At 37.6% G+C, this 288,358-nt stretch overlaps 1 protein-coding gene across 2 annotated transcripts; it reads left to right on the forward strand.

Annotated features, from left to right (window-relative positions):
- The first annotated feature begins 31,612 nt into the window (after positions 1–31,612).
- LOC131041675 (uncharacterized) lies at positions 31,613–166,665 on the forward strand. 2 transcript variants are annotated; one of them, XM_057974825.2, is made up of 9 exons: positions 31,614–32,202; positions 76,019–76,066; positions 76,244–76,303; positions 117,753–117,839; positions 117,957–118,061; positions 118,381–118,494; positions 128,943–129,043; positions 165,753–165,864; positions 166,009–166,665. In XM_057974825.2, the coding sequence occupies exons 1-9, from the start codon at positions 31,747–31,749 to the stop codon at positions 166,132–166,134; spliced, it is 1,209 nt and encodes a 402-aa protein (XP_057830808.1). In that variant the 5' UTR covers positions 31,614–31,746; the 3' UTR covers positions 166,135–166,665. The 2 variants fall into 2 exon arrangements, with proteins under 2 accessions (XP_057830809.1, XP_057830808.1); XM_057974826.2 differs by lacking the exon at positions 76,244–76,303 and having other exon boundaries at positions 31,613–32,202.
- The last annotated feature ends 121,693 nt before the right edge of the window (positions 166,666–288,358 follow it).

Here is a 288,358-nt window from a genome sequence, read left to right on the forward strand (position 1 = left end):
TTTATTCACTCAACCCAACCGTTGACCTTAACTCCCAAGTTAACCCTCAGGTCATGTCAAGCATTTAATGCTTCTTACCTCTCCTCTCAACCCCTCTCATGTTGACACTTGTCATCCTGGGATTGGGTTGAAAGCCATCACATAGATTGAATATCATTCAATCCTGACCCGTGTTAAGATTACTCAATCTCAACCATCTATTGCTCCATTTTTCTTATAAATAGAGCTCACATTCCTCATTTTCAAATCCTCAAACCTCAAGCATCCTAAAAACTTGTATGCATTTAATCTATAGTGAATTTTAGAGAGCATTTAGCATAAATCACTCATATATTGTCATCTTGGACTAAAATAAATCTTAGTTCTTTTTCATAATATGTTTTATTAGTTTGTTTTACACTTGCATAGCATAAGCTTGAGATCATTTACAATCTTGAATCTCCATAAGCATCCATAGTGCAAAAAGTTGTTGAGAGCTACACTATTTTGGAACTTGGAGAGGAGAGGAACAAAGGAGAAGGAGATAAGAGCATGTTAAGAGGCATTTGGAGATGCCTTCTTACATTTGTGTCATTTGTTAAATATGTTAGCATGATCTTAGTATCTCTTTTGATATGCCTGCTTAGATTAGTTCTTGGTTGAATAACACTAACTATTTCTTGTTTGTTTTTGTGTGTTATACGACTACATGTTCCAGTCTAACCTTTGGGTATTTTGCAGAGCATCATTTGGTGAACCCGACGTGAATCCAACACCCAACAATATTTTTTTTTAACAAAACTAACTTGTTTGACTATTTAGCTTGATACACAGGTCGCGCTATGGTGCTTTTGTCACGTTTTAGCGCTATTATTTTTTGTCTTTTAGTGCTTTTGTTCTTACAATAGCATTATTGTCAAAGAATTAGTGCTTTTGCCAGTAGTTTGGCGCTTTTGTTCATTAATTAGCGCTTTTGTATTTATATTAGCGCTTTTGTATTGTTGTAGAAATATTTTCTTTTAGCGCTTCTGTAGTCGTTTTAGCTCTTTTGTGTTAAAGTAGTGCTTCTATTTTTACACAGACTAGCGCTATTGTAACAGAACATTGTAAAAAAGGTCTTGTAATCGATAAAATTATTTTTCTTAGGTTTGTGGGAGGCAGAACATATATGGAATATAACATTTAAGTATAAGTGACATTTTCTCTTCTCTTTTCTCTTTCTTATACTTTAAGTTATATTCCATATATATTGTCAGGATGTTTGAGAGGGGTTTCAGACCTCTGGGAGTTGTAATGCAAAATCTAGTTTTTGGAAGACCCTCCAAATTTCAAACTTAGTCAAATTTCAGGGCATTTCAGGATCAGGATTGTAGAATTTGTAACCAAGATCAAAATTTAGGCTTGTGTAAGCTCACACTAACATTTGATCACTGACTATGTGCAGGTTCTAATCTTTTTTGTGCAGGGGAAGGAGTTAGTTTAGAGGCTTTAAGTTTCCTTTTTTTACTTTCTTTCAACAAAAGTTGGTTAAAAAGAATCCACTCTCCCTTCTTGTACAAATTAAAATAAACCTCACATTTTATTTTGGAGTGCATAAAATGAACCTCAACTTGTTTTTGGTGCTTAAAAGAAAATTCATCTTTCTTTATTGCAAGGTAAAAAGAACAACAAATTCAAATTTTCTTTCATTGCAAGTTAGGATACACTCTATTTTGGTGCTTAAAACAAGACAAGACAAATCTCATTTTATTGCATCAAACTTAAGAAAAACTCACAATCAACACTTCAATTTTTAGTACAAGTAAAAAGAACAATCAACTTGTCTCACTTTGCAAAAACGATTTACTTCATGCATACGTGTTTCAATTTTAGTTGATCAAGATTTCAAAAGTTCTATTTTACTTAAACATATTGCCTTTGAAGTTAAAAAGAACATCATGGTTGTTGGAGCAACGTCTCCAATTAGATAGAAAATCATTGCAATGACAAGTTAAAAAGAACAAAGTGCTTTTTGTGATTGGCACACTTGTGCAAAAAGAGTTGGTCGAGTGGTCCTACTTCTAACACACACTATCCTCTCCCTTGGCTTTCATGGTCCTAGGTGCAAGTGAAAAGTGTTAGTAACATTCAAATTTTTATCTTTTTAAGAGAGATTTGCCAAGAGACACATCACTCCTGGGAACAACCTCGCGTGGTAAATCCTTTGAGCCGCTATAGAAATCAGGTGAGAGCGAAAGTTGTAGCCTTGGGTATAGTTGTTCCTACAGTGTAACTTGCCGAAAGGACAAATGGGCCCCACCACAAGTTACAAGGCTCTTAAGTGAGTCATTGTAAAATGAACTTATGTCCAAAGACATCAAAAATTACTAAGCACCTTTAAGTAGTAGCCCACCCGTTCTATTGATTGAGGATATTTGTGATATAATTCAGTGCAAGAGCATAGATGGTTTTGCTCCCAAGATACTCACCATACATATTTCCTTGAGTAGAAACATAGCTTTTTGAAAAGTCACTTGTGGCTTGATGAAAGTGGTGACTCCCCCATCATAGGGATCATCTATTTCTTATGCTCGTGCAAAACTTAGTATATCACATCCTTACCTACCACGATGGGATTCATAAGGTATGTAGTACCAAAGTTGAAGAAATATCAAGATGTGGGTTGAATTTATCGCAACTAGCCATTTGACCTTAGGGATACAAAGTGTTTGAAGTGTTTTCGTTTTAATCGAGACCAAGTACAAATTGAGTCTACTTCAGGCTTTGGAAAGAAAAAAACACCTAAAATACACTTAAAGGAAAGGGTCATAAAAAGTCCAAGATTGGGTTGATCTAGACCCATACTCATTTGTGCCTTTGAGGCAACATTCTTGTGTTTGTGTGTTTGCTTTGTTTTCTTGTCAAAGAAACATCATAAAATCCAAAAATCAAAACAAGTATTCATCCAAACAAACATTTTTTAAAACAACCAAAAAGATCAAAAACAAAGAAAATTATCAAACTTTATGACCATTCTTCACATCTTGAGAAAGAAGAATCTTCATAAAAATATCAACTTGAAAAGGAGACCATTGGGCTCAAAGTCTTTGATCAAAAGGAGGAAATTCTTCTATCTAAATAGACAAATCTTTTTCTCTCATAGAGCTTTTCTACGTCATATGTGTCTCTACCTTCAAGGCAAATCAAACGAATTTGACCAAGAGTCATTAAACCGCAGAGCTTTTATGAAATACAAAGCTTTGAGTTATCACAAAAACCAAGGAGGCAAGATCAATCCCAACTTCTTCCCAGACATTTGTATCACATACAACGTAGCTCGAGAAATGCCACCAACGCCCGAAAGAGAAGAGATATAATTTGTTCCATTTGTGACACAAAGCTTTTATTGAAGTTAAACATTTCATCCATTTCTCATTCACACATCATTTCATTCATTTTCAACTCTCAAAACATTAAAAAGGTTCTTGTACTAAGTTCTCTTTTGGGATATTGCTTAATCAAACACATCAAATACTTTTTAGATTGTTTCTACATCTAGGATAAGCCCATCCTAAGAGACATATCTATGCAGGTTAAAACTAGTTTATGAGTGAATCCTCTCATTACTAGGTAGTTAAGTTTGTAACACATCTCAGATTTCTCTGCACCTTATCACATCAAACCTAATAAAAAACAACAAGCAATTCAAAAAAAGAATTTCGATCACATCTACCTTTAAGTGCTAGAGATCCACATGCATCACAATTCACCAACCATCAATCTTTCATTTCATCAACAACTCATCATCATTTTCACCCAACTTCAACAAAAACTTGTAAACAAAATGGCTCATACCCGATCACAGTCAAGGCAACGAGAAATAGAAATTGAAGAAGAAGAGGAGGAAAATATCAATGAATTTCAAGAAGCACTTGGAGGAAATGCTAATGATGAAAACCCAAGTACTCCTACTCCAGCAACAATAGAAAGGGCTCAGCACAACCCTCTCTTTAACAGACTTTTTGATGAAATACTCAGGAGCAATGCGGATGCTCACTGTTTAAAGCTTGCTCAAGAAGGAGCCAAACTCCCCTCTGACTTTGATCTTGCACAACTAAGACAAGCATCAGAATGACAAAGTCGCCACGAAGAAGAAAGAGGTAGAGATCCCATCAGATATAACATTCCTCGAGGTAACCCACCTCCTCCTCCTCCAAATGAAATAGAGATGTTGAGGAAACAAGTTGAAAATCTCGCCCAACAACTTCGTAGTGGTGTGAAAAGTAATCAATTTTCACTCAATGACATTTATCCCTATCCCTTTGATAGGAATCTTTATATGCCACTTTTTCCACAAGGATTTGAAACACCCAAATTTGAAAAGTATAGAGGAAAGGGAGATCCTCGCGATCATGTCAGGGAATTCCACTCAGCTTGCCTTGAAGTGGCATACAAAGATACGTATGCACCTTTTTCTCCATAGCTTGGGAGGAACAACCACATCATGGTTTTCCCGACTACTAGGTGGCATTAGGACCTTTGAAGAGCTAGTTCAGAAGTTCTTGGCACATTACTCTCATAACATTGAACATGATATCACCATGGCTGATCTATGTAACACTAAACAAAAACCAGGTGAACTATTCTCAGTATTCCTGCAATGATGGCATCAAATGTCTAGCAGACGTTCTCTTCAGTTACCTGAACAAGAACTAGTGGAAATATTTATTTCCAACTTAAACGAAGAAATGGAATTTCACCTGGATGTCAAAGACACGGACTCTTTCAATGACATGATCACCAAAGGATTAAAATGTGAGTGAGCTCTCATCAAGAAAGGACTTATCAAAATCTATAATGAACCAAAGGATGGTCCTCGCCCATGCTTCAATAGTGACAAACCAAGCTTCTGGAACAAAAACAAAAATATTGTCAATGACGGGGTTGTGGATGCAAGAACTATCAAAAGTGCACAACCTGTAGTTCGATTTGCAGGACAAAATCCCCCACCTCAGGCTAACATAGTTGCTCCTCCAAATCAAGGTTGCATTACATCTCACGATGAACCCAGACCTCGTCAACAAAAACAAAAGCGAACATACACTCCCTTAGGGGAACCTATCGAAATAGTATTGCGACAATTGGTTTCTCAAAATCTGGTAACCCTACCCAAAACATCAAACTACGAGCCTCAAGTCAAACCTGCATGGTGGAGGGATACTGAAAATTGTGATTTCCATCAAGGGAGAGGACACAAGACAAGCAATTATCACAGATTAATAGATCTTATTTAGGATCTTATTGACCGAGGTGAAATCAAAATCGAAGGACATGACCCAAAGACAACAAACAATGATCATTTGATGTCAAAAATCCACTTCCATCACAAGATCAAAGGGGTCCTTCCACTTCCAGGAGAGGCACTGATACCACTGATTATACACAAGCTGCATATAATTACACTATAAATCACCTGTACGATGCCAGTGAACAAATTGCAACTATAACCATCAAAAATCCCAGCTCCACTTGCAATGTTGTTACACGTCGCAGCAAGATTACCATAAAAGCAGCTCCACAAGGCACCCCATCTATCCCAAAATAGTATAACCTTGTGGAACAGTTAGAAAAAAATGCCCGCACTGATATCTATCTTAGAGCTATTGCGCCTATCTCTGTCTCATAAAACAATCTTGGATCAAGCTCTCCAAGAGGCGTCAGTCCTTGCAAACCTAAATACAGATCAATTCCAAGCCATGGTTGGAAGACTAAAGTCATCACCTTGTCTCACTTTTTCTAAAAGTGACAACTCTTCCTTCCAGCAACCTCATAACGCTTCCCTACACATTGAAGGATTTATCAACCAGCATAGGATCAAGTGAGTCTTGATTGATAATGGAGCAGGCCTGAATATTTGTACACTGTAGTTGGTCACCGCTTTGGGATATGCAATAGAATCAGTGGATCCTCGCAAGAAGATCACAATCAAATCTTATGATGATGCAGAGCGTTCATCCAAAGGAGTTGTTGTACTACCAATCCGAGTGGGCCCTATGGTAAAGCAAATCATATGTCAAGTTCTAGACCTTCCTCTGCCATACAATTTATTGTTAGGAAGACCTTGGATACATGCCATGCAAGCCGTTCCATCCACCTACCATCAGTGTATCAAGTTCCCACATAACGGTATAGAGATCACAATCCTGGGTGATGCAAACCCGTTTGCATATTGTCATAATATCAGTCGTCAACCAGAGATTACTGCTCCTAACAATAGAGAAGCCATCTCCTCCACCTCATACATAAGTCTAGCCTCTCTTGCCATTTCAAACACCACTATACCCAAGCAAGAAAAGCTCAAGATGAAAGTAGCAGAAGAAGGCCTGGGAGAATTCAATTTGAGTCAACTCTTTTTGTGTGGGACAAATACCCACTTCTCCTAGAACACATGGAAAACCTCAGCGGTTACTTCAACAACCAGTAATCACGCCAGCATGTACTTTGACTCCTTTCATCCTTGGGAAGAGTCAAGAAGAAGAAACCAGAGACGAGGACTTAGCGGAATGGATCTATAAAGATCCCATCACCACTGATATGCCGCAAGCCACACTTCCTACGGATCAGTATGGCAAAGGCCTCCTCATTATGCAAAGAATGGGTTATGATAGTCAAAGTGCTTTGGGACCTTGCAAACAAGGAAGACAGGAACCACTGCTGCCAGAATTAAAGCCCAAGGATAATACAGGCCTAGGCTTTCAAAAGGAGATCTTTCCTAAGCTCAGATTCAAAGGAAAACCTAGCAAACCACTATATCAGCCTATTGCAAAGAGGACACCTTTCATTATCAAAGCAACATCAAACACCATTGCAACTCCCCCACCGAGGCTCAAAATACCAACACAACCATCTACAATGCCAATCATCCCACCAATCAAACCAATGATCCCATCAATAGCAGCAATAACATCAATAGCACCATTAGCAGCAGCAACTATATCAAAACCCATAGCAGTATCTACGACACCAACGGTTCCAGCAGAAGCAGCAAAGTCGACACTACCAATGCTCCCTGTATCGAATTCATTGATCCCTATCATCCTTCCTGTAGCTCCGATCATTTCACCTACAAAGGTACATCAACCGATCACACATGTAGTGTTTAACACAAAGGACATTCCAGTATAGTATAGTAATCAGATACTGGAAAGTGATTCAGAGACCGACTCACATGAATGGGAATTTGATTCCATCTAGCTTAATACTTTAGATGAGGAAGACACATCACTACCTCCACCTCGCAAAGACATCCCTATTTACAGAGAAGCATAGATAAAGACCTCTTGGGTTCCTGAGCTGGAAACTTCTTCCACAGACCCTATGTCACATCCTATGCCTAATTCTGACAAGGAGAGTACCATCAACAACCTTCACCACACCGTCTTAACCCTCACTGCATATCTAACAAAATTAACCTAATAGATGAAGTAATGCCCATTATCCATCCTGAAATCATCAAATGGAACCAACCAAATCCCCCATGTCTTGACCTTTTCCAAAATGATGAGGCGATCATTGACTTTTTGGAATTACGGGATAACATACCAAGTGGGGATCACAAAGCTGGATTTGCCATTGAACTTAATAGCGCAGCATACTTCGGGGCGGATGCCAAACCTTTCAGCTGCAAAAATATAACAATAAAACATGGATCTTCCAGTGAAAACCACACCGTGGCACTATTTGATTCAACAAAAGTAAAAAGAAAGAGTGTATCCAACAATGAAAACCTCTCTAAGGCGCCAGAGGATGAAAGGTTTGACATCCTTCCCTATAGCACACAATGGGAATGATCAATGATTCTCATCGAGAAAACAAAAGAATACAACGTGGGGACTCCTGAAATTCCTCACCACATACATCTGGCATCTCTTCTAACTCCAGAGGAACAACCTAAATTTGTAGAGTTCTTTCAAAAGCATCAGATCAACTTTGCATGGTCATATGCAGACATGCTTGGGCTTGATCCTAAGTTAGTCATGCATCACCTCACTGTAGCAGAAGGAGCCAAGCCTATCAAGTAGAAGCTTCATAAGATGCATCCTCAGATTGCAGTATTAGTCAAAGCAGAACTTAAGAAACTCCTAGATGTTGGTTTCATTAGACCAATTGATTATGCAGGTTGGATATCCAATATTGTGCCTGTCGGCAAGCCAAATGGGGGCATTCGTATTTGTACTGACTTTAGAGATCTGAATAAGGCATGTCCTAAGGATGACTTCCCCCTACCAAACATCAACATCATAGTGGACCTAACAACAGGACATGCCATGCTTTCACTCATGGATGGCTTTTCAGGATACAATCAGATAAAGATCGCACCAGAGGATCAACATAAGACAGCCTTCACATGTCCATGGGGCACATACTGTTGGAATGTAATGCCTTTCGGTCTCAAGAATGCAGGAGCGACCTATCAACGAGCAATGACCACCATCTTCCATGACATGATGCATACCATAATGGAAGATTATGTTGATGACTTACTAGCAAAATCACTCACGAGAGAAGGTCATCTAGACATATTAGATAAAATCTTTGATAGACTGGAACAATGTCATGTTCGACTCAACCCAAAGAAATGTGTCTTTTGAGTAACCTCATGGAAGCTTCTAGGATACATTGTCTCGAGCAAAGGTATCGAGGTCCATCCAGAAAAGGTCAAAGCAATCATGGACATGCCACCACCAAAGAACATCAGTCAGCTAAGGACATTACAAGGACAGCTACAATCCATCCGAAGATTCATTGCACAATTGGCAGATAAGCATCACCCCTTTACACATCTGCTACACAAAAACATCCACTTTCAATGGGATGCCAGATGCCAGCAAGCATTCCAGATGCTTAAAGACTATCTCATGAATACACCACTGTTGATCCCACCAGATCCGAGCAAACCTTTGTTACTCTACATATCAACAACAAATACGACATTGGGTGTACTATTGGCATGACACAATGCAGAAGGGAAAGAGTGCGTTGTTTACTACATCTCTCGCACACTGGTTGGCTATGAACTCAACTACACACCTATTGAGCAAGCTTGCCTAGCAGTAATCTTGGCAGCCACTAAACTAAGGCACTATCTATTAACACATAAAGTATAGCTCATTGCAAAGATTGATCCACTCAAATACTTACTCAACAAAGCAGCATTGACAGGCCACTTGGCCAAATGGGTGATGATTCTTAGTGAATTTGACATCGAGTATGTGGACCGTAAGGCTATCAAAGGACAAGTTATTGCAGATCAATTGGCCGAGGCACCACTCATAGGTGATCGTCCTCTCATTTCCAATTTTCCAGATGAAGATATATTCATGATCACAATAGCACAACCATGGAAACTATACTTTGATGGTTCGTACACTAGGCATGGCTCAGGGGCAGGCATTCTGTTTATCACACCTCAAGGTGACAGCATCCCGAAGTCTTACATGCTCACATTTCCATGCACAAATAACATAGCAGAGTATGAGGCCTTGATCACAAGACTCAGGATAGCCATACAATGGAAGTTACAAGAACTACACGTCTATGGCGACTCCCAACTGGTCATTCAACAAGCAACTGATGAATATCAGACCAAGGATGACAAACTCATGCCATACAAGCAAATGGTGGACAAATCAAAGGCATCATTTACTACTATCACCTTCGAATAGATACCAAGAGATTAGAATCGAGCTGCTGACGCTATGGCTACCATTGCATCTCTCCTAGATCTTCTGCAGAATTCAACATGCTACGATTTCTTGGTAGAATAGCTTTGGATCCCCACTTATGATATCCCCAAATCTAAGATAATATATCGGTTTTGAATCCCCATGGTATGGTGAGTTTTACACCCTTCCTCCTAACCAATGTAAAACCTTCATTCGCCAAACCACTCAATATACCATTATTGCTGAAACCCTATACCGACGCAGTCTTGATGGTACTCTCCTTTGATGTCTAGAACAAGATGAGATAACAAAGGCCTTGGAAGAGGTACATGAAGGAATTTGTGGAATGCATGCAAGTGGTATATCACTAGCCAAGAAACTCCTGCACACTGGATACTATTGGCCATCCATGGAAAAAGACTCCTACTACTTTGTCAAAAAGTGCAAAAAATGCCAAGTTCATGGAGACCTGATACATGCACCAGCACAAGAATTGCAACCAATCACAACACCATGGCCTTTTTGTCAATGAGGCCTTGACCTTGTGGGTAAAATCCATCCATCTTCATCCAACAACCACAAATTCATTATTACTGCCACCGAATATTTCACAAAGTGGATCGAAGCTGTTCCACTTACCCAAGTTACCGGCAAGCAGATTGCCTCATTCATCCTTAATTACATCATCTGCTGGTATGGTGTACCCATGTCCATCATCACAGATAACAATCTTCCTTTCAAAAATCAAGATGTCCATGAACTTTGTGAGAAATTTCACATCCAACACCACTTTTCCACTCCCTATTACCCACAAGGCAATGGTCAGGCCGAAGCATCAAATAAAAACATATTGAGGATCCTAAAGAAGACAGTCAATGATGTCGGTCATGATTGGCATGCTCAATTGAATCCAACACTATGGGCATATCAAACTAGCATTTGAACCCCTACAAGTGCAACTCTCTACTCATTGGTCTATGGTGCAAAAGCTATTTTACTTGTTGAAGTTGAGATACCATCACTACTAGTTTCCTTACACAATCTCGTAGATGATTAAGCATATAGAGTATCCTGTCTTTAGGACTTAGAGCTATTGGATGAGAAGCGAAAAGCTGTATACAATCACCTCAAGGCCTATCAACAATGCATGAGCAGAAGCTATAATCATCGAGTTAGACCCTTGTACATTCGAGGTAGGTGATCTTGTTCTTTGAGAAAATCCTTGTAACCAACCCAACCGCGAACATCAGGGGAAGTTTGAATCAAATTGGCTGGGTCCATATGTTATCACTACTGTATTTGGGTCTGGGGCATATCAGTTGGCTACTTCAGAAGGAGAACCACTAGTAGATCCGATCAACAGCATGCACCTCAAATAGTTTTACACATGAGCTGCACAAAGCATCAGGCTCCCATATATACTGGCAAAAACATAAAAAACATTCAGAAAAATGTCGAGAAGAAAATACAAACACATCAAAATGGTAAAGAAAAATCATACATCCAAACAGTGAACAACCACTCTGGTGGCACCTTGGGTAAGTGCGATGGTGAAAACTTGGCAAACAGACACCACTCGTAAAGGCTATGGCTCCATTATCTTTCAGACTTGTTGCGATCACATTCACTACATCCATTCGTCCATCCATCCAAACCATGGCTTGTTATTTATCTGCAATCGAGAAAGTACTTCGTGCGTCTTGCATCCCACTTTTTCATAGTCATGTCTAAACTGGGGGCAATGCCCTTAGCCTATTGATGGAAGTGGATTCTACATTGTTTCGTGATTCATTAAAGTTCTTCATTCAAAACTATCTCACAAAATCCAAAAACATTCAAAAATATATCACAAAATCCAAAAACATCAGAAAACATAAAAAATCAAACAAAAACATGGCAACACATTGTACATACTCATCCAGGCAGATACCAAACAAGCATTGAAAAATACTCACACGATAATCACTTATCAAATCGACCAAACAATCAACATCAACACTCAAACTATCTTCAACAAGGATGCATCCTTCCTTACCAAAACAAAGACAAAATGACGTTTTCTTTGACAAAGAAAATTTTGTGTTAAGCTATCAAAATACTTGGTTGATTTGTGAGTAATTCATTTGTTTATATATATCAGGTTCCTACAACATTGTTTGTGTATCTTCTGCGCATTATTCTGATGAAGTTCTGGGGCATGTACTAATGGTGTCTACATGGGAAGTTCACTAAGCTACATGATCTTATGCAAAATGCAGTCATAGATCACTATGACTTGCTGACTACAACGTATACCTCGATCATATGAGCAAGAACCATTACCAAGGATCCATATTCTTTATTCTTTATGTATATATTGTTTGCTTACAAGAACAATGCTCCTTCTTTGGTTCCTCCTACCTCATCCAATTTGGATAAAGGTTTTTGTCTCTTATTAAGGTATGCACTTGTCTCGGGATATGATCAACCCAAGATCAAGGAGGACGATCCAAGTCATGCATGAACGAAGATGATCCTTGTCTGTTCCGCAAGCAATACTCAGGTCAACTTGATCCATTATATCATGTTGCTTGTATTAACTTGCTATATCAAAATCCATGTAAGGAATACTCAAGTCATCTTGAATCATTATGTCAAGTTGCTTGTATTTTCTTACAACATTTTAAAGCTCAATGATGAAAATAAAGCACTATGGATCGTCATTTCATCTCATCCATATATATTGCATTCCGTTGCATTCCATCCATCCATACATTCATAAATAGCTACATATCATTCATACAAAGTAATGACAATGGGTGCATACTCTATTTTCCTCTTCTTCCATAGGAATGAGTCATAGGTCCTCCATTTCTTCTATCTAACATCGACCCCCCCCCCCACCCTCCCCATCTTGATAATCAACATCACATACCCTACATCATGTCCCATCAAAATCAATCAAGCCACGTTCATCACCATCCATCTCTAAATAGGAGGGGTTGCGTTTCCTTTCCTGAGTCATCATATAAGCCAAACAAGTTACTCTGTTTGCACAGGTACATCGACTCACACATACCTAGACTATCAACAGATACTCTGATCAAGTATCTTCAGGTCTCAACAGGTAATCGATCATGGTAATCCTAGACTACATCAGACATTTATCGCAATGACCTAGTCTCAACGGGGCCGCTATGAATCACCACAACCATCCATCCCACACACACATTATCAATTGATCAACCAATCCAAACACAATCTAACGGATAATTACATCAATTGTCTCTGTCTCAACGAGTATTTTTCTTCATATACCTTGACTTCATCGGGCAATTACATCAATTGTCTAAGTCACATCAGGTCACTTTGATTCACTTACTCAGACTTTATCTTGTCCAAAGCGACCAACTGACATCAATTGTCACGCTTTGACTTGACCGGGGCAATTAAACGGATTGCACCATATTGTCCAACCAATTTTGATCATTTGTATAACATCAATCTAAACCACACACTACATCTGCTTTGTATCTCTTGCATGACCTTAGGGTACTCGCTGGCTTGTTGATTCTTCGTATTCACTCCATTTTCTCCCATTCTTTCATCATTGGTTCTACTTTCTTCTATTCTACCTCCCCTCCACTTTTCATTCTTTTTCAAGAGATCGCTCGATTTTTCAAAAAAAATTGGCCCATCTCTCGAGGTGGCATACCACCCATTAAATTAACATTTTATGGGGCATTTCTTCACACCTATTTTTCTTTCTTTGAAACAACGCGATATACTACACCATCTCAAAGAGGGGTAGATGTAGTCACGTAATTTTGTCCATTTTAATTAAATGAATATTTCGTATTTATTTGATTAAAAATCCACTAAGCCATCAGTTAATTAAATTAATATTTAATTAATTCATCTTCAAACATTCTCCTATTAATTAAATAAATTATTGAATTTATTTTAATTCATTCATTCAACCAAATTCACACTCAATTAAATGAATAAATTCTATTTATTCAATTTAATCCCCTTTCCTCTCTTAAATAAATTAAAAACATTTATTTAAATCATAAATCCCCCCCCCACTTGCATTTTCCTACAAATGCAAGTTGCAACCACAAGTTGAAATAAACTAATTTTATTTTAATTAAAATCATATTTTCCCTCACCCACCGAGTCCACTTGCATTCCTAAACCCCCTTTTAGATTCTTCTAAAAACCCTTCCTAATTAGCCTAATCCATCCCCTAATTATTGTCACATTCCTAAGCAACTTGGAGTCACTTCTCAAAGACCTCAAAGTCTTTGAAAAGCATATATTGCTTTGTGTGTTCAACAATTTAACCTTCAAAGTCTTCCAAACCACTAATGGCTCTTACATGACCATTTATGGCTCTTACATAACCATTTATGGTTAATTCAACTTGCACTCATGTGTATCCTCAAGCATTTATTGCTTTGACCATGGGTATCCCTTTTACCTTTGCACAAGAATTTATCCATTGGATAAAAGCTTTATTCTTTGAATAAAGAATTTATTCACTCAACCCAACCATTGACCTTAACTCCCAACTTAACCCTCATGTCATGTCAAGCATTTAATGCTTCTTCCCTCTCCTCTCAACCCCTCTCATGTTGACACTTGTCATCCTGGGATTGGGTTGAAAGCCATCACATGGATTGAATATCATTCAATCCTGACCCGTGTTGAGATTACTCAATCTCAACCATCCATTGCTCCATTTTTCCTATAAATAGAGCTCACATTCCTCGTTTTCAAATCCTCAAGCCTCAAGCATCCTGAAAACTTGTATGCATTTAATCTATAGTGAATTTTAGAGAGCATTTAGCATAAATCACTCATATATTGTCATCTTGAACTAAAATAAATCTTAGTTCTTTTCCGTAATATGTTTTATTAGTTTGTTTTACACTTGCATAGCATAAGCTTGAGATCATTTACAATCTTGAATCTCCATAAGCATCCATAGTGCAAAAATCTGTTGGAGAGGAGAGGAACAAAGGAGAAGGAGCTAATAACATGTTAAGAGGCATTTGGAGATGCCTTCTTACATTTGTGTCATTTGTTAAATATGTTAGCATGATCTTAGTATCTCTTTTGATATGCTTGCTTATATTAGTTCTTGGTTGAATAACACTAACTATTTCTTGTGTGTTTTTGTGTGTTATACGACTACATGTTCCAGTCTAACCTTTGGGTATTTTGCAGAGCATCACATACTATGAAAGCAGAGAGAATATTGTCTAACTCTGAAAACTTTGTCTATAATCCCCAAGAAGAGGTCCAGATCTTTATTTATAAGTAAACTATAACAAACTACTAACTACCTAAACCACTCCCAAGAGAATAGGCGAGAGTGTTATTACAACAAAGAAAGAGTCAACCACAAAGATTGTGGGACATTCATCATTCATAACCAAGAATATAGCACAACGGTTCCAGCTAGATTGTCACTTACTGGAGACAACCATAAATACATCTTGAACTATTTCGCTATTCTTCAGTTGCTCAGTTACCGCCTCACTCATTGTTTTAATGATTACAACCACCTTGACTCTGGTTTTAATGGCTTGAATGGCACGATCCTCCTTTCTGGCATAGTTTGATCGCTTTTGTAGCTACCTAAGTATTCTTGCATCATGATTAAAGCACATAAACACATACATATCTAGTTTTTGTCAACCATAACATTCATTCATTCACATATAAAATTATCATAGTAAGTTGCATAACTGCAAGAATATATCTAGCCAAAACAATATAAAGTTTGAAAGTTTTGGTTAATGTTCATCATGCATAGGATCAAAAACCTCTAACACATCCTATACCCTTAACATTGTTTGATTACATAACTTAAACCATGAAAAAAATAACAGACATGAACACAAAAAGAGCTATTATTTCAGCTCATCAAAATGAATCGCTTCATGTGCAATAATGATTCCTTCTACAGTAGACCGGTTCGGAGAAAATCTAGTTTTCTCTTCAGAGATTATAGACTTCAGCACACCTTTCAATCTATTAGCAATAACTTTTGAGATAATTTTATAAATTGTGTTACACAGTGATATTGGCCTAAAATCATCAAAGGAAACCACTGCATTCTTTTTGGGAACCAGAGCAATAAAGGTATTGTTAAAATCTTTAAGCACAAACCCACCAACACAAGATTCTTCAACCACCTACAACAAATCATTAGCAAAAAGTTTCCAAAACTTTTAGAAGAAAGTTACACAAAATCCATTAGGGCCTAGTGCTTTGTCACCCCCAAAGCGAAGAGAGCACATTTGACCTCATCCAAAGAAATCTTCTCCATCAACCTTATAATTTGAACCTCTGTCAAGAAATCAAGCACAACATCTAAAATGCCTTCCTCAAAATCCATCTGCAGGTTATCCTCTATCAATATCTGCAAGAAGTATTTAACCACAACCTCCTGTATCCCTTTCAGATCCATAACCTCGATCCCTTCATGATTTTGTATCAAAAATATTATATTTTTCGATCTTCTAACTTTAACAGAACTATGGATTTTTTTTTTGTTCCTATCACCCTCTTTGAACCATGTTTCCTGAGATTTTTGTCAGAAAAACACCTCCTCCCTGGCTAACACCTCAAGGTAATCACGATGAAGTTGGTTTTCCTCTTGAAACTCTACATCAGACATTCCATTCTGAATAATCCGATTATGTAGCATTCCCAGGGCTTCCTGAATGTGGAATTTCTTTGCAAATATGTTTTTAAAACTTACTCTATTCCATTCTTTAAGACGTTCCTTCAAGAATTGGAGCTTTTTATGAAATACAAAGGCATAATTCCTAGGCTAGGAGGGTGCATTCGTCCACCAATCCGCTATCCTCTTCGTAAAATCATAAGCTCTAAACCACATCATTTCAAATTTGAAAGGGAATCTCACATGTGCAAAGTCATCCTGAATTAGGAGGCTTATCGGATAATAATCTGATCCATGAATGTTCAAGATAGTGGCTTCTATGAGCCATGATTTCATCTACCAATTCCTAGCTAAAAAGAATCTGTCAAGCTTTTTCGCAATGTTGGAGAAGCTAGCTCTTTTGTTCATCCAAGTGAAATCACTAGATTTGAAATCCACCTCAGCCATCCCATTTTCAATGAAAAAATTACTGAAATCTTGTTGACCGTGACTATACCAAGTCGAGTCCCCACATTTCTCTATGGAGGTTAGGGTGAAATTTGAAATCACCCCCCAAAATACTCACCTCATCTCCCATAGAGGAAATAAAGCCAGTCAATTGTACCCACATATTTCTTTTATAAGAAGGTACTCACTGGGCCATAAATCTTGAAAAGATTGAAAAAATAGTGAAGGGTTTTATATGATAACCTTACCCATTGCCAACACTTCTCTTGTCTGACTGGAGCAATATCAACTGCAGCTTCATTCCACGTAATGCCCAAACCTCTGGAGGCTCCCTCAGCTTCCACAAAAACACTACCCCACCTTTGAAATCTTAATTTAAACACTTGAATTTCCAAATCCTTGAGCTTTGTTTCTTGCAACACCATAACATCATGTCATGCTTGATCAAGACATCTCTTGATCAGACACCACTTTTTAGGGGCATTGCAGCCCCTGACATTCCACGGAAGGAACCTCATTGCTTTCGGGAAGAAGCATAACTTCTTCCTAATCTATGTTTAGTTTGACCCTTTGCACTTCCAGTGATTTCCAGCTAGACTCTGGTGGATCTAGGACCTCGCACCTTCTTTTCCCCAATTCTTGGTTTATCTTGTTTATATTTTGTTTGATTGAGAGTTCAAACATCTAAATAACCAACATCTGCTTTTAAGCCAAAATCATTTAGATAATCCCCATCCACTTCCTCTCTTGTAAACTCCAACTCCTTTCGCTCAAGCGAATCCAAAGCCTTAACCTCCTCATCACTAAAATGTAAAGCACATATTGGTGAAATTTGTATATCCTTGAAACTACCAACATCAGAGAAACCCCCTTCTATATCGAAATACTCCTCATTAATATTATCATCATCCCCTACTGGAGCTAAGGGAATTAGACCTCTATCATAAAAGCATCAGCCTCCAACTTGCTTTTCAATCTTGAGCCTACTCCCTCCTCTTGAAGCCTTTTCGACTCACTATTCTCTTCTAGGTCTACCTCTTATAATTTCTGAGCTCCCATCTCCTTAGTCTAAAATGCTTCCCTTATCAAGCCTTTACCCTTTTCTATGTCTGGATTTTTTGAATTAAAGTACAAAACAAATTATAGATCATTGTCCTTTTCCTCTTGCCCCAAGAAATTATTGTTTCCTACATCATTACCAATCTTTAGATCTATCACCACAATCTTATCACATGTCTGCAAACCAGTTTTAGAGCATGCATTTGTGTTCATATGTGAATAAGGCTCCCCATCCTTCTCAACCTCAGTAGATGTACCATTTTCATTTACCTTCCCATTTTCTTTATTGAGAGGGATGTTTAGCAGTTCATCCTCATCTGCTCTAGTTTCAATCAATTTTATGAGAAGATCCTGCAAGGTGTTATTCATTAGCCCTTTGCCCTTGGGGTCCCTATTGCAATCAACTTTTGTTTGCCCTTTGGTTTTACATATCAAACATTCCTCTGCGTGATCTTCCACCTTAATGGGTTGTCGCCAAACTCCTTCCCCCGATTTCAATACCACATACTTAGGGAGTGGATGAATAGCTTGCCATTGGATACAAATTCTAGCATACATGCTATATTCTTTAGCCTCCAATGCTTCATCTGCTTTCAAAAACATGCCTAGTTTATCACCGATAATTTTTAAGGTCTCCAAATCCTAATACTCATGAGGGAGATTATACAATCTAACATGCAACAAAATACTATCAATCTCCTCCTTTTTGGGGTCAAATTTGGGTTTCCAGTCCTTGATGTAAAACCCTTAACCTCCCATAAGAAATGGACACAATTCAAAATCCATTCTTTATCTTTGGAACATGGGCATATGACCAAATAAAACCCATTTGGGAGTGTTTTCAAAATACAAGATTCTCCCCAATGTGTATCTACCCAAGACCGGACTCTAGAGAAAGTAGGTCATTCCCCATTCCATTTCATAAAAAAAGTCCTGTCTTTTAAAAGTTGAACAAAAATATTCCACTTCGGGTTGTCAAAGAGAAGCAAAACTAAATGTGATTGATCAACATTGTTGCATACTTTTTTTACTGTCGTCTTTTTGAGGGTTGTTTTTGGTCGCCAAAACTTTTTCTCGATCGATTCGAAATCAACCTTTGGTCATGTTTGAAACCCTACAAAACCCTATTTGTTTCGGTTTGTTCCACAACTTCGGTCTATTCCATGTTTTTTGTTGAAAACCTGTTTGTATCCATATTGGGAGTGCCACTTTCGACTTGCCTGACCCTGTCATGCCCTAAAAGGAGGATTCCACTCATGATTTTGATACCCTTCAATCCTTCTTCCTCTGTAATTCCAGACCTGCTGCATGCAACCCTTGCACCTAAACCCTAGCTCCGCCATGTATATATGTGTGTGTGTGTGTGTGTGTGTGTATGTTTATGCATACATATTTTATGTATATATACATATATACATATATACATCTATATATATATACATGTATATATACATATATATGCATATATATACATGTATACATGTATCTATACATATATGCATATATATGTATATATACATGTATACATGTATATACATATATATACACATATATACATATATACATATATGTATATATGTATATGTATATACATATATGTATATATGTATATGTATATACATATGTGTATGTGTGTATATATATACATGTATGTATGTATATACACATATGCATACATACATACACACACACACATATACACATACACATATACATATGTGTATATGTATACATATGTATGCATGTATATATGTATATATACATACATGTATGTATATATGTATATATACATACATGTATGTATATGTATGTATGTATGTATGTATGTATGTATATACACACATACATACATATATATGTATATATGTATGTATGTATATACATACATACATACATATATATGTATATATACATATACATATATACACATACATACATGCATACATATATATCTATATATACATATAACACACACACACACACACACATATAAATACATACATATACATACATACATACATACATACATACATACATACATACATATATATAGATAGATATATGTGTGTGTGTGTGTGTGTGTGTGTCTTCTTATTTCTTTTGATTTTTATTTTGTTATTTTGTCCTTGTTTCATCATTTGCCTCTTTCTTTGATTTTTTGATTTGTGAGTCTCTTTTTAGTCACCTTGGTCTTGTACTTTCCTATCTTTCTATTTTGATTGCTCTCTATCATCTTGATGATGGATCATAGAGTGTGATCCGAAACATTTTACTTAACTATTTATTTATGGATGCAAAAAAAACTTCACACAATCGAATCCAAAAACATTGATTTAATTCATATGGATTGTGGAAACTTAATGTATGTTGTTAAATTAATAGAAATAAACATAATATCATGCATACCTCAACACAATGATTTACGTGGGGAAAACCCATTCAAGAGAAAAATTCCACACTCCAAAAGTAGCTCATTATATTATTCAGTAATCAATAACAGATTACAATATACTTGCAGAGCAAGATCTTCATAGGAGTACCACTAATTAGAGATTCAGAGGTATCTCAATAGTCACATGGCTCTTACATAGAACCTCTATCTCATGCACCTCATATATAGGAGATACAATACAAGAAACCATCAAACAACATTATAAAACCATGGGTTAAAACCACCCAATAAAGTAGAGCCAACCTTATCTCCACTCTAGATGCCCTGTGATGTGTCAAAAAACACATCACCACGTGTTCCTCCCTTTTAGGGCTCATTTATGTGTCTAATGCAATTCTATATTTCCTATTACAGGAGTTCAAACTTTCGAAGGCCATAACTTGTGAACCCGGTGTCCGATTGACAAACCGTTTGATGCACTGGAAAGTTCGCGAAGTGCTCTATCACCTAGTAACTTGCTACACCAGTTATGACCACTTTTAGGATATTTTAGAGGGTCTAAATTTATCAAAATTAAATTTAAACCTTTCATCACACCTTCCAAAAATAGAAACTTTAATATCTTCAAAACTAGCTATGATCTTGTGATGAAAAAATTATCGACATGCTTATCTAACCAATTCGAAGCTTTGGGGATAGTTTCGCACCATTTCATGCTGAAACAAAAACTTACTATAAATAGTAACCTCATGTAAATGCAAGGTTGAGAAACCATTTTCCCAACACTTTTAGTTCTAGTCGAGGTTTGTGAAGGTTGAGGATCAATGAACATTGGCTTCTTTTCTCCTTGTATGGGGGGAGGAACAAAATAAATCCCAATAGGTTGAGAGATACTTGATGCCAAGTGATTTCCTCTGTAGGAAATAAGAGGCTAGACTAAGGCATATATATGAGGAATAAAAGGAGTACGAAGAGTACCAGATCCATTATGAGGAGGAGGAATATACATGGGGGTAGGGTCTTTAGGTTTTTTCAAGGCCATTATTATCTCATTTTTCCATTTGTGATCAGATTAGTTCAAAGGATGTCATTTTGAAGATTAAGAAGCTCAATTTGTTTAGGCCAAAAGTAAATAAGAGTGAAATTTCCATGCTTCATTGTGGGTTGGGAAAGGCTATTATTTATCGTTATAATAGTGCATTTATGAATTGTAGAAGGAATAGCTTTCATGTAAGAAAGCCAAGGATGTCCCAATTTCACACAAATTTGATCCGATGTAGGAATAATAGCAAAGGTGACATCTAAGCACTTAGTACCAACCTCAATGGGATGAGTAATAGAACCAATAGTAGGGCAAGAGAAACCATCATACACCTTAACCATAACATCATATTTATCATACGTTACTTGATGCAATTGTTGAGTATAAAGATGTTCTTCAGTAATCGCATTCACCATACACACTGTATTAATGAGCACCACTCATGAGAGTTTGTCTTTGATCTTTGCAGTAATATATAATGGGCCATTAGGTGCAACAATAGCCTCACTAGGATCGAAATTAATTCATGTCATTTGGAGGTGTAGGTTTTTCAATAATGTTCACAATATTAATATATTATATACCAAGGTCATTAGGAGGTAAACCAAGAGGCTCAGATTCAACAACATTGGTAGAAAGGGAAGGCAATGGATTGGTAAAGATTTGGAGGAGCTATGGATTTATTTCCTTTTTCATCGACATCAACTACAAATATAGTATTATTATCAATAAACTATTGGATCTTATTTCTCAACTAGTAACATTTCTTAGTATCATGACTAGGTTGACGATGATATTGACAAAAAGCTTTAGGGTCATGGGAAACTGGAAATGGTTTAGAATTGCCAATTGGCTTGATGGAAAGAAGTTGAAACACATTAATATTCATCAACCTCGATATTATACCATGTAAAGACTTAGATAGAGGAGTTAATTCTTTCTTAAATTATTTGGATAAAGGGGCCACACCTGATGTTGTGGCTGCCACTTGAGTGTCGATGTTGTCATTTATCTTAATGAAAGATTTTTTTTATCTTTGAACTTCATAAATTATTGTTGAGCACTCTCATTCTTATCGACTAGAGCCATTAAAGAGTATGATTCAAATTGACTCACTTGAAGTTGATAATTATGAAGCACTGGACACAACTGCATAAAAGAAGTAAACTCAGAAATAAAAACTTATCTCTAATATATTTTTATAATTTAGTAACAAAAATTATTTGAACATCATGATCAGGCACATGATAAGCAATTTGTCAATGCAAATAATCAATCCGTGAAACACAAATGTTTATATCTACCAATCAAATCAATCACTTTTTCTTTAAGTCCTTTCTTACAATGAATCAAATCAATCAAAATAACCTTAGGAATAATGTTATTTTGAAATTTTTGAATGAAAGCATTAGCCAATTGTTGAAATTAAGTAATAGAATAAGGAGACAGAGAACAATACCATTGCAAGGCTTTATCTCTAAAGGTTATAGTAAACAGTTTAGCCATAAGTCTCCGATCATGAGAAAAATCACTACACAAAGTTTAAAATGTCTTCACATGAGTCAAGGGGTTACCTTTTCCATTACACAACTCCAATTGATGAACTTCCATATTCTTAGGAGGAAACACAAAAATAATGTCATCGGATAGTGAGCTCGCTACATCAAATGTGGGAACATTAAACTTGGATTGAGTTACAAAAGCCAATTAATGTTGTAAGGATATAACAATTTGAGCTAGGTTATTAATGTTTGCTTTGGTCGATGGATTAAAATTAGACATAGTTGATTGTGATGGAGGAATAACATTGTTGTAAGTAGGTGGAGGTTGAGAATAAGGAGGGGGGATATTATGGTATACTAGTATGGGATATTGCTATGAAACAAATGGAAGTCTCGTAGAAGGAGATATGCAAGAATATTGATTAATAGGATTTCCCCCATGACTAACATGTGTATGATTAACATTATGTATGAAATTAGTCTTGATAGAAGATGTAAATGTAGACACACTAGGCAAGGATGTAAGCATAGGATTGGAATGGTTAACTTGGCTAGTGGGTTGAGAGTAACCAAGGACTTTGGCATATATTTTGATTGGCATAATATTAGTATCAATAATATGAGCAATGTGACACAACAAATCCACACCTATCTTATCATTTTGCATCATTCTTTTTAATCGTTCAATCAAGGGGATTGCCTCACTATTCGGGTATTGTTGACCCATCCATTATTGAAGATTCTCAAATTCATTATCATTCTTCTTCAATTGGTCAATAGTAACCCTAGTTAGTGATTCATCCACATCATGAAAAGTATGAGGAGAATGGGGATAAGTGATGTCATTTGTTGGATTAAAGGAAGAACCAACATTCACATGGATTGTTCAATAATAACATTGTTTATTGAATAAATGTGATCCCTTGTGACTTCTGCACTCACTTATTTTATGTCCAAATTTATTGCATGCAAAACAGTTCCCATTGACAGATGATGAGTACCCAGTTTGAGTAGGATGAGCAGAAGACAAACTAAAATTCCTTTTGTTTCAGACCATAGTAAGTTCATCTTGATTTAATTTATTTTTGATCTTTTCTTTTTGTTTAAGATCTTTATTCAGCTTGCTCAGGAATGTCCTCTTGGTTTTTGTCTCACTCTTGTTTACCGGTCCAGGTACGTGTTCTAATGTCTGACTTTCTTCTATTTGATTTAGATCCTCTTCAACCATTTTTATCTAACTTTTAACTTCAGGAGCTTTCTTTTCTTTTGCAACAACACAAAAAACCTCATTCTTAGGTTCAAGTGCAGTCTCAGTCTAATTTCATTCTCCACAAACTTGCAACAACAAACAATTGCTTCCACTGTTATCCTTCACATAGTAGACATTTTCATCGAATGTCATACCTTTAGTAACTAGTCTCCCAAAACTTCCTTTTATGATCACACATCCAAACTCTTTAAATATGACCTTGTAACCTTTATTGCACATCCAACTTGTACTCACAAAATTATGTCTCAGATCTAAATGACATAGTAAACATCATTAGTCATGCTTTCCATCAATTATAGTGCTTCCTTTCAACAAATAGGTGTTGCCTCTTCTCCTAAAGATTTCATTGATCCACCATCGTACTTCTCAAGGTTAATGAAGTTCCCTTTATCGCCTGTCATACGTTTTGATTGGAGTCAATGATCTAAGCCTTTGGTTTAATTTTAGCATGCAAAGTAGCTTTTCCTTTTATAAAGTTTCCACTTTTCTTCATATTTTTTGGTCTTCCAGATCTTCCTTTATCCTTATCCTTTATAGCCAAGAACAAGAATTCTTCATTTGAATTATCACTATCTTCATCTTCAAATAAGTGCACATCTCCATTGAACAAAAGCCTCTTCTTCCTTTATCTCTGTCACCTATCTTCTTATTTATGTCACTACTTTTGTATCTATCCTTCCTTTCATCATCATCATCGTATCTTTTGTAATCTTCCTTATACATACATCTACATCTAAAAGCATAATGACCAATTATACCACAATTAAAACATTTCGAATGTAACTTACCTTTGTACTTTTTGTTTCCTCTTTTCAGTCTTCTTACCAAGTTTTCTTCAAGCTCACCCATCTCTTCACTTGTTTTTGATCCATCTTCAAGATTCTTTGAAACATTGAATGTCGCTTCTCTCCTTTCCTTTTTGATATCATCTATTTCAACAATCTCAAAAGCAGATAGTGAACCAAGAAGTTGGTTCAATGTGTACTTATCCAAATCATGACTCTCCTCAATAGCAAACCTCTTAGGCTTGTAGGGTTTAGGTAGTGTTAGCAACACTTTTCTCACAACATCGCTTTCTTCTATTTTTCTAGGTGTCAACACCTTTGATAGCATTTACAACTTCATTTACCCTATGTATATAGTCTTCAATGAGCTCATCATTAGACATCGATAGGTTCTCAATTTTATGCTTTAGATTGATCAATTTAGCTTGCTTTGTCTTCAAATCACCTTCATATACACTTCTCAACTTGTCCCAAATTTCATTAGAAGACAACAATCTCACAACCTTTCCAAACACTTCATCACTTAAGCAACTAACAATAGCAACCCTAGCCTTTTTATTTTTCTCAAAATATTTTATCTCATTTGAAGTCTATGGAGGACCATTGTGTGGAGTAGTATAACCAATCTTGATAATTTCTCATATTCCCTTCGGTAGAGACTCCAAGTGAAATTCCATTCTCTCCTTCCAATAAGAGTTGTGAGGTAGGAATTAGGCAAATGCATCATAACATCAAATTAGTCAAGGTCACAAAACTAAAATTTTATGAAATCAACCCCTAACAATTCAATAAAGGCATGAAAGATGAGACACTAAAACAAAATATAAACCAAAAACAACATGTGACAATGTGTCTCCTTCATAGTTCCTCCATTGTTCTTCTTTCTCCTTCAAATTGTTGTATGTGTATCTCACCTACAAAGCAAGTGCAATTGAAAGCAAATTGGATGACAAGATGATAGTAAAATCGACAACGTAAGGATACTAGAAGCGTGGTTGTTGAAAATGAGAAATGAGAGCTCAATTTATATATAAATTGCAATTGATTGGATGACATAAATTGGAATTGATTGGATGGCTAAGATTGACTTGAGATTAAAAATAATCAATGGATGAGACTAAATGAAAGGACTTGTTAAGTGAGGATAAAAAAGTAATTGCATTTCCAATGTTGAGGAGGAAATAGAAATGAAAAGAGTTAAGTGAAAATGAAAATTGGAAACATTTATTTTCAACAAAATATGCCAAAATTAAAGTGGAGGAAAAAACTACTACTAGTGAATTAGCAAGTTTGAAGAGATAAGTGGGAATAAAAATTGGAAAGTGGAAGAGTTAAGTGGGATCATAAATAAATAAATAAATAAAATCTATTTATTTCCCCCACACATGGTAATTAAATAAATTAAAAATTTATTTAATTAAAATAATTTGGAGAAGGGGATTAAATAATTATTTAATCATGGAAGAATAATTAGCTTAGAATAAAGGGATTAAATAATTAAGTGAATTATTTAATCGAAGAGGAATAGTTAGGATTAGTTGATTAAGATCAAGATTGATTGATTAGAAATAGGTAATGATGGATATTAATTTAAATAATAAAGATGATTTAATTACTATTTTAGAAGAACAATAATTAAATTATTAAATTATAGTAAATTAGAAGAAGAATTTTAGCACCAATTAAATAATTAAAATTATTTAATAAGTTTAGACAAAAAAGGTTAGTGAAAAGTGTCATCAAAGACTTAGGACAATTTTAAATGTCTACAAGAGTAATTTATACCTTCAAACTTCAGTGCTTTAAAATTCAAATCCTGAGCTATTCCATAAATCCCTCAAGTGGTTAAGCTTCTCGAGAAGGGACCAGGCTCCGATACCAATTATTGAACACACAATAGGACCGAGAAGTGGGCGTGAAACAGCCGAGATCCCTAGCATAGATTTATTTATGATCTATTAAACTTCAAACCATAACTAACATATTACTTTAATGAAATCATGAAAGCACAAAACACAATCAACTCATGAACAACAATTTACGTGGAAAACCCAAGAAGGAAAAATCCATGGTAGAAACACTCTCACAATATAAATATAAATGATTCCAATGATTAAGCCATAGGGTAGGGAGCTCACTACTCCAGACTTGCTAGCTAAGGCGTACAACCTTAGGGCAAGGTACAAAGTACTTGCACAACTGAAACTCACTACTTCAGGGCAAGATACAGAGAGCTTCCAAGAGAGACATGTTGCCTTCCGATAAGAATAATTGAACTGAAAATGAATAGGATATCTAGATTGTGAAATTGACCTTGAACCTCTATGTCAAGTGTCCAATATCATGGCAAAGACATTTGACCTCAAATCTCTATTAGCAAACATTGTCAAAGCTCTTCTCAACTAACTTTTACACACCTTTTCCATCAAATCTATTTGCATATAATTTACATCCACATCACATCACTTCAAACACATCCCACTCTTTTGTACACTTCAACACATACATTTACTCATCCTTGTATGCAAGGATATTCATTAAAAATCTCAATTAGGTCGACCCAAAATATAGTATATAAAATTACATAAACTAGGCCATTCAGACCAAAATCCAATGCGATCCACTCCAGAAGAAAGAGGGGATCCAAAATCAACACCACACATCCTTCTAAGTTGATTTCAATGAATTGCATACTCTAACACATTTTCCAAAGATAGTTCGAAATGAAACGTGTACATCAACAATAAAACTTAGCAACCAGTTAGCCAAAAAGCATCTTCCAATGCAAATTACCTAATGTTGATCTTTGCACGCAACGATGATACCCAAAATAATAATCTAACTCAACCTCCAATGCATATCTAGACCAAAAAAGCATGATCCAAACAAGATAATTTATTCAGACACATTAAGACCCAACACAACTAACCATACCAAGCACAATTTAGCATAACTCACTTACAAAACAAAAACAACACCAAAGATTTGAATTGGAGCACTGCATGAACCAAATAACAATGTCCTCCAAACCACAACACTTGAATTCACATATCCGAAAGCCACCAAGAAAATTCTAAACCAATCTAACAGACACTCTCACTGTCAAAAAACAACAACAACTAATCTCATCATCCGAGCAAGTAGAGGACGAACAAACTTGATAGTGCACTAGTCACATAACATTAGCATTATATCCAAGTATGCACACCATACTCTTCACAATCCATAATAAAGAATTCTTCCATTAGGGCATTAAATACTCTTTCTTGCATATTGAAACTTTTTCTACATTGATCTTTTGGAAACACATCTTCACTAGGAAATATGACAACATTTGAATAGCCTATACCAAACCAAATATACCACTAGACATTTGCTATAACTTTATGTAACTCATTGTAACATCGATGACAACAAAACCTCAACTAAGATACCAATCAAACTCAATAGCAACACCAAGCAACACATATGGACATCATACATCTCTGATGATCTTCCACAACAAACTCAACTAGGATACCAATCAAACTCAACAACAACACCAATTTCTGACTCCATTAATCAACAATACAAAATAGAGAAATTTTCATATACTTGCATGACAACATAATGTTGAACCCAAGGTAGGACTGAGATGAGGGGGGTGAATCAGTTTAAAACATAAATTAATGCAACACATAAACAATTAAAAAACCACAGACATCAAAAACATGAACGCCAAGATTTTCTACGTGGAAAACCCAAACAGGGAAAACCCATAGTGAGCATTTGCCCACAAAAATATATCCACTATGTATATCAAATTACTATGAAAAGAAATCACTACTTCAGAATTGCAAACCAAGGCTAACTGCTCTCGGGGCAAGATACATAAGAGGGCTTGCAAATCTGAAGCTAACTACAACAAGGCAGGATACAAAAATGATATGAAAAGAAGGATCTCTTGATCATGAAGTTGTCCTTGAACTCTACATCAAGTGACCAACATCAACACACACATCTCAGGCCTCAACTGCCAACACTTTGTCTCATATCTGTCATAGTCTCAACACAACTTGCATATCATTCGAACACAACTCTTATTCTCTTTTCTTTAGTGAACCTCACTGACTATCTTCACATCACACATCTACACTCCACACCTCATCACACACTTAGACAATCACATTCATCCTTATATACAAGATAGATCATCAAAACTTGAACCATGTCGGCTTGAACCAAAAATAAACCTTCCAAACCAAAAACATACACGTTGATCCACTACAGGAGAAAGAGGGGACCAAAACACATATTCCAAAGATCAATTCACTGATCCACAATCACTGAAACAGAACAAACAACATATCAACACACTACACATCCATATAAGCAATTAACAGTCAAAACATAACCTCCAATGCAAATAACTCTAATCCGAATCTCCACACACTATGGTGAGACCCCACAACACATCAAACAATCTTCAACAAATCATATCCGGACCTAAGGATAGGTCTAACATAGAATATCATAACCAAGTATGAATAATGCCACAACATCCGAAGAACACAACGATATTTCTGGACCATAGAACTATCACATCCATGATACCAAAATTATATCCAAAGATGATAACAATAACAAACAATATTAGCAACACTTTCCAGACCCGAACACTTCCAGAACAACCAATAGAAGAACCGCATCACCAACACAACAAGATATCTCTACACCACAGACATTTTAAACCAACACCAATTTAGAACAAGAAGCTCAAGATCATTGACAACCACAATAACACATGCTTCCAACACATAATAATAACTCACCTGTCACCAACCGTCACCAACATTAGTTTGTACAACACAAGACTATATTTAGACTAGACCAAATATGGACCAACAAGTTTGTCATCAATGACAACATAACTTAGATTTCCAACATTTCTTACCTTTGAACTTGTGATTAAAATTATCTAACCATTAAACGTGCAATTAATATTATTAAACCATTAAAATTGCAAGACATGTTTGACAACGAGGTGGCATGGATAAGGCTACGTGGATCTTCAATTTGCTTGCATGTACATCCCTACATGGTAACTTCCCCTACATGTTGATGTAAATATAAATTTGAGGAAAAAAAACATTCCTTGCCTCACACTTCAAAGACAAATTTTAACTGATAACCAAAATTATTGTTCTTTACGAAATAGATTAATTAGTAGTTGTAGGTAAATTGGTTTCGTTCCTGCAGAATTTCAGTGAGAGTTTTGTTGAGATATACTATCTATTATAGAAGAAGAAATCAATATAGGTTCCGTTTGAATGGGAAATATTTCCCTTTGAACCCTCTTGTTGGAAAGTCCAAAATCATAATTACAAGTACTTCAAGTGAAGAGGTTGATCAATGCTAATGGAGGATTGTTTTATGTTGATGGAAGGGAAATAATAACAAAAAAAAAGAGGTAGGCAAATGAATTTAGAGGTCTATCATAAATATGTAAGGTTGTCTTCTCATGGAAAGGTTGAGGATGAAGATCAATTGTCACCTTGCGAGGCATGTTGTGACTAGTTGCCTTTGTGTTTTAGTGACGTTTTGTTGGGACAATTCAGAAAGAGTTAGAAAATGTGGAAAAGATGGTCCACACTCTGAGTATTCCATTGACAAAATTCACCAAACTCTATTTTCACATCTAATTACTCCATACTTGTCTTTGATAATGAGCAATTTTTTCATGTTAGAATTAAAATAGTTAATCTTCTTTATAACAGGCTCATAATAAAGTAAAGATTGCAAGAGGGAAACTTAATAAGGAATTATACAAATAATAATAAATTATTGGGCAAGAAACAATTTAGAAGAAGGAAGAAGTAAGAAAGAAGTAATAACTGCACATTTAAAAATGCCATAACTTAGGACAATAGTCAATAATAAATTCTTTACATAAACAAATAAATAATTTACATACTTTTGATGTTTGTATTGTCAAAATTTCTCTCATTCCTTCAAATTGATGTGCTGTAACCATTATTGATTTTTGTGTGTATTATGCAATGCATTTATACACATAGTAGGTAGGGAAGACATTCTAGGTGACAATATAGTTGGCAAGTAATCTATTAAAAGCAAATAAATCACTCGAGAAGAGATGAAACCAAATCAATTATTTACTGCAATAATGATCTTCATTTACTCGACACAATTGACAACACACACGTGTACAAGATTGATCTAGAGTAGAGTGAATTGCATTTACTCACCCCAATAATACACTACATTAAGTATTTTGTGTTTGTATCACGTTTTGAATGAAATTCAGTATAATAACAACAATGAAAGGTGCACAACACCAATATCTTAAAAAATTTATTTAACAATAAGTTATTTCTACTCTAAGACGTGTTTTCAACAGAAACTCAACCCACAATATAATTTATCGACTAATAAATCAAAACTTTTTTATCACTATTTTTTTATATTTAATACTATTTAAATTAATAGATATAAAGAAACCATGTAATAGTCCTAATGCATAAAATAACTTGGGGCACATAGAACATACAAAAACCAAAAAGTTAGTATAAAACAGAAAAGAGTAAAAAGAGATGATGTGCACTTTTCTCTACCTATATGACTCAAATAATTAAAATCCAAATAACAAGAATAATGAGAATTTTTCTTATTTTTTAATAATTTTTAATATTAATTAGTTTCCCGCGATTTTTTTTATTAGCAGTCCACGTAGTAAAAGAAATCAAGGAAAAATTAAAACAATTCGCAACGCTGTGTATTTCTATTTCCGTCCAAGCTTATTGTCAGCAAATGCGGATCCGCCTAGGCTTCTTCTAAATCACAATTTTGTGTTCTGTGCTCTGCAAATTAAATTAATAGATCCAGATCGCTCAATGGATAATTCTACCCTTAACAACAATGAAAATGATGAGATCGGCCAAAAAGAAGAAGAAGAAGAAAGCGGAGCAGTAGACGACTTCGTTAAAGTGAACAAAACAGATGTTCTCCATGAGATTGACCTCCAACAACATCCTTCGCTTACAGAAGCGTCTCATGTTTCTCCCACTGCAGAACATAACCCAGACACCAAATTTCCCCCCTCACTTGTAAGCAATTCTTCTGAAACCCCAAATGATGTCGCTGTCCCAGTCGACAGCTCTGAACACTCAAATTTTCCATTGGAGAACGTTGAATGTGGCGTTTTCGAGCAAACCACGGGTGGTTTTGAGGAAGCTGCACACCAGCTACCAGAAGAGTACTGGAATAGATTGGTGGTTTTGCAGTGCGAGTCCACGGCGCCTGGAGGACTTTGTGATGTTTATCTGGTGGGCACAGCTCACGTCTCTCAGGTTAGTTTCGCGAATATGCTTTACACATTTAGCTGAATTTTGGTCCTTTTTCAAAACCAGGGTTAGCCCCTTATTTTGCTACTTAATTTTATTACGAGTAAATGCATTTGTTCTTCCTGGCTGTAAACTGGCATATTACAATTGCTACACAAGTAGGATATGGGCCCGTCGAAGGAGACTGGGCTCGTATTTTTCTTCTCAGGAGAGTCCCATGGAATTAAAAAATTACAGGAATAAAATGAAACTTTCATTGTAAAATAGGAGCCAAACGTATATAGGTATAAACTTTAAGTTGTTCTGCAGAGGGGCTTTTGATTTCTAGGTGGCAGCTTTCATGAATATAAGAAGAAATCTAATTTATGTTCAGTGTAATTCCAATCTAAAATTTGTTACTCCCACTAAAAATTTTTTAGCAGAAAAATAATTTAAAATTCCATAGGATCCTAGGTTTAGAAAGGGCTCTTATTTTTCCTTAGCAGTACTTGCTGAGAAATTTTAGCCAGCTCCCTCTCATGGGACCAAACCTTGCTGCCTTTATTTCCTTTCACGTTCAGCAGTTTGTTTGCTCAAGTGCTCCAACTTTGCAGCCATTGTGAGCCAACTTAAACTTAGCCTTGCATTTCAAAATTTTCTTTTTGAATTGCTAACCTCACTGCTCATATCCATGTTGTGATAACAAACTTTTACTTTTCAGGTTACTATACTGATTCAACTCCGACACCCCGCCCCCCCGTCCTCACCCCCTCAGTATAATCGTGTGTTCTTAAATTGGTATCAGAGCAGGTTCTTTGGATATAGCCTAACTGCTTGGAGGTAGATCTATAAGAGCACTAATGGCTGGGCAAGAAGGACATAGATTCTCATCAAACAAGGCACCATTCTTTGATGGGACAAATTATGCCTTTTGGAGCATAAGGATGGAAACCTACTTGAACGCCGTAGGATATGATGTTTGGCAATCGGTGGTAAATGGCTACACACCCCTGTCAACTCCCCCAATGGATCAGGTCGGGAAGAAAGAAACCGAGAACAATATGAAAGTAAGCTTGCACTTTTGTGTGGATTATCTGAATTCGAGTTCATGAAGGTTATGCATTGGAAATCAACTGAGGACATTTGGGATAAGTTGAAGAACATCTATGAAGGAGATGTGAAAGTGAAGAAGGTGAAGCTTCAAACCCATCAAAACAATTCGAAAGCCTTGAGATTAAAGAAGAAGAGAACACAGCCTCCTATTTGCTTCGTGCTGATGAGATCGTGATCACAATCAAAGAATTTGTTGAAGAAATTGACATTATTGTTCAAAAGGTACTAAGGTCTTTGCCCTTAAGATTTGATCCAAAAGTTTTGGCAATTGAAGAAACGAAAGATCTAGATACGTTGGCAAAGGATGAGTTGCATGGGATCCTTACTGCCTATGAAATGAGGATTGGAGACAAGCCATCAAAAAGAGAGGCAGCCTTTAAAGCATCAAGGGAAAGAACAAGGTATGTGAACCAAGTGAGAGTTCATGCAATGAAATAGATGAAGAAGAAGCTCACTTCATGAGATAGTTGAAGAAAAGATCCGAGAAATATCAAGGTAAGTTACCATTCAAATGCTTTAATTGTGGTAAAATAGGAAATTTTGCTTCTAAATGTCTATAGGATAAGAATGAAAGTAGTGAGGACGAGAGGGCCACTACATAAAGAAAGGAAGAAAGCATTATAAGAAGAACCACAAGAAAGGTCAATACAAGAAGAACTCTCACAAATACTAAAAGCCTTTATTCAAAAAAGAACGATAGCTCATTGGAGGGAAGTAGCAAATAAAGTTCAAGCAGTGATGGAGAAGAAATATTCTTCATGGCAATGGAAGTAGAGGATGATAAATACAAAGGGAAAGGAGAAAAAGAGACATGCAATGAAGATGAAGAGAAAGTAGATCTTGAGGAAGAATCACATTACGGTTATAGAGAAAATGAGAAGCTCAAGAAAATAATTTTAAAACAAAAGGTACGAGTTCAAGAGGCTAGTGAAGCTCAAGACAAACTAGAATAGAATCTTGAAAAATTGGATTAGATGATTGTAGTTCTAAAAGTACAATTAGGAGAGGCAAAATGGATTGAGGAGGTTATAAGAAATCAGCTTAAGGAAAAGGAATCTGGCTGTGAAAAAGTGGAATTTGAAATTGTTTCTTTAATAAAGGAGTTGGAGAATTTTATTGAACAAGTGAATTGAAGCTTGTAGTTTGACAAAAGCACCAAAATATTGGATGATATCATCAATTCGCAAAGGTCACTATTTATTAACATTGGTCTTGGTTTTGTTGAAGATCAAGAGAAGACAAATGAGGCTACAAGTTCTAAAGCTACGGATCTGCCACAAAAGGAAAATGAAGAAAAGCCAAAAAGCTACCGAAAAGCTACATCAAGGTTGTCAAGAGTTCTACCAAAAGGATGACAACAAAAACGAGAAGATCAAGGAGGAGAACAAAGTCCCAAAAAAGAACAATCCACTTCCAAAGGCAAACAAGGTCAACTTTAGAAAGCCCTTTTGTCAAAGATAGCCACATATAACCAGGTTCAATCATTTCTTCATGGCTATTGTTTTTCATGCATTAATTTTGGTCACATAGCAGTAGATTGTAGAATTTGTACAAGGGATAATCCTGGTTTCACCAAAAGAAATTATAATTCATTTGCTCCTCCAATGGATTATAACATTATATGCTACAAATGCAACAATTTTGGATACACAACATGTTTTTGCAGAACTATTTTTGCTGAACCTCTAAAACAAAACATAAGGATGTTCTTGAAAAAAGAAAGGGTGAATCAACTAAGGTTTGGAAGAAGAAGACGTAGGAGCAAGAAAAGAAAGAAGAATCCATGTTTGTTCAAATAGCTCTACATGCACGAGACAAAGGTGTAATGTCTCCACTTTGAAATAGAATTTAATGTTAAATATTAATAATAAAATTAAAATTTAAAAGAATAAGAATATAATTAAAATTAAAAAGAATATAATTAAATATAATAAAAATTTAATTAAGCTAATGAATGGACAAAGGCACGAAATGATAAGTTGTGACTCCCCCAAATATGATTTATATAGGGGAAAAGAGAGCCTCATTCGAAGGGAATAATTTTTGGGAAATCAGAAGTGGAGAACTGACTTAAATAAAAAGTGCAGATCTGATTGTGAAAGGTTGTGTCCCTTTCAAAGGCCAGACATAATGAAGAGTTGCACTCTTTCAAAGAGTGCTAATGGTGAAAGGGTGTGTCTCTTGCCAAAGGGCATACATGATGAAGAGGTGTGACCTCTCCCTCACATTGAGAGATATAAAGGAAAGGAATCAAAGCATCCAGGAAGATCACCATCGATCAGTTCAGATCAGAACTGTTATTAAGTTACAGTAGTTACATCTTTGTTCTTGGTGAATTAGTGAACACAAAGGTTATACCCCTTGATAAACACGCCCTCCTACAAGAGACACATCTTTCCTAATCTGCCCTTGCACCTAAGATAAATAGGATCGGGCTGCAGGCTTGAAGGGGATATAGAAAGATATAACTTTGGCGGAAATTATAGAGGGAAGAGAAAGATGTGAGGAAGTGAAGGAACACACAGGCATTTCAGTAGATTGAAGGATTAAGATCTGATATCTCCTAAGTTATTGAAACTCAGGAAATCTGTCTGGTCACTGCAGTTGGTATGGAATTTCTGTGCAAATATCATATGTGCTGCAATAATATTTTTATACGTCTACTTCTGCATATTCATGATTAATAATATGATGCCGATACCCTGCATATCTATAATTAATATTACTTATATTCTGCATATTCTTGAAACAATTTATTGCTGATATAATTGCTCATATATGTGTGTTATATCTGATTGGTGATATTCTGCACTTTTCTGCATACCTACACATATTTTGAATGTTTCTCGAGCTATGATAGAGGGAGAGAGAGTTACAGTTAGGATAATGGTGTTGGGGTTATCTCATAGCCACGCCACCTCATGGTTTAAGACTGGGGAGTCCCATGAGGCCTAGGGGGTACAAGGGTGCTGCCCTTGGCCCTGTGAAGTATAGACTTCCTGGGCACCTTACTGTGACTCTCCTCCTCTCTCTGTCATACTGGATGAAGATGTAGATGTGGAACATAGAATAGGTGTGACAAGTGGAGGAAAACGGTGATAGGATACCCACTAGGTAGGCCACCTCATCGATGGCATGGGCCACGTGGGGTCAAGGGGGCTAAGTCCGCTCTTGAGCCTAGATGGGGGAGTCTCTTGGATACCACACTTGTTCATCCTAGTCTATGTTCATTACATCAATAGGCCTTCAGAGTGAACTTATGCCTTACTTGGCACAGCTATTAGAATCTATTATGATCATGTATGCAACAATATATATATATATATATGTATCTCATCTCTCCTAACCTGTTTGCAGGGCTCTACTCCGAATCTCCAGGTGTTATTATACTAGCCTACCTTCTAAATGATAACTAATGTTACTGCTTTACATAATTTTTGGTAATGTTAAAATTAATCTGTTCCTTATACTTAGATAGGACTGTTATTTATGGGTAATTCCAGGAAGGGAGATTACAAAAGGAGATAGATGGTATGTTGATAGCAGTTGTTCAAGGCACATGATAGGTGACAAAAGTAAATTTCTTACTCTCGAACAAACAGGTGAAGGGACGATGAAATTTGAAGACAACACTAAGAGAAATATAAAAGGAAAAGGGACTCTTAGTCTGGACAATGGAAAAACAAAAACTGAGAATGTCCTATATGTTAAGGGGTTGAAGTAGAATCTCCTAAGTATAAGTCAATTATGTGATCAAGGGCACACTCGTAAATTTCATCTTGGAGGATGTGAAATTAAGAAGAATGGGAAATTGATAGCAGACACAGACAGAACATCTAATAATCTCTCCATCCTCAATGAAATCAAAAGCCAAAAATGTTTCATGGGGCAAGAAGACAAGAGTTGGTTATGGCATAGGAGAATGGGGCACCTAAACTTTGACAATCTTGTCAAGATTAGCTGTAAGGAAGTCATGAGAGACACGCCAAGGATCTCAAAGCCCACAAACATCACTTGTAAGCAATGTCAACTTGGGAAGCAAACTAGAGCGAGTATTAAATCAAAGGAACACTTCGCATCAAAAGCATTGGAACTTATACATACAGATCTCTGTGGTCCAACCAGAACAAGAAGCATGCAAAGGGAAAATTATTTTATTTTATTAATCGATGATTACGCTTAACTATTTTACATTTCTTATTTTAATGAAACTTGTGACTTTAGGGCAAGAGTCAGGATCATCCAAAAGGGGACATCACATTGGCAGATTTCATCCATCTAGGTGCATGAGTAGGCAGCTAAACTCACTATAACAATTATCTCCCACAATCCCTAGTGGGATATGTATGTGTCATTTGATCTATAAACACATTTTGAGCTTTTAGATTGCAAAATTATCAACCACTGACGAATATATTACATTGTCTTTCAGATCTTAACTATATTCATAGACAATAACATCTAAGTGATGGTGACTAGCATATCTGCCTTACTTGATGGTACCAAGCTTATCTGATTAAGTATCTTGGAGACCATGATGCTAACTCAGTTTATGTATATGGTGATTCTCAACTCTGCATACTTCAAATCTGAGAATTTTTTTATCTTTTCAAACAAAATTAAATAATACAAAAAATCTGGCATTTATGTGCTGCCCAACATTAACAGTATAGCACAGTCGGTTGCCCTCCAGACAGAACAAAACAACACCTTTATTCACCTTCAATTGTGATGCTTTTTTTGCATTTTGAATGTTTATGGCACTCTGGCCTGGAAACCAATTTCTATGTTTGGCTATAGAATCTGCTGTCCTAGATCAGGCCATATTAGTTATAGCAAATTCAGTTCTGAAGGTCAGAATGAGCACATCTCAGGCAGACTGTCAATTATCTAGTATCTTTCAGATATGTTGCACATTATTCGTGGGGCTTCACTTGTTGCAGATAGTGGGCAGGTGCATAATAACAAGAGGCTTATATCCATTGTCAAGTGCAACAACTCATGTTTTAAACTTATTCTTAATATTCTGAATCAGCACTACAATATTTTGTGATCTTGGAACTCCATCCTATTTTCTTCAAACAGATAAGAATCTAGGGACACAGAATCTAAGAGCACTTTGTGATACAGTTTGAAATTTAGTACTTGAACTGTAGTAATGTGTCCATGAGACTGCCATTATTTCGAACTGGGAATTCAAAGTACACACTAGATTTCTAATATCCCACCCTTATCTGGATATATTTAAATTGTTTGCAAGTCTTGAATGCCAATGTGAATAGTTTGGTTGATTGATTTCTTTCAGATTTCATGCACCATTAAAGAACACTCCAAAAGAATTAAACAACATTCAACATTAAATTTGATGGAACAGTGCTGTATCAACTATGAAATCATTTGACATTGTAAATATGGTTCCTTGCTGATGCAAATTTCTGATTTCATTATTTGATTCAAATGCTCATGCAACATGCTGATTACAAAGCTCTTGGAAGAAAGTATTCTCATTCATTCATTGATAGTTGTAAGAGATTATAAACAATCAACAATATTAAAGAATGCCTGGGAAAAAGCAAATCATTACAACCATTCAGACCTGATGCAGCAGTTCTGGAAAGTAAGAAAGTCATCAGCCTGCTAAATCAGTTTTCCAAGGTTCATTTGCAAGGTCTCCAAATCAGCAATTTAGGTCATTAAGCCCTCACACACCAAACCCAACATTCCTAGAATGCACTGTTCTAATACCTTTCATTCCAAATGTCTGAAATCACTAACCATACGTCTGAAATACGCTCAGAACTTCCAGCAACAGCAAGCTGGGCACAGGGTTGGCTAGAATTAACTTCAAAGACTCTTCACAAACCTCACTAGGTAAGTGCCAAATGAACCGAGTCTCGAATAATCTTACTATCTTTTCTAGAGGTCTGAAAACAACTCATAAATCTTACTGTAGCATGATACTGTAGCAGCACTGTTCACGTCACTGTAGCAAGCCTTCAAAATTCATAAATCTTAAAAATCTTTACAAATTTCATGCCCAAACCCTTGCTGTCCAAGGAATTATTTAAATATGGCAATTAAACCTCCAAATCTTAAGCAATATGTCTTCCACCTGCAAATAAACTTCAAACCCTAGCTGGTTGAAGCTCCAGAATGATGTAAACCTGCAAATATACTCAATGATGAACCCTGGGTGGAGTCACCTCTCAATGCGGAGTTGGGTTTTTGTCCAATCCACTGAGAAACTCCATGGGTTTCCATCCTCAGAGTTCCTGTAAATGAAAACCAAAGCTCTCAAGCTTCTCAGAGAGAAAATAAATAAACCAAGTATATGCAAATGAGCTCCAAATGAGTTCTTTTATGATTCTCCAAGGAAGCTTCTAGAAAACTCATTTATTTCTCCCTCTCTTTTTATTTTCATATTTACTTGCAATTGAGAATAATAATAACGTGACCCCTTATATAATTTTAATTAGCATAAGGTCACTTTATGAATTAATTTTTATATTCACCTTGTATCTCCCTATATTGGCTTTTAATTAATCACTTTATGAGATTAATACATTTAACTCTTTAACTCCTTATAACCCCTTCTATAAAGTCATTTAATATAATTAATATAACTAAAGTTAAACTTGATTTAACTTTAATAATTTAACTTAAATCATTGAACCCCTGATAATTGCCAATATCAACTCATGGGAATAGTCCATCCACTTTCCAGATATAGATATGATGCCAATTGGCCACCCTGGTGACTTACTATAAATAGTGATTATGAGCAAAACATCCAAGTGACTTACTAAAAATAGTAAGTGTGAATCAAAGTGTCTTGAATGATCTTCGGAAGGCACACCACAAATAAACTAGGATATTGACCTGAAGAATACTGAAATATGCACCAAAAGGTCAGCTAAAGAGTCACAAAACACCCTCAGAAGGGACCCCAAATCACCATGTTAGCCTATGGGGACCAAAGTCATAGGCTAACCTCTAGAAATAGCTGATGCTTAAAAAGGGGACATTACAGGATTGAAATTTGTGCTCAGTTGGGTCGCATCCACATCCCTGGAGTCTATTGTTCCCATCACTCATCTCCAATCATATCCCTTTCAAATATCAATTCTGCACACTGTCATCCTTAGCTGGTCATTCATATAGCCAAAAGGGTGACAACATATTTCAGTAATTGGTGCTAAACAATTAAAATGTCATGAATCATGAAATTCAAACTTTTAGATTCCCATGTCAACGATTAGACAATTATCTTATGTCTAGGTTTGCCAAGATATAGCATGTACATACTCATATCATATGGGAGTCAGGGCACAGCTATTCATTGCTATGTCTATTGCAAGCTTGACAAGCAAGAACAAGTTTAATAGTTACATCATTAACAAAATCTAAGCTTATATACGACCTTCACTTTTGATCAACTTTTGGAATGTATGGCATCATTGGAAGGGGCCACATCAGAGGCCACATGTCATGCAAAACAAATTACAAGCTACTCAGTGTGCTAATACACAAAAATCCACCTTATTGAATTCCTGCTGCACAAATTTTAAAATACATAGCCTTGCAAGCTTATGCCCAGAGAGAATTTGCTGATTACAAGCATCTTCTATAGGGCAGATGCTGGGCATTATCAAACAATGCTAGCACAAGGTTCCTAATACAATTTGGATCTCCTCTCCCTAGCTAGATACGCTCTCCAATCATGAGTATCAAACATTACTATGTCATGAAAATATACCAACATGAAGAATCCCATGAAATCCCTGCGATAATCTAATCACTACAAATTTAATTCTTTCTAAGTTACAGTCAAGAAATTTTTCTAAAGGCATGTATTGTTCACCTCTTACACTACTGAAATAAATAACTTCATTTGTTTATATGAGGACATACTCTTATTAATCATAATTATCACCATGTTCTTGAATCATGAATCATGAAAGGTCACAACAACCACAAACTCTAGAAAATTCTGAGCCTTTGGGATCTGTCAAGAAGACACACGCAAACTTATGAACTCAATCGCTTAAAACTTGTGAAAATCCATAAAGCACATATGCTTGTAAGCCACATAAAACAAAGAACATCGTATTTATGGCCATAGATATGTGCCATGCTTTTAATTCTCATCTTGGGATGTGGAAAGCTCACTCCAAGAATTATCCCTGACATTGTGCAAACGGAGGGCCAACCAATCAGCTCTTGCAAATACAATTGATGCCATTTAATTACAAAGATGACCTTGTTCCTGATCTTGGACGCTGAGACAAAACTTTTCTTAGATGTACAAACCTTGCGATTCCCAACTCTCAGTAATGTTGTTAGAATAACTACATTGAATATATCCTGGTTTAAATTTGAGATAATATCAGAGGAGTGCAGTGGAATTGAATTGTATGATAGATTTTTATAAAAAGCAAAAGATAGAAGTTGCAAAGACCAAACCATTTCTGATTGAGGATCATCTCGAGCACTCCCTTGTTGGTCATCCTATATTAATTGCTCGAGGACAAGCAATCTTGGGAAGGGCGGACTGTCATGCCCCTAACTCAGATCGCAGCCTCTATTAATAGTAATGATAGTAATTTGCAAAGTAAAGGGCCGACTAGGGCACAAGGAAGGGCTGACTAGGTGACATACCTCTGCCTCGGATCATATTGCAGCTTCTATTAACATCAAACTGAGGCAACAATAGCATAAGAGGCCAACTAGGGTCACTGCTAAAATATTGCTAAGATGCGAATTCAGAAAGGGGCCGACTTAGTTAAATATAAAATAATTATAAGATAGCAAATCCTAGGAGTGGCCGACCCAAAGAATATGAAAATTAAAATATATAAATAATTGCTGGATGGCTATTCCCCTTGACTAACATTAAATATCTTTATCTTCCCTTAATAGCCACTATCATAAAAGGGCATTAGTTATAAATTGAAAGGACAGTTTTGTGATGTTTTCACACATCGCCCCATTGCAAATGGGGACCCCCTACTTTTTATGCCCTCCCGGTCTTTTGGCTTGCGTTTTTGGGGTCTTTTCGTAGCAGTCTCGTCAGTCTCTCTACTTTGCAAGTGTTGGGGGGTCATATTGGTCAAGTTTGCCTTTCGTTTGAGCAAATTCGGCTAAGCCTAGGGCCTATTTTGTCTTGTTTTTGGGTTTATGCCTTTTTTCCTAGATTTTAGGGGTTTCTGTTAGGGTTTTGGGAAAACTGAACATACGACTGGAATCAGGATCCTTCAAGGGACCTCCTAGTAAAATTTGAGCCCAAATGGAGCAACTTTCTATTTTTAGAAAGTCCCTATTTTTTAGGGATTTTTCCAAGTTCAGGAATGTCGTCATTTTGCCAAAAATCAAACTTACTATTTTTAGTAATTTCTATTTTTAGTAAGTTTCTATTTATAGTAAGTCATTCTTGCACCCTGTCTAGGGGTCTAACACTGACACCTGGAAAGTATCTATTTTTGGAAAGTCAGTATTGGCAGGGTCAGTCAGACAAGGCGACAAGGATTAGGCGTTCGCAGACATTTCTAATTCCGGAAAGTTAGACAACAGACAAAGAAAGCCAGAAATGGGTCAAGTGTTGGAAATCCATGCCTAAAATGGAAAGCTCAGGAAAACACTTCAAAATCTCAAGAAGTCAAAATATTCTAAGTCTGGGAGATTAAATGATGGAAAAGCCAGGGACAAAAGAAAAATCCATGAATCCATGGCCAAAGCAAAAATCCGCCCAAATGTGGAGTCGGGCGCCAAAATGGAATTTCCATGGAGAGAAGGAAAATCCATGAATCCATGGCATAAGCGAAAATCCGCCCAAATGTGGAATTGGGCGCCAAAATGGAATTTCCATGTAGAGAAGGAAAATCCATGAATCCATCCATGGCATAAGCGAGAATCCACCCAAATGTGGAATTGGGCCCCAAAATGGGATTTCCATGGAGAGAAGGAAAATCCATGAATCCATGGCATAAGCGAAAATCCGCCCAAATGTGGAATTGGGCGCCAAAATGGGATTTCCATGGAGAGAAGGAAAATCCATGAATCCTTCACACTAGCAAAATTCTGCCCAACTATGCAGTCAGGTGCCAAAATGAAGAAGCCAAGGACAGAGGGAAAAATCCATGAATCCTTGGCCAGAGCAAAATTGCACCCAAGTCTGCAGTTAGGCGCCAAAATGAAGAAGCCAAGGACAGATGGAAAATTCCATGAATCCATGGCAAAGTGAAAATTCCGCCCAAGTATGTAGTCGGGCGCCAAAATGAGGAAGGCAAGGACAGATGGAAAATTCCATGAATCCATGGCAGAGTGAAAATTGCGCTCGTGTATGCAGTCGGGCGCCAAAATGAGGAAGGCAAGGACAGATGGAAAATTCCATGAATCCATGGCAGAGTGAAAATTCCGCCCAAGTATGTAGTTGGGCGCCAAAATGAGGAAGGCAAGGACAGATGGAAAATTCCATGAATCCATGGTAGACTGAAAATTGCGCCCAAGTATGTAGTTGGGCGCCAAAATGAGGAAGGCAAGGAAAGATGGACAAATTCCATGAATCCATGGCAGAGTGAAAATTCCGCCCAAGGATGTAGTTGGGTGCCAAAATGGGTCAGGCAAGGATAAATGGATAAATTTCATGAATCCTCCACATAGAGAAAATTCCGCCCAAGCTAAAAGTTGAAATTTCGCCTAAGGCATAGAATCCAAGGAGTCAAGGAGGAATAAAAAGCAAAATTCCCCTCGGGCAAATTTTTGAATTTGCTATTTTTAGACACCGAACCTCGACAAAGTGTGGAAAATTTTATAGATTCGGAATCGTGACAAAATTCTCCATCCAATGAACCTGGCTCCTAAATTTTAGGAGGATCCCTAAAAAATAGGGATGCTGAAAAGAAGACATGGACAATTCACAAAACAATGAATTCCTTCCTCAGGAGGAATTTTCGCCCCAGCCTTGTGGAAGGCGCCAGAATGAAGAATGCATGGAGAAACAGGCAAATTGCAAGAGTCCTTGACCAAGGCATTTTAGCAACCAAGTGAGAGAAGGAGCGCCAGATAGAAGGAGGCATGGAGGATTCACAAATTCATTGAATCCTCCACCAAGTCAAAATTTTGTCCAAGATGAAGGACATGCGCCAAATGAAGGAGGCATGGAGGATTCACAAATTTCATTGAATCCTCCACCAAGTCAAAATTGCGCCCAAGAAGAAGAAATTCCAAGAAAGTGAAAAAATTGGCTGTGTGTTGGAAATTCCTTCCTTCAGGACAGAATTCCAAGAAAGGTAAAAAATTGACTAAGTGTTTGAAATTTCTTCCTTCAGGACATAGTTCTTGGAAATTATGAAAATTGGCTAAGGCATGAAGAATTTCCTTCCTTGGGGTAAGGAAGAAATTCCTTTCCAAAGGAGAATTCCTCCACAACAAGAAATCACACCCAAGGATGAATTGGAGATAAAATTTCTAAGGCAAGGAAGGAATCAGGGGATGAACTGAACAAAAAAATTTCCCCCCCAGGGAAGAATTTGAAAAATCCATTTTTAGGGCTCAAATGACCTCCAAATTTAGAAATTTTTGAAGATATGGATACGCAAGAGAATTCTCTCTCCTAGACCAAAACCCTAAAATTGTGGAAATTCCTAAAAAATAGGAGATGGTGGAGAATTGTTAAAAATCCCCTCTAGAGCAAGGAGAGTTCGAGAAACTTCAAAAAAAAATTCTTCATGGAATCAAATTCTTCTCTCCTGAAGTTTTCTCTCTCCAAGGTTTTCTCGCCAAGTGGCAGTTGAGTCAACGGACGTTGAATTAATGAAGCATCTCTCTGCATGCAACCGTCACATTTATGGCATTATGACATATTCCTTGTGCATGCAGCCGTCGCATTCAGAAGATGATGGTGCATTTATGGCATCACAGGCGGTTTTTGCATGAGGGTACATTCATTGCATAGTGGGCACTTCTGGAATGTAATTAATTGTAATGGGATGGAATTAATTGTATATGGGCATGATGGGTTATTGATTTGAGATTCCCACCTTGTTGCTTCATGTGTGGAGAATCTTTTGGGCAAACCCTGATTAGGGTTTTGCATGTAATCATGGCCCGAGGCCTATATAAAGGGGTGACCCCCCCTCATTTGAAAAGAGGGGGGAGCTTTGTCTGAAATTGTTGAGATAAGTTTTGAGATAATAATAGTGAAACATTGTTCTCTAATGGTGTCCACTTAAATTATTTTTTCAAAGCTTGCATGGTTTCACCTTCCTCACTTAGAGTAGAAGTAGTATAGTGCTTTGATTTCAATGGAGAATGTAATGGTGTCTGATGAATTTCCATGGTTCATACTTTTTGCATCTTGCTGATTGTAAGTTGCAGTGTAAAGTTAGTCTGAGCCCCCTAAATTCGTGCTAAGTTCGATTGTGGATAGTCGTTTGGATTGCACCATTTTGGGTATTCAAATGTACTTTCTCGATTTGAAAATCCTCTAGCATCCCTAGAAGATTGCACTGGTTCTTGCGGAGTTGTAGTTAAACTTGGCGAAGCAGGGCTTGGTTTATTTGCCATTTGTCCGCCAGAGCACTATTCATTGTTATCACTGCCCTTAGGAGTAGATTTAGATTCTTCTAAACCCTTTCCCTTTTACTTTCAGCTCATTTTAGTCCGTTCGAAGCAGCAGCATCGTAGAATTGCCATATCCGATGATGGAGTTCTAGTTACAACAAAGAAGTGAAAGAACGATGCAAACGTAAGGCCCCTTGGATTACCAACAATCACATCAGCCGACTAAGTCACGTCCGTAGCATAAAGGAACCTTGGAGTCGATTGTTTGAACTTTCTGCAATCTTAGCATGCAATCATACTTTGATCAAGAGAGAGTGAAGTTACCATTAGGCAACTTTATTCTGTGTTTGACGCTGTCATAAAAAACACGTCAACAGACAGCAATTGCCAAAACAGGTGTATCATTTCAATACAAACAGGTGTATCTTTTCATAACGAAAAGGTATAACCCTTTTACAGAGAAGGGTATAAAGTGAAGGAGACATCATTTGAAGAAGGCATCCATGAAGATGAAGGGTAGTGTATCAGGAAAGAGAGGATTAGGAAACAATATCTAATCTGCACTCATCAATAAAAACAAAAGTTAGCATTCTTAAAGAAATCTGCAATAACTTGTATTCTACAAGTGTTTTGGTATGCAACGAATAATAGATTAAAACAGGATCTAAACCAGGATTTATCTTGCTTGGGTAAAGTTATAATTCTAACCATTTTACATTTCTTGTTTTAATGAAACTTGTGATTTTAGGGCAATCCCAAAAGGGGACATTACACAATCTTGTATCTTGGTTAAGTAAGAAATAGGGTTTAGTTTCTCTATCTACAGTAGAGGCAGAATATATTGCAGCAGCAGCTTGTTGCACACAGGTTCTATGGATGAAACAAATTTTGAAGGATAGTAAGGTTGAGTATGAGCATCCCATTTCCATATCTTGTGACATAAGTACAATAAAAATTTCAAAGAATCTGGTTATGCACTCTAGGACAAAACATATTCCAATCAAATACTATTTCTTAAGAGAGCTGGTGGTTGATTAACAAATGAAGTTTGGAATACATTGCTTCAAAGGAACAGATTGTAGGCATCTTCACAAAGCCTCTTTGAAAAGAGACTTTTGAGTATCTAAAGGAGAAATTGGAAGTGACATCACTCTCTTCTATTCACTAAGATCTTCAAAGGAAGCATGTGTTCAAGGGGAGCTATTCATTGTCTTATCTTTTGACCCTAGAAAGCCTTTGCCATTGATGTTGAAGGGGGAGGAGTATAGTGAGGGGTGCCTTCAATCAAGGGGAGATGTATGGTTTTGTTGCATTCCAAGTTTATTTCCTTATAGGGTTGCCATCAATAATAAAGGGGGAGATTGTTGGAAATTGTTGTCATTGACGTCAAAGTGTAAATTAGTGGCGTAATGAAGGAGTCTTAGCATTTGCCTATTTTGTGGCACTTGTATTGAGTTATTTTGGCAAAAAATAAATGAATATATGCTTACGTGGGCTGACCCATGCTAGCGCACAAGTGGAGAAGACTGAATAAAAATGCATTTAAATATTTTGTTAATATGGGACGACCCCTTGAAGTGGTGTGCCCTATGTTGGGTGGCAATTAATTTAAATAAATGGGTTACTTGGCTGACCCACTCCCTTGGTTTGAGTACCCTCCTTGGCAATGGAAAAAAAAATAAATTAAATAAATTATGTAGGTTCCCTTGGCCAACCTGCTCGAAGAGTTGTGACCGTTTGGTAAAGGGGTGTTTTGGCTGGTATAAATAAGAGTTCATTTGAAGATCTTTTCTCAAGCAATTCATGGAATATTCTTCATATTGAAAGCAAATTTTATTTCAGACCTTAGAGCAGATCTAAGGAGCAGATATGAGTAGTTATTGTTGCAGATCTATGAGCAGATTTTATTGAAGATTATTTCAGACCTTATGAGCAGATTGTTTCAGATCTTAGGGGCAGAAATTGTTGAACAGTATGAGCAGACCTTGAAGATGAATTATTGCAGACCTATGAGCAGAGATTCTTGAAGATCATAAGTAGATTTAAGAAGCTATTTTTGAGTGTATTTGTGGATGAGTATCATATCTGATTCAAGAAGAAGATCCAACACTTTTCACTTTATTCTTTAGGAGGTTGGTGCCTCATTTTCAAAGAGATTTGTGTCTCTTGTTGAGTTGGTGCTTAGTTGTGGGGATTGGTGTCTCGAATGGGTTGGTGCCTACGAATTATCTATAGGGGATTGGTGTTTCCTACGGGTTGGTGCCTACGAAATTTGTAAAAAGTCTCTAATATAAGCAATATTTTGGCGTGGGTTTCTCCTGCAAGGGTTTCCACATAAGTTGTGTGTTCTTGTGTTTCTACTTGCTAGATCTTGCATTTGTGGTTGATTGAGTTTTGAAGTATTCTATTGTGCTAATCAAAATTTGAAAAGTAAAAGTTTCTTATTATACTGATCCACCCCCCTCCTCTTAGTGTAACCATGTGCTCTTTATCTAAAACATTCCAAGTCACTTCCAAAAGTACCTTTGCATGGGTACACATACCTACGGCTTGAAACACATAAAAATAGTATTGGGCATGCAATGTCTCTAGTGGGTTGGTGGCTACAAAATTTGTAAGAAGTTTTTAATATAAGCAATATTTTGTCGTGGTTTTCTCCCAAGGGTTTCCACATAACTCGTGTGTTCTTGTGTTTCTACTTGCTAGATCTTGCATTTGTGGTTGATTAAGTTTTGAAGTATTGCTATTGTGCTAATCATGTTTTGAAAAGTAATACATGGTTAGAACAAGGGTCTTAGCCACGTTTAGCTAAGACTTTGAGATATCATAGGTTAATACATGATCAATTATGTTGTTGGTCCATAAGGTGGAATGAGACATGAATTGGCTCTTGACAATTCTTTGTTTTCATGTTTGGTCAATCTTGTAATCTTGCACACCCAATTTAGCAAACTTTGGATTTAATCCATTATGGTAATATATAGCCAAAAAACTTTTGTAACATGCTAAACCAATCACATGCATACACACAACCACCTGTCACATATAATACTCCTAGAAAAATCACTTCTATGAGATTGTCTCGTTGGCATTTCAACATTATAATTACAGTTGTATTAGTAAATAGATTTGTCATTGCAATGTTTTGGTGAAAGCAACTTGACTCACCCAATGGGCAATGACAAAGTTAATATATTTAGGGAAACCACTATTGATTTAGTGATTTTCCTCTACTTTGAGAGGGGCAGCTCCCTTGCATGATATGTTTTTAATTTGCTGGGGTATGCTAACCGGAGAGCATGAAAGGTACAAATAACTAGAACTGAAATAAAAGAAGGGAAACCCTAGATAGGTTAATGACCAAAAATCTAGTATTTATAGGAATAAGAATGAGTAGTTTTACAGAAGAGGAAAGAACGCAAAGTTTTAATCCTTATAAATGTGTTTATAAGAAAGTATGCAACCAGGATTTAAAAGGGCGAATATCATCTAACATAAGAAAGATATGTACACCTAGGCTTTTCAGACATATATATGAAAACAATAATTTATCTCATCCAAGATTTCATACGGCAAACATATATGTTGAATGAAACTAATTGCGTTCTCCACATAACAGAATTTTTTTTGAAGGAATGATTGCAAATTTAACATAAGAAAAACCTACAACATAAAGAAGCAATACACAGGCTCATAGATGAGCAATATCATTCTATATTCAATTAAAAAATGAAGAGCTCAAAGACTCTTTCTGCTCTTGTAAAATGCGAGAGAATAAAAAGTCTTTGTAAAAAGAACCCCTTAGATTTAGTTATTTTTACAATATATAGGGAAAAGAAAGTAGCTACCCCCCTGTAATTGTCTAATTATGTAAACTTTATGCAATCTTATAATAAAATCATAAAGCCCTTTTATAAGTGTACATCATTTAACTCATCAAAATAAAATGAGTTTAAATATCATATTAAATTTTAAAACAGAGTTTATAATTAAATACCCAGTCCTTGCTGAAAATTGACAGGTGCATGATCATCAAGGCATTATGTCAAACAATTTGTGTGATTGATTGGAAAGTGGTATGGAATCAAACTTGAGGCCACAGTTGGGGTGAGGTATAATAGTTTCCTTTTGAATTGCTAGTTGGTGATGCAGTGATTACATCTTTCTTGCAAACAAAATTGCACTTGGTTGTGTGAACCACTTTGTAAATCCCATTAGCTGCAAACATAGAAACATTCTTCTTACCATCCTTTGCATAAGATAAGACCCATTTCAGAGTAGGATTTTTTTGTTGGTAGGATAAGTATAAGGCATTTGAGGTTTCACTGAGCAATTTAATGAGACCTTTGAGTTTGAGAAATTGCCATTTCAAATCAGATTCTCTAAATCAGCCTACATCGTATGATTCAAATTAGTATGAAGGTGTCTTCCATACAAGCATGGATCTAATGATGATTGTGAGTCATAAACACTGGTACTTGAAGCCGAGCCTCATTTGAGTCTACACTTTTGTGATCATAGCCCATTATTAGAAAAATCAGTTGCTTGGGACTTGGGTTAGTAGTCATAGTCTTAGGTGGTGGACACAACTAGAGCCATTAACAGTATATTTGAATATTGCACTACGAAACTGACGAGGTGTTTCTTAGCCATTAACAGTATATTTGTGATGCCCCCATCTAAATAATCAAAACATGATAATACCACTCTAAAATAGAATTTAATAATAAATAATAATACAATTAAAATATAAAAATATATTATTGAATAATGAATAACATTTATCTCTATAATAATAAATTATTAAATAAAATATTAATTTGCAGTTAATACTAATTACTATTAAATAATTAGTAAATAAACACATAATGGCAGACCAAATGTCAGATTTGTCTGCCTTTGCATACATGTTTGAAAGAGACAAGGGAAGCTACGTAGCAAAGATGGAAGATAGTTTGTTTATAACTCTTATCCATATTTGGCTCACGGATGGGGAGTTCATTTTTGGCGGCACTGGAAGTAGCTGAAGAGATGGGAGAATGCAGTGATCTTCAGGGGAAAAAGAACACCATGAATATTAGTATCGATACTAAAAAGAAGGAAACAACGATGGCAGAGGCTGTCAGTTATGAGGATGCCGTAAGGTATACAAACCATTGTCAAACAACTATATTATTGTTGTCCTCATTTTTGGATTCTCAAAAATGTGACAACCCCTACAAATTTTTGTCTAAAAAGTGTCATTTTTGTCTCCAAGGCACGTTTTACGAGGTACAAAACTCACATTTGATAGTGTCAAATCATTGGGGGGTGTCCTTGCCATCATTGTCCAAGTTTTGGTGAGTTTTGGTCTTCCTTTTCCTAGCTTTCTGTGCAATTTCGGGTTTCAGAATAGTCACTGCAGGTTGAAGATTTTACTCTATGGCACGCTTCCCGAGGTAGAATTTAGCCTAATCCTTGGACTGGCTTAATCTTCAGTCCATCCTCGAACTACGTTTCGAATTTTGTTGCATTCTGGGTTCGTTTGCTATGTCTTTCCTTCAATTTCAGGTTATAAAATCCCGACTGCAGGTGGAGAATTTTCTTCAAACTGCAAGTTTTAATGGTGTCCATTGTTTTGGTCTTTGTAGGGAAATTTTTAGCTTATTACATGTGCATTTTTATTAAAAGATGAATACTTGTAATTTGTAATAAATTTCTCCTTTATTGTTTTTATTATTTTTATTGTTTTTTGGCCTTTTTAGTTAAAATAGGGATTTTTTGGTTAAGTTACAAGTAAACTTGTAGTTCTCTCCAAAAACCCCTACTTTAATGGTTTTTACATGTAATTGGGATTTTAAACCCCTATTACATGTGTGCAAGTAAGTTATAACTTGTTGTAGGGGTTTTATTTCCCCTTTACAAGTAAGTAAAACTTGCCTCTCAAAAAATCTCGATTTTGCCTTGTAAATGAAAAAGTGACAATTTAAAACTTGCACTTTGTCTCCAAAAACCCGATTTTGCTCATAATGTGCATTTTTGGCACTTTAAACTTGCTATTTGGCCAAAAAATCCTGATTTTGCCCAACATGTTGAAAAAGTGAAATTTTAAACTTGTTGTATCTTCTAAAAAACCTGATTTTCATTGTTTCAATGCATTTTGAACTTGTTATTGGTTCCAAAAAACCTAAATTGCAAGGAAAAACGTTTTTTTGAGGATTTTAGGCAAATTTTTGTGGAGAATTTGTTGGAGGAGGAAGGCGTTTAGGATTTCTTCCTATTTTCATGCATTGGTAGACACCTTTCACGCCACATGGAGGTTAAGATTGCTGGTTTTTAGGTTTATAACAGCAAACACGTTTTTGCCAAAAAACCACGTTTTTCTTCATTAAAGATGCCACGAATCAGCAATCTTATGAATCATTTTGGCTTGGTATGCTAAGGCATTGAGGTTAGAAAGAGTCTTGGCCACTTTCCATGCCATTTTCCATGCATTTGACACCATGTTTTTCAGTTCTGGGCATTTTTTGAAAAACGTGGCTAGGGTTTTGGAATGAGGTTAGTTTCTTTTTAAGAGTTCTCCTTCCTTCTTTCAAAGATTGATCATCTTTTTGAAGAAGGCATTTTCAGATTGGAGCAAGGTAAGATTTCTTTTCTTCTTGTTTCATTTTTCTTGTTTTCAAATATGTTGGTTCTTCCCCAAAAATCGGTTTTGTGAGAGAGATTTTCCCCTTTGTAAAGCAATTTTAGAATTGCATTGTTCTTCCCCATTTTCCCTCTTTACTTGTATTCGGGATTTTAAATCCCGATTACAAGTTGGATGAAGATAATTGTTCTTCCTTTACGGATAAAAGATTTAACCATCTTTTGTTGAAATTCCAAGTTGCAAAGATGAGAAATACCCATCCTTTCAAAATTGGGTTTTTGGAACCGGATTGCATGTTGAAAGTTCTTCCCATTTTCTTGAAGATGACCTTCCCAAAATCTTTTCATGTTCATTTCCATCATCTGTACATACCATTTCATCCACTCATTTCACACCTTCATTCATTTTCCCCATTTAAAGTCTACCTGCGGTCAGCCATCCAGAAACCGAAATTGGTCCAAAATGCACTCAAAAAACACTTGAAAGTGAGTCTTAAAGGTCCAATTACAAGTGCAAATTTGTAGTTACCCATTACGCATATGAAGTTGCATGTTTGTTCCCCACAATTGCAAGTTAATGCTCTTGTTTTCCCCACACATGTAATGCAACTTCCAAAACCCGAAATTCACTTGTGAGCCCATTTTTGCATCAATTTCTCTCTTCCCTTGTTAGTTTGGTTTGCACACATGATCTACCAAATCAATGGATTAAGGCCTGGGCCTTATTTTGCAAGAAGATTTCAAGAATGAAGGATGATACAAAGAAGAGATACAACAACAATTCATGGTTGAGAGCATAAAATGCTTTCAAGACAAAGATGGTACTACCCCAAGCAAGAAGATAAGGATGCAAGTTCCCGTTCCAATTCAAGATGTCTTTACCAATCTAGAATACTTCAAGTTCTAGCATCCTGAAGCGACATGAAGATCATCACAGACAAAGGATGATGCAGTTAGAGTCGTGTCTTTAGACACACGGAATAGTTTTAGTTATGCATTTGTAATTTTGTTTTGACAAGTTACATGTAAAAAATAACTTTGTAATTGCAAGTTAACTCATTACTTGCACTTTTGTAATTACATGTAAGGCAACTACAAGTTGTGTTCAGTTAGGACTGTAGTTGGAATAAGTCTTAGTTAGTTATTGAAGTCTTAGTTAGTTATTGAATAAGTCTTGGTGGTTGAGAGAATCTCTCAAGTTAGTTAGGATCCTCCCACCTTTTTCTCAAGGCTCTTCTTCTATAAATACTTGAGGGGTCTATTGTAATTTTTATCTTTTTGGAAAGCAAACAAAAACTCTGCCAAATTTACAGCAAGAAGTCTTTGAGCTTATGTATGTGAATTGAAAGTTTTTGAAGAATAATAAAGAAGGATTACTCAAGTTTTGAGTCTTTGAGCTACATGTTTGAGTTTGAATCTTTTTATTTCTTCCATGGAAAGTGTTTCTAAAAGGAGCTTAGTCTAATCTGATTTGAAGTCTTTGAGCTGCAAGTAGAGAAGATTAATTAAAATAGGAAAATCTCTAGAAGGAGCAGCAAGTCTTTGAGCTTGCATCTATTCTTGAGGAAAAATTATTGTTTGATAAGAAATAGTAGCAAGTCTTTGAGCTCGCATTAGTTCTTGTTTTTGTGTTGAAAGAATAGATTATTCCAGTCTTTGAGCTGTTGTCTTTTATTCGTTGTAAAATTTAGTACAACAAAGGGTAGATAGGACTTCACATAATCAAGTCTTTGAGTTTGATATTGCTGTCCCGTCCCGAAGGAAGTGACGGAAGTCTTTGCGCTTTCAGAAAACTTCATTTTCTTTCTCTCATTTCACTTGAAAGTGGTTATTGTCGTTCATATTCAATCGCTATCCTTTCTTGTGAAGAGAAAAGGATATTGTCTTTCTTGAAAAAAGAAGAAAGATTGTTGTCCCATCCTATTTTATTTTCAAAGTTGTAGTTAGATAGGGGGAGCCTTCCCTTAATTAGGAGAGTTTTACTCACACGTTGTGGTTGAAACCACAATTTTGTATATTTCCCCAAGTGTACAAAATTTTCAACCAACAATTATTAACCGCTAATGATTAATAACATCGACTCTTCTACAACAACCAAAGGATATTAGCCATGGTCCTCTCAACACAAAACTTCACATTCCCGATTAAGGTTGGCAACAATCCAATCGATCACTTTCAGACATATCGATAATTCCTTTGCTATGGGGTATGTGATCAAATAGGAAATCAAATTGATGACAGAAATTCATTATGTGAATGCATCGATTGATGACAGTGATGAAGATTCGAATTATTGAAGAAGCATACAAGTTAACGTTATCGAGGAGTAGCGATTACCATTATCAGAGATATATGTATTAAGGTGACAGTCATTGAGGGTCAACAATACCATGAGATGCGATCGTATTAGGAAGATCAATAAATCAATATACAAGGACAACGATCTTCGATATTAATTCCATCACTTAAATAGGATCGATGATTACTTAAAGATAATCCATTAACTAATGACCTTGTCAGTAGTAAAGGGGACGTGCGAATGGTATATAACTAATTCAGTTTGTTTGCAAGGATCATGAATGTGGAGATGCACCTTCTCACGTCATGCCCTTTAGTTGCATATTAAAGGGAGGGGAATAATGGGAATCGAGAATAGGAAAGGAAGAGGAAATAAAAATGAGGAAAGTATTGCCAGCAAGAGCACATTGGAATTTTCTTCTACTCTACCAAGGACAGGTAAGGAGTTACGTAACAGTATTGAAATATTAAATATGAAATATTTATGTATTTATTAGATATGACAGTTTTGATATATACTACTGTCTGTATATGACTGGGACAGCATGACTGATATATATTACTGTTTATATATGACTGGGACAGCACGACTGATATATATTGCTATTTGTATGCTACTGAGACAACATGACTGTTATATGTATTGTAAATTTCAGTTAAAATTATTGCTGTATATCAATTAGTAATTAGATTACTGTTGCATGTAACTGGGTGTATATATGTGTTAATTCATTTATGTTACTGCTGCACATCAATTAATAGTTAGAGTAATGTTTTCAACTCTATCTTGGAGAGAGCACTGGAGATGGTAATCGGTGGCAACTAGGGGCTATCATGTGGTCAGAGACCCATGAAGTCAAGATGCCAGTTACTATCTCCCTGCCAGTCTTTTCAAGACAGAGAGGTTATTTGTGTGTCTGAAAGTGTTAAGGTTTAGAAGGAAAGTATAGGGAGACTACCCATCTAGCAAGGGGGTTAGAAGCAACCAGCCCTTGGATTTGGTAGACAAGTAGTCCCTTGCTCTCCTCTTTAACCTATGATACTTTCTTGCTATTTGCATGTTAGTGCTGATGGTTTAGGCTAATCAGTAATATGTATATGTTTGTAGGTATTGTGTGTCTATCCTTGTGATTGCAGGGTTATCCATAATCAAGCTTTCAGCTGCAGGCTAACGTATGATCTAACTTATATTATGAGTTTTCTTTTAATTGTGATCATGCACAATAATCAAATTAATGTTAATCAATGATTAATACGGAATCATATTTTCTGATTTAATAATTAGTGTTCCCTTAAAGTAGAATTGATAGATACTATAATTATATTGAATAGAGTTATTACTGTTAATCTGGTATTGTACCGGTAGGGGACATTACAATATTTGAATATTGCACTACGAAACTGGCGAGGTGTTTCTTCAGAAGCATCACCAACTAGCTATGATGGATCACAACTTATGCCTGTATTACAAGCATATTTTCCCAAGTATGTTGATTCCCTTTGTCTTAGCACAATTGAAAAAGGTGAAGAATTGACCATTCTTCTCAATGCTGGGTTTAAAGCTGATCCCAATAGTATACTCGATTGTAAATGCTCAATCTCAGCCCTTTACTAGAGGCTTCCAAACATCCTCAGAAGATTGCATCGGTTCTTGTGGAGTTGTAGTTAAACTTGGTGAAGCAGAGCTTGGTTTATTTGGAATTTGTCCACCAAAGCATTAACTGTTGATATCACTGCCCTTAGGAGTAGATTTATGCCTTTCTAACCCTTTCCCCTTTATTTTCAGTTCATTTTAGTTCGTTCAAAGCAGAAACATCACCAAATTGCTATCTAATGATGAAGTTCCACGCCACATCAAAGAAGTGAAAGAATGATTCAAACGTAAGTCCCCTTGGATTACCAGCGATCACATCCGCCAACTGAGTCACGTCCGTTGCATGAAGGAACCTTGGAGTTAGCTGTTTGAACTTTCCGCAATCTTAGCATATGGTTAAACTTTGATCAAGAGAGAGTGAAGTGACCATTGGTAACTTTATTCTGTGTTAGACGCTGTCCTAAAAAACACGTCACTAGGTCCCTGTTGGTGACGGGGAGTGTGTGCAATGCACAACGGTTACATTTGTATCTTGTATTGTTACATTGGTTTGAGGGGTCTCTAAGAGTTGAGTTTGCCGTGAACTAGAATTAGAAGCATGACACACATCTATGACCTTAAATGTGATGTTCTTTTCTGAAGTAATTCAATATCTTTTTGGTCCACATTCGATATTCTCACATTCTGTAACTAGTCCAATCAGAGAGTTTTTACAAATATCTCAAAATTCTTTTCTCCTTTCATTGGGTAACTTAGGATCCATGTGGTGGCTGTCATAAAAGTTGTTGCTTGTTCGAGTAGTCTTATTTGTTGTGTTCTCCAATTCTAAATGTTGTCTTCAAAATGATCACAACGAGTTTCAAGTGTAGAACCATCTTTCTTACCAACTAAAATATGGGTGGTCCACATTTGTATAAATGAGAAAATTTGATTTGCTTTCCCTGAATTCTTTTGGTGTCTTTAGGCATTCCATTCTAGCCTCATGATATTGGCTGATTTTGATTAGATTGGTGTGTAGTGTAGCTTTCATTTGATTTTTATTAGCCTAAACAACCTTGTAGGTGAATTTACGATCATCTATTGATTGACTCCTTTGTGTAAGAACCAATATGATGTTTTCTATTAATGCTTGTCTTCCATCCCACTTATCCAAAATGCAAAATATAGGATCATTATAGTCATACACTATAGAGGGTTTAATTGTCCTTGGAATAGTGGTAAATTCCTCTTCTTTCCCAAAAATGAAAAAAAGGTTTTCACTCCACCATTCATAGATAGCTGGTAGGAATTTGTTTTTCCTAATTATAGTCCAACAGACTAACTTCCCTCCTTTGTGTGAACTTACATGCACTAGTGTGAGTTTTGTTACAAAGGGTCAGTCCAGTGAATACCATAATAAGAAGATGGGAAATACTGTATGATGGCTATTTCCCATAGCTAGGTAGCTTTCATAAGTTACTCCTTGCTTACAAAAATCCATTCACATGTGCCATCCTCTCTTATGTGGTTGTACTAGATGTATATTATAAAATAGTGTTCTTTGCTTAATCCAATTACTATAAAAATTCTTCTCATTCATATATGTATGTATTAGATTTCAGCCTTGAAAAAGAAGAAGAAAGATTTGCATGATTATGTTGAATGGGATCTTACGTTGTCATGATCTTCTACCCTCCCATTTCATTACCACCAAAGATCTTGGGCAATGCCTCCTTCACCATGATGAATTATGGGAGTGTTGTGAATATCAAGATCCCACTCCTTTGTGCAAAGCCAATTTTGTATTTGAGTGAAAGGATTTGGCGGTCATTTACTACATATCGTATCTTTCACTTTTTCTCCATGCTTAGAGAGTACTTTCCATGATGACAAAAATGTTGAAAGGATATAATGCAAAGTAAGTCCACACTATTATTGTCTTTTCATGCTTTGAATTGTACTTGTAGGAATGTTTGGAATGCTCCTCTTCATCAAGCTTCAAATACCTCAATGTAGCCATCTCCATTTGTTCTTCAAGCGTGATGAAGTGACAACTTGGTGAATGCATCCATTGTCATATGGTATTCATGTTGGCCTCTCTCAGATTTGTCATGCGCAAACTAGAAGTCTTCTTCTCAAGATTACAAATCAACCCATCAATGAACTCATCAAAACAAGGGAGTTCAAATGTTTCCTAGATTACCTTCATGTAGTCAATGTGTATCATTATGGAGTTTTCTTGATAATCTTGGAATTCCTTCTCATGGGGGTCAATTTTAGATAAATCATTCTTCACAATAGCATCACATGGCCCAACCGTTTCCATACATTGTAAATCATCATTACATTTTCAATTACTTAAGAAAATTGGGTGAATGTTTCTTGGGTATTATTTGCAATTATGGATACATCTTCTACACAGTATTAGTTCTTTTTCTTTGTTATGTTTAGCAGCTCCTTGTGGTTCTAATTTTGATTTCTCTTCTGCTGTCATTAAAGATACTTTTGGAGCTTGCTTCTTGATTTCCTCAGCCCTTTTTCTTATGTATTCATATAGATCTCTTTTGTTGGGATAACGGATCCAGAGTACCTCCAAGTACTCATCAAAGGGAACACTATTTTAAAAATCTTCTGACAACCTTTCTTATTTGTCAATAATTTTGGGGGCCTCAAGTTTGTACAATAATTCTTGAATAGGATCCATGCCCTCTTCTTTTTGTAGACCTTCAAATCTCTTTGATTAGAATGCATCTGTCATTTTATCTTTACCCCATAGGCTGGTAAGATCAAAGCTCTTATACCATTTGTAATGTCCCTTTGTCGAACATTGCTTATTTTTTCCCTAAAACAATAATCATTAGTCAAACTGATAATTGCATTAATTTATAAATATGACTTTGTCTAAAATATGAATTTATTATAATATTCAGATTGACAATTTATGACATAATTTTGAAAATAAATCTTATCTTGATTTTCTGCTATAATTATCCTTCAAATTGTGATGATTTCCTCTTGTATGTCTACTTTGAAAGTGCTTTCAGATCTGCCTGAATCAGAGGTTTTCATCCCTAACTCACCAATGGCAATCAAGGGTTTTTGTCTTTAACTTGCCAACCTTTCAGATCTTTCTGAATCAGAGGTTTTCGTCCCTAACTTAGTAATGACAATTAAGGGTTTATGTCCTCGACTTGCTAAGAGAATTCAAGGGGTTTTGTCCTTAAAACTCTTAATTACCTTGGAGGGTTTTCTTCCTCTTTGACTGTAATATTTACTTGCAAAGTCATTTAATATTTTCCCCTAATTTATGGCCTCTCCACAATGAAATGATCTCCCTTTTATATCTCATGTTTGAGGTAGCCACGACTTTTCATCACAACTATTGCCCTTATATTTCCAATAGACACAACCCTTCATTCGATGCCATTTGTCCTTTTTAATTAAATATAATTTTTTCTTTTATTATTTCTTTGAGAGGAATCCCAGGTGTAAGAACATATGTAAAGACACCTGCTAATTTTGTTTTGAAAATTTTGCCAATAGAATCACAATATAAACTTGCTAATATCGGACACGGTACTGTTAAGAAGTCTGATATGAATTTTCAATGCACACATTGTTGCTGTCACAGTTGTTTTGGTGAATATTCATTCATATTATAATGCCAGAACATTTAATAAACTTACATATGAAGTTCCGGCATAAAATACCTTGGAAACAGGGTTGAAGATGATAATTCCAAGTCTGATAGAGCCTGCTGTTCACAATCTACAGGATATGGCAACATTGAACATCATCAAACTTCCTCCTATCTTGCATAAGGCACCAACAAATGGAACTGTGCAGCACCATAACACACTGAGCTTACACCATCATCCTCAAATCTACCAAGAAAGGAAATTTGCAGGTCTGTCATGCATTTAGAGTCATGCCTGGAACTGTTCAACAGTAATATCGACCATCCAACATGCAATAAATGCCACACAATGGCTCAGAACCCCAACACAGCAGCTCCAAAGAGTTCAAACTCTCCAAGAAAGACTAATGAACAAGCATGATATTTTTTTCTGAGCACTAACTAGCCTGTCAATGGATTGTTTCAGTCCCATACAGCTGTTTAAAGCTTTGATAAACCCCCTCTTAACATATATGGATACCTCCACATTGTCCCTAACCACCGAGCATAAACTTGGCAATTTTGTTCAGCCTCAAAAGATGGAATGTAAATAATTTAAAGCTTGCAAACAAGACTCAGATTTACCCAGCAAGTTCTGGCACTAGGAAATAGGGGTGATTTGCCTCAGAAAATCCATATCTCCCTCATAATGTGATTGTCCCACCAAGGAATTGTTGCAAATGATTGGTAAGGGCTAGGTGTCACCGTTGGTCTTGAAAAGGCCCTCAAAAACTAGGTAAATCAGTTCTTGAAAGCTCACGCCAGGCTGCACAAATGACTCTCAATGGTGTGGCTCCTTCACACAAAATGATTACTGCAATCAGACCCTCAAAGAATACTCTTAATCATGTCGCCCAGTACCAAGGAATGACAACAATTCAATTCTGATGATTTTCAGAAACCAAACTCCAATTCCAGCCAATTATGAGGTGGTACAGCCCAGCTAGGACATCACCTGTACAAATTGTATGTCCAGCAATGCAATAACTTTAAACACCAAAAAATTCTGGAATAATCTCCAAAACATAAACCTAAAAACATGAAATCAATATACCATAGTTACTCGGCTCGGACTTGGCAAGCTGATTTTTGACTCGGACTCGGTTCCCAGACTCGGCAAAGACTCCGCCAAGACTCGGCACATTGAAAAACCCAAGAAATTCAATTTTTTTTGAGGATTTAAAACTTGTTTCATGCATCCTTTAATAAATAAACATTAAAAACACAATAATCTCATCAAATAGAAGCACATACACAAGTTTATATTGAACACATAAGTATAAATACAAATTTTAGGCTTGAGTTGAAGGAAATAAGCTAAACAAAATAACACATTAGAAATATAGATAGTGTCAAATGTCTACAAAATTCATGGAATACGAAATCCATGTCATCAAAAGTTCAAAACATATATCAAGTTCAACATAAAAGCTAGAGCCTAGAAGTCTAAGGCTTAGAGGAGCCAATATTAGTGATCATTCGACCCTGCAACCGTCCTACGTGTGCGCCTTAGATAGGTCCTGGAATGTTTTGTAGCCATGATCTCTGCCTGTGTTTGAGGCTCAGGCTCAGGCTCAGGCTCAGTGACATCCACATCCTCATCCACATCATCCTTGGTCTCAGGGTCCTCCAATGGGTCTCTTTGTGCTCTAGCCGCCTTTCCCATCGCTATTGCCTCTGCCTCTCGATTCACCTGATCAACCCATTCTAAGTCTTCATCACTAAAGACATGATCATCAACCTCAGTGTTCCACTCTGCCTGTGGATCAACCTCCTCTAAAGTGATAGGAGATGTGTCAGTGCCCAAGATCTGTTTGTGATGGAGTCAAAGGTTGTAATGAACAAACACAAAATCATTCAACCTTTGCACCACCAACCTATTGCGCTTTTTGGAGTGAATATGCTTGAACATGCTCCAATTGCGCTCACATCTTGAAGCACTACATGGCTGGCCCAAGATATAAATTGCAATCTTCTATAGATTTGGCACCTTATTGCCAAACATCTCCCACCATGCATCTGAAACAAAAAAAAAAAATCATTTCTATTCTATAACTTTGAGTTCACGATAATGGTAATAGAATCATGGATAGAAAAGTTTAAGATTTAAATTTTAAACTATGCCTTGAATAGATTTTTACCTGGCATCATTTGTGTCTGGTTATGTTTGCATATGTCTCGTGAGAAGAAGTCTCCTTGTGCATTCCTAAACATCTCTACCTCACGAACTATGTGTTCTCCAACTGATGAATCAGGTGACATTCGCTCTACAACTTCGTAGAGCCCACTCAACACCTCATCATCGGCCTTGAAATTCGGGCGAAATTGGAATGCTGGATTAAGGTAGTAGGTAGCTGCATGTATAGGCCTGTGAAGCAGATTGTGCCAGCGTCGATCAATGACCTCCCATATGGGGCCATACTTAGCCTGATTCCTTGAATAAATGGCTCTAATGACCTCCTTCACCTTGTCCATGCCCTCATAAATGTAGCCCATTGTGGGCTTCTCTCCATCAACAACTCATAGGAGAACAACAAGAGGCTCTATGAACTGTGATCACAAGTTGAAACCTGAAACATTAAGCTTTAAGTTTTAAGTTTTACATAAACAAGTGTGAATAAAAATAAGGAAATGAAATGGAAATGAGAACCAAAATATAATAGTTAATTACCCGCACAATCTCCTTGTTGTCGGCTAATTAAGCAATAAGACATTTAATGTAATTAGAGTTAATGATGGCAGTTAACTTGTCAGTTGTCGACAGTTGACACCGGGTAACTGACCGGTCACCTTTATATATTAGCGAGTCCTTGGTCATGGAGACAGGGTTAGTATGGTCATTGTCATTGTACTGACATTATTATGAATCAATGAAGATCTGAAGTTTCTTTATATTTTGTCATGTTGTATTCTGTCATGTCTATTATTTCTGCAATGCATTGAATTACACTTTATTGGCAAAACATTTGGCGCTGTTGCCTAGACAGACTCGGGAAAAGGAGCAGATGGCGTACGGACACGATGGGCCTACCCGCGAGCGAGATTAACCCTGAGGCGGACGATGCACGAACAGAGCTCTACAACGGAGAAGATACTACAACGAGGGAATTTTCAATCCTGCTTCAGGTGGCCATCGAAACCTACGTCCGAAGAGAGGCCACGGAGGCGGAAGTTCCAACAAGTGCCGTGTGGACCGCACTGGAAGTTAGCCCTGCGGTGAATCAGTTGATGAACCACCTCCCCCGATTGCTCGCACAGGCTTCACTTGCACAGCGGGCTCGTCTGGAGGAAATTGCTTGCGAAGAACGACACCAACATATCCTCCTACATTATGAAGAAAACAACCGTTGCTGGGAAGTGCAACAAGATGGCATGCGACGGGACACTTGAACCTTGAGCCGTACGGGGCGGAATAAAGAACACTTGTTGTAATAATTATGTCATATTGTTGACATAGACTTGTATCCCACAAGATGAATGAATAAAAGTGTTCTACTTTTTATATGTCGTTATATATAAAGCCGTATGGGAATTAATGCCCAATACATTGAATAAAGACAAAAATAAGCAAGAGTATATAGATGAATGTGCAGTAGCCCAACGTGCCTTGATCCTTGAACAGCAAGCGGAAAGGCGACGGAGGTATAAGCGAAGGGAGGAGGAATGCTCCGAAGGGGACGGTGAGGCCGACGGCCACCCACCGAGTCGGGAGGAGTTACTTGCGGAAACCTGCCGCAGGATAGAGTGTACTAAAACTCAGTTGAGGGACTTGAGGGACTTGTCACGCACACCAGAGGCTAGGAAAACTCCACGGAGTGGGGAGGAGGCAAGGGAGGGAGAAGACATCGAGGCTGCCAGGAGTGTCGGAGGGACACCGGGGCACGGCGGTCAAGCACCTCTTACAGGATCTAACCCATCCGGAGTAGGATAGCAGCCACCAGTAGTAAAAAGACAAGGCATGGCACAAAAACAAAAACTTCCAAAGTTCCATGGGGACGGGAAAGAAGACCCTGTCCGCCACTGTCACACTTGTGAAACAATTTGGGGAGCGAATGGTGTTACTGATCAGGACGAGTGGGTAACACAGTTTCTCGCAACCCTAAGGGGCGTGGCCATCGACTGGTTCTCTGATACGGAGAAGGCTACAATTAGCACATGGCCTGACTTGAAGAAGGAATTTCAAGCGCAGTTTCGTCTCCTAAGAGATGATAATGAGATTGTAGCCAAAATTTACGGCACGAAACAGAGGAAGAACGAGACGGTTTGAACCTACAGCCGGCGGCTCAAAGCGCTGCTAGGAAAAACGGAGAACCAGCCCGCAGACGGACTGAAAAAATGGTGGTTCGTGGAAGGCCTGAAGACATCTCTTAGACGAAAAATGAAGATCGTACCTCCCTCTTCATATATCGACGCCTATAATAGGGCAATGGATTTAGAAAGCGAGCAGAAGACGTCCAAGAAAAAGAAAAAGAAATCCTCGTTAGACGACGATTCCTCTTCTGACAAAAGCAGTAGTAGTGATGACGAGTCTAATCAGAAGGTACGGGCTCTCCAGAAAGATGTGGAGCAAATGATGAGAGAGATGAAGGCGACCAAAGGAAGCACAAGCAAAGCCGATGAAGGGGATTTATGGTGCACGGATTGCCGCAGCGACGGACACACCAAGGGGTCTTGTCTGAAGAAGGCATTTTGTGATATTTGTCAGATTGCCAGACACCTTACCAAGGAGTGTCCGTACAATATGAGGACCCGTAACCAACAGGTTCTCCTTAGGGAACCGTCTGCGCCAGTCGGCACGTCCCAGCCTGCGATCAACAATGCGTCGTCTGGCGGCTATCGGAACAACAGGCAAGGAGGAAGAGGCAATAATAATAATACTAATAATAGAAGCTGAATCCAATACAACGCTAAAGGGCGGCCGATGATACAATGTCGGCCTTGCAACCAATGGGGGCATTTTGCCAGGGACTGTACAGCGGAGGAAGTGCCATAAAAACTTTGCAAGTGGTGCGGTCCGGGGGACCATGACAATGGCAACTGTTCGAAATCTAAAGTGAATTTGTTGAATGTAGAAACAGAGGATGTGCTCACCATAACAAGATCCAAGACGAAAGCGGCCACTTACCCAGATCCTCGTACGGAAAAACGAAAGGCACTGGAGGCACGAGCGACACTGGAGAAGGAGATGTCGACGAACAAGGACGCACATGGGCTTGTAGGTACTTCTCGCTCTGAAGCAGAAACAAATATTATAAACCAACTGCTACAGGTCGAGATACCCGTCAAAATGAAGGATCTCCTAGAAAGTATGCCACACTTGCGGACGACACTACTGCAATCCGTACTGATAACCCCAGTCGCCCGACCAACACATGGAAGGGACAACCTTGGCTAGACGGTGGTAGACCCATTAGCCCTGACGATCAACAATGGTAGACACCTAGCAGTGGTGGAAATGGGTATATTGGGCACCATCTTGACTGACACCATTGTCGACGACGGGTTGGGAGTAAATGTCTTGCCAAAGGAAACATGGAAAAAATTGGGCAAACCTACTCTCTGGCCGTCCACCTTTAATTTATTGGGAGCAGACCAATACGGCATCAAGCCGCTTGGCATACTCATGGCGCAACCAGTGACGATCGGAACATAGCCGTTCGTCTTGTACTTCGTGGTCATCCCATTGAAGAAGAAGGGATATGATGCCATCCTTGGCAGAGGCTGGCTGGTGGCGGCAAAAGAAAACCACAATTGGAAAAAGAACACCTTGTCCATGGAAAAGGCCGGCAAAAGATATATCATTGACCTCAAAACCCAACTGGTTAGTGAAGAGTTGGCATCAGAGTCAGAGTCCGACGGGGACGACGGTACGGATGAAGGGAAGGATGGCAGGGAACCAGATGACGAAGGCATCTTAGGAATTCAAGCCTGTTCTGAGGACGAGACGGATTCTTTGAGAGGGCTCTTCCATTGGCAAATGGAAGACTATGAATTATTGTACGGGTGCAATGTGCTGGAGATCGAAGAAGAACCTAACAAGAACGAGTTCCCGCCAGAGTACGGACAATACAAGGAAGGGGATGCCCCTGTGGATGACGCACCAGCGCACTAGTTCGATAAGAGTAAGCCCATAAGGTACGAGGAATCCGCACTTAAAATTACAAACCTTGGAGAAACTTCAGAACAGAAAAATATTCTGGTCGACGACGATTGGAATCCTGTCTTGAAGACGACGGCGTTCAAAATTTTCACAGAGTACAAGGATGTGTTCGCCTGGATGTATAAAGACCTCAAAGGGGTACCACAAGAACTTTGTGTACACCAGATCCCTCTGGTTCCCGGAGCCGTGCCTGTACGGAAGTGGCCATACAGGATGAACAAAAATTATGCCACTAGGGTAAATGACGAAATTGACCGCATGCTCGAAGCAGGAATCATCTTCAAGGTCCAGACCAGCGAATGGGTATCACCCATTGTGATATCCTTGAAAAAGGGTGCCGATCAGATAAGAATCTGTGTAGACTTCAGGTGTTTGAATGCTGTCACAATTAAAGATCCATTTCCCATACCATTCACAGACACCATCCTCGAGGAAGTAGCGGGCCATGAAATTTATTCATTTATGGATGGATTCTCCGGATATAATCAAATTTCCATTGCAGAGGAGGACAAATTGAAGACCACCTTTGTCGTAGAAGATGGCGTCTATGCATACAACCGGATGCCATTTGGGTTGTGCAACGCGCCAGCTACCTTCCAACGGATAATCCTCCATATTTTCGACAAAATGTCCGTAGGAAACTTCAAAGCATTCTTGGATGACTGGTCCATTTATAGCACGGAAGAGGCACATCTCGCCGCACTTGGTGAATGCATGGAAAGATGCCGACGAGCCCGCTTCGCCCTAAATCCCAAGAAATGCAGATTTATGGTGCCTCAAGGCAAGTTACTAGGGCACATCGTCTGCAAGGCCGGACTGAAGACTGATCCTGACAAGGTATGGGTCATTGTGGAGATGGAGGCGCCCGACGATGTCACTGGCGTCAAGTCATTTCTTGGACACATTGGGTATTATAGGCGGTTTATTAAGAACTTTGCCCAAGTATCATACCCACTTGATATGTTGACACGAAGGGGGGAGCCGTACATCTGGGGGACGACCCAAGAAGAGGCTTTCCAGGAGTTAAAGTCACGGTTGGTAGGTGCGCCAATCCTGACATATCCAGACTGGGACAAAGAGTTCCATGTACATGTCGACGCATCCAACTTTGCCATAGGGGCCACACTGGCGCAGGTTGGCAGCCACGGGCTGGACCACCCAGTGTATTTTGCAAGCCGACTCTTGTCAAAAGCAGAGAAGAATTACAGCACGACGGAGAGAGAAGCCCTCGGGATGGTATACTCAATCCAGAAATTCCAACATTACCTATTGGCGACACCATTCACATTTTATGTGGATCACCAGGCGTTGATGTACCTGGTGAACAAGCCAATCATCCAGGGGTGGATTAGTCGATGGCTGTTGCTGTTACAAGAATTTACATTCAACATCATTGTCAGACCTGGCAAGAGCCATGTCATCGCCGACCAGCTATCACGGATCAAGTCTGGAGAGCTGGCCGAAGGTGTTAACGAGGATTTTCCGGACGCCCATCTCTTCCGCATTGCCGTTCTTCCTGCCTGGTACACGAGTGTGGGCGAATACCTGTCTAACTTCAAAATTTCCTAAGGAAATGTCGTCAGGCGAAAGACGAAAACTTGTACTAAGAAGCAGAATGTTCCAACTTATAAATGGCCTTCTCTACAAGATGGGACCTGACCAGATCCTACGACGATGCGTCTTGGAAGAGGAAATTCCCGGAGTCTTGAGAGAAGCACATGAAGGGGTCGCAGGAGGACACATGGGACTGGACACGACGGCAAGGAAAGTCTTACTAGTAGGCTTATGGTGGCCGATAGTGCATAATGACGCCAGAGAATAGGTGACAAGTTGTGATACATGTCAACGCGCTGGACGACCGTTAAAGAGGGATTTTATGCCACTCAACCCGTCAAATGCTCAAGAGCTGTTCGAAAGATGGGGGTCAGACTTCATTGGTTTGTTGAAACCAGGTCGGGCCTGACGATGTAGATACATTGTCCTGGCGACTAAATACTTGACCAAATGGGTCGAAGCGAGGGCCTTGGCAGACAACTCCGCCGTTAGTACGATGAGATTCATTTATGAACAGATTATCACCCGGTACGGAATACCTATACAGTTGACAAGTGATAGAGGAGGGCACTTCGTAAACCACATTATCCGGCTGTTGACAACCGAATTCAAAATTTTCCATTCTCTATCAAGTCCGTACTATCCTCGGGCAAACGGCCAGGCTGAGGCGACCAACAAAATCATGGTGTCAGTAATTTATTAAGTCCTGTGGGGTTGAGAAGGAGGACTGGGAGGAGCGTCTACTGTTGGTACTTTGGGCGTACCGAACAACTTACAAGGTAACCACTGGGCAGACACCATTCCAATTAATGTACGGCCAGGAGGCTGTGGTGCCAGTGGAATTCATGGTGCCAAGTCTCAGAATTGCCATTGACAACAGGTTAGGCGACATGGAAAGCCTCCGGGAGAGACTATATGCCCTAAATAAGTTAGATGAAAGACAGACGATGGCACAGTGGGTGACGGAGACAACTCAGCAATGATGGAAAGCCTAGCACGACAAACATTTAAGAAGGATGTAGTTCACCCCGGGGCAATTGGTATTGAAGTTTAATGGTCGAAATGAAATTAAGCCAGGCAAGTTCAGGGTAAAATGGCTAGGTCCCTTTAAGATTCGCGAAGTTGGCGTGAACGGAGCCATCAAGCTGTGGACGATGGACGGGATGGAGGTGCCTGATGCTGTAAATGGATCCAAGTTGAAAATCTATCACCAACGGAGGCAAGAGACGAGGTCCGCCCAGGCGGACAGGTAAGTGCGGTCATATGGAAATGACCGCACGGTAGGTCCGTACGACCCCGTACGGTGCTGTAGGAAAAAAAAAACGGAAAATTAAAAAATTAAATATATATATAAATGTTGTCGTATGGAAATAACAGTACAGTGGGTTTGTACGGCCGCACAAAAAGAAAGTACGACCGTATGGAAAAGGCCGTACAGACGTACGAAATTGAGTTATAAAAAATAAAATTAAAAATCTGTACGGTCGTACGGAAAAGGCCGTATGAACGTACGGAATTGAGTTAGAAAAAAAAGAAAAAAGAAAAAGAAAAAAGGGACGTACAGAAAAAAGTTAAAGTTATTTTTTTGTCATTAAGTGTTTTATATGGCATGAATACTCAGGAAATTGCCAAGTTAGAAAATTGTCGGGTTATAAAGACATCCGTACGGACAAATCAGCTACTTGCCAGTTAGAAATTGTCGGGTGATAGCTGTACAATCAAATCAGCCGTACCACATTAGCAAGGCAAATCCGTACAAAACGAAAGACAGTTAAGGCTCGAAACAGTTACAAATCGAACCCCAGATAAGGAATTTTTATTTTATTTTGATTAATGGCGACTGAACCTAGGGGATTAAAAAAGCTAGACTGGAGGAAGAAATTGCAAGAAAAAGAAGAGCAAACCAAGAAGGAAGCCAGAAAGAAACCTGCTGTAGCAATGGGCGACCAAGACAAGGGCAAAGCAATTGCATAGGATGCAGGAAAGGGAAGAGTTACGCAGGTCACCGCAGATACAATTCTATTCGAGGGTTTGGCTGGAACGGTGTGCAGGCAATGGTGGGAAAATGCCACGAGCCCGTCAGATATTGAGGTAAAAATTGAATTAGCAAAAGCTAGGGTCCATGATGCTATTCAGATGCCCATTTTTAATATTAAGGAATTCGAACCCTGCCTACGACAAATGATTAAAACATATGATCCTGAACTTCACACATCATCATTCAATTTCTAGCACACTGACATCATTGTTTCATTTAACTCTGATGATTTTGAGAGAGTATTTGGCATTCTTGACAAGGGTAAAAAGATTGACAAAAAGGTAACAAAGTTGTCCGAGGAAAGAAGAACCCAGTTATTAAAAGAAATGTGTAGGGACAACTTGACTACAGAAGAATAGAGTCGTATCCTGGATCCGGAGGGAAGAGGTTTGAAGAAGACATTTTTAAAATCTGGCATCTGGCAATGTTTACTTGACGTAGTACAGAGCAGGTTGACTGGCGTCAGCAGAGCGTCGGACGCGGCAGTACCTATGATCGCATTGATGGCAGGACTCAGAAAGGGCATGGTGTATGATTGGGCCAGTCTACTGTCAGACAGAGCCCATGACTGTATGATGCTGAAACATAAAGTATTTTATATGTCACATCACGCTATCGGACTATTTTTAGATTTCGTGTGGGTACAGGTGCCACCACACCGTAGAGGATGGCAGCTGCGGGATAGCATCGACTCCCTTAAGTCAGCTATATTTTATTGGTCAGAGCTAGATATTTTGACTACCGCCGAGGGACACACTAGCAGGAAGAGGAGGAGACAGGTCCACGTAGTGGTGTCGGCCAGTGACACGGATTCAGGACGACATGGCACTAGTGAGGAGGAAAGTGAGGGGTTGGATGATTCAGAGGAAGATAGCACCTTCAGGCTTTCACAGACCGAGCAGCCAGTACCGCCGCAGGATACCCCCACCACTCAGACAGTATCATTAGCAAGTGTACCGAGGGGGCATCGTGGAATGCCTGGAGGGGGGGCTAGCAGGACCGGCCAGGTGGTATTTACTCTAGCATTCCTGACCGTCGGAGGAGAGGGAGGACCATTGGCATCATCTGGAGTCACAGTGGGTACTATCTCTACCATCCCCATACTTGGGTTTGGTCAGATGCATCCTCGACCTCCACCAGTCCAGCCATTGCCAGTCACAGCCAAGATGACGACACCAGCGAGTGCACCAGTACGCATGCCCATCATCCTGACGGAACCTAGGACAGAGGAGGCCTAGAGGACGGTCGAGGAGAGGCCGGTGGGGGACAATGTCGATTCATGGCTAGACAGATATGCGGCTCTACCTTCATCCCCACTCAGGTAGGCACCACCCACACCTTCCTACCCTTGTATTCCTTCACCTCCAGGGGTTATCGACTTGGATAATGGCACTAGAAAGCAGGGTGATCGAAAGACACCGCTAGTGGAGGAGGGGGCGGTATCACCGCAGCAGCAGCATCAGGTTGGACGGATTGGAGAGGGGAGACCTACTACCATGGTGCAGTTCTTAGCCAGGATGGAGGAGGAGGTTCAGTTACTGGTTGCCTCGACAGTAGAGGAGTCTGTCGGACAGCTCACTTTGCGGAGACTCCTTGCGTTTGCTACATCTGAAGTAGCAGTGGCATTTCAGCAGTGTTTTGAGCAGCATGGATGGCCGACGCTTGATCTTCCAGAGATGCGAGCAGAGTGGCCGAGCCAGGAGGTGGCTGGAGGGAGTCAGACATAGTCTGTGGTCAGATGGATTGAGCAGGCTGTACGAGATAGGTATCTCGAGCTTCGAGAGACTCAGCTCAGGGCGGATAGGGCTCAGGAGGAGTTGGCCACTTGCATCCCTGCATTGGAGACAAAGTTAGAGCAGCAGCGCACCCATGCTAGGAGTACAGATGAGATCCTTGCCACCGTGAGAGGAGAATTGAGTGCTGTGAAGGCAGAGTTGGCAGTGCAGTCAAATGAGCGAGCCTCAACAGAATCGAGAGTTGCTACCCTGGCACCTGAGTTGGAGGCGAAGCATTAGGAATTGATGGAGGTAGTGTTTCGAGTGAGGAGTTCCTGAGAGCAGCAGTTGCAAGCTGAGTAGGACCTCCGATACCGGACCGACCAGGTGGTACAGCTTCAGGAGCAGTTGGCAGTAGCAGCCCCAGCCCCTCCACCATTAGGGACGCCTCCCTTACCCCCTCAGTAGTCTGTGTGTAGTTATTATTTTGTGGGGTTCGTAGTTGTTATCTGTTGTAGGCATATCATTCTCGTTTTGTTGTCTGTTGTCCGGTGACGACATTTCTTTTTGGGGGGGATGATGTTGTCGGGTAATTAAGCAATAAGACATTTAATGTAATTAGAGTTAATGACGACAGTTAACCCGTCGGTTGTCGACAGTTGACATCGGGTAATTGACCGGTCACCTTTATATATTAGCGAGTCCTTGGTCATGGAGACAGGGTTAGTGTGGTCATTGTCATTGTACTGACATTATTATGAATCAATGAAGATCTGAAGTTTCTTTATATTCTGTCATGTCTATTATTTCTGCAATGCATTGAATTACACTTTATTGGCAAAACACTCCTTGGCCGGTTGCCAAAAGCTATGCTCATCAAAATCCCGATCAACTGTCTCGATCCCTGCAATGGTCTTTGCATATGATGATGTTGTCCACTCCTTACTTACAAACATGCGTTTCAATCCTTCTTTAACACCTTTAAATGCTTGAATACAAGCTACAAACTTGCACAAACAATCAACAATTGCAATCTCCTTTTCAATCTATCTGCTGGTCTGCTCTTAATGCCTTTATTTTTTTGCTTAAAACCCTCTTTTTCTTTCCTCGTGTTTGCAAACAAGAAAAATGACTTTTTAGGGTGAGAGTCAAAACATATTTACTGTTTGTTTAAACACATTTTATTTTATCTTTGCTTTTTTTTTGTTGCCTGGGCGGCAGAGTCTAGGGCTTGGGGCTCGGCAATAGTCTGGCAGACTCGGTGAGTCTGCCAAGACCTGGCCAGACTCGGTCGAGTCCAAGTCCAGGGTTGCCTGGCCTTGGCAGAGGCGACCTGCTTTGGGACTCGGCAAGTCTTGCCAAGACTCGCAAAGTCTTGTAACTATGCAATATACCATTAAAATCTTCATTTTCTGTGAAACTCCAATTTGCAACTGTGCAAGCAATGGTGATTCTTGAGGTAGAATCACTCTCAAACCAGGTAGGGATCATAGCTCAGATCCAAAACCAGTGATTTGATGAGGGTTTTTGTCCTTTATCAACCTTGCAATAACTTCTTTGTTCACTCCAGTAACATCTTGTTATATATGCAGATTTGAATAATCCAAATAAGGGTCAAGTAATTAGAGCCTTTGCCACTAGAGTATCATGTAGAAACTGAAAATATGACATTGAATCCATTGAAAATGTCAGTAGTTTGTGGAGCATCAACCATCTTGGTCGCTTTAAACATGTCTGAATAACAAGCCAGTAGTTTGTGAAGCATCAACTATCTTGGTGCTTGACTTAGAGATGCCCATTTTAAAAGCCCAAGCTCACCCGAAAAGATGCAGTTATGTTAGCATTTAGAATTGGGAAGATCACTGGCGAAATTTATGGAAATGGATTCTGATTGGTATGAAGATATAATTAATATCTGATACAATCCAGGTTCCTAATTGTGATGTGTAGATTGGGTACAAAAGGGAAATCCGATGAATGAAATCCACAACCATCCCGAACAAGTAGCAGTAAAGGCGTTGCAATATCCTACTATATGTTACAATGTCTGCCATAGGAGGATGAGTAAGGATCCTTGAGCAGAAATCAGTGAGTGATGCCAACTAAAATGCAAAATCTGAGTGAGCTTATAAGACAATCCATTATTCAAGCTGTAGCCTTGGAAAGGGGTTTGATTTATCATTATAATTTATGGGATGATGTAGACTGTCAACAATGAGAACAGAGTTAGGATTCATGAAATAGAGATATTTTCATCTATTATATTTTTGCACCAAGTATCCAAGATTCTAAGGCACACACGATGTGAGATGGCTGTGAAGGTCCACAACTTTGTTGGTGATGCACTCCTTATACTTGATCAACAAGTGAAATATTTTAAATATAAGATACATACTTTGAATGCCACTGTTCTTGGGTAGTTAGCTGGGAGTTAAATATTGGATGTGGCTGATGATTGGTGCAAGATGATTTTCTTTCCAAGAAGATAATGATGCCACTACTTGAGTACTTGGAGAGCACATATTATTCCTTGTAGGTGTTATAGTTGAGCTTCACTTGCAAAAACACATTTGGATGATAAGACTTCGCATATCCTTCTTACTTAAATGCATTTGTCACTGACTTTCTTCCACGTGATTGTCAACTGCCTAGACAACATCAATTTCCTTGATATCTCAGTTAAGTCATCAGACAGAATTTTCTAAACTTTCAATGAGATCCAACCAAGTCATACACAAATGGCAATGGAATACTATGATACTAACTGCAACCTAGTTATACTGTTTACATTGTCAAGGTTCAGGGCCACTGATCACTGATGGCAAACCTGATTCATAAAGCCTGTCAAAATGTTGAGGTCATTAGGGCTAGTGATTGTGGAGGATCAACTATTGCTTTCCAAGAGACTGTCAGTACACAACTCACAAAAATGGGAAAATATAAAAACTGATGCAATTGATGAATCATGATAGAATGGATGAAAAGTAAATTGTCCACAGAAAAAAATTACAAGATATTATTAAGGCCCAAAATCAACATATTTTTCTATTAAGAAACCAATAGTCTGTACATGGTGGGAGACACTGAGTAAAGATGGTTTTTCCTCAGTGGCACTCTACAGAATGAGATCTACATTGTAGATAACCTCAAACATATGGGAAAGAAGCTCCAAATCTCATAAGACACTCCTGAAACACTTCAGTGGCTTGGGAATGGAAATCCATTTTTTCATCAATTTCTTGCTGCACTAGCTCCAAATCCGTATAGAAAGCAGCTTTCTAATTGACACCAAACTCTTCAATCATTGATGTTAAACTTTGTCTGGATTCTTGTCTCAAGATATCTTCTATAGCACTCCTATTATATCTACTTCCAATTTTGATGGCACCACACCTTTTTACTTCTTGGATTGAAGATTGTTTGCTTCTTTGTGACTGTTCTAGCTTATTCATATTCAAGCCTTGGTACATTGTGCAGGTTATTGTTGGTACATTCCTTTCTGTTCTCTTCTTAGGCATCATTTGACTGCAAAGATAATAATAATAAAATTAAATGAGGTTGTACTCTGTCATTCTTGTCATTTTTCGAGTTTATGGGCGCACAGTTCCATCTATGTACTAAATTACTTGAGATGATAGCCACCACCCTACTTGCAACAACTTTCTAGAAAATTCCTTGCAACATTTTTTACTGATAAGTCCAACTAGGATCCAATCTGTCAATGTTGAATGTGTGGAACTCTAATGTTACTATTTCATTAATCTGCCGATCTGAAAATCGAATTTGTGTTTTCTTAATGTGCATATGAAGTTCACATCTGAATGTAAGCCTCACATCAGAAATATGCTAGAGAAGCATGGTTTAGTCACTTGTTTGGCTTTCTGCTTCTTATGTTAGTCACACTGGAATTTTTTAGGGTTTAAGTCAGGCCTAGAAAACTACAGTGATCAAGAAAAGGTTCCCATAACTGTCCATCCAACCATACCTTTAAAGCAGAAGTAATTTGGATACTATTTGGAGTGTGGCAATGGCTGATTCTATGATGAATGTAAAGTTAGTGTATTCTACAACTGCAGTAGAGTAGGAGAGTGCGTTTGAGTATAAGCAACATTATCAATTTAATGAGCGTTAATGGTTTGTTTCTCTATTTTAGAAAATAAAAATGATTTAGCTGATGTGGCTGTAGACTTTATTATTGTATAAATATATTATGAATTTACATGTTTGTAACTTTCTTCAAACTTCCATGTTCATTGTGTATTTTGTTTGCTTGTTAAAGCCATGAACGGTACCTCTGCATTATGAAAATTCAAAAAAGGTTATTGATTCTTGTTGACACAATCCCCACGGGAGGGACGTCTTATTTCTCTTGTCAACCTTTATACTGTCTGAGATTTCCGCAAGATGTTGATTAGGTTCCAGTCAGTCATGACAAACATTTTTAATAAAATCACCACTTTCTATTATCATGAATATTTTTGTCATACATTATTGGTTTGCATAGAGGTACTGATTATTTTCTTTGCTTCAGGATTCTTGCAGGGAAGTTCAAGCTGTCATTCGTTTCTTGAAACCACAGGTCTTTCTTCTTTTAATTTCTTTCATTGTTAGGCAATTTTTTAGGTTGATTAATGCATAGTAGCATTATTTAACATGTCTTTTAATTCCATCAAGTCATATTTCCATTTAGAGATGATAACAGTTAGTTTCAAAGCCTAAATTATATTGGCTTATTACATAATCTGTTGGACTGCAGGTTGTATTTTTAGAACTGTGTTCAAGTCGGGTGGCTATGTTGAGGCCTCAAGTTCTAGAGGTATTCTAGTTTTTGTTGTCACTTTACATATTGATTTGGTTGGGGATTTTGTACATTTTCCTCTTTTGGAATCCTTGAATGGAAATGCCATTTTCACTACAGTAAATAGACATTTATACATATGACCTCCAATGATGCATTTCTGCTCTTGCAGAATCTTACAGTTGCCATATAGGTTTGCAACTTGATCCCATAGCAATCCTTGTATATATATGTACACTTGCTTCACTTTTATTTTACAAATGGAAAATTTGAAGAGGAAAAGTTATTCAATCCTTAAATAAACTTAGAAAGCAATACTTACAATTGAATTTCCCAAATGATCCATCAAAAAATACCTCTAAAGATGCCATCTCGTAATTGAGATTTAATGCTGGATTAATTGCTATATAAACAAGGCAAATGTATTACTTAACAAATCCTTAATATTAGTAACACAACCTACCTAGCCATGGGCTCCAAACCAACTTAACTCGGGCAATATATAGAACATATGCACAATTGAACCTTATATAGCACTCAGGAAATTTCATAAGAGAGCAATAGCCTAATGAGTTAAGACATATCAATCCTTTGTTGGAAAATAATCCCAATATTTTGTAGATTTAATTATAAAGTTAGGCTAAAATATAGGTAATGAAAGCAAGCTTCAACACATAATCATGACCACCACCTCAAAATTTAAATGATACCAACCTAACTAACCTCTTCATGAATAATATACTATGGAGATAGACATTCTATAATCAGAAGACAAATAACAAAGGTTTTGGCATATATAAATTCATGTATGATGTCACAGAAAGCACCAAGAAGATCAAAAAGTTGAAGGTAATATTAGAAAGCTTTGCTTAAAATTGATTTTTTAGTAAAATGTGAAAAAATGGTCAAACAAAAAAGAAATTGAGAAATAACTAAAACTTATTTAAAAACTATGAATTCAATGGAGGTTTTCTTTAATAGATTATAGGTTTTTTCATTTGTTTACCCAACTGAAATAAATACATTGCTAAACATTGCATGTAATGGGGTGGCAAGCACCATTCAACTGCGCAAGAACAAAAACAAATTTCTAGTAGGACATTAAGGGTATGAATATCTAATTTACATCATGTAGGCATTGGGTGTGCATATTACAAACTGACTAGAAGATGTGGATGAAAGCCAAGGGCTATAGCACACCCAATTTCTACATTACATATATTAGTTTTAGTGAAATTTTGTATTTAAACAGCACAAAATTTTTTTATTCTAAGTTGATAAATCATTCATAGCCTTCATAGAACTCTTCAGGTGAATCATGGATCACACATGGTGGATATTTAAAATATAATAGAACATCAGCCATCATGGAGTAGTCGACAATATTATTGTAGTATACCATTCTAGATGACAGGCTATTATGATTATACCACTCTAGACGAGAGCTATCATGATCCATATGAGAGAGATTATTATATACAAAGAGACTAAGAACTCCTAAACATAGGACTTACTCTAAACATAGGACTTACTCCAACATGGAGTTGTGCATTGTTCATTTTTACTCGCTTGGCATAGCTCTACTTTCAATTTATACAAATGGTTGTTTATTAATTTATTTTCACAAGGCATAAAATATTCGTCATTGTGATGCCTTTGTTGTATGTAGATAATCCAAAATATTAGAGAGCATTACACCAACTAATACAAGTTTCAGCCCAATCTATACCCGCTTAGTATGTAGTTGAAGATGAGGACAAATAGAAATGAACAATTACTATGAATGTCTCACGCACAAACTTGTAGTCAATTAGGTCTAAAAGATGGAGTGAAATGTTCCAAATTCGAATTCATAGCTAACTTTGACTGATGTTGTTAGTTATGCATATAGACATGGTGTTGATACTTGATATACCAAGTATAACGCAAATACATAAAAAATAATGTAATATAATTTTTCTAGACCTGAGAAGCACTTGTAAAATTCGTGACACACTATGCTTAGTGTATAAAATCAAATGCCTTACAAATCTTAGGTATTTATGGACTGGATTGGTTGTAATATGCAAGACTGGTTGTTGATGGTACATTCCTTAATGAACTGAAATGACAACAATCTCTCCACTTCATTCCATGCATACTTTCCTTTACAACAGGTGGAGGTAATGAGTTTACTAGATTGATTCAACTAATTGGATACATTTTCTATGACAGCCCTCCATTGGATGGGGTTTCCCTGCCTTTGATCTTAACAGTAGTTGACTCACCAAACCAAACTCATCAGAAAAGCGTATAAATGCAATAAGATGGCAGAAATAATACAATACCAAATATATTTTTGCATCACATTTTCATCGATTTCTTGTTTTTTACATTCGTGAAGTCAAGGGTGAGTATCCTTCTCATGGTATTTATGGAATAAACTAGGCTAGGCCTCAAAAAACATGGAGGATTTATAATTGCACACACAAATCTACTAAGATATCGTTGTTGTATATAACACTGGAAATATACAGAGATTAAAGATTGCCTTGAGTATTTGTTTGTATCTCAACTTTGATCAGAGTTCCGTGACTCGCAGCGAGTCACGTGAGTCAACGGGCCGGGTGACCCTGACCCGGGCTCGGATGGGTCAGGGGGCGTGACTCGCCCGACTCACTGATTCAGCGAGTCACTCCCTGACTCGCCGAGTCCGAGGGTCGTGACTCGACAGGCATCACTTAAAAAAGTGCAGTCAAAAAAATAAAAAAAACATAACATTTTTTAATCCTTCAAAAAATTGCCATCCGCATATTGAGCCAGCCATGCAGCGCTTCTGGATGTGAGTGCAACTGGAGCATGTTTGAGCACATCCACTCGAAGAGGCGAAATAGACTGTCTGTGGAGAGGTTGAATGATCTAGTCTTTGTTCATTACAACCTCCGTCTCAGGACCAGACAGATTTTGGACGCTGACTCCTCTCCGATCACTCTAGAGGAAGTCGACCCCGAGTCCGATTGGCTCACTGAGTCCACCGATCCAGTCTTCACTGATGAGGACCTTGAGTGGGTTGACCAGGCAGACAGAGAGGCTGAGGCTGTGGCTATGGCAGAGGAGGAGGATAGAGCACGATCAATCACAACACCTATGGCTACTCAGACTAGCACATCACAGGCAGAGACTATGGCTACTCAGTCATCCAGAACCTACCTTAGACGCCTTTCTAGGAGGCAGATAGATGAGGTTGAGCCAGAGCCAGAGCCATAGACTTGTTTTTTTGTTTACACTTTACAGTTACATATATGTTTGGTGTTAAATTTTTTATCAGATTTATATATATATGGTATTTTAAAAATTTTATTGTCACTTAAGATTTAATCCAATATTATGTTTCTATATGTTTCAATTTACAGAATATAATTGTATTACTGATATTTTGATTAATCTCTGATTTTGAATTATTCACAGTAATATCTATACATATATTTCAGCATTTACTTTAATGCTGATCACACTATATATATCTGCAAAATATCGATTGCACTTGTAATAATATCAATCAATGATATTGACAGCAATTATATTGATCTTCACCTTCATCTATCGACTGCACCTTATCCTATCGACTATTGTATCTATCTACCACCAAATGTGATAGTGCCGATATATCTATGCTTTTGCGGACAGCATAGAGTCACGGCTCTATGTGGAATCAACATAGTTCCACATAGAGTCGTGACTCCTATGTGGAGCCATGTCAATCAATAGCGATCAATAATAAGTGACGTTTAACCACAATTTGCAATCGGTATAATTAGTTAACCGATAACATGTAATGATAACAATATTAATCATAGCACATATAGATTGATATATATAAATGCAATCGGTGCTATGTATAATTAGTAATATAAAGCTATTACTAATTATACATAGGATCGATAGCATGTATGATTCGATAGTTATATAGATGATTAAATCGATCATCATACAGTATATTGATCTATGATCAGAATGCAAGGATAGAAGAGAAAGATTAATCGTGCAAATGTCTAAGGCCGTAAGGCCAATTAGACATTTGAATGGTTAGGGTCATCCGACCGTTGCTACCTAATTTCAACACTCCCTCTTAGCTAGGGAGGAATCCATCTATCCTTCAATAAGTTACACCACCTCATGGTGATGATAAAACATAATAGCTTCCACTATATGTGTGAGAGAAAATATCACCTCACTGTGATATTAAGTGTTATGGCATGTCCACAGATATCATGTCACATGATATCCACCATAATTCTCTTAATGTGATATCCACCATTATGGCTTGTCCACGGATATCACGTCTCATGATATCCACCATTATGGCATATCTAAAGATATTACTTCATGGCATGTCCATGGATTTCACGTCACATGAAATCCACCATGAATATCTCCCTATATAATATCCACCATTATGGCTTATCCATGGATATCACGTTTCGTGATATCCACCATTATGGCATTTTAAGAATATTAGATCATGGCATGTCCACGGATATTACGTCACATAATATCCACCATGAATATCTCTTTATGTAATATCATCCATCATGGCTTATTCACGGATATCACGTCTCATGATATCCACCATCAGCAGATATTACTTCAAGAGATATCAACCATCATGACATCCACATATATCACGTCTCATGATATCCATCATGATGGTAAAATCAATATTGTAAGATCGTCACCTTACAATAAAGATCACATATACAAGTGTTCATAATTGAGAGATCGTCACCTCCCAATAATGTTCACAGGGGCCCATCAAGCACTGAACCTATGAAGTCACGGAGTCACACACATGACGATAATCATGAACCATATCAGATTACACATTAAACATCTTAGAGAATACATTAGTACTATTGAAAACAAATCAATGTTGCTGAGACTCAATCTCAGCTAGGGCTACATTTTCTACCATACCAAGCTTACCTCAAAAGTATGCAAACTTTATTCTAGAGAGAGGCTTGGTGAGGGCATCTGTAGTTTGTTCATCTATACTAATATATCTCAATTGAATAACATACCTTTCCGCTTGATCTCCGCATGCCTTGACCTTTCATGAAATACAAGGTTGGAGTCTACATCACTCTTGGTGTATTCCAAGCTCACCAAGTCTCCATCTATCCAGGAACCTTATGACCTAGGAGTCAATGTAAAGGCTTTCCAACCTATATATATGAGACTCCATCTCATGAAGCATAGTCTTCTGATTGATCACTAGAGAAATTAACTCGACATAGTCCACTCCCTCTGAATCAATATGATCAAGATCCTCGGATATCAATCGAAGCATATTCTCTTAGCTACTCCCTCTGTCATGGAAGCATCCCCTGCTCACATGGTCCCAATCATGGAAGATATCTTGCTTCAAGAGACTCTCATCATTTGGTATGATCTTCATACAGCTGGAAGTGTTAGATCCACAACCACCATGGATCTACTGTCATAAGATTGAGCCCTAGGTAGGAATATGACCATCCTGAGATTTAGGACAAAATCTCCTTGCAGTATGCTCCCTCTCACTGGGAAAGCCTTCTTGTCTCAACTTGCGTTGTAACCCTAGATGCTATCATCATCTGCACAAACGCCTCCATGGCTTTCACAAGTAAACTGTTGCTCTTCTGCAGGTAAATATTTGTTTTATAAAAAAAGGAAATACGAAATCTCAGAATCTCCATTAAAGTCCTCTGTATATTCCTGCTGAATTTCAATCTCTTCATCACAAATAGAACTTCAAAACTCTATAACTTCTCCCAAGTCAGAGTATGAATCCATCTGAATCCTTGTGCGGAAGAGTCTCACCAACATCTGCAATGGAAGATTGAGGCATGGTCTTGGTTGGACATTGCATTGCATAGTGCCCATATTTGTCATATCTAAAACATTGGATTTCTGAAATATCCTTCCTTCTTTTGAATGTAGGAGCACCATTGGATTCCTCATCTTTCTTCCTTTTGAAATATCCTTTTTTACCTTTCATCTTTGAGGAGTGCGAGGCAAGAACATGAATATCTCCATTTATGGAGCTTTGGCCAATGCCTCTTATCACCAATCCAGACTCTTCTTGAATGCAATCAGTTTTTAGACAATCAAACTTAGGAAGTTTAGATCATGCACTTATCCCTTGAATGAATGATTCCCAAGAAGAAGGGAGACCATTGAGGGCTAACATGGTTAACTCTTTACTTTCAATTGTGTGACCAATGGTGGAGAGCTGGTCTCTCAGTTCTGTTATCCTCATGAAGTATGAGGTGATTTATTCGCCCTTGATCATTTTTACATGATGGAGTTGTTGCTTTAGGGCAAGAGCTCGGCTTGTGTTGTTTATCTCATACATGTTCTCTAATGATTTGAACATGTCATAGGCAGCCTCCATCTTGGAGATAATTGGCACGATATGAATGTTTCACTGAGTCAACTAACATCTTCATGGCTTTATTGTTCTTTCTCATCCATTGAAGCTTTTTATCTTCTTCTTTTGATTCCGGTATAGCTTTCTTTACGAATTCATCTAATTCGTTTTCTCTTAAGGCAAGCATGATCCTAAACTTCCAAGATACAAAGTTGGAAGCTCCTTCAAGTCGATCCTCAAATCTAACACCGTTCACCATTTTGATGTATAGAGGATAAACTTGCCTATATAAATTTGATCTGATCTTTTTCCTATGCTGGCTCTGATATCATGTTAAATTTTTTATCAGATTTTTATATATATGGTATTTAAAAAATTTTATTGTCACTTTAGATTTAATCCAATATTATGTTTCTATATGTTTCAATTTACAAAATATAATTGTATTACTGATATTTTGATTAATCTCTGATTTTGAATTATTCACAGTAATATCTATACATGTATTTCAGCATTTACTTTAATGCTGATCACACTATATATATCTGCAGAATATCGATTGCAGTTGTAATAATATTAATCAATGATATTGACAGCAATTATATTGATCTTCACCTTCGTATATCAATTGCACCTTATCATATCGACTGTTGTATCTATCTACCACCAAATGTGATAGTGCCGATATATCTATGCTTTTCCTCCTCAGGAAATAACAGTTCAAGGCAAGGAGAAGCCACAGTTGGAAATTCTTGTGATTGATCCTGAAGCTTCAGAGGAAGAAACTCAATCTGATAATGCTCCTCAGTCGCTTTCTACAGAGTCCCCACATAATTCTCTTTCTTCACTTACTATTGAGGTACCCATGTTTCCTCCTGTGATAGATGTGAGCTCTCAATCTGCCCCTTCAGTTTCAGAATCTCCGCAGAACGTCCTTCCACTTTCAGCAGCAGAACCATCTCAAGGTCATTCTCAGGAAAATTTGTTGAATATCTTTTTCAGATGATCCTTCATATGTACCTGTGTCTGATATTGATACTTCTATGACTTGTTTTGATGAGTTCATGACATCTTCATCACATCCTGTCGTCACTCAGTAGACTATGGTGGCTATCCAGATGGACACTTCTCCCAAGATCACCACAATTGTTCAAACAGAAACTGCTTCTCCCTCTATCCCAGAATCAGAGTTAATGGCTTTACCTCCATCGCTCAGTTCTTTCACCACAAAGAGGAAGGAGCAGCTGATCTCAACTGATGCCTTTGACTACCAACAGTTGAAACAATCAAAACCTAAAGCTATTAAGAGGGCAAAGACAGTTTCAAGGGTGATCGTTGATGAAAATCGGATGAGAATGGCAGAAATCGCTGAACCAATATCAGATAAACCAGTTGAAGAAATGCAAGCAGCTGATTATCGGATCACCAAAGTGCAACTGGGTAAGCAGATTCATGAGGTTGTCAAACATGATGCTCAACAAATAGTGGCTACATTATGGTATGATGAGGTTTTGACCAAGAAAGATCAATTGGAAGTAGAGAATCAAAGACTCATGGCAGCCATCCAAAGTATTACTCTACCTTCAAATGGAGAAGGCCAAGTGCCTGTTTCTTCCAAGGCCGGTGAACCAATCCAAGGTATCGAGAGAGCCGCCCAAAAGGTTCAAGCCTTAGACACCTGGGTTGATCAATTGCATGACTTATGTTCACAAGTCATAAGACAGTTATTTGAAACAATGGTTAAATTGGAAACCATTGAAGATAAGTTGAATCAAATCTTGGGTGCTTTCAAACTAAATTTGGAGAAGGTTGAGAGAAATTTAGTTTCTTGGCGAAAGATGCCTCAGCATCAGTTGGGCGTTCTTCAGGTCCAGAGTTGTGTACATTGAATATGAGGAACTTCTGGAGAACAAATCTCTTGTTCTCAAGTCACTCATTGAAGAAATTGATGAGACCTTAAAGTTGCATGAAGCAGTCTTTCAAGATGTTACCTCCCGTTGTAAAAAGGCATCCTGCGACATTTTAAATCAGAATGATGAGTTGCTGCCCGAGGAAGAAGTTCTTGCAGATCTGCAACTCAAGATTCATGATGAATGGAGAAGTGAGCAATTCTCAGTCGCTTCCATTCAAATATTGATTAAGTATCAAACTGAGTTACAGGAAATCCGGTCCGCATTGGAAAAAGGCAACTCCATGCTATGCCAATGCCATGATGTTGTCGTAAAGACCAGGGTGGTGGCTATGAACACTCATGAACCAGATCCTGATGAATTGCAGAAAGTTATTCAGAAGTTCGAATTGTTCATATCTTCAAGAGGTGCAACTTAAGTGTTTTTAACACTTGTTGTAAAATTTTAAAATTATAATTTCATAATTGTAGTTTCCCTTTCGGCAAGTTTACTAGTAAAAACGCTTTTGTAATTGCAAGTTGTCATCACTTGCATTTTTGTAATTGCAAGTTAACTCCTTACTTGCATTTTTGTAATTACTTGTAAGGCAACTACAAGTTGTGTCTGATTAGGACTGTAGTTGGAATAAGTCTTAGTTAGTTAATGAAGTCATAATTAGTTGTTGAATAGGTCTTGGTGGTTGAGGGAATTTCTCAAGTTAGTTAGTATCCTCCCACCTTTTTCTCAAGGCTCCTCTCCTATAAATAGAAGAGAGGGTCCTTTGTAATCGATATCTTTTTGGAAAGCAAGCAAAAACTCTGCCAAATTTATAGCAAGAAGTCTTTGAGCTTATGTATGTGAATTGAAAGTTTTTGAAGATTAATAAAGAAGGATTACTCAAGTTTTGAGTCTTTGAGCTACATGTTTGAGTTTGAATCTTTTTTATTTCTTCTATGCAAAGTGTTTCTAAAAGGAGCTTAGTCTAATCTGATTTGAAGTCTTTGAGCTGCAAGTAGAGAAGATTAATTAAAATAGGAAACTCTCTTGAAGGAGCAGCAAGTCTTTGAGCTTGCGTCTATTCTTGAGGAAAAATTACTGTTTGATAAGAAATAGCAGCAAGTCTTTGAGCTTGCATTAGTTCTTGTCTTTGTGTTGAAAGAATAGATTATTCCAGTCTTTGAGCTGTTGTCTTTTATTCATTGTAAAATTTAGTATAGCAAAGGGTAGATAGGATTTCCAATAGTCAAGTCTTTGAGCTTGATATTGCTGTCCCGTCCCGAAGGAAGTGACGGAAGTCTTTGCGCTTTCAAGAAACTTCATTTCCTTTCTTTCATTTCACTTGAAAGTAGTTATTGTTGTTCATATTCAATCGATATCCTTTTCTGTGAAGAGAAAAGGATATTGTCTTTCTTGAAAAAAGAAGGAAGACTGCTGTACCATCCTGTTTTTATTTCAGTTTTAGTTAGATAGGGGAGCCTTCCCTTAATTAGGAGAGTTTTTACTCGTGTGCTATGGTTGAAACCACAATTTTGTATATTTCCCCAAGTGTACAAAATTTTCAACCAACAGGTTCATACCGCAGAATTCTGCCTCCTGCCAATTGACAAAGGTAGAATCCCCTTGCAAGTAAGCCTGAGTGCCAACACTAGGCTAATTTGGGTAATATTGCTGGCCAAAGGTGGTTGGCTCATCCTGCACCACTAAAGCTTGGACAAACACCCCATTTTGGCATGCACCTTGGTTGTGTGGCTGATTGCATGGCTGACACCAATCCTGCTCTTGGGCAAGGTTGTTTTGCATTGGAACCATTGCTTCTGAGTTGCTTGTAGCTGTGGGGTTCACACTATTCAAAGGCCTGATGTTGCTCCATTGGTTTTGCCCTTGAAAGGGTGGCCTATTCTACTGATAGTTCTGATTTTGAGCTTCATAAGGTCTGCTATGCTGGGCTTGTTGCTTCTTTAGTGTCACCATTTCATTGCTAAAGTTTTGCAATAGAGTCTTGACTTCATGGAGCTCATTAGAGGATGTAGAGGATGTGGATGGTTGACCTGCGGGCACCATGGGGATAGGAGCCAAGGTGAGTTGTTTAGTAGGAGCTTCTGGGAAGAGAGGCATTGGAGGCCTTGGAGCTATCTTCCCAGCCTGTATCAAACAATTTTCTGCCCTTATGGCTATGTCATATGCACCCGATAGAGAGGCTCCACCCATTGACTGTATCATGACAGCTATATCGTTGTTCAGAGCTCTAAGATAATACAAGAAGGCATGATTTGGAGATGGCTTCACTAGAGCAGGAATTCTATTCCATGTCTTATGGAATCTGAAATTGAAATCCCCCATGAACTCATGAGGTGCCCTCTTAATTGTAGTCAACTGCTCCACAAGTGATAGATTATCAGTTTTGTCTTTGAAATGGTTGCAGAACCTCTCCCCCAATTCATCCCAATTGTGAATGGAGCTAGAAGACAACCCTCTATACCACTGCAAAGCTTTTCCTTTCAAAGATGTGGCTAAGAGTCTGACAACAACATCATCTTGAATGACATTATGGACGGAGCAAATGTTCGCAATGTCTTGAATGTGCTCAATGGGCATAGTAGCTGTTTCACCAGTGAAGTATGGTATACTCTTTAATGCAGCCACTGGTATATCATTCTATTGGGTCAAAATAAGAGGACTCCCCCCATTGAAGGTAACAAAAACTTGATTTCTAGCCATGTGAAACAATGGTCTATTGATATGAGTGGTGGGAGCCCTAGACATTAATGGTCTTGTAAATGGAGGGGTAGAACAAGACCTGGGAGATGGAGTGTTTACAACCGTGACCCCCCTAACTAGTGACAATGAAGGTCTACCTCTTGTTGACGTGTATTTTGTACACTATCAAACACAGAATAAAATACCTAAAGGTACCTTATCCTCTCTTGAGTAAAGCCTCTGATTGCTGAAGATATCGCGGAAAAGGATCAATCAGGATGACTCCAAGGTTCTTGTATGTAGGGTCTCTATGTGTGGATAAGCTCTCTGTGGTATGATGTGATTTGCTGGAATCACAAGGGGACTTACATTTGATGATTGAACTTCTGATTTGCCTTTGAATATTGCTGGAACACAGAATCTTACTGCCTTAGATTTGAAAAATGGACAAAAGATGAGGGCGAAGAGAGGATCTAATCCTAATACTAAGAATGTAGGAGCAATGATTGATCTTTGATGAAACTCTAACTAGGTCTTGTTTTGACATCGCAGGACCATCTCCACAAGGCTAGTGCGATCTTCGAAGGGAAGCTTTATGATGTTCAAATCATCACTGCAGGCATAGACACCATCAGGTTGATGCATATCAATGAAGAAGCGACAATTGAAGTTAAGCTTAAGCTGAACGATTCCAGTTGACTACACAAGGCAAGTCTGCAATCAACAAACTGCTAGTAGTATGGATATGCAAATTTCACCATCAATCAAGCATATTTCTTCCACTCATCTAATAACATGAAATCAAATATGAGAAGTATAAAGACCATGCAAATTGTCGAATCGACCCATAAATTTCACCATTTCTTCAATGAAGTTACAAGTCTTTTACAACAACATCTTGGCAACAATCTTTGCCTTCTCTCTCTACTCTACTCTAATTACTATTCTATCAACTAGCTAACTACTCTCTATTTGTCTTCTAACCACTTTCCAACTCCTTCCTAACTGCCTTTACAAAATGAAATGCCAGGGCTTATATAGTGCCCTCAATACAATTCGATGGCTTAGATCAATTCAAGATCAATGGCCAAGATTCAACAATGAAAACCCTAATTAGGGTTTGTTACAACCATTACATAACATTTAATGCTTGACCAATGATAAAATTGTATTGCTTGGACACATGTCCTCTCTAGAAAAATCGACCAATGGATAGCCGGGGTAGGTACATCGGAGTTTGTGCCACCTTCCATGAGTTAGGTACATTGAATCTGGACATGCTGAGGTGGACCACACTGACTGGAGAAGTGATGACTAGGATGCCACCCCGTCTTACACTTGTAACTTGGTAAATATTCAACTTGATGTTGTTGAGAAGCTAGCTTTAATTAATTCTTCTGGAACTATCTGCTTCTTCAACGAACCCTTGCTCTGACTTGCTCTGACTTCTTGTGTCCTTGATTTGTAGGATGATTGATGTACCTCGCCTTGGAATACTGGATTGGAGAGGTCGCCCTTGATGATGTTAGTCCAAAGAAGGTCGTCCTTGTCGATGCTAGGCTAGAGCGAAGAAGGTCGTCCTTGTCCTTGCTTGATCGTTCTTGATCTGGCTTGATTTTCCTTGAGGAGAGTCTTCCGACTTGTAGATCTTTCGAGCTTGGAGTCGCCATCTTGATACCTACACAACATTTCAAAATTAGTAATATATCTTGAAATCTAAAAATTAAACTTTAAAAGGAAGATTCAAGATTTTAATTAGGAAACCTTATGATAAATCTTGAGTTATCATTTCCTAATTAACCATGCAATACTTAGACTTTTCTAAAAAATGTCTAAAAAAAATCAAACCTTGAATAAGGGTGTCAAGATGATTTTGCCATACCTCTTCTTGAGAATTAACTCTAAGAAATGATGTAAAAATAGATGAATTTTGCTAGGCAAAGTGTAGATCAAAGCTCTCCCTTGGATACAATGCACCTCCTTTAGCTTGGAAAAGAACTCCACCTTCCTCTTCAAAAATCTGGAAATTCGCCTTCAAATACCTTCAAAACATCTGGAATTTATCCTCCAATCTAGCAAGAAATACGCCTCTCCAATAGCCTTCAAGGTGAATTTCGCCTTCCTCAAATTGCTCTTCAAGTTCGTATGAGAGATAATGCAAGAATGATTTGAATTGTGAAAAAAAAACACCTCCAATATATAGAGCGCTCACCTTCCACTTACCCATGAGGCCGACCTTGCAAGTAAAGGCAAAAAATAAATAAAATTAAAAAAGGAAGAGGCCGACTTGATAAAATGAATAAAAATAATACCTCAAGCGCTTCATCTTTTAATTTTAATTTAATAAAAATTAATTTTAAATGCCTTTATAATTAAAATTTTGATTTTTCTAAGGCTCAAAAATTAATTTATTAAATGCCATGCGCCTTTATTAAATGCCAATTTAATTGAAATTTTTTAAAATATTTTGAAGTTTTTAACGAATTTGGCATCTAATGCGATTTGCTAAAATAAGGCAAAAAATAACGAATGTTGATAACTTCGCTCTGGTCCCTTGGAGAGGGACAGGAGCGCTTTTGCCAATTGTCATCGAAATTTGTGGTCCTTGCAACTCCATTCCACCCCGAAGCACCTTAAGTATCATTCCAAACTTGTGCTTTGGCCTAGATTTGTCCAAACTTGGCGAGAAGGACTGGATATTAGGTTTTTCGCCCTGGTCCCTTGGAGAGGGACAGGAGCTATTTTGCAAATCCAAGCTTATCCGTCCTTTGTTAGCCTTCCAAATTATATTCAATGGATAAATCATGTTTTCCTTGGTCTCTTCAAATCATAAAATTGTCTTGATCCTGCAAGAACAGTGCAAATTTGAAATTCAAGCTCCGGTCCTTCAGTGAGGGATGGGAGCACTTTTGCAATTACAAGCCAATTCGTCCTTTGCTAGCTTCGAAAATTATCTTCAACGGATCGATTGTGTCTTCCTCCACCCACCTCAAACGCGAAACTTGCTTTCCTTTTGCCAAAAACTTGCCTTGAGGGAAAATCGCTCTGGTCCCTTGGAGAGGGACAGGAGCGCCCTTTGAAAATAGCCCTGGTCCCTGGGTGAGGGACAGGAGCGAACTTGTCATTTAGGTTGGTTTTCTCCTTTGTGGCCCACTTAAATTATATTCAACGGACAGAGCACACTCCCCTTGGCCTCTTCCAATCGCAAAATTATTTAAGTCTTGTGAGGATAATGCAAATTTGGGATTCAAGCTCCGGTCCTTCAGTGAGGGACAGGAGCGAATTTTGCTCTCTAGGCCAAATCGTTACAATTTTCATCAAAAAATGTCTTGGCTAAGGAAGATATCATCTTACTTCATGCTATGAATAAAAGTTAATGTCCAAAAAAGGTCTAAAATTGTGCATATAAAGAAAAGCGCTCTGGTCCTTCAGTGAGGGACAGGAGCGAATTTGACCTTCTAGGCAAAAACTTCATCATTTCATTGTTTTTGATCAAGTCTGGATGCTCTATCATGCTCATTTCGTCCTTCACCATGCTTTTGATGTCTCAATTTAACCAAACAAGGCTAGGAATGGCTCAAATAAGTATTTTCGCTCTGGTCCCTTGGTGAGGGACAGGAGCGCTTTGCCTTGGTCCCTTGGAGAAGGACAGGAGCGAAATTCGCTCTGGATCCTCAGTGAAAGACAGGAGCGAAATTTGGCTTTTTGAACTCTCTATCAGGATAATTTTTATGGAATATAACATTTTACATTTCCTTCTATGTTTCTTCTTTCTTATACTTTAAGTTATATTCCATATATACTTTCAAGATGTTTGAGAGTGGTTTCAGACCTCCAAGAGTTATATTGCAAAATCTAGTTTTTTGAGGTTTTTCAGTTTCCAGGCTTAGTCAAATTTCAGGATCAGGGCATTCTAGACTTAGCCAAATTTCAGGATCAGGACCTCACTCAAGCCGGACTTGCTATCCATGTGATCCCCTCGGCGACACTCAAAATGCAAAGGCTAACTAACAAAACCCTAAAAGACCTAGAAAACAAACCCTAAAAAGCAAAAAACATGGGTCCCCATTTGCAATGGGGCGATGTGTGAAAATGTCACAACACCTCTCCGCCTTCTAGAGCTTGAAGATGAGGGTTCTTCAAACTAGAAACTACCTCTAGAAGACGCCCTTGTATGAATTCTGGGTATGAAATCCGGAGTTGTAACAAGTCATGAACAAGAGTGGACCTGTGAGCAGGCACTTCGGAACCTCGGGGTTTCGGAGTTGAGGGCTTAGGCACTTCGGAACTTAGGGGTTCCGGGATTCCGGACTTGGGAACTTCAGAACCTGGGGGTTCCGGAGTTGATGACTTGGGAACTTGGGGGCTCCAGGGTCCCAGACTTAGGAACTTGGCATGAACAAGATTTGGACTTGTTGAGCAGAGTCGCCAAGTGCTTGAAAGATGATTGCCTCCAAAGGATGAGACACTAAGAACATCACTGAATCCTTAGCATGTACATCGAAAGTAAGTCCCACCGGGCATACCAAAATTTTTTATCACAAAAGCTTGCACCCTTGTTGAGCTATCAACTCAACAACCTCGTGAAATATGGAAACAACCCCCAAGTGTGGGACCTTGCGCAAGGGGTTGAATCTCCGGAGAAGGCTGACTTCCTTCTCAATCCAAGTGCAAGTGTTGAACCAACCCAACACTTCAAATCTTACTCCTAATCCTATCCTAACAGCTTGCAGAGGAAAAGGGAAGAGAAAAATGTTTAAAATGAAAGGAGGTGATGCACCAAGATAAGAGATGTTTCTCTCCCCACCTGAAATGGCACAAAGAATCAACAGAAACACCCAGGAGATGCACAAACTTCAGCTGCATGAATGACCTCAACGCACGTATGGAGGTTAGAACTTGTTGAATGTCAAGAGGGGAGAAGGTTTCCCACAAGTCACACCCAGAAATAGGTTAACACATCATATATGTGAAAGAAAGCCAGAAACATACACTTATAATGAAGATAAGAACACATACACAACATTCATAAGTTGAAGTAAGGCAAGAATGGTAATTTCAATTCATTCAAAGGCCAATGGTCAAACTTACAGTTGCAGAAATGCAAAAAAATATACAAGTCTTTAAGAGAAGTGAAAGAGCATAGAATAACTCAAGCTAGCAGGGAGAGAACCCTTTACAATGAGGCATAACAACCTTATATAGAAAAACTGGTTGCAAGAGTTGTTGGAGCATTAAAAACCTTGAGTGTTGATCACACCATCTAGAAGTGTTGCAAACCGGAAGGAAGTTGGGAAGACTTCGGAAGCTCGGGTTCCCGAAGTTGGGGGGACAAGGAAGGAACTTCGGAACCTCGGGGTTCCAGGGAATTGGAAAAAGGGGCTAAGGAAGGAATTTCGGAACTTCGGGGTTCTGGAGTTCCGGGTAGAGAGAAAGAGAAGCAACAAAGAACTTCAGAACCTTGGGGTTCCGGAGTTCCAGGAAAAGTAAAGGGAAGGCAAAGGGAAGGAACTTCGTTACCTTGGGGTTTCCGGAGTTCTGGGAAAAGAAGAGAGAAGACAAAGGGAAGGAACTTCGAAACCTCGGGGTTCCGGAGTTCCGGGGAAGGGAAGAAGACTAAGGAAAGGAACTTCCTCCAGACAAGACAACACTTCACACTTCATAATTCCATTGCTTTTCTCCTTGATCAACTGGGGTAGTGTTGGTCCATGGATCGTATCTTTGATCGGTTCTCACTGATGGACCAAGGGTGTCATAAAATGACAACAATTACTATGGGTTATGGTATCCTAAAGGTAATGATTTTACACTTAAAACTTATATCAATGCAGATTGGGGTGGTTCTGTTGATGATAGAAAGAGCACAAGGGGAGGTGCATTCTTTCTAGGTGGCTGTCTTGTATCTTGGTTGAGTAAAAAGAAAGCTTCTACTTCATTATCTATAGCTGAAGCGAAGTACATTGCAACAGTGTCTTGTTGCACACAAGTTCTATGGATGAAGCAAACGTCGAAGGACATTAAGGTAGAGTATGACCATCCTATATCTATCTTTTGTGACAACACAAGTGCTATTAATATCTCTAAGAATCCAGTTATGCACTCTAGGACTAAACATATTTCTATTAAGTATCATGTTTTAAGAGAACAAGTTAGTAATCAACAAGTTAAGTTGGAATATGTTTCTACTAAAGAGTAGATTGCAGATTTGTTTACTAAGCCTCTATCAAAGGAAACTTTTGAGTTTTTGAGGGAGAAGTTGGGAGTGATTTCAGTCCATCTTTAATTTGCTATTATGACTTAGGGGGAGCTTTTTATTGTCATTCTTTCAGCCCCGTTTCAGTTATGTAGGATGGTTTCAATCATTGATGTCGAAGGGGGAGTAGTAAGTCAAGGGGAGCAACATCATTTCAGAGCTTCTTTGTTTTAGATTGGTTGCATATGGAGTTGCCATTAATGACAAAGGGGGAGATTGTTGAATATTTTGTCATTGATGTCAAAAGTTGATGATCAAGGTGGCTTGAATTTTGGAGGATTACTCAAAGTAATAGAGAATTGAAATGAAATGTTATCAAGCCGCTGATTATTCATTAGATCTTCATCAACTACTTGGTTGTTTGGCTGAGCTACTTGGTTACTTGGTTGAGCTGCTTGGTTGTTTGGTTGAGCTACTTGGTTGTTTGGTTGAGCTGGTTGGTCGTTTGCTTAAGTTGTTTGTTTGTCTACTTCACTTGCTTGCTTGTGCCAAGTCAGATTATATGCCATGTCATCGTTTGAATATTCAAAAGGGTTGATTTCTATGATTTTAAATGTGGCGGCTAGTTTAAAATATGCATCACACATATTCACTTTAATGCTTGGCGTTTTTTTTTTAACAAAGTCGTCTCGTGCAACGGTATAAGTATTCCAGCTGTTTGTTTGTTTTTAAGTGCGGTGGCTCCAAATTAGTCATTGCATTTTATTTGAAGGGTGTCGTTCTTTCATGATAACATTGATGCACGCTATTTTGTGTGTAGTGTTAATTACTTTTGCAATTTTGGAGTTGGGTAGTGTTTTGAATGGAGCCATATTATTTATGAAAGTGTTGTTGGATGCTTTTTTTTGTGTTGTGATGATCATAGATGTTGTGACGTTTTCACACATCGCCCCATTGCAAATGGAGACCCCCTACTTTTTAGGCCTTTCTAGTCCTTTGGTTTTTTTTTGTGGGTTTTGGTGGTAGTCTCGTCAGTCTCTCCGCTTTGCAGGTGTTCGAGGGTCATTTGGAGTTAATCTGCTTTTCGTTTGAGCGAGTTTGGTGAAGTCTAGGGCCTGTTTTGTCCTTTTTTTAGGGTTTCTGCCTTTTTTCCTAGATTTTAGGGGTTTCTGTTAGGGTTTTGGAAAAACTGAACATACAACTGGAATTAGGACCCTTCAAGGAACTTCCCAGTAAAATTTGAGCCAAAACTGAGCAACTTTCTATTTTTAGAAAGTTCCTATTTTTTAGGGATTTTGTTGAGTCCCGAAATGTCGTCATTTTGCCAAAAATCAAACTTACTATTTTTAGTAAGTTTCTATTTTTAGTAAGTCATTCATGTGTCCTGTCTAGGGATCTAACATTGACATTTTAAAGGTTTCTATTTTTGGAAAGTTTGTTCTAACAGGTCCATTCGGGCAACGTGACAAAGATCAGGCATTTGCAGCTACTTCTAATTTCGGAAAGTCAAAAAGCAGATAGGGAGGGCCAGAGAATGGTTAAGTGCTGGAAGCCCGTTCCTAAAATGGAAAGCTCAAGGAATTTGTCTCCATCTGGAAAAATCATCCCAAATTCTTATAGGCGCCAAAATCAAGGAGGCATGGAGCATTCACAAATTTCATTGGCCCAAGATGAAGGACAGGCGCCAAAATCAAGGAGGCATGGAGGATTCACAAGTTTCATTGAATCCTCCGCCAGTGCAAAATTTTGCCCAAGATGAAGGACAAGCACCAAAATCAAGGAGGCATGGAGGATTCACAAATTTCATTGAATCCTCCGCCAGTGCAAAATTCCGCCCAAGATGAAGGACATGCGCCAAAATCAAGAAGGGCATGGAGGATTCACAAATTCACTGAATCCTCCACTAGTGGAAAATTCCGCCCTACTCTCCAGCTGAGCGCCAAACTCAAGGAGGCATGGAGGATTCACAAATTCATTGAATCCTCCACCAATGCAAAATTCCACCCTACTCTCCAGTTGGGCACCAAAATCAAAGAAGTCATGGAGAATTCACAAAATTGATGAAATTCCCCCTCTAGTGAAAAATCCATGCCTAGGATTGAAAATTCAGAAAATCTTCTAAGATTTGGACTCGTGGGAGAATTCTCTCTCTCTTGGACCTAGGTCCTAAATTTTAGGAAATTTCCTAAAAAATAGGAGATGCGAAAATTGGTCGAAAAGCTTCCTACAAACATGATGAATTCAAAGAGCACAAAAATTCCTTCCTCGGGGAAGAATTGCGCCCAAGAAGAAGAAATTCCAAAAAAGTGAAAAAATTGACTAAGTGATGGAAATTCCTCCTTCACAACAAAATTCTTGGAAAAAGTGAGAATTTGGCTAAGTGTTGGAAATTCCTTCCTTCACGACAAAATTCTTGGAAAAGGTGAAAATTTGGCTAAGGCATGAAGAATTTCCTTCCTCAGGGGTAAGGAACAAATTTCTTTTCAAAGGAGAATTCCTTCACAACATGAAATCACACCCAAGGATGAATTGAAGATAAAATTTCTAAGGCAAGGAAGGAATCAGGGATGAACTAAACAAGAAATTTCCCCCCTAAGGAAAAATTTGAAAAATCCAAAATTGACTAAGTGATGGAAATTCCTCCTTCACAACAAAATTCTTGGAAAAAGTGAGAATTTGGCTAAGTGTTGGAAATTCCTTCCTTCACGACAAAATTCTTGGAAAAGGTGAAAATTTGGCTAAGGCATGAAGAATTTCCTTCCTCAGGGGTAAGGAACAAATTTCTTTCCAAAGGAGAATTCCTTCACAACATGAAATCACACCCAAGGATGAATTGAAGATAAAATTTCTAAGGCAAGGAAGGAATCAAGGATGAACTAAACAAGAAATTTCCCCCCCAAGGAAAAATTTGAAAAATCCATTCTCGGGCATCAAATCACACCCAAATTTCAAATTTTTTTACAGAGTTGGATTCGTAGGAGAATTCTCTTCCTACTGGACTTGAAACCCTAATTTGTGCAAAATTCCTAAAAAATAGGAGATGGTGAAAATTGATGGAAACCCTTCTCCAAGCAAGGAAAGTTGAAGAGACTTCAAGAAAATTCTTCCTGAATCAAATTTTCTCTCTCCAACAATTCTAGATGTGCAGGAGCGGATATACGACAGCAGGGTCCACTTGCATGGCAAGGATCTATTGAACATGTGGCAGTAGAGTGGCGCATTCATTACTAGAATATTGGACCAAATGGCGACCCGGTCATTGCATGTTTAATGTATGGCAGATTCCTTCTGCATGCAACCATCACGTTCAGGAGATGATGGTGCATTTATGGCATCATAGGCGATTTTTGCATGAGGGTACATTCATTGCATAGTGGGCACTTTTTAAATGTAATGGTTAATTAATGCTTTATGGGAGCCATTTTCGACAGGATTGTAATTAATTGTATATGGGCTTTATGGGGTATTTATTGCTGATTCCCACCTTGTTGCATCTTGAGTGGAGAATCTTTTAGGGAAAACCCTAATTAGGGTTTGCATGTAATCATGGCCTAAGGCCTATATAAAGGGGTGACCCCCCTCATTTGTAAGGAGGGAGCTTTGTATGAAATTGTTGTGATAAGTTTTGGAGATAATAACAGTGAAACATTGTTCTCTGATGGTGTCCACTTAAGTTATTTTTTCAAAACTTGCATGGTTTCACCTTCCTCACTTAGAGTAGAATTTTATTTTCTCGGTTGTTAGATAAAGTGCTTTGATTTCAATGGAGAATGTAATGGTGTTTGATGAATTTCCATGGTTCATACTTTTGGCATCTTGTTGATTATAAGATGTGTAAAGTTAGCCTGAACCCCTAAATTTGTGCTAAGTTCGATTGTGGATAGTTGTTTGGATTGCGCCGTTTTTGGGTATTCAAATGCACTTTCTCAATTTGAAAATCCTCTAACATTCCTAGAAGATTGCATCGGTTCTTGCAGAGTTGTAGTTAAACTTGGCGAAGCAGAGCTTGGTTTATTTGGAATTTGTCCACCAAAGCACTATTCATTGTTATCACTGCCCTGAGGAGTAGATTTAGATCCTTCTAAACCCTTTCCCTTTTACTTTCAGTTCATTTTAGTCCATTCGAAGCAACAACATCGCATAATTGCCATATCCGATGATGGAGTTCCAGCCACAACAAAGAAGTGAAAGAATGATGCAAACGTAAGGCCCCTTGGATTACCAGCAATTACATTAGCCAACTGAGTCACATTCGAAGCATAAAGGAACCTTGGAGTCGATTGTTCGAACTTCTTGCAATCTTAGCATGCAATCGCACTTTGATCAAGAGAGAGTGGAGTGACCGTCAGGCAACTTTATTCTGTGTTCGACGTAGTCATAAAAAACATGTCAACAATAGGCAGCGTTAAACATATTGGATGATGATTGGGCGGTATCATTAAGGCGTTGAGCATGTTGGTGTTGTTTTTGGTCATTCTAAAGCAAAAAATATTAGAGTAGTCGTCCCCTGTTTTTGGTAGAGTATATAGAGTCGATGCTGAAGTTGATGCATGTCTTTTTGAGTGGAACTGTGTTATTGATTTGAGTGAAGGGAGTTGAGCAACATATGCATTACAAGTTGTGTAGCGTTAATTAGTTTTGGTCAAAGCATATGAAATTGATTTATTGTATTTTTGAGCTGATTGCATGGGATGAGAACCGTTTCTTTTTCTAGTGTGCGGTTTTGCTGCTGAGCGACATGGTAATGGTGGAGTCGTCTTTTATGGTGTGATACCTCTTTAGCTATTCATTCTTAGGAGTCGAGGATATTATTGGAAGTCAAGTTTATTATTTTTATGAGTTGATGTTTTTTCAAAAGATGAGTATGTTATTGAGATGCATGATGTAGTTATTCCGTTTTGAAGAAAGTTTGTGCTTGAATTTTGGTGATTAGCGTATACTTGGAGTGTGATTTCTTGAGGTTTGTTTTGAGGTGGTGCAAAATTTGAGGTTGGTTTCTTAGCTGATTGGAGTTGGTGCTTCGAGGAGGGTGTTGATGTATATCTTCGGTCAGATTCCTCAGGGCCGACTTGGTCATTAAATGTGTGAATGGCCTATCGGCCTTACACATTTATTGAATCAGATTTAAGCTCCTATCGACTTTATAATGTATATGTGTATTCATAATTAACACGCCACTCGTGTATAATAAAAAGAAGTGTTAATTAAATGTAATCAAACTTAAAAGAACGTGATTGTTATTAAGAAAGTCGACTCTTAAGGGAGACGTGTTGGTTGACATATCCAATGCATGGGTATATAGATCGACTCCTCTTCTCTTCCAAAATAATAATGAACAATCATCTTCAGCAGGTCGTATCAACATACAATGAGCAGATCATGTTTTCCTCTTAAGCATCGATTCATCTAACCTTCAACAAATTCCGCATTTCTTCATCAATGATTCATATTGAGTGTATGTCCATCAAGTTTATCCACAACAGTTCGAGAGATTCTACAGCGGTTGGTGCACATTCATCTACAGCAGATAGAAGACTATTTACAGCAGTTTGAGAATCAACTGTATAAGTAGATTGTATTTTCTCTATAGTGTAATTGTTGCCACTCACATAATAGCTTCAAGTGTGAAGCAAAATCATTGTAAAGTCTCTTGACATAACTGAGATAATAAAGACATATTCATTGCTGGGTTTTTCACCTTCAAGAGGAAGGTTTTCCCAGGGTATATTCTGTGCATTTGTATTTGATTTACTGTCTATCTAATCTGATCACCTGAATTTAACATGGTATCAGAGCAGGCTTAAGAAAAGATCAGATCAGATTTATAGAAGCAGGGTTATCCTCGATTATTGCCTTCGAGTTTGATTACATCTATCAACGCCAAGATGGTGAACAGACTCAAAGTTGAAGACAGACTTGAGGGTGCATCAAACATTGTCTCTTGGAAGTTTAGAGTTATGCTTGCCTTGGAGGAAAACGAATTAGACGAATTCGTGGAGCAAGCGGTACCGGAACCAACCAAAGAGGATGAGAAGCTTCAATGGAAGAGAAAGAATACCAAAGCAAAGAAAATGTTGGTTGACTCTGTGAAAGATCACATTGTGCCAATCATCTCCAAGTTGATGACGGCATATGACATGTTCAAGACATTAGAGGAGATGTATGAGATCAACAACACGAGTCGAGCTCTTGCATTAAAGCAACAACTTCACCACATCAAGATGACGAAAGGAGAATCCATCATCTCATACTTCATGAGGATTCCCGAATTGAGAGATCAACTCTCTACCATCAGACACACTATAGATGACAAAGAATTAACTATTTTGGCACTTAATGGCCTTCCTTCATCATGGGAGTCATTTATACAAGGGATAAGCGCAAGATCAAAACTCCCTAAGTTGATCGATTTAAAACAGACTGCATTCAATAAGAGTCAAGATTGGCAACAAGAGGCATTGGCCAAAGCTCTACAAATGAAGATATTCATGTTCTTGCCTCTCACTCTTCAAAGAAGAAGGGAAATAAAGGTCATTTCAAAAGGAAGAGAGATAAGGAATCCAATGGTGCTCCTACATTCAAAAGAAGGAAGAATCTTTCAAAAGTACAATGCTTTAGATGTGACAAGTATGGTCACTACGCAAAGGAATGTTCAACTAGGCCTATGCCTCAAGCTTCCATTGCGGATGTTGGTGAGACTCTTCCACAAAAGGATTCATATTCTATTTAGCCCTTTCAAGTAATGTGCCTACCGACCACAACACTTGGATAATTGATAGCGGTGCATCTCGCCACATTACTAGATTTAGAGGACATCTAAATGATTTGGTGGAAAGAAATTCAAATGAACAAGTAATCATTGGAGATGATACTAGTTGCTTCGTGAAAGGAGTTGGGACCTCCTCTCTTCACTTAAATTCAAGCATTTCCTTGCAATTGAATGATGTACTATTCGTTCGGGGAATCAAGTGAAATCTTGTCTCCATATCAGCCTTGGAAGACAAGGGATATTGAATTGCATTCGTAGACGACAAAGTCCTTGCATGGCCAAAGAAATCAAACATCAAGAGTCAAGACGACTCAAGTCATTGGAGTTCGTCATGGATGTCTTTACAGACTTTGCACTCATCTTCCTCAAGCCTTACTTCATGACTCATTAGGTACTTGTGAGATTTGGCATAGAAGATTGGGTCACTTTCACTTTCGTGCACTACCTACAATGGAGAAGATGGATACAGGCTTTCCAAAACTCAACCAGGAGCATGAAGGCACTTGCAAAGGTTGCGCATTGGGTAAGAATACTAAAGGTACATTTCATAGTAGTGAAAGTAGATCCAAATGTATTTTAGAACTCATTCATTCAGATTTATGTGGTCCTATGTTTGTTGCGTCCTTGAGTGGTTTCTTGTATTATGTTATTTTTATTGATGACTACTCGAGAAAGACTTGGATCTATTTCTTGAAGAGTAAAGAATTTGAAGAGGTACTTATGAGATTTAAGGAATTCAAAGCTCAAGTAGAGAACATATCCGGGAAGAGGATCAAAGTCTCGAGATCCGATAATGGAGGAGAGTACACCTCCGGTAACTTCCGTAATCTTTGCATTGAAGTTGGGATTAAGAGGGAGTTTTGTGTTCCCTATAATCCTCAACAGAATGGTGCGGTGGAAAGGAAAAATAGAACTATTGTGGAAGCAGCTAAAGCTATGATCCATGATCAAAATCTTCAAACCTCTTTTTGGGCTGAGGCTTCTAGAATTGCTGTCTATGTTCAAAATAGATGTCCTCACCGTATTTTGGAGAATACGACACCTGAAGAAGCATTCACAAGGGTGAAGCTGGATGTAAGTCATTTGAGGATCTTTGGTTGTCCAGTGTACATACATATACCCAAAGATAAAATGACAAAGTTGGAACCTTCTGGCAAGAAGGGAATATTTCTAGGCTATAGTGAAACATCAAAAGCCTACAAAATCTATATTCTAGGGTAGAAATCGATTGAGTTAAGTAGGGATGTAACATTTGAAGAGGATGTTGCATTCAGGAAATCCAAGGGCATCCATGAGATGAACAGTGAAGATCAAGAGCCTCCTCAAAATTTGGAAGATGATTGCACTCCTGAGATTCAGAGGGAGATTCATGAACCTGAAGAAGATGATGACCAAAATGAGCCCTTGAATCCTATTGATGGGCCTACTGACATTGTGATTGGTAAGAAAAGACCTCTTTGGGCGAGGAAAATGATGCAAGAGGTTGAAAGTTTTGCAGCCCCAAGAGGAACATTTAGAGAAAGTAAGAGACCTCATAAGTTCTCCAGCTATGTTGCATTGATGAGTCAAATCATTGAATCAGAACTTACCAGTGTTGAGGAAGCTACTAGTCAATTGGTTTAGAAAGATGCCATGGCAGAAGAGTATCAATGAATTCTAAAGAATGATGTTTGAGACATTGTACCTAGACCAGAAGGTAAATCTATTGTTTCTTCTAAATGGCTCTTTAAGATCAAACATGCTGCTGATGGTAGTATTGAGAAATACAAGGCTAGTTTTGTGGCTAGACGATTCTCTCAAAAGGAGAGAATTGACTATGAGGAAACCTTTGCTCCAGTTGCTCGATATACTTTAGTCAGGACCATCATTGCTATTGCAACATCTAAGGATGGAAGATTCACCAAATGGATGTAAAGACGACTTTTCTAAATGTTGTAATCGAGGAAGAAGTATATATTGAGCAACCTAAAGGATTTGTGATACATGGAAAGGAGTCTCATGTTTGCAAGTTGAAGAAGGCACTGAATGGCCTTAAGTAGGCTCCACGTGCTTGGTACAAAAGGATTGATCGTTACCTGATGGGCTTAGGCTTCTCCAAGAATGACGCAGATTCAAACTTGTACTTCAAGGTAATTAATGGGGAAGCATTAATCCTAATTCTTTATGTTGATGACTTACTTATCACTGGAGAAGATCATCTTATTATCAAATGCAAGGAGGAGTTAGCTTCTGAATTTGAGATGAAGGATCTTGGTTTATTGCACTACTTCCTTGGGTTAGAAGTTTGGTAGAAATCTGATGGGATCATTCTGAGTCAAGGGAAGTACACCATTGACATCCTAATGAGATTTGGTATGATGGATTCTAAATCTATGTCCACACCTATGGAGACCAACTTGCATAAGTTAAGAGAGGCTGCAACTATTTCGGATCTGATGGATTCTACACTATACAGGCAAATGATTGGATCTTTGATGTACCTAGTCAATACTAGACCAGATATTTGCTATGCAGTAAGTGCACTTAGCCAATTCATGTGTGAACCAAAGCAAATACATCTAGTTGCAGCAAAACATATTCTGAGATACTTGCGTGGCACAGTTGGATATGGCCTGAGATATTCTTTTGATGTGGACTTGAAGCTGCATGGATATATTGATTTCGATTGGGCAGGGTGTGTCACTGATCGGAAGAGCACCTCTGGTTGTTGTTTTAGTTTGGGTTCTGCCATGATTTCTTGGTGTAGCAGGAAACAGTCTTCAATTGCACTAAGCTCTATAGAGGGTGAGTATATTGCAGCATGTGTGGGAACACGAGAAGTAGTGTGGCTTTAGAAGCTTCTTGCAGGTTTATTTGGACAATTCTTAGAGCCTATTATTATCCATGGTGATAATCAAAGTTGTGTAAAGCTTTCTGTCAATCTTGTGTTTCATGACAAAAAAAACATGTGGAGATCAAGTATCACTATGTTAGAGACATGGTGGAAAGGAATGCTATTCAATTGAGATACATTAGTACTGATGAGCAGACAACAGACATTCTCACCAAGCCTCTCTCTAGGATAAAGTTTGTGTACTTTCGAAATAAGCTTGGTATGGTGGAGAATGAAGCCCTAGCTGAGATTGAGTCTCAACATCATTGATCTATTTATATTTTATACTAATGCATTCTTCTCTTTGAGAGAGAAGTTTAAATTTTATGCTCTTGCTAATGCATTTCTCTTTGAGAAAGATTTGAGGTGAAAGCCCTTAATTCCACCCTTTGAGATGAGTCATGGTGGATGTCATGTGTGTGATGCCATGACAACATCACATGAGAGAGTCCGTGATGATATTCTTGTACTTGTGTGTTTACCCTTTGGGATGAGCTATGGTGAATACCATTGTGAGGTGACGATCTCACAATGATGAACACTTGTGCATTTTACCATCATTGTGAGGTGACGATCTCACAATAATGGTTGATGTCACGGTGAGGTGATATCTATTCTTAGACCATCCATGGGAGAAGCCATGATGGTTGATATCACGGTGAGGTGATATCTTTCCTTTCCACATATGGAAGTAGCCATTGTGGTTAAACATCACGATGAGGTGATATGCTATCACGATGAGATGATAAGCTTCTTTTATACACATGAGTGTAGTCATCACGATGAGGTGATGTGACTTGTAGACATCTAGAAGGATTCCTCCCTAGCTAAGAGGGAGTGTTGATGTATAGCTTCAGTCGGATTCATTAGGGCCGACGTAGTCATTAAATGTGTGAATGGCCTATCGGCCTTACACATTTATTGAATCAGATTTAAGACTAATGCCTATCGACTTTATAATGTATATGTGTACTCATATTCAACACGCCACCCGTGTATAATAAAAAGACGTGTTAATTAAATGTAATCAAACTTAAAAGGACGTGATTGTTATTAAGGAAGCCGACTCTTGAGGGAGACGTGTTGGTTGACATATCCAATGCGTGGGTATATAGATCGACTCCTCTTCTCTTCCAAAATAACAATGAACAATCATCTTCAACAGGTTGTATTAACATACAAGGAGCAGATCGTGTTTTCCTCTTAAGCATCGATTCATCTAACCTTCAGCACATTCACATTTCTTCATCAGCGATTCATATTGAGTGTATCTCCATCAAGTTTATCTACAGCAGTTCAAGAGATTCTACAGCAGTTGGTGCACATTCATCTACAGCAGATAGAAGACTGTTTACAGCAGTTTGAGAATCAACTGTATAAGCAGATTGTATATTCTCTATAGTGTAATTGTTGCCACTCACATAATAGCTTCAAGTGTGAAGCAAAATCATTGTGAAGTCTCTTGACATAACTGAGATAATAAAGACATATTCATTGCTGGGTTTTTCACCTTCAAGAGGAAGGTTTTCCCAGGGTATATTCTGTGCATTTGTATTTGATTTACTGTCTATCTAATCTAATCACCTAAATTTAACAGCGGGTTGGTACTCTCCGTGAGTTGGTGTTCATTTATGTAATTTGGGTTGGTGCCCATTTTGGTAATCAAAAGCTATTGATGTACTGTGGTTTTTACCTGAAAGGGTTTTCCACGTGAAATTCGGTGTATGCATCTTGATATTTGCTCTATCTATGTTTTATGTGGTTTCATGTATTTTAAAAGTTAAAAATAATGATTCACACCCCCCGCTCAGTATTTTCTGTGTGCTTTTCAATAACAAAGGCATATCATAAAATATTTTAAACAAATTTAATAGTTGTCATAACCATGGGTTTAATTCTCTGGAGAACTGCAAAATACATATGTATTTGGGACCAGATTGTTCACTAGAATTATGTACTGTGCACTTTGTTACCAGCCTTTGATTGTGTCTTTTGTTCCTCAGGTAATTTGTTCTTTTGTGAATGACACAAAGGTCATTTCCCTTGCTTTTAATTCTGTTTGGATCCACATTTGTATACTTTATTCTGCAGCTTATCTGAGGACATAGACTCTGATGTAACTGTAAGGTAGTATTGAACTTTAACTGATTCAAGGCAAGAATCAAGTCTCTAACCCGTCCAGATATGAGCACAACTTGAAAAGGTAGAAGCTTTTATATTCCATTACAGAAGAGTATTGTTTCTTTTAGAGTTCTTCTTGGCTTTTACTTCAAGTTTTCAAACATAATTCTAGGCTTCTCTCAAGTAAGAAATATGAAGTCCATGTCAGCTTAGTTGCGGTTGAAAGGTTGACCTGTACTTGAAAATGAGATTTGGTTTGGACTATTGAATCTTCAAAGTGAAAGTAAAAGATGGTATACTCCAGAACATATTAATCACAGCTTTGACAAGTTGCGTATACTTGATATTTTCATCTTCTTTCGAGGCTTTGACAAAACCGTTCCAGGTGCAAGGTCATCCTAATGAGTAGTGTAGTAGCTATTCCACAAAGTTTTTACAAAAATGTAACTCTTAAATGTTAAAAGGGTACTAGTGTTTTTCTCTTTATCAGAAAAGTAGTTGACTGTCTAATATGAATAACTGATTTAAGTGAGTTATCTGGAGCGTCGAGATCCATTACACCTTTAAACTTAGGGAGCCCCAAATTTACTTTTATCTTGTATGATGTTTGGCTTCCAAATCATTTGTTTGCTGATGAAGGAGACAGTTCTGAACTGGAATTGAACATGATGTAGAAATTGCACAAAGTGATTAATGGTGCTGGATTTTTCTTATGTGTAAGGTTGCTTAAAGTGGAAACACTGATGAAGTTGATATCTCTAGTTTGAATTTATCAGGCATCAATTGGGGTCATGAAGGTAGGTAGGATGGAGGTCCACTAGTTTCTCTACCAAGCTTTCTATACTTGAATATGTGTCAGGGGGGAATACACAATACTGAGAATGATTCAAATGAGAAACTCCAATATCACTAGGACATGGTGAGAAGAAATCTATGATACCATTGATCTGGAGCCAGGTGTTCTTAGGGAGCAATACACTTAAATGTATTTGAATGTTCTATGAGAAAAATCAAATTGAACAAATATAGAGTGCAAATATCAATTAGAGTACTGTTTGACAAGTGAGAGGATCAATAGCAATGAGATTCCATTCTAGAAATGTAAATTGTAAGACTGTATTATCCATAAGATTGTACAAAAGCCAAGAGGTCAAACTTATGCCACAATGTGTCCATCTTCTGTTCTTTGTAATCTCCTATCAAAGAACACTGATATTACATTAGTATACAAGTATGAAGGATGAAGTCATGCCATGGCAGCTGTAAGAAACACTACCGCTCTCCCTCTGCCAGTTTAGTTCCTCTATTTTGTCATATTTCAAACAATGCTGCAGAATGACCGTAGAAGATGGTTGCGATACTTGATGTTGTGTGGCATGCATGGAGAGGAGTTAAGATTTTTCTAGGGAAGGTGTTGAAGTCAGTGAAGGCAGCATATGGTGCAAAGTGCTGCAATTGTATTGGTAGCCAATCAATGTGCTAAATCCTCTTGAATCATTCAATTAAATTGAAATAGAATTCCATAATGATCAGGATACATGGACAGTTATGAAAGCTGTTGTTTTAAGAGTTGGAGGTATGCAACACCAAAGAGAAGTGCCATCTCTACTAACATGCTAGTGATAATCCAAAAAACCAATCAAGAGAAACAATTGGCATACTAGATATAATAAAATCTTAAACATGATGTTTGACTACTATACATAATTTAGACTACGATTTGTTCTCAGGCATTTATTGCTTATGTTGATGATGTTCATGTAACAACACTAAATTAGTAATGTCAAATAGATAGTTTACATTGTAAGTTACAACCACTAGACAGCTTCCCCATTCAATAATAAATACAAGCACACACTAATAAGTGTGTGTCATTTAAGTCTTTCAAACTTCGTGCTTTCATGCTTTCAAAATTAATATAAGAATGAGGATGCCTTTGGAAGGGTATGTTGATTCAAAGTGAGGAAGCCCTAGGCAAGGGTAAACTAAAACAATCTAATGGAGAACAAGATTAAAGAGTGGATGAAAGGGAGAAGGAGAAAATAATTCGTTGTCAAAGTGTGTCAAATCCACTATCCCAAAAAAAGGATAAATTGCTGTCAAATAGCTATTGTCAGCATAATTGCGGGTACTGCTAGGATACTGGTTTGCAGGGAGAAAGTCTTGGGTCCTGGTCCAGTTTGAACCGGGTCCCGGGTCTTAGGCTGATCCACTATGGGTCTGAGCAAAGTACTGGCCATAGCCTATGGCTTTGGTGCTGCCAAACCTGGGCAGACCTGGTGAGAATTTGCTGTCAAAGTTGTGCCGTTGGATGAATCTGGGGGTTTACAATTTTTTTGACTTTTTTAAAACTCTTTTTTAATTGCAAAAAGTGCAATTCGCCCCTCCAACCCTAAATTTTCCCATACAAAACTTGTAAAAGACAAAAGCTATCTCATTTTGGCTGTTGTGAATGAAAAACAAAAACATTATGCTCCATTGCTGAACTTAGTTTTCTGCTTGCCATTGCATGAAGATAGTTGAAGATTGATGGTTGAATGCTCCAAGCTGGTTGTTGGGTGATTCCTACACATCTAGTTTTGTTTTGAAGTTTTCCCTTATTGGTTTGTTTCGAATTTGTTGTTTATAGTCTATAGAACTTTTTCTCTTAGGTATTAAAATGACAATTGCTTCGAGCACTAGGAGTGAATCTTGCTTCAAAACAGACCCACATTCTCCGCTTTGGAAATATATTGATATGGTACAACTTTGAGATGGATGAAGTTACACTTGGATTTGTGGTCATTGCAAAACAAAATATTACAGCTCATACAAATGATTGAAAGTACATTTGTGCTCATCCACAAGGCATCGAGTGTTGTCCTGATACTCCAAATGGTAAAGGCCTTCTTGTAGAGGAACAAATATTGGCATATATTGAAGAGCAAGCAAAAGCAGACCAAGCAGCAGGGAAACAAGCTGCACCTCATCCTTTCCTAAAGACTAAGAAAGGATCAATGGCCTCTCCATCGCCTTCCAATCTTCAACCTACAGAGGGCCATCCATTTTTGTCCATACAACAACCATACAACCTCTTGCGATCAAAATTTTATCACAAGTAAGTTTTATAAAAAAATAACATTTATCTTTTAAGTTTTATTTATATTTTAATTTTAAAATTCTGTAAATCTTAAGTCTCTAATTTTGTCTTGATAGGTTGCTAGTTCATCTTTATTTGAGAGGAATTAGAGCGCATACTCCATCTACTCAATAAAACAAAATAGACTACACTCAAAAAAGGCAGAGGACTTGGTGTTTGTGCATTCAAACATGCAGCTCCTTACACACAAAGAAAGTGCCTACAAAGAAGGGGAGACAAAGAAGTAGGATATCGAGCCAGATCGTATTGAGTTGGATGCTTCCATTTCCCACCTTGCTGCACTTGGAGTTGATGATGACTATGAGCCACCTAGTGAGCATGAGAGTGCCAGTGCCATTGCCATTGGCAATGACATCATTTGTGGTTCTTCTAATTTACCACAACATAGATCATCTAATATGGAGGAGGATGATAATATTTTTGATGATCCATATGATATTTGATCAATTATGGCTGATTGTTGACACTTAACATTATTATTTTTGAACTTTAATATATATCATGATAGGCGAGTTTGATTAATATTTGACTATTAATATGGTGGTGTATTTTGCTATATTATTTGACTATTAGTATAGTGGTGCATTTTGAACTTAATTACTGCTGCAAATATGTATATATTTTTTATTTTAATATATTTTTGATGGACAAACCCAAAACAAACCCAACCCCAATTTTGTTTTTGTCCAAACCTGTGAACCAAACCCTTGAACCTGAACTTGAGCTCGAGCCTGAATTCGCAACCTACACAGGCAGAAATCAGTAATCTGTATGAAATGCATATGATACAAATGGGCACAATGGAATATTTATTGTAGAAATAAACAAATAATGTAGTTTAGAATTTAGATGAATAGTGATATTAGAAAATTTGGGTGCCTTTTTTTATTTTCAAATATGTACAATAAGCTCAATATTTTGCAAATATTGATGAATTCTTTCCCGTTAAGTTAAAAAACTTAAAACCCTAGCAATGGTCAATATTGAAAATATAGTTTGGCTTGAAGCTCGAACATTGATAGGTCAAATATTTAATTTTTGGAGTCACAAAACGCTCACCATTGTTGAGTATAAGAATTGTGACAAAATAATGTAAAAATAGAAACTCAAAACAGCATCGAACCTTGTAGATATTGATAACTATCATAAAAAAGTTTTGTTAAAATTGTTTGTTTCTGTTGACTTGTTCCCATAAGTTCAGAATGCCACTTCCGTTGGAGATCTTGGGGAGAGTTTGAAAAAGAAATATGAAACTTTCGAAAAATGTAGTTTTGTATTTGAAAAATTAAAATATAGATGAAGTTGGGTGAGCATTAGTCATTGTTAAAACATCTACTTGGGATAAAAGACCCAAGAGAATTACCATCAATAAACAAGTAGATGAAGATGGTATGGTTGCTTTGGTCATTAATAGTTTTTTGCCATTGTTTGAAAATTATGTGGAGTTTTTTAGTTTGTTGGCAAAGAGTTAGATTCTCACGTTTGCAAAAGTTAGTTCATATTTGTTGCAAAGAGAATGGAGACAAATGCAAATGGTTGAGTCCAATTCTGGACAATTTGAGAGTGCACTTGCTGCATACTTTATGGGCAAACCAAAGAGAACTTTGATTTCTAATTCACAACACAAGCACAAAGTCAAGTGTTATTATTATCATCAAAAAACATTGTTGGAAAGACAATGAGATTTATCTGATTTGAAGCCGTGGGTTAAAGCTAATGTGGTAGTTGAACTTGAGGTATTGCATGTGTCATGCCCCCGCTCTAGCATCAAATAGACAGCAAATTGCAATATGAAATTGTCTTACACAATGAAGACTTCACAATTTCATTAATAGTAAAATGCTACAATCGCCTATCTTCAGGTCGGGAATATCATAGGACGGGTAAGTATTAAATAGTATTTGTTTGAAGAGATTGACCCTCTCCTTAGTGGCAGCGATCTCTAGGACAGAATGGAGGATTAGTTAGAGTAAACAGTAATGAATTAGAGGAGCGGGTTAATCACGAAGAGACATGCGATTGGCAAAGAGACACACACAACCCATTTCTATGGTCACAACATTGAAGAAAGGTCATAACCCTCCAACCCCGCTGGAGGAGTATAAGAGGACTTTACCCAGCATTCAAGGGAGGCATCGAAGAAGATCAGAATTCGTATAAAGTGAGCAGATCAGATTCAGTCCTGTACTACTCGAATTCGCTGTGGTATGCAGAAATAGGTGTTTCATATATATATATAAAAGGATTGTGTAATAATAGATACATGAAACTCTATGCACTAATATAATATCTGTGTTAAGCACAATGAATATCGAACAATAGTAATAATATGATCTCCAATTTTGCAACAATTAATTATAGTAGGGTGAGCAAGGGAATGCAATGAGGAGGAACGACTATGGATTCCTCACTAGATACACCACCTCATATGAGATGGTGAGAGGCCAAATGAGGCCAAGTGGGATAGAAGATCTACTTTTGGGGGGTCTAGGGTAGAGGGTCACTTTAGGGCACCCTATTATAGTTCCTCTAAAACCCCTATACTAATTGATTCTTGGGATGAACTCAAGGGTATTTCAATCATAAGAGGGTAAGGAAGGATGGCATGATGAAGGGGAATGGCTACGAAGACCCCACTAGGTACACCACCTCATATGAGATGACGAAAGGCCACAAGGCCAAGAGGGATGTGGGATCCACTCTTGGGCCTAGGGTAGGGGATCAATTTAGGGCACCCTATCATGTCTCCTTACCTCATAACATTAAGGTTGAACCCTTCATGGTAGGCTACATTTATATATTTATGAATGTTCCAACCCGAACAATGGATCTATCTTATGGATTATTACTTCAATATTGTCTAACATGATTGCAGGTTTTTGATGTGGATTTATCTTATCCTTGGGTGAGAAATATACCTCTAGCTATATTATGTTCCTTGTTTTATTGGATTTGTGAATTTAAGGCAAAATATAAGGTGATCCTGGAAAGGGACATTACAAGTGGTATCATAGGATCGTTCGTGCCACCCTGAGGAACAAACAATAGTTGATGCAACTTAGTCAAAGGGATTTAAGGGGCTCTAGAAAGGGAAAAGAGGAAAATTGTAAACCAAGACAACACAAGGGGTGAACAAATGGAACATGACTTGAGGGCTTTTATAGAGAAAAATGAACAAACCAGTGTTCCACGATCGTTGGGGATGCGGGGACGGGTTTCAGGGACGGGGGGACAAAGAGCCTAAGTTTGGGGATGGTAGTGGGGTGGTGGTGCTGATATAGTTATACGTATACTTATAGTACTTGAAAAACTAGTTGTGAAAAGATGTATAACAGTATAAGAATTACATTTCAAATATGACTATTGGAAATTAGTGAAATTATAAAATAGCAAAATTTAAAATACTAAATACAAAGATTTCTTGAATGCTAAATAAAATTTGACAAATGAAATTGTCAAATTGGAGATTTCTATTATATGGAAAATATGAATATTTGATATCATAAAGATGATTACATGATACATCATTACAATGAATAGCAATAGCATTACAAAAGACAAAATGCCAAAATGTGAAAACTCAAAATGTAGTGAAGGGAGGCCTCTAATCATTTGCGAACTCCTCATCACTGGGACTATTGGACTCCTCATGATCAAGATCCCTCAAACTAACACCAACCAGCCTTGCATTTGAAGTGGTAGGATCCTCATCAACCTATGATGGCTCCTCTGGCTCTACATCCCATTGTGCTGTTGGACTCTCTTTGTACGCAAGTGTCTTGCAGTCAATGAGACGCAAAGCACTATGTACAACCACAAGCTTCTTTGCTCTCTTAGAGGTAAGTCTGTTCCTCTTAAGAGAGTGGACGAAGCTATATGTAGACTAGTTCCTCTCAATAGCTGAAGAACTAGAAACCTGGGATAGCATATAAATAGCTAGAGTGGTAGTCAAAGATTTCTGACCATGACAATTCCACCACAAAAGTGGGTCCTCTTGTGCCATAGTTTCTATATCCATCTTTGCCGCATCTGAATAACCCCTAAGAGTGACAAATTTCGTGCACTCAGTGCAAATTATGTCGGCATCTCTAGAATCTCTATGCACCTAAAGGACCCTGCCTTCACCTCATCATTTGAATTGATGTAACTCTACCTAGCCTAGCCTTGTACCACTTAGGATTCAAGGCATAGGCAACCATATGCAAGGGAGTGTTGAGCTTGTTGTTGAATGGTAGAGCTTGACCCCAAGCACTTCTCATATGTTTCAGTTTCTTGTAGGATTGTGTGTGTAGTCGTTATATTCTTATGTCTTCTTCTATACGATCTAGTTATTGTATCTCCGCCTTATCGTATCCTATATATATATTCCTCCCAAAGGAATTGCATTGTATGATATAGGATACCCGAGGTCGTGACTCTACATGTAGGGATATGATACCTTTGGAGGCAAACTGATACATTAATGTAATCGGTATTTATAACTAAACCAATTTAAACTTAATCAGTTATGTGTAATAACACACATCACCGATAATTAGACAATACGGTGATAATAAAGATCGATAGTGTAATATAGACATCGATAGTCGATTATACATATCAACAACAATCATTTGCTAATGTTTTTCATATCGATTATATATATAGACATTAACTAATATCGATTTTAATATTGTTTAATATATTAGGCATTTTATATTGGTTTTCATTAATAGCTGGTATATGTAATTGTCTAAGGCCGATAGGCCAATTAGATAATTACGTTGTCTCTATCGATCCTAATAGAATCTAACTGTAGCTATTCTAATATTATTTAATCTTAACGATATAACATTCATTTGTAAACTAAGCTGTCTAAGGCCGATTAGACAGCTTAGTTTACACTGTTAGATTAGATTACTGACTGATGCTAATCTTCAACACTTGTCTCATCTGCGTTGAATGATTGGCCGAATGTGCTCATTGTAGAATGCTAAAGTGGGGTCCTTCATTCGCACAACAGCCCTCATCTGGTCAAGCATAGAATCGATGCACTCATACACCTCTCCAAGGTTAGGTGCATCCCCATCCCCATATTTGATGACCTGGAAAACTGGAGCATTGATGGAGACTATATATTTTGCATCAGTTCAAAACACACCACCCTTCACTATCTCCTTCACCCTTCTCCCCTGCTTTGTCTTGGCCTCAACCCACCTATTCCACTTTGTTGTCATAACCATGAGTTGCGGTGCCTCTTGCAACTCAATCACTCTCCAAGAGAATGAAATAGGATGCATATCTGGTCTCAACTGGTTTCAAGAACTTCTTCGAGAAGGTCCTGAAGAGTGCATGTGAAGTGTGGTGGTTGCAGATAAACATCTGCACATCTCTTGCATCGCTGACTACTCCTCTAATCCAGTCAATCTTCCCCATGTCCTTGAGTGCATTGTTCATGGCATGCACACAACATTGAGTCCACCAAATATGTCTACAGGCTGCCTCAATAAGTTTCCCCGCTGCTCTGCACACATGGGCTGCATCTGTCACTACTTGGACCATATTTTGTGGCCCAACCTCCTCAATAGCCTCCTTGAGGACCTCAAATTGAAAATCAGCATCTTTGCGATGACCTGTACAATCAACTTCTCTAAGAAAGTATGGGCCCTCTGCATATGTGACCATAATTTTGATGAGTGGACGATGGCTAATGTCCGTCCACCCATCCATTTCTATGCTGCATCCATAGGCCACCCAACATGCCTTCATCTTCTCCATCAAAACATTGATCTTGGAATAGCTCTTATCCAAGATCATGGTCCTCAATTTCGTCTCATCTGGTGGCACATATGATGGTCCGTCCTTCGCCACCATCGACATCATCTCCCCCTAATAAGGAGACTGAGCTACATGAAATGGAATTCCATTGGCAATGAAGAACCTATGAATGGAATCAACTATATCACCCTTTAGCTGCACATTGAACAAATCAGCTATGGGGTTACTTTGCATCTTGCGTTTTCCTATCCCTTAACCTCTCGTGGTTGGGTTATGGCACTGGAAGTGGAAGTGGATGAAGGTCTAGACATCACTCCTCTCGTCTGCAATGTATTTGGAGAAGCATGTTGCACTTGCTGGTTTTGCTGAAGGGATGCCCTAGCAGACAAAGTAGTAGTGATTGCAACTACATTGTCATCTGGAACACCCCAAAGCTTGTTGATCTCAATTATGCATTCTATGTTTTTAGCTTCTTCCAAAAAGCGACATGGATCCACACCTTTTCCTCTCCCAAAAAGGAAGTGTGCATTCACTCTAGTGATGCTACCAAACCATGTAAGACCACAAATGTTGCATTGCCACTTCCTTGTTCCCCCACATGTCCTTGATGTGCTTTGTATTTTTGAAGCAAACTGTTTTAGAGGAGATTTAGGATCATAAGGACCCCTAGCATACTGTGTCAATAACTCTGAAGGGCAACCTGTACTAGCTAGTGCACTTGCCTTAGAACTAGATTGGGCTCCAGGATCATCCTCATGGTCACCCCCCTCAGCCTCAGGTTCATAATCTGAATCATTTCCACTATGAGAATGGATTTCCATCTCATCCTCACTCATGTCATGAGAGCTCATTGTGATAATGACACTGCATTTCACAAAATAAAAATAAATTCAATAAGTGTGTAGTTTCAGCCTAGTTTAACATATTCAATGATATGTTGAGCAGGATTTAGAGTGTGGTTTTTTTCTCCAGAAAGGGGTGTTCCCCACATAAAATTGGTGTAATGTGTTCTATTATCTATGCTGCTTATTTATTTGTGTTTCTCTATTTTCTGTAACTATTTCAGATCAGATTTGAAAGTTTTATGTATGCTTTTGCTCTCAAGATTAGTGTAGGAAGCTGATTTGGGGACCCCTTGCTTCTTTATAGGATCCAATTGATTTTGTAAACAAAATGAAAGAGCAAAAAGTGGAAGGTCAAGAACTACTTGTTAGCTTTGACATGGTATCATTGTATGCAAAGAGTTGTCTTGATGAGGCTATTAAGTTGATTTAAGATATTATAGATGATTGAGTTTTGTCTTAGATCTACATGTTATGTCCTTGTGAATTTATTAAGAAAAGGAAGTTGTTGCCATGTTCTCCCTCTCTCACCAGTCATAGCTGACTTACCAAATTAGCTGATTGATCATGGTAAGCTGGCAGAATAAGATATATAGATGCTTAGGTGTTATGATTTAGAAGGTGCAGAAGCGTAGTGTGACCTGATGTCGAATGGAAGCTCTTTGAATGTGAGCAGCAGGTTTTACTGCCCCACTTGCAGGGAAGAAGTGATTTTCTGCATTGTTGGGGGTGAATATCCAAAATAAAGTGTTAGAGTCCTACTCCAAATCTACCTGGTTGGACTGATATGTGGATTACACTAATGTAAAATGGCCACATAGTAGAGATATACTAAAGATTTTTCTAGATCACCCATGCACATTTTGAACATATCCAATTCATGATGTAGTGAAATATGGAAAATTTCCATTTCCTTGATGTCCTAGTAGCAAGAAATGAGGAAATCTCACTCTCAAGATAAGTTTAGAGAAATAAGATACATAGACTTGTGCCTTTGATCAGATTCTCATTACCATCCATCCCAAACGAGGTTCTCAACACAAACACATCTCATGAAGGTCGTAAAAAGAAATGGTAACAAGAAGTGCTGAAAAAAGGGCAGCAAATAGGGCTAAAAGAGGTTCTTGTAATGAGGGATTTAAACAATATTGATGAACTGGGAAAATATAGTCTATCATACGTTTATGGCAACTCAGATAAATTAAATAGGATGCTTAAAACGAATGACATAAAAACTTGTTCCACACCTTTTAAGACATTGAAATCCAAACTCAGGAATCCTAAAGGTTCCTTTGGCCTAGGACAAAGGAAAGATGTCAACTAATTCCATGTTTTTCTCATAAGTTCACATTGAATACTAATTGTTGCTCTCTTAAAATAAGAAACAGATAAGATACCATGGATATAAAGCATGATAAGTTCCATAAGTCAGCTTTAGCTGAACATGAGGATAAAACAACACACTCCATCTCCTTAGGAAATACATAATTTCTAGGCTTGATAATTGCTTGAAAAGATACAAAATTGTAGAGGCTGTAGAGACAGAAAAACACTGAAACATTAAAATAGAGATGATGGTTGGGAATAAGCCAAACATGATAACCTTGTTACATAAATAAAATATTTCCTTCGTTGAGGAGTTGTGCTACTGTCTGGGATTATTAGTATCCTCTAGGTTTAGAGTTGTTCGCTTGTAATCAATAGGTTCATTAAAGCTAATATAGTAATAGACAGTTAATTGTTATGTGTAATTCGAATATAACTAATAGTTGCAGCTCAAAATATCACTGTATGTTTGTCCTCCATTTGGTTGCAAAAAAAGTCTTAGCATGGTTTAGACATCCACATTAAGTAAATAACTAAATAGTTAGTTATTTAAACAATTGGATCACAGAGAAATTTAGTATGAAATATAAGATTAATTAGCATTTAACTGACCAATGTTTAGTTTGTATACATGGCATATTTATATTACAATAGATTAATTATCATCTATGCAAGGAGTGTTTGCTTCCAGATGATGAGTCCACAAATGTGACTTGAAATGTCACACTTAGACATGGACGAAGTATTATCTAGAAATCAATACCAGATATAAAAAAACACTAACCTAAAGTATGCAAAGTTGCAAACTATGGTACTGCAAACTCTTAATGATTACAACAAAAATGCAAAACTGTTCTAATGAAATGCTCATCACGGTCCATAAGCACCAAATTACATGCTTTCTAACTTTATAAGGTCCAATGTGATTTTTTTGTCATTTCAATTTTCAAGGAACTTTCATTCTGTGAATTAAAAATCAATAAGATCTTCTAGAATATGGTAGTCCTGAAAGAAAAGTGAACGAGTCTTACCTGTAAAGGATTTGTAGAAGTGATGCACTTCATTGCCAATGCTAAGTTTGTGAATTCTTTTTCTTTCTTTTCTGCAATGGATTGCATTTGTTGAAAAAATAATTTATTGGCGTAGCTTGGGATGTTAAACTTGAAACAGCAGTGTTCTCAGTAGCCTTCTCTTTCCCTTAAACAACACATGCCTTCTGGTTGTTAGTTGTCTTCAACTGGACACAAGTAAGATGTTCTGTAGATTACTGCAGCATTATTGAACATCAACTTCTGATTTCATTTTCATCAACGGATAATATGTTCCTGCTCATTACATTTATGTTCCATTAGCTTCACGTCTTTTATCCATTTCCTGCTATCTTTCTGGTTATTTAAAAGTTTCTGAAACAGAATGTAATTTCATCAGAATAAGAGCAAACTTTTTTTATCGATAATATATTTACCTTTCCATACAGGTACCCAGCTTGAGTGACATGATTGATACATGGAGGAACAAAAATGTGAATGCCTTGGGAGTTATTTACAGCTGGTTTCTTGCAAAGGTATAAGTTTCCCAAAACTTCTTTTTGTGCTCCTATTTTCCAATTCTACATTGCACCACATTTTATGTTTTGTTCATTTTATTTGAATGCCTTCCCATATTCCTGGTGTTTTTGTAGGTTGCCGAGAAGCTTGAAGTCTTCCCTGGTGCTGAGTTTCGCACTGCATTTGAAGAAGCGATGACATATGGTGCCAAGGTTATATTGGGCGACCGCCCTGTCCAGGTGAGTTCTTTCTGAAATGTCTTAAACAGTTGTTTTGAGCAACATATTTCAACATTTTTCATTGATAGCATTTGAATATTTGATATTTGAATTTGTATTTTTTTTAATTGTCTGATGAAGACTTAATATATATTCCATCTAATTTGTGTTGGAGTTCTTTTATTGCTTACAATATTGCATTAAGCTTTTATCTCTAATATTCCACAGAGATTGATATGTTTGTTTATGCTAGAGTTGCTAACTAAAAAACATGTGTTCTTGTTTATATATTCAATTGGCAAGACCATTATAGATATTTTGGAATGTTATAATGATTCAGATTACATTGCGAAGGACATGGGAAAAGATGAGCTTATGGCACAAAATAAAGTTTCTATTCTCAATTGTTTTTCAAGCAATCTGGCTACCAAGTCCTGAAGAACTTAACAAAATGGTAATGCTACTCTTTCTGTAGGTTTTCTTCCAGTGGAACAAGTGAATGAATACAGTACATTTATGAACATTTATTTAATAGTTTAATTTAGCTGGCTTTTTTTAGCATCTGCAAATGATAGGTCTTTATTCCTTTACTCTCCATTGGTGGGAGAATATGTTGTAGTTGTGACATTTTTGTACTTTCTTTACTTCATTTCCGTCAGATGTTTCTTTTTAGAGGATTCACATCTTTTTAGCTGGTTGGAATTTCCCTTAGATGTTTTTACTGAATAATGCTTGAGTACCTTATATTTCGCAGGTTCAGCAAGTTGCCAAGTACTTGCCAAATTTTTTTCTTTGTGAGTTTTCCTGACTTTAACTCGCTGAGTCGTTTTGGCTATTTTTTGACAGAACTTGCGGAGTACTTGGTGAGACCGACAGGTTGACTCATGCCATGCCAGCAAAATGTCAAAAACATAGAAAAAAAGTGGATTAAGCATTCCAAGAACTTTATTTTTATTGTCTTTAGAAGAATTGCTTTTTGCCTTCTAAAACATGAAGAAAATAGTGTTTGCCATGTAGGTTTGTGTGGTTTTGAAGGTCTTCATTTGATACATTTTGTAGCTGTATCTGTATTTTGTATAAAATTTATACTTTTTTTTCAAAACTTTTTAAGTGTTTTTTAAGTTGCCAAGTTTTTGCCGAGTCAGAAATTTTTGGCTTTCTGAGTACTCTCTGAGTTGGAGTCAGTGAAAATGCATTTTTCTACTAATAATTTTAAATTTGCTCAATGTATCCAGTTTAGGTGAAATCACATGCAAAATTGGCTATTATTCTTTTGGAAAATTTACTAGCAGAATATTTTTAAAGGATATCGCAAAGAACTACTCAATTATATAATCAAAAGCATTCGATAACAGCTCCATCATTGTTCTTGACGCTACTCCATATCCAACTGTAGCTCTTTTGTTGGTGAACACATCTATGTAAGTTTTACGGGAATATGGCTGTTTACCTCAGTGGCTTTGAGCCCTCTTACCAAAGTAAGATTAAGCAACTTAAGTATCAAGAAGAATGAAATTAGTTGCAAACCATGCATGGTTTTGTCAACCTTGTCTAGCTGTATTTACTACCAACTATGCAATCCCTTTATGCCTCCTACAGGCATATAACAGAATCATGTACTGATCTATAAAGTGATATGTTTAAGCAATGATATAACCATCCTTTTAATTTAATATAAGGAAGTCCATGGGTTGTAAGTCACAAAATTCTAATGTAGGGGATTGTGGGTTTTTGTGTCAAAGGGCCTTAACCATGAGCTAAATGTCCTGCTCATCTGACTAGAATGAGCCATTGTTCCATCCCACTGCATATGCAAGACATCATTTCAATGTTTGACAATCCATGCTATTGATGGTACATCCCTAAACTGTGTCATCTATGGTTGATGGTGATCAAACAGTAATAATAATGAGATTTGAACCAGACAAAGGATCCACATGTTACATTGAAAAGTGATAAATAAAGCATACACATCAGACTATTTAACAATTCTTACCAAAATTAGGCAAGAGTGGTGGCTGAAATTGAATACCATACAATATTTTGAGCTTTTATTGATTTAGTTGGATCTGATTATAACAGTAACGAACTATATTAATATTCTCAAAGACCAAAATAGATCAGTAGGTCATGGAACATATGTAGTTAGAATAGAAAAGTTCTAGGTTATGGAAAACCCTAAGGTTCTAGAAAGCAACTAAATGCAACAACACAAACAATACGCATGCAAATATGCAACATGACTGGAGGGAGTGAACTCAAAGTGGTTAAAATCCAAAGCATATGATGCAAAGTACATGTCTAAATAGCCACGCATGAGAAGATCTCCCAATTAATCTTGAAGGTGATGAAAAGCGATACTAGAGGTGTAGACAAACGCTGGAAATAAATTTTGTCATGCGTCTGTAACAAAACTTGTCAAAAGAATGGAAAGTATTGCCCACTATCACAAGAGAGAGAAAGCATTACCAACAGACAATAGATTTTATATACTTGACAGCAGCAACCAAGAATGATTCTTGCTGAACCTAGCTGAAATAGAACTAAAAACCACCAAAATTTCTTGCTGAATCTGGCAAAAATACCAGTCACCATGCAGACTCTTTCTTATTCACAAAAATACTAGCAACCTTATTGAGATAACCTGAAATCTATGGTAAATAGAGGAAAACTAAATCCCAATGAGAACTTAAATTCATCCTATAGCAGCCACATCATTTACACCCAATTTCACATGTTGAAGTACATGGCATAGAAGCATGACACTTACACAGCAATGTTGCAGATTGGCTGAACTTTGAGAGTTTTTGAATTTTCCATTAAAGTTTACAATGGGAATACACAATAAAATTAAAAAAAACTTTTTTTTTTTAATCTGTATTTTGATTTTCCAGTTGTGTTCATTTCACTGTTCTTTTTTTCAGTTACACTTCTAGATGTGTTTAGAACATATGTTTGTTTTACTCTTGTATCACATGCCCATATCTTGGGCAGAGATTGAACATTGCGCCTTTCTTCCACGAGTATAGTATCGTAACATTAGTTTTAAGTAAATCAATGTAGCATGACCTGGTGATTTTGACAACACAAGAAAAGTACACAGTTAAATGTGTTATATCATAAGCAAATATAATCAGTAATTAGAGTGCGAACAAAAGAAAAAATTCAATCACATGTGGAGAACAATATAGCCAATAGGAGTTTCAATCAGAATTGTATCAATACATAACATTACAAATTTGTATAGACAAGTATGTGTTTTCAATGTTTTGATGGGAGAAGATGAAGAAGTATGTAGGTTCCTATGGATATAATAGAATCCATGTACTCAAATCTGGAGGAGAGGTTTATGAGGACAATTGTGTTTCAGTGAATATATTGGACTCATTGTACATCCTAGTGAGCTGCATAAATTGTGTGAACGTGTAACAGTAAAGGTGTGTAGCGATATGAGTTGGACTTGTTGGTGTACGTTTTATCATTCACCGAACACTAGAATAAAATGTCAAGGGCACTCTACCCTCTCTTGAACAAAATCACTACATGTGCCAAGATTGCAAAGAAAGACCACACGGTGACTCCAAGGTTTATATGTGCGAACAGTGACTTTATGTTGGATAGCTTCCTTGGTTATGTATGCTGAAATACAAGGGGGACTTACGCTCGGCTAGTTCAATTCACAATGAAGGTCTAGACAATGAAGCTCTATCGTTTGGGTCTTGGATCATGGAGTTCAAGAAAATTGAAAAGGAGATAAGGGTTTAGAAGTTCTAATCTATTCTTAAGAATTCAAGAGACGGTATTGACTTGGTGAAACCAATAACCACGCTTTGCTTCGCCATGCTGGGACAACTACACAAAGTGGGTGCAATCTTCAAGGGACGTGCTTATGATTTTCACGTTGTGAATAACTACCATCAAATCGAACAATATTCATCCAGATAGAAGTTATGCATCCACAAAGTAGGCGTAGACTAACTTTACACAATGAACAAAAATCATCTGTTCATCAAAAGTATGAGTGGAAGATTCACCATAAATCAATACTTATCAGATCTTGCATTTGTCTAACATACACAAAATAAAATCTAAACTATGATGAGGGATAAGAACCATGTAAACTCCAAAATAATAGAAGGAATTACCATCAATTTGAACAATGCATTACTTATTACTTTGGCAGTCATAAACAACAATTTGCTTATCTCAACATGTTTTGCAACATGCTCCCCTATTTTACAAATGAGGGGCAAGCTCAATTTATAGGCTTTTCAATTACAATTTAATGGCCAGGATTGATTTCGAATCAACGGTCGAGATTACAAAATAAAAGCCTAATTAGGGTTTGTTATAACTACTACCCCTCGACCAATGAGAAAATTACATTTGGGACACTTGTCCTTCTGCTAAATATAAACCAATAATAAAATAGAAAGTTGTTGCATTATGGAATGTGCCTTCTAGAAGCTTATGTGGATGTTAGGTTCATTGAACCTGGACATGTTGACTTGGAACAATCTAATTGGTTTGAAGATGACAAGGCGCCACCTTAGTGTGTTGGATGTCCTCCTTGGTCACTTTGTTCTTCCTCCACGTATTTGCCTTAGGATATCTTTCCTTGCTGATGACTCTGTCCTTTGCGCTTGCTTCTTCCTAGTTTTTGAGATTTTGATCTCTTCTTCTCACTTACATTTGAACCCTTGAGGTCTAGAAATCTCCCCTTGGAGCAAATGTCTAGACTTGAAGTTATTAAAATTTTCTTTCCTGATTGCTTTGAAATTGCTCTTGCTTGAATTGGACTGATGTTATTCCTTTGGATTTCCTCCAATTTGTGTTAAGAAATTATTTAAGTATGGAATTTGTTTGGAATACTCCTTTTCACCATCTAATTTTGATTGGGAGCTTGTCTTTAATTCTTCAGGAGATGAAATCCTTCAAGAAGTTGCCTTGATTGCTTCACCAAGTTTGAGGACTTTCTTTCTTGATATCTTGAAATTCTTTCAAGTGCCCTGAATTTGGAGAAGAACTCCTTTGTACGTTCGCCACAATGGAGGAAATTGGAACTTTCTTTGTGAAGTATTTCCCATACTTAGCCACATTTTGTCTATTCAATTTCATTTTGTAACACCTTCATGCGGACCTTTCAACACTTAGCCAATATTTTGGCCATTTCTATGCTTAGATGAACTTTCCCTGTGGATTTGCCTTCAATTCTGAATTTGGCTTGTGCTAAGTAGGATAGACTCCATCCTTGGACAAGGATTTTATTCATTTCCTCTTTATTCTTCTTCATTCTTCCTGTTTCCTTTCCAACACTTAATCAAAATTTGACTCTTTTGTTTCGGAAAACTCGACACTTAGCCTTTTTTTTAATATTTTTTTCTTCCTTGTTTCCCCTTGGCAAATTCCAGCACTTGCGTCGGACTTTGGAAATTCCCTTTCCTTGAACTTGGAGAGAGAGACCTTTCAACTTTCAAAAGTGGCAAGTTGAAATTGATATAAGTTTGAGAAGTTCGATCCTTTTTAGCATCTTCACATTTTTGGTAGATTCATTGAACCTAGTCTCTTCTCATCCTCCTTGAAATGGCAACTTAATACTCTCAAAAGACTTTCAAAGAAAGTTTCTAATTCTTCTTTTGGCACCACTTCACACTTAGCCAACTTGTCTTCATCTTGGTCATGTGTTGGCAAGGAATTTCTTAAAAAATCATGTGTTCAAAATTTTTTCCAAGTGTTGAATTTCTCAAAAATTCTTCTAAGTGTTGAGTTTTTCGAAAATTTGTCCAAGTGTTGGACTTTGAAATTTTTCTTCCAAACTTGGTCATCTTCCAATTATGGCGAACTTATCCATGTGTTAAGATACTTTCTCATGTTCTTGGCGGACTTGGCACATCATTATGCCAATTTGATCTAGGTGAACCTCATAATTTCCAAGCCATTTGTCATTCGTTTAACTTCTTGCCAAGGGAGGAGTTTACCTTTCTCAAGCCATTTGCCAACTTGGCATGGCGGAGTTCAAGATTGTTAAGCCATTTTGTGGCGGACTTGAGCATTGTTTTGCCATCTTCACCTTTGGCATGGCGGACTTGGAGTGTTCTTTGCCATCCTTGGGTGGACTTGACAGCCAACTTGCATTGATCTTGGGCAAACTTTGAGGTTTGCTTGTGTAGTGTGCTGGCCATCTTTCTTTCTAGCTGGGCAGACTTTGCATTCTTTATGCCATGTTTGTGCTAGGTCGGACTTTGGCAATGTCATGCCAAAGTATGGCGGACTTTGTACTTCCCTTGCCATCTCCCCTCTTCCTTTCCTTGGCGGACTTGACTTATTGTTGGACATTCTTCACCAAGGGTCTAGGTGGAGTTGGCACTTGTTTTGCCACTTCTTGGCAGAGTTTACTCTTCATTTTCCATCCCTTTTGGGCGGACTTCAACATCAGCATGCTAAAAGGTGGGCGGACTTCAACATCAGCATGCTAAAAGGTGGGCGGACTTCATGGTTTTCAAGCCAAGGTTGGGCGGACTTTGCACTTGGCTTGCCATCTCCTTCATTGCTAGGGCGGACTTTGCAACTTGCTTAGGGAATTTCCTTGACACTTAACCAAATTTTGAAATTTTATTCTCCAAGGTATCAACACTCAACCAATTTTCTGAATTTTTTCTCCCTAAGGTATCAACACTCAGCCAATTTTTTGAATTTTTTTTTGGCGGACTTTGCACTTGTGTTGGACGTTCTTCCAAGGGAGAGCGGACTTCATGATGGCTTGGACGTTGGAAACTCCTACCTTGAGTGGACTTCATGATGGCTTGGATGTTGGAAACTCCTACCTTGAGCGGACTTCATGACGGCTTGGACGTTGGAAATTCCTACCTTGAGCAGACTTCATGACGGCTCAAGACATAGTCTTCTCTATTTTTGCCATGAACAGTTGGATGAATTTTCTTGATCAACAATCCATGTTTGTTTGGAACATCTGGAACAACACCTTGTCTAGAGATTTTCCCTTGCTTTTTGTACTTGGAGACACAAATTTTGATTTCGAAGATAGGAACCTTGCTGCCAAGGCTTGAGCGACCCAATCCCAGGTCAAAAAAAGCTGATAAAGCAAAAAAGCCAAAAAAAGAAGTCGAAAAGCTGCTTCCCGGATTGGTCTTTAAGTGCCAAAAATAAAAAAAAGCTAAAAAAGAAAAAAGCAAAATCCCACAAAAATAGGAAGGTGTTAAAATTTACCCAAAGCAATTGTGTTTTTTGTCCTTTGGGCCTTCTGAGCACTTTGATGGTGTATACACACTGTTCCAAGCATGATTTCCTTATTTGACTGGGATGACTATCTAAAAACTCTAATTCCTCATTGCAAAAAGACTGGTGATTAGCAGTTGCGACACCAAGGCAAAACACTAAAAAGCAAAAACAGGGGGCCCCCATTTGTAATGGGGCGATGTGTGGAAAAGGTCACAACAGGACTCCATACTATAATTTATTAATTTCTCCTCCTCATCAATTATGGGGGATAACTTTGGAATTCCTGTTGTCTATCTTATGCCGCTTTGTGTCAGATTATAGATTGTTTCATGGTCAGTTTTGGTACACGTTTTGAGACCCGTCGAGCTGCTGCTGAGATAATCAATTGCAAAGAGTTGATTACTCACTAGCCATATGGCACAATGATCTTGGATTGGTGCTCAAGCGTTGACATTGCTGGGGTCTTTTACTTAATGACCATTAAAAAAATTTTAGTCAGCTTGGTGCCTTTCACCTTGCAAGGGATGCTGCCCTTTGGCCCTGTAGGTGCACTTCTCTCTAAATACACAAGGGGAACAAGGGAAGGGTAATTGAAACCCCTTGGGTTGCACTGCTGTCTGGATCACTTGGACTTGAAAAAACTTGGAAAAATATGGAGTTGATATCACATAATGCTGGAATAAGAAAAACATCAAGGATTTGAGGAATGTCATATGAGAATTATGTGTTGCAGAGAACTCTGATTTGTGATGGTTCATGGTACTACCTATGTCTTGGGATATTGGGATTTGAGAATTTGCTAGAAATTTGATTTAAGGGATATGTCTTCATTATTCAGAGATATCCGGGACTCCAGATGGTTTGAGATCATTGCACTCCATCAGCAAATGCCTGAAAAAACCCTGCCGAATGTACGTGCAAGCTTCCTTGCTGAGCCTGTTTGAACTTTTTGCAGAACTAGAATAAACAAGGAATTGTGTAGTAAGCCAGTATTCCTAATTTTTTGACAAAAACAGGAGGTGGCTCAAGTGGGGAGATGCAACGGTCAATTGTACATTTTATGATGTAGATTGACTGCCAATATAGTTTGCATTTAGGTTCCATTACAGAATAGAAAACTGTTTGCTTATTTTGAAGTTTTGTATAAAAATGTGATGACGTGCACGTTTGAGATGCTTTTTGGAATTCTACTTTTCCTTGGAGTTTTTGGGTTTTAATTTGACCAGAAAATCATGCATGATGGTTGCAGCTCGGATTAGTGAAAATAATTTGCATGAGCCACATTTTGTGTCGTCTTGTTTAAATTTTGCTGCATGGTTATGGCACTTTGTATATGTTGAAAGATAGCTAGCAAAACAACAGCTGAATCAATGTGGCTGTAGGTCTTAAATACAAATACACCTGCAATGATTTATGTTGGGAATACACATAAAGAAGTTTCCTAATCATCCTTCTTAGACCCTTGGGATCATTCACTTTTATCTTATGTGCAATGGTGAAGTGGCTCTCTGCTTGTATTATTGTGCTGGAAAAGTTGGCTCTTTCTGCTTTATCATGTTTCTCCGAATTTGTCTCTATTTTCTTGAAAAAGTGTTTTCTTTATACTTATTCAACACACAATGTAAACCAAAATTATTATATCCAAGCTATCTTTAAATTTCTCATTGCTATATAAGTGGAATGTACCTGTAAGTTGTAACATATATTATGTGTCTTCCTAGTATTTGTGGCTGTAATAACTAGATCTTGGATGATATGTATGCTGATCTATCGAAGGTCTATCCTTTGCACTATGACTTGTACTTCCTGGCTGTAAGGTAATTGTCCAGGTTCATATGGTTAATAGAATCTGGTTTTGTACTTTGGTTATTTAGTTGTTTTGTAGATTGATAGCACAAATTCTGAATTGAGACAGCCACTTGTAAATGTAAAATAGACTGTTATTGTTTATGTGCAATCAGATTTACTGTAGCTTCAAATTTCTGGTATATTAGAGTCAGATCGAAGAAATGAAGAACCGATTAAGTCTCTTATTGATTTGCCTCTGTAGGTATGAAGGCAAATGCATATATATGTCACTGATCTTTATCTGTTTTGTTATGTACTACGAACACCAAGTAACAATGTGGAGGATGGTGTATATATGCGATTGTCTTCATGGAATTGTGCCCCCACAGGGGGTCGTGATCCTATGTGGAACCACGTGGTTCCACATAGGGTCGTGACCCCTGTGTGGAGCCACGATCCTCTACACCGGCGTTCATAACTTTAACCAACTTAAATGTTTGCAAGGTTAATCTGTTAGTTAAACACTAACTAAATTCCAATCTTATTTAAATCGTAAATAACAGAATTAGTATTCTGTGTGCTTGATACAATTTAGTTACGACTGAGACTATAATTTAACACCACTGAATCTATTATTATCTAGGGACTGAGCATCTCAAGTCAAAGTGTCAAACCCTTTATTGAGATCCCATTACATTTCAAAGGAGCTGTAGGCAATCCCAAAAAGTATCAAGTGGTTTATTATTTGTAAGTACTGCTGAATGTGTACCAGGGAAGAGATTTGTTTGTGAAAATAAAAAGCGCCTTTTACATTTCTACTTAAGAACTTGAAAAGACTTGACTTGAATGGGCTAGCTCCTAGCTTTAATTTCTTGAAAAAACAAAATAGACATTGAGAGCAGTAGCCTTGCCTCTACTTGATACAACATTGTGTGACAACACAATGGGTATTCTGTTGTATTCCAATGCCTCTAGTATCAACTATCTATTACCATTAGAGCAATTGTTGTCAGATAAAGTTTTTGCATGTTACGAACCAGGTTTCATTCATAAAAGAGAACATTAAATAGATATGCACAAAAAGTTTATGGTCAGTAATAAATTCATTTATAATAATAATGGTTCTTAGATCAATTAAAGAAGCTTTAAATGACAATAAAAACATGAAGGAAAAATTTAAAAATTCTCAACATGGTTAAACAAGGCTGTACTGATCAAAGAATGTGCTAAAATTTATTGTTCATTACCAATTTATAGATGCTTGGACCTTGTTTTTGTTTTATGATAACAGTTTTGGGATTTGATAGAGGATGAGAGATGCATAAATTATTAAATTCTAATAAGATTGACCTTCTTTGGGTAAAAATAATAAGGTGATTTTATCATAACCAGAAGATATTGCTTTATGATGACAATATTGAGGTTATGGAGCTACCTAGTGATCTCCAACAAATGCTTTCTTTCCATCTGTTACTCATATTGTCTTAATCAGTTGAGGATATACTCTTTTACATATTTAAATACAATGAATGGTTACTTTGATGGTTAGATCATATTTGTTTTTTGTGCATATGGATGAATACCTTATATTTGTATACAACCACGATTTCTTTATTTCACCATTCATCAGGATAAAATTATAAATCAATCTCTTAGTTGAATTGGATTTTGAAAGCTTGTTGCAAATCAGTTGAGAATTGAAATAGATTTTGAAAGCTTATTGCAAATTGATCTTATTTTTGATTGACATAATATAAAAGTTTGCCATTCACTTCTGTCGGTGATTTTTGTACTTATAGTTAGATGATAATGCATTATGTTGTATTATCTTCATTTTTTATTTTCTTTACTAACTCACTCTTATGATGGTTAAAGATGATGGAGCTGGGTGATGTTGATATGCTGACTCTTTTGATCCAAGAAATGAGTAAGACATTTCCCAGTTTGATAGAGACATTGGTTCACGAGCGGGACTTGTAAGTACATTTAGCTCTCCCCTGCAAATAAAACTGCATTCATATCAAATGAAGAGATATGTTTAAAGCTTGATGAATTGCATCTTAAACGTGTCTTCCTTAGTTTGAAATTAAATTTGATATTTTCTCAATTTTTTGTATCTGTGCTGAAAATTATATAACATCAAAAAGTTTTAGCCACACTGTTTTGAAGAAGCCATGCACCAGTCACCTTTTGGTCTCATTCCTTATGTCTTTGAGAGAATTCTTGCAATGAGATTTTTGAGAGTAAAATTCAACTTTTGGGTACACCTTTGTGAGTGTGTAGCATAGGTCTTATGTATTATCCTTTCATTTGATTTCATTTTGTTATGCCTTGTGATGTTTTGATAACCTTCTTTTATCAAAGTTATATGTTGAATGAAAAGTCTACAAAGTATATGTTTACGACTTAAATAAATGCTGAACCATCAAGTTAGTTCAGGACAAAATATAAAAGGAAGTATTATTTTTCATGTTTGTGGAACAGAAGGTTATCCTAGATTGAAAATAAATACCAAATCAGTGTTTAAAGCCATTCAAAAACAATCAAGAGTCTAAGAAGTAAGAACATCCTTGATCCAGAAAGATATTAATAAACAACATTACAGACTTGTAATAGGAGCATCAACATCCTCAGCATCATCACCCACCTAATCATGAACACTGTTTGAACTAGTGTGCACTAACGAAGAAGAAAAACTCGTATACCAGTAGGGACTTGCAGTGCTTTTTTGACAGAAGAACCAACACTGTCTGTACCAATGTCTTGCTATAATCTTTGAAGGATAACTTCAGGCTGTAGGACCGACCTCAGAAAATAACAAATTCTTCCCTGAATTAATAGATGCTAACATACAGCTACAGGAAGGAACAGTAACAGAAGATTTTGATATCCGTGTCGCTTTCTTCTGCAACAACCTCCTTACTTTTATCCAAAACCACATTTTGGCACATTGTCTTTTTTTTTTAAGTTAATATTATTGGGGTTCTATAGGGGCCCCATGCCTACTATTTTTCCAAACATAAATCTGCTTATACAAGCTTATCACAGACATAGCAGAGAACATACTACTAGCAAAATGACAGCAAAAAAGCCCTAAAGTAGCCTCTACTAACAATTAACAGCACTAAAACCATATATAGCCAATATAATCTAAGATAGACATCAGAAACAAAACATAGGAGAGCTGAGACATGTTGATTTTCTGGCACTCCCCATCCAGTCATTTTTTCACTCCTCGGGGGAGTCTTCGAGTTGTCAACATGACTGCAGACTGCTGTGCTGGAATATCTGCTCTACAGGCAACAGATCAGACCCTGCAACATTATCAATTCCATGAATTTTTATGCCTTTTAATACCTCCATGTGCTGAACTGCCTTTATCACTTGATCATCCTCCAGCGCTGGCATAGTGTAAGTACTGACCACCGCTACGACCCTCTTATGGTGAGACACAACCATTTTTTTCATTATTGTGCCAGTGTCATTACAGATTGCGTCCAATGCATGCACATGCTCCATAAGCATCAACACCTGGGAGTTCATCAGCCTGATGTTAATATCATCTGTGCCTGCAAACAATTTCTTACACCTCTCCCTTACAGGGGGAGATGGCTTAATATCCACTTATTCCTCATCCATATCAAATGTTAAAGGGAGAAATTAGAATCAGGTCTTTAAGACTCTCTCTTACCTCTAAATCTTTGACTGTACCCTGCAGCTTGAGAAGGAAGCCCTCCCTTATGGATTCACAAGACCATGTCGTGCCATTGCTGCTTGTGCTAAACCCTGATCCCTCCCTTTCTCTATACTACTTTTGTTTTTATTCTCTAGCATCCCATGAATGGGATTGGCATATTGCCATTATCAATCACAGTAGCAGGAAGATTTGTAGGAAACCTTGACATAAACTGCAAAGGTGAAAGGTCACCAATGATAGATCTGAGTATGCTAATGATATTGTTAACTCTGTCAGCTAGTGTATTTTTCTAGAAAGAGAGAAAGGAATCCTATGAGATTGCCCTTGCCAAGTTAAAACCAAGCTGAAATTGGGATCCAACAAGTTGAAGTCTCCCAGAGTTTGAGGAGGAACCTATGTTACCCGGGGATGCGTTCCTGACTCTTTTTGACGTGGGGACGTGGGAGAGTTGCAGAGGGGACGGTCAACTGTCCTGGGGATGGCAAGCCGTCCCACTTTTTCGTGAAATACCTATTCATAGGCAAGGCAACTGAATTTTAACTCTGGTTTCTGCTTAAAAACTTTGCTGACGATATGAGTGAATCGCAGGCAATTTTGAAAAGAAAGAGAAACCAATGATTTGGATGAATATAAGAGATGAAAGTTAACGCCAAAAATACTAGATACTGCTATCAAAAAGCTGAAAATCTGAGTTTTTTTGGAGTTAAAACCCCATTGTTGAATGAAATTCAGCTTTTAAGGTGAATGAAAATTTATTTGGCAGAGTGAAAACTTTGCATGAATTGATGATCAACACTGTAGTTCACTGAATACGAATGAAGACTGTTGTAATTTGTCATTGAAACTCTCTTCAATGATGAAGACTGGTGTGCAGAAAATGTTGTCAAAAACCCTGCTGAAAGGTTTTGTAGAATCACTGCTGGAATCAGGCACTAAAACTAACACAAACTGGTACTCTTTAAAAATATAATTAACATTTATCATGAAACCATCTTTCAATGAAAAAGGACATGGCTAGTAAAACTTCCTTCTCATCTGCTATTGCCAAATGGAAGAACGAAGTGATGAAGAAATAGAACAATGAGAATCTATTTATGTATAAAAATCATCTATTATTTTAGCCTTTGTTCCCCTGCACATGGAATCTGCTTTGTCTTGCATTTGAATTTCAAATTTCTTCTCAGTAAGCCCCACTATTAATAGGTGTTCTTTTATTTTTGAAAAGTCACATCTATCCTCATAAATGTGTGCTTCTTTACATAGCCTTGTACAAATTTTAAATAAAAGTATTTAAAACTCAACTGGCCCTTATCGATGGCACACACCTATACATATGGACCTGCTTTAGATTTGGCAAAAAAAAATGTTACATCCTCTATGCAGCACCTGTATATGACATGGCAGATTTTAACCTAACCTGTTCGATTGCCCTGTATGCTATTTGTTTGACTTTGATTCTCATGTGAACTCTCAATTTAACACAAATGTTATGTAATAAGGTTCTATAATGTATATATGGATCCTTTATAAATATTATCATATGAATATTTAAAATTTCCCTATATATTTAAAATTTTCTCTATATTTTATATAGCTGTCCCCTGCCATCCCCAAAAATTGTCTAAAAAATTGGGTACTCCGAAATGAGTCCTCCCATCCCCTGCCATCCTATTGATGAGTGTTTTATGACCATACCAACATAGAATAAAGTTTCCGACGGTCACTTTATCCTCTCGTGACCAAAATCCCGTGTATGCTAAGATTGCGGAAGATCATACAGGTGATTCCAAGGTTCCTACTGCGAACTTGCGACTTTGTGATGGATATGAGCTTGTTTGGCAATCATACAGGCGATTTCATACATGTCTTCAAGTGATTTGAACATGCGGTATGCTGTGTCATACTTTGAAATAACTGGAACTATATGGTCTCTAACTGCATCCACGATCACTTTCATGGCTTTTCCATTGTTCTTGTTCCATTGAATTTTCTCAACATCATCGTCTGGTTCAGGTATGTTTCCCTTTATAAATGAATCTAGTTCATTTTCCTTGAAGGTAAGCATAATCCTAAACTTCCATGATACAAATTTAGACGCTCCTTCAAGATGATCTTGGAATTTGACTCCGCTTGCCATTATAAAGAAAGGAATGTGATTTTTCTTAAGAGCAAAATGATACGATAGATAATCTACTATCTCAAATCTAATTGGATCTTCCTTGACCTTGCTCTGATACCATGTTAATGTAGATTAGATTTCTTAGTAGATGGAATAGAGGTATCTTTTAATTTTTATGTTTCACAAATGATGCTCTTACCAACCTATGAATCTTGCAGGTTGCTGCAAGTGTAAGGAGGAAATAATAAATGCACACAGTAAGTTAATTTACCAAGTATGATTATATTGCTGAGTGTGAAGAATAGACTGATCTTCAAAGGCATGTACTTATCGATTGCTGTAACACCTTTCACCGATCTGTTCGTGGATTATATATATATATGAATGAGAAGACACATCGATGGATAGACATGTCTCCACACGTGTGGAGACATGTCTCTCCACCGATATGTCTATTCACTTATCATTACAAACATCATACCGATTCATAATCGGTAGTTATATAATCCATTAACACAAAACCGATTCATTTACAAAACCGATTCTAATTGATAGTTAACAATTCATTTAACATAACCGATTCTAATCGATAGTTAACAATTCATTTAACACAACCGATTCACAATCGGTATGTTAAAATGAAGAATCATTAATCGATATACATTATTGATTATGGTAAGTCGATACACCATCGATTATGGTAAATTGATGAAAGTAGTCGATACACACTATCGATAGGGTTTAGATCATGCACGATCATAGATGTATACTTGGAAGATGATGGTCGATATATGATCAGCCTTTTGATCATTCAATCGAATTTAGTTTATTCATGACAAGATTATTAATGTATGTATATTAATATATATAATAATAATAAACTCAATTATTATTATTATGTATATTGGTATACATATATAAATCATTCCAATGATGTAAGTCCCATTCATGATCATATTTATCTGATCGAAGCTATCATCTTTAACAGATAGCTTATAGCAACAATCTCATACAAATTCTCTCTTCTTACAAATGAAGGGGTAACCCCTTTTATAGGCCCCAAGGATGAAAATGGATGGCCAAGATTACATTGAAACCAACAACTAAGATTCCTTCATGCAAAACCTTAATTAGGGTTTGACTAAAATGACCATATGTGGCGCCAAGTAGTGGGCATGGCAATTAATGAGGAATCACGCCCATTTTGCATTAAATAACCCATCACTCCCAAATAAGGCGTCCACTTTGCATTAAATAACCCATCACTCCATCAAATGACTCATCACTTCATCATGCAATTAATAGATTCTTGCCCAAAATAGGACGACCATTATCTCTCTCTCTCTGACGGCAAATGCGATGAATCTGGTCATGATGGCCTCGAGCTCTCCTATGGAGACACTTGGTGTAGTCTCCAACTTATATTCCAAAATAGCAATATCCTTTTCACACTTGGAGAGAACCTTCTCCCATCTTGGCATTGTCTCTTGGGTTTTGCGCATTATGTTCGAGAATAAGGAAACATTCTCCAGATGACCTTCTGAGAAGGATTCCACGAAGAAGAATTCATATAGCCTGTCCTTCAGGTTATGCACTGTTAGCTCCTCGTCAGTTAGTCTTTTTGCAAACAATGCCTCGACAGTATTGAGGATTTATTCCTCAATTTTCTTGGCCGCTGTCCTCAATAAGGCTGACTCCATATTAGATCTTTTGAAGAATTCCTTCCCAGTATTTTCTTACAGTACCACCGAGGGAAGCCATATGCTTCATTTTCTTTGATGACTTCTCCATCTATTAATGCTTGCCTGGGGATTTCCATTAGTGCCTCAAGACGTGGAATAGTCAAGTGTTGATAGATGTGCGTGTCCTCTCATGACTGGTCCACACATTCCAATTTGCCAAGGATAGCCAAGATTCTCCAGTAAAATTGAGGCAAGTCTTCAATGAATTTGCCTGCTTGTAATGAAGACATGCTCACCCATTCTTCAGAACATTGGGCGATTTTCCTTCTCTCTTCAAGTCCATCCACTGATTCCTTTGGAAGAGAAGAGGGAGGAACAAAAGCCCAATCTTCCTATTTGATCGAAAGCATTAAGTGTCTCACATATTCACATAAAGCTTTGTTCTCATTCTTCAACTTCTTATTTTTCTCTTCCACTTTCTTCATTTGCTCTTTTAGTGCTAGAGAGGAATCATCAAAATCCTTTATCACTTGTTCCCTAGTAGCACGCTCCAGATCAAATGTTGTAACATCATAGTCATTTGGAGTGATTTTGTTTTTGTCCTTGTCAACCTTGGGCACTACCACATGAAATTTTTTGGATCCCGACTCATCTCTAGTGACTTTAGATAATTTTTTTGCCGCCTTCTTTTCCAGTGGTTTGTTTATCCAGCTTATAAATTCTTCAATTTCAAGTGTAGGATCCATTTCTTCCTTTAGCTCTCTCCTCTTTCTTTCTTTCTTTCAGACAATCTAGAGCGGCTGCCTACTGATCATGTGTCTCTACTTGCTTCTGTTCCTGTGTTATTTCCTCAAGGAGCCCTAAGTCTCCCATTGTTGTTTCTTTGAAACAATCTTGGATATGTTGTTTTGTATTCAGAGGAAGTTCTTGTTCCTCATTCATTTACTAAACAGGCCTTCAAAAAGCATTGACACTAAGTATATCCTATGCCTGCGAAATGTCTTGGCCTAATCTTGTGGTTGATTTCCTGCTACTTCTCTCATGAAGATATCAACTTCATGCACACTTGAGGAGCTGCCAAGCGACTGTGCTTCTTCTAACCTTCGCCTCTTCTATTGTGGTTCCTTCTTTGAACCTCCTGCCTTTTCCTTGTCTATGAATCCTCGGGAACACTTTTCTCCTTTCCACGTTTTGCCCTTTCTTTTGGTATTGCTTCTTCTCAGGCTTGAGCTCTTGATGACCCCTCAGTGGCCTCATCTTGGGATTCTCCCATCAAACTGTAAGTCAGGCAGGCATTCTTTGCCTTTAGCTTATTGATGTGATGTTCAACCCAGTGCCTTGTGAATTTTATAACTGGTCAGCTTATGATATCCAGATCAACAATATCTGGTTCTGACCAGTTAGGTGCCTGGATTGGCTTATCTTTTTCTTTTTCATAATGAGGGTGAACGGTGTTCACATCCTCTTCTACCTAAACTGGCACTTGGATGATTTCACATATCCTTATCATCTTTAGAGGCAACCTGGAAAACATTCTTTTCCTCATCTTGTAATCATCCTTGGTGTTAGCCCAATAATCTTCTAGTTGTATCCTATGCCTATGTCTCATGCCAACTTCCATTCTTATCTTATCATATGGATATAAATCCGATCTTGCAGTGTGGGGTGCGAGGTGGTAGAATAGCAGTTCCTCCATTGACTTCTTTGTTGCTGCCAATGATGGGCACAATTCATCATAATCACCCATGACAATTAGAAATTTGAGCGCCCCCTTCTTCTTTTTCTGACTCTTGTCATAGGCAGTTAGATGTCTTGTCACTTCCAACAACACCATTTTATCTGTTGGGTATCTCGGGAGTCTATAGGACGGGGATACTGGAAAATAGATGTACCAAGCCCCATACTTCTTTACCAATTTCCTTGCTTCCCGTGACAGCCTTGTGTGAACACCTCCTTGTAAAGAACGAACAATGTGCATGGTGAAGGTGTGGTTTGCTTTCCTGAAATGAATAGTTTTGTACAGGTGCAACTGTGGATAGCACTCATGGTCTTTTAATTGTCCTGGACCACATTCCATGACTCCTTTGCTTGATAATCTATTGAACTTGGCCATTCTAGCAAACATGTAGACAATGTATGAGCTCATGTAGAAGGATTGGGACTACTTCAAATTCTTTAGCTGTTCGTCCAGGTTGTTACTGATCATTCTCGCCCAATCCATCATCTTTATGGCATCCATCACCTCCTCAATGAAGTAAAACATCCATGGCTCGAAGATGAATGCTTGTGGACATCCCAAAATCTTGCTCTTGTTTGAAGTCCATGCTAGTGAGCTGCTTGGGCATTTTGGAACTGTGAGGCTTTGGCTTTTGCATCCATTTTCTGTTGATGGTTCTAGCATATCCCTCTATGCCAGAGTCATAGAGTATAGTTGCTCTACACCATGGATTGAAACATGGGGATTCCGAAAGCCTCACTAATTAACTCAGTGGTGAGATTTGCTAAGAGTCTGTTGTCAGGTGCTACAATTGCTCTTCTCTCAGTGTCGTAGTGTTTTGCACACTCAATGATCAGCTTCGGGCAGTGGATGGCAGGAGGGAAACCGACACTTGCCACAATTCCACTTCTAACTATCTTCTTGGCGATAGTTGATGGAGGATGTCCATCATGACCAAATATCCTTTTCCTAAATTCTTCTAACTTGAGCGTTCCTAAGTTGGTGTCATTGACTTCTCTCCAATTTGAAATAATCTTGGACTCAGGGAGGAATCCTTTCTGTTCATTCTTGATTTATGCCAACCTGGAAGTGTTCGCCACCTTGCGTGACTTAGGCATTCTTGGAAAATAAAATAATTGACATTAAATTCATGCTAAGGAAATCTTAAAAAAATCCACCAAGGGAAGAATTCCACGTTGCAAGTTCTAGCCTTGGAATAAATAAAAACCTTTGAAAATAAGAACTTCTCGATGATGAAAAATCATGCCGTAGCTGTTCTTCATGTCTTGCTCTTGCTTGAATTCTCAAAACATGTTGTGAAGAATGGAATCTTAAGCCTTTTTAACTAGGAAATTTTTCCACCAATTTGCTAAGTTGGCATTGAGAAAATTTAGCAACTGCATTAATTCTATTCCAATCACACTTAATGTTTCCTTAATGAGGGGAAGATGACTTGTCATTCTGGTGGACCCCATTCGTCATACTTGACTTCAAAAATAGGAACATCCATTATGTCTTGAGTTGCATGTCATTAATAAAGAATATTCCATTATGCATGCTTCAAACCTGTCTTACACATCTTTCTTTCCTTCTTGGGCGCATATGAGATATCATGAATGATTTTCCTACCGTAGTGAAATTATTTAGTTTCCATTTCTGAGGAATCCTTGAGCGCATATCAATCTTGGAGGAGGATTTGTCAACACTTTGCAAAATTTATCATTTCTTTCCATCCTGGAGGTGGGCGTTGTTATCACAAAAGCTTGCACCCTTGCTGAGCTATCAACTCAACAACCTTGTGAAACATGGAAACAACCCCGAAGTGTGGGACCTTGCGCAAGGGGGTTGAATCTCCGGAGAAGGCCGACTTCCTTCTCAATCCAGGTGCACGTGTTGAACCAACTCAACACTTCAAAACTTACTCCTAAGCCTATCCTAACAACTTGCAGAGGAAAAGGGAAGAGAGAAATGCTTAAAATGAAAGGAGGTGATGCACCAAGATAAGAGATTGTTTCTCTCCCCACCCGAAATGACACAAAGAATCAACTGAAATACCAGGAGATGCACAAACTTCAGTTGTATGAGTGACCCCAATGCATGTATGGAGGTTAGAATTCGTTGAATGTCAAGAGGGGAGAGGGTTTCCCACAAGTCACACTCAGAAATAAATTAACATAACATATATGAGAGAAGAGCCACAAAACATACACCTATGATGAAGGTAAGGAAACATACACAACATACATAAGTTGAAGGAAGGCAAGAATGGTGATTTCAATTCATTATAAGGCCAATGGCCAAACTTACAGTTGCAAAAATGCAAGATAAATACAAGAAAAGTGAAAGAGCATAGAATAGCTCAAGCCAGCAGGGAGAGAACCTTTTACAATGAGGCTTAACAACCTTTATATAGAAAATTGGTTACAAGAGTGATCATGACCCTTGTGTGTGCAGGGAAATGTCAGTCTAGGAGTGCAGGGAAGTGCATGCACCTGACTTCCTGTACATGCAAGCAACCTAGCCATACCTTGAAAATGCAACCCTGAGAAGGGTGGATTGACTGACATTCCAAAGTCAGAGCATGCAGACATGACATAAGTAACCACAACAAGCATGGTCCTGTATCTCTCTTGATGGAAATCTTGCCAAAATCATTAAATGCACCCCTGTAGCTCCACAAAAGAAGGTGCACAAGTCACAAAAGTCGTCGGAGCATTTAAAGCTTTGAGTGTTGATCATGCCATCCGAAAGTGTTGCAAGCCGGAAGGAAGTCCGAGGACTTTGGAAACTCAGGTTCCCGAAGTGGGGAAGACAAGGAAGGAACTTTAGAGCCTCGGGGTTTGGGAGTTCCGGGGAAGAGGATTGAGACGCAGCAGGGAACTTCAGAACCTCGGGGTTACGGGGAACTAGAGAGAAAAGGCAAGGAGGGAAGGAAACTTCGGAACCTCGGGGTTCCGGGAAAGGAAATGGCCAAGGGGAGGAACTTCAGAACCTTGGGGTTTCGAAGTTCTGGAGAAAAGAAAGGGAAGGCTAAGGAAGGAACTTCAGAACCTTGGGTTTCTGGAGTTCCGGGGAAGGGAAGAAGACTAAGAGGGTTCCAAGGGAAAGGAACTTCGGAACCTCGGGGTTCCGGAGTTCCGGAGAATAGAAGAGGAGGGGGAAGGAAAGGGAGGAACTTCGGAACCCTGACCTCGGGGTTCTGGAGTTCCGGGAAAGGGAAGAAGAGAAGGCGAAGGGAAGGAACTTTGGAGCCTCAGGGTTCCGAAGTTTCGGGAAAAAGAAAAGAGGAGACAAGGAAAGGAAGGAACCTCAGAACCTCGGGGTTCTGGGGTTCCGAGGAAGGGAAGAAGACAAGGAGGGAATTGAGGTTCCGAAGTTCCGGAGAACAGAAGAGGAGGGGGAAGGAAAGGGAGGAACTTCGGAACCTCGGGGTTTCGGAGTTCTGGGAAAGGGAAGAAGAGAAGGCAAAGGGAACGAACTTTGGAGCCTCAGGGTTTTGGAGTTCCGGGAAAAAGAAAAGAGGAGACAAGGAAAGGAAGGAACCTTAGAACCTCGTGGTTCTGGGGAAGGGAAGAAGACAAGGAGGGAACTTCGGAACCTCGGGGTTCCGGAGTTCCGGAGAAAAGAAAGAGAAGCTAAGGAAAGAACTTCCTCCAAGCAAGACAACACTTCACATTTCCTAATTCTACTGCTTTTCCCCCTGATCAACTGGGGCAGCGCTGGTCCATGGAACATATCTCTGATCGGTTCTCATTAATGGGCCAAGGGTGTCATAAAATGACAACATTTTTGGCGATCTCTGTGGGATGCTTGCCTGCTAAGCATGAAATCCAGAAGCCTTGAGCATCCATTGGGCACTGAGTCACAACTGCAAGAAAGAAGAAAACTCTCTCTTATGCAACCTACAAAGGATCAAGATCAGCCATTCTGAAGGGGAACAACCTGTGCTCGTGCACTTCTTGGAAAATAAGAAACCTAACTAATATTTACATTGTTACAATAAGAGGCAATTGATGCTTTTGCCTGTGTCAAAGAGGAACCTTTTGAAGGAGCTGATCCCCCTCATACCATTGTTACGTTCACCATCTAGCTGCAATGGTTGAAACTCTTGTATGCATGCATTAGATCACACATACTACTCATGTGGTGAAAGAACACTTCACCGTTTACCTTGCCACCATAGGGAAGCCATAGAAAATAGCCACCTGAGACATCCGGGGATGCATGAAGCATACACTTAGTAGCAAGGGGGGAGTTTTTTAGGAGTAGGCTAGCATCAAAAGAACTACTCCTTGCAAAAGAGAAGGCATCTCTATTATACAAGGGGGCATCAATTTTTTCACAATAGCTGGCCTCCTCTTGGCGTGAGTCGAAACCAAAGGGAAAGGCCTTGAACTCACATGGTGATGAAAAGTATACCATATTTTGTCTTGGCTTGCACAAGGGGGCTCTTCAGGTACATCAAATTGGAAACTTTGAAGCTCGGGTATACTGTCAAGTTGAGCAACCAAAAGATTGTCGGCATGACCAACATGTTGTTGCTCAACGTTATCAAAATTGGTATGTTGGTCCCAAGTGAAACATTCAAGCTCAGGCACATCATCCCTAATGCCAAAAGAAACATCTTCACCTTGAATGAAGACTTCATATTCAACATCATCACTTTCAGGGACAGGGGAGAACCAACATACATCATAATCACATGTGTTGATATCCAACTCATCAGCACAAATCTCAAGTTTATGAGACACCTCACAAGACGATCTAAAATCTTCACATTGTCTCTTTGTTTTTGTTTCCTCCTTCAGGCAACATAATGCAACAACCTCAGGTTCATGGCATGATACATCCACCATGCAATCTGCAGCAAAACCATTATCCCTTGTGCCCTCCTCAAGACTAGCTTGTTGCTACAGAGCTACCACCTGGGGAGGTGTAGACATATCCTTCTCCTCATGATCAATAAAGAAAGGAAGATTGTCAAATGAGAGGACATTGTCCTCCTCTTTACCTTCACACTCCTTATGTTCAATGACCTGCTGCTGCAACTGATTGTTCTCAATATCCTCCTATAGCATTGCCAATTCCTCCTCCTTTAGAGCATATGAAGACTCACCAATGGCTGATTGAACCCCTTCCTCATGATGAGGATGGGAACCATCCGTCCTCCATACAATAGGTCCGCCCTTAAAAAGGGAGATAGCATCAGGAAAGGGCCTAGGTGGTGGGGTGTTTTGCAAAAGGCATTGAGGAGAAGGCTCTTGTATAACAACAGCTGGAGGTCCCTTGAAACTTGGAATTTTAAAACTAGGGGGGCTAGTTGAAGGCTTGGGAGGTCTCTCTTGCCTGAAGCTTGGGATTTCAAACTTAGGAACCCTAGGAGTAGAAACCTCCTCCTGTATGAGTGCATCTCTATGGCTGCTAGTTGCTCAACTTCTTTCTTCCTAGCAAAGGCAAGCTACCTTGCAAGGAACTCCTCATGTTGTCTTTGGGCTCCCATCTGTTGTTGCTGAAGCTGAGTTTGATAAGCAAGCTGTTCCTGTTGCAAATCTCACTCCTGTTGCCTCTTCAACTCCTCCAGCTGCTTGGTGAGATCAAGCAACACACTTTTGAGTTCTGCAATTTGCCTTTTTTCATCAACTTGGGGCTGGTTAGGCTGCCAAGGAGGTTGAGCAGGGGTGGGGCGGTGGCAAGCATTAGGAAAGTACCCGCCTGCTGCTGAAGTGAAGTTGTTTGGGTTGAAACTAGGAGTTGTCCTAGTTCGGTCTTGCTGGTAAGGAGGGGAAAAATGGCTGACACTCATAGAATGGGGGTGAATAGAAGTTACACCCATGATATGAACTCATATTAAAGCATTTGAAAGAGATGGAGCTTGTTTAACAAAATGCTTAAAGAGAGCAGGCGGACCCTCTCAACCAGAGACTGATAACATATCACAGATCCACCAAATGATTTCTGAGTCGCCATGTGCTTGAAAGATGTTGCCTCTGAAGGCTTGATGAACTCAAGAACACACCGAATCTTCAGTTGTCTTGGGCTTAGGACTGCATGACTTCGGAACCTCGGGATTCTGGAGTTGAGGACTTAGGTACATCGGAACCTGGGGGTTTTGGACTTCCGGAGTTGCGAACTTCGGAACTTGGGGCTTTCTGTAATTCCTCGCCAGAAACCCTGAAGGAAAACAGTACAACTAGGCCCACTAAAAGGGCGTAATAATTTTTTTTTTAAAGATTAAGTGCATAATCGTATCAACAACACGTTTAACGACACAATGAAAGTCTAATGTATGATTTCCTAAGGGTTACCAATGAAGATTAATTCATAGATTATATTAACACTGGTTAATCTAATTGTTCAGCTAATTAGGAAAATTAAATGCCTAAGATAAAATCTACACATACATCTAAATTCCATAATGAAAGAATCAAAGTACTCCAATGCATTCATTTCCCATAGATCATATATACAAACGATTAAAGCAACTAAATTAACATACATTCCAATGACTCCCTTTTACAATATCCATAAATACATGGTTACCAAAAATACCACAGATTACAAAGTTACAATATCAAGGTTCCATAAAAGTTTGATACAATGACCACAAGGTCTCAATTGAACAATGATCACGAACATGAGCTGGTACATGAACCACGAAACAAGAACACCAGGGAAGCCCTTCCTTGCCTGAAGATACATTCCAAAACATCCGATGGGAAGTGGCACTACCACCCGACCATGTGATCCCGAAATGGAACCACCCCACCGTGCTAGGAGATAGTAGAAAATCCTCAAGCAAGCAAAGTGAGACAAGTACGAAAGAACTACAAGACTCCGCAAACATCCATGTGACTCAACTCACAAACACTAGTGACTCTAAGGAGAGAGTGTCATCGCATAGCTTAAGATGGATACCATGGTACAACCTCCTAGGTCCCGACTCTGTCCTGGTAACTTCTCCCGGCTTCCGGCTCCAACTAAGTCTCATGCGGACCCTACCAATCCTTTCATGAAGACAAGGTGGTAAGTTTGCCATTCCAGGCCTTCTCGTAACATTATGAGCCCTGTACAAGCACTACACCTATGCACGAGGCACATTATCTTAATTAATATTTATTCTAACCATCCCCTAATCAATTATTAGGTTATCACTTTTTATCTGACTTCTGACGGGTTATCCTGTCATCCACTTCGGGCACGGCCCCCGCTCGAAAGCCACTCTCTCATAGGACACTACAGGAAAGGTCTCTCTACGGGAACTCTATGGCGAAACAGATAGCCATACCTAATCCTGACAAACCACAGGTGAAGGATACACAATCACTAACCAAAGATTGACCATTTGGACAAAACACACAATGGCTCACATCAATAAGGTTATACATCAACACCTGACCAAGGAAATATAATAACATAGGACACAATGACAACTCAACCAGAATTGCAACGGAATTTAAACTTGATTGAAAACACCATTTACACAAGATCCTAATGCAGGCAATCTTTTCTTAAAACAGCAAAATGCATAAATAGCTTTCAACTTAGGACTTCCAGAAAATAAGAATTACAACTATATTAATACACCATTTAATAAGTCATAAACCTAATGTTTCATCTTTTTCGTAGTTGAATTTCAGAGTTTCTCTCTCTATCCTCTGACTCTGTTTTTAAAGGATTGGGTGATCTAATTTTCTAAGAGTTTCACTAAGTTTAATCAACCAACTTTCATGAAATATATCATTAATGCATCTATACTTGCATGATCGTAATTTAAACAATTATAAATTGATTGATATTGTGACTCTAACTCTTCCATTAGAATATTTCATAAATATAAATCTAGATTATTTTTAATCTCTTAAATCCTTTCAACAAACATACTAGATTTGAGCCTACCTCAAGAAACGTGATCCATGGCTATTACGATCCTTGATAACTTCCAACTGTCTGCAATATGTCTGGGTTCCAATACTTTCCACCTCGGTGCTCTTCTATCTCACGAGATCTCTATTCCGAGTCCTTACCCTTTCTATATTTTGAGAATTTCTCTAATAATAATAAAGTAATTAACACTCATTCAAGAGCGTAACCCCTAAGTTCGACACTAAATCGGAGATGATCATCGTTGATCGCTTACGACTTGATCGTAAACACATCAAAATCTCCACTATTCTCTTCTCCCTAATCTCTTGTCACTCTTCTACGTTCTTGCTCTCCTCTATCTTGCTCCCTTTTTCTTTATTTCTCTCTGCTCCAACTTGCTATTTGCTATCTTCCTCTATATCTTTTCCTACCTTCTCTTCTTCATTCCATTCTCTAATCCTTCGTTGCATCTCACCTCTCCCTTCTCTTCCTCGAGCCTTCATTGTTATTTATACTACTCTCCTTCTACATCGGTTGCTATAACCTTGGCTTTAAGTTAGCCATGACATCGACACCTCTAATAATCATCCAAGCTTCTCTTAGTTCCAATGACTTAGAGCTCTACGGGTTTGCATATGTGTTGACTAAGTTGGCTTCTATAGTTGACAGATCCGATCGTCGTTGCCCACGTCTAATCCTTTCATTGTCTTAGCCACAATTCTGTTTAACAACAAAGCATGATATAATTACAGACCTTCCTACCTCTCGGGTTATTTGCCTTTGTCGACGCGTCTCCTGATTTGTTGACCATTGATCTGTTGTTCTCTACAGTGATGGAATGCCAGGTCGATCATTTCCTTCCGAGGGTCGTGGGAGAGTTAAGTCGACAACCGACTTCTCTGCTAATTCACCATGATTTGGGGGGTAATCGGTGGTGTCGACTCCCTCCATTAATATACTTTGCATGTTAACTTTCCAACCTGTTGACGTGTATTTTGTACACAATCATACACAGAATAAAATACCCAAGGGTACCTTATCCTCTCTTGAATAAAGTCTCTGATTGCTGAAGATGTCGCAAAAAAGGATCAATCAGGGTGACTCCAATGTTCTTTTATGTAGGGTCTCTACGTGTGGATAAGCACCAGTGGTCGTTGTGATTGCTGTATCATCAAGGGGCCTTACGTATCCGAAATAGAATTTCCTAAACTAACAAATTCTCAAAAAGATCAAAAGGATAGGGTTTGCAAGAGATAAATTCTAATCTAATCCTAAGAATGACTCAATGTGGACGGGACTTGGTAAGATTCTACCAACTTCAATATTGCCATAAAATAACAACTCAACTGAAATTGATGCGATCTTCTAAGGTAACAAATGATCTTTCAATTCATCAAGGATCATAGACACTACCACAAAGGCACATATCCAAAGTTCAATGACGATTGAAGGTTTAGGTGATTCAAGTTTCTCCAGTTGACCACGCAAGGCGTTCCTACAATCAGCAAGAAGCTAGTGGTTTGGAAAGTGAATCTCACCAAAGATCAAGCCCAACACTTAGTCCTTCAAACTTAAATACTACTTTGACTGAGAATGATTCAAGAAAGCAAACAACCATGAAGATAACCACAAGAATTGCAATAAAACACCATAACTTCAATATTTTATTGATCTCAAAGCCATCATAAACAACAATTGTTTGAAATTCCTTCTTCAAAGCTCAATCTTGCTACAAAGTAACTTGCTCTCTCTTTTTTAATTTCTAATATCTAATTGCTAATCGCTAATCACTAATGACAAAAATGAAAAGGAGTGAGGGTATATATAGCATCCTCAATTACAATGAACAGTCCAAATCAAAAGAAGATCAATGGCCAAGATTATGACACCTAAACCCTAATTAGGGTTTATTACAAATAGTCCCCTTTTTATTGAACAATATTAAATGCATAGCCAAATATTAAATTTGGCACAAAAATCTAGGAAACATAGACCAATGAAAATTAAGGTGCCACATCATCTATAACAACCTTTCTTCTAGAATCTTATTCCCTTTCCAATGCTCCTTTTTAGCATATGCAACGAATCTAGACACGATTCCCTCGATCTCAGCAATTGGAAACTCGGGAAGATTCCTCATTCGTTCCTCCAAGTGGATGACCTGATCGAAAGCCTTGAGAAGAGCAGTGTCCCATTCAGGTTCAAGTTCTTTGATCTTCTCAATCAGGAGCATGGTAGCAAACATTTGGTCCCGTTGCTCATCTGTGATAACATTCGCATCTTTGCAAAAGATGACCTTAACTCTTTCTTCCAATTCTTGTAAATCCACATCTGTCTCAACTTCGATCCTCCTGCCAAGAATAGTACATAATACCTCAAACACTCTGTCCTGGATTGGGTGGATAACCTCCTCAACATGATTGCATTTGGTACTGATGTCCTCGAAGAGAACTTCCTTCATCTGGAGTAAAAGGTTGACCACTGAAGTAAACTATGAGGTCCTCCATCCATTATCTTTTCTTGTGCTAGGACCTTCCTTGATGTTTGTCTGATTACTTGCAGAACAGGAATGGTAACATCTTTAGTATGGGCAAAGGCGGCTACCGTTATCATTAGGTTGTGGATGATCTCAAGAACCTGGATAGCTCTGTGAATGGTCTGCATCATTCTTGTTGCAAATTCAATAGCAACTGTATGAGATTTGTCAATCCAAGAGCTCATAACCAAACTCCTGACTCTCTCTGCCTCACCAACTGATTCAAGGGGAAGTGCCTGCACAGGAGATACTGCTGGATCCTGACGTCCCAAAGGCTGATTGAGATGGCTAAAGTAGCCTCTCCATGCACCTCTCTCTCTCTCAAGCTTTCTATTTTTCTCCATTTCTTCCCTAAGCTTGTCCTTAAGTGCTTCAAACGAATCGGTTGCCTCATCCAATGTTTGTTCGGCTGTGAGTGGACCAAGCTCAAATGTCTCTACATCATATTCCTCTGCGAGGATCTCACCTTCATACTTGTCCACTGCTGGTGTAGCTATCTGCAATTTCCTGGATCCTGTCTCATCTCTGATCATCTTGGACATCTTAGTAGCCTTCCTCTTTTCTGTCACTTCCTGAGAATTTCCAACAAGGCTTTCTAAATCAATCACATTATCTTCGTCCTCGATCACGAACCCTTGTTAGTCTCTCCTTCAACCAATCTGGAATGGCAGATCTTGTTTCTCTAACCTGTATCTCCTTAGGCAATGTTTCTTCTTCTCTGAGAGGAGATGTCACTTCGTTATCGTTCTTGTCTTCATGTAGCTCATCGACTTGGAGAGATCGACTTGATGATCTTTGAGGTACCTGTCCTTCTTCCTGTATATTGTTCTGTACCATTGATTCCATAGACTCCTCCATTTCAAGTGTCCTCTTCTCTTGTCGAGAAGATGTGCCAGATGAACGATCTCGGTTGGCCTCTGGTTTCTTCTTGGAGGATTCTCTTTTCTCAGGTCTCTCTTTCCTCTTCGAGCCTCTCGGATGAGGATTGCCCTCACTTACGCTTCGAAGGTTGCCTTCGCTTGTGCTTCTGGGATTATGATTACCTTCACTTACACTTGCTCCTCCTTCTGCTGGTCTTTCCTCCAAAGTAAAAGTCATAGATATGCCCTGCTCTTTCAACTTTTGATGTTGCACATCAACCCATCTGCGAGTACAAGACAAAACTGGAGCCATCAAAGCATCTAGATCCAAAATCTCGGGTTCGTTCCAATCTAGCCTCACTGCTTTGCTTTCTCGGTCATAAGATGATTGGAGATGTCTGCCACTGTCCTGAGCTTGGTCGGCCACTCTGTAAATTTTGCATTTCTTGATGAAGTCTAAAGGTAATCTGGAATGCATCTTTCTTTTCACTTCAAAATCATCTGAGAGATTCATCACAAAGTCCTGTATCTGAAACTCATGCTTGTATTTTCTTCCGACTGTCTCCTCTATATACCCATAAGGATCAAAACTCTCTCTCAAGGCAAAGAATGAAAATGAATATAAAGCTAACTCCTTCTCTGCATCATCCATGGCTAGAGCATTAGGACATACCTCAACTGAATTCCCTAATATGATAGGCACAAGAACTCCATTTCCATGCCTGTGTCTGAATGCCTTCGCATAAGCTGCCAACTGCCTAGTTACCTCAAGTAACACTATTCTGTCTGTCGGATATCTCGGCAACATGTATGGAGGTGAAGGACAACCATGAACTCTAATATATGTAAATTTCTGAAATTGGATGAACCAAGCACCGTACCTCTTTACAAGCTCTTGCGCATCTTGAGATAGCCGATTGTGAATCCCGCCTTGCAATGTCCTAGTGATGTTCATTGTGAAGGTATCATTGACTAACTTGTAGTCACTTCCTGGTGGATGATGCAAGTGAACATAGGAATCACAAACTCTGACTTCCCCGGGCCCTCTTCCAATCACTCCTGTGTGAGGTAGTCCTGCATATTCAAATCTCCTGATCAAGGCATATATGATGTATGAACTCATGTGGAAGGACTTGGTAGCCTTCAGTCTCCTTAACTGTACGTCCAAGCAATGGCTAATCATTCTAGCCCAATGAATTGTTCCTTTTCCCTGAACTATCACTTGGATGAAGTAGAACATCCACTTCTCGAAATAGAAGGCTTGAGGAGCCCCTGTGACTCGGTTGAGTAGTGTTATCAAATCTTTGTACTCCTCTTGGAAGTCGATCCTATGTGGTGTGTTCGGAATCTTGCTCAGGCGAGGACGACTCTTGAGTAACTAGTTCTTATTGATGATGCTTAGGCAAGTGTCTGGATCATCTTCGTACATGGATCTAGCTCCTTCTAAGCTTTTATAAACCATATCTCTGTGCTCCGGAAGATGGAAAGCCTCACTTATAGCCTCCTCTGAAAGGTAAGCCAAAGTGTTTCCTTCCTTGGACACGATCGATCTTGATTGTGGATCATAATGGCGAGCACACTCGATCATCAGCTCATGGCACTGGATTGCTGGAGGGAAGCCGGCTGCCTTAATAATGCCACTTTCAATTATTCTTCTTGCGACAGGTGATGGCTTGCCAATGTAAGGGACCTCTCGAAACTTCTTCACACTGAATTTTCCCAAGTTGGTATCTCCAATGTTGCTCCACTTCGACACGATCTTGGTCTCCAATTCTTCATTCTTTTGATCTTCCTTCATGAGGGCTGGACGACTGGTGGATGCTCCTGCCTTCGGGGTCGCCATCGTGATACCTACACAACATTTCATAATGAGTAATAGATTTTGCAATGTAGAAGTATAGATTAGATTAAAGATTGAATTTAGGAAACTTCATGATAAGTCTTTGAGTTATCATTTCCTAAATACGATTGAGCTACTGGAAATTCAAAATTTCAAAATTCAAAATTCAAGATTGAGACTAGGATGATTCAAAATTCAAAATTTGGACAAGGGGAACTTCGCCATACCTCACTTTGAGAGCTAACTCTAAGAAAAGATGCAAAATTAAGCAAGTTCGCTATGCCAAAATGTGAATCGAAATCCTCTTAGCAAAATGCGCCTTCTTTATTAACTTCACCACCTTTGGGGTCTTCAACGCCTTAAGGGAAAATTCGCTTCAACTCTAACAAAATTCGCACTCCTCCTTGGATTGAAATTTCACACTTCTCCTTGGATCAAAATTCGCACCTTGATTGTTTCTCCAAAATCGCATGTAACAATGATTGAATGATGGTTTAAAATGCCTCAAAGTACCCCTTCTTATATAAGCGCTCACCATTACACTGTCCCATAGGCCGACTTTTGAAAATAGGCAAAAATAAACAAAAAATTAAATAAAAAGGAGGCCGACTTTTGTAAAAAAAACATTAAAATAGAACCCAAGCGCTCTCCCTTTTTATTTAATTTAATAATTAATTAATTTAAATGCCTTTGTAATTAATAATTTCGATTTTTTAAAAGGCTAAATTAATTATTAAATGCCTTATGCGCTATTTTTTAAATGCCAATTTAATTAAATATTTCAAAGTTTATCGAAATTGGCACTTAATGTAATTCAAAAAATGTTGGTGCTTAAGCATGGAAGGAATTTGGGACATTAACCAATATCGCTCTGGTCCCTGGGAGAGGGACAGGAGCGCCCATGCATTTTGGATCGATTTTCACGTTCAAAGTCACTTCCTTTACGTCCAAACTGGGATCTTCATTCGTAACTTGGAGTTTGATCTATTCAATTTTTTGAATGAATGCCTCTTAGAACCATTTTCGCCCTGGTCCCTGGGAGAGGGATAGGAGCGAACTTGTCTTTTATCCTTGATCTTTGTCTTTTAAATCATCAAATCAACTTGCGAGGTAAGGAATGACCATCCTTGTTTGTTTTGCGCATGTTTAACTCGTCCTTTGTAAAGCAAACTTGATATCCTAGAGATTTTCGCCCTGGTCCCTTGGTGAAGGACAAGAGCGAACTTTACTTCTTGCCTTTGGTCTTCACTTTCCAAATTGCCAAATTGAGTTGTGAGGGCAATTGATGACCCTTGTTTGCTCTACGCATGCCAAACTTGTCTCCCCAAGACCAAATGAGCCCTTCTAAGGATATTCGCCCTGGTCCTTGACTGAAGGACAGGAGCTAATTTTGCATTTGAGCTCAAAATTGTCGACTTTTGACGTTAACTCCTTGTTCATCATCTTCCTAAAGACATTTGGGATCTTGCACGACCTCGCCTTGATGTAGTTTTTGAAGGGAACGGTTGACTCTATTGAAATCGCTTTGGTCCTTGACTGAAGGACAGGAGCGCCATTTTGTTCTTTGTGCGAACCCTTGATCATATCAACTTCCAATTGCCTTCAAAGCAAAAAACGTTGTTTCTTATTCCTTCTTGAGTCTTGCAAACGATAGTAGTACTCCAAAATACTAGGCAATAAGGCAAATTTGAGGATTTCGCTCTGGTCCCTGGGAGAGGGACAGTAGCGCCCTGGGCAATTCCATCAAGTTCTTGGGTTATTTACAACTTCGTTCTTCTTTGAGGCATTCCAAACATCTTTACCATCATGTGTCTTGGCTTGGACTCAACCAAATTCGGAAGGGAATGCTAGATAATGCATATTTCGCCCTGGTCCCTGGGAGAGGGACAGGAGCGATTTTGCATTTATAAGCTCACTTGTGTTTTGCCAACTTTCAAAATCATCTTTGACGGATTGGTTGGGTCGTCTTTCCTTCATCTCAAGCTTGAAATTCGCTTTTCCTTGGTCCAAAACTTGTCCTTTGAGAAAATCGCTCTGGTCCCTGGGAGAGGGACAGGAGCTATCTTTGAAATTTGTCTTGGTCCCTAACAAAGGGACAGGAGCGAACTTGACCTCTTGGGTAGTTTTTCTCCTTCGTGGTCCATTCAAATTATATTCAATGAGTAAAACGTACCTTCCTCGATCTCCTCCAATCCAAAAATTGTCTTGGTCCTGCAAGGACAGTGCAACTTTGAGAAACAAGCTCCGGTCCTTCAGTGAGGGACAGGAGCGATTTTTGTCCTTAAGGTCAAAAGTTCAACTTTTCATTGCAAACGACTAAGTCTTGGTACTCCATTGTGTTGATTTCATCCCTTATTGCGTCCTTGATGCTTTAATTTGATCAACTAAGGCCAAAAATGCCCTAAGTAAGCCATTTCGCCCTGGTCCCTGGGTGAGGGACAGGAGCAATTTGACCTTAAACCTTAAAAAACTTGCCATTTTTGAGTCTCAAAATCTTCAAAACCTTCAATTCATGTTCGATTGCATCTCCTGGCGACCCTGCACAAGACAAGTGAAACAAGTCAATAACCAAGATGCATAAAATACCAATTTCGCCTTGGTCCCTGAGTGAGGGACAGGAGCGATCTTGCCCCTATAGGCCAAAGTATCCAAAATTTAGGCTTTCAGTCACTTCACAAGGCATAATTAGGTTATCTCCAAGGCCAGGGGTCAATTATCAAAACTTCCAAAATTTGGTCAAAAATTCAATCGGACAAAACTTCATAATTCCATCATTATAGGTAAAATTTGGACTTGCTTTCAAAATTCCGATTGGACCTAGACAGACATACCTGACATCCTGACAGACTCATTCTTATTTCAAAATTGCAACCTTCGGGAGGAGACTAAATAATCTTCAAAATTGGACTAGACTTCGTCTTGAAAACATCAAAAAGGAAAACCTAAGGCTTAACCCTAGTCCAGACGACTCACTCACTTACTCAAAACCCTAAAAGCAGAGAGAAGAACATGCAAAACCGAGCAAAAAGAGGGGGTCCCCATTCTAATGGGGCGATGTGTGAAATGGTCACAACACAACCATAAAGCTTAAGTGGTTGCACATGGTTTATGTGACTTGCAATGTGGCTTTCTTAGCATTAGACTCCATTATTCCTAAGTTGTAACGTGGAGTATGTTTCATCGCAAGGGAAGAGTGGTCGGTGTTTAACTTCCAAGTGGTGTTTGGTTTAATGGAAAGGGAGAGAGGTGGTCGGTGGTAATATCGACCTCTCCCTTTATATAAGGGGGTTGGTCGATATTACTATCGGCTACCCTAGTTATTGTTTTAATAACCTTCTTTCACCCGCCACCTTCACATTATGGTAAATAATAATATACATGACTTATAATATATGATTTATTTAAGAAAAACCTAATAAAATAGGATATATATATATATATATAATTTCAAATTATATACATGCGTAATCAAAAACATAATATCTTGAATTGACACGATTATCTAATGATAAAGTAATCATTTAAGCATAATTTAAAATAAATACACATAATTAAAGGTCACCCTCGTGCCGATAATATATAATCCTAATTCACGTATATGCCAATATTCATAAACATGTTTTAGGAATAATTATGTTTGTATTATAAAACAATGATCGTATAAATTTAATTTACAAATTCAACTCAAAATATGTATATGTATGTGATCGAGTCCGAATCTACATATAAAATACGTATAACTACAGTATAATTTTGAAAACCAAACAATGAATATAGTTTCGATAATTCCCCTACTTCTACACGAAGGACGTTAAATCATAGAGTCACTATTTAATTCACACTATTAACAATTTTTCACTTTTCATAAACAAATACAACGCAACATGCAATAATTAAAATCACTAAACACACAAACTGAGCAAACCTCAAGCAATTACTCCTAAAAGGTCAAACAACAAAATACGAAGACCAAACAAACTAACAGGACGACCAACTGACGACACTCACCCGAGTGTAACTTAATAAAATAGGGTCAACTACAATCTCCTCCACTTCCATCGGAAAATATAAGGCACACTCAGACTTGTGAAGCCAGGTGGAGACGATACCCCGTACCTACCCGGTACTTGTACCTACAATTATCCTGCATCACCGGACCACACATGCATATATACAATATAGAAAACACGACATACACACCGATGAAGGAGAATCGTGACGTTCCCTGTCTCACCGAAATGAGTGAAGGAAAATCGTCCCCCTGCATCCAATACACTCGTAGACACACAACTTATAATTCCACATTGCATAGATAAAGTAAAGTGTCAGTACATAGCAATAATCCATAAAATGCCATAAATCACAAGTACTGAAATACTGCAAATAAATTATGCATCTCATATCCATATAAAGCATGAAATAATGTCATATAAGTCTGAATAACAAATCATGGTAATGTATCCACTGAAAACAACCAATAAAATATGAGTCCAATGAGTTCAAACGAGTAGGGGTACACCAATTTTGGAGTTCCGGAGTTAGATGACTTGGGAACCCGGGGGTTCCGGGGTTAGGAACTAGTCACGAACAAGAAATTGGACTTGTTGAGAAGAGTTGCCAAGTGCTTGAGAGATGACTACCTCTAAAGTCTGAGACACTAAGAACATCACCGAATCCTTAGCATGTGCATTGAAAGTAAGTCCCACCGGGCATGCCAAAAACTGTTATCACAAAAGCTTGCACCCTTGCTAAGCTATCAACTCAACAACCTTGTGAAACATGGAAACAACCCCAAAGTGTGGGACCTTGCGTAAGGGGGTTGAATCTCCGGAGAAGGCCGAATTCCTTCTCAATCCAGGTGCAGGTGTTGAACCAACTCAACACTTCAAAACTTACTCCTAAGCCTATCCTAACAACTTGCAGAGGAAAAGGGAAGAGAGAAATGCTTAAAATGAAAGGAGGTGATGCACCAAGATAAGAGATTGTTTCTCTCCCCACCCGAAATGACACAAAGAATCAACTGAAATACCCCAAGAGATGCACAAACTTCAGTTGTATGAGTGACCCCAATGCATGTATGGAGGTTAGAATTCGCTGAATGTCATGAGGGGAGAGGGTTTCCCACAAGTCACACTCAGAAATAAATTAACACAACATATATGAGAGAAGAGCCACAAAACATACACCTATGATGAAGGTAAGGAAACATATACAGCATACATAAGTTGAAGGAAGGCAAGAATGGTGATTTCAATTCATTATAAGGCCAATGGCCAAACTTACAGTTGCAAAAATGCAAGATAAATACAAGAGAAGTGAAAGAGCATAGAATAGCTCAAGCCTGTAGGGAGAGAACCCTTTACAATGAGGCTTAACAACCTTTATATAGAAAACTAGTTACAAGAGTGCTAATGACCCTTGTGTGTGCAGGGAAATGTCAGTCTGGGAGTGCAGGGAAGTACATGCACCTGACTTCGTGTACATGCAAGCAACCTAGCCATACCTTGAAAATGCAACCCTGAGAAGGGTGGATTGATTGACATTCCAAAGTCAGAGCATGCAGACATGACATAAGTAACCACAACAAGCATGGCCATGTACCTCTCATGATGGAAATCTTGTCAAAATTATTAAATGCAACCCTGTAGCTCCACAAAAGAAGGTGCACAAGTCACAAAAGTCGTCGGAGCATTTAAAGATTTGAGTGTTGATCACGCCATCCGGAAGTGTCGCAAGCCGGAAGGAAGTTCGAGGACTTTGGAAACTCGGGTTCTCGAAGTGGGGAAGACAAGGAAGGAACTTCGGAACCTCGGGGTTTCGGAGTTCCGGGGAAGAGGATTGAGACGCAGCAGGGAACTTCAGAACCTCAGGGTTCCGGAGTTCTGGGGAACTAGAGAGAAAAGGCAAGGAGAGAATGAACTTCGGAACCTTGGGGTTACGGAGTTCCGGGAAGGAGAAAGGAGACACTAGGAAAGGAACTTTGAAACCTTGGGGTTCCGGAGTTCCGGGAAAGGAAAAGGCCAAGGGGAGGAACTTCAGAACCTCGGGGTTTCGAAGTTCCGGAGAAAAGAAAGGGAAGGCTAAGGAAGGAACTTCAGAACCTCCTCGGGGTTTCGAAGTTCCGGAGAAAAGAAAGGGAAGGCTAAGGAAGGAACTTCAGAACCTTGGGGTTCCGGAGTTACGGGGAAGGGAAGAATACAGAGAGGGAACTTCGGAACCTCGGGGTTCCGGAGTTCCAGAGAAGGCAAGGGAAAGGAACTTCGGAACCTCAAGGTTCTGGAAGAAGGCAAGGGAAAGGAACTTTGGAACCTTAATGTTTCGGAGTTCTGAGAAAGGGAAGAAGAGAAGGCAAAGGGAAGGAACTTCAGAACCTCAGGGTTCCGATGTTATAGGAAAAAGAAAAGAGGAGACAAGGAAAGGGAGGAACCTCGGAACCTCTGGGTTCCGGGGAAGGGAAGAAGGCAAGGAGGGAACTTCGGAACCTCAGGGTTCCGGAGTTCCGGAGAAAAGAAAGAGAAGCTAAGGAAAGAACTTCCTCCAGGCAAGACAACACTTCACAATTCCTAATTCTACTGCTTTTCTCCTTGATCAACTGGGGCAGCGCTGGTCCATGGAACATATCTCTGATCATTTCTCATTGATGGGCCAAGGGTGTCATAAAATGACAACAGGTGCATTCCTAAGGTGAAGGAGGAATTTTGAGTGCTTGGGCGTCAATTCTGTTCTGGTGGAAGAATTCTCCTAGCTTGGGCACATTTTGGATATGCTGAAGGATTTTCCATACCCTTCATATTTTGTTCATTTCCATGGTCTCATGCAAACCTGAGCGCATTCCTGATGTGAAGGAAGAATTCGTCATACTACGCCATTTTCGTGATTTCCAAGACCCCATGCATGCAAGGGTGCATTTTAGGCCTGGAGGAGGAATTCCTCATGTAGGGAATACTCCTCTCCTAGGAATTTGCACCCAAGGAGTCTTCCTGGCTGCATTTGAGGGGTCAGGGAGGAATTTTGGAAAAAGAGAAAATCCTCCTCTCCTAGGGAATTGCGCCTAAGGAGCCTGTCTGGGCGCATCTGGGGCCTAGAGAGGGATTTTGGAATGGAGGATGAATTCCTCCTTGCCTAGGGAAATACGACCACTCTCTTGTCTTGAGTGCGTTTTGAGTGAGGTGAAGGATTTCAGAATTTTGGAAGATTCCTCCTGTTCTTGGGAATTGCGCCCAATAATAGATTTCTTCATGCATTGTCTTTTTGAGGAAGATTTCCAGACACAGACACAATTTCACTTGCTTGCTCTTCTATTTTTCCGGATTTAGAATTGTATATTCAGGAACCTTCTGCAGTCAATGCTTTGCCAGCTGCCAAGGATAGACTTTCCTAAAATAGACTTACTAAAAATAGTAAGTTATTCCAAACACAAAATTAGGGCAAACCAGGACACAGTGAGACTTACTAAAAATAGACTTACTAAAACAACGATTCAAAATATTCTTAACATGTCAAATTTGGGCAAGGGTTTCAACTACAACGTTTCATATTCTCCCTAACAATACCGATTCTAGGAGTTATAACTCAAGTCTGGAGTTCATTGTATGCTTAAGGGTTTGGTTCATTGTATGCATAAGGTTTTAAACAAGTCGATGGTTTCATGGCATATTTGACAACTGTCTCATGATATTCCAAAGAGATTTTCAGTGACTTTGTGACAGATTTGTTTCATAATCTAGAAACTCAAAATACATACATTGAACCCCAACAAAGCTGTATAATCAGTGATTTTGTGCTGATCATTATATGCAAATCAAATAATATAAAATATTCCAATCCAAGATATTACAGAAAGTGCTAAGTTTGGTCAAGGTTAGTGGATTGAATAGAACATTCTTGTTGTGAGACTCTTGAGTGATTTGTAGAAGTGTATACTAGAATTGTAGATTAAGACTTTGTAAATGACGTCTATTAAATTTTTTGATTTGGAAAATAAATAGTGATTTTCTTTTGGTGGTGAGTTTTCTCCTATAAGGGTTTTCCACATAAATCTTGGTGTCTTTTGTAGTCTTGTCGTTGCAAACTGTTCCATTTACTATCTGAAGTTTTTGTTATCCCAATCCATCGGTTGTTTGTAACAGAGGTTCATATCCTCAACTTGTTTCGTCTACACTAGATCCCTTATAGTCTTCAAAGTGTCGATGTCCACACTCAATTATCCATAGTATTGCCAAGGTCTCCCTAGCTCCAAGAAGAAACACAAATGTGGTGGTGCTTTTAAAATAAATACCATATTGAAATTGGTATACACAATTTAGATCAATCTGTAATGTATAGAAAATGACACCAAATAATATGCGATACTATATCGTTCAATGGGATAATTTTACATTCATATGCATTGGCTTATAAAGCTTGTAGTTTTTTGTACAAAATTTCGTCCAACTAACTACACAACTAACATTTTTTTTATTTCTATGCTAATAATTTTCTTTTTTTTGGTAGTCCGATGTATCCCCGCAATCCAACTCGATGCCCATTTGGGGCGAGCTGAGGCAAGAGTAGTCCCTGGAGATGTACCAAGGTGCCCGTAAACCAGGTGCATCAATTGTTTCTAGGCCTTAGAGTTGAACCTGAGACCAATGGGGAGCAAACCCATGGTCCAAGCCAACTTTGCTACTTGTCGGGCTAATACTAATAATTATTTATTATATTTAATTAGTTTCCTATATTTACTAAACTAAAATGTAATATTTCAATAAGGGGAGGGTCATAATTATTCAAATTAAGTCTAAGTTGCAGGGTTCTTCAGTTGCCCCCTCATACTAATATGGGTTTGGTTTGGGGTTGGAAGGGCTTTGTGTTCACCTAGGATGCCCGGGGTGAACCTTGGGTGAACTCAGGGTGGACTAGGGTGAGCCTTGGAGGACTTGGGGCCCAATCGCCCATAAATGTAAAAAAAAACACACTTTTTAAAACAGTTTTAAAATAAAAATCTATTCTAAATATCTAATTTTTCCTTAAAGTGAGGGCACTTGACTCTTTTGCCCCATTTCACAAACTGAAGTGATCAAAACAACATTTTTGCCTCCAAGCTACAATTTTTTTTGAGGGTTGCTGCACTTATCTTTTAAAGTGAGGGCTAGCGGAAAGAAAAATCTTCACCAACAAGAGAGAAAGAGCTGCATGGGGAAGATTTATCTATCAAAGATGCGTGAATATTATAATTGTTTTCATCGTTTTGAAGACTTCTCATTTTTTTTTTCAAAGTTCTGAATAATTTTTTAAACCTTTTATACATGATATTGGGGTTTAATGTCATTTAAAAAAAAGTTGTAGGGTTGTAAATTTGAAATGCGTTTTTTGGTTTGTTATTTTTGTATAGAATGGTTGGTAGTTCCAGTTCAATTGTTCTACATGCAGAGAGCTCTTCAAATTTGATGCAGCGTCACCTCTTTGGTGACATATGGCCATGATTGAACAACTTCTTGGTGCTGGGGGTTATTGTTGGTGTTGTAGCTAACATGGAAACGAATGTAAGAGCTTGCATAGTGGAGTGAAAAATCACCTGTGTTATTTTCAGCTTGGGAATAAAAATTTGTCCAAGGTCTTATTAAAAAAGGGGTGTTCAAAGCAATAAATAATGGACTGTATTAAAGAGAAAGAGGATACTAACATGGTAAATAGATCAAAGGAAATAACACATCCTCTTTTCAAGAAAGGATTGCAGAAACCTCCTAGTAGCTTATTACAATTGGCTTGCCCACATTCTTTCATGCCACTATCATTCTCAGAAGAGAATACAAGTTTTCTTAGGTAAAAGAGGCCCATTGAAAAAGGCCTTCAAGAATGAGGCGAGGGAGATTGTAGATGAAAGCATCGCTTGTTGCATTTATGGTAATGGACTTCCTTTCAACCTTGTTAGATCACCAAATTAGCAAGTATGGTGATGACAATTACCAATACATGTGCTAATTATATTAGTTATGGATATGAAAATTTGTGCACCACCTTATTAGCTGATGAGAGCTTATGTAGAGGCTTCATTGAGAGAATTAAAAAAAAACCAACATTTTTGATGGATGAAAAGATTTCAAAAATAGACCACTAATCAATGTCATTGTACTGTCCTCGATAGAGGTGATGTTTTTGAAGGTAAGAGATTGTGAGGGGCAAGTGAAGGATGCGACCTTCATTGGCAATATCCTCATACAATCCATTGAGATGGTGGGCCCCAAAATTGTTGTTCAAGTCATTTCAAACAATGCTAAAAATTGTAGGGCAATTGGTTCAATAGTGGAGAGTACATATGGGTATATTTTTTGGACACGTGTTGTCCACTCACTCAACTTGATAACACAAAATATTGGCACAAAGGTTTAATGGGTCAAAGAAATCTACATGGAGGTGGAGGAGATTTGAATGCTAATGACTTATCATATGTGACAAGCCATCTTTAGGAACTCCAACTTGGAGTCGTTGAAGGTAATTTGAACTTTATTTTTTCAATTTTTTAATTTTTGACATGTGACATGTTATCTACATTTTAATATTTTAATTTGATTTATTTTATTTGCATCACATTAGGTTGTTGACACTTGATATGCATCACACACAATTGTCTTTAGACAACTTCTGAAGGTACAAGATGCATTGAGCTTTATGGTCATCAATACTCTTTGGAGTGTATGAAGGAAATAAAATAGAGTCTAAAAAATCAAAACATTTATTCTAGATAATGATGGTGGGCCTGTGTGGAATATGTCTTGAGTTTCATTGAGTCTATTATTAGCATGATTAAATATGTTGATATACATCACTCATGTTTGGGTGAAATTTATGATGACATGTACTCCATGGTTGAGAAAATAAGGATCATAATAGAAGCCAAGAAGCATGATCGCGCAAGCATTTTTTGAAAGGGTCCAAAAGATCATTGTTGAATGACCATGTCCTTGCATCTCCTAGCATTTCCTTGTCTTCAAAATATTATAGCTCAAAGTCTTTGCCAAGGAGAATAGCATCATATAGGGATGAAGAGGTTGTAGATATATTGAGTGTTGTCTTGGGTGAGTGTGGCCACTTCATATTTTCAAAGAATCGCGATGTTTTGTAATATCCCCCTTAATTTTTTTAAATTATTTCAGTTTACAATCAACACAAACACCTGTTAGGGTTAGAAAATGAAAACCCAATACTGCTGAAAGTAACCCTTTCCACCTTTTGATCATCGAGAGCCAAATCTGAGAGGGTGAGAGCATACAGTGTTGAGGGGATCTTTAGATGCAAGAAACTGAAATTGATTACAATACTTGGGCGGCAAGCCAACCCCTTCCACTTTTCAGCGGGATAATGAGAATACTGAAAGATCACTTGGCGGTAAACCAGCCAAGGACAAGCCAAGACATTGAAGTAGCAATCACTCAACCGCTTATCCAGCGGGAGGACTAGAAATGAAATTACAAATCAACTCTATCGCTTATGCAGCGGGTGGATAGTATTACAATATTCAAAGTAGGCGGCAAAGCCAACCTCTTCCACTTATGCAATGGGACTAGGAGCAAGAATCCAATTAGATAGCTGTTAGTACTACTAACCAGCTTTACAATGTACAAAATGGATTACAAATTAAGAGAAATCACTATCCCAAAGTAGGCGGCAAAACCAGCCTCTTCCACTTTGCAGTGGGTCTAAGAAAGATTAATAGAAATTGCTGTTAGTACTACTACCAGCATTACAATATGTATCATAGAAGATAAGAATGAAGAACCAACAGCTGCAAACAATTACCAAGATCTTTCTCTCCACACCAAAGAACCCACACACCCTAAAACCAACTCCACACAAGAAGACACTCCAAAATGGAAAATCTCCAAATTTGATATACTCCTAGCATGCTGAAAACACAGAGACCAGCAACACCAAATCCCACTAAAACACTCACAACTCGCCCAATTCTTAACCAAATGACGTGAAACGAAAGCATATGATCACTAGGAGGTAGGTGATCATTCCTACGACAACAAAACATGGCAAAGCGACCCCAATAATTTATGCACGCATCCCAAAGCACTCAGCCACATGGTACGGCCAGCTAGGGTACAATTTTGCAAAAATAAAATTCCAAACACCATTTTAGACTCTACAAACTGACAAATCGAATCGCTCAAACCATAAAAAGAGATAGAAGAAATACCCAGAAAGAGAAGAATAACTCCTTGAGACCTGCAACTAAGAATCTACTTCAGCATACTCCGCGACCAGCAACAAGAACACTCAGAAATCCACACAAAACTTCATCACATTGAGTCCAATCTGCTCCTTTGGATGAGAAATAGTCATACATTTAGCTAGGTGCTATCTCTCAAGCATGAAATTGAGGCACTAGGAGGTATGCATTCCTCGAAGTAAGAGTCTAACAACATTTTGGCAGCACTTCATTATTAAAGCAATAATGGATAACCAAAACAAGAGCCCAACACTCTTATTTATAACTTTGTAAAGCTCCAAATTGAAATTCAACTCCCTCCAAAATGCCATGAAATGAAATGAAATTACATTCACTTTGGATGCCCAAGCAAAAATAATATTTGCCTTTATTTTAATCATGTATTTTATGAAATATTCAATAAAGTGAGTTATGGCATCCAAGGAAATGAAGTGAATTATGTCATAAAATTAACATATTTCTTTCCAAGGCGTCCATCATGCCTTGTAAATAATTCACTTGTATAAAATATTTTTCCTCAAGTATAAATCACCCCAAAAGAAGCTCCAAAAATGCTGGAAGACAAATTGCTCAAATTGACCTTGAAAACTGCATTGCCTGAAATAGCTCTCGAACATGACCACTGCAACCTGCCAAAAATAACACTGCCAAAAATAGTGCTTATTATAAATAGCATACTGCTAAAAATAGTAAGTGTTTCCAAAGTGATTTTGACCACATTTTGAGCAGCAGTCGTACTTACTAAAAATAGTAAGTCCGGAAAAAGTCACCCGATGCAGATGCATGTCGAACCATCCCAAAGCTCTCTGAAAACCCAAAAAGAATCTAGAATTAGAACTGTAAAACTCCAACATATACACCCCTGAAAACACCAAAGAATCCTCCTAGAAAATAGGAAACTCTAATTCTGCATTTGACTGGCCTACGGGCATCTGAGGATAGGCTAACAGTCATTGGAAAGCGTAGTGCTAAAAATGGGGACATTACATGTTTGCATGCTTTGAGATAAATACAAAAAGATGCTCATGAATGGTGATACATATATGGCTAAGCCTTTTCTTAGTAGTAGTCTTTTGTTGAGTTACTGGGTTCGGCCCCCTAGACCCCTGGTACTGGTCCAGTACGGTCCTGGTTCGAGGTTTAGGTCCGGTTCACCTGTGGTTCGGACAGGGTTCGTGATTCACAGGCCTGGCTCGAACCAGGGCGAACCCAAGAGGACCCAGGTCGAACCCAAGAGGACCCAAGTCGAACCCAGGGGTCTGACAACCCAAAAATGGATTTTTTTTTTTGCAAAATTTAATTTTTTTTGGATTCCACCACAAAAAATTAAAATGACCCTAAAAGTGAGTTTTAAAACATTAACTTGGCCCATTTCACACAAGCAACATGACTACAAGCAAGGGGAAATGAAGATGTGGGATATGGAGCCAAAACATACTGATTTGTATGATTTCACTTCTTAGCTTTTTGCATTTGATGACTCAGATAGCGATCAATCAACTTAAAGTGCAAGTGCAAGTGTCATTGGCATTGATTCATCTAATGTCAATGTCAATGTCAATGATGAGGAGGAGGAGAATGAGGATGATGAATTAGAGAATCCATTTGATGATCAAACTTTAAATTGTTGAAAGTTGAGACAATGATACTTGAATATTTTATCATTTTGATATTAAACTTGATGTATATGATGCTGTTATGGTATGATCATGATGCTATGATTACAAGTTTATGTTGGTTTTGTTGTTTAGATGATGCTATGTGACATGTTAATCTTAATTCATGCTTATAGGCTGCATATATATATATATATAATTTACATGTTTTTGTACTAACGAACCCAAACCCCTTTTCAAAATTTTGCCGTACCGGCGTACCGGTTCTTCGAACCCGAACCGGTGCCCGAACCCGAACCCGAACCAGCAACCTAGGTCTTTTGCAATAAAAATTCTCTCAATTATTCATCATTTTATTTTTAATTTTCTCTTTTTTCATTTGTTGCTATATATTATAAATTTATAACTTATGTTTTGTAATTGTAAATGTTGTATACAATTTCAATAGGTGCTGAGTTCTTCAGTTGAGGAATTGGTTTTTGTGCACTCCAACTTATGCCTCTTGTCACATACCTCATTAAAATCTTAGCAATCTTCGCTGAGATAGGCTTCATGGTAGTTCTTTGATAGCCGTTACGGAGTTTCAGCAGACTTTTCCTTTCATCCCCTTTAAAGAAGACCTTCATACCTTCCTTTCCTGCTTTTCTGTCCTTGAAAACTTTCCGGCCTTCTAACAGTAGATGATGACTTGGGCAATCAACTCCTCATCAATTCTCATATTTGAATTCCGTCCAAAAGCTGTGATTGATCTTTTTTTCCAGGATCTTTCAATTATAGTAGTGGCCACGGGATCATTACCTTTTAACCTCTCCAGGTAGTTTCGTAAACCCGCCATCCCTAAGAATCCTCCAAATCTTAGGACTGTTCTGTAGCCCACTGCAATTACTTGGCTCAATTATATGCCTTTCACCGCCCATTTTCTTCCACTGCACATAAAGATAACAACGAAGGACCCCACCCCTTCTGTCAATTCTAATTCTACTTTCCATCGCCTTCTTACAAGCTTTCTGACGACTATCTGGAGGGTTACTTTTAGGAAGGGATATCCTACCCATAAACCGTGCATAGTTAATTCGCAAAATCATGAGGAAAGTCAGAAGGCGTTTTTTGACAAAGGCAATCATTGGATTGTAAGTTCTTGGTGTGTAAGGGCATTGAATTCAAATCCTTCCTCCATTTCAATCTATCACTTGCCACACCAACATTTGCAAACACATTAGCAACTGTGTTTCCTTCTTGGAGCACCTGAGAGATTTCAACCTGATCAAAGTGATTAAATAGGCAAATTGCATCATTCACAAGGTGATCGATTGTCCAACTATGTTTTTGGTGACCTCTATGACAATTTATGATATTTAGAGCATCCCCCTCTATCCATTTTTCATAAACCCCTTGTCAAAGGCCTATTTGATACTATGAAGGCCAGCAGCAGCTTCAGCGTAGTAACTGGTTTGATGACCCAGAGAAATAGACATGGCCCCTAGGAATCTTCCATTGGCAGATCTTAAAACTCCTAAAATTGTGAGTTGCTTTTGCTCACGAAAAATTAAATATTAATTTTAACAGCCATCCCAAAATCTAGAAAACCTTTGCCATCCCTGAAACCCTGTACCTTTGTTCCCAAAACTTGGAGAAACACTGACTCTGGCAAGTGTCAGTGGTTAATTTGAGTATAAAAGCTCTTGTTTTTTGAAGTACGTTGCATCTGTCTGATTGCCCTTCTGTTAGCTGTACTAATTTATAAGTGGCTATATAAGAAACCAGAAAATATCATGGCACTGATTACTGTCTTTGTATGAAGAATTTCACCTCGTGTGGGTATATACTATGTACTATATACTAAATCCTGGCTGTAAAGTATTATGGAAGATAAATCCAATGTTAACCCTTAGTGGCTGTTGGATACACCTGCAGAGAGACAGTGACAGTACCCTAGTTCTAAAACCTGGCAAGTTATTTGTAAGTAACTTGCTTCTGACTTATGTGCTGAGTTCTGCAAAGAACTTATGAGTAACTTGGGGTGTTTTTGCCTGCAATTCACTCAGACTCGCTGAGTTTTTGCATGAAACATGGCCACTGGAAACAAATTTCAGAAACCCTTTTAAAAACCTTTTTTTTTTCTGTTGTCATTTTCATCATCAATAATTACTATTAGGATCTCACCTGTGTGAACTGATTGTCGAGTATCGATGGCTGGTTAAAAGTGATAAAATTATGAAAAATGGCATGTGCCATGAAAGTCCTTGTGGTCTTGAAGGCCTTAATTTTGGCCTGGTGGTGGGGTTCTCTGCCACTCATCCCTGCCTTGTATTGGGACAGGGAACCCACCTTGTGGTCTTGAATTATGAGTGGCAGTGGCACTACTCTGTTTGAATGCATGTTTTGTAATGGATCACTGTAGGTGACCAGCCTTGTTTATGTGCATTGTAGCTATTTTAAGCATTTGGTTGGATGGTACCTGACAGCTTTAAATGTGCTTTTGATTATAAATCATTGTAATCATAACAGTTTAACATGTACCAAAATTCTCCCATGCAGGTATATGTCATCTACAATACTAAAAATTGCAAGTGAAAGCAACTCAGTTGTAGCAGTTGTTGGAAGAGGACATTTGTCTGGGATTAAGAAAAGTTGGAAACAACCAATTCCAGTTATGTTCCTTTGCTTTTTATGCCTCTCTACAAAGCTTTATGTTCTTTTAGAAAAATCTTACCTGTTGTAACAGGAGAGTTGGTCATCTGATTTTTTAAATAAGAGATGAATTACTGCTAATGGTTATTATTATGCGTAGCAGGTATCTTCTTTATTAGAAGTTCCAGTTGCAAGATCTTCATCATCTGTGAAAGTTTGGGCTGCAGTTGCTCTGGCTGTTGGTGGTGCTGCCATCTTCTCTCGTATATATTTGACAGGAAAAAAATAGTATGTCAGACAGGAGTTCCTCTTTTAAATTTTTATATTGTCCTAGAAGTGCTCGGGCATGGTACTCAGGTGACTTGGTGGCTTTAATGGAATAGGTGACCTCATGCTGCTTTTGAAGCATAATTTAGCTTCTTTCAAAGAAATGATTGGATTTTTAAGATTTTTGGAAATGTTCAGATTGAACACTCTTTTCCGATTTCCTTGTAATTTGATTACCGAATAAGAGAAACTATAATGTTATTCAATAAGATGTTATTAGAAAACCAGGTTCTTGTGGGCTGATACTCAGCACTAATTGAATTGTATATATGCATTTTCACCTTGGATTTTAGGTTGAAAAGGCTCATGGTGTAACTGGGAATTCTTCTGTATTTTGAAGATATCCTTTTCTAGAAAAGGCTAAGCATGATTTAAAATTGCCATTGGTGGATTCGTTTTAGAGCTGTGAGACTGATAAAGATGTGAGTGTAAATTATACTGCAATTGTGAGCCACAGGCAAATTATAATAAAAAGCATATACAACAAGTTCAATTTTTGTTTTGCCAAGTAAAAAACATTTATGTAGGGCTGATTAAAAATAGCAAATTTGTACATTCCATTGTTTTCTCAGTTAGACTAGATGCTGTATTGTGAACACTTTTGAATTCCATGTACCAATGTATAATGCCAGTGAATTAGAACATCGTTCCCGGTACAAGTTATGGCAGTTATTTCTTTTCGACTTCCAGTAAAGCAGATGTTGTATGGTTATATTTTGTTTTTCTCCTGCTTGCAAAACTATATACAACACACTTCTGAGGAACGTACTGTCTTATTTTCTTCTTGAAGTTATATTATGATTGAGTAATCCTCTATTGTTCCCTATCTAGTCATATTTAGCCCTTCATTCGCCTCATATGCTCATTCTGCTAGCATCAGAATTCCATTTAGATAACCTGCTATGCGCTTTTTCTTGCAACCTGCACGACCAAGCTAAAACACCATTGTATGTTAGAATAGAAAAGCTCCACCAAGCTGTATATCTCTTCTGCTTGGTAAAAAGTTTGGGAGGCATGAAAGAGTTTCAGGAAGGGACACCACTCTCTCCTTACCTATGTAGCATAATGGCAAATGCTCCACAAAGAAAGACACGATACTAATAAAGAAGGATTCAATATCTCATTTTCAATTGGTAGTTGATACACTAATGGTTCCAACTACAGAAGCGAGAAGTTTTAAGCAAATAGTGGATATTTTTGAAACTGATTCGAGCTAGATATTTTCTTTTTAAGTAATGAGAATTAGAAGAATTTGTAGTTGAAAGGTTGAGCTACCCAATATTTATGGCAAAGCACTTATGATGGATGGAAGAATGAATAAGGACAGTTGGAAGGGAGGGTTAAGTTATTTTGAAGTAAAACTATCAACATTGATGGTTGATGGCTTACTTTGGCATGTAGAATTCAATCAATCAAAGTACGACTGCAAGCAGTTCAATTATACATAATGTCTTTATTCAAAATTGCAAGGAAAATATATGAAGTTGTCGGAAGATTATAGAAGAATTTACCATTCCTATGTAATGGTACAAAGAAAAACTAGAAAAAAAAACCTGATAGCCTGAAAAACATATGCCAACGGTGAGAGGGGATTTGAGTTTGAGAGTCATAAAGAACCTGAATGTGTTTTGGGAGCAAAGATGGTATAGGGGAGGGTTGTTGATCGGGAAGTATTTGTATAACCATAGAGTTGAAAGGCTATTTACTGTAGAGAATCTTCCATATGGTTTTTAGGGATGGATTTTTTTGAGGACTTATACATTCTTATTTGAAGACGACTTGCGATGGAATGATATATGGCTAGGGTCAGCTTTCTTGTGTTTAAGTGGGAAATTTGTTGATCTAAAAGATTATATAGGAAGGAATTGTTGGAAGGTTGGTGCCTTCATCCCCTTGGTTGTTCAACGTTGTCTTTGGGGATTTGCGACATGGCTTAACCACCTCCTGTGGTTTGTTTATCTCTGGTGTTTGTATCGGGCATTAATAGGTCGATCTTTTGGTGCTCTTTTGGTGCAATGACAAACCTTGGGCTAACAAGTGGTATCAAAGCTCAGGTCATGGGTTTGAATCCCTCAGTTGTGGTGGAGGGGGGTGGGAGAGGATTGTTGGAAGGTTGGTGCCTTTGTCCCTTTGGTTGTTCAGTACCACCCTCAAGGATTCGGACATGGTTTAACCACCTCTCGTGGTTTGTTTATCATTGGTGTTTGTATTGGGCATAAATAGGTTGATCTTTTGGTGCGACAACAAACTTTGGACTAACACAAATTTGGGTAATAGGGTTTAGATCATTCATATATTGGAATAGAAGCATTTGAAATTGACCCATCATTTTAAAAGAGGTAAAATCATTGTTTTAGATAATATTGTGACAATTACCCCTTTTCAATTGAGGGGGTGTTACCAACTTATATGGGACGAGGTCAAATTAAAAGCATTCAGTAAAATAATTTCTGCATTATAAGATGACATGGGAGATTTGGAGAAGATTTATTAGTAGAATGGAAGTAGTTTGGCTTGACCCAAAAATACCAAAAAGTGTAAGGCTCGTAATAGGATTTCATAGGTTATGTTAAATTAAGTCAATATTTTATAAATTGGGTTTTATGATTTGAAAGGAAGTTTGTTATTTTTAAAGAGGAAGAAAATGTGGCAAAATATAGAGGCTTCAATGTTGGAATTGGCAAGATTGTAAATTAAGATAAAATAAACCATTTGAAGACTGGAAGTTTTAAAACAATACAAGTTGTTAAGATACATCTAAAATGAGTGGTAGAAACCTCATAAAGATAGGGGTAAGCTCACATTTTAGTGAAATTACATAAGGAAATCTAAGATTAGCAAGAGTGGAAGGGATATTTATGAATACTGACAAACAACTTGTCAATGTTTCTAGTCTGCTATGAGTTTATCATAGATAATCATACATAAGAATTACTGTTTTAAAAGGATTAAGATGGGCTAAAATGGATAACATGGGGGATCCAATGGCAGTATTGAAGCAATAAAAAGGGTGCAATGATTGAAAAATAACAATATTAGTCATGGGATTCAAATGGAGTGAGAATTTTTGGATCAAATTTATTTTAAGCATATGGAAATATGGTGGTAGACTTAGTGATCGATTAGGGAGGAGAATAAGTGGAAGCATTTTGTAGGATAGTTTATAATATTCCCCCCTTCATGATATTGAAGCAAACATCATAACAGTGTTAAAACAAAAAGCTTGTAAAACTCAAGGTAAAGAAGGGGAATTTTTTTATGGATAAAAAGTTGTCTTTGTACACATTGAATTGTGCATTTTCATGTTTGAATCAAGCAAAAGAAAATGATAAAGAAGAAATGGCATAATCGATAAATGACAAGAGATTAGTTTTTGCTTAGATGCCAAATTCTCTTAGTTGCAATAAATTGGCTATAGAAATGAGATTTCATTATAAATATATAAGGTTTAAATAAGGGAGATTATCCAAGATACAAAATTTTATTGCGTAAGAACATTTACACAAGAATACTAATGATAAAGAAAAACATAATAACACATCAAATCATTACGATAAAATAATTTGTATTCTCACCAATGATTCATAAAGAAGTGCCAAAACAAATGCTACACTTGTACTTTTATAGAGCAAGGTAATGTGTAAAAGTTGGTAATTCACTAGGGCTCCATACCCATATTACATGAAACTAACTAGTGATAGGAGTGTAATTCAACTAGGACTAGATAGGTGATGATCAAGTGCACAAGTCATGGACATGTAATTGGTTTGAACTATTTAGATAAGTGACAATTAGATGAAAAAAACATGGGTATATAATCAATTAACACAACTAATTAAGTGAGCTTATCTTAACTAGGTGAGTATAAAGCAATATAATAATAAACTAAATGCAAAAATAAATAACGCTCTGACAATTTGAATTTGATTTTTGAGAACTATATCATCTTTTTCATTTAATTTTCTTTTCTTGAACACTAGAATTTTGACAAATCTTAATTTAGGAAAAAACATGTGTACAAAATGTCAATACATTTAGATGATGTTCCTAAAAAGTTTTAGGTTGACTTCACGTGATAATGTTAATGATGACAATGTATTCTTTAAGGATTTGGAGAGGCACCAAACATTTTAGATGAAATGTGGATTGCATGCTTGAGAATAATATTCGAACTAACATTTTTGAGTTGTGATTTTTTAAAGGTTAATGTAAGTTTTATAATGTCACTCTCAAGATGAAAGTAAAATATTACATAATCGTATATAAGATGCTAACTTCCAAAGAGTAACTTATAGTTAAAAACTATATTCAAATAGCTAGAGAACATATGGTAAGCTACACTCCAAATACTATGAGAAGCTATCAAATCAATGACTTTGGAACACTTGCCTTCTCCTTAGCAGCAATTTAAACCCCTTGTTCTAGTAAGGTACTGGTAATTCTTGTTAAGACAATGATAGCATAGAGAAATATAAATTTTTAGATTATCATGTTGAAGCATTACACAAAAATAATCAATATATAATTATCCAATCTTGGAAAAATCATACCAATGCTAGTTGCAACAACAAAGGATGTACTTTTTAGTTGTTCAAATCTCTACAAACAAACTACAACCAACATCATTTTGTTTTTAAGTGTTTTTGTTATTGTGAAAAGTGTCCTTATGCATCTAGTTATCTTTTATCTAGGTCCTACATCCAATAGTCCTATTTACACTAGCTTAAGTTGACTTAATTGTTTAGTTTCTCACTTTATATAGACACTTGACACATGCCTTCACCCTTGTCCCAAGTGTTCTACACATGTCACACCTCTTGAAGTTGAAGGAATAGTGAGTCATTTTGCTTTAGTGAGTCATTTTGCTTCACCTTCCTTCCTTCTTGATCTATATATGCAAGGAGAGTTCATTGTACACATACATAGTTTATGATAGATTATTGGCTATTGCATTGTTCTTGATTCATTTGTAGAAGTTTTAAATTTTGCATTTGTTTGTTGCTCTGATATAATATCAATCATAACACCAAATCACAAATTCCTTATCGTTTATGACAAATCAAGCTTTTATCTTTGTCAATAAAATGTCGTTTTGATAATTTTCGATTTTTCAATTTTTAAATCTTGCAAATTGTACAAAAAAGTTAAAAAGTTATAATTTTTTTTAAAGCAAAGGCCAAATTTGTCCATCTGCCTTATGGTAGAAAATTCGTTATTTATGGATATTTTGTGGTTTCTTTGCTGGTTTGGGTCAAAATCTAGTTTGCAGGCACTTTGTGGGCGTTTCTGCTTTGTTAGTTATATGCGCTTTTAGCCAGTTGAAGTATTACATGCATTTGAAACTAAGGGGGCTTATTTCAATCTCTGTTCAAAGATTCCAACTTATTGTACTCTGAAGGATAAAGTTTTTTGCCAACAGAATTCGAAAGGAATACATAGAAACACCTTTTTCCCAAGTGCTTAAATGCCTCCTTAGTCTCATCAACAACAACTCCTATTTTTTGCTTGGTTCAGGGGGTGGCTGTCACTCGGTGTGGAGCTTTTCCACCTTTAATCCCAACGGACCTTATCCAATGACCCTTTGACTCAGGCCTCTCCTCATCAGAGTACATAGTACCTTTAGCGCACATAAGAAGATTTTTGAAGAAGTTGTCATTATTCCCTCCAAGCGTCTGAGGAATAAGATTGCAGAGAATTAAAGGTTGAGGCTTCTGTGTAACAGAAAGAGGCAGCTTTCCTTTGTTTGTAACGTCTCATTAGCACAAGAATGCCCATTTTCCAAGAGCTGCAATGCCTCATCAACACAAGACTTGGTCCGAGTGTGGAGGGCGTTGGAGGAGGCATGAGAGAGCACTACAGTTGGCAATAAAGATCTATTCTTTGCAACAATATTTTTTGATTTGACTCCCATATCTTTTGCAGTCTCCTTTCTTTTAGAATGAATGAAGGAATTTCAATAACGAGACCCAACAGTTTAAGGGATCAAAAGATATCAAATTAATCTGTTTTCGAGTTTTTGAAGTTATTCCTCGTACTGCCCTCTTCTCTCACGACGGCTCTTAGTCTTTTGACTCAGCATTTATTATTACTGTTAGCTTTGCTAAACAATTTTGTTTACCCACAGTGGTTTGTAAAATTGATTATTAGGTTATGTTAGTGCTCTAAAGAAAGGGGGCAATTTTATTTTGCACATAACTTGCGAACAGAGGGGCATTTTTTCAAGAGTGATCGATCATTGGAAAACTCTCTCTAAGCCAAGTCCAATGAGTGGCTGGAAGGCTAGGTTTGTTTTTATATTTCTGATAATTTATAAGTTCACATTGTTAGTTTTACTACTTGTAAGAAAATGAGGGATAAATTTAATGACCTCTGGGGGATAAATTTAATGATCTCTTTGGCACAGCGGATGAGTTCAAAATATTTCAATTGGATGTAGAATTAACAAGATTTTCTCTTAACGCCTTTCCTTCTATTAAAGACTTCTTAGTTCATTAAAGGTTGTGGTAAAACAAAAGTAAACGAATGTATGTTCTGGACCCTATTTAATCTCAAAGGTCTTTATCAAATGTTTTCTTTTTGTTTTTAGTTTACTATGAATGCTATTGGAACAACACATGTAATGCCTATTTTTGAGCAATTTTGTGACAAATTTACAAGAGAACAATTTAAGTTAATCACTATGGATGCTATCACCTCTTCCAAAATTTAGCCACTTGATGTACAATAATCTAAGGGGAAAGGAAAGATGTTTTTAAATATACCTAAGACAAAATCATTTTCAAGAAAGGATCAATCATCTAAGTAGAAGACTAATGTTGATACACAAGTCACATCTTTTGTGCAATCAGAAAAGAATACTTTCATACGCTAGGACTCGAACCTAGGACCTTCCATATGCTGCTGGAGTGCTCTACCACTGAGCTACTGACCCCTCTTGGACTAGTCCATTGTCGGTCTGCGTGTGGCTTATTTCCAACACCAACACCCCCCCTTAAGACACACCTCTCGTGTGCTTGGGGCTCCTAGCCTAGACCTGGCTCTGATACCATGTTGAATTTTCCCAGGTTTTATTGGATGTATTTTAATGTATATATCTAATTTAATCTGATACTTGCATTCTTGGAATTCTATGTGTTCTCAAATTGAATAACATTATACTATATATATTCCTTTGGAGAGGCATGTCCTTGAATGGACATGTCTCTCCTTTAATTATAATAATTTAATCAATATTATAATGTTTTATCAATCAATTATTAATTTAGAATAATATACTAGATTAATATTAAATATTAAATTTTATATGATTAATAATAATATAATAATATATTACTATTAATCAACATATATTATATGTATTCTAAATGATCATTCGACTCAAGCTACAAACATCAACACTCCCTCTTAGCTAGGGAGGATGATCAGACAAAATGTGTAGTGATCTCCCATGTCAACATTTATGGCCCTCACCATAGATACACAAAACATAATTAACACTCCCTCTTAGCTAGGGAAGATAAAATAAATGCAAATGCATTAAGTCTAGATTAATTATGGAATAGAAATTTTTTTTCAATCTCACTATGATATCAGGAAGTATGGTATAAATAAGAATATCAAGGCACATGATATTCACCCTAACTCAAAAATATCATCTCATGATATTGGGAGTATTTGCATCAACCATGTGATGCTCATCACAGGGGACCATAGTCTCAAGGTGTGAATTTGCCTCCGTCGGCGATTCTATCCATGATCTCTCACGTGGATTACCTCAACCGGCGATTCTATCCACAAGCTCTTACGTGGATTGCCTTAATCGTTTACTGTCAATGCTAACAGCTGATAGTTATTGGTGTGTTATCCTTGACAACCGATAACTATCGGTGTAGACTAACACACTGATAACTATCAGTGACTAACATAACACTACCCGATATGCAACCCGATCTAATGCAATTTGATCTAATGCAATCCGATAATATATATTAATCGGAGTCATCATTATGTTAGATCAATATTCATCTAGATACAAGATTCATTAGATAGATAAACATGAGAACGATGCACAGTATGATTTAATCAATAGTTTGGTCATATGCAAATATAGAATGACTATCAAGGATGATTCAATTGCTTGATGGTTTTATCATAGTTATCGATATGATAAATGATTGAATGAGATACTTCATTTATCTCTCATTCAATCATTTATCTTACCGAAGCTATTATGCATTAATAGGTTCAATGTAATTATTGTGGATTATAGAATCATGGGAGTAAAGTTTTATTTAGGAGTATGGCAACTATGGAAGAGGCCATGAAGAAACACAATATTGATCTTCTGAATCCTACTAAGGGAAATGCCCTTATAGATAGAGGTTGGATTCATCCAAGGACATTTGGATAGTTGACTAAGGTGCCTCGCATCACATGAATCACTCACATGATTTTCTTGAGTCCATTTCTTATATGACTACTTCTTAGATTTTAGTGGGAAATTCATCACAAATTCTAATTTTGGGGATAGGTACAATATAATTGACAAAGGGTAGCATTGAGGATGTTTTATATCTTCTTGAGCTTTCATTTAATCTTCTTTCAGATTACCAAATTTGTCATAGATTGGCTGTTAGAGCATATTGAGCTATTAGTTGTTTTTTACAACCAGTTATGCTTTTTTACTTAAGTTCACTTAGGAATGCTTGTTTCCAATTTAGCTTTTATGCATCTAGTTTAGCTATAGTTGAGCTTTATTTATCTCTTCACCCTTGCATTTTAGTTCTCCTAACTTTGTCTTTGTGCTTTCTTTATAAGCACCTCATTGTACAATTATAATTTATTATGTAAAGTTATTATGTATTCTTTAATAATGAGTAATTTGTGCAACTCTCATTTGTGGAAGGTGTTTTTGTTTGTTGTTTGATCTTGCAGATTTGTGTTGCAAAATTCAACATGGTATCAGAGCTCTGAAAATTGAACATGGTATCAAAGTTTTCAAAATTCAACATGATATTAGAGATCAGTTTTTAATTCAACATGATATCAGAGCTTTGGAACTTCAACATAGTATAAAAGCGTGGATTTGACAAGCCCCTTTTCAAGTTTGAGGGTTTTTCTTTACTCATAAGCATTGCAGGGTCCCAAATTTGGTTTCTTTTGTGGATCTGGTTGTGAGGAAATTTTTAATTAGTTTTGGAGCAAAATGGGCATCACCTTTGTATTCATAGTGTCGAAAAACATTAAGATCGATTATCGTTTCATCAAAAATCTAAGTAGTTGACATTTGGGGTTAAATTGGTTGAGGACACATTTTTCGAGGCAAGTTCTAGAGATAGCTGAAAAATCTAGTCAATTTGGGGCGAAATAGACATCACCATCGCGCTCAAGAAGCCCAAGAACCCTAAAATCACCTATTAATTTATCAAAATTGAGATTAGAGAATCCTTTGCAAATTTTTTTAGAAAGTTTCAATTTTTGAAATGTTTCCTTTTTTGACAATTTTCATTTTCGGCAAGTTTTTGTTTTTGGAAAATTCCTATTTTTGGAAATTTTCTAATTTGGAAAAGTTTCTTTTTTTGGAAGGTTTCTATTTTAGAAACTTACTATGTTTGGAAAGTTGCTATTTCAAAAATTTTCCATTTTTGAGAACTCTTCAAGCCTTCCAAACCATAAAAAGTAGCAGTTGGTTTTTTGCCAATAACTTCATCATACAAAGTCAAAATCAGGAAAACAAGATATCATCGGAAAGATGGATCTGACATTGATTTGTATATGGTGGTAGTTTTGTCATATTTTGCTCCTAGTGTCTACTACAAGTCTCCAAAATCAGATTTGATTTTCGTTCTTTTCAAGCCATAACTTGAGCAAACAGACTTCATTTTTCGACTTCCGCATGTCTTCAAAAAGCTCTCAGAGTCCTCTATTTATATTATTGTTAATTTTCCTTGTTTTTTTCCAAGTAATTTTTATTTTGTATTTTGTGTTTTTCACCTTATGGCTGATTACTTTGCTCTTTTGGCTTTTGGAATCTTTTTGTTTGCAATGGATGACTTCTCTTGGGTTTTCCTACTTGTATTTACAACACATTGACCTATTTGGACATTTTGAACATCCTTTTCATGCACTTCTTTTTTTGTAGACACATTGAAATAAAGTGCCACTCTTGTGTATAGTTTTCGGGGATTTTGCACATTTTGTACATGCATTGTATTATAAAGTGTCATGGGGGGTTCAATGCATTTTGTTTTGCCATTACACCTTTTTTTTATAAGTGTCCCTCCACAACAACATCGAATCCTAGAGATTCTAGTCCCATGTGTGTGTGCATTAGTTGCATGCCCTTTTTCAGTTGCAAACACTTTGTTGAACACATTCATATTCTCCTTCATCCAATTTGTGGTTCACGCCTCTCCCTTGTTAGCATTAATGGGGGGGGTGGGTTCTACTATTGGTGCTTGATGCAGGAGCATCCCTGGTTCATAGCAATCTTGCATCGACCAAAAATATTTCCTTTCTGTTTGCAGTTTCAACATTTCTTTCTGCGTGTCCCGGATTTGGCTCACCGGAACTTGTGGAGTTGGATTTTACTTGAAGACTTGATCATCTTCCTTATTCTCAAAACGTGGAGCATTTGGATGGTTTTCCGACAAGTTATCACTACCGGTTTCTGAGAGTTTTCCATTACCGGTTGCCTGGACCTATTTGCATTGGTGATCTACCAGATCCCCTTCCATAGTTTGCGGAGCCCTGAGCGTTGATTTTGATGTTCCTTGGTGTGTGGCCGACCTTTTCCCTTGATCTACTCTTCATCCTTTGGATTTTTCAGAGGAATTTCCTTGGTGGAGGCCGACCTTGTTGGTTTTCGTTGTGTTTACTCTTACTGACTGGTCTGGACTGATCTCTTTGAGGTCCCTCCTAGCCAGTGACTTCTTCAAGTGGTATCAGAGCCAATTTTCATTTTGGAGGTTGCGTTGACTTGATAATTTTATTGTAGGGTGGCGGACTGTGGATCCGACCTACAGCTGCAGAGGACTGGCGTAAAGATGGCGCGAAGAGGAACTAGGAATGGTGGAGCGTGTGGGAATGCAGACCATGCTGTGATGGAAATGTTGCGAGGAATAGCAGCCCGGTTGGAAGCCATGGAGACATCCCAGAGAAGAGGATGACACATTGAAGATATAAGTGAAGATGAAGGAGAAGAAGCCCCGACAGAACAAGTAAACCCATCGACGGTTGATCCGGATGAGGAAAGGTTTTTGAGGGTTTTGAGTAGGGTGAATACTAAACCTCATTCTACCCCATCGGAATATGATGGAAAGTTGGGTTTGGGTGAATTGATGGATTGGATCTCAAAGATGGAGAAATATTTTAATTTTGAAAACATTGCAGAAGAAAGGAAGGTGAAATATGCCTGTACCCGGTTGAAAGGTCATGCATCTCTTTGGTGAGAACATTTGTAGGTTGATAGACAAAGAAGAGGTAAAGAAAAGATCAAGACATGGGATCGGATGGTTGATAATTTGAAATTAAAATTTATGCCAATTGATTATCAAGTGAATTTGTTCCGGAAGTTGCAGAATTTGAGACAAAAGGAATCTAGTGTGAAGGAATACACCAAAGCATTTTACAAGTTGAATATCAGGTCCAAACATGTTGATGATGAAGTTGAACAAGTTTCAAGATATTTGAATTGATTGTGGGTGTCTATACAAGACAAACCCAGTTTGATTAGATTACAAAGTGTTGAAGAGGCTTACCAGTATGCCCTGAAGGCAAAAGAGAAACTAAACAAAAGACATGAGCAGAGGCAAAGAGGCAGAGGTGGAAGGTTTTCTGGAGGAAGATTTCAAGGAGGAAGAGGATATACCGGAGGTAGAGGAACTCGTACAGATCAGAACAAGGACAAAGAAGTGAACAAAGAAGGTAATTCATATCCGAAAGATGATAAAAATTTCTACTAGAGGAGAGAACCAGATGGCTACCAAAATGAGAATTTTGGAAAAGATGACAAAAGACAAGACGAGAATTTTTAGAGGAACTTGCTATAAGTGTGTAGGAGAAGGACACCGTGCTTTCGAGTGTAAGAAGACAAAGAATACCAGAAGAGCAGCAATGGTGGAAGAAAACGCCACCGGATAAGATAATAAACCGGAAGATGGAGAACTGTTGATGATGAGGAGAGCTTTGTGTCATACCGAGAGAGATGAAGAGCCCTTGCATAGGAAGAATTTGTTCAAGACCAGATGTAAGGTATCTGGTAAGTGTTGTAAAGTTGTTATTGATAGTGGTAGTTTAGATAATCTTGTTTCAGAAGAGATGGTGAATAAGTTGAATTTGGAAAGATTGAAACACCCTAAGCCTTATCAGATAGCATGGATTCAAGATGAACATAAGTTATTAGTAAGTGAGCAATATTTGGTGAAATTGAAAATTGGGAATTATCATGATGAAGTCTTGTGTGATATCATGCCTATGGATATTTGTCATCTTTTGTTGGGTAGACCTTGGTAGTTTGATAGGCAGGCAATACATGATGGGAGGAAGAATACATACACTATTGTGGCCAATGGGATGAAGCAAACCTTGTTTCCCTTGGAGGAACCTTTGAAGAGTGAAGTCTGTGTGAATGCTAGAATTTGTTTGGTGGATGGAAGGAAATTCCTGGATGGATTGAGACACGAGAATGTGTGTTTTGCCTTAGTTCCTAAGAAGACTGAGAATCCAGAGCATGAAGAGGAACAACTAAAAGAGATAAAAGATTTGTTGACAAAATATGAAGACATCATTTCAGATAATGTGCCTGATGGATTGCCACCTGTGAGAAGTATCAGCCATTGCATGGACCTGGTTCCCGGAGCTAGTTTGCCTAACAAAGCTGCACACCAAATGACCCTGACAGAGAATGAAGAACTTAATAGACAAGTGCAGGATTTGTTGAAGAAAGGTTTGATCAGAGAAAGTCTAAGCCCTTGTACAGTACCAGCAATATTAGCACCTAAGAAGAATGGAGAGTGGAGAATATGTAACGATTCTAGAGCAATAAACAAGATCACAGTGAAATACTAGTTTCCTTTGCCTAGGATGGATGACATAATAAACTATTTGAGCGGAGCCAAATACTTTACAAAGATAGATTTGAAGAGTGGATATCAGATTAGGATCAAAGAAGGAGATGAGTGGAAGACAACATTCAAGACAAATGAAGGACTGTATGAATGGTTAGTGACGCCTTTTGGGTTAACTAATGCATCGAGTATTTTCATGAGGCTGATGAATGAGGTATTGAATAAATTCTTGGGTAAGTTTGTTATTGTATATTTGGATGACATTCTGATTTTTAGTAAGACAAAAGAGGAGCATTTGTTGCATTTGAGACAAGTTTTGCAGAGGTTGACAAAAGAAAAGTTGCCGATAAATCTTAAGAAGTGTGCTTTCATGAAAGATGAGTTAGTCTATTTGGGATTTGTGATATCTAAGGATGGTTTGAAGATGGACCTTGAGAAAGTAAAAGAAATTGTTTAGTGGCCTACACCAGAAAGAATTGGAGAGGTAAGATCATTTCATGGATTGGCTAGTTTCTACCAGAAGTTCATAAAAAATTTCAGTTTAGTTTGTAACCCTATGGTTGAGACCATGGGGGGCGATCAGAAGGAACTCAAGTGGACCACCAGAGTAAACAAAAGTTTTGAACTGTTGAAACGAAAGGTGACTGAGCAGCCTGTGTTAGATTTACCGGATTTCAATAAAGTATCTCAAGTGGATTGTGATGCAAGTGGAACTGCAATAGGAGTAGTATTGAGTCAGGAAGGGAAAGCTGTAGCTTATTTTAGTGAGAAAGTGAATGATACTTGGAGGATACATTCAGTGTATGATCAAGAGTTTTATACCAGAGTTTAAGATTTGAAGAAGTGGAGACATTACCTGTTGCCTAAGGAGTTTGTGTTGTATACGGATCATCAAGCTTTGCAGTATTTGAATAGTCAGAGTAAGTTGAATCAGAGACATATGAGATGGGTAGAATTTTTATAGAGTTAAACCTTTGTGTTGAAGCATAGAAGTGGGAAATCTAACAAAGTTGCTGATGCACTAAGTAGGAGAAATAATTTAACAACAAAGATGAGAGTGACAATATTAGGATTTGAGGAATTGAAGACCTTGTATGATGATGACCCGAATTTTGCAGAACCTTGGAGAGCATGTAGAGAACCAGTTACGGTAGATAGAAGCAAGTGGTTGGATTACTTCATTTAGGATGGGATGTTATTCAGAGGAGTTTAGTTGTGCATACCTAAGAGTTCTATGAGGGAGAATCTGATAAAGGAGAAACACAGTGGAGGATTAGCCGAACATTTTGGTATTGACAAAACAGTAGCATTGGTGAGTGAGCATTACTTTTGGCCCCAGATTCATAAGGATGTTAGGAAATATGTGCAAATTTGTAGAGTTTGTCAAGTCGCAAAGGGTAGTAGTCAGAATGTGGGATTGTATAAACCTTTGACAATACTGGTAAGACCTTGGGAGGATATAAGCATGGATTTCATACTTGGATTGCCTAAAACACCGAGGGGGAATGATTCTATAGTTGGGGTAGTGGATAGATTCTCAAAGATGGATCTTTCATACCTTGTAAGAAGACATCAGATGCATTACATGTAGCAAACCTATTTTTCAAGGAAGTAATGAGATTGCATGGATTACCTAAGAGCATAGTTTCAGACAGAGACACTAAGTTTGTTGGCTATTTTTGGAGAACACTTTGGAAGAAGATAAAGATAGATTTGAAGTTCAGTTCTACTTTTCATCCATAGACTAAAGGACAGAAAAAAGTAATTAACTGGAGCTTGGGAAATTTGTTGAAATGTTTAGTTGGAGATAAAACTGGAAGTTGGGATTTGATTCTCGCACAAGCAGAGTTTGCCTACAATAATTTTGTAAACAAGAGTACTGGAAGAACACCTTTTAAGATTGTTACCAGAGCACACCCTAGAGGTATATCAGAATTAAGAGATGTTAGTAGTGAAGATCAAAGAAGTTCAAAAGTAGAAGAATTTGCAGATCACATGAAGGATTTACATATTCAAGTTAAGTAACATTTGGAGGACATGAATATAAAGCATAAGGAGAAGGTAGATGAGAAGAGGAGACATAAGGAATTTGAAGTTGGCGATGAAGTGATGGTGTATCTGAGAAAATAAAGATTCCCGGTTGGAACTTATAACAAATTGCAGATGAGAAAGTTTGGACCTTGCAGGATTTTGAGAAAGTTTAGTTTTGGGAATGCATGAAGTGGAGTTACCAGATAGTTTAGGTATTTCACTTGTGTTTAACATTGCAAATCTTCATCAGTATCATGAAACATAATTCAGTGAGGACAGTATTGCAGACTTGGAGAAACAGTTGCCTCGGAAGGAACCGGATCAGATTGAAGACATTTTTGACAGTAGGATTGGGCATCGTACCTAGAGTAGTTAGTATAAGGAGTATCTTATGAAGTGGAAGGAAGACCAGTTGAAGATTCATCTTGGATTTCTCAGGTAGAGGTAGACCGCCTTGGTTTTCCCCTGACCCCGACAAAGTGAGAGACTCGCTTTTTCAACAACCTCGGATGTCTGATGTAGGAGCATCCCTGGTTCATAGCAATCTTGCATCAACCAAAAATATTTCCTTTCTATTTTTCTTTCTGTTTGCAGTTTCAATATTTCTTTTTGCGTGTCCTAGATTTGGCTCACCAGAACCTGTAGAGTTGGATTTTACTTGAAGACTTGATCATCTTCCTTATTCGCAAACTGTGGAGCATTTGGATCATTTTTCGACAAGTTATCACTACCGGTCTCCGAGTCAGTTTTCTGTTACGGGTTGCTTGGACCTATTTGCTTTGGTGATCTACCAGATCGCCTTTTGTAGCTTGCAGAGCCTTGAGCGTTGATTCTAATGTTTAATCCTTTTTTGGGCCAACCGGATCCTGTTAGATCGAATAAATCATTGTAATAGAGCATTAGAATGTAATCAAGAAGTGAGACAACATAAAAAATAGATCTTAAGATTTGAGGTCCCGGTTGTGACCTGTTCTGTATTTTGAGCATGTTTTAGCAAGCATGTGAGTCGGTTACTATAACTCAGTTGTTACTTGTTGGTTGTAATTTGTTTTCATGATATAATTCAATTTGTTATGCATTGCCTCCATCATGTCCCTATGTTTCCGTTGTGTTTACTCTTGCTGACTGGTCTAGACTGATCTCTTTGAGGTCCCTCCTAGCTGGTGATTGCTTCAGTGCTAATAATTCCTTCGTTTTGTCTTGGAGGCAACCTTCCATCTTCTATTTATCAGTGTTCTTCAGACTATTAGCACTTTTATTTTTGACTAGTAGTTTATTCTTGCATAGTTGAGTAGTGTCATTGGGGTCACCATGCAGATTCACATTCCATTTGAAAAATTAATTGCTCAAATAATCAAATTAATTAATGAAAGAGACAAATGCTCCTTAAATAGAGATTACAAGACAATGTTCTTAAAAGAACAAACTGTTTGATTAAAGCTAAAAAGCTAAATATGCCTGAAAAGCTAAAAAGCTAACTGTGCCTTCTAATAAAAGAAGCAGTAATTACATTAAATGAACTAAAAAAGACAACTAAGATGACCATTAAGAATAAATATAATATTATTTTAATACCCTTCCTAATGGTCATCATACTCAATACCCTATAGAAGACATTGCAGGTGTAATGCCCCGCCAGGAACCCCGAAGGAATACCCACAACATGGGTGAAACAATTTTTTTTTATTTTAAAAAAAAGGATTAAAAATCATAAGTGCATTTACACAACATGCACGATAACACAAGCGGAAGACTTACAACAGAATTCCTTAAGGGTTACCAACAAAGAATTAACTTCAAGAATAATTTTCACAACATCATAAATCCACATATGCATCATTAATCCAAGGATCTCTAGAAGCCATAAGCAAATAAAGATTCATCATAGAAAGATTGAAAGGATACAACATAATCTCCACTTCAATAAACATTTACTAACATCATCAAGGAAACTTAATAAAAACATCCAAACATAGGATTACATTTCTCTTCCAATACATAGCTTCTCAATAAACATATAAGGATAGATCTCTTCCAGTTACAAGGTTACATAAGATCAATATTACAATGATACAATGACCACATAGGTCTACAAATACCAATAATCTCCAGAACATGAGATGAAGCATGAGTCACGAACCATAGGAACACCTGCGAAGCCAATCCTCGCATGAAGGCACAAAGTCGAACATCCGATGGGAAGTGGCACTACCACCCGACCATGTAATTCCCAAAAGGAATCACCCCACTGTGCCAGGAGATAGCTGAGGACCCTCAACCAATCATAAACATGACATGGTCGACTAAACAATACGACTCCATGACAACACAATAAGACTCCACAAGAATCTAGGTGACTCAACTTCACAAACGCAAGTGAACTGACATCACAAAACACAAGTGAACCGAATGAGAGAGTGTCATCGCATAGCTTAAGATGGTTACCCTGGTACAGTCTCCATAGGTCCTGGCTCACTGTCCTGGTAACCTCTCCCGACCATCCGGCTCCAACTAAGTCTTATGCGGACCCTTCCAACCTTTTGTGAAGACAAGGTGGTTGGTTTGCCATTCCAGGCCTTCTCGAAACATTATGAGCCCTGTGCTAGCACTCACCTATGCACGAGGCACAATTACCTTTATTAATGTTATGATACTACCCACCTAATCATTTCATTAGATTACCAGTTATTATCTGACTTTCGCTGGGTCATAATGCCTACCACTTTGGGTGCAACCCCCAAACGAAAGCCACTATCTCAAAGGACACTACACAAGCATGGTCACTCCCCGAGGACCCTATGGTGAAACAGACAGCCATAACACCACTATCAGAAACAAGTGGTCAAACAAGGACATACTGACTCTTGACTAACCATAAGGCAAAGACACTACATGGTTATGACAAAAAGCCAACATATATCACTTGGTCAAAGGTAACAATTACACCACCACAAGATGACTGAACCACAGACCAAAATATCACAATTACACACTTGCAAGGACAACTAAATACATCAAATCCGCACTCAGACAATCTTTGAGAATATCAGCATCATAAGCACTTGCAACATCATTGATTGAAATTAAATATAACACTTTTGCAACCGTCACATTATTCAATTCCCAAATCAATATTCCATCAGGAATGAAATCCACATTTAAACATTCAACCGGTTATAACATGAATTCCAAACAGGCATTTAAATCATTCTCAGAATATATCCAAATCTACCAATTTGAATCTCTAATTCATGCCTTGATCTCCATTGATAAAATTATTAACTACATAATAAAAATCACATGAAAATCACTTTACATCACACAAAACCACTTTAAACATTCCATTTATAAAATTTAAGTTCTTTACATAAACCGGTTTTGGAGACCGGTAAAGGCTCCAAACAAAGCGGGGCCAAACCAACTTGCGGGTGTGCTACTGTCGGACAACAGACACTGGTTGCCGGTTGTGTTGTTGCCGTTGGCAACAGCCCAATCGGCAAGGGCTGCCACTACCAACCGGTAGCACTGCACCTAATCGAAAGCGGCACTGCTGACCGGTAGTGCCGCCACCGTCGATAGCAGCCGCTACCAATCAGTAGTGTCACCACCGTCGGTAGCACCGCTACCAATCGATCGCAGTCCTACCGACCGGTAGCGCTGCTACTGTGTAGTGGTGCTGCTGACCAGTAGTTCGACTACCTGCAGTAGCAGACACTACCGACCCACGTAATGGGGTAAGCCCATCACGGGAGCAGTAAGGTCCACAATCAGAGACAAAAAAACACTACCTCCAAGCATTTAGAAACCATAAAACCACCAAATTGTTTGACACAAGGAACAATTCATTTATTTCACGGGCACACACATACAGTGCCAAATCCAAAATCTTAAGGAATATTTACCGACATGGTAAATGGTGAAATAAGCATACTGGAAGCATTAGCTAATCAAAACTTGGCAAAAGTTACTAGGATGCACTCAACAAAACCAACTTAAATCATTCTTTCCAAAAAATAGAGGTAAATCAATAAATTGATTTCCAAGACCAAAACACACAACAGATAGAGAAATGAACCATTTCTTTCTTGAATACAACCATATGATATAGATTTCACAAAACCAACAGTAATAACACCAATTCTTCCATTTCCATCATTCCACAAACATCTACAGGAAGATTGTAAAGGTTTTCATGCACAGGAAGCAAACTGAAAAATTACAAACAAATTCAAAACAAGAAGGAAACCTCCAACCTTGAAGCAATCAACAAGCAAAAGGAATGAAGCAAATCTAGTCTTGCAACCAGGGCGAATTTCCAGCTCCTCCAGGAAGTTTTTCCAGAATTTTCTCTCCAAAAATTCTCTTCTTCTCTTGCCGTGAATGCCCATAATGGATGCCCAAAATATCTTTTAACCCAAGCTTCTAGGTTAAAGTTTTTCATCCAATCAAATTTAAAATATTTTAAAACTAAAAGGCAATCAGATTTATTTCTTTTCCAAAATAAAATAATAATTCTTTCCAACAATAGCATTTACCCTTTTTAAATGGCTAGGCAATTTATTTATTTCACAAAAATATAAATGCAACTTTACACAATAAATTAAGCCCTTTAACCATTTAATCTAGCAATCATCAATTTAAATACACAATAATCACAAAGCATATTAATTAAATGATTACACCAACATAAGATAGCATCATCCATTTAAATTAAATAACCATTTAAATAACGGAAATACGCAAAACCAAGACAGATCAAATGACGACCCTTAAATGACCAAACCAAGGCACCATGAAACGCATAACAGCCAGACGGGGAAACACAACTAACTGACAACACTCACACAAGTGTAACTACGGTCAAGCTAGGGTGCAACAAGTATCTCCTCCACTCCCATCGGATATATAAGGCATGCTTAGACCTGTGAAACCAGGTGGAGTCAATACCCCGTACCTACCCGGTACTAGTACCTGCAATGTCCTGCACCAAAGAATCACACGTGCATATAGACCAATATATATATAGACACGGTAAACACATCGATGAAGGAGAATCATGACGTTCCCTGTCTCACCGGTGTGAGTGAAGGAAAATCATCCCCTCGCATCCCAATACACTTGCAAACACGCAACATATAAATAATGCATCGCAATGGAAGGAAAAAGTGTCAGTCCATGATAATGATCCATAAAATAACATTAATAATAGCACTGAAATATTGCATAAAATCATACACCATAAATCTAGATAAAACATGAAATAATATCTCATAATATCCAAATCAAAATACAATAATGTTCCACATAACAGTCACTGAAGTAACTCAAGACATACAAAAGAGGCTGATCGAGGAGGGGTACTTCTTCCTCCCCCCAAGCCTAGGCTTACTCCTGGAAGCCTAAAACAGATAAGAATAAAGCTCTCTCATCTTCACTGCATCTTCCCAAGTCGTAGATGAGTCATCACTGGGGTCCCATAGGACCCTTACCTGCTCGATGGTGCGACCCCTAAGGGTGAAATCTTGATGCTGAAGGATGTGCACGGGCTCCATGGATAGCTGCCTGTCCTCGACCTGCAAAGCATTCCAATCAATAACATGGGTCACATCACAATGATAAGGCCGAAGAACAGAAACATGGAAGACATCATGGATGTGGGATAGACTCGGCAGCAAGGCAAGACGATAGGCAACATGTCCTACCCTCTCAAGGATCTCAAAAGGGCCTACAAAACAAGGCGCCAACTTAGAACCCTTTCCATAACAGATTGGACTCTTTCGTGGACGCATTCTCAAGAACACTTAGTCACCAACCGAAAACTGGTGATCGACTCTACGAGCATTGACATACTTCTTCTGCCTATCCTGGGCAGCAACCAAATGCCCATGAATCTGCTCAACTTGCTGCTCCATCTCACGAAGCAAATCCGATCCTAAACACACCCTATCCTCCAACCAATCCCAACTCAAAGGAGTATGGCAAGGATGACCATACAATGCCTGGAAGGGCGACATACCTATAGAGCTATGATATCCATTATTATAAGCAAACTCCACAAGGCAAAGATATTCCTCCCAGTGCGACTGTTGATCCATAACATACACGCAAAGCATGTCCTCCAAGACTTGATTCACACACTCAGTCTGACCATCGGTCTCTAGGTGATAAGCCGAACTAAAGGTCAACTGGGTCCCCAAAGCATGCTGAAGTGAGGTCCACAAGGCCGAAGTAAAGATAGGGTCTCTATCAAAAATGATCTACCTTGGAATCCCATGCAACCTCACCACATCCTCTAAGAAGACTCGTGCCACCACTGCTATGGTATAAGATGATCGAATAGGAACAAAATGAGCAACTTTGGTCAATCTATCCACAATGACCATGATGGCATCATGACGCCGCAAAGAAATAGACAACCCTACTATGAAATCCTTGGAAATGATATCCCATTTCCAATCCGGTATCAAATTTGGCTGTAAAAGCCCTGCAGGGTGCTGATGCTTCGCCTTCACCTGCTGACATTCCAAACACTTGGACACAAACTCAGCAATGTCACGTTTCATACTAGCCCAATGATATATCTGTCTAAGATCTGCGTGCATCTTCTTGACACCAGGGTGTGCTGAGTAAGGTGCGCGATGGGCCTCAGTCATGACCAAAATGCGAAGGCCCTCCAAAGGAGGTACATAGATCCGACCAAGATGTCTAAGAAGACCTTTTGACTCAAGAGTATATCCAAAAACTCTACCCTCCAATGGTCTTCCAGACTCCACCACGACTCTAACATCCTGATACCAAGTGTCCTGAGGAAGAACTCCAAGAATTCTCTCACTCAAGTCCACACCAAGGGACAATGCTGCAATCTCATGCCGTCTACAGCTCAAAGCATCTACCACCACATTCTCTTTCCCCTGAATATAATGAACCTCAAAATCATACTCGCAGAGGAATTCCATCCACCTTCGCTATCGAGCATTCAAGTTTGGCTGCGTGAAAATATACTGCAAACTGCAGTGATCACTATGAAGCTCAAACTGACGCCCCAACAGGAAATGCCTCCAATGAACCAATGCATGCACTACAACTGCCAACTCCAAGTCATGAACTGGATAGTTCAACTCGTGATCCTTGAGTTTGCGAGACTCATAGGCAACCACTCGTCCATCCTACATAAGCACCGCACCTATACCTTCCAAAGAGGCATCTGTGTATACCATGAAATCTCTGGATGGGTCAGGAACTACCAAAATCAGAGCACTAACAAGGAGTTCCTTCAAGGTACGAAAAGCCAATTTGCACTTCTCTGTCCAAACAAACTTCTTCCCTTTCCTCTGAAGAGAAGTAATCGGATGGCCTATCCGAGAAAAGCTCTGAACAAAGCAATGGTAATATCCGGCCAAACCCATGAAACTACAAACTTCCAAAACATTGGTCGGCGCTGGCCAATCAACAATGGCTTGGATCTTAGAAGGATCCACGGATACACCTTCTCCCGAAACTATATGACCAAGATAGCCCACCTCTGACTGGAAGAAATCACACTTTGCCAGATTCACAAAAAGCTGATTCTCCCTCAAACACTGCATTACCTGATGCAAGTGACCCTCATGCTCTTCCCTGGATCTAGAATAAATCAATATGTCATCCAAGAACACAAGAACAAAGTGGTCAAGGAAGGTGCGAAAAACCCCTTTCATAAGACTCATGACCACTGAAGGTGCGTTCATCAACCCAAATGGCACCACAGTGAACTCATAGTGACCATAACGAGTACGAAACGTCGTCTTATGAATGTCGGCATCATGAATGTGCAACTGGTGATACCCAGACTTAAGGTCTATCTTAGAGAACACCTTATCTCCTTTCACCTGATCAAAGAGATCATCAATCCGAGGCAACGGGTATCGGTTTTGGATGGTTACCTTATTCAACTGTCGATAATCAATGCATAATCGAAGAGAACCATCCTTCTTCTTGACGAAGATAACCGACGCACCCCAAGGAGAAACACTAGGATGAATGAATCCCTTGGCCAACAACTCCTCAACTTGCAACTTCAACTTACTCAACTCCTAAGTAGTCATCCGATATGGTGCTCTCGAAATAGGTTCCGCTCCAAGAACCAAGTCAATGCAAAAATCTATGTCTCATTTCGGAGGCATACCAGGAATCTCCAAAGGGAACACATCTGCATACTCTCGAAGAATAGGGTGACCATCAAGAGTGATTTCTAGACTCTCTCCCTCATCCACATCCTCAAGAGAAACTGCAAAAAGCTGACACCCTTGACGCATGCACCGCCTAAGTTGCATAGCAGAAATCATACGTAAGGATATCGATCGCTAAATTCCATTGATCCCCACTCTCCTGCCATGGTCATCTACACACTCTACTATCTTCTGGCGATAGTCTACATGAGTGCTGTGAGATGATAACCAATCCATCCCCAACACAACTCCATATGACCCCAAAGGAATAACTGGAAGGTCCACTGAAGTGACAAAGGGTCCTAAGTCCAACTCACAGCTGGGAACGAAGGCATCTACAAACACTCGCACACCGGTAGCCAACTCTACTTGCCACCTATCTGCCTGCTTAGCAGACAAGAGCCCGCACCGCTCCATAATGGATGAAGAAATAAAAGAATCTGAAGCACCAAAATAAAAAAGTATAGAGATAGGGGTTCCACGTAACACACCTGTGGTCTCAATCACAGTACTCTGATGCTCAGCCTGGGGGTCATCCACCGCTGCAAAAAATCTATGGGATCTACCTGAATCCCCTACTGTCGGCTCTAATGCGGCTGGCCTCTGACTAACTGACTGATGCAAACGTCGAGGACACTGAGCGACCTTGTGGCCAAATTGACCACAAGTAAAGCAAGCTCTACTGCCAAGTCCTCTACTCCCAGACGGTCCACTAGACTGCTGAAAGCTCTACCCACTAAGGGCCTGAGATGTTCCCTGAGAAGACTGACCTGGAAAGGTCTGCCTACCCCTCAGCCATCTCTTGCTCTTCTGGGACTAAGGGATGCCACCTTGCTGGCCTTGAGGCTGCTTTGGTCTCGGCGGCTGAGGACCCCTAAAAGGTGCAACAGTCTGGGACTGATTCCCTCTACCTCTAGATCCACTGAAAGGATCACTCCCAATCTGAACTCCAGACTAGTCGCCATGAGCACGGCTAAGGTTTTGCTCCACCAACCTGGCTTTCGCCACAACTACCTCTACTGAAGCAAGCTCAAAAACTCTCACTCCTCCACTGAGGTGGTCATTAAGACCCCTCAAGAAGTGCTGCACAAGCATAGCCTCATCATAGCCGATCCCAACATACTGTTTGAGCTCATAGAACTTGTGCTCAAACTGATCCACTGACAACCCAAACTAGCGCAGAGCATAGAACTCATCTGCTCACGACTGCCTCCACTGGGGTGAGAGGAATCGTGCCCTGAGCCTCTCCAAAAAGATCTCCCAAGATGCGGTGTTAATGCTCACACCAATCCTTTCCTCCTCTAATTTCCACTAGATAGATACGAAGCTCTCAGGATGCATGATCATGCATCTCGCCTTGGTGTTTCTATTATAAGGATACATAGAAAAACACCGGTCTAAGCTGATAAGCCAGGTCTCTACCTCGAGACTGGTACCTTTTCCATCAAAGAAGGGAGGATTGGACCTCATCAAGTCCCTCATGTGCCCTAAGATAGCTGGATCCGGGTCCACTGGGGCCTCTCTCCTTCTAGGAGATCTCTCTCTCTCTCTCTCTTTGGAAACTGCTAAAGCAGTTCCTCTACCCGGCCATGGATGGGCTGATCCATCTCGGGTCTTGGGCCTAGTCTAGCTAGCACCTCCCGAAACATTTGACGCAGCTCTTCCGTTTCGGGAACTTTCTCTACTGAAGGTGGTTCCTCCTGATGAACCAACTGCTCTCTATCCACACTCGCATGAGTGGGTGGTGGTGAAGGACTATGGCGGTCGGAACCTCAACCCGTTCCTCCTCCCCTACCTCTGGTGCGGCCACCAACACGACCACCTCCCTTGGATTTCCTAGCCATGACCTAACACTGCACAAGAGAAAAAGGTTCAGATCAAAGGCAGAGAAAGACACAAGGAAGTCAAACCATAAGACCTACACAAAAAGGTCAAGGCAAGTGGGCTCACTACAAACCCAGAGTACCTAGTGTTGAAACATGGGCTCTGATACCAAATTTAATGCCCCGCCAGAAACCCCGAAGGAATACCCACAACAAGGGTGAAACAAATTTAAAAGAAAAAAAAAAAAGTATAAAAATCATAAGTGCATTTACACAACATGCATGATAACACAAGCGGAAGACTTACACCAAAATTCCTTAAGGGTTACCAACAAAGAATTAACTTCAAGAATAATTTTCACAACATCATAAATCCACATATGCATCATTAATCCAAGGATCTCCAGAAGCCATAAGCAAATAAAGATTCATCATAGAAAGATTGAAAGGATACAACATAATCTCCACTTCAATAAACATTTACTAACATCATCAAGGAAACTTAATAAAAACATCCAAACATAGGATTACATTGCTCTTCCAATACATAGCTTCTCAATAAACATATAAGGATAGATCTCTTCTAGTTACAAGGTTACATAAGATCAATATTACAATGATACAATGACCACATAGGTCTACAAATACCAATAATCTCTAGAACATGAGATGAAGCATGAGTCACGAACCATAGGAACACTTGCGAAGCCAATCCTCGCATGAAGGCACAAAGTCAAACATCTGATGGGAAGTGGCACTACCACTCGACCATGTAATTCCCAAAAGGAATCACCCCACCGTGCTAGGAGATAGCTGAGGACCCTCAACCAATCATAAACATGACATGGTTGAGTAAACAATACGACTCCATGACAACACAATAAGACTCCACAAGAATCCAGGTGACTCAACTTCACAAACACAAGTGAACTGACATCACAAAACACAAGTGAACCGAATGAGAGAGTGTCATCGGATAGCTGAAGATGGCTACCCTAGTATAGTCTCTATAGGTCCTGACTCACTGTCCTGGTAACCTCTCCCGACTGTCCGGCTCCAACTAAGTCTTATGCAGACCCTTCCAACCTTTCGTGAAGACAAGGTGGTTGGTTTGCCATTCCAAGCCTTCTCGAAACATTATGAGCCCTGTGTTAGCACTCACCTATGCACGAGGCACAATTATCTTTATTAATGTTATGATACTACCCACCTAATCATTTCATTAGATTACCAGTTATTATTGGACTTTCACTGGGTCATAATGCCTACCACTTTGGGTGCAACCCCCAAATGAAAGCCACTCTCTCAAAGGACACTACACAAGCATGGTCACTCCCCGAGGACCCTATGGCTAAACAGACATCCATAACATCACTATCAGAAACAAGTGGTCAAACAAGGACATACTGACTCTTGACTAACCATAAGGCAAAGACACTACATGGTTATGACAATAAGCCAACATATATCACTTGGTCAAAGGTACCAATTACACCACCATAGGATGACTGAACCACAGACCAAAATATCACAATTACACACTTGCAAGGACAACTAAATACATCAAATCCGCACTCAGACAATCTTTGAGAATATCAGCATCATAAGCACTTGCAACATCATTGATTGAAATTAAATATAACACTCTTGCAACAGTCACATTATTCAATTCCCAAATCAATATTCCATCAGGAATGAAATCCACATTTAAACATTCAATTGGTTATAACATGAATTCCAAACAGGCATTTAAATCATTCTCAGAATATATCCAAATCTACCAATTTGAATCTCTAATTCATGCCTTGATCTCCATTGATAAAATTATTAACTACATAATAAAAATCACATGAAAATCACTTTACATCACACAAAACCACTTTAAACATTCCATTTATAAAATTTAAGTTCTTTACATAAACTGGTTTTGGAGACCGGTAAAGGCTCCAAACAAAGCGGGGCCAAACCAACCCACGGGTGTGCTCTTGTTGGACAACAGACATTGGTTGCCGGTTGTGCTGTTGCCATTGGCAACAACCCAATCGGCAAGGGCTGCTGCTACCAACCGGTAGCACTGCACCCAACTGGAAGCGGTGCTACCGACCGGTAGTGCTGCCACCACCAGTAGCAGCCGCTACCAATCGTTAGTGCCACCATCATCAGTAGCACCGCTACCGGCCAGTCGTAGTCCTACTGACCGGTAGCACTGCTATTGCCTAGTGGTGCTGCCGATCAGTAGTTCGGCTACCTACGGTAGCAGACACTACTGACCCACGTAATGGGGTAAGCCCATCACGGGAGCAGTAAGGTCTACAATCAGAGACAAAAAAAACACTACCTCCAAGCATTCAAAAACCATAAAACCACCAAATCCTTTGACACAAGGAACGATTCATTTCTAGAATTATTTCATGGGCACACACATACAGTGCCAAATCTAAAATCTCAAGGAATATTTACCGACAAGGTAAATGGTGAAATAAGTATACTAGAAGCATTAGCTAATCAAAACTTGGCAAAAAGTTACTAGGATGCACTCAACAAAACCAACTTAAATCATTCTTTCCAAAAAGCAGAGGTAAATCAATAAATTGATTTCCAAGAACAAAACACACAACAGATAGAGAAGTGAACCATTTCTTTCTTGAATAAAACCATATGATATAGATTTCACAAACCCAACAGTAATAACACCAATTCTTCCATTTCCATCATTCCACAAACATCTACAGGAAGATTGTAAAGGTTTTCATGCACATGAAGCAAACTGAAAAATTACAAACAAATTCAAAACAAGAAGGAAACCTCCAACCTTGAAGCAATTAGCAAGCAAAAGGAATGAAGCAAATCCAATCTTGCAACCAGGGCAAATTTCTAGCTCCTCCAGGAAGTTTTTCCAGAATTTTCTCTCCAAAAATTCTCTTCTTCTCTTACCGTGAATGCCCAAAATATCTTTTAACCCAAGCTTCTAGGTTAAAGTTTTTCATCCAATCAAATTTAAAATATTTTAAAACTAAAAGATAATCAGATTTATTTCTTTTCCAAAATAAAATAATAATTCTTTCCAACAATAGCATTTACCCTTTTTAAAGGGCTAGGCAATTTATTTATTTCACAAAAATATCAATGTAACTTTACACAATAAATTAAGCCCTTTAACCATTTAATCTAGCAATCATCAATTTAAATACACAATAATCACAAAGCATATTAATTAAATGATTACACCAACATAAGATAGCATCATCCATTTAAATTAAATAACTATTTAAATAACGGAAATACGCAAAACCAAGACAGATCAAATGATGACCCTCAAATGACCAAACCAAGGCACCATGACACGAATAACAACCAGATGGGGAAACACAACCGATTGACAACACTCACACGAGCGTAACTGCGGTCAAGCTAGGGTGCAACAAGTATCTCCTCCACTCCCATCGGATATATAAGGCATGCTTAGACCTGTGAAACCAGGTGGAGTGAATACCCCGTACCTACCCGGTACTAGTACCTGCAATGTCCTGCACCAAAGAATCACACGTGCATATAGACCAATATATATATAGACATGGTAAACACACCGATGAAGGTGAATCATGACGTTCCCTGTCTCACCGGAGTGAGTGAAGGAAAATCATCCCCTCGCATCCCAATACACTTACAAACATGCAACATATAAATAACGCATCGCAATGGAAAGATAAAGTGTCAGTCCATGATAATGATCCATAAAATAACATTAATCATAGCACTGAAATATTGCATAAAATCATACACCATAAATCCAGATAAAACATGAAATAATATCACATAATATCTGAATCAAAATACAATAATGTTCCACAGAACAGTCACTGAAGTAACTCAAGACATACAAAAGAGGCTGATCGAGGAGGGGTACTACAGTAGGTCTTTTGATCACAAATACAATGAACACTCTGCTGCTATGAAGACCCTCCCAGGATCTATAGAATGTTAATGACCAAGAGTACCAAAAGACATCCAACTTGATGTAATCTTCAAAAGCCTAAAACCACAATTTTGAGGAAAAATCAGCAAACCCTCCAAAGAGCAAGAAACACGATTTTAACAAAAACCACAAGAACTTTTGTAGATGAGTACTAAGCATTGTTTGCTCCAGCAACTCTAGAATAGACTACAAGATACCACGGTTGTAGATGTTTACCTTAGCAACACCAAGTGCGACCAATACATTTTTTCTGGAAAAACTATCAAACCCTAAAGACTGGATTTACAAATCATCATTTTTGTGGAAAAAAATGGTAAAACTCAAACAACCAAAATCCCACACGAACTTCCTGAATTAAAGATTATTTTTAGGAAAAAATCGAAAAAACCAACAAACAATTTTTTAGGAAAAAATCATGAAAACCCACAAACAATTTTTTTTGGTGAAAACCCAACAAACAATTTTTGACGAAAAAGTCGTTAAAACCTGGAAACGTTGCGTGACGAAACACCAGACATCATGTGACAAAACTCTAATTTTTTAAGAAAAAATCAAGCAAAGCCCTCCCATTATTTTTTGTGGAAAAAATCAGAAAACCCAAAAAATAATATACTTTGTGAAAAAAATTAATAAAACCCAACAAATAATTTTTTTGTGGATTTTTTGTATTTATAAAAAACCATAAATAATTAGTTGGGAAAATGGTGTCTCAACCTTGAATTTACATGTGGTTACTATTTATAGTAAGTTTTCATTTGAGCACAAAATGGTGCAAAATTCTCCCTAAAGCTTGTGGTTGGCTAGATAAGCATGCCGATAAAGTTTCGCCACAAGATCACACCTAGTTTTGAAGATATTAAAGTTTTTGTTTTGGAGGGGTGCAATGAAAAGTTAAAACTTAATTTTGTGAACTTTAGACCCTCCGAAACACCCTAAAAAGTGGGTATAAATAGTGTAGCGGTTTAGGGGTGATAGAGAACTTCGCAAAATTTCCAACGCTTCAAATGGTTCGTCAATCGAACACACAGTTCACAAGTTATGGCCTCCGAAAGTTTGGACTCCTAAAATAGGAAATATAAAATGTGTCAGACACATAAATGAGCTATAAAAGGGAGGGACACGTGTTGTTGTGTGTTTTAACATGTCATAGGACATCTAGATCGGAGATAAGGTCGACTATACTTTATTGGGTGGTTTTTGCCCATGGTTTTGTAATACTGTTTGACAATTTCTTGTATTGTATCTCTTATATATGAGGTGCGTGAGATAAAGGTTGTGTGTAAGAGTCTTATGGCTATTAAGTTACCTCTGAATATTTGATTAGTGGCACTCCTGTGTAGATTTTTCTTTGCAAGTATATTGTAATCTGTAGTTGATTGCTGAATAATATATTGGATGGCTTTTGGAGTGTGGGGTTTTTCTCCTGAAAGGGTTTTCCCCAAGTAAATCACTATGTTGTGGTATGCATCCTGTTGTGTCTATTTATGTAATTGTTGTAACAATCTGTTAAAGTTTTTGCATTACCCTCCTCTCAAGGTTAGTGTAGGAAGTTGTTCTGCTACTTAACTTCCTCACATAATTTTTTTAAGGATACAAATTATTTAAAAAATCACAAATAATAAAAAAAATCCTTTGCTCGCACACATAGACCCAAACCCAAGATCCATCACGAGCAAAAGTGATGGCGATTTCTTGTGAATCCAAGACAACCTATCACAGGCTCAAAAAAGGCGCAGAGAAATTGTGGAAGTCACGGGTGTATAGAAAACAGAATGCAACACCCACATACCTACCGCACAGCTGTTGGGGAAAAAAGAACAGAGCGCGCACAAAAAATTGCCAACATAGGGTCACGTGAAAATTGTGTGGCATGAATAAAAAACCCCATGGCCAAATGAGATCATGCCTAGAATAGAAGACAGAGGAAAAAAAGTCCAAAATTGCAGCGAAAAAGACGAAAATCACATGGACACAAAAAAACAAAAGAAGAACCACAGCAGAAAAATGATACAGGTGCAACAAAAAAATGTGAAAAACACGGCACCCATGATATTTGAATGCAGAGAAATTCCAGACGTAGAGAAAAAACAACGCCAAAAACCAGACGTGCCTAGAATTTTTTTTTCAAGAAAATTTGTCTAAAAAAAAGAACTCTGAAAAATTTGTGCCATCTCAGAAAAATTAACTGTGCTACCTAAAAAAAAATACCTGCGATTTCGGTCAAGAACAGACCCATGGAAACAGATGCCCATGAATTTTCTTTAGATAGAAAACATCGGGCTGAAAAACCCTCATGAAAAACACTCTCGAAAAATTCAAAATTAAAAAAATTATGGAAAAAATTTCAAATAAAGAGGCTACGAATTTTTTTATTAAAAAAGTCGCCAAATTTTGAAAAACCCCATTGACCCGCTTTGATATCATGAAGAATTAATTGTGCAAATAACCGAATTAATAAATGAAGGAAACAAAGGCTCCTTAAATAGAGATTACACGATGGTGTTCTGTAAAGAACAAACCGTTTAATTGAAGCTAAGAAGCTAACTACGCCTTCTAATAAAAGAAGTAGTAGTTACACTAAATGAACTAAAAAAGACAACTAAGATGACAACTAAGATGACCATTAAGAATAAATATAATATTATTTTAATACCATTTGTATCTTTGACTAACAGATGTTTTTGCCTTTGTTTTTCATCTAATTGTTCAAGTAGTGTTGTTGGGGACACTCATTCAAATTATTGTCTTCTTGATCCTGATCATCATCTTGGTTTCAAAGGAGGTTCTTCATTCAGGACTATAGCAATTATCATTAGATAGTTTTCAGCAATATCTTGTGCTTCGAGGATGTTCTTCATGTTCCTATTCTTTTGGGACATTTACTTGGAGGCTTCTTAGTCCTTCATTCTTTTAGAAATTCATGTTTCTTTTATGTATTGAATCGCTCGCTTTTGGAGAGGGGTTTATTCCCACATGGTTTTTCTCCTTTCTCCACTTAGAGACTTCATTGGCTTGTAAATGGGTACCTAATCGGGCCTTTTGTTGTCGGGACCCATTTTTGCATTCATGCATTTAGATCTTTTGTACTCATCCTAAGTTTCACTTAAGGAAGGGTGTTAGAGCATATTTAGCTATTAGTTGTTTTTTTACAACTAGTTATGCTTTTTTTCTTAAGTTCACTTAAGAGTTCTTGCTTCTAATTTATCTTTTATCCATCTAGTTTAGCTAGAGTTGAACTTTATTTAGTTCGTCATGCTTGCACTTTAGTTCTCCTAATTTTAGCTCTATGCTTTCTTTATAAGCACCTCATTGTATAATTGTAATTTATTTTGTATTCTTTGCTTTTGAGTAATATAGCATTCATTTGTGCAATTCTAATTTGTGGAAGGTGTTTTGTTTTCTGTTTGATCTTGTAAGCTTGTGTTGCAATATTTTGTGTTGCAAAATTCAACATGGTATTAGAGCTCTAAAGATCAACATTATATTAGAGTTTTCAAAATTCAACATGGTATCAGAGCTCATTTTTTTAATTCAACATGGTATTAGAGCTTTGAAACTTCAACATTGGCCATGGAAAGATAGTTGAGTTTTCACCACATGGTTTAGTTATTAGAGAACTTCATCATCCAAAGAATGTTGTTGCATTAGGTAGAGTAGATCATGAGTCTCAATTCTTCAAGTTTCATGGTTTTGAGTCATCTTGTGGAGCATCACTTATTGCACATGCTAAATCTTTGAGAAGACTTGGCATGAGAGGTTTAAACACCTCAATTTTATGCATCTTCATCAATTTAGTACTCATGATATAGTATTTGGATTCCCTGAGGTTTCATGCACAAAGGACATTTGTTGAGGTTGTGTACTTGGAAAACATCATCAAGAACCCTTTCCAAAAGGGCCCATCATGCTACTACCTTACTTTACTTGGTTCATAATGACCTCACGTCATTTCAAAATCCACTTTTAGAAGCTAAGTATGTCCTCATCTTCATTGATAATTTCTCTCATTGCATTTGGGTGTACTTTCTTAAGTACAAAAGTGTTGTATTCAACACTTTTAGGACCTTGAAGGTGTTTGTGGATAAGCGACTAGGTTCTTCTATTTGGTGGATATGCACATATAATGGGGTTGGGGGGGGGGGGTATGTGAACCAAACCCTCATTGACTTTTGCATTGATCATGACATTCAACATTAGTATTTGGTTCCCTACACCCCCCAATAGAATGGTGTTGCCAAAAGAAAGAGAAAATCAATAAGGGAGATATGGAAAATCATATGCTTTAGTCATAGTCTATGACTCCATTATTCTGGGTTGAAGCTATCAATTGTGCTAATTATATTTAGAGTTGCATTCCCCAAAAGGCAATTTAGGATCTTACTCCAGAAGAGGATTGGTCTAGCATCAAGTCTAATGTATCATTCTTTAGGGTTTTTGGTAGTGAAGCTTGGGAATTCATACCAAATAGTTAGCGTAAGACAATTGAGAAGAAGAGTCAATGAAACATTTTTTTGGTTTTTATGAGATTGTGAACGTCTATAGGTTGTTTGATCCTACCACTAGGGAAGTCCACTTTCATAGGGATGTCCAATTTTATGAGTCTTTCACATGGATTGATCCTCCATATATTTCTTCTCTTCATTACCTACTCCACCTTCTTCATTTCATGAGGATACCTTAGCACTTGAGTATACTTCAGATGATGGTCCTAATCCACCACCACCATCACTTCCACCTCCTCCCACTCATGTTGTTCCCAAGTGGGTTAGGGGTTTTGTTGAGGATGTTAGTTCTTTAGCCAATGATCCTACATCATCTTGACACACTCACTCATAGACTTCCAACAATAGTCTTTTAGGCCATGATATATATCTAAATCCAAAAAGTTTTTGTCTTTCAGTAGTATAGAGTGGGACAATGCTATAGTAGAGGAATATTCTTCATTGATGAATAATAACACATGGGACTTATTTTCTTTTCCTATGCAAAGAAAGATGGTTTGGTGAAAGTGGGTGTATTGCACCAAACATGCAATTTATGGTTCCATTGAGAGGTACAATGTACATTTTGTAGCTAAGGGGTTTTCATAGGTTCAGGATATTGAATTCTCAGAGACATTTGCCCTTATAGCCAAGATAGATTCAATTCACCTTGTTCTTTCTATTGTTGCATCTCAAAGATGGATGGTGTATCAGATGAATGTGGAGAGTACCTTTCTACATGGCGATCTTCATGAAGAGATCTATATGGAGAAACCTCCAAGATTTACTTATAACTCTTCACTTGTTTGCAAATTACAATGTTCTTTTTATGGTCTCAAACAAGCCCCCAATGCTTGGTATGAGAGGATTTATGGTTTCTTTCTTTCATCTAGTTTCACATTGCCACTCTAATCACATAGTTTACATCCATAGATATGAAGATGATCTTTTTAGACTAGTCTTGTATGTTGATGACTTGATTCTGACTAGTAGTTCATCATCCATGCTTCAAGATATTCAGTAGAGTTTTATGGTAGATTTGACATGATAGATCTTGGGCTTCTACATTACTTCCTCAATATTTAGGTCATTTAGTCTATTGAGAGGATTTCCACATATTAGTAGAAGTATTCCATTGAATTATTTTATAGATTTTATGAGTGATTGTAAGTCAGTTCCTACACCATTACAATTTGGTGTCACTTTGACTATCACTTGCATAACACCTAGTGTTGATGCTACTTTGTACAAATAGTTGGTATTTTTTTGACTTGACCCACACTCATCTATCTTCATTGTTGGAATTATCTCCCATTTTTCACATGACCCTCATGAGAGTCATTGGAAGGTAGCCAAGTATATTTTTAGGTACAATCATGATACCACACATTTTGGAATTTAGTACATACTAGGGGCTTCATAGATAGTAGGCTACAACAATTTCAATTTGGTAGGAGACATTGACTCTCAAAATTCCACTTCTAGATTTGATTTTTGTCTTGGTTCTAGATCAGTTGCATGGTCTTGTAAGAAGCAAACTGCAATTGCATTATCATCCAATGAGTCTAAGTATCAATGAGAAAACATTGCTAGCTAGGAGGTACTATGGCTTTGATAGGTTATGATAGAGTTTGGTCATCCACCTAATCATCCTATTATACTTTGGCATGATAATCAAGTGACATTCATATTTCAGACAACCTAATTGAGCATGAATGAACAAAGCACATCGAGATTCATATGCACTTCATTTGATAACTTATCCATGATGGTGTTCTATCCTTAGAGTACTTGCACACTGATGATTACATTGAAAATATCTTTACTAAACCTTTAGTATCATCTAACTATCCTGTATTGTGCTAGTTGCTTGGGCTGAAGGAAGTTATCCTTGGGGGTCTTGAGCCCTCCTTCCTTTGTATATAGTTCTCATTTTTGGAGAGGAGTTCTTTCCCACTAGGTTTTCTCTTTTACTCTATCTATGAGAGACTTATTTTGTACATGAGTACCTTATCAAACCATGTTGTTGCGATTAAATTTCTAGCGATCTACTCTCTAAGTATCACTTAAGGGCAAGTATTAGTGTGAAAAGAGTCTTTATGCATCTAATTATCTTTTATCTATTTCCTACACCTAGTAGTCCTATTTACACTATCTTAAGTTCACTTAATTATTTAATTGTCTCACTCCATAGACACTTGACACATGCCTTCACACTTATCCTAGTGTTCTACATGTGTCACACCTCTTGGAAGGTTGTCAATCATTCTATTTCACCTTCCTTCTTCCTCTTTGATCTATATATGCAAGGATAATTCATTGTTCATATACACATTATATGATAGATTAGTGGCTATTGCATTGTTCTTCATTCATTTGTAGAAGTTCTAAATTTTGCATTCATTATTTGTTGCTTCAATATTTTTTGATTCAACTGTGTATGTTTTTATATCAATATTGTAGATCATACTTTGTGATCCATCATTAAAATGAAGTAGAAAGTCAGAGTTGGGTTCTAAAACAAAGCCTTTAAATGAGAGGAACAAGGACATGCAAAACATGAGAATAAAGAGTAGGGCACTAAGGACATAAAAATAATTTGAAGGATGAAATCCTATGATATATGTAGGAAAGTAACATATATACACTATAATATCATTGTTATGATAGATCTTATATTATTATGAGTAATGCCAATAATTGATATAATATCTTATTGAAAGGAATTATGAATATTGTAACTAAATATGTAATGAAATAAAGAGATAAATTTTGTAAATTCTATTACAATAACATTACTTTAAAGCAACAATAAATAACAATCCAATGCAAGAAGTCTAGATGCTAGAGTATGAGAATTAAAGAAATGATAATTATATTAAAATCAACATTTTATTAGTATAGTAAGAATTTGTTATGAAAATTATAAATATTTAAAAACAAAAATGAGAAATTAAAGTGAAGGATAATGAATTTTTTTTATTAGAGAATAAACACACACACACACACACACACACACACACACACACACACACACACACACACACACACACACACACACACACACACACACACACATATATATATAAGGGTTTTTATTAATAAATCAATATTTTTAGATAGGCTCGAACTAGGTGGGGCTACAGATAGGGAGCCCCTCCCCAAAAACATTAAAAACCTACAAGAAAAAAAACCCATCAATAGGTAATGTCCTTACATCTTTAGTTTTTCTATTTCTGCGTGTGTGCAGGACCATGGTGGTCCAAACAGGCCCTTAAGTGGCAATGAAAGTTTAGAAAAACAAAGTTAGACAGCTTGATGTAAAAAATTGAATAAGTTATCAACATTATTTTAAAAATATGTAAGAATACAATCCATAGAAAATTGAATGTCGTTTCTAAGCTACTAGTTATTTTCTGAAAAAAAAAAAAAAATCTATTTTATGAATATTTGAAATGTCAATGTAGTAGTACTAAAATTTTAGGAAAAATATAAGAAGTAGGTGTCTGTCTGACCACCCTAACCACAATCAAATCATAATATTTTTTTATAAGAATTTATATAAGTAGAAGACTCATGTCCATATGTGACACATATTTTTTTTGTAATTTTTTTAAAAATAAATAATTAATTATGAATTTTTTACTACAACTTAAAAAAAATATAAAATCATATGCCTAACCACCTTAACTTGGTGAAAACTTTATGAAATTGATTTAAAAAAAAAATCCTGTAGTATGCAAATCATAGAATGTGACACATGTTTAAGATTCAAAAAATGTGACACCGTTCGAAAGTTATAGATGTTTTTCAATTAGCCTATCAATTAGGGCTTTAGTTAGAATTCAATTAGAAAATGAATATTAATTATTTATTAAAGTAAAAATATGACAAATTTATATTGTTGGAAAGTTGAGAATGTCCTTAAAAAATCCTTTTCGTTTCATCAATTTCGGCTTAAAAAAAGTCATAAGCCACCAAGGCAAAGTTTGGAAAAGTATGGAAAACTGAAAAACACGTTTTTTTCTATTGACTTTCTAGGTTTGGCATGTCCTAGCCAAAACCCAATGCAATCCCGAGGCAAATACCAAGGCTGGTGATTTTTGTCAGAGGTAATGGATATCCAATATGAATCTCTCTCTCTCTCTATCCTTATGCCTTTCCCCTTCTCTCCCTATCTCCCCCCTTCTCTCTCTCCCTCTCTCTCTCCCTCTCCCTCTCCCTCTCCCTCTCCCTTTCCCCTTCTCTCTCTCTCTCTCTCTCTCTCTCTCTCTCTCTCTCTCTCTCTTCATCTCAATATCCCTCTTTGTTTCCCCTTCTTTCTCTCTCTCACTCTCACTCTCCCTCTCTCTCTCTCTCTCTCTCTCTCTCTCTCTCTCTCTTCATCTCAATATCCCTCTCTATTTCCCCTTCTTTCTCTCTCTCACTCTCACTCTCCCTCTACCTCTCCCTTTCCCTCTTCCTTTCCTTTTCTCTCCCTATATATCCCTATCCCTCTCCCCCCCCCTCTCTCTCTCTCTCTCTCTCTCTCTCTCTCTCTCTCTCTCTCTCTCTCTCTCTCTCCCCCCTCTCCCTCTCCCCCCTCTCCCTCTTCCTCTCCCTCTCTCCCCCTTCGCTCTCTCTCTCTCTCTCCCCTCCCTCTCCCCCCCCCCCTCTTCCCTTCTCTCCCTATCTCTGCCCTTCTCTTTCTCTCCCTCTCCCTCTCCCTTTCCCCTTCTCTCCTTATATCTCCCTCTCCCCTTCCCTCTCCCTCTCCTTCTCCCTCCCCCTCCCCCTTTCTACTTCTCTCTCTCTCTCTCTCTCTCTCTCTCTCTCTCTCTCTCTCTCTATCTCTCTCCCCCTCTCCCCCTCTCTCTATCCTAATTTGGGAACAAACACTTTCGTTTGTGCCCAAACTTATCACCCAAATGAAAAGATATCGGATATCGGATAAATATCTGATATCCAATATCTTTTCATTTGGGCACAAACACTTTCGTTGGTGCCCAAATTAGGATAAAGAGAGGGGGAGAGGGAGAGATAAGGAGAGAAGGGGAAAGGGAGAGGGAGAGGGAGAGTGAGAGAGAGAGAAGTAGAGAGGGAGAGGGAGAGGGAGAGGGAGAGAGAGAAGGGGGGAGATAGGGAGAGAAGGTGAAAGAGAGAGGGAGAGGGAGAGGGAGAGGGAGAGGGAAAGGGAGCCCAAATAAATAAAAAATATTTATATATCAGATATCCGATAATATCAGATATCCAATACCTAGGCCATACAAAATAGGATAGTGGGTTATTTTGAACATTCCAACGGTACCTACATTCTTTTTCCAGATGACAATAATAGGTTTTAAGACACATGAACACAATTTTTCTTTTTTGAGAATCTTTTAGACAAATTTGTCATTAGAAATAATTTTTGAGCATCTTTGTGGAGGTATAATGGGGAGCAACAGTTGTCAAAAGAAAAAACATAAAAGAAAGCTTTCAAAAGAGAAAATTGAAGCATATAGACAAAGAGATAGAGAAAGTAATAATAAGAGAAGACAAGGTATGTCAAATATTGGTGAAGCCTGTGCAAATGCTATTTAAAGTGAAGAGGAAATTGAAAATGAAAATAAAAATGTAGATATTGATATTAGAAATTTTGAACATGATATTCAAACTAGGAATAAAAATGTTGAAATTGAAATGGAAAATGTTCAACATGATATTGAATTTGGAAATAAAAATGTGGGAATTTAAAGTGAAAATGTGAGAATTGACATTGAAGGTGAAAATGTTAATCCAAGTGAACATTATGTAACACCAAATTACATGAGAAATGAAGACCCTCTCATGGGAGAAAGACACATTCCAAATTCAAGACCATCAAGAACCCCAAAATGGTTACTTGAAATTGATGAGAACATTATAGACAATCTTGAAGGCAAGAGGCCAACATGAACCATTCGATTGTGGGCTACATAACTTTTTAACCAATATTTTAGCAATAAGACATTGACCGACAATATCAACTTTTTGTTCAATTGCTAAAGATGCAAAAGATGAGACCTTTGCTAGCCAAATTGAAGATTCGTGTGAACAAGAAGGCAGAGAAATTTTTTGTTATTCTCATAAATATTTTTAATTCTCTCAATTATATTTGAAAAAATAGCAAATAAAATGATAAGAGAGCTTCTCAGAGAGTGATTACAGCCTCCTTAGTAATCCATCATTCGAGAAAGGATCGCTTTATGATACAAACTTGTGTTGATTTGAACATAAAGCTAAATCTTGAAAATCTGAAATAGTCTATTGTAGAGGGGCCTCACATGACCTTATAGGTTCCAAAAGATCATTCACATGTGCCATGGATTCCAAGATAGTTTTTCACAGTTAGGGCGCTTAAGGGACGATGTTGCTACGGTATGGCATTGAGAGTTCGACTGAGTTGGGAGGCAAAATAGGACCATTCCTAGGGTAAAAATTCCTAACCAGACATATTGGAACTGACGGTTCATGCCCATGATGAACATAATGAGAATTAGGCTCTATTAAAACTTTTCATTGAATGCCTCTAACGATTTTTGCATCAACTGAATAATCGCCGCCCTACAAAAACTATTCAGAATATTGAAAATCTGATATAAGCTATTGTAGAGGGGCCTCACATGACTCTGTAGGTTTAGACTAATCATTTACATGTGCCACAAATTTTGAGAAACAACTTGTCAAATTTTGATTTTTTTTTTCACACTTAGGGAGCGCAAGGGATGCTGCTGCTACGGTATGACATTGAGCTTTCAAATGAGTTGGGAGGCAAAATTGGAGCATGCCTAAGGTAAAAACATTTAACCAAACATGTTGGAACTGACGATTTTTTCCCACGATGAATATAACGAGAATTACGCTTCGTTGCAACTTTTCATTGAATTCCTTTGATGATTTTTGCATCAGCTAAAAAATCGATTCCCTATGAAAACTGCTCCTAATTTTGAAAATATGAGATAAACCATTGTAGAGGGGCCTCACATGACTCGGTAGGTTTAGACAAATCATTTGAAAGTGCCACATATTTTAAGAAACAACTTGTCAAAGTTTGACAATTTTTTGCACTTAGGATGCTCAAGGGACAACACTACTATGCTATGTCACTGAGCGTTCGACCGAGTTGGGAGGAAAAAAAAAAGCATGCCTAGGGTAAAACCACCTAAGTAGATGTGTTGGAACCAATGGTTCTCTCCCATGACAAAGAAAACGCGAATTTGGCTCCATTGCAAATCTTCATTGAATGCCTTTGATGTTTTTTGCGTCAACTGAATAATCGTTGCCATACAAAAATTGCTCCAAATCTTGAAAATATGAGATGAGCTATTGTAGAGTGGCCTTACATGACCCTGTAGGTTTAGATGGATTATTCACAAGTGCCAATAATTTTGAGAAACAGTTTGTCAAAATTTGATAATTTTTCACACTTAGGGAGCTCAAGGGATGACATTGCTACAATGTGACATTAAGTGTTCAACTGAGTTGGGAGGCAAAAAAAGGAGCATGCCTAGGATAAAACCTCTTAACTGGACGTGTTGGAACCGATGGTTGGTGCCCATGACAACTTTTGAAATTTTGTAATTACTTGTCTTTCGTCATTACTAAGCGTAATTAATCATACTTATTACATCCATATAAAAAAGTAAACTTTTGGGCTCAAATATGTCAAAGTGCATAAGCGGTAGAACATGAATTAAAATCCAATTTTTTTTGCTTGTCATTTGTCATTACTAAGCATCCATGTTATGATTAATAAAAATACCAATATGGTCATTAAATTTGGTGAAGTTACCCAAGGCAACCAAATTTAACACCTAAGATTTAGATGGAACAAATTATATGGAATCTCAAGATTAGACAAATAACATGCTATTGTTCATTATTACATTCAGTATTAAAGTTTCAAAGAATGAAGCCATGCACATGAGGAACAAATTATATTGAATCTCAACTTCTATATATTGAATTGTCGAATAATTACAAGTGTATGTCCATATACAAAAATGGCATAAATGCCAACTCAAACAAAATTTATGTCCATATGTGTAAGTTTATGACCATATATAATATATACATGCCAAATAGACATGTATGTATCCCAAAATGTCTCTATCACATCATAAACTACTAATAGATCATCAAAATTGATCCTTTTCGAAGCATTCTTTGGCTCTGAAGGATCGTGCACAAGAAAAATTCAAACCACAATTGAGATTAGTTATATTATATAATTTACATTAAAAATGGTAACATCAAAATCAATATACATTGAACTATAATTGAACTCAAAAATTTAATTCTTGATTACCTCAAGTCCACGTCTTCTCTTAGGATGGCCGGGAGTCCTAGGATATGCATGTGGTAGAGAATGGATGTTATCGAGATTTTTGTAGACAACCTATATATGTTCACAAACATAACATTGATACATGTTAGCATATAATTGTCGGTGATAGGAACATATCTACTAAACATATAATAAAATAAATACATTTACATGAGGCATCTCTTCTTTTGCTTCTTCAGGTATTGTAGAAGTAGTCAACAAGGATGTGAAGCCAACAATTCCCTGTACATAAAAATGACAAGTATGTGAAACAATCAATCTATGTGGACATGTATAATCATTATAAGCTCTTTAAACTCTTCATTCAATCATACTTGTGTTCAATTACCTTTCCCTTGTCTCTGATTCCACTTCCAGAGTTTGGATTGCATGACACCACACTTGCACTAGGTGTGTCCTACAAGATTAAAAAAAGATAAAAAATGTAAATTAATATTTAATCTAATTAATGACAATTTAATTGACAAGAATGTATACAATAAAAAATTTAAATGACTAGGTGTAAAAATAGATATCGCGTAGCTGTCAAGACCAAATGAAATGGTTGAGAGGGTGACATCATGGACCTATGATAACTCCTCCTCAGACACCAACTATTAAATAGACCATGTATATAAACATTAGTACTTAATACTATCTCTTATAAATATTCATTTAAAATAAAATGCACTATGAAATTACAAGTTAAGTCTTACCACTACATTGTCAGTTTATGATGAAGGTACCTCCTCATCTCTAGAATGCGAGGACTCCCCAGGGTGTGCTCAAATCCTTGTTGTCTCATCTTGTGAACCGACCATATCATGCACCTTGTAATTAGATGTGTTGATAGGATGATCATCAGGTTGTCCAAGAGGACCTAAGCATACATGATGAAACATAGTGCAAGTATGTGACACAAAAATATGTGGATGCAAGGAGGATGTGTCAGTGCCACCAAATCCACCACTAGCATCACCCTCATGTGGCTGAGATAGTGCCATGGCCTAAGAAACCAAAAGGATACTCAAAGAGTGAATAACCAATATAGTTTGTGATGTTGCCTCGGTAATAATATTTAGAGGCTATACTAGAGGTGGGTGAGCAATGCAAGGAGGGGAACATATGGGCCCTGTACTACTTGAATTGCCCCAGGTCTATCTGCAGGCATATCTCGCCCCACACCTTGGAAATGCCTAATGTCAAAGTAGTTGACATGCTTGCCTAAAACAAACTCGGCATATAATTTTTTGATGAAGTAAAATGGCACATTGATATTGTTGTTAGGTGGTTTAGCAAAAACCATCCACCAATGATCCCAAAAGTTATTTCGCATAACATCATTTTGACACCATTTGCTGGAAATTTTTGTTTTTTTCACATCTACGGGTTGTCTGGTGCGGGGATTAACAAAGAAGGCGGCGATTTCATCTTTGGATATCTCAAGGTTCTTCACTTTGTCATAGGAGAAGCCATTCACATATTTTTTCCTCATGACCTCTCGCCACAAAAGAATGACATTGTGCTTAGTGGTGACAGTTTCTACATTGGAGATTATTGCATTTAGTGTGGCTAACATGGGGGATAGATGAGGGATTATGTTATAGACATAAACAATGCCCCTTAATTGGTCTAAATTTTGACTAATTAACTCATGAATTGAGGGAGGCTTTGGTGATTGTGGGAGTTGTGGATTCTCATTTTTATCAGCCATTTTACTTGATTGAAGTTGAAAATTTTAATTTAATTAACAAATTTCAAACAACATAGTGTATTTGAAATAAAAAACCTAATTATAACTAAAAAATTGAAAAATAAATCAAAAAATGCGAATGAATGATAAAAAGACAAGGAAATCGAGAAAAATTCATACCTGATGCTTAGATTTTAATGAAAATTTGCTCGAGGAACTAGATATCGAATTTTAGCGGATATTGAATCGCTCTAAAATGCCAAAAGCCGTGAGTAAAAATGACACATGAGTGGCCACAGTCGGGTATTTAAAATGCCAATAGTTTTTTCATGTTTTTGAAAATACAATGTATTATTATTAATATATGATAATGCATATTAATAATATTTATTATTAATATATAATATATTATATATTATATAATATAGTATTATATATAATATAATATATATGAATAATATATGTAGACACCTAAAATTGTCCAATCTAATTAAATAAATATTTTATTTATTTAATTATCTAAGCTTAATTATTCTATTAATTAAATAAATCTTTATTTATTTAATCAATTCATTTATCCTCTTCTAGCCTTATTTCTCATTTAAATAAATACATTTATTTATTTAAATTATCCTTTTCCTAAATTAAATAAATCTTTATTTATTTAATTAATTCATTAACCTTTTTCTACCCATGACACATGTCATTCATCTCTTAATTCATACACTACCTACCCCTTTCATTATTTTATTATTTCTTTTACCTACCCTCTAATCATAGCCGACCTCCTTTTACACCTCTCAATCTTATCCCTCCATTTCATATTGTGTCTTCTATATAAGGAGAGGCTTCCTTCATTATCAAACCCTAATAATCTTTTATGCACTTGACTACATTACGATCCTACTTGCAACCACATTCCATTCTTTGTTGAGCTCTTGTTTACATAAAATTTGAGAGCAAATATATCAAGCAAGATCAATGGAGATAGGAAGAATGGAGATCCAAACCCTATTGGACATGTGATGGTATAATCCTTGTGATTTTGTTTGATTTGCATTGTCTTAGGTAATCTTCATATGTTATGGTGGATCTTTGTTGTTGTTAAGCTAGGGTTTTGTGGTTGAATTCATTTAGCCTTTCAATATCGTTATTATTGTTATCCATTTTCACCATATACATTTTGGCATGCCCGGTGGGACTCTTGTCCCTTTTGCATTTAACATCCTTGTTGCAGATTTTGTGTTTTGAAGTTGCAGATCTAACATTTTCGGCAGCATTTTGATATTTTTGCGTCTGCGTACTTTCAGATCCTGTTTTTGATTTTCTGGCGCATCTGCGACATCTGGAATCACATCTGTGTTATTGGCAGTATTGTATTTTGCAGGTTCTGGGAATCGTGTTTGTGTTATTAAGTCACGTTTGCGGTGTTTTTAGCCGCGTCTGTGTCCAAAGGTCATGTCTGTGTTCTGAAGCCACGTCTGTGTCTCACAGAACCACGTCTACGTCACGAAGTCGCGTCTGTGTCGAGGGTAATCGCGTCTGTGTTCATCGGTTTCAAATTTTGGGTTTATTGATTCAATTTTGGATTTTGCATTTAGGGTTTCAGATCTGGTTTATTTGGAGCTAACATTTTTAGATCTAGCTAACGAAATTGGTTCAGTTTGTCTTGAAAGCAAAATCGTTTGGTTGAAGGCCCCTATTTTCATAGAGTCTTTTGGATTTAAAATTTACCTAACTTGTGTGCTTGCAGGAAGGGGTGATTATTTGAAACAATCCAAACTACTAACAACTCTTTGTTGCAGGTCCTTGGCAAGGGTTTTTGGATTTTTATTGTGTGCCTTGTTTTCATAGACTAGCAAACACTTCAATTGGTGCACTAAAATTGAATCATTGTCTTTTGTGTCTTGAGCAATAGGCTCTTTTTGTTTAATCTTTAGAGGGCTTGTCTTCCCGTGTGGTCATTAGGATTACTAGTGAGAAGAGAACGACCCAAGTGGTAGTGAGGAAAACCCACCTCTTCTGAACCACTATAAACAACTATATTCATGGTGAAAACTATGGATAACATGTGCTGATTAGTTCATATCGACACTATGTCTCCCCATAAACCCGTTTGATCAAATTTATTTGATCAGTTGTAGGGCGTAACCCCTACCGACTGGGAGCATTCTGTATTTACAGAGCTGAAAGTGCCGCATGTATGGCCACACGAGCGGATGCCCTTACTAGCACCTTTTTGTTTTAGAAGTCCAAATCCTTCTAGTTGTTGGGGTAGGAGGTCGGACCTCTTGTAGCGGCTCACACACATACAATTCTTAGTAGAGATACAAAGTTCACCATGGGGAGTTTTCATGGGGACTAATGCTTGGCTGACTCAAGAAGTGAGTGCCGAGGGTGGAGCTAGTGAGGTCAAGCATCTAAGTATCCGCTCTGAATAGCGTAGCCTCGAGGGTAAAACTCCATGTGGGATCAAAAACTATTGTCTTGGCCAGCCATAAGAATTGTGCTTGACTTATTTTAAACATTCAAAACATTCAAGACCAAACAGCAAAACATTGTGTCTTTTATGTCTTCAAGTGTATGCAAAACATTTTACATCAAACAACACACTTTTCTTGGAGTCATTTTGAGTCTAGACACTTGCAAACATTAGGTCTTCATCAACACTGTGTCCTCTTGTCATGAAAAAATAGTCAAACAGTCAGATTTGGTCACAACAAAAATGACTTCACAGATTGGAAAAAATTGCACAAATTTTGTAGAAACGCGTCTGTGTCGGACATAATAGCATCTATGTTGTATAACCGTGTTTGTGAAGGGCAGAAACGCATCTGTGTTTATAGAATACACATTACACTTTGCAAAAAATCTCAGAAGCGTGTCTATGTTGAGCAGAGCCATGTCTGTGTCAGGAAACTGCGACTGTGAAGTATACAGGCGCGTCTGTGTTTAGAATTGAAAAACTGTTACAGTCCAGCAAACAAACATAGTTAGTTTTGAAATTCTTGAGATTCCTAGGTCATTTCTCCAAGGTTTCATTTAGCATTAAACTTGTCTTTGGGTCTCACACAGTCCATCATTGCTTTACACCTTACATTACATTCACATTTGTCTAAACTTGAGTCAAAAGGTCACTTGCTTGTCCTCACTATACTTTGTCAACACACTACATACAACAACACTTTGCTAAGTGGTCCCTCATCAAGGTTTCTTACCTTTGGGTCTCATTTGGTCTTACTTAGAGTCAAGGTCAACTTACCTCATCAAGAGAAACTATCCTCTCTTTGGAAGCTACACCTACTCTACTACATACATACTTGGTCTTACACTTTGGACATTGCAAGTACACCTCAGATTCATTTACATTCCATCCAACTCTTGGTCTTCCATACTTTTTCCATTTTGATCTAGTCTCACACATCTCGGTCAATACCTAGTTCATGGTTGAAACCCGTCTTCAAAAATCTAGGAGAGAAACTAAAGAGGCTCAAGAATCTGCAAACATGAGTTCTTATGAGTATGACAATGATATCTTTTTCAATTCCGATCATACTACATTACCTGACATGTATGCCTATAGAAACATTCCAAATGTTGAGAACATGGACACTACAAACAAAAATGATACACACAATGATGATATGGACAACTTTTCTATACATTCAGCAGATGTTGAAGAATCCATTATGGATCCCCGCTTCAATCGATTGATTGAGGAAATAATGAGGAGAGATAGACAATACTTCTTACAAATGATGGCACAAAGTGGAGCCAAGATACCTCATGATTTTGACATGTCTCAAATAATGGAAAATCGACCTTTGCAACAACCTCACTCCAACATGGATCAAAGGAGACCTAATAGTGGAGGCAATAAAGGACCACATATGGTACCTGAATCACCATCATCTTTGTTTCAAAAACTAGAGGTCCCTTATGGTCAAGCATATGATACTCACCTTCGCAGACCATTATGGAAGTCTTATGCAGAGAAATATGCTCAATCACATATCAATTCTAAGGATCAACCACCAAAGCAATTGGATATTCAAAGGCATGCTCAAAATTTGGACACAAGGAAACCCCATGTCAAATTTGGGGGCAACACATTAGAACATGACATGCCTGTAGAGTATGGTATACATGGACAAAATAGATATGGCATTCCTCAACATGAATCTATACCAAGTGGTCCATATACGCAACATCATTATAGACCTCCTCCATATGAACATGTGTATGATCAATATCATCCATATTTGCAACATGCTCCTCCTCCAGTCGGTGCCTCAAGCATGGGGTATGGTCCAAGAAGTCAATCTCCACCTAAGAGTAATTTGGAGCAACAAATCAAGGACTTACAAAAGAAAATGGAGGACATAAATACATCGAAGCCAACATACACAATGAGAGACATATGTCCTTATCCATTTGACAAAAGCATTCCAATGCCTCCTTTTCCTACACACTTTGTGACACCTAAATTTGATAAGTATAGAGGAAAAGGGGATCCTAAGGCACACATAAGACAATTTTTCATAGCTTGCATTGAGGTAGCAGCAGAAGAGACATATTTGATGAGATTATTCCCACAAAGCCTAGGTGATCAAGCTATGGAATGGTTCTCCCCACTCCCACCTGGTATTAAGTCATGGGGTGACTTAGCAGAGGCATTTATCCAACATTTCTCCTACAACATAGAGATAGACATATCAGTCACTACTTTGTGCAACACCAAACAAAAGGATGGAGAATCTTTTGCATCATTCTTACAAAGATGGAGAAATCTAGCCAATAGATGCTCTTGTGAAATTCCACAAAAACAAATGGTAGAAATGTTCACCCAGAATGTTAACAAAGACATTGGCTATGACTTAAGGAAAGCTTGTTTGTCCACCTTCAAGGACGTTATTGAAAAAGGCTTAGCAACAGAAAAGGTCCTAATTGAACAAGGAGTGATTAAGATATTCAAGGAAAACAAAGATGACTTTAAGGGAAAAGACAAATCAAGATTTTGGAACAAAAACAAGAACATAGTCAATGATGGTGTTGTTGATGCCAACACAGTGCAACCCAAATTCATCTTTTCAGGATCAAGTTTTATAAACAATCAAGTGAATACTCAAACAACTTCCAGATCATGAAGGAAGTGCACCCCTTTGGGAGAACCACTTGAGTCAGTCTTCAAGAAGCTAGTGGCAAACAAGGTAATCACAGTTCCAGATTTTCCTCCATATGAACCAAAGGTCAAACCAAATTGGTGGAATGATGATGAGTATTATGAATTTCATAAGAGCAAAGGTCATAAGATAGGAAATTGTCATCGACTGAAGAACATCATACAAGATCTCATTGATAGAGGTGATATTGAAATTGAGGGACATTTGTCTAATCAAGAACATGAGATGTTTAAGGAACCATTCCCAAAACATGACAAGGGAAAAGCTAAAGCCACAGAGGACCAAACCAACTATACCAGAGCATCCTACAACTATGATTCAACTATCAATCACATCTCAATGGACAATTATGTCTCTACCATTATCATCAAGGACAAAACGTCTGAGAATTCTACCCGAAGACCCAAGATTGTCCTAAAAGATGTTGGATCTTCTTCCGAACCTACCTCTGGATGTCATGTCACAACCCACCAAGGTAAATTCACTTTGCAAGGTGCTCCAGCCAAGAACACTGCTTCCTCATCAACCAAACCTGAGTATGACCTTGTAGAATAGTTAGGGAAGACACCCGCGCTCATCTCCATCCTCGAGCTAATACTCATATCCCCCGCTCATAAAGCCATTCTTGACAAAATCTTGAGAGACAATGCTGTTCCTACTGATCTGAATGTGGACCAGTTTCAAGCCATGGTGGGATACCTTTCCATTCCACATTCACTTACATTCATAGAAGCCGATGACGCCTTCGTAAGTTAGCCACATAATGCACCGCTACACGTTGAAGCCTTCATACACAAACATCGAATAAAACGAGTCCTGATAGATGGAGGAGCAGGTCTAAACATTTGTACATTGAGAACGATTAAACAATTGGGATATTCTAATAAAGCTGTGAATTCTACAAATCAAATCACCATCAAGGCATATGATGATGAAGAGAGTTCGTCCAAGGGCACAATCACTTTACCTCTCAGAGTTGGGCCAGTTACGAAGGATGTGGTTTGTCAAGTCCTAGATCTAGATCTCACTTATAACATATTGCTAGGACGTCGTTGGATTCATGAAATGAGGGTAGTCCCATCTACATATCACCAATGCATTAAGTTTCCTCACAATGGAATAGAAGTAACAGTTAACGGTGATCCTAATCCGTTCATATACTACAATAATCTTAGATCAAAAATTGAGACCATCATTCCCAGTAATCGTGAAGCTGTTCCTTCTTCGACATACATTGATCCTGAGTCATTAAAACCTTCGACATCAAAACAAGGTGAGCTTAAAGGCAAGTTTCAAGACAAGGGCATGGGGGAATACACTTTAAACCAGACCATGTACTTACGACAAGTCATGAGTTCCCCAAAAGAATATGGAAGACCACATCCTAACAAGCAAGTATCCATCATGATACTCAAATGGGACCCTACTACCTTTCAAAGATGGGGCGAACTGGAAGAGGAAGATCTATACAAAATGCTTTACAAAGACATTGAAGATGACACACAAGATCACGTTAGTCTACCATGTGAGAAATATGGCAAAGGCTTCAAGATTCTACAAAAATTGGGTATGATGGAAAAAGCCCTCTTGGGTTACGAAAGGAAGGCATCATTGAACCTTTACAACCTGAATTGACTTTCAAAAAGGAACGCTCGAAAGGACTTGGTTTCTTAACTTCCAAGGTCCACACCCAATGAACAAAAGAAGCCTTACAAGTCAAAGCTGACAAAATTCAACAAGAGGATTGCTATTCCACAGACTCCAATGAATGGGAATGGGGCTCAGATAAATCCTCCAGTGACTACGAGCTCACCGAGACATTCAGAGAGCCAGATGAACCCACAGAAGAAGAGGAATTTTATAAAAGATTCAAAGTTGGTCAAGAAACAACCCATGAGGATTCCACACAGTCCTTGTCTCAAAGTCCTAGGTTGAAATCACATAGGATGAGAACACCTGTCCCAGAATGTGCTACTAGTGATGATAATTTGGATTCGCTCGTGATCGAGACTGATGAGGAGAGTGCCATCGATGACCTCAATAATTACCTTGACATACCCGAATATAACTGCATCTTCACTCTTAGCCCCGCTAACTTCGAAGACATTAAAGGCCTTCCCCTTGTTCACCACCAACTCATTGACTGGGATCATGAAGGACTTGCACAGTTTGACACATTCCAAAATGATGAAGCTTTTATTGACTATTTGGGCATATGAGATGATCTTCCTTCTGGGGACCATAAAGCGGGATACACTATAGAACTCAATAGGGTGGCATATTTTGGTGAGGGTGTCGGACCTTCCAGTCACAAAAATGTGAAAATAAGAACAAATCAAGGGTCTTATGGCGAAAACCACACTGTGGCCCTATCTGACCCCAAAAAAGTAAAAAGAAAGGACGTATTTGAGGGCGAAAACCTCTCTGAGGCACCCAAAGATGGAAGGCTCGACATTCTCCCAACATGATATGAGGAAAAGTCATCCATGTTGGTAGAGGAGACTATCAAAACAAACATTGGTACATAAGAGGTTCCACACAACATATTCCTAGCTCAATCATTGACAAAGTTAGAAAGGTCAAAATTCATAAGTTTCTTCAAAGAACAAAAAATCAACTTTGCCTGGTCATACGCTGATATGCTTGGATTAGATCCAGATTTGGTAATGCATCATTTGATAGTTAAACTGGGGGCAAAACCAGTGAAACAAAAATTAAGAAAAATGCATCCACAGGTAGCATTACTAGTCAAAGCAGAACCTGAGAAATTATTGGATGTTGGATTCATACGCCCAATTGATTATCCTGAATGGATCTCTAACTTAGTGCTTGTTAGTAAACCAGATCGCAGCATCAGAATTTGTACAGATTTCAGAGACATCAACAAAGCTTGTCCAAAGGATGACTTCCCATTACCAAATATTGACTTGATTGTTGATCTCACAACAAGTCATGAAATGTTATCATTAATGGATGGATTCTCTAGTTATAATCAAATAAGGATCGCGCCCGAGGATCAACACAAAACATCATTCACTTGTCTGTGGGGAACTTTCTGTTGGAATGTCATGCCCTTCGGGCTAAAGATTGCAGGCACTACATATCAAAGAGCCATGACCACTATTTTTCATGATCTCATGCACGTAACCGTGGAAGATTATGTCGATGACCTCTTGGGCAAATCAATTGATAGAAATACACATTTGGACATACTTTCAGTCATCTTTGATCGGTTGGAAAAATACAAAGTAAGATTAAACCTCAAGAAATGTGTCTTTGGAGTAACCTCTGGGAAGCTTCTAGGATTCATTGTATCCAAAAGGGGAATCGAAGCTGATCCAACAAAAGTCAAGGCCATCTTGGAGATGCAACCACCAAGAAATATTAGTCAACTTTGATCCTTACAAGGCAGACTCCAGTCCATATGAAGATTCATAACACAACTTGCAGATAAGTGTAATCCTTTTCAGCACCTGCTACATAAAAACATCAAATTCAAATGGGATGATAACTGTCAACAGGCTTTCCAGACGCTCAAAGATTATCTTCTAAATCCGCCAGTTCTGATGCCACTAGTTCTAGATCAACCTCTATTACTATACATATCAGCTACTCCAACAACATTGGGGGCATTCTTAGCACAACAAATTGCCGAGGGCAAAGAAAAAGCAGTATACTATATCAGTCGCACATTGGTGGGATATGGGCTAAATTAAACACCAATTGAGCGTGCATGTCTCATCGTGGTCTTTGCTTTGTAGAAATTATGACATTACATGCTCACTCATAAGACCAAGTTGGTTGCAAGGATAGACCCATTGAAATACCTTCTCAATAAAGCAACACTTACTGGGCAACTGGCCAAATGGGTAATGATCCTGAGTGAATTCGACATCGAGTATGTAGATAGAAAATAAATAAAAGGACAAGCCATCACAGATCAATTAGCAGACACTCCCATGATAGATGATGTTCCTCTAAGTTCAAAATTTCCAGATGAATCCATTTTAACAATGTCACATGTAAAGCCATGACAACTGTACTCTGATGGCTTATACACACAGCATGGGGTAGGAGTTGGCATCCTTTTTATAACTCCTCAAGGGGATTCTATACCAAAATCATACCGCTTATCATTTCCTTGCACTAACAATATAGCAGAATATGAGGCATTAACAACAGGATTATGGATCACAGTTCATTAGAAGATCTAGGAACTTCGTGTTTTTGGAGACTCTCAACTTGTCATCCATCAAGCAACTGATGATTACCAAACAAAAGATGAAAAATTAATGCCTTACAAAAAAATGGTGGATGACCTGAAACAACACTTCACAAAGATAGACTTTGAGTAGATACCAAGAGTGCAGAATCGCGCTGCAGATGCCATGGCTACAATTGCTTCACTGATTGATCTACCTCCAAACGAGACCCATTATGAGTTCTTGGTGGATAACCTTTTGGTTCGTTCATACAAAATAATTCCTACTGAGATGATATGTGTCATCGGTCCTGAGTCCCAATTATACGGTTCCATTTTCACATACCTTTGTGACAATACCCTACCTCTTGATCTATCAAATAACTAACGTCACACTTTCATTCGCCAATCCTCTCGATATGTCATGTTAGCTGATATCCTATACCGACGAGGTCTAGATGGCACTCTTCTTAGATGTTTAGAAAGTGATGAAGCTCAGATTGCGTTACATGAAATGCACGAAGGGATATGTGGTCCACATGCTAGTGGTCCTACCTTGGCCAAGAAACTCATCAGGACTGGATATTATTGGCCCAATATGGAAAAAGACTCATATCAGTTTGTCAAGAAATGTAAACAATGTCAAATTCATGGAGACCTCATACATGCGCCAGCACAAGAACTTCAACCAATTGCGTCTCCTTGGCCCTTTTGTCAGTGGGGACTCGATCTCATAGGCAAGATTCACCCTCCTTCTTCCAATGGTCATAAATTCATTATCACTGCCATCGAGTATTTCACAAAATGGATTGAAGCTGTGCCTCTCACACAAGTCACTGGAAAATAGATTGCTACGTTCATCCTCAACTATATCATTTGCCGATACGGTATTCCTGCTTCCATTATCACTGATAACGGGCGTCCCTTCAAAAATCAGGTTGTTCGTGAACTCTGTGACCGCTTCCATATTTCCCACCATTTCTCCACACCATATTACCCCCAAGGTAATGGCCAAGTTGAGGTGTCTAATAAAACAATCCTTAAAATCCTAAAGAAGACAGTCGACGATGCTGGCCGTAATTGGCATATCCAACTTAATCCTGCACTTTGGGCCTACCGCACAAGTGTCTGCACACCTACAAGAGCTACACCCTATTCACTTGTCTACGATGCTGAAGCCATCTTGCCTATTGAGGTCGAGCTACCCTTTGTATGGGTCTCTTTGCAAAACATCATCAGTGATGAAGACTATAGGGTCTCTCGCTTACAAGAACTGGAACTACTGGATGAATGAAGACAAACTGCTTTTAATCATCTCAAGGCTTACCAACAATGAATGAGTCACAGCTACAACCACAAGGTCAAGCCTCACACATTTGAGGTAGGTGATTTTGTTCTCAGAGAAAACCCCAAAAATCAGCAAGACAGAGAGAAGAAGGGCAAGTTCGAACCAAATTGGCTTGGTCCTTACATCATTACAGCAGCATATGGATCTAGGGCATATCAGCTCTCAACTACAGAAGGTGAACCTTTGGAGGATCCTATCAACAACATGCACCTTCGCAGGTTCTACACATAGTTCTTCGGAGTATCCTAATTCAAAAAATACAAAAAAATCAAAAATTTCAAAAATACAAAAAAATTCAAAAAAATTCAAAAAAACAAAAAAAAATTATAAAACAAAAAAAATCGTTACTTGGTGAAAACCTGACAAACAGGCGCCTTGTGACACAAAAAACATTGAAAAATTGAAAAAAGTAAAGAGAAATAATTTCATCCAATGGTGAAAACCACTTCGGTGGTGCCCTGGACAAGTACCATGGTGAAAACTGGGTCACCGATGCCATGCGTAGAGACATTGCTCCTCTCTCTTTCAGGATTCTCTTTCATCACTTCACTTTGCACACACTCACAACCTATTCGTTCATAATAAACTTACCCATTCCCATCATGGCTTGTTATTGATCTACCCAAGATTGGTTTGCCATTCATAATAATCCTCCCTTTCCATCCATAATAAATCAGATCCTATCTGTGGCTAAGGCAAATCTTACGTCTAGTGATGGGTGTGGAACTGAGAGCATCGCACGTTCTAAGGAGTACAGTTTCTTCTAGCTTCCTTCAGTCTATCTGCGCACAATCCGCAATAAAGCAACATTTGCATCATAGATCCGCAATAAAGTTTCATCTTCTCCGCAATAAAGTATCAGTTTCATGGATTCAGTCAGTTTCAGATGAGACACAACAGCAACAATGGGCTTCAACAAATCAAATCTTTCAACAGACTCAGACAACATATGGTTCAGTGCTATCTATCCTTTCTGTGAAAATAAACATTGTGACCACAATCAAATAAGATTTATACAAGTGACAAGAGACACTAAACTTGAGCACTACAGTGGATGTTGGTGTCGAGTCTTGGTTTTCTTTTGATTTTATCTTCTTGGTGACATGTCTTTTAGCTTTTCTAGGATGTCTCTGACTAGAGATTCTATCTCCAGGATGTCTTTGACTAGAAAGGCGAGGATGGGGTATCATCACCTATTTGTATTTGCTGTCTGTGGATTGTCTCTTAGTAATGCTATGACTTGTCCAAGGATATGAGGACACTGAGAGTCTAGTGTGAACTGGGGCATTCCTTGTTTGTGACTGTCTTATCTCCATGCAAATAGGTACAATGACTTTCTGGGTCGAACATATGCCTCGATTGTCATAACCTATTTGCCATAATAAAGCTCAATGATGATAACGCACAAGAAGCTCTTTCACTTTCATATATTCTGTCTTTGATCCCCCGTTCTTGATTGACTTCCATCATCCTTCTCGATTTCGCGTAGCCTGCTATCACATGACTGAGTATAATGACACACCAAAACCATCTGCATTTCATGTAGTTGGACCTGCATTACCACATATAAGCATTTCATACATACATATAGATATCACAACTGCATCACATCCTGCACACAACACCTGTTAGCACAATTTACATTTGCATTATCATATTCATCTGCATTACATACATTCACATCTGCATCATGCATACACATATAAAACATAAAAGAACAAAAATATTGCATTGCATCATGTACATATTTGCATCCATATCATAAGCATCACATAAAACAACATCACATAAGCACATCTCATCACATAGGTACACATGCATATAGCTACCACAAAGATGAATCATCTCATATATATATAAAAGGTGTCATGATACAATGATGTCAAAAAATCATATGGCTACAATCACCCGAAGGTGTCTACATCATCATACAAAAATGGTACAATACTGATACATAGGGATCCCTCTACAGCTATGATGAACTCCCTCCCTCGGAGCCACCTGGCCTCAATGGAATCTGAGCCCCTAAAGGACCCGCCCCATGATCATCCCTCCTGTCCCCTCTATCTGGTGGTGGTGGAAGACCCATAACCCCACCACTCGATGCCCGTCTCCTCCGGCTCCCTCCCATAGTTGTTGCTGTCCGCGATGATCTATGGAAGCTCCTCGCCCGCTGATCCATTGGCACTGCACCATAATAGAGATCCCACCAGTAGGAAATCTCCTCCCCAACCCGCATAACATAGGCATATCCGGCCCCTGTGTCCTTTGCTGCCTGTCTCCCAGCCCTCAGTGCTGTCTCAGCCTTTGTGTAGCATTGAATGGCTTGGTCTCACTCCCGCTCAGTATCTCGGAGCCACCTCCTAAACCTATCCCTCTCCCTCTCCAACTCCTGGATCTCATCTGCCTGTCCCTGGCAGATCTCCCTCAGCTCCATTAGCTCATCCTCCTCTGCATCAGCCCCCTGTGGCTCTTCTTGTGGCTCCCCCTGTACGGGTGCCTACCCCTGTGCTTGTGCCTGTACTGGTACCTATACTGATGCCTGTACTGGTACCTATCCCTGTATCTATCCCTGTCCCTGTACCTGCACTTGTTTGGGACCTTGTGCTACTGGCACCTGTAGCTGCAATCCACCGCGACCCCTCACCACCCAAGCCTGCCTCTCCTCTCCACCCTCCCTCCACGGTGCAACCCTCCTCTCTCCAACTGCTCCCCTCCTCCTCCGTCGGCCTCTACCCCCATCAGCTCTACCATCATCATCATCCCCACCACCATCTCCATCTAATGACTCTCCTAGATCTGTCAGGCGTGGGAATGGATGCTCGGCCCAGTATGCTGTGTACTCAGCATCATCCTCAATCTCTGGCCACATGTCCCAGGGTAGGGGCATCATCTCTACAAGCTGTGTAACAGCCTGATCATATGATAATAGGGGTTCAAACTGCGCCTGATCTCTCACAGTCCGTGCATACATGCCTGAACCCTGTGGCATCCACTGGATCCTACCAAACTGCCTGCCAACCTAGCACATAGGTCCACTAGCTGCCTCTCCAGCACATAGGGCATCCGCCCAATCAGGTACCTACTCTGGAAGGTGTAGGGAATCTCTACCGCATCGTCCTCCCACTGCTCACATCCCAGGTATGGCCTCCATATGACCACATCAATGTCATCAATCACCCGTCGCCAATGCTCCAACCTGCCAATCCATGGCTGCGACATGATCATGTCATATAAGTGAACAAAACTACATCCGTGACCTCTGCCTCTGAAGTGTATCGGTCTCATCACTAGTAGATGCTCATAAGCCCACACCTGCAACAATGTCACCCCACAACCCAATCCCACTGATCTGTGGTATACAAATTGATGTAGCTCATAGTAGAGGTGTGCTAGCACACGCGGTCCCTAGGTGTATCTGGTGTGCTGTGTCACCAGTGTCTCCAGTGCACCTCCCCAACCCATAGCCAACCCCCGTGTCCCCCTATTCGGACACAGGAACCCACTGATCGCTCCTCCTATCACTGCTGGCAGCGCTAGCCCTGTAGCTGTCATCATATCCCAAGCCACATGTCCAGCCCTCATCTCCAGTCCTGGGTCCTGGAACACTCATCTTAGGGCCTCCCTGTCTCCATCTCGATCATATGGGATCAACTCCCCATTGATCGATATCCTTAAAATCCTATATACATCCTCAAGGGTGACTGTCATCTCCCCCATCGGCAAATGGAAAGTACAAGTCTCGGAGTGCCATCTCTCCGCCAGCGCAGTCAACAGTCCCATGTTTGCCTTGATAGCAGCTCGCTCCTTGGCTGTCAGCTCAGGTCGCAATCTCTGAGTCAATGGGAATCTCTCCCGTGACTCCAACATAGGCAAATACTCCTGTAGTCAAGCAAATCAATCATGTCAGTCATCGTGGCATTCATTGTTCATCACAAAATGCTACTGTTTATCTAAATGCATATGGCTATCTATCCTAGTGACACTCACTGTTCATCACAAAGTGTTGCTTCTATCCTAGTGGTACTCCCTATTAATCACAAAGTATTACGTGTGTGGCAGTCCCTATTCATCACAAAGTGTTACTCACATTTGCACTCCCTGTTCATCACAAAGTGTTGCTCATATTTTAGTACTCCCTGTTCATCACAAAGTACTCTATCTTGGTACTCACTGTTCATCACAAAGTGCCTTGATCTATCCTAGTCTTCCCTAGAGGACCTGCTTGAGTGTATCCTCTCAGCAACTTATCCAATCGACAACGTATGTTCATCACAGAACTGCCGATTTGACCTAGAAGACACAAATTCACTTTTTTTTGACACAAATGCACTTTCCTGACATAAACACGACACGCTTGAAGACTGCACAGACGTGCCTGAAAAACGCAGACGCACCTGAAAAACATAAATGTGCCTATGCTTTGCACAGACACGCCTAGGCGACACAGACTTGCCTTCTTGGCATAAACGCGCCTACACATCACAAACGCGGCCGCATTTGGCACAGACGCGGTTTCCATCACAAACGCGCCTGGCACAAACACAGACGCGCCTCGTGAGCATATACGCGCCTGGCACCAACGCAGACGCGCCTAGACGTTTTTGGACATTTTTTTGGACCCTATTCTAAGCGCATTTATTGCCCTATCTACCATGCATTAATGACAACAATAAATGCATCAAAGTACGAGGAGGTTTTGTGATACTTATCGGCTCTCCTGCCTCTGTTGGCCTCTAAAATTGATGAATGCGGTCGAATCTGTGAACGAAGGCCATCGCTGCTGACTACTGTTGCTCTATTTTCACTCTGCACTCTGCTCTCGTGGATGTGTAGATGACAATGAGGATGTATTTTCTCTCGTGGTCTATCTTATAGACTACCCTAACCCTAGTCTCCTATGTCAGTCTTCCTTATCCCGTGACTTTGTCACTTTATCTGGTCAGTCCATTCTAGCCTTTCTTTCTTATCAAGAGATTGTTTGCAATCTTTTCACACATTTTCATCCAATCTCTCGAGGGGGCATATCATTCCCATCTTGGGGCAACTTTGTATCAGTTCATATTATCTTCTTTGAAACAACGCGACAAGCCGCATTGTCTCAAAGAGGGGCAAAATGTAGACACCTAAAATTGTCCAATCTAATTAAATAAATAGTTTATTTATTTAATTATCTAAGCTTAATTCTTCTATTAATTAAATAAATCTTTATTTATTTAATTAATTCATTAACCTTTTTCTACCCATGACACATGTCATTCATCTCTTAATTCATACACTACCTACCCCTTTCATTATTTTATTATTTCTTTTACCTACCCTCTAATCATAGCCGACCTCCTTTTACACCTCTCAATCTTATCCCTCCATTTCATATTGTGTCTTCTATATAAGGAGAGGCTTCCTTCATTATCAAACCCTAATCATCTTTTATGCACTTGACTACATTACGATCCTACTTGCAACCACATTCCATTCTTTGTTGAGCTCTTGTGCACATAAAATCTGAGAGCAAATATATCAAGCAAGATCAATGGAGATAGGAAGAATGGAGATCCAAACCCTATTGGACATGTGATGGTATAATCTTTGTGATTTCATTTGATTTGCATTGTCTTAGGTAATCTTCATATGTTATGGTGGATCTTTGTTGTTGTTAGGCTAGGGTTTTGTGGTTGAATTCATTTAGCCTTTCAATATCGTTATTATTGTTATCCATTTTCACCATATACAATATATAATAAATAATATGTAATATATTATATATTGTCTAATATATATAATATCAAATATCCGATATTTTCGGATGTCCGTTATGCTTTGGATTTTGTCATGGCTACATGTAGTAACATCCAAGCCAAACAAAAAGTCAACACAAATTTCTCCTTTTTTTGGGCAAGTGAAAAAGGCAATATTTTTCACATCACAACTTTATGGCCCCTCATGATCTTACACATACCCTTCTCTGGAATGTAGATGAGGAGGTATGCTATATATCCCCTGCTCTTTGAAATTTATCTTTCTTCCCCTTCACCATATTCCAACCCTCCTCTCCTTCATCTTGCAGTTTCATCCCCTTCTTTGTCCAACCCTCCTCTAGTTTTGTTATACCTTGTTTATCCTCAATAGATACACCAAATGGAGAGTCTTCCCCTCCTGCCACTTTCCTTGGACCAACCTATCTATCTCCCTTAATCATCACATAGCAATTGTTAACATTAACACTATCTTTGTTTTATTATACCACTCCCTCTATGTCTAATTCAATTGAAGAAACCACACTCAACTTTCTCTTGACTATACTAGAAACTGTCTTTTTTGTGGAGTTTGAACTCTACGACTCTTCCTCAACATTCTTTCTGATCACCTCCTTTTGGGTGATTTCAACATCCTTCTCAATTGAGTAATGATGAGAGGTGACCTCCTTCCACCAAGTAGCCTATCTAATCATTTTGTTTTTGCCAAATTTGACCCCAAATGCCTTGTTTGAAAGAATCTTCAAAATCTCAAAGGGTTTCCTTCATAATTTAATGCACCTAGCTCCCCTTAGTAAATTTCAAAGAAAAATCTTCAAGAAGGGCTTTGGACATATCCATTTTTATAAGAATGCATGCATAGGTGGTATGCAAAAAGACTAGAGAACCCTTGTACACCCCCATAAATCTCTCTAGAGTATTTCCTATAGCTTCAAAACAAGATTCAGACCAATATTGTTAAAAAATATTTGAGGTCTCACCCAAATAGGAATCTTGTCAAAGGACTCAGTGAGGGTGTTGAAAGTTGGATATCGTAGCTTCAACAACAACTTATGCTTCTCCTCCTAGCTCTAAAGGTACTTGCACAAAACCCCATTTCTATCTTGAATGTTGTCGAATACCACCACAAAAAAAGCCATAAGCTCTAGGATATATATGCACACCCCCAATCAAAATGGGGCTCCAGAACTCTATAATCCATTTGTGAAATTCATCTAGACTTGGTCAAAAACCTTGAAATATTCCTATTAGACCCATCTCTTTAAAATATTGCTCATTTTCAAGAACTTCATTATCTCTCTCATCTGATAGACTTACCATGGACATGATGGCCTCTGGTTCGCTTGGGGAAAATATTGAAACAAAATGCAAGAATCCCCCATTCTAGTTAACCCTAGCATTCCATTCCTCCTTAAGATATTGCTCCTTGTTTTAATATTTCTTGTGTCATGCCTCTCCTTCCTCCTACAAGCATATTTGATTTCTCTCCTACAATTTGTTGGCTTGTTGTCATTGATGTGGTTTGGTCTGGCATGTAGGTTTTGGTTTGGTTTGGTAGTTTGCTTCAGTATATGTTATAGATCCATTTCTTTATTACACAATGTATGTATGCTTACTTCATGCAACTTTGAGGTCTAGTATCTACTTTACTGGAAGGTATTTTGGGTCTGGTCCCATCCAAATGTGATGAAGACATAATCTGCAAGGTGTTTTTGGATCTGCTCCTACCTAGATATATTGGAGGCGTGTTCTACAAACCATTTTTGGATCAAGATTGAAGTCGACATCTTATGAAGACATTTTGCTATTGCCTATGGATATATTGGACTCACCCCTTTTTGGTTGAGCCGAGTGATCAGAATATTTGATACATGGATATATATAACCACCGGTTTTGCAAGTTAGAGATATGGTTGTTAAAAAACCAACTATTGTGTACATATTGTATATAAAAAAGGTTTTGTGGATGTGAATATTGTTATGTGGTGTATTTACAATGAATTTAAAAAGAAGTTTGTGCACTTCAATGAAACTGTAATTTATGCATATGTCAGATGCAACTCTAATGATTTAATTTTTTTGTTCCAGCTATATATCATCCAACAGTGAGCCCTCCGAGTAGTGATCCCCCACTGGAAGTGAGCCACCCCTTTGTACTGTGTAACCGGTTACATATTGCATCATACTTGAGAGATCACTCTCTCTGTGGTTTTTCCCATATTGAGTTTTCCACGTACAAATTTGGTGTTATATGTTTTATGTTAATTTTAGTTACTACATTTAAATTATGTTATGTGATTGGCTAGTTATAAGTTTTAATAAGTTCAAGGGAATGTTGATTCATCCCTCCCTTTTTCAGTATTTTGGATATTCAACAATTGGTATTAGAGCCAAGTCCTTTGGAAGAGTTTAACCACTTGAGGGAGATCTCAAAAGTTGAACTTATGGTGAAGATCTTAGGAATGCTCTTGAGGATCTTGAGGCAGTAGAAAATGAGAACAAATATTTGAAAGAAATTATCCAGTTGGAAAATGAATGCATTGAGAAGCTGAGAAAGCATATCCAAAAGTTTAAAATAAGGCATAAAGAAGTCAATGAAGAGCTTAAGTGAGCAAACAACACTATTACATATCTGAAAGTAAAAAATTGAAGACAATGAGAAAACCAAGGAGTATTTGAACAAAATGATGAAATTCAAATCAGAAGAGTGTTAAAAGCTAAAATAGGAAGTAACATCTCTAAATATAGATCTAGAGAAAGCAAAAAAACTAGAGAGCAAACCCAAATATGTTAAGTCTAATAAGATGATAGATGTGAAGAAGCCCTTGAAAAACCAAAAAGGAAGCAAAAAATGAATCCAGAGAATTTTCACAATCGAGTGCAAATCACAAGGAAGATCCACTTCCGACAAAAGCTATAGATTCCAATAAATCCACCAAGGAAGATAAAGGTAATTCACCGGTCGAGCAATAGGTAAGTAAGAAGAACACCTTACTTAGTGGTTCCTTTTATAAATAAAATAAATGAGGCAGTTAAATGTAGGAGTAGCATGAATCAAAACTCTAACCTATTCTTAGGTAGATGTTATGCATGTAATAAATATGGTCACAAAGCTAATCAATGTAAAAATACTGTTATAAATCAAAATAGATACAATCACTTTAAAGGTAGATGTTATACACACAATATTTTTGGACATAAAACTAACTAGTGCAGGTCAAGACAAGCTCTGGTAAATGTTAGATTCTACAACTACAACAAATATGGACACTTAACAAGGCAATGTAGGAGTGAAGTTCAAGCCCTAAACAAAACGACAAAGAAGATCAATGTAGAAGCTATGAACGCAGAGATGAAGAAGATCTGGAGGAAGAAAGAGTTTATGGATGCACCTAGCTCCAGTGCATGAATTTCACCCAGAAACTGAAGGACACAAGGCTTTGGCCCAAGGGGAAAAATCTGAAAAATATCTTCCTCCCCTTCCAAAGAAAGTTAGGCCATTGTAACGACATAGCAGAATATGTGGAGGTCCGACTAAGTATATTGAAGTCATAACTCATCACAGAAGTCCGACATGTTATTGCATAATTAGAGGAAAGTGGATGACAACTCACAAGCATTTAATGCAAAGTGACGAATGAAAGGATAAAAGAAGAACTCTTCGACAAATCTCATTTCACCATGAATTGAAGAAGTATTGTGAGTGTTGAAAGCGATCAAAGTATCTAGGGTTTTTTGGTGGATCGATTAGAGTTGAAATTTTTTGAATCTGTGACCATGACCACTCCAGTTGTTGTTCATGTTGCAACCGAGACTCATCCAGAGTTTGAGAAGACTTTGTATAAGGCAATGGAAGTTGATCCAGTTGCTGCATTATCGAACATACCTATTGTGATCGTACTGGCTGAAGACATCCAATTTTTCATTCAAGTTAAGCTTGATGAATTTAGTCATCATGGGAAGATGATGGATTTGTGCACAAATGAGATGATTGAAAAGGATGGTCAGGTAAAGCCCGAATTCAAAACCCTTTTTAACAAGAAATTGAATACATGGAATGATTTTTCTGATTTCTACTATGATGAAAAATGGGTTAGATTAGTAATGAGTAGATTTCACAATGAATTCCTGTGGTTAGATCAGACCCATCTCATCACCAAGGATGTGATAAGAGCCATTACTGGGTTGAGCTATTCCAGAGATATTCCTACTTCGAAATCGGCTAGGAACAATAATGTTAGGGATTTGACAAGAGCAACCCCTGATGGATGCTTTATGTCCATTTCTACCATCGAGAATATGGCAGTAAAATACCTAGTAATGATGATAGGGAACAAAATTTACTTCACAAACAAGGATAATTCCATTTCGACTACCGTAATGAACATGACATATGAGATTGTTGAGTTGAACAAGGATTTTGATCTCTATGAAATGTTGAGGCAAAAATTCCTTTAAAACCTAGTGTAGTGCAAGAAGAAGAAGAAGCACCCATTCAAGTATGGAACCCTAGCCCTATGTAATTTATTTTACTTTTTGCAAGAGGTTCTCGACCAAGGAAAAGTAATTTGGTTACTAGCCAGATTGGTAGGTTATCAAATTACAGATAGGTTGAAAAGGTTCATCAATGAGACTACAAGAAAAGATGTGTTTGCCACTTATTTATTCATTTTCTAGCTAAATATGCAAAGGAGGCAAAGAATACCTAAAGAAATGGTTTAAAAATACAAAGATGATATCATGTTTGTATTCAAAACTGACAAGTGTTACATGGAATCATTCGTGCCAAGAAAAATATGGATTCTGCCATTTGGATATGAAGTCATTGAGGAAATGATTGAGGGCACAACTCAAGTACTACTGAAGAGCCCTATGGATGAAACTCAAGAATGGTTTGGTACTGGAGCTAAGAAATGTTTGAAAGTTCACATGGAACACTCAAATAAGACTTGAGAGAAGAATGTAAATAAAGTTGTTCAGGAATCTATGGATAAAGAAAACCTGACTGAGGAAGAAGTTACCGAGCATAGGTGTTATGGAAGACTTGCTAGCTCATCCAGAGCCCCTGCAAAAGAAAAGACCACAAGGGAACCTCCCTCATCCAATTCCCCAAAGAAGCCAAAAGAAGCAAAGAGAAAAACAATAACACTTGAGTCCAAGGAAGAAGAAGAACCTAAAAAATATTGGATACATGTCCAGAAGCCAAAGGCCAATAAATATAAGAAATCACTTACTGCAGAGAGCCTATTTTAGTCACTTGCACAAGGAGAAAGCCCATAAGAGGTAGGCAATATTTACATTGAGGCCAATGATGAAGATAGAGGTAAAATAGTAAAATATTTTCTATTATATTGTGTTAAATTAGAAGCTATTGCAGAATAGTTTAAGAATGATATTCTGGTTGAATTATATGAAGAGTTAATTAGAATTAGGAAAATTGCTAGAGAGGAAGAGAAGACTATTAAGGATTAGGTTTTTGAGTTTGTTGGTTCTGCCCTTTCTATGGAAGATAAAGATAGTCTTATAGAAGCCTGTAAGACTTAACTAAGAACAAAGTGAGGTCTAGGCAATCTTATGTTAGGAGAATATGATGCCAAGGATAAACTTAAGAATGAAATCATGAAAACAATAGTCTATTGCAAAGAATTGTGGTATGGTACCCTCGGTTGATTTCGATACCCCTACCGGTGAGTTGAAGAATGTGGATGACAACCCTGTTGATAATCCTATTGATAATGTGTCTATTATGGATAATGTAATGGATGCCCCCAAAACTTCTACTAACCCTCTACTAAACCTTGATTCCAGTAAAGGTAAAGAAATTGAAGATTCTAGTGACAAAGGTCAGGAAGGACAAGTGACAACTAAGCCAAAAAGGAGTGAATCTGAGCTCAAAGCTTAATTAGAAGAGAAGACCAATAGTTCAATCAAGGAATAAAATGTGAAAGCGTCTGAAATAGTAACCATGATTGGTACCAACTTCGATACTATTGATGATTCCTGGAAGAGATTGTTTGTTGCACCATTGAATATTCAACCCATAACTTTGTCGAAACTAACAATTGATTTTTTCAAATTTGATCCAGTATATAAATATCAAATTGGAGAAGCTTCTATTGTCTACTAGAGAAGACTTTGTAGGTGAAGCTCAAAAGAAGGACAAAATTATTGAGGAACTATTGACAACACTTCATGTTGTGATAGCTTGAGTGTCAGTTAGATCCGGATACCCCTATTGCCAATAAATGAAAAATATTACTTAATTCATAAAATATCACACAGAAAAATTGAAGGATAAATATGAGAAAGAAAGAGAAGAGGACAAAGAGAAGCTATTGCAATAACTCAAAGGTAAATGTGAGATTGCACATCATCAACTCACACAACTCATCTCTCAAGGTCAGTTATATCTATCGAATGGTGACATACTTTTCTCATATAGTCTTCAGTAGCTAGATACCACAAAGAGCATTAAAGATGAAATGAATATTATTGAGGAGAAAATTTGACAGGCCTATGCCAACTATAGGTTATCTCAGGACTTATCCGGTTTCAACAGATCTGCAATTGAAGAGATCCACTAAAAATACTTTGAGTTACAGTAGCAAAGGGATGATATCATACTTCCCTTAGGTCAATCGTGGGATTTGAGCAATTAAAGCATATCGGTTATGAACCGTGCCCTTTCTAGAGCTATATAGTTCACATATTCTAAACCTCGTTCAATTAAAGAAGCAGAACATGTGGACATGTCCTTGCAAATACAGATTGAGTTCCCAACATAGGTTGTCTCATATTGGGTTAAACATAAGGACTCTTGGACCAAAATGATTAGAAGATCAAGAAATTCTCTAGTTGACATTGGTTGTCTCCCTTAGGGGGAGTTTGAGTTATGTTTATACAAAGTTATTAGTTTTTTCCCTTTGTCATTGTTGTCAAAGGGGGAGCGGTGTCATGTTTATTATGCAAAAACTTTCATACAGTTAATTAGTTATCATTTCAGTTGTTTTTCTAAACTCTGAGAAAACTTATACTATATTACTTTATGTTGCCATCAGTGATAAAGGGGGAGATTGTTGGCCTGTTGTCATTGATGTGGTTTGGTTCGACATGTATGTTTTGGTTTGGTCTAGCAGTTTGCTTCAATATATGCTATAGGTCTGTTTCTTTATAATGCAATGCATGTATTCTTACTTCATGCAACTTTGAGGTCTGATATCTACTTTACTAGAAGGTATTTTGGGTCCGGTCCAATCTAGATGTGATGAAGACATAATCTATAAGGCGTTTTTGGATCTGGTCCTATGTGGACATATTGGAGGCATGTTATACAAAGCATCCTTGGATCAAGATTGAAGCTGACATCTTATGAAGATATTTTACTATTTCATGTGGATATATTAGTCTCGCCCCTTTCCGGTTGAGTTGACTGATCTAAATATTTGATGCGGATATATATAACCACCACTTTTCCAAGTTAGAGATTTGATTGTTAAAAAACAACTAAAACAACTATTGTGTACATATTGTATATGCGAAAAGGTTTTGTGGATGTGAATATTGTTATGTGGTGTATGTACAATGAATGTAAAAAGCAGTTTGTGCACTTCAACATAATCGTAATTCATGCATGTGTTAGATGCAACTCTAACAGTTCAATTTTTGTATTTTGGCTATAAGCCTATCATCAAACAATGAGCCTTTTTGTATTTGGGCAGTGAGCCCTCTAGGAAGTGAGCCACCCCTTTGTATTGTGTAACTGGTTACATATTGCATCATACTTGAGAGATTACTCTCTTCATGATTTTTCCCATATTGGGTTTTCCACATACAAATCCAATGTCATGTGTTTTGTGTTAATTTCCTTTATTGCATTTAAATTATTTTATGTGATTGGTTAGTTAGAAGTTTTAATAAGTTCAAGGGAATACTGATTCACTCCTCACCTCTTAGTATTCTGGATATTCAACATAATTAAGAGAGGAAGAGGCACCATGTTTTGTACCTCTCCCATGCATAGACCTATCAATGATTGAAGCAGACTTAGAATCTAGTTTTAATGTAGGACCAAAACCCTTAAATTTAATGTGAGAAGATCCATCTTGTCCTTGCAGTAGAACATCTTCCTTCCTGTCACCACCAAAAATTCCTAACCTCTAGATATGCCTACAACGACATCCTTGATCTCATATTTCTTTAAATAAGATATATTAAAATATAATGAACTATCTAAAAATATTTGAAGTACATTAGATAATTGTAATGTCATAAATTGTATCTTCATACAATTTCACACTCACTGGGGCCTCACTTTGGTGGTTTTCACCAATTCCCTTGATTCATGACTGGTTGTGTTCAATCCATGGCCAAATATGGAAGCTCAACACAATTCTGTGCTCACTAACCTATTCTTGCTAAAAAATCTAGGACTATGGCACCTAGTGCCCTAGTCCTCTTGGCCTATGGTGCCTAGCACCATAGTCTAGTCAAAATGGGCCTAAATTTGAATCCCTAACGATTGAGAAATCATTAAGCAAAAAGGTACTCCTTGATGTCAACCATCTTCAAAATTTCAACATGTAATGTGTGAAGTTTTGTGTAAATACAACTCCCACCTTCTCATTTGAATATCTCTCTACAAGAATTCAATTCCTATCACTCCAATTGTGAAAATAAATTATGCATCTTCAAGGCATTACACGAGAGATCTAAAGACTAGCATTTAAGAATTCAAGTTGGCAATCATGATTAAGTTTAAGTGTTCTTCCCTAAATGAAGGAATGCATCAACCTTTCATGAGGCTTCAAGGCAAGAAGATCATAAGAAAGTTATCATTTGTCAATTCAATGTTTCCTTAAGGTTTTCAACCTTTGTCCTACCAATGGTAAGCTCTCTTTTCTAATCATTATAGTTTTTGTGGAGGTTTATTCCTACTTGAGGTTTGAATTAGGCAAGCCCATATAAAGAACAACACTTATCTCCTTTTTTTTGTGTGCAAGATACAAATCTGATAGCTAAGAGTTGCAGAGTGCAAACTAAGATAGTTATAGATTTTGAATAGGTGAGAAACCATGGTCTATGCCAATTTTTACATGTGATTGGCACTTTTTGGGTTAATTTTGGAGGGAGTGATCTATATGGCATCCTGATCCAAAATCCAAAGTTTTAGCTAACGAAAATAGCTTCAGTTCTAGGGTGCCTAGCACATATGACTAACACAATTAGCTCCATATTTCAATGATAGGTTCCTCTCTATGTATCATTTTGATATATGTGCTTTCAAGTTGGTTTTATACTCTGTATCTTTTGGTTTATGTTGAATCTTGTCAATTTCCTAGCAGATCACCTAGTTCTTACATAAATTCATATCCAATCATATAAATCAAAAGAGAATAGTTGATCCAAGTTCCTAACTCTCCTAAGGGATTGAAGTTGGTCCTAATTGATTTTTCTCCAATAAATGATGTGATTGGGAATGATTCCTAGTTTGCACATTTAAGTTAGTAAAACCCTATTTCCCCCACATTTCATTTTGGTGAACTTGACATTGGTTGCATAATTTCTGTTTTGGATATTCAGATATGAATTTAATTTGATAAAATTTTCAGATTTAAAGACATTAAATTATGAAATTAATCTTTTATGTGCTTGCATTCATTGATTAATAATCACTTTCTTAACTCAAATTGATTAAATATGTGGTTAATTGATCATTTCATTTTTATATTGCATTGTTTAATCACATGTTTCATTGATATAATTGCATGTCATTTGAAAATTATATAAAAGACATTGAGAGAATAAACCTCAAAAAATAAATCCATCAAGTAGGATTCCATTCTTCCACTCCAAAAAGCATAATTAGATCCATCAAAAAGTGGAGCATGGTTTGAGGAAAAACCTTCGTGATAAATTGAGTACGCCCTCTCAGATCTACCTCAAGTTGTTAAGATTTATCAAAGGAACCTTGCTCTGATAGAAATTGAAGGGAACACAATATACTAAGAGGGGGGATGAACCGGTATATCCAATTTCAACTCAAATTAAACATTAATTATCATTAACTACTTCTCCAAATATAGATCAAAAAACCTCAATTAAACTTAACCTAATTTTCTTAATGATGTAGCAATTAATCAAAGTAAGGAAACACACATTCACAAAATGAACACAAGATATATGTGGAAACCTAAGATGGAAAAAACATGGTGAGAAAAGATGCTTGGATTTACTGCCCAAATACAACCTCACAAAATAATGAATCACTTACAATCATGAAGTAGGCTCCAACCTACCAAAGACACAAAGCCTCTTTAGTATTTCTAAGCACCAAACCACTTGAGACATAAATCTCAAATAAATAAACCTGAGCAACAACTCAGAGGTGAAGCACCCGTTCCACTGGATTACAACAAGATAGATTACAAACCTTCATTTCTAATTACTCAATTTATACTAGATGCAATCAACCTCTAGAAACTCTCCTACACAACAAATGATATTTTGATATTGACACGCATGAATTAGGATACTACACACAACATCATCCTCAAATTTGCATGATATGAACTTGTAACCTTATAAGTACACTTATAAATGAATCTAAGACACCCATATATGTGTTAAAATTATAATTGTATATTCATATGTCAAATCAAAACATAGGAATAACATCCACAAGTCAGCCACACGAATTCCTTAAACAAAACATGTGCAAATGTGTAATAGGCTAGGTCCAATCGACCACATGCTACACTAGAAGAAGGAACATGCCATGTGGATCCAAATATAGCCTTATCTAGTCCTAATGGTCATCCATACACAACCTCTAGATGGTACACATCACAAGTCACAGTCACATCAAGTCTTAACTAGCAAATTCATTGGAACAATGATACTTTTGTCACTTCAAATATGTAGACACCAACTCCAGAAAACTCTAGATAATGGTAAATTATGTGTAGACATACTTTCCTTTCAAACCATAGTACATAACTTTCAAACATGAAGAAATATGAATCACAAGTCGGCCAAACAAGCTCACTATCTATGTAACTAACTCAAAACACTTTGGAAAATATATTCAAAATACTTTCACCAACATGAATAGATGCATCATGATATTACAAACTTATCCCAACTAATTCCAAAATTGTAGTAATCTATAGTACTATCACAACTCAAACTGCTCTGATATGACACGACAATAATAAACTTTCTTCAACCTTTTGGATGTCACAAAAGTAAGGAGCGTGTCTAACACTCATGTATTACATCAAAGACAACATTCCTTTGACATCAATGAAAACATATGTCCAACATCATGTGCCAAAGCATCCAAGTAATTAACTAAGTGTTAAAACAAAAAAATGTATCAACTATACCTGAGGAAAAATATAAAAAAAGTGTAATGATAGAATGAAAGAGCTCTAAAATACCTTCCTAGCATTGAAATAATCATGCAAAATTATGAGCTTATGAGCTAAACACACACCTATTATTTTAATAGGCTATAAAATCCATTAACAATTTTTTTTTTATAGAAAAATGCATGGACCACTTGATAGTGCTTGAAGCTAGCTTTCTAACGATATCACATTTACTAAAAACCAACATTGTATCCAACAGTTATTAAAATTTCATCAATTTGGCCAAAGTTGACAAAAAAAAAGCACCCAAGGGCCAAGCCCCTAGGAATCCATGTGACTAGCGTTGGCACTAATATAGAAAAGGGGTCCACCATCGACAATAGTGGCCACTATGTGGTGAGCAAGAAGAGCTCTGAGCATGGATTGGTAATATGAGTGTATAGCTAGAAGAGGGGGTAGTGTTTAGTGCTTAATGCATTAAGAACCTGATGCTATGGGAGATAGCACCACATCCAAGGTACTTAGTGCCAACAAATGAAATGCTTGATTAACAAATTGAATGTGCCAACCAAATTAAAGAAGTAGCAAGACCAACACAACTCTAGCACAGTCATGTAAAGCATATGGTTCATAGGCCACAATTAAAAATTGATCACCTTTGAGTTTTTAAAATATTTGTTGCTTTTAACTTTTGACTATACAAAAAATATCACTAAGGAAAAAAGACCACAAAAAATTATTTTTTATTTATTGTGTAGACACCTAAAAATGGTCAACGCTTGCGAGGTCATACTTTAACATTTGTGCATTGGCTCATTTTAAGTTTTTGCGTCGCATTAACATTTCTCCTATGATTCGCACTTGATCTTTATCATTTGAAAACATCGAGTCATTCTTCTACATTCTTCATTCATCTCGTATTCAAATTTGGTCTTGTCGACAACACTATCCAGTCATGATTTTGATCGATTTTATCTTGTTGCATCAATGTGCGTGCTAATTTGTCATCATTTTGGACATCGTCAATCCTAATTAGGGTTTTGTCCTCTTTTCAATCTTATCATCTGGCGATCGGTTTATCAATCTTGTCGTTTTATGATCGATTTGTCATCGATCGTTGTCATGTTTAATTTTGTCATTTGGCGATCGATTTGTCATCGATCGTGGTCGTTTTCAATCTTGTCGTTTTGCAATCTTTTTGTCATCGATTCTTGTCTTTTTGTCAATCTTGTCATTTTGCGACCGATTTGTCATCGATCGTTGTCTGTCTCAATTATGTCAATTTGGATCAATTTGTCATTGTTCCTCGTCAATTGGCGCATTTCTCAATCAAATCATTTATCGCATTGATCATTTATCAATTCAAAATCATGATCGACATTAATTATCTTCAATCAAGACCTAATTGTCATTTTTGCATTTCTAATTCATCTTCTAGGGTTTTATGATTTATTCATTTAACCTAATTTGTCATTTCTTCCTCTAGGATTACTAAATTATTTATTAATCCTAAGTCTTCTCATTACAATTAAATCTTTATTTAATTGGCTAATTATTCTTCCTCTTGTAAATTTATTAATAAATGACAAATTATTAATTAATTTACCTAATTTCTTCTAGTTCCTAATTTCCTATTTTTCCATCAATTTCTAATTCCTAATTTTCATCAATTTTAATTTTCTTAATTTCTAATTTCTTTTCCCTCCTATTTCATCTCCTAATTCCATGGGAATGACATTTCAATTTGTCATAATTTGTCATAATTGACAATCAATCAATTTTGACATAGAAGTTGTCATAATTTGTCATCAATTATCAATCAATCAAATTGTGCATATAAAGTGCATAATTTGTCATATTGATTTGCAATTTCCATTTGAATTGCATCATGCTAATCTTGTCATCTATCCAATTCTTCTATAAATTGGATGATTTTCTTGAATCAACCCCCAAATCCCTAATAAAACTATCAAATTTATGCTTCTAGTACTCTTGACCAATAACCAATATCCATCTTGCTTTCAATTGTATGTGTGCACTTGTAGGTGAGATCCACAAATCCATTTGAAGAGGAAAGAAGAACAATGGAGCCGCATGGAAGAAGCATCCAAATCGTCATCTGGTTTGCATAATATTTCATTTTTGAATGCTTTTATCTCATGTCTCTATTGAGTGTTGTTTAGGATTAGATTATTGCAATGAATGCATTTTGTGATTGAGCTATTATGATTAGTATTTTGATATGTTTGTGATGATTTCCTATTTCCTAATGTACATTAATTGGTGAACCCGACGTGAACACTAACCATCTAATCCCTTTACTGTGTTTTGGAGTGCTTTCAAGTTGATTTTGCAGGCCAAAAACCCAAAAACAGGGCCGTGCAGGGTATTCTGGAGACTTCTGCGCCTGTGTAAGACAACTTGCGCCTATGTCAGACATTCTGCGCTTGTGTCATACATTCTGCGCTTGTGTCATGACTTCTACGCCTGTGTAAAGTCCAGAACAGAGGTAAAAAATGCAGTGTTTACTTGAAATTTGTTGTGTTTTTGCATTCTGTTTTTTGTGCTTTGGATTTTGGTACTAATTATCTGTGCAGAATCTTGGCATACGCACGGAAAAGACTACAAATCAAACTACTAACATGTGTTATGCAGAATCGATGGTCAAAGACAACAAATCATACCTCTAACTTGGGTTTTGCAGGCTGCCTTGGAGAAACAACCAAACTTTTGTGTTTGTGATTTTTAATTAGGCATTTAGTGATTTATAAATAGGTTGGAATGAACATTTGTTTGCTTTGATTGTTAAGTGTGACATTGGAGTAGGAGAGTATGCTCTCATCCTTCATAGGGTGATCAGAAATCCAGATCTTCGATACCATGCTTGTGTTGTTGATTGTGTGTCACATTTAGAGGGCCTTCCTTCCCGACCACTTTGCTTTTGCAAGCAAGTGATAATCGTGAGAAGGGAATGACCCAAAGTGAGTATGGCTAGAATTCCTTGGCATTCTAACTCACTATAAAAAAATACCCGATGAGTGAAAGATTTGAAGGAAGTGTTACGTGGGAATTCCAGTTACTTGGGAAGTGATGACCCTTGAACTCTTTCTCATATCAACATCTAAGTAGGGCCTCTTGGTCTAAATCGTGCTTGCGCGACTACATTTGTTTGGTATCTTGATGGGCTTAATGTCTCATCATTCTTGCATGACATCAAGGAGTAACGCTTAACAGAAATCCTTACTACATACCTTGTTTTTAGAGGCCAAAAACCCTTCTAGTTGCTTGAGAAGGACAAGTTCGGATACTTGGAAGAGATACTAAGTTCGCCATGGGGAGATTTCCATGGGGACTGATGCTTGGCTGCCCTGAGAAGTGAGTGCCGTGGAGGGGAGCCCGTGGGGTCAAGCATCTATGTATTCTCCTTGAATCTCATAATGAGTCTACCTCTCAAGTACCTAATGTCTTTGCCTACCATAAGAAATGTGGAAATGAGCATGATTGTCTTGAGTCTAAGTTGTAATGTCTTGTATTCTTTTCTTGTCAAAAGTTGAATTGCATCCCATTTCAAAAAGCAAAACAAATTGATCCAACATAAGATTTAAACACAAGAGACATTCATCCAACAAACGTTCAACAAGGTTCAAAACACATCTTCCAATATGATGATCAAACATTGTTCCAAATCTTGTCTTAACATTCATGTCACTTACATTTAGGTTCATCCTAGTTTGCATTTTTCAAAGTCATTGTCAAGTATCATGGTTAGGTTTCACCTAAGTCATACTTCTTTTGCATATCAATAAGAGTCATCCATTTTGCATGTGTCCCCTTGCATTAGAGTCATATCATTGTCATACATTTATATTTGCATACCCTAAGTCTCTTCATTAAGCTTGAGTCATTGTCATATCATATTAGGGTCATTTGCATATTAAGTGTCCCTTTGCATATAGTGTCAAAACTAGGTCTTGTCATACTTGAGTAATCCAAATCTTTGATAAACCCTAAGTCATTGTTAAGAAGTCTAGACCTTATCAAATCTTTTATCCTTTTGTCATCAATATCATTTTGTCAAACCTAGCTTAGTATCCAAGCATATAGGGGAGATATTGTCATCTTGTCCTTTGTCAATTAAGTCCTTTTGTCCTTTTGAGGTCTAGACATCACTTCAATTTCCTAAGGGTCTCTTTTAGATTTGCATTCATAAGTTTGTCAAAATCTTCAAAAACAACCAAAAACATAGATTGCATTTTCACCTATTTAGTTTGCATTTAGTTGCATATCATATATTATCCTTGAAAAATTCCCCCAAAAAAAAAAAACATTGCATAAGTGACATGCCTGTTGAGACAAGATCAAGATCTAAGAAGATGAGTGAACCAATGTATCAACCCATGGACAACATAGCAAATTCGCAGTTTCAAACTAGTCAAACAGTGCAAGTTGAAGGTTCATCAAACACATCTCTACCACCATATGGAACGGTTCAACTTGGACCACCACCATTATATGAACCAGTGTTTGTACCTATGAAACCAAGACAAGGGAGTGTCCCACCAACTCCAAGAGGAAATGCACCTTTCAATTGGAATCAGTCCAGCTTGCAACAGGAAATACAAACATTGTATGAAGAACCAACTCTCTCACAAGGATTTGGTTTAGGTCAAGGCATTCACCAAGAAACAAATTCAAATATCCAACCAGACTCTTCATCTGATTCTGATGATTTAGATGATATTGACATGTTCCTTCAGAATCCAAAGATAACAAAAAAGATGGATAAGTTCTTGAGTAAAGTCTTTAAGATATTTCCACAAAAATATCTTAACATGATGAGTAATGTGACCTCTTCAAATGAACAAGTCAATGTGCAGAAACAACAAGGTGGTGAGTTGTTAAGTTTCTCTTCACATCCAACTGAAGAAAATGTGCAACTTGAAACTCAGCCTACCTTAATGAGTAAATATGCTTCAAAGGCATTGACAGTGGCTATTCCTCAGAAGTCACCATTTGAGACAATAAATAAACCACTATTCAATGTAACACCTGCAACACAAGATCAAACAAGGACTACACAAATATTGACAAATATCTCTCAACAAGAAATAGTTCCTAATATGCATAAAATTGGATCAACATCTAAGATACAAGAAAGCTTCACAATTGGAATGCCTAATGTCAATAATGTCCAAAGCAATTCCACGATGCAAAAAAGTTCTTATGTCCCGTTAAATTCAATATATTTGCCAAACACTATTGTGACAGATCCTTCAATAATGGTGACACAAAGAGCTACGGATAGTGGTTTGTACCAACAACAATTGTTGCAACGATTGAATAATATACAAAAGGTGCAATCGAATGTGCAAACAAATGACGTGCAACAACAACAATATCGTATTCAACAAGAAATTGCAGCGCCTTCGGCACCATTACAAGTTAATGCAAACTTGCAACCATCACAATGGATTGGACAAGCAACACAGCAAGTTAATGCAAGTGCCATACCCCATCCTAAGGAGAAGCAACGAAAACCATCTAAACAAAGTTTTTTACAATTGATGGGATATACACCACAACAACAATTGGCACAAAGTCAACAAATTCCTATTTGTCAGCCTCAACACCAACATGTGCCTCAATATGTGCCAAGGCAAGCAAGCTATTCTACTTCACAACCGCAAGTGGCGCCTATGCAATATCAACAACCTACTCAATTGCAATATCAACCTAGGCTCCAAGAAGCACAACAACAAGGTCAGTATCAAGGCATAGCACAACCACAACAACAAGAGATGTACCAAGAACTTTATATGCCGGAAACGTCAAAAATGCCTATTGCAGAGTATCAATAACCGATCAGAAATGCGATATATCAACAAAGAATACCAACTAGGATTAATGATGGACCTCTAAAATCCGATACAATTGCGCAACAACTTGAGAAGTTGCAATGAAAAGTTGATGCATTAGAAACTAAAGGAACAAAGAAGTTGTATACAGATCAAGATTTATGTCCTAATCCATTTGACAAGAGTGTATACATGCCTCCATTCCCTAAGCATTTTGAGGCACCTAACTTTGAGAAATATAAAGGGAATGGCAATCCAAAAGATCATATTCGAGCATTTTTTGCGGCATGTACGAAAGTGAGCTATGAAGAGACATATTTAATGCGATTATTTGCACGAAGTCTCACGGGACAAGCCATGGATTGGTATTCACATCTCCCAGGAAATATAAAGACTTGGTCGGAATTGGCTCAAAATTTTTTATCTCATTTTGCGTTTAATATCGACAGTGACGTGGCTATGTCAGATTTATGCAATACCAAGCAAAAGCAAGGTGAACCATTAGTGACTTTCTTGCAACGCTGGCGAAGCTTGTATAGTCGTTCTTCTCTCGGTATACCTGAAGAACAGCAAGTGAATCTGTTTATCCAAAATTTGGTCCCAGAAATGATGTATGAGCTAAAATTAAAAAGTCCTAGTACTATAGAGAAACTCATTAAGAAAGGAATGAGCATTGAAACGGCTCTTGTAGCTAAAGGAATTATCAAGCTCAATAAAGATAATGACAACACAAATTATTCAGGGGACAGAAATAGATTTTGGTATAAGAACAAGAATGTCACTAATGATGGTGTTGTTGATGCGAGAGCGGTGAATGCAAATCAACCCCCATTCACAATCAAGAAAATGATTGTTCCTAACATGTCAACTAGGGAACAAAATCAAGCACCAAGGAACAATGTTACTCAACAGCCGCAATATCAACAGCATGCTCAACAGTTGCAATATCAAGAGCATGCTCAATAGCCGCAATATCAACAACATGCTCAACAACAGCATGCTCAACAATATAATCAACAACAAGGCCAACAACAAAATCAACAACGCAAACCCTTCCGATCGCGGGATGGGCCTCCTCAACAATTTATGCCATTGGGAGAGCCTATTGAATCAGTAATGAAGAAATTAATACAAGCGAAATTTATCAAGCTACCAGATATTAAGGCAGAACCAACAGTAAAGCCGCATTGGTGGAATGATAATGCATACTATGAGTATCATCGGTCCAAAGGACATAAAACTGCTTCATGTTTTCAATTAAAACACATGATTCAAGATTTATTAGAGCAAGGAGTAATTGAGGTAGATCCACCCCATTCGACCTCCAACACTGATCATACCATTTTCAAAACTCATTTGTTGGATCATGACAAGGGTAAAGCGTCTTCTTCCAACTCAGCTCAAACGACCCATTATGCAAATACCGGTTATCACAATGTTATTAATTGTTTTCATGTGTCAAATGAGTATGTTTCCACCTTGAGAATAAAAGGACAAGATCCTTCTTGCGCAGTCACCACTCGTCGATCCAAAATAGTCTTGAAAGGAGCTCCTGCAACTCCTCCCAAACCAACTCCTGCAAGTCAGTATAATCTTTTGGATCATCTAAGAAAAACACCTGCACAAATATCCATTCTAGAGTTGTTAAAAATGTCTCCCATGCATCGTGCAGTCCTAGATAAAGCTTTGATCGAGTCCACTGTCCCAACAGATATTGATGTTGACCAATTTCAAGCGCGGATTGGACATTTAGCTGTTTCCCAAAGTGTCGCATTTTCTGATAGTGATATCTCACCTGATAAGCTTCCCCATAATGACCCTTTGCACCTAGAAGTCTTTGTCCATAATTGCAAAATCCAGCGAGTCTTGATAGATGGCGGAGCGGGTCTTAATATCTGCACCTTGAGAGTGGTCATTGGCCTTGGATATACAGAAAACGATATTGATGCTTCCAAAAGGATAACAATTAAAGCATATGATGATGCTGAATGCCCATCCAAAGGGATAATTACATTGCCTATCAGAGTTGGTCCAGTGACGGAAAATACTTTCCTACAAGTCCTAGACCTTGATCTCCCTTATAATATGATTCTTGGTTGTCCATGGATCCATGCAATGAAGGCAGTTCCATCTACCTATCATCAATGTCTAAAATATCCCTACAATGGAACTGAGATAACAATTCCAGGAGATCCTAATCCATTTCAGTTCTGTGCTACCTTAAAGGATACTCCTCAGCAGCAAGTCCCAGTCAATAGAGAAGCCAAATCAGATGGTTATGTGGATCCCAATGCATTGTTAGATTCTATCAAAGGAAAACTAAAGATACAGGACCAAGGGTGTGGAGAATATTCAATGGACCAAACATTCCTCATTGGGAATTGTTCGATGTCTCCAAAATCATATGGAAAACCGCATTTATTGCGAAAGGAACCCAAGGTCATTATTCAATATCAGCCTCCCACTACATTTGCAAGATGGGGAGAACTTGACAAAGAAACTGTAGATGATGATGTCATAGATTGGCTCTATAAAGATCCAACTAAAACCCCACCTGTCAAGTTGCCAGTGGAATTATATGGCAAAGGATTTACTATGCTGCAGAAGAAAGGATATGATGGCTGCAGTGGCTTAGGCCTGAACAACAATGGAAGGCTAGAACCTGTCATACCCACAAGGCGACCCCCAACTTTAGGGTTAGGTTTTGTACCATTACGAATTGGATCCACATCTACCAAAAGGTCCACGTGTCAAAAAGGGCATGATTCTGACGATGAAATAACACCTGAGGATACCCAACCCAAGACTGATTCTAATGAATGGGAGTGGAGTTCCTTTTCTTCTAGCTCCTATGCCCTTGATAATATCTTCATTGAACCTGATAATTTGCCCATGGAAGACAAACATGAAATAACTCCTCTTCCTAAAACATGTCCTCATGCTTGGATAGAGTCATTTTGGGATCCAAGCTTCGAATCCGATACAAGCAGTTCGGATAGTGACACCACAGATGTTCATATTTTTACCATATCAGCCCTCTCTATCCTTACAACTGATGATGACATGCCCCTCATATATCCCCAACTTATCCAATATGACCAACAAGAACCACTCACATTGGACTGTTTTCAAAATGATGAAGCAATTGCAGAATTCCTGGGACTACGGGAAGGCATACCACAGGGCGATCATAAGGCAGGATTTGCTATTGACCTAGATTCAACGACATATTTTGGGGAGTCAACTCCCTCTTCCAGTCATGAAAAAGAAAAAGAAAAAGAAAAAAATAAAAAAAATAGATCTTTGAGTGAAAACCATAAGGCACTCTCTGATCATACAAAAGTAAAAATAAAAGACGTACCTGCGAGTGAAAACCTTTCTGAGGCGCCCAAAGGTGGAAGAGTGGACGCACCCCTATCAATTCAAGACAAATCAACATTGCTTGTTGAGATGACTGAGGAAATCAATTTGGGTACACCTGACAACTCTAAGGTCATTCACTTTGCTGCCTCTCTGTCAAAACAAGAGAAGATAGATTTTACCAATTTCTTTCTGGAGAAGAAGATCAGCTTTGCGTGGTCTTATGCAGATATGCCTGGCCTCGATCCAGAGTTAGTCCTTCATCATTTGCCATTGAAAGCAGGTGCTAAGCCCGTCAAACAAAAACTTAGAAAGATGAATCCTCAGGTGGCCCTTTTGGTTAAAGTGGAGCTAAAAAAATTGCTAGATGTGGGCTTCATCAGAACCATTGATTATGCAGATTGGATTTCAAATTTAGTACCAGTTAGCAAAGTAACTGGGGGCATCAGAATCTGCACAAATTTCAGGGATCTCAATAAAGCATGCCCTAAGGATGATTTTCCATTGCCAAACATAGACATCATAGTGGACATGACGGCTGGATATGAGATGCTTTCACTAATGGATGGTTTCTCCGGCTACAACCAAATCCGCATTGCACCTGAAGATCAGCATAAGACAACATTCACCTGTGCTTGGGGCACCTGTTGCTGGAATGTGATGCCCTTCGGTCTCAAGAATGTCGGTGCAACATATCAAAGAGCAATGACGACAATTTTTCATGATTTCATGCATACTTTGATGGAGGATTATGTTGATGACTTGTTATGCAAATCTGTTACTAGAGATAGTCATCTAGCCATCTTGGGCCCAATCTTTGACAGAATGGAGACCTACAAACTCAGGCTCAATCCAAAAAAGTGTGTCTTTGGTGTTACAGCTGGCAAATTACTCGGATACATTGTTTCTCACCAAGGCATTGAGGTCGACCCCGCAAAGGTCAAAGCAATAATGGATATGCCTCCACCTTCCAACCTCCGGCAATTAAAAAGTCTGCAAGGAAAGCTCCAGTCAATTCGTCACTTCATAGCTCAGTTGGCCGACAAATGTCATCCATTCCAACATCTACTGCACAAAGGTGTCACTTTTAAATGGACTGAGCAATGTCAATCAGCCTTTCAAGCTCTCAAAGACTATTTGCTGTCACTGCCTATTCTAATGCCTCCTATAGAAGGAAAGCCCTTTTTATTATATATCTCTGCAACTGAAACAACATTAGGAGTTCTCTTGGCTCAACAAGATGAGAATGGCAAAGAAAGAGCTATTTATTATATCAGCCAGACACTAGTTGGTTATGAATTAAATTATTCAACTATTGAGAGGGCATGCTTAGCAGTGGTATTTGCAACACAAAAGCTCCGACATTATATGCTAAGCCACCAAACATTGTTGGTTGCAAAAATTGATCCTTTAAATATTTGCTTAGCCGCGCAACTTTGACAGGTCACCTAGCAAAATGGGTCATGATTCTCAGTGAATTTGACATTAAGTATATGGAGCGAAAGGCGATAAAAGGAAAAATCATAGCAGATCAACTTGCAGATGCTCCTATTTCTGACGATCATCCCATGTTGACCGATTTTCCAGATGAATCAGTCTTTGCTCTCACACCATCTAATGAATGGAAGTTATACTTTGATGGATCCCATACCAAGTTCGGGTCCGGAGCTGGTATTCTGTTTGTCACCCCTCAAGGTGACGCTATTCCAAAGTCCTACAGAATAACTTTCCACTGTACCAATAACATTGCAGAGTATGAAGCATTGGTTACAGGACTCCGAGTAGCAATCCACTGGAATATCAAGCATTTGCAAGTCTATGGAGATTCTCAATTAGTCATCCGACAAGTGAATGATGACTACGAAACAAAAGATGAAAAGCTTATTCCTTATAAGCACATGGTCGATTTCTTCAAGAAAAAATTCACAGTTATCCATTTCAGTCAAGTGCCAAGAATGCAAAACAAGTCAGCAGATGCAATGGCTACAATCGCTTCCATGTTGAATATGCCTCATAATATGGACAAGTGTGAATTCTTGGTCGAACAATTGATGGTCCCCTCTTTTGATATTCCAACAGCTGATGTGATGTGCGTTCTTGTTGGTCCCAATTCCCCATGGTACAATGACGTATATCAATATTTGAAATCCCAAACCTTACCACCTAACCTTTCCGCTAACCAACGACGAGCCTTTATCCGACAGACAGCCAAATATGTCATCATCACCGACACCCTTTATTGCCGTTCCTTTGACCATACCCTCCTCAGGTGTTTGGATTCTGACGAAGCACAAACGGCTTTACACGAGCTTCATGATGGTATATGTGGGGGCCATTTCAATGGTCTTAGCTTAGCCAAAAAGTTGATTCGTGCTGGGTATTATTGGCCTACTCTGGAAAAAGATGTTCATGATTTTGTTAAAAAGTGCTACAAGTGCCAGATCCATGGAAATTATATTCATGCACCAGCTCAAGAGCTTCATTCTGTTATATCTCCATGGCCCTTTTCTCAGTGGGGATTGGATCTTATCGGCAAGATTCACCCAACATCTGCAAATGGACACAAGTTCATTCTTACAACTACAGAATATTTTACCAAATGGATCGAGGCTATCCCCATGACTTATATCACTGGTGTCCAAATTTCAAAATTCTTGTTGAACTATATCATATGCAGATATGGGGTACCCCTTGCCATAGTCATAGATAATGGTCGACCTTTTAAGAATAAAGATGTCAAAGAACTCTGTGACAAGTTTCATATTCAACATCATTTTTCCAGTCCGTATTATCCATAAGGTAATGGTCAAGCTGAAGCATCAAATAAAACCATTATCAAGATCCTGAAGAAAGTTGTCAATGACGCTGGTCGAGATTGGCACATACAATTAAATCCAGCACTATGGGCCTATCACACTTCTATCCGCACCCCTACTGGCGCAACACCTTATTCCTTGGTGTATGGTGCGGAAGCCATTTTACCTTTGGAAGTCGAGATTCCTTCCTTGAGGGTTTCCTTGCAACACTTGATTGATGATGAGACACACAGAGTCTCTCGGCTGCATCAGCTTGAGATGTTAGATGAGAAACGTCAGACAACTTTGACACATTTGCAAGCATATCAAAACCGTCTCCGTCGCTCTTATAATAAAAAGGTCAAAGGGCGACACTTCGAAGTGGGAGACCTGGTTTTAAAGGCAAATCCCAAGAATGCACAGTCTACTGACATCATCAAGGGCAAGTTTGAACCTAATTGGGTTGGACCTTTCATAGTAACTGCAGCCTATGGCTCGGGGGCATATCAGCTTGCGACTCCAGAAGGTGAACCTCTGTCTGATCCTATCAATAGCATGCATCTTCGCAAATACTGGGCATAGTTTTCTGTCAGATATTTCTTCAAATATGATCTTGAAAAAATACAAAAAAATGAAAAAAGCAAAAAAATACAAAAAAATGAAAAAAAATGAAAAGAGAAAAAAAGAGAAAAAAAGCAAAAAGCAAAAAGCAAAAAGCAAAAAAAAGTAAAGAGCAAAAAATGATTCACCCTCTAGTGAAAACCTGGCAAACAGGCGCTTTGGGCAAGTACCATGGTGAAAACCTGGCAATCAGGCGCCATGAGTAATGAGATTATTGCTCCGTCATCTATCATGACTTCTAGATATGCTTTCTCTTGGCCGGTTTATCATGCCTATCTTTGTCTTGACCCAATGTTCTATTCCAGGCCTGTTATTGGTCAACATCACTGTCTTGCCTACTCCAGTTTCTTGTACATATGTTTTTGGTCCCAGTCTATGTGTCTTTCAAGTGCGCATTGGGTGCCTTCCCCTCGTCATGATCAATCACTGGAGCGTTTAAATCAAATAATGTCCTGAAATAATATCATAAAAATTCAAATAATGTCCTGAAAAAAGTCATAAAAAATTGAAAAATGTCCTGAAAAAAGTCATAAAAAATTGAAAAATGTCCTGAAAAAATTCATAAAAAATTGAAAAATGTCCTGAAAAAAGTCATAAAAAATTGAAAAATGTCCTGAAAAAAGTCATAAAAAATTCAAATAATGTCCTGAAAAAAGTCATAAAAAATTGAAAAATGTCCTTAAAAAAGTCATAAAAAATTGAAAAAAGTCCTGAAAAAAGTCATAAAAAATTGAAAAATGTCCTGAAAAAAGTCATAAAAAATTGAAAAATGTCCTGAAAAAATTCATAAAAATCGAATAATGTCCTGAAAAAAGTCATAAAAATTGAAAAATGTCCTGAAAAAATCTCTAAAAAAAATCAAATAAAGTCCTAAAAAAACGAAAAAAATTGTAAAAACTTAAAATCTAAAAACACGCATTTTGCAATAAATTATTCCTTTTGTGCATAAGACAAATCACTGAGCATTCATCCAACGACAATCCATTTCACACTATGCTTTAATGAAATCATGCTTTAACCAGATGAACTCTTTCAATCAAACCAAACATTCAAACTGATCAAAATTATCGGATATCAGTATCAAAATCATTTGTCCTTGTTCCTATTATCATGGGTTTTATACAGGGTGTGGTATACTCGAAACCAGACTGTGTCCTGTCTTAGACGGGGTACTGTATTTCCTGAAACCAGACACCATGATTGTCCTATCAGCACTTTCAACTTTTGACAATGAAGATCAAGATGTTTGTCTGATTTGCTTGAATTTGCACATCTTTTTTTTTTCTTGATTTATCTTCGATCATGTTCCTATGTTGCTCGATGATGTCACTGAGTGATTTAGAGTGACCGGGATGGCTCATGGTCCTTTTCTTTTTGATTGTGATTGTTGTTTGTTTGTGATGTGTCTGTCTTTTGCAAAAAAGGTTGCATTTCAGCTCTGGCCTTCCATGCCATGATGCTACGCATCCATTTTGCTACATAAAAATAAAGGTTCTCATCTACAAAGTGCATTACTGAAAGCAAGTTTTTCTTCAATTATCCTCTGTCTCATGTTCTTCTTACTAACACTTCTTCCATCCGGTCGGATAGTCAGTTTGGTCTAGTGCTCCGATATCCAAACACATATGCTGTATCCTGCATTCATTGGTTAGTATATTTGCATTCCATCAAGCACAACATCAAACATTTTGTCCATTTCATATTATAAATGCATAAAAAACACATAAAAAATACATCCATACATGTTCCACAATGGTACATAAACAAGTACATAAGTCATCCATACATAGAAAATAACATCAGTCATAACATATTGCATCCCATCATATCGATGCATTTCATATCACATATCATAATAATATCGGAGTACAAAATCAGACTGTCTGTCCTAAGTATGGCCCGCAGGCTGACTACAACATGTCAAACTACATAATGTCCACTATCTGTCATATGGAGCACGTGCCTCTGTCATTGGGTGCTCCCTCTATCCTCCTCATCCCTGCCATGTCTCGCAGATGATGTCCCTCCTGGTCCTGGCTGTGGTGGTCTCATAGGTCCACTCACCCCCATGCTGCTAAATGACCTCCGAGAGTGTGACCTGCTCTCTATCCTCGATCGTGCCCAATATGAAGGCGCTCTCCGCTCTGGTGGAACTGCACTCTCATATAGTGTCCTCCAATACAGGCTCTCCTCTCCGGTCTCTACCAGCATCTGTGCCATCTCCCGTGCACTGACATCCCTAATCGACCCAATGAACTTAGTGACTCTCTGTCCCTCTCGCTGTGCCTGAGCTATTGCTGTATCTCGTTCTATCCTCAAAATGGCATTTTGTCTCTCCAATGTCACAATATAGTCTTGCTGACTCGCTATGGTAGCCCTGCACATGTCCATCTCCTCTGTCCTAGCTGTCTCTGGCTCTATAGGAATATCCTGCAGTGTCTCCTGATCAGCTGAAAATGGCTCGTCCTCCCCACCATCATCACCCTCATCATCATCCTCCCCACTATTAGCTCCGTCCTCATCCCCATCTCCCTCATCCTCATCATCATCCTCGTCATCCTCCTCGTCCTCATCATCTCCCTCCTCTCCTGTGAGTGGGAAGTCCTCCTATCTCCTAGGTACTGGAATATCAGGATCAGTCAAAGGCACTGGCCGTCGTCATGCAAACCATGTCTCATACTCCTCTGTCGTCCCAGCATCTACCACATCTGACCTCCAATCCCACTGTCTCTGCTGTAACTGTGCAAAGTCAGCATATGCTATGTGTGGCTGAATCATACTCCCCCACTGACTCATCTCTCTGTGAGATCGGGCAAAGCATGCCATCCTCCTAGGTACATCTTGTGTCTCTCCAAACTGTCGTCTGACCCTCTCTGGCAGGTACATCTCAATCACTCTCTGGTGATTCACTGGTCGCCCAATCAAGTACCTCTCCTATCTGCAATATGGTAGCTCCTCATGATCATCTGACCATCCGGGGCAATCTTGATATGGCCTCCATATGAACTCTCTCAGTCTGTCCAGCTCATGTCGCCAGTACAATATGTATCCAAACGGACCCTTTCTCAGTGCTCCCCCATAGCTATACACATATGGTCGGTGTGGTACAATCTGTCTCTCTGTAATTGGTTGACATATGGCTATGTGCTCAAATGCCCATACCTGTAGTAATGTGACTCCACAGCTCAGAGTCTGAACTCCCTGATACGCTATCTGATGCAGTTGAAAATAGAGCATAGCTAATACACATGGTCCCCATGCATACACTGTCCCCTCTGTCGCCATCCGCTCTAGCACTCTTCCCCATCCAATAGGGAATCCATGCCCTCGTCTATCACCTGCTAGAAGACATGCTATCACAACTGCTATCACCACATATCGTCAGTCATACTCGGCAGCCATGCTCTCCCAGCCGATCTCCCTCTCGACAATGTCCAGATCATCTGTGTCACACTCAAATAGCCTACACAATGCATCTCTCCCTGTCACTGGGTCATACTCTATCATCTCTCCATGTATGGGAATGCGGAGGATGCGCCATACATCCTCTAATGTCACTGTCGCCTCTCCAGTCGCCAAATGCAATGAGGAGGTCTCTGAATGCCATCGCTCTGCCAATGCGGTAAGCAATCCTGTGTTTGCCCTAATCTCGGGCATGTATGTGATGTAATATATCCCCAGTCCTACTAATGTGTCTCTCTCTGTGCTCCTGAGTCTATGTCGTAGCATGAAACAGTCTGGTCGATTCTCCCGCGTGATCAACGGATACTGTCGACTCTGCATCACAATCGGGGCATCTTTTTGTCAGTTTTAGGGTTTGCTCCTATGGGTTGCATTTCCTCATTTTCATGTCCAAATCAGGGTGTTTTTCATCTACATTGACCTATCCTACCCTTCCCCCCCCTTTTTCAGGTCATTTGGATGTAGTTTTGAATCAAAAGTGAGTCATTTATGCACACTTGCGCCTGTGTTAGGTAACCTGCGCCTGTGTCAGGTAACCTGTGCTTGTGTCTTCCTACACAAGCGTAGAAGACATGACACAAGCGCAGAATTAGACTACACAAGCACAAAAGTCCTCTTTTGCATCCCCTGTGGGCCCCGCAATGTCCCGCAAACGCGTCAAATTCATCAAATTGAAAACATGGGTTTTCGAGATACATACCGCTGCTCCTGCGTCCTCCGGTCATCTGAATGTGCGTACATTTTCCCCAAGGTGATCCGCCATTGGAATGTTCGCCATCTCTCTGCACGTGTCCTTGTCCAGAGCAACAAATCTTCCTCTTTAGCTAGTGTAAATGAGCAATTTTCACTCTCTTGGTCTCATTTATAGCTCTTTGTCATTGCATAGATGGACGTGCATCCTCTCCATCTTATGTTGGTCGCGGTCTTGTGCACCTTAAATTGCTTGTCCTTCATGCATCCGATCTCCGATTGTCTGTCCGTTCGATCCTATCATTTTATCGATCAATTGGCCTCTTTCCTGCATGTTTCCGGCCAATTCCTCGAGGGGGCATGCATATATCATTATTATTGTCTGGGGCATTTTTATTATTGTTCTTTGAAACAACGCTCAGAATCGCATTGTCTCAAAGAGGGGCAAAATGTAGACACCTAAAAATGGTCAACACTTGCGAGGTCATACTTTAACATTTGCGCATTGCCTCATTTTAGGTTTTTGCGTTGCATTAACATTTCTCCTATGATTCGCACTTGATCTTTATCATTTGAAAACATCGAGTCATTCTTCTACATTCTTCATTCATCTCGTATTCAAATTTGGTCTTGTCGACAACACTATCCAGTCATGATTTTGATCGATTTTATCTTGTTGCATCAATGTGCGTGCTAATTTGTCATCATTTTGGACATCGTCAATCCTAATTAGGGTTTTATCCTCTTTTCAATCTTATCATCTGGCGATCGGTTTATCAATCTTGTCGTTTTACGATCGATTTGTCATCGATCGTTGTCATGTTTAATTTTGTCATTTGGCGATCGATTTGTCATCGATCGTGGTCGTTTTCAATCTTGTCGTTTTGCAATCTTTTTGTCATCGATTCTTGTCTTTTTGTCAATCTTGTCATTTTGCAACCGATTTGTCATCGATCGTTGTCTGTCTCAATTATGTCAATTTGGATCAATTTGTCATTGTTCCTTGTCAATTGGCGCATTTCTCAATCAAATCGTTTATCGCATTGATCATTTATCAATTCAAAATCATGATCGACATTAATTATCTTCAATCAAGACCTAATTGTCATTTTTGCATTTCTAATTCATCTTCTAGGGTTTTATGATTTAATCATTTAACCTAATTTGTCATTTCTTCCTCTAGGATTACTAAATTATTTATTAATCCTAAGTCTTCTCATTACAATTAAATCTTTATTTAATTGGCTAATTATTCTTCCTCTTGTAAATTTATTAATAAATGACAAATTATTAATTAATTTACCTAATTTCTTCTAGTTCCTAATTTCCTATTTTTCCATCAATTTCTAATTCCTAATTTTCATCAATTTTAATTTTCTTAATTTCTAATTTCTTTTCCCTCCTATTTCATCTCCTAATTCCATGGGAATGACATTTCAATTTGTCATAATTTGTCATAATTGACAATCAATCAATTTTGACATAGAAGTTGTCATAATTTGTCATCAATTATCAATCAATCAAATTGTGCATAGAAAGTGCATAATTTGTCATAATTTGTCATATTGATTTGCAATTTCCATTTGAATTGCATCATGCTAATCTTGTCATCTATCCAATTCTTCTATAAATTGGATGATTTTCTTGAATCAACCCCCGAATCCCTAATAAAACTATCAAATTTATGCTTCTAGTACTCTTGACCAATAACCAATATCCATCTTGCTTTCAATTGTATGTGTGCACTTGTAGGTGAGATCCACAAATCCATTTGAAGAGGAAAGAAGAACAATGGAGCCGCATGGAAGAAGCATCCAAATCGTCATCTGGGTTGCATAATATTTCATTTTTGAATGCTTTTATCTCATGTCTCTATTGAGTGTTGTTTAGGATTAGATCATTGCAATGAATGCATTTTGTGATTGAGCTATTATGATTAGTATTTTGATATGTTTGTGATGATTTCCTATTTCCTAACGTACATATTGCAAAAATAAGGTTGATGTGTTTGTGTTCTTGGGGGGTCATAGGACCTACTTGGGCAAATTTTTCTGTACCTCAAAAACAAATTTGTCAAAAATGATAATTTTAAAGTAAAAATTTATTTGTTCAACATCTTGAACATAATGAAAAGGTTTGTTTGGGCCAAAAATTCTCTTGAAAAAACTGTTCGGGCCTAGATTTGAGCTTCAAACCTTTGTTTACCAATGTTGTAAATGGTGGCCAAATTGAGTTAGAAAAATCCAAATTTGACCTTATCGAGTATCCTAGATGCAATGATGGAACCTAAAATACTACCATCATAGCCAAAAGCATTATAATTACTATATCTCACCATCACCAAAAGAACACATCTAATATAGGATCAACATATCTATGTAAACCCTTTTTGATTCTCAAGATCGTATTACAATGTAAGAGAAGATAATACAAGAATTCACAAGGTCAAAATAGAAACTCAAATCATAATTTAAAAAATTGAGGATGGAAATTCTATAAAAAGAAAAGGGATTTTCATATTCAAATATTTGATACCATGTTGAAAACAAAAGAATCACTCACACATTGATACCATGTTGAAGTGAGCATCTAGGATCATTAATTAACAACACCAAATAATCTCCACAGAGGAAAGAGAGAAGAAACAATAGAAGATGTTATGCCACAAAATGAAGAATATAGTATAACGAGATATACAAGATTTATTGGATGTGATGTTTTATAATGCTAGTGCATATGATTAGACCAGATCTTGACACGTCTTAATCCTATGACATGATATCTATGATAACATGACAAACATTAAATGACCTAGGACACAAGAAGTAAATGATAAATAATCCCCACAAAGGAAAGAGAGAAGAAACAACAAAAGATGTTATTCCACAAAATAAAGAATACAATATAATGAGATATACAATATATATTGGATGTGATGATTTATAATGCTAGAAGTACCTTCCTTTATATAGGCGAGGTAAACACATAGGATTAGACAAGATCATGACACATGTCTTAATCCTATGACATGATACCTATAATAACATGACAAATATTAAATAACCTAGGACACACGAAGTAAATGAGATAAGATAAAATAAGATCTCATTAAGAGAACTAAGACTTCTAGAAATATTCCAAAGTAAACTTAACATGTGAATAGAACCCACTAGGTGAACCAGTTAGGTAAAACACCTTATTCACACCAACAGATAATGGGGGCATCCACCCCTTACATATTTAGGGATACCACTCTATCTAATGCTATCTTAGTAGGGATACCACTATACTTATATTTCCTCTAGTGTGCCCCTTTAGCTTTAACACTCCTATAACTTACCTACTATTATCTTCCTATAAGGAATCTACTCCACCTTCCATCTTTCTACTCCAGATTTTGGTGTCATGTTTAGACTATATAATCTTGGTCATGGTATTGTAAAACTACTTATTGTTTATGGGTATGGATTATCCTATATATTGTCTATGTCTAGTTGGAGATACGTAATACTTTTACTTTGTAAGGGGTTATTGTAGTTAAATTTCTCTAGATTAAGTTGGTGTAAAAACAAAGTGACACTCCCTAATGAATTATATTATAACCTCTATATTGATAATTATGGAATATAAATTAAGGATCCTTTTGTTGCTATTATTTTTCCTACAATTATTTTCCATCGATAAATCATTGTGTCATTACTATTTTATGTGTTGCATGTGATTTCTTATGTGTTTATCACATAATTTAAAATTATTGGGTTTGATTCTCAATCATAATTTCACTATGATTTTGTTTCACTATCTAGCTTCCTTTCTATATAAACTACCACTTATTTCTTCATATGGATCTTCATTAGCATGTCCTCTATCATTGCCTTGATATATTCATCCCTATTAATCTACCATCTCTTCTTGTTTTCAGACTTTATCTCATCTAAAATATCTTTGTTAGCATATCTTGTTCCTTCAAGGAAAAGTGATATTATTATATTTATTTTAATCTTGCCATGCTCAATATCTCTTAGATATATCCTATCAAAACATTAATAAATCTTAAACCACATTTTCCTAATCAACTTCATGATGAAAAACTCCAATTGAACTAAATTATTGGATCTTGTTTGATACAATCACTTTTTGTTTTTTGGCCTCAAATTTTGTAAATCATTCTATAGATCTAAATGATATTCTATAGGTATAAAATTTTCTTTCAATCTATACATCTCATCTTTTCCTTTTTAATTCAATCCTTTTTTACTTGTACTTATTTCCACCTCAATGTAGTATGCATTTTCAATTTTATATTTAAAAACTAAATCTCTTAAGATATAAAATATCTTCATACTTAAATTATTCTTGTAATTGTAGATCATTTAATTAATTTATCATAAATGTAAAATTCAAACCACCAGGCGTTTTTTAATCTAGGTCTCTTACCAATGCTTGCAATAAATTACAACATATTCAATTGATATTGATCTTCATATTGTTTTTTAACAATTGATTGATAGGTTATGCATTTATATTTTCATTTTACTCTTCATCACTTTCACCATGTCCAAGGTTATGAATCCTTTTTCATTGTTTCCCCTTCTTTTATTTTTCAACAAAATCACATTGGATTTGGACATTCCTCGTTATCTCAAATATTTCTTCCTAAAATATTTACAGAAAATTTACATGTTCCCTATGAAGGCATCTTGACTTTTTGATATAATGTAAATTGTTATAAGCTTAGTTTTTTATTCACCCAAAGGGAGTTCTCAATAAGAAAAGACGTTGGATTGATTAACATCCTATTGATAAAGTTTAATTACAGACTAGTAAAGTAGCTACAAAATTATATGTGGTAATTTGCATTGAGTTTAAAACGTCATGGTTTAGCATGAAGTATTGTCTTATCTTAGTATTGTTATGCTTACAAATATAAGGCATTTGATAAACTCACTATTTGTATCTTAATCTAAGAAATTGTTAGTGTGTATGATTTTAAAAGAGATCATCTAACATTGTTGGATTACATATAGTGATGATTAAGGACATGGATACATGTTTTAGATGATTCTTAGAAGTATTTCAAGTGGATAAAATAAATTATGTGTTTTTATCTATTATTATAATCTAGATTTGGTGTTTGGCAATAGTGTAGGAGGACATATACATGGTTCAAGTGAAGTTGGTAAACCACCATTGATTAAGTGTGTGCAAAAATATGCAATCATTTGCCATGATTATCCATGTAAAGAAGTCATGTTTAATGTATTATATAATATGCTAAATTCATGGTAAGGTCATGTTTGGGTTGTGTGATTGTCTGTATCAAATGTAGTTCGACAAATTGAAATATATGTGAATGACTATATCTAGTTTACTTATATTTATGTAATTGATGATGAACTAGTTGGTGCATTATTAATCGATAATGTGGTGATTCTCTTAGATTATTTTGTGAGGGATGGTAATGAGGCCTTTAGCCATTACTTCTTCAATGATACCACTCTATCTAATACTTTCCCAATGGGTATACCAATTGACTTATAATTCTTCTATGTGTGCCCCTCCAATTGGAATTATCCTTCTACATCTCACCTAATATCATCTTCATATAGGTTATCCAGTCACCTTCTAGTTTTCTCCCCTAGCTTAAATGCTTAATTTATCCTTTTGCAAGGCTTATATCTTCTCTACCCCATCTTCCTTCTTCAAATCCTCCCTATTTATATATATTCATCTTATTCTTATACAACACTTATGACAATATCAGACACTACAACTAAATTGAAATACTACTTCTATATTCCTATCAATGCCAAGATGTCATCAGGAATATTTAAATCTTTGTCTCTAACATGAGATTCAAGTGACTCTACAACTTACTCAAAATCCCTTTAACTCTTTGTGATTGTGTGATGCTAAAAAACTCATGATGTAGTTATATTTTAATTGTTGAATAGAGGGGGGGGGAATCAGTTGTAAATTAAAATCTTTTACTTATTCCATAGAAATAGATCTAGTAAACAAACTTCTGATTACTTAACCATAAACGAATATAATCATGTAAGAGCACACGCAAGAAACACATGTGAACACCAAATTTTACATGGAAAACCCAAGAAGGGAAAAAACCACGGAGAATTCTAATTCTTAATTATGAAACACCTGTTAGGGTGACACCGGATAAGGTGACTTTTACAAAGGGTGGCTCGCTGCTAGAATTCTCCCTGCAGGTGGGCTCACTGCCTGGATACAACTGCCGAAAGGGCTCACTTCTCGGAAGAAGAAGAAAGAGAAAGAAAGAATCTGCCATTGAGGCACAACCACCATAATGATGCATTTCCAGAAGAAACCTTTGGCTCACTGCCTTCGGTACCAAACAACAATAGCACACTACCACACTGCTCAACCACAAGTTCACATAAACCTCACACATATTCGGAGAAAATAGATCTCCTTTTTCAAACCACTTGCTTCTCTATATTCTTCATTATGATAATCCTTTATTTATAATAATCTTTGAAATAAGAATTTCCCAAGTCAACCAAAAAACAATTCACCATAACACAATTTGAAATAGGTCTACACTAAACATTCATGCGATAGAAAGGAATGAGAAGTGGACCACACCACAATGCACTACATCGATCAAAATAACACGTTATCCATATACCACAATCACCAGAGCAAAACAAAAAACATTCAAGGTCAATCAGACCCGAAATGAACATATCCACAACCACAACTCCAACTCACATCATCACGTCCCAAATTAGAATATCAAAGATAAAGATATGAACAACATAAATCCAAGATATTATTATCAGAACCAAAAATGCGGAGAAATGCGAAACACTACAAACACTGTCAAATGTCACCATCACTAAACATATTTCTATAGCACAACTTACAAAGAACCAAATCATAAGCATGACATCTCAAAGCAACTTCCAACAACATACCAAAACCTCATGATTACAAGTGCAACATGTTGGACCAAAAATGCAGAGAACAAACCAATCACTAAATCACAAAATCAGTACGTTGACATCAATGACAACAATACTGGACATGTACCATCAACTTCACATTTGAAACATTAATATGGTCTATAAATTGAGATACTCTATAAGAGAGATTAATGTATTAGAATCACTTCTTGTGAATAGAATCATCACTTTTATTTTGTTGACCAATGCATTTTCCCCATGTAAAAATTGTGTCACATGTTTAGGTGGTTTACATATTGTTTAACATTCATCTTTAACATTGCTAAATTGAATTTTACTAACAAAAAAACTATTTTTGAATCACATGGTATTGAGGTAATCCAATATCCCAATCTATTAGTCATCTACAATATGAATTGGATTTCCAATATTTGGTATCACATAGATTTTCATTGGGCAAACCACATCATTTGGTGTCATGCTCATACATGTTTAATGATGAAACCATCACTTATTTTTTTACAAGGTTAGTTGTTTTACATGTATAACTGTTGGCAACAATAGTGAAGGAAGATTGAGAGGGGAACTGTGAATCAGTCTTCATCAGATCTACAAACTTAACCATAAAAAATAGATATGATAAATTGTAGCAAAATTAAAGATAAGAAAATTGAAAGCACAACATATAACACCAATATTTTTGACGTGGAAAACCCGGTTAAGGGAAAAACAACAGTGGGAACCTACCCACAATAAGACGATACTCTATAGTAGTATGTGAAATATTACAATGGCGAATGTACATGCATTCAGACACATTTCCTAGATCTCACTGCTCAAATACAATGACCTGAAAGGCAGCAACCCTCAGGGAAGTCTCACTGACTTAAAACAAAATTCAAACTACAATCCAGAAGGAATGAACTGGAAGTATAGCATCTCCAAATGCCTAATTATAGTTCCCGTTAAGCACAAATGTTTTCCCTGCAACACCAATCTCTGCTCAATCACAATACCGAAAGATGAATCCTTGTTCGTACATAAACCTCTCTCTGATAATGTAGACACAACACTTTATCACTAAATTACATGAATATATCACCTATATATACAATTCATCAACCTTGACAACAAGGTTGGCTAAACCCTCAACTCATAATTACAAAATTACATCACACGATACAAAGAGTGACCACCAGACCAATCTAATGATTTACATGACATAACATGGATCTAATTCAAATTCTCAAATGCTCAACTCCACCAGAATTCACGCCAAGATCAACTGCAACATGCTACACCACCAGAAATACCACATAATATGAAAATCATCACCGGTTCTTGAAAACCACCAATAACTCACACAACAATCAATACTGATCATCAATAAAAATAGGACACAATTAGGAAACACTAGCAAGAATGTTAGAATCATCAGTAATAGTTGCACCAACACCACTTATCAAATCTTCATCTGTCAACGTCAAGAACACAACCAATCAACAATTGTTATGAAGAAAGATAACTCGCAGATCACCAAAACATGATCCATCTAAAATGAAGATACACAAGACCGTCCCAAACAATATCTCAAAATCTCAGCTCAATATCTGATCACACCGGAATATATTAGAGGACATACCAAACTTTGTAGAGCACCAATACATCAAAACAAAATTGCAAACAGGATCATAAGATCTTCTCAATATGCAATCACTAGAGAAAATCATAGGAATATATTGACATCAATGACAACAAAAAATCCGAGCAGCAGCAATGTCCAACAAACTCCAACAATCTCCCCCTTTGGCATTGACGGCAACGTATGAATGTGAAAAACAATCAATGTAAATAAAGAAGATTTCTCTAGAAAACTCCCACTAAGATCAAGACATATAAAGAAGTTTTTCACATGATCTCTCCCCCCCTTTGATAGAAATGCCAAAGATCTCAAAACAAAAAACCAAACTTACTTTTCCCAAAAATAGAAACATGAATTTTAGGAATCTCTCCCCCAAAGAATAGACTACTCCACCAGAGGAGCAACACCAACTCATCAATCTAGATAGAAAGATAAGGCTTTGAGATCCACTGGATTGATGCAAATAAATGCATCTAGTTCTCATTGTTGGTAATTGGAGGAATTTATTATGTGTTGCATTGATGTTTTGTCATTGATGGCAACACCGATTGTGCTGGTTGTGTACTAGTTTCCGGTAGGTTCCAGTTTACCGGTTGGATTATGATATTGATCCGGTATGCTTCGGTTTGTGGACATTGTTTGGATATATCATTCATGCTATTCAGATGTGTATCAAAATTAGTTGGTTTGGGATTTGATGACTCAGGAGCTATCATTTGTTCTAGTAAGCCTTTTGGTCACTGGTAAGGGTTCTACCGACAGAGCTTTATTGAAGATCTTTTGATGCACGTGATAAGTGGTGTTGGCACAACTTATAGATGGCTTTTGGGATGCTGGTGGTTATCTTGTTCATGTTCCTGTTGATCGATGGTTTTGGATTTGGGTCCGGACCTAATGCTATCTTATTCGGCTAGATTATGGATCGGTTTATGTAATGTGTTGGTGGATGATCCTGATGCATTTTGGGTTGGATCTATTGATTGGATTATGTTGTTTTGGTATTAGGCCAACTTGGTTGATCATTGGATTGCAGGTTTATGTTATGAACTTATTGTATTATCTTTTAGGTGGCCGACCTAATTGTTTAGGTCTCGGGTTGGTATAAATATGATGTAAGATCTCTTTGTAGATCATGGGCATATGGGTTTTTGGGATATAGGTTTATCTGTGTGCAAATAAGGTTGTAATCATATACAAAGGTTCTGGTTGATCATAGGTGATCGAATTGGGTTGGTGAAAGAGGTTTAAGATCTCCGGAAGTGAGATTAACTGGAACTGTCAGACATAGGAGATGTTATTCTTGCAGTTCATTCTTCTTTCCAGATTGTAGTCTGGATTTATTTTGTAGTCAGTGAGGCTCCTTTTGTGATGAGTAGTGCACTCTAGGTTGTTGGCCTTCCTGCATGTGTAGGCCCCTCTTTATGTAATCACACACTTACTGCAGAAGTATTATCTGACTGTGGGTAGGCTTCCCACCATGGTTTTTCCCTTTAAAACGGGTTTTTCACGTACAAATCTTGGTGTTATCTTTTGTGGATGGTTGGTAAATGTTATGTGGATTATATTTGTGCTTAACTATTATATTTGCTATTCTGGTATTTGATTTATGTATTCCGGTAATAAGGTTTTAATGCTTAAATTTCTATAATTTGTTAACAACTGATTCACCCCCCCCCCTCTCAATTGTTCACCAGTTATCTGAGTTGTCTAACATCTCATCAGGAGGGGTGGATACCCCTAACTTGTCTCTCAAATAGAAAAATGTATATGCAGGCAAAGTCTTGGTAAAAATATCAACAATTTGTTCCTTTGTAGATACATACTCCAGATTCACTTTCTCTTCACTGACTTGTTCTCTCAAGTAATGATATTTGATTAGAACATGTTTAGTCTTTAAATATTGCACCGGATTCTTTGACATGTTAATAGCATTGGAATTATCATAGTATATGATAGTAGGCTTATCATAGATAGCTCTGATATTCTTCAACATTTGCTTCATCCAAACTACTTGAGTGCAATTACTAGCAACATCAATGTACTCAACTTCAACAGTAGATAATGACATTGAATCTTGTTTCTTACTGGCCCATGAAACTAGTTTCTTACCCAAGAAGAATGCTCCATCGGTAGTGCTCTTTCGATCATCAACATCACCAACCCAATCAGAATTAGTGTAAGCACATAACATGAAATCATCATTCCTTAGATACCACAAACCATACTCTACAATTCCCTTCAAGCATATGAATATTTTCTGAACAATAGTGACATGACTCTCTTTCGGATCAGCTTGATATCTAGAAGCCATGCACACAACATGCATAATGTCTGACCTAGTTTGAGTAAGATATAACAATCCACCAACCATAGATCTATACAAAATCTGATTAGCTTTCATTGATTCATCATTCTTAGATAATTTGTAGCTAGTCACCATAGGAGTTCCAATAGGTTTGGAGTCATCTAATCCAAACTTCTTCAACAATTCCTTCACATATTTAGTTTGAGATATGAATATACCTTTTCTAGTCTATGAAATCTACAAACCTAAGAAGAATTTCATCTCACCAATCATAGACATCTCAAATTCTTTCTGCATATCACCAACAAACTTCATGCTCAAGTTATCATCTCCTCTAAAGATAATATCATCAACAAAGACTTCAACAATCAATATGCTATCATTCTCAATCTTAATGTACAAGTTATTGTCAGCAACACCTTTATTAAATCCCAATTTCAACAAATCTAATCTAGAATACCAGGCTCTAGGGGCTTGTTTTAATCCATAAAGGGATTTCTTTAGTTTACATACCATGTCTCCATCATCTAATAATGAAAATCCACCTAGTTGCTCAATGTAGACTTCTTCCTCAAGATCACCATTCAAAAAGGAAGATTTGACATCCATCTGATATACCTTGAAATATTTATAAGAAGCACATGCAAGGATTAGTCTAAAAGCTTCAAGTCTATCCACCAGAGCAAAAGTCTCCTCATAATCAATTCCTTCTTTCTGTGAATATCCTTTGTAAACTAGTCTAGCTTTATTTCTGACTTGACCGAATTCGTTCAATTTGTTTTTGAATACCCATTTAGTACCAATAACATTCTTATCCTTAGGTCTAGGCACAATCTCCCAAGTGTTATTCTTTTCAATCTGATTTAATTCTTCTTCCATAGCTCTCATCCAATTTTCATCTTTGCAAGCTTCAGCAACATCTTTAGGTTCAACTTTAGAAATCCAAAAAACTTCTTCAGTAGCTAATCTTCTTCTAGTCATCACACCTTTATTCTTATCACCAATAATCTGATTTTCAGAATGATTCAATCTTACATACCTTAGGGTATTTTGATTGTACTGATTTTCAAGTTCCTACACCTCTTCACCAACAACAAAAATATCTGAGTTATCTGTCTCTACCGGATCATTCTGCTTTGGCTCTTTAGTTTGAATAGGGTTTAGAACAATATGTTGACCATCATCATATCCACATGCTTTGATCTCTTTTCCAAGATTCTCATCCACCTTCACATTTTCACTTTCCACTATCTTTCTCAGTATATTATTGTAGCACTGGTAGGCTTTGCTCTTTGTTGAATATCCTAATAAAATTCCTTCATCACTTCTAGCATCAAACTTTCCTATATCCTCATTTCTCTTGATATAACATTTGGTACCAAATACTTTGAAATATCTCACAGTAGGAACATGACCAAACCATAACTCATAAGGAGTTTTACCGATATCACATTTGATATGAACTCTATTGATGTGTAAAAAATAGTGCTAATAGCTTTTCTCCAGTAGATTTTTGAAACATTTCCTTCAATCAGCATAGTCCTTGCAACATCCAAAATATTTTTGTTCTTCCTTTCAACAACTCCATTATGCTGAGGGGTTCTAAGAGCATATAATTGTCTTCTAATCCCATGCTTCTCACAGAATGAAATTAATTCACTGGGACATAATTCTCTACCTCTATCAGATCTCAAACACTTCACCTTCAATCCATACTTAGTCTCCACTTTTTCTTTGAATATTTTGAATTTGTCCAATGCTTCTGATTTCTCTTTCAAAAAGACAACCCACATCATCTTGGAATAATCATCAATTGGAAACATGAAATATCTATCACCCTACACACTTCTAACATTTGTAGGTCTACATAGGTCAGTATGCACAAGATCTAGCAATCCATCAGATGTATACTGCGTTCTCTTGAAACAAATCCTTGTTTGCTTACTCAACTGACATTCTTTAAATACCAGATCAGCAGGCTTAACAATCTTAGGAAAATCTCTAACAACTTGTGTAGAATTGATTTTAATCATTGAATCAAAATTTACATGACACATTCTCCTATGCCACAACCAACTCTCATCAATTTGAGCAATCAAACAACTTTTCTCACTGACATTCAAATGAAAAATGTTACCTTCAGTCTTAGTTCCAGATGCAGTCTCTATACTGAAGGCATTTAGGATCTTGCATTTGTCATTCTTAAATTATAGATCATAACCTTTATCAACCATCTGTCCAACACTCAAAAGATTATGCTTCAAACCTTCAACATACAAGACATCATCAGTAATATGCTTACCATAAAAAGAAATAGAGAATCACATCCTTTGAAATGTTTCTCATAGGATCACATGAGTTTTGTCATCTCCAAATCTCACTATTCCACCATCATATCTTTCCATGCTCAAAAAATTACTTTTATCAATCATAGGATGTGAACAACCACTATCAATTACCCATTCATCTTTCTCTTCAACTTTAGCAACTAAATTTTTTTCTTCAATAGCACATCTAGTAGAATCAACATGTACTAGTCCATCTTCCTTAATGGCAATAAATACAACTTTATCCCCTTCAAATTAATCATCTGTAACACCTTCATCAGCAACATAATAGCAGTTCTTCTAATTTTTATACTTCCGGTTAGACTTGTAAGGCTTGTCATACTTCTCATGCTTCTCATATCTATCACTCCTATCATTCTTATAAAACTTATCATGCCTATGATATTTAGCCATTCTCTTCGGGCATCTAGAAGAAAAATATCCTATCTTATTACAAGAGAAAAATTTCAATTTTTTTTTTCCATGATACTTACCGGCTCCTTTAGGCAATCTCTGGGCAATCAATGCTTCAATCTCATCCATCTCTTTTTCTTTCTCTTCCATCTCTCTTCTCTCTCTTTCATATCAAGATATTTTGGAATCATCAGGATCATACTTTTGTTTTCTAGATACAAATGTTGATGCTCTAAATGTTGTCTCTGACTTTCCATGTGATTCTCCAAATTCGCTTAGCTCAAATGCAACAATATTTTCAACCAACATATCTCTTGTCACTGTAGTCACACTTTGGATCTCATCAATAGCAGTAACCTTATGCTTATAAGTAGGAGGCAAAAATCTCAGGTTCTTAGCAATATTTCATCTTCTTCAAGGGTTCCACCAACACATCTGATACATAGGATAATATCATTCACCTTAGCCATAAAAGAGTGTATGTTCTCATCATCTCCCATCTTTAGCATCTCATACTTTCCTTTTAAACTCTATAACTTAGCAAATTTCATTTGTTTGTATCCTTCATATAGGATTTCAAGCTTCTCCCAGATCTTATTTGCGGTCTGAAGTCTTATTACATTTTTTATTTCTGAATTAGTCAAGGCACTCAACAATGCTTCCTCTACACTAATATTATGTTCAACTTCCTCGATCTCATTTGTAGTAACCAGTCCATTTGGAGGAGCAAAATAGGCATTCTTTGTAATCTTCCAGTAATCTTCTCCAAGACATTTCAAGTGCACTTCCATTCGATTCTTCCATATAGCATAGTTACTTTCATCAAATCTCAGGCTATCCTTCTTAAAGATAACACCTGCAGCTACCATCCTGGATCTCCTCAAGCAGTTAGGATTCTTCCAGAGAATCTAGCTTTGATACCAATTGTTGGCAACAACAATGAAGGAAGAATGAGGAGGGGGGGTGAATCAATCTTCACCGAATATATAAACTTAACCACAAAAATAGATATGATAAACTATAACAATAGTAAAGATAAGAAAATTGAAAGCACAATACATAACACCAAGAATTTTTACATGGAAAACCTAGTTAAGAGAAAAACCACGGTGGGAACCTACCCACAATAAGATGATACTCTGTAGTAGTATGTGAAATATTACAATGGGGAATGCAAATGCATTCAGGCACACTGCCTATATCTCACTGCTCAAATACAATGACCCGGAAGGCAAAAAACGTTAGGGAAGTCTCACTGACTTACAACAAAATTCAGACTATAATCTAGAAGGAATGAACTGGAAGTATAGCATCTCCAAATACCTGATTATAGTTCTGGTTAAGCACAAATGTTTTCCCTGCAACACCAATCTCTGCTCAATCACAATACTGAAAGATGAATCCTTGTTCGCACATAAAACTCTCTCCAATAATGTAGACACAACACTTTATCACTAAATTACATGAATATATCACCTATCTATACAATTCATCAACCTTGACAACAAGGTTGGCTAAACCCTCAACTCATAATTATAAAATTACATCACATGATACAAAGATCGACCACCTAACCAATATAATTTGATTTACATGACATAACATGGACCTAATTCAAATTATCAAAGATTCAACTCCATCGGAAATCACGCCAAGATCAACCGCAACATGCTACACCACCAGGAATACAACATAACATGAAAATCATCACCAGTTCATAAAAACCACCAATAACTCACACAACAATCAATACAGATCATCAAAACAAATAGGACACAATTAGGAAACACCAACAATCACGTTATAATCATTAGTAAGAGCTTCACCAACACCACTTATCAAATCTCCATATGTCAACGTCAAGAACACATCCAATCAACAACTATTACGAAGAAAGATAACTTGCGGAGCACCAAAACACGACCCATCTGAAATGAAGATACACAAGACTGTCTCAAACAATATCCCAAAATATTAGCTCAATATCTGATTACACCAGAATATACTGGAGGACATACCGAACTCTGCAAATCACCAATACATCAAAACAAAAACTGCAAACCGGATCATAAGATCTTCTAAATTTGCAATCATCGAAGCAAATATAGTTCTTTGAATAATCTTGTGAGAATAAAGAGAAAATATTTTATTAGATTCATGGAGAGAATGCTCAAATACATAATTGATAAATTTAATGGTCAAACCTTTGAATTTTGAATGTTGAAAGTAGAAGACTTCCCTGTAGAGACAAATCAATGAACAATGACATCTTCTTTATCAAAACCTAAAGAACTATTTGATGAGGGCTACAATAGTTCATAGTTTAGTGATCTGAATGTGCATGTATTTTTAAACTAAAATTAGGTAAGAGATGTTGGAAACACGAGGTCTTCCAATGGTTATGTATTTATCCTAGATTTAGTGGTAGAATTAGTTGGATGATTAAGTGACAATTGTGATCACTCCTTCCACTACAAAGGTATAATATATAGTAACTAATCATGCTTGTATGGAGGAAAAGTGGCTTTAATAGTTGTGTTCAAATGTTGGGGTAGGTTAGGTTGCAATGGGAAATGGCTATGATAATTAAGAGTGTCATTAGATTGACTAAAATCCTCAAATTCATGATCAAATGTATATTGATGTATAGTATCATTTTATATATGATATTGTGGATGATGTGAGGTTTATGCTATATAAGGTTGATACTTCAATGAATTTTTCAAATGCCTAGATAAAGATCATAAGAATTGTGAGAATTTCAAATGGTCTAATGAGACTATGGGAAATTTAACCCTCAGTAGATAGTTTGCAAATAATTGGTCTTTCCTTGTGTTTTAGTTCATAGATTATTGGTTTACCATTTTTTTCTTAGAAATCATATGACAAGTGGGAGAATATTAAGTTAGGCATCATAGACCTTGCAAATCCCAAGTGGGAGAATATTAAGTTAGGCTTCATTTTTTAATTAATTTATATTATTTCTTGTGTCATTATGGAAAATAAAATTCACTTGAGATAGCACTACATGTCATGTGTTTTCTAGGTATTATGTAATGTCTCCTTCTCAGTAAGGAGAAACTAGTGGTCCATTAGCCTATTCCGAAGACTCATAAGATGTCTGGAATCAGAAATTAGGGTTTCCTATTTTTGTGGAATATTGCGTGAGCCAATTGATTATTGTCTGGTAGGGATTCTTCAATTCCAATTGTGGATTCCTTTTGGGTTTTTTGAGGGCTTCATAGAGGTATAATATGCATCTTGTTCTAAAGTGATTTATGAACTTACTATTTTTAGTATGTTGGTGGCAACTGACTGGATTTTAAGGTTTTTTGGGTTTTCTGAGCTCATTCATGGGGTTCGATGAGCATGTTTTTTGGAGTTATTTTCATGATTTACTATTTTTAGTAAGTTTCAGTTTAGGGAATACTATTTTTGGCAGTCTTGGGCAGAGCTCCAATCGAGTAAAAAATGGTGATTTCCTGGACTTCAGTTCACAGTTTGATTTGGTAGTGATCAGTATTTGATTTATAATTGATTAATTAAATATTATTACATTATCCTAAAGTTTGATATTTAATTATTTTAACTAATCAATTTTGGAGGAACAACTTGTTGGTATTATGGATGACTTCGTCATGTGTTGCATTGGTTTTGTCATTGATGTCAACACTTATCTTCTTGGAGGTCTACATTGTTGATTTGGCACTCTGGTTATATTGGTTTATTGTTGAACCAACACATTGTGGTCTCGACATGGATATTGGCTTATGCACAGTCATCGATATATGCTCCACCGACAGGTTAGATGGTTCACCGACAATGATGATGACTTGTTATCATTTGTAGATCATTTGGTTATGTAGAAGACATGGATTGGATGTTTGGATTTGGTGTTTTTCTTATTGGTCTAATTGAGTTCACATATTTGCCTTTACCAGTAGATAGGTCTAGGTTATGGACCATTACATGATATCTATTCCAGATCAGCATGACACATTTTGGAAATGGTTTATTGATTGGATAATGTCTAAATTGTATTGAGTCGACATATTGTATGGCATCAAGACTTATTTTGTAATTGATTTAAATGTAATATCTTTAGTGAGCCAACCTTATCATTTGGTCTTAGGTTTTGTATAAATAATTGTAAGATCTTATTGAAGATCGATATTATGAGTGTGTGAGAATATTGAAGATCATTGTGAAGAGAAGATCCTTGTGCGAATCACACAGACATTATCTGAAGGTTGAAGGAAAGGTTATGAAGCTGTTTGGCACTCATGGTCAGAGTACTGAATCCAACATTGCAGATGCTATATTGAAGCAGTACATTGTTATTGGATTTAACCATCCAACTGTAGTCAGTGTGGCTCCTATTTTGTGATTGAGTAGTGAGCTCTAGGTGGTTGGCCTTTCTACATGTGCAGACCCCATTTGTATTCACCTATTATCTGCAATAGTATCATCTGATTGTGGGTAAGGTTTCCCACCATGGTTTTTCCCCTTACAGGGTTTCGACGTCAAAATATTTGTGTCATGTGTTGTGGATGTTGTTTTTGTTTTTGTTTCATGCATTAAGTTATATCGGTACTGCTATAATTGTTAATCTGTTTTACCGACATTAAGTTTCTTTTACCGACACTAAGTTTCAAGTTGTATTAATTGGTTTTGAGTTGGAATTTATTAACAACTGATTCACCTCCCCCCTCTCATTTGTCCTTCCTGGTTCCTAACAATTGGTATCAGAGCCTAGTCCTCTTTTTGCAAAAGCCTAACAGCTTGAGGAGATCCTATGGCAACAAATATTTTTAGGAAGGACAGTCCTAAACTTGATGGAACTAACTATGGTATATGGAAGATCAGAATGGAAACACATCTGAACTGCATTAGAAGAGATATATGGTATGTTACAAAGGATGGCTATGTTGGTCCTACTCTGAATATCCCTCATCCACCGACATTGGCTAAAGACTTGGAAAATGATTCCAAAGCAAGAGAAGCACTTCTAAGCGCATTATCAGATCAACAAATCATGAGATTATCAGACAGATCTACTGCAAAAGCTATTTGGGGTAAACTGGAAACATTGAATGAAGGAGATACCACTATCAAGATTACAAAAATGGAATGTTACCGGGTCAAGTACGAAAATTTAAAAATGGAAGAAGATGAAAGAATTTCTGCATTTATGGAAAGAGTTAACAAAATTGTCTTAGGAATACAATGTTGTAGAGGATCTTTAAGTGAAGATGAAATTATTTCTAAAGTTTTAAGAGCTTTGCCACTGACTTACAATATGAAAGTGACTACTATTAATGAGTTGAGAACAATGCCTAGTACATCAGTTTCTAGAGATACTTTGGTTGGAAAACTTTCTGCATTTGAGCTTGAAGAGTTTGGTTCTGTTGCTATAGTCAAAACCGATATAGCTTTCAAAGCATCATCATCAGCATCATCATCATCATCTGAAAAAACTGATTGGAAAGCACTTTATGCAAAAGAACTTGAAGATATGAGAAGAGAAAATGAAGAACTTGAAGAACTTGAAGCACTATTCGCAAGGAAGATGCCTAAAGGTCCAATAGGAAGTAAGTATGAAGGTAAAGCACCTTTCAAATGTTTTAATTGCAATAAATTTGGTCATATGGCATCTAGATGTCCTGATAGACATGCAAGACTAAGGGAGGAAGCAAAAAGAACATATAAGCCTAACCCTGAATATTAGAGATACAGATTTAAGAAAAATAGAGATAAGTCATGTTACTATGCAAATGAAGGTGCTATAGATGATTTAGATGAAGACCCAACAGATAATGGATGGGATTTTGTTGCAATAAAGGAAGATCCACTAGCACCTATTGTCAAACTAGTAGAGCAGGCACTAGCAACAAAAATTGAAGAAAAGGATGAATGGATTATAGATAGTGGATGTTCGCATCATATGACTGGTGATAAAAGCAAATTCTTATCATTACAGGAAATTCATGGAGGTCTAGTAAGATTTGGAGATGACAAAGTTTGTTTAATCAAAGGAAGAGGAACTATAACTTTGGATGGTAAGCACAATATTGCCAATGTTTATTATGTTGAAGGTTTAAAGCATAATCTTTTGAGCGTTGGTCAGTTACTGGAAAAAGGACTTCAATTACAATTCAAGAATGGAAAATGCAAAATCATGAACATAACTAAATTGGAGATTGCAACCGGTAATCAGACTAAAGGTAATATATTTCATTTGAATACCAGTGATAAGACATGTTTGATTGTTCACATTGATGAAAGTTGGTTATGGCATAAAAGACTCTGTCATGTAAATTTTGATTGCATTGTAAAGATCAGTTCAACGAAGGCAGTAAGGGATTTACCTAAGATTGTGAAACCTCATAATCTTGTGTGTAAGGAATGTCAAATGGGAAAGCAAGTTAGAACAACATTCAAGAGCATTTATGAGAAATCCAATAATATTCTTGATTTAATTCATACTAATTTATGTGGTCCGGTAAGAACAAGAAGTCTTCAGGGAGATAGATACTTTATGGTAATAAATGATGATTACTCTAGAATATGTTGGGTTACTTTTCTCAGGGAGAAATCATAAGCTTTTGGAAGATTCAAGATATACAAGGCAATGGTAGAGAATGAATCCGGCAAGAAAATCAAATGTTTAAGATCTGATCAAGGAGGAGAATTTACATCTAGGGAATTTAATGCATTTTGTGAAGTGAATGGAATCAAAAGATAACTATCAGCACCCCGGACACCCCAGCAAAATGGAGTTGTGGAAAGGAAGAACAAAACTATACTAGATGCAGCAAGAACCATGATGATGGAAGCAAATCTATCTTATGTGTAATGGAGAGAAGCAATGAATACAACGGTTTATACTTTCAACAGAGTTCACATCAAAGGTGAAACTAGTAAGACCCTTTATGAACTATGGTTTGGTCATATTCCTACTCTTAAATACTTCAGAATATTTGGAAGCAAATGCTATATTAGGAGAGATGAGTATATTGACAAATTTGATCCTAGAAGTGATGAAGGAATATTTCTTGGTTATTCAACTAGAAGCAAGACATATAGATGTTATAATAAAAGATTGCAGAAAATCATTGAGAGTACTAATGTGAAGATAGATGAACATTTTAGAGGAGAATCAAGATCCGTAGAACCGACAGTAGAAATGATTATTAATGAATCGACATAGATTACACTGGTAAAAAATGTAGAACCAGTCACACCGACATCATCAAAAAACTCAATTGTGACTAAAGAATAATAACCTGTAATTGGAAATCAGAATAAACCCAGGTATGTAAGATTGAATCATTCAGAAAATCAGATAATTGGAAATAAGAATCAAGGTGTTATGACTAGAGGAAGATTGGCAAATGAAGAGGTATGCTTAATTTCTCAAGTTGAACCAACATAAATTGTTGAAGCATGTCAAGATGAACATTGGATTAAAGAAATGGAAGATGAATTAGAACAGATTGAAAAGAATAGTACTTGAACATTAGTTACCCAGCCTAAAGACAAAAATGTAATTAAATGGGTATATAGGAATAAACTTAATAAAGATGGTTAGGTAGTCAGAAACAAAGCAAGATTAGTTTGTAAAGGTTATTCACAGAAAGAAGGAATTGATTATAATGAAACCTTTGCACCGACAACCATAATTGAAGCAGTTAGACTATTTCTTGCATTTGCAGCTCACAAGAACTATAAAGTTTATCAGATGGATGTAAAATGTGCATTTTTGAATGGAGATCTTGAAGAGGAAGTTTACATTGAACAAACTGATGGATTCTTATTAACAGATGATAAAGTATGGTTTGTAGGTTAAGGAATGCTTTATATGGATTGAAGCAAGCTCCCAGAGCTTGGTATGCTAGATTGGATAAATATCTTTTAAAGATTGGATACACAAAAGGTAACGCTGACAACAATTTGTATTACAAAGTTACCAATGATGACATTTTGGTTGTTGAAGTATTTGTGGATGATATCATTTTTGGAGGAGAAGAAGAGTTATGTAAAGACTTTGCTAACAAGATGCAGGAAGAGTTTGAAATGTCTACGATTGGAGACATAAATTTTTTTCTAGGTTTGCAGATTTCTCAAATAGATAAAGGTATATTCATATGTCAAACAAATTACTTGAAGGAACTCTTGAAGAAATTTGGCATGGAAAACTCCAAACCGGTAAGCACTCCTATGACTACAATAGATAAATTGACATTAAAAGATGATTCAGATCCTATAAATTCGACAAGGTACAAATCTATGATTGGAGGATTACTGTATTTAACACAAACTAGGCCTAATATAATAAATGCAATATTTGTTGTTTCTAGATTTCAAAGCAATCCTAAAGAAAATCATGAATCAATAGTTAAAAGAATTTTCCGGTACCTATAGGGCACAACAAATCTTGGTTTATGGTATCCTAAGGATGACAATTTTGAGTTATGTGCATATACAGATGCAAATTGGGTAGGAGATGTAGATGACAGAAGAATACCACAGGCAGTGCATTCTTTCTTGGCAAAAGATTAATTTCATGGATCAACAAGAAGCAGACTTGTACATCATTATCTATAGTAGAATCAGAATATGTTGCAACAACAACTAATTGCACTTAGGTATTATGGATCAAGCAAATGTTGAAGGATATAAAGGTAAAATGCAAAGAATCGGTAATTATTTATTGTGATAATTCAGCAACAATTGATATATCAAAGAATCTGGCATTTCACTCTAAAACAAAACATGTTTCTATTAAGTACAATTTTTTGAAAGAGAATATTGAAGAAAATGAAGTGAGATTGGTTTATGTGAATACTAAAGATCAAATTGTAGATATCTTTACAAAGTCTTTGCCTAAGGAAACATTTGAATATCTCAGAGAGCAGCTTGGGGTAATTTCCCCACCGATAGAGACTTGAATTATGAAGATTGGCATCAAACCAACAGAGACTAACAGAAGAATCTTTTTCTGGCTTTGATGAAGGAGAGCTACTTCTCAGGGGGGAGTAGTTAGCTATATGTTATGTTTTGATTGTTAACTACTTTGGCATTTGATGTCAAAGGGGGATAGATATCTATGGAAAAGCATTGTACTTTGGGGAGAGATACATTTTGGATTTGGCTCTGTACCAAACTTTGTATTCATCTATTTTGGGAGATTGTTGGTTTGTTGGTTTTTGGCATTCTGTTTTTAGCACTTAGATGTTTTTCCATCTAGTGTTGCCTTCAATGCCAAAGGGGGAGATTGTTGGTATTATGGATGACTTCGTCATGTGTTGCACTAGTTTTGTCATTGATGTCAACACTTATCTTCTTGGAGGTCTACATTGTTGATTTGACACTTTGGTTATATTGATTTATTGTTTAACTAGCACATTGTGGTCTCGACATGTATTGGCTTATGCATAGTCACTGGTATATGCTCCACCGATAGGTTATATGGTTCACCGACATTGATGATGACTTGTTATCATCTGTAGATCATTTGGTTATGTCGAAGACATGGATTGGATGTTTGGATTTGGTGTTTTTTCTTATTTGTCTAATCGAGTTCACATATTTGCCTTTACTGACATATAGGTCTAGGTTATGGACCGGTACATGATATCTATTCTAGATCAGCACAACATGTTTAGGAAATGCTTTATTGATTGGATAATGTGTAAATTGTATTGAGATGACATATTGTATCGCATCAAGACTTATTTTGTAATTGATTTAAATGTAATATCTTTAGTGAGCCAACCTTATCATTTGGTCTTGGGTTTGGTATAAATAATTGTAAGATTTTATTGAAGATCGATATTATGAGTGTGTGTGAATATTGAAGATCATTGTGAAGAGAAGATCCTTGTGCGAATCACACAGACATTATTTGAAGGTTGAAGGAAAGGTTATGAAGGTGTTTGGAACTCATGGTCAGAGCTTAAACCAGTACTGAATCCAGCATTGCAGATGCTATATTGAAGCAGTACATTGTTATTGGATTTAACCATCCAATTGTAGTTAGTGTGACTCCTATTTTGTGATTGAGTAGTGTGCTCTAGGCAGCTGGCCTTTCTGCATGTGCAGACCCCATTTGTATTCACTTACTATTTGTAGTAGTATCATCTGATTGTGGGTAAGGTTTCCCATTGTGGTTTTTCCCCTTAAAGGGTTTCCACGTCAAAATCTTTGTCTCATGTGTTGTGGATGTTGTTTCTATTTCTATTTCATGCATTAAGTTATATCGATACTGCTATAACTGTTAATTTGTTTTACCGACATTAAGTTTCTTTTACCGATACTAAGTTTCAAGTTGAATTAATTGGTTTTGAGTTGTAATTTATTGACAACTGATTCACCCCCCCCCCCCCTCCCTCTCAGTTGTCCTTCTCGGTTCCTAACACAACTTAGGAAGGAAAAATATTATATCATTTATCCTAAGTCAGGAGGGCACCAAAAATGAAGTCATTTCACACTTAATAATGTTTTCTCATGTTAAAACTTGTGTACCTTAGTAAAGCTCAACTAGGAGGCCTGAAATGGGACGCCATGTCTTGAGGGGGTAATGCAATGTGATGCAAATGTAATAAAAGGGAATTTGGCACCATGTTCATTTGAATTTGAGATTCAAAAATCTTTAAATACAAGGTTGGGTGCCTCATTTTGATTAGCTTCGATAATTTATACCGTTATGCTGCCAGAATGGTGATTGAATCTGAGCTTCAAAGTTGTGGCTTCCTAGCTTACATCATTTTGTACTTGAAATATAGTTTCTAGTTGATTCAGTGTGTTGTTGGAGTCATTTGAGAGTGTGTTTTCAATTTTCAATGTGTTCAGTGTTTTTCTATGTTGTTGGTTTGGTGTGGCTGAAGCGAAGTATTGTTCATATCTCTCTACTCGTGTGACAAATCATTCTATGTAACGACTCATCGGAAGCATATTGGTTGGGTGATTATTCTTCTATTTTGGCATGGTTTTTGGTGTACGTTTAAATTTTTAGCATCAAGTCAAACTTCCAGTGTTGGTCGTACCTTTTTGGAGGTGCCTCGGGTTGAGTGTTTCTCTTTGTTGGCATTTTTGGTGCTGGTTTATGCTCCTATCTTGATCTCCTTGGTCATATCTTCCATTTGCTTGTGTTCATGTGCAATTTGGAGCTATTTCGAGGAAGATGTGAGTCTTTCAGTGTTGTTGGTATTTTACATCAGATTTGGTTATTTGTGTTTTAGATTTTATTTCTTTGAGTTCCATTGTTATGATTCCTAGTACTTCATTGTATTCATCATTTAATTATTGTTTAGTAGTACTAAGCTCTATTGTATATGAAGCACTTCATTGTAATTCCCACTACATAAGTGGAAGAGGTTGGCTTGGGCCGCCTTTAGTGTTTGTAGTTCAGTCCTCCGACTGCATAAGTGTTCGAGTGATCTTTGTTTGTAATTGTCCTCCTGCTACATAAGTGGTTGAGTTGAGTTTGTTTAGTGATAAGTCCTCCTGTTGAAATATCATGGTAGAGTGATTTGTGTTTGAATGTGTTCTTATTTTCTTGGCTGGTTTACCGCCAAGTTTCCTTCTTTTTACCTGCTAGAAAGTGGAAGGGGTTGGCTTGCCACCCAATATTGTAATCAATATTTTTAGTATTGCATCTAATGATCCCCTATCACAATATTCTCTCACCCTCCTAGTATGGGATCTCAATGATGAAAAGGTGTAGGGTTAGTTGGTTTGGTTTGCATTATTCTAACTGTAACGAGTGATTGGTGTGTTTGTAAAACTGTTAAAAAACAAAAAAAATTGTTGGGGATATTATAGTGGTATCAAAGCCACTTATTCTGCCAACATGTGTGATAAGGGTTCTCCATGAGTGATAGAGACATTAGATACTACAACAGATAACAAAGGAGGCAACAATATTGGATTCTGTCAATGCCAATGAGAGAAACATTTTCAGAGGTATTGAGAAACAGAGAGAAAACAGTGGAGTCCACTGATTTTGTTGATACTATGGCTGAGAGAACATTAGATGTAAATGGGGTTGTTGAAAGAGATGAAAATAAGTTTGATGCTATGATGGATATGATGTCTCAGTTGATGGATACATTAACTAAGAACATTGGTCAGATTCCTAATCAAAACACTAATGGAAATAATGCCAACACTTCTAACAACTCTGGAGGAAATGGGAATAGAAGTAACTAGAGTAGAAACAATGGTGGAACCCCCATTGGGTCTACTTCAATACCTTTACAATCTGTCTTCCTTCCTAGGGAAGCAATTCCACCTAAAGTTAAGGTTCCAATAGCTTATGAGATAAGAGCTAATTACATCGAGTATGCTTCTCTTCCGATAGAGATTTGAAACATCCTCACCCTTGAGCAATACATGAACCAAAACAAGAGAAGGGATGGGAGATTGATAACCCTTATTCTGCTCCGAGAGACTATCAAGAAGCTCTTGGAAAGGTGACTCTAGCTCATTTTGATGGGAGCAATAAGTATATAGCTAGAGATTGGGTTCAGATGTTGGACAACTATTTGTCCTTGAGGCCTATTGGTTGAAAATTTTGTACACCTGGGGGATGTGCAAAATTGTGTTTTCAGCCACAGTGTGTGAATATCTCCTAATTTAGGGAGGACTCCCCCTATCTACAAACTAAACTAATCTTATATGGGTGGGACAACAGTTTTTCTTCTTCTTTCAAGAAAAACTATACTCTTTTATCTTCATAGAAAAGTAATAGCGATTGGAATTAAATAACATCAAATACAGAAATGAAACTTTTTTGTAGGATTTTTGGAACATAAAGGGAAGCAAAGTTTCCATGAAAGCACATAGACCTCTATCACTTTCTCGGGATGCGAAAACAAAAATGAAAGCACAAAGTCTTCAACACTTCTACTAACCTATCAACCTTAAATGATAACAATGTACACCACACAACAACTCAAAGTCTGTCTATATGATACACTTCACCTTTCATGCACAAGTCTTAAAAATAGAAGTAACACAAAGTCTACAAACTATCTTCCCACTTGAGATTTCCACACTAGCTTCAAATATGATAAGCAACTCAAAGTCTACAAGATCAAATCTAAAAACCAAACCTAAAACCCCAAACTCAATAAGCAACTCAAAGTCTGCAAGATTTCATTTAAATCCCTCTTGAACAATAGAACAAAAATCATAATCAACTCCAAAAAATATCATCACATAACAACTTGAATTGGCACAAATTCTCAACACAATTTGTCTCTTTTATTGAAAGCAATCTGATTTACATCCAAGCTCAAAGTCTTAGAGTGCAAATAAAATTGACAAAATTTTGTTGCATTGCCAAAAGATCTCTATTACAATAGACCCCGTCAAGTATTTATAGGAGAGAAGACTTGAGAAAAAAAGGTGGGAGGATCCCAACTAACTTGAGAAATTATCTCAACCACCATGACTTAATCCAACTACTAACTAAGACTTATTCAAAATTAAAATTCCTATTCTAAATTGACTTTTAATCAACTTACTTGTAATTACCAAAGTGCAAGTGATAAACTTGAAATTACATTTTTTTTTAACAAGTAAACTTGTCAAAACAAAATTACAAATACACAATTGAAAATATTCTATGTGTCTGAAGACATGACTCTGATTACATCATCCTCTATTTTGAAAATCTTCATGCTGCTACAAGATGTTAGAACTTGAAGTATTCTGGATCAGTGAAGGCATCTCGAATCGGAACAAGAACTTACACCCTTGATAGTATTTATGTCTTTTTCCAATGAGCTTCAATCTTATTTTCTTTCTTGGGGTAGTACCATCATTCAGGAGGGAAAGGGTTGCCTTCCTGTTTTCATGTCATGGCCATCTCTATCTTGAAAGCATTCTATAATTTTCATCCATGAATTATTGTTGTATCTTTTCTTTGTATCATCCTCCAATCTTGAAATTTGCTTTCAAAATAAGGCCCATTCCTTAATTTATTGATTTGGTAGGTCATGTGTTCAAACAAGTCTGACAAGGGAAGGGATAAATTGATGCAAAAATGGGCTCACAAGTGAATTTTGGGTTTTGGAAACTACATTACATGTGTGGAAAAATAAGAGGATTAACTTGCAATTATGGAGGATAAATATGAAACTTCATATGTGTAATGGGAAAACACAAGTTTGCACTTGTAATTGCATGCTAGAGACTCATTTTCAAGTGTTTTTGAGTGCATTTTGGACCAATTTCGGGTTTTGGAAGGCTAACTGCAAGTGAAGACACAACTGCAATCAGGTTTTAAAATTTTGACTGCAAGTAGACTTTAAATGGGAAAAATGGATGAAGGTGTGAAATATATGGATGAAATGGGGTTTTGACATGAGGGGAAAATGGAAAGAATGATTTTGACCCATAATGGAAAACTTTATGTGACAAGGAAAGACACATTTTCAGCTTGACAACTTTGGAAGAGGGGAAAAAAACTTCAATTTATAATCAGATTTATAAAAGCTGAAATCTTGCTTGGTAGAAACAAATGAGTTTGGGGGAAACCGTAATGCTCCTATAAATAGGTGAAGAAGCCAACATGCTGGTATCCCATGCAACAAACAAATCGGTTTTGCATTTAACCCATTCCAGAAAAAATGGCTTGGAAGGAGAGATAAGTTTGATGTAAAACACTCTTCAATGAATGAAGGATGCAAAACATGTTGCAAATGTGGCAACAATGGTGGAATATGGGCACCCAAAATGTGGAGCTTACATAGCAAAAATAGAGACAAAAATCCCCACATTTATGCAAAATGTGTTTATAAAAACTGATGAATCCCAAAAACGTGGCACCAACCATCAATCTCCAGCAACATAGCAAGAATGTGGGATGGATTCAAGGGAATAATACCACAAAAATTAGATTTGTGAGAGAAAGAATGCAGATCGGATTCTTCCTCTCCAACTACAAGCAAATGTGCCCTCCAAAGATGCAATTGGGTTTTTAAAACCCGTTTACAAGTTTTAAATTGTATTACTTTTCCTTCACTTGAGAAAATTCAAGTTTGAAAGGAAGAAGAGAAAAAAGAAATAACAAAACAACTTGTAATAGGGAAATAAAATCCCCATTACAAGTTTTAAAAACATAAAGGAACATAAAGACTTGTAATAGGGAAATAAAATCCCCATTACAAGTTTAAAATAACACAACATAAATAAAAAAGACTTGTAATAGGGAAATAAAATCCCTATTACAACTCAAAGCAACACAAAAAAACTTGTAATAGGAAAATAAAATCCCTATTACAACTAAAAAGAATAAAAACATAAAAACTTGTAATAGGGAAATAAAATTCCCATTACAAGTAAACACAAGACATAAAATCACTTAAAAAACTTTAAAAGACTTGTAATAGGGAAATAAAATCCCTATTACAACTTAAAAACACAAAGTAGGAACTTTTATGAGAAGTTACAAGTCCTCATTAAACTTTTAATTTTAAATTCACTTGCAATTTGTCTAAAAAGTTCCTACAAACAACTTAATTGACAAAAAGGGGAAAGGGGAAATAAAAAGAAAGTTACAAGTTACAAGTATTTTAAAAAATTCACTTGTAATTGCTAGAAAAACCTCCCACAACACAAAAACATAAAAGAAACTCCTAGCCTAAAATAGAAAGAAAATTTCCCACCTGCAGTTAGGAAAAAAAACTGAATTTGAAAGAAAAACATAGCAAATGAACTCGAAACATGATGAAATTTGAAACGCGGATCGAGGATAAACTGAAGAATAGTCCAGTTCAACAAAAAGCAAAAATTTTGCCTCAGAAAGCATGCCTTAAGAATAAAAAAATCTTCAACCTGTAATGACTGCTCTGAAACTCGAAATTGCACAAAAAGCTAGGAAAAAGAAGACCAAAACTCACCAAAACTTGGACAATGATGGCAAAGAAACCCCCCAATGATTTGACACTAAAAAATGTGATTTTTTTACCTCGTAAAATGTACCTTAGAGAGAAAAACAACACATTTAAACGAAAATTTTGTAAGGGTTGTCTCATTTTTGAAAATTCAAAAATGAGGACAATAAGGCCGATGCCCGAAGAAGATGCCATCAAGTTCGCTACTTTTCACATGGATGGGGTTGCACACAAGTGGTGGTACCATGGGTGGTCACCCTTGGCCATAACTTGATCAATACCTATGTTGAAGTCACCAACAAGTTGATTGAAAGATTTGATACCAAGGATCCGAAGGTTAAGTTTAGAGAGCTTGCACAACTCAAACAACAAGGCTCTTTAAACACTTACATAATTGAGTTTCAAACCCTCTCAGTTATGGTTAGTAGTATTTTTGAAAAGAGGTTGGTGGTCTTATTCACTAAAGGACTGGAGGAACGATTGAAAGGTTTAGTTAAAGCCTTTGATCCACCCACCTTGGTTGAAGCTATAAAAAAATCTAGGAGCATGGAGTTGGCTGCCCCTAAGTCTAAATTTTAGTCCAAGCCTTTCCCCTATCGAAAGGACAACAAGAAATTTTCCAATAAGTCCAAGAAGTTTCCTCCTTGGATGGATGATGAGCTCTGCCAATATCTCCAAAGGAAGAATTTGTGTTACTCATGCAAAGAACCATGGGCCTAGGGTCATAGGTGTCATGGAAAAGGTAGTGCACGTTAGCTGAGAGCCTATTATTCTAATGGATTAGATTCTAAAATCTTTGAATAGTTATCTTAAAATAAGGACAATGAGTATGAAGAGGCTCCTGAAGGGCCTAAAAGTTAACAAGATGATAGAGGTGTGGTTGCTCAACTCTCAAGCATTCAGAAGAATGAATCTTTTAGAGTTTAGGGAGTGCTGGGAGAACACTATTTCATAGCTCTTATTGATACATGAACAAATCATAACTTTATTGATTAAATAATTGTTGCAAAGAGAGGCCTAGTAACTGAGGAAGTTTAAGGATTCAAAGTCATGGTAGTGGCTATACAATATCTTGCAACTGAATAATTTCCAACATGTCTTTGAAGTTGGGAAACTATGAAGTTCATGATGATTTTCTTTGTGGTAAGCATTAGAGGGATTTATGATGCAGTCCTTGGGATATAGTGGTTGAGATCTCTTGGTGAGATCACTTTAAATCTGAAAACTATGGAGCTGAAGTTCATGTCACAAGGGAGAAAAGTGGTGTTGCGAGGAATGTCCAATGGTGGTCCAAGAATTGTATCATTGAAGAGGATGGAGCGAATGATCCACCATGACCAAGTGGAGTGGGTAGTAGAGTGTATGATAATGCCATCAAGTCCACTTGAATAAAAGAGAAGCTACCTGACATACATTCAAGCCTTAATAAAAAAAAGGAGTAAGGTTTTTGAGAATCCTGGTAGACCTCCTGAGTGAGGTACTGAACACATTATTAAGCTAGAAGATGGAGCTAAGCCCATCATGACTACTCCTTACTGGTACCAAAAGAAGTATAAGGATGAGATAGAGAAAGCCATTAAGGAGCTTCCTAACATGGGATACATTAGGCCAAGCAAGAGCCATTTTTCTTCGGTTGTAGTGTTGGTAAAGAAGAAGGATGGAACCATGCATATGTGCATGGATTACTGGGCACTCAATTAGAAGACCATAAAAATTGGTACCCTATCCCGAGGATTGATGAGCTACATGGTGCCATGTTCTTTTCAAAATTAACTTTAGATCAGGCTATCATCAAATTAGAATGAGAGCATCAGATGTTGAGAAGACAACCTTCAGATGCCACTTTGGGAATTTTGAATTCTTAGTCATGCCTTTCAGTTTGACTAATGCTCCTGCAACGTTCCAATCTTGCATGAACGAAATTTTTTGGAAGCAACTAAGGAAGTTTGTGCTTATCTTTTTTGATGACATCCTTATTTTTTAGTAAATCATGGACCAAGCACTTACAACATTTGGATCAAGTACTCAACATTCTGGAAGTTTGAGTCATTGTTTGCAAATGAATTGAAGTGTGAATTTAGTATGAGAGAGTTTCTCTATCTTGGTCACATCATCACTATAGAGGGAGTGCAGGTTGATCCTGAAAAGATCAAGGCTATCATTGATTGGCCTCCACCTAAGAATATAATGCATCTGAAGGGGTTCTTGGGGTTATGCAGCTTCTATAGGAGGTTTGTGAAGGGATATTCTCAGATGGTTTCCCCCCCACAGATCTTACCAAGAAGGGAGCTTTTGCATGGTTCGATAAAGCACAAGAAGTCTTTGACAAGTTCAAAGAGCTTATGAGTACATGTCCTATTTTGGCTCTACCTGATTTTGTGAAGCCTTTTGAGCTTCAATGTGATGCATTAAGAGAAGGTGTTGGAGCTATGTTGATGCAAGCCAATCATCTGACTATGTTTGAAAGAAAAAAAAATGAGAGGAGCTAAGAGATCATATTCTATCTTTGATAAGGAGATGCTTGCGATTATGCAGGCTTAGGCCAAGTTCAAGTAGTACTTGGTGGGAAGAAAGTTTGTGGTGAAGACAGACCACAATATCCTCAAGCATTACATGCATCAAAAGGACCTGAATGAGAGGCATAAAAAATGGGTGAGTAAGCTACAAGCTTACGACTTTGACATTGAGTATGTCAAAGGCAAAAACAATGTTGTGGCAAATTCTCTTTCATGGAGACCCCATTTGAGCTCATTGTGCGAGCTTACTACAAACTAGAAGGACTTGTTGCTTGCTGATTATGCCAAAAAATAGTTTGAAACCAACATTATTGAGGGTAATTTTCATGATGAAAAGTACAATTTGGTGGATGGGTTGATTAGGTATAAGGGTAGAATCCTTCTTTTTCTCGAATCCAAGTTGAAGGAGAAGGTCTTGCAAACCTTTCATGACATTCCCCTTGTTGGTCATTAGGATTTCTTCAAGACCTATAGGTAGATCTGAGAGAGATTCTCTTGGAAAGGGTTGAAGAATGATGTTTTGAGATACATCAAGGAGTGCCATACTTGTCAGATAAACAAGGATGAACATACTGCACCTATTGGATTGTTGCAACCACTCCCTATTCCCAATCAGAAGTGGGAAAGTATCTCTATGGACTTCATCACCGGGTTGCCTAGAGTGAATGACAAGGACTGTATATATGTGGTGGTAGACAAATTAACAAAGTTTTCTCATTTCTATGCCATTACCAGTTCATTCACAACAGCTCAGGTTGCGGACGTGTTCTTTCATGAGGTTTTTATGTTGCATGGGCTGCCTAAAAATATTGTAAGTGATAGGGACAACAAGTTCCTAAGCACTTTTTGGTAGGAAATATTCAGATTGTGTGGCATCGTGCTTACATTGAGCATGATTTATCATCCACAAATGGATGGGCAAAAAAATATAGTGAACAAGTGGTTGGAAGGTTATCTCAGAAACTATGTTTCAGAGAAGCAAAAAGGATGGGTGAGATGGCTACATTTTGGAGAATATTGTTACAACTCCACTTATCACATGTCCATCAAGATGTCCCCTTTCATGGAACTATATGGTTACAAGGCTCCCAACTTTGTTGACTTGGTATTTGGTGATAGCACAACCCCTTAGGCTAAGGACATGATTCGGTAGTGTTAGAATATTCTGAAAGCATTGAAGGACAATCTCTGAATTGCGCAAAACCCACAGAAGTTGTATGCTAATTAGTAGCATGTAGAGTGCTCATTTGAAGTTGGGGACATGGTCTACCTTAGACTTCAACTTTTTAGACAGTCTACTCTTAAGAAGAGTGGAGCAGAGAAACTCAAGCCACGTTTCTATGGTTTGTTCAAGGTCACTAGGAGAGTTGGAGCATTGGCTTATGAGTTGGAGCTACCAACGAGTAACAAAGTGCATAATGTCTTCTACGTGTCACACCTAAAAAAGGTTCTTGGACATAATATTGTGGTCTCTTCTAATTTACCTCCTTTGGATGAAGAAGGAGAGTCGGTGCTTATTCCAGAGGAAATTCTTGATTTTAGAGAACGTTTTTTAAGGAGGAGGACCACCATAGAATACTTGGTGTAGTGGAAGAACTAACCTGTTGAGGATTCTACTTGGGAGAATGAAGAAATTCTACAACATCTATCCTTGCGATTGCTTGTGGACAAGCAATCTTGGGGAGGGTGGACTATAATGTCCCCTTCTTAGTAAGGAGAAACCAGTGGTCCATTAGCCTATTCCAAAGACCCGTAGGATGACTAGAATTAGGAATTAGAGTTTCCTATTTTTGTGGAATGCCACATGAGAAAATTGGTGCTTGTCTGGTAGGGATTCTTCAATTCCGATGTGGATTCCTTTTGGGTTTTTTGAGGGCTTCACAGAGGTA

The sequence above is a fragment of the Cryptomeria japonica genome, chromosome 4 (assembly GCF_030272615.1).
Source record: "Cryptomeria japonica chromosome 4, Sugi_1.0, whole genome shotgun sequence".
Classification (NCBI taxonomy): domain Eukaryota; kingdom Viridiplantae; phylum Streptophyta; class Pinopsida; order Cupressales; family Cupressaceae; genus Cryptomeria; species Cryptomeria japonica.

Bases quoted from the DNA above. Each gene is read 5' to 3' on its own strand.
- LOC131041675 (XM_057974825.2), top strand. From the start codon at position 31,747: ATGGATAATTCTACCCTTAACAACAATGAAAATGATGAGATCGGCCAA. The intron at 118,062-118,380 runs GTGAGTTCTTTC...ATAATGATTCAG, and splicing joins TGGGCGACCGCCCTGTCCAG to ATTACATTGCGAAGGACATG. The intron at 118,495-128,942 runs GTAATGCTACTC...TGATGGTTAAAG, and splicing joins CTGAAGAACTTAACAAAATG to ATGATGGAGCTGGGTGATGT.